The following is a 265,053-nucleotide window of genomic DNA, read 5'->3' as shown; positions in this document are numbered from 1 at the left end:
TGCCTCGCCCGGGCTTTGGGAATGTGGTGCGCAACTCTGCCCGTCAGCTGCTTAAGACGCGGCTGCAGTCTGTCCTGCACTGCCTACAGCCTCATGCCCGGTGCGAGCTGTGTGCCCCGCTGCCAGCACTGGCCCGAGGGGACACGCTGCTGGGGGCAGCGGGTACGGGACTGATGGTGCCGGCCAGGATGTTGTTTCATCTTGTCTCCTTGGTGCTGGCCAGGAGCCAGCACAGCCACCCAAGCAAATCCCATCCCGCTCCCAGTCTGCACCTGAATAGGTCTTTAGTGCTCCACGTGGGCATGCTGGCCTGACTGCCCTATGTGGCCTGGTTTCTGCCCTGAGCATAAGATTTAATTATCCATAGGAGCAGCATAACTCTCAGAGCCACCATTGTTATTAATGGCCATGAAAAGAACCATAAAACCCTGGCGTGTTACATTTCTTATAATATATGTTAATGAAGAACAATTTGTTTTCCCCTTTCGGTTTTGTCCTCCTTCTTCACCTTTTCTCGCAGGGCCATACATGCCCGTGCTCCCTCGCACACCACCAAAGCTCATGACTCATTCCAGCATGGATTCTCTCTTCCTTCCTTGCCTTTACAACCAGCTCTTTTCGTGCTGTCCTTCATCGCATAGGTGTTGCATATGTGAGTGTGGTTTGCACACTTGGATGCAGGATACGGACCATGTGTAGGTCGCTTAGTTTGTCTCCTGTTCTTGGATGTTACTCGCTGTAGTATTCAGCTGGGATTTTGAATTCGATGGACCTTTCAAAGGCAGACTCCCAGCTGTCTGGATGCTGTGCTGTACCAAGTCCTACCACTCAATAAGCCCTGAATTCCCATAGTGTCTCAGACATCTTTTTGGAGGGGGACGAGCAACTAGATGGCCCCACTGGAGTAGTGGGAGCTGCAGCATGGCATTTACTGGTGTCCACAAGGCTGTGGAGAATTATTCCAGTTCCCACAGTGTTGAATGGTGGTGAAGAAAAGCACAGCTGATGCATATGAGCTTTTCTTTCTTTCTGATACACCAGCTACTACTTCTCATGCTTTGAGAACTAAGTTTCAGACACTGCAACTGTCTGTGGGTCTGTGTCAAGTACCCCCAATCAGGTCCTAGAACATACCCTGCACGTGTTGAAGGTCTGGCTGGCTTTTTTGGTGTATGAGTGGGGAGCTTTGTGTGCACAGACTTTGGAGGCATGATTTTCTGTGCCAGCTATGTGAATATCCCCTATCTTGCTCTTTGCAAGAGCCTGCAGGCTTTAGTAATATTTGGGCTTTGTGCCTAAATTCATTCTGAGTTTGCAGACAGAGTGCAGCTGATCTTTGTCTGCTCTCTCTAACAGGTGAGCTGCGTTGCACTGTTTTGTGGCTGCCCTGTTGGTGCTGGAGGAGGCTGTGCTTTACAGCAGTTGGCACGTGTGTGCTTTGCTTCTTCTGTCGGGAAACCGCCGCCTCTGCCGCCAGCGGTGGGTGTTGGGTCTGGGTGGGAGCGCTCCGGTCGCTGCAGAGCCCCACTGCCGAGCAGCAGCCCACTGCTGGCTGCCACAGGAGGCTGGCAAGGGCAGCTTTGCCCAGCAGGATACGGGCCGGGAGGTTTAGTGCTAGTTCCTCTTCTAGCTCCAGGAAGCCCATCCTCACCACGATCCTTCTAAATCACGCTTTTCGGATGCAGAGATGGGCACAGAGAGTGTGTGACTCACTGTGCATTTATGTGAGAGGAGAAATCGGTGTGCGTTTAAATTTGCAGGCCAAATTTTCACGTTGCTTTATGTCCCTGCACTCTGTACATCTGCAGATTATTCCCCTTTATAGGGGCAAATGTCCACTTTGGCAGGCAGCTGTGCCTGCCTCCTCGCATCTGCTCCCGTGTTCTTTGCAATGCCCTTTCTCATCTCTGGCGGTGTGGATGGAGACCCGCTGCTGCCTGCAGTCGCTGCCCACAGCCCCAGGAGGAAAACACCCAACACCCAGAAGAGGGGCACGACCAGTGCCCTGGGCTCCAGCAGTCTTGTCCCTCCCTTTGCAGCGATGTTGGCTGCTACAGAACAATCACAGCAGGTAACGTCTTTGGCCTCATGATACTGGTGCTTTCCTAAAAGCCCAGCTTGTCAGTTCAGGAGGGCGCATGGGAATCTTGCTTTTTACTGAAAGGAAGGTGTTGTTCTTAAAATCTGTCATTCTGCTGTATGCAGGGAAGAGGCAGGACTCAGAGGCTAATTGAAACGCAGTCTGGCGTTTATGATTACTTAAAACAGCTCCTGAGTTCTAGAGCCTGTCTCCTGATTTGGAGACTTAGCCGGTGAGGGCTTAGAGGTACTTGTGCCAGGGAGAGCAGGACAAGAGATATCAGCCTGCTGGGATGAAGCTGAGGGTTCTTTGTGTGCAGACATCAGTTGTTTCATCCTCACCTGTCAGCATTGCCCTGTTTGGAGACCAACCCCAGCCCCGGTCCTGGGGTAGTGAGGATAGCCTGGGAGAGGAGCTGTTGCAGGGAACACGCTGAATTGGGCAGATGAGCTGTTGGACTTGTGTGATGCGGTGGTGGGAGGCAGAACGTGTTTCTCTGCTGCTCTTGCCACTTTGTTAAAAATGCTCCTCAGTGCCTGGAAACACAGATATTGATATGTGTGTGTTTGTGTGTGCTCGTGAGTTTATACAGGTCTGTGCCCCATCCCAGAAGCTCATTCACCAGAGCTGGGCACAGGGACAAGGGACTCTGAGCACAGGTGATGAGAGTCTGCAGAGCAGCCACACTTATTTAAGGGGATTGCTCTTAAGAGCAAGACTCAATATTAACAGTCGTTTTCAGAGACTGCTGCAGGAATTTCAGTTGGTTTAGGGCCAAATTGTATGTTTGGTTGTATTGAGGAAATTAGGATGTACCTACTAATGTGCAGTGGGATTTAATATTAAATGATGAGGGATTTAGCTTCTAGAAGAAGGGACCGAGGAAGTTTGCAGTGTAAGCGTGCTGGCCCATCTGTCAGTGCTCCCTGCGGGTACCTCCCTCCCGGGCACTGCTGCCTCTGCGCTGGCACATGCAAGGCTGAGTCCAGCCCGGAACAAGCCCCTGCTGGGTTCTCCTCTCTGAGCAGTGGCTGTGGGTCTGTCTCTTTGGGTGCTGCCCTAGGAGCTATGGGGCACACTGCTTTGAAGAGGACTTGGCCACCTGCTGTGACAGATACCGCATTAGAAACACACAGGCTTGCAGCGTCCCTCAGCCACAACGGTTGTGTGACTCTGCACCCCGCCAATTAACTTTGATTAGCTTGGTTTTGCTGATGCAACCATAGTGTTTCCATTTCTGGATCTCAGCTCTGTACTTGATTTGCAGAGGAGCCGTGAACCTCCTGAACCTTGTACCTGGCACCTTGCTCAGACTGCCTGGAGCTTCTGCCTCCCGAGTTGTCCTGAGCTGGAGGACAGGAAGGGGGGCTGTGTGTGTGGGGAGGATACAGTGCTGATTCTTGGCGCTAAGACCCCATCTGCGTGGGCTGACCTCCTCCAGGATGTATGCCTCAAGCAGCACTTGTGTCTTGGCAGATTTATTGGTATTTCTGTGTCCCTGCAGGCGGGTGTGGGCACAGGTGAGGCATCTGCAGTCTATTTGGCAGATGCTTTGCCACCGCTGTGCTGAGGCAGAGATCTGTTTGCTTTAACTGACCAAGCTGCTGGGAGGAATGAGCCTGTTTTATCCAGCTAAATAGGAGGGGATAGAGAAGACAGATCCAGGCTCTTCTCAGGCATGCACAGTAAAAAGACACAAATGGCAGAAAGAGAAAACTTGTCTCCTTCATTGGATGGCATTCCCATCCTTGGAGATAGTCAAAACCTGACTGGACGTGGCCCTGAATAATCTCATCTGCCATTGAAGACCACCTGCTCTGGGCTGTAGTCGGACCAGGGACCTCCTGAGGATGCATCCAAGTACATTACTCCGAGACTTTCTGGCTTTGCAGTTTGTGGCAAGGAGCTTGTTGCCCCTGGCTGCCCTCAGCTGGGAAGTGCCTTGTCCAGAGCGTCTCCAAGGATGTGGACATTGGAGCTGGAAGTATCTGAGAGCAGAGCAAAATCTGTAAGGATGGGATTCTTGGAAGGCAGTTACCTGCTGGGTGCTTTGTCTTGCTTTGTTTCTGTCACCCAAAGAGTGTCTGCTGTTTGAGCAGCTCTGACGATATTTATGTGATGCTGTAAGTGTCCCCTTGCCTGGTAATTACACTGATTAATCTGGTTCATGCTGGAAAGCCACATGCACCTTGTACCAGAGGGTATGCCACCATGTGTCTGTATTGTTCAGCTATAACAGATGCTGACAAGAGCTAGGGAGATGGGTCTGAGCTGGAGGTTGCTCTTGCTTTGTTAGTGACGTCTGAGGAGGACAAAGTTTGGCAGCTTTTCTGGCTGGAAAGAAAATTAATCTTGGTAGATGATAGCAAGGACTTTTCCATGTTCTACGTACGGCAGCGGAGGTCCCTGCCTCTTCTGTCCCGTACCCTGAGAACAGGTCTGCCACCATCACTTGCTGCTGCTTTTGCAGAGTCCCTGGGGGACAGATCTTGGGAGCAGAGGCTGTCCTGGCTCTGGGAGATGGGACCATGCAAGTTTGCTGCTGGAGGGAGTTTATGGCAGCGCTCCTTGCCATATTCAAGGAACTGGTGTGGAGTATGTTTGGAGACCCTGACTGGTCAAGGCCACTAGGAAATGGTGAATGGTGCCTCATCCTAAGAGACAAAACCAGCCTGACGCTTGGGGTAGTAGCCTGGTGTGGCCCATACAACTTCAGGGGGAGTGACTTTCTCAGTGCCAATCTCGCTGGGGCTCTGGGAGGCCTGGGGCAGTTCATCTGCATCAGACCCCCACTTTTCCAGGACGAACGGGACCAAGAGCATGCATCTTGGCAGGAGCTGGTTTCTGCTCACAGTCTGCAGCCCCGCCAAAGACAAGGGGTTTGTCTGCCTCGTGCCACTAGAACCCAGCTGGGGCCATTCGTCTGTCCCACTCTGCACATGCCAAATGGCCTGGACTTGTTCCTGCTGGGACGGGTGACCTTGGAGGTGTTCTGGGAAGCGCCTGAGCACTTTCCTCCCATCTTGCATGGCGTATTATGAGCTATATCATTACAAGCAGCTCAGTTAAGTCATTACAGCCTTGGTGAATGCATGAGCTTTTTCCCTCTCATCCCAATTCATCACTATTGTGCTGACGTGAATCATTTTCATTATAAAAGGCTTCAGACCCCGTTAATTAACAGAATTGCTTAAATTTCAATGAGATAGTGCTTGCCCAGAAATAACGGTTTTGTATTCATAGTGGAATGGCAGGAGAGGCCGATAAGTGCGACGGCTGATCCCAGTCCTGCGCAGCCCTGGGGAGATGGTGCTTGTGCCAGGCCAGTTCTGCCCGCTCTTGGGCAGGAGGTCACAGTTCCCACTGGGACGTGTGCCGGGAGGTGCATTTGTTGCTCCCTTGTCGGTGATCTGTCAGCCCCTCTGGATGAGGTGGGGTGGGACTCCTGGTCAAAGGCTTCCTCTGAACAAACCCAGGGCGAACGAGGGAGCCAGTGCAGAGCCTGGGTTTGTTCAGAGGAATTCTAGATTCACCCCATTACCGGGTGAACACCCACTGTATTCCGGCGGAGGGGTTGGGATGCTCCCCAGCAGAAATTCTGCAGTGCTCTGTGCTGCCTCTGACCGGCACGCCGGCCGGGAGTGTGGATCGTGGTGATGGAGCAATAGAAGGGCTGAGAGTTACCTGTGTGTGTGTAAACAGGCAGGTGCTGGAAGTGCTGGAGAGATGGTGGGTGAGGCAGAGCTGCCTCTTGGTTCATGGGCTGAAGGCAGTGGGGGTCAGGTACTTATAGAACCGAAATGGTGGAGGGACAAGGGGAACTGGGTGGAATTGCGCCCATCCAGAGGAGCTGGGTGGAATTGCGCCCATCCATGGGAGCTGGGGAGCTGCAAGGATCCAAAATGGTGGTTATGGCTTTATAATAAATCCTAACAACGATACCCGTTGGAATAATCACTAGTTTCAGTAAAGGAGAGATAAATGTCTCCGGAACAGTGTCAGCAGCTCCTGCTGCACCTGTCATGTCGTGCAAAGGACGGGGCAATTTCATCCTCCTGGCTCAGTGGCATTTCTGACTGCCTTTGGGCCGCAGCACCGGCGGCTCCTCCGTGTTGAGCCGTCCACCCACGGCCTTTGTCAGGAGGTGCTCGAGGTCACGCCAGGCACATGAACGGGGAAACTGGGGCAACCCACTGGCTGTGGAGGGCTGATGCCTGGAAGCCTTGGGGTGTGCCCCTGAGCCACATCTTGTCTCCGTGCAGCCCACTGGCACCCAGCTCTCCTCTCACTGCGCCCAGGTTGTGCCAAAGGCTTCCCAGGAGCATCTGCCATGAGCTGGGTGGCTCGGGCGGCTGCAGTGCACTGCCGTTGCTCGCCTTGTTGGATGCCAGCAAATATCTTGCAAGTTGCTGAGAGCAGCTGGGTGATTCTCTGCTGTTCGCTTGCCAAGGGAGGACCTCTGTATTCCCTCCCAGTCAGACATCCCTACCAGAGACCCACACCAGAGACCCACACCGCACAGCCAGGCAAAAGCCCTCTGCAGCATCCTCCTACCACCAGGCAGGATTACTGGTGAAACAAAAGCAAAGAGGGATGTCGCAGTTCACAGTAGGAGGAGGCAAAGCTCATAGTTAAACAGAAGAGCCTGGAAGAGAGAGCAATTACAGACGCAGAAAGCAATGTCTAAACCTGTGGGAACGTTAAGAAACCGAGCTGGAGCGGGTTTTAAGCTGATCCTAGCTCCTCTGGGGTGTTGCTGGTATAGTGGGACTGGGAATGTGCCGGTAGTGACCTTGTATCCATGTGCCACTCGCACCCACCCCTGGTGCCACCTCGGGGCAGAGTCACAGAGTCCTTTCCTGCATTCTCAAAATATTTCTTCTCTGCTTTGTTTCCATGTAAATGAAACACTCCTGGGTGACATAGGAAGTCGTAACTTCTGCCATTCGCAGTGTTTTCTGGGGTTTACTACTCTCTGTTTCTTGTTTTACATTCGTTTGTACTTTAGTCCTGGTCATTTCCCTCAAGCCCAGGTGACTACTGAAGACCTACAAACTCTTTCTTTCGAAGAGACTTGATTTCACTGACGTACCATGCGCTCCGTGGAGCTTTATGGCCTCTGGTGCGTTCTTGGCCCCCGACACAGAACGTGTATCACCTCTGGTCCCCTTCACTGGAAGGGACGCTTGAAAATGAGGGGGTTTGTGCAGAGAGAGGGTTGGAAACACACTGCCCACCCCCCATGCCGTTCTCCAAATCAGATGGGTGCCCTGCACATGCGTGGGCTGCAGGACACCGGGGCTCAGAGCACCTGCATCCCATGGGGAACATGGCACAAGCCTGGCTCCTGCCTGAGCAGGGGAGGGTCAGTGGGCAGCTGCTGGTGTGTGCCAAGGGGTTTGGTGCCCCGGCCTGGGCATGGCCTTTCTGTGCAAACCTGGAGGGTGGCACCAGTGCAGCCCCCGCATCTGGGTGATTCCTCGCTCCTGCGCCTCTGGTTCCACCAGGGCTCCACCCAGCTCCTGACCTCCCTGGGGAGAAGCGCAGACCTCCATTGAGCCCGAGTTTGCCCCTGGCAGGGCTCCTGGCAGCCCACCGTAGAGACGGCGGTCAGCGACCTTCCGTGCAACGTGCCTGTGAATCGGCTGTAGAGACTCACTGGGATCAGGTTGGGCCCGTGGCCGCTCCTGGGCTCCGGGCTGGGGCTTGGACGAGATAATCTCCGGTGGCCCCTTCCAGCCTCACCAGTCTGTGACGCTGCGGGTGCTCTGGATCTGCCTGTGCCCACGCTGTGCTGCCCTTCTGCAGGTGTGATCCGGACAGCTGTGGCTGACCTGGACCGTGAGACACAGGACCGGTACGAGGTGGTGATCCGTGCCACGGACATGGCAGGACAGCTCGGTGGCCTGTCCGGATCCACCACAGTCACCATCGTAGTCACCGATGTCAATGACAACCCACCGCGCTTCCCTCAGAGTAAGTCCTGACAGCAGTGGGGGTGACACTGGCCCTTGTCCTGCTCCTGTCCCCGTGTCAGTGGTGGGACAGCAGCATGGCTCCTGGCACAGCCTGGCACATGTCTGCAGGGTGGGCCAGGTCGGCAGCGCATGCTGTGCATGGGGCGGCAGCACCAAGTCACCGCAGCACGCAGAGCTCCGTGCCAGGGTCAGTGTGTGTCCCTGCCCGGCAGCATGATGGGGGCAGCTGTCTTGACTGAGCCAGCGCTGGGCCCAGGACGAGACCCCTGCTCCACGTGCCAGTCCTGGGGACACGCGGGGCTGCGTGGTGGGCAGAGCAGAGCTGGCACTTCCCCGACGCTCCTCCACGCAGTGCTGGGGGAAGGAGCCTGGTCTGTCCGCTGCTGCCTCCTGGGAGCCTGGGCAGGGACAGGGCTGTGGCTGCTGGCCTGGCTTCCCCGATGGCTGTGCCCCAGTGCGAGGCACCGTGACGCTGCCTGGCCCACGGGCACCCGCCTGGTCACAGGACAGCTCTGTTTGCCAAGGCACTGCTAGTGGCCTGTGGCTCAAGCTCGTGTCTTCCCTGGGAACCTGCCCCCAAACGAGGGTCCTGCTGCAAAGGATGGCTGTGCCATCTCTGCAGTGCACACCAGCTGCGGAGACTGGCAGCATGTGGCTGCAGACCAGAAAGGGTCAGGTCTTTTGCTGCATCTTCTAGAATGTGGAAATGGTGAATTTCGCAAAGAATCAGAAAGCACTGATTGCAGTGTCCATACAGAGAAATCAGCCCGTACTTCACCAGACACCTCAAAACATCAGTGCTCCCCAATTATCTTCCCTCAGCCTTTGTTTGTGGCTGGGACGTGTTTCTCCTGGTAGGGCATTCTCAACTACAGACCCGGGTAGAGTCTGGGCAGCCCTCGTCCAAGGGTGCTCCCAGGGAGGCATGCGAAGGCTGTGTCAGGCTGGAGGGGGTTCAAAGGCAGAAGCAGTGACCCCAGTACCTTTTTCTCCTCCAGAGATGTATCAGTTCAGCATTGTTGAAACTGCCCCTGTGGGCACTGCCATTGGGAGGGTGAAGGCGGAGGACTCTGACGTCGGGGAGAACACGGACATGACGTATCAGGTGAAGGATGAGGACGGGGTGGAGATGTTCAAAGTCACCACGGACAGCAATACCCAAGAGGCTGTCATCACGGTACAGAAGGTGAGAGATGAGGAAAGCTGACTGGGCAGGAAGGGCACGGATGTCTAGGGGGGCCCTTTCCTTTGGGAAATATGGCTGCATTTGAGTTGAAATAACCGCTCCTCGAAGTGCTGCTCTAGCAGTAGAAGCTGCGTTTTTGTGCCTGCAGGTGCAGGGAGAGACCTGCCTCTGTTCTGCCTGGATGGCAAAATGCAGACCTGTGTCTGGGAGGCAAGGCTGAGAAGGAGCAGCAGCACAGTGCCTGCTAGAGCCCGCACGGGCGGCTCCCCAGGCAGCAGCAAAGCCGCGAGCCATGCGTGGGGGAAGCTGTGCTTGGGGCTATGGAGACAAGTGCTTACAGCTGTTACTCATAGCACCTCTTAGGGGAGGAATATGCCCACCTAATTCCTGTAGCTGACCAACAGCACTTTGACTGTATCTGCCTTTGGTGGCAAAAACAATCAAGCAAACACCTGATGCAGGCAAGAAAGAGCGATGGTTCGCCAAGGCCGCTGCATTCAGCTCGCCTCGCCCGCAGAAATAGTAGCAGGGGGGTTAATGATTGAAACCTGCTCACTTACAGCACACAGTGTGCTCTCTTCCTGGTGAATCCCGGCTGCCTGCAGCCTGGAGGCCCAGGGGAGCGGGCTGGGGGCTGCCCCTTCCTCTGCCCCCTTGGTGCAGGTGCTGCTGGTGGGGGCAGAGCGTGGGCGAGAGCTCCTGGCCTTCTGCCGAGGCACTGTCTAGGGAGGGAGGGGGCAGCAGGGGGCTCCTTGGGCCAGATATGGCTAACCCCCTCCTCTGGTCCCAGCCTCTTGACTACGAGTCGAAGAAAGTGCACACTGTGGTGGTGGAGGCCCTCAACAAGTTCGTGGACCCGCGATTCGTGGACCTGGGCACCTTCCGGGACCAGACCATCGTGCGGGTCTCGGTGCTGGACGTCGACGAGCCGCCTGAGTTCCGACCCCCCTCCAACCTGATGGAGGTCCAGGAGGACGCGCACGTGGGCTCTGTCGTGGGGGTGGTCACTGCCCTGGACCCAGACACGGCGAACCATCCTGTCCGGTAAAGCATCACCTTCCTTCCAGTGGTGGGCCTGGGTGCCCTGCAGGGGGCACGGGTGGCCGGGGGACTCACAGCCAGGGCGGGGGCAGAGGAGGTGCAGTGCGGGCAGAGGTGACAGGTGCTGCTCGTGTGTGCTGCGGGACGGGCAGGCGAGCGGCAGTGTGTGCCAGAGCGCGAGCAGCCATCCCACGGGTGACTGCGTCACCGGTGCATGACAGGTTTGAGAGTGGCGCGGAGGTGCCAGGGAAGGGGCCGGGCGGTGCGCGGCTGTCCCGCCGGCAGCGAGGTGTCTGCGGCGGGGCCTGACCGGGGACGGAACGGCCACCGGCAATGGCAGGAGGGCAGTGGGGAAGGGTGACAAACGGGGTGAGCTTGGGAGGTGCGGAGCCGCAGCTCGGCTGTGTGTGCGTGCGCGTGTGCACGGGGATCAAAGATCAGAGGAGTTTATATTTGGGCAGGGGACATAATCCAGGCAGCGGCTTATCTGCACAGGACATTTCCCATTTCCATTTAATTTGTGGCTAAAGAGATTGTTACCTTGTTAAATTGTTATTACCTAAGGCACAAAGCAGCCTTCTGGCTCTGCCAACTGGCCTGAGTCACGAGCGGTTGGGATGGGAGGCTGGTGTTCAGAAAACATCCTCAGCATGTGGAAAATTTCCTTGAAACGTGTTTCTGTGCCAGGCGACGGCAGGGCTGCAGGCGCCGTGTGCGCCGCCGCTCCCTGCGAACGAGCAGCAGTGGCTGTGCATTCAAGAGCTCTGCGGGGAGCCTGTCCCAAGCATCGACACACTGGGACACTGCAGGGACTGGGACGTGGGATGGAGGAGGACGTGGCCAGGGAGGGCCAAGTTGCAGTGCTCCTGTTGGATGATGTCCCTGCACAGCTGCATGGGGTGCTGAGCTCCAGTGCTGTGCAACCACAGGGAATGCACCGGTTCAGGATGGGGTGAGGGGCATCTCCTGATCTTCGTGGAAATGAAGATTGAGATGTTTAGAAAGCTCAAAAAAGAATTTGCACACGGAAAGCTGCCATCTGCAGATGCCTGGCAGCTAGCAGAGTGTTGTGTCACAGAGCTGGATACTGAAAGTTGTCTTTGGGGTGAACGTGAATGAAATCAGCCTTGGCACGCCAGGAACTACGTATGTGAGCGTTATGCCACTTGTAGCAGTCGGTGCTGTCTGTTTGGCATGTTCTCAGGGCACCTCTGCTCACCTCGTCATGTGGCTGCCCTCTCCGTTCAGCCTACGCGTCTCATGCCTCTTTGTGGCCCACCCTGAGCATGCCCGCGCTCTCCAGTGCGTGCAGTCTTTCTACATGGCTGTGTGTGTACATGGGTGCAGGTGCTTTTTCACTTGGCTGTTTCTAGCAGTGCTGCAGAGCACAGATTTTATTTTCTGATCTGTAATTGTAGGAATAGGGCCTTGGGGACAGAACTATTCTTATTCTCATCTTTTCTTGTTCTTTGTGCTGCTTCCCCATGGAACTTGTTGCACTGTTTGCAGATAGAACAAAAGAAAGCAGAGGAGGAAAGCTTCCTACTGCTGCACAGAAGGTGATGGGGACTTGAAGCAGAAGGAAGCAGGTTCAGGTGCTCAGCAGGAGCAAGAGGGTTAGAGCCCAAACTTTGCTATGCCAGTGTCTCTCTAATAGTGAGCTTAGTGCCAGACAAGGCAATGCCTCATGCTCAGGCACAACGGCCCAGACAACAGGACTCTGAGACATCTGCTGCAGCTTGGGAATTGCAGTGTGTTTTCCCTTGTCAGGCTTGATGCGTTCAAATATGTGTCCTCCCTCCAGCTATCCCCGGGCAGGTAGCTCATGCTGCATCCCCTGTGGCATGTGGTCTCTATCCATCCATCTCTCCGTTCCCCAATGTTCTCGCAGCAACTGCTGTCATGGCAGCCACAGCACCATCCCCTCGTGATGCTCCCGTGGCAGTTGCCTGGGAAGTGCGGGCGGGTGAGCGTTCCCTGCCACGTGAACGTGCACCAGGTGGAGATGCAGGTTTGTATTGGTCACGTCGGTGTGGCACCAACGCAGGAGGAAGGTGCTGTTGGATCTGCCCTGCTTTCCTGTCCTCTGGCTATCCAGGTAACTTAATAAAATACTTTGCCACGTAGACAGCTGTTCATAGCTTTGAAGTGGTGCACAAACATAAATGCAGGCATCCTGCAGCACCCTGCCAGGACGTGACACTGCCCCGTCAGCAGGAGATGGCAGTTAAGTCACCTCACATTTCAAGTGTGCTGCTCCAAAGTACAGTCACAAGAAGCCAGCGCTTGTACTTCACCTCCGATACATCAGAGAGCAACCGGTCCTGACAGCACGACCAGTATTTGATCCTCGGCTGCTTGAAGTTGGTACGAGCCCTTTCAAGACGCTGCAGTTCAGTCGATCCCTTCAACTTCATGATCCTCGTCTGCTGGAGGTGGGAGCAAAGACACGGCTGTGCTTCTGCGGTGGCTGCTGTCTCCTGGACTCTGGTCCATGTGTTGGCTCTGCCCCATGAGTAGGGGAGAGCCACAACCTTCTGTCACGATGAGATGCCCTCTCCCCTTGAGGCAGGACAGAACAAGGATTGCCAGAGACAGCAGAGCAAAAACCAGCGCTGTCAGCGTTTGCAGGTCCTGCTGACACCAGGCTGCCAATAACGAGGTTTGGAAGTATTTTTAGCCAAATGGGAAAGGAAGTGCCCTTGGTCTTTGTTTTCGTCCCCAGGTCAGCACAAACAGGGCTGTGCAGCTCCTGCTGCACCATCCAGCCTGGAGCAGCTGCTGGAGGCACGTTTCAGCCTGGTGCTCCCCTGCCTTCCTGGAGATCCACTGGTCCCACCGGCATGTGGCCACTTGGTGTGAGAACAGATGGACAGGGCTGGGTCTCAGTGACCAGTTATGGAGACATGAGGGTCGAAGGGGTGTCCAACTTCCCTGGTTTCGGGAGGGATCCCTGGGGCACTGCTCGCTGCCCCTCTCCCAGCTGCATATGGATGTAGAGCCCCTGGCAGCTGTTTGCTGGGATGGGAGGAAAGCTGGGGCATAGGGTGCCCTGAGAGCACTCTGTCTCTGGGGAGCAGCCCCAGGTTGTGGCGGTTCAGGGGGGACACCCTCCCTGCGGGGCAGGAGTCGTGCTGCAGGTCAGCACAGCAGAGGGGCTGCGCGCATCCTCGGAGGGGAACACGAAATCCCACCCTACGGGTATGGGCAGGAAACGCCTTTCTAAAGGACCAGTGCTTTTTGGTTTATTCCTTCCTTGTTTGTTGCCTAACAAAAGCTGGAACTGCTCTGTTTCAGACAGAATTTAGTTTCCAGTTGGCTTTTTGGCTTTAGCTGTACATTTCGTGGGTGAAGTGCAATTTTTCTCAGCTGAGCCATTGTATGAGGTAATACAGCGATAGACTGTGTGCGTGAGGCTGTTTGTATGGGAGCCTTTTGTTTTTCTCTCTGCAGTGCGAGCCTGTGTTCTGATTGTGTGCGTTCCAGGCTTTATCAGCACTGGGAAGATGTTGCTTGGGATTTAAGGTTCTCAGAGATATTCTTGTTTGGCATTCACCAAATCCGGAGACATGTGTTGGACATGGGCATTTTATAGACTCCAACAGCACAGCAAGAACTACAACCTGCTTTGACACAAAAGGGAGAGAAGGAGAAAACAAATGCAACAAAAAGCCTTTCATACGGTGTTTGAAAAGCTCCCTATTAACAAAACACACGGCATAAAATGTGCTCCTTGTTGCATTCAGGGGGAGAAGTGAAACGAACTGCTTGAGAAATGCATTCATGAGAAAGATGAACACCAAGAAAGCTGTCTAAATTAAACAGTCACTCGTAACATCCAAACCAACAGGCAGTGCTAGCAGGAAGAGAGGAAAATGGATTACAAGGTCCGCATCCCAATCAGAGCTCTGGGGAATGCAGCTCCAGATACGGAGCACCAGCCAGCTTTAGGAGGAATGAGCTCACGTCCTGTCTCTGAGAGCCTGGAGGACCCAGGGATCACTTGCTACCCCTTTCCGGGTGAGAAGCACCAATTGAGTTCAGTGGGATGGATGAACACGAGGCTGGACTGCCAGAGGGGGAGAGGCTTGTGGTGGTCAGCACAGACTTGGTTGGTAGAGGTGGTATTGCGCAGAAGGACGTGAGTGGAGCCCAGTGGTGAGCTGCCCATTCTCACCACTCTGGCGCAGAGTGGGCCATGAGCGCTGGGGAGGGGGGTCTGTCGTCGTGCAGAGCAGTGTGGCATGGGTCAATCTGCAGCTCTGAGCGGTTGTGGCTGTGGCTTTGGGGGAGCAAATGGACATCCCTGTGTCTCGCCAGTCCCTGGGTCCCATGCCAGCCTGGTGCTCCAGAGCCTCTGCAGCACTTTGCACAGCTGTAGAGCTGCAGTCCCACCTGCACCAGCCGCCTCCGGAATCACAGTGCGCAGATGCCGGCTCAGCCCTGGTTTGGCAGCAAACGCAGGTGATGCCAAGAGCTCTGTCTCCTTCCCCTGGCACAGTGCTGAGAAGGTGGCAGTGCTCTGTGTAGCGATGGTGACGGGATCAGATTTATGGTCTGGTTTGTGCCCTGCCGCACAGTACGGGCAGTCAGTCCTCAGCAGACACGTCAGAAGTGACAGAAGACAACCCGAGCTGCAAAACAATTAGAAGCACACGAAAAGGTTACCAGTGGCATGAGGCAGAGCGCTCCCCTACCGGCCTCCTGCCCTCCGGCCATGCAGGCAGCTGATGTCAGGTGTTTCCAGGCTTAGTGCTGTCTCCCATCACTAAGTGGGTTTTTCTGCGTAGCTGTTTTTTGCAGACATCTTTGTGCAGCAGTGACATAAGCATGAACAAAACAGGCGTGTGCTTACCCGAGAAGCAGGGGAGGCATATGGAGAGTGAAGTACCATCTTGAACTGTGACAGTATTAAAAAGTGGAATGGAAGAACAGGATGTGTTTGAGGGCAGGTGATGTAGGAGAACAATGGAAGCAGTTATGCAAATGCATCAGTTATGCTACTGGAAGGATATGAGGTGTTGTCATCCTGATTTCTGTCCTCCTTCCAGCAGTACGTTGGACTGATGTGTACAAGTCAGAGTGGCCGGACCCCTCCCTTCCTTTTGCAGTGAGTGAGCACAGAGTGGATGAGAGGCTGCAGTACGTGCCAAGACAGTGTCACTGTCCCTTCTGGAGCTGGCTACACGCCTGTTTCCAGCTGGGAGTTGGGGCAGAAAATGCAGGTTGGCTCAGAAGTCCCTGGCAGTTGGTTCAGAGATGCCTGGGCTTGTACCTGGCTTTTTGTGGCAGATCCCCATCGCCTCTAGATGCAAGGAGGGGGGAGAAAGCATAGGTGCAGAACGTGCTAGAAGTGCTGTTGTATTTTCTCTCTCGTCCCCTTGTCTGTCTGAAAGGGAGAGAGCGAGAGAACGTAATCTGGTACTGTATAACACTTGAAACAGTGTAGGAACACCTTTGTTTGAGCCACTGCCAGAGACAGAGCTGCCCGGCCGTGGGTAGGTGCCCCTCAGGGACACTCGTCTGCAGCCGATTCCGCCTGGACATGGGACAGAAGGGCACAGAGGCCACCGGTGCCTCTGTGCAGAGCGGTCAGCCTTGGGTGCAGACAGTGAGCTGGTGTTCCCTGGCTGCGAGCTGCTGGACTGTGCCAGGCAAGATGAAGCACTCGCGAAAGCCGCCGCTTTCCATCCGGAAGTCGCTTCTGATTTCCATCCGGAATGTGCTTCTGGCCTAGAGCCTGTCCTGCTCTGCTCCTTTGCCTGACCTGGCCTCCCAGTACCGTCCTCTCTCGTCATCCTTCCAGCTTGCTTTGTCCCTATGTTTATCTTCCTTCTCTTGTTGGACATGTGACTGAAGGCTTTAATTTGTTCACAGCCCTCCTTCGGTAATTTATCCTTTGTACTCTTTGCTGTCTTGTATTATTTCATTCTGTAAAGCACTCTGGGATGCGGCGCATATGAAAGCTGCTGTACACAATAACATCACGCTGTATTGTTTGTGATTCGTGGCCCTTCTGGATTTCTAATTCTGATGGCAGTGGTGGTGGTTGTTTGTGTTGCGGCTGTGCTCGAGGGCCTTGGCTGGATCAGGCTTCCCTTCCAGCCCCGACCTCCAGGGAGCACACACCAGCTGTGCCCTGATTTAATGTGAGCTGCCACATTCCGTGTGTGACGTGTGTCATGGTTGGAAACGCAGGATGTGCCGCTGAGACTGACCGCGTGGGCCCGCGGTGTCGCAGCAAAGGCGCAGGGGTAAACCCGGTGTCTGACTCTTCTCAGGTTGCCCTTCAGAAGAGGTGGGAGTTGTGCTCTCCAGGGGTGGCCCAGGAGGCTACGATGGGATGCCCGGGGAGGGGCTGTTTGGGGCAGCACTGGGGCAGCACTGGAGCAGCTGGAGGAGAGCGAGAGCTGTGTGTGAAGGGTCTCTGCTGAGCAGCTGGAGCTGGTCGGAGCTGGAGGAGCTCTTCAGGCTGCTCCTGTGGAACAGGGAAGCTGAAACTGGGGCAGATCTCAGGGCTGCTGGGGATAATGTGCTGTGTTTATTGTGGGGATGCTGCCCGTTGCCCACCTCTCTGCTGCCCAGGTTCTTGCTCCGGTTGGGCTCAGAGCAGACCTTGCCGTTGGTATGCGCTGTAGCCACAGCTCTGGCTGTCTGCAGCTCCACTCCCAGCCCGGCATGTGCTGCCGTCCCATCCTCCAGGTCTCTCTCTTGGGTGGGTGCTGTGGCAGGATCAGGCGAGAGGGTGGTAGGTGGGGTGGGCTGCTCGAGCGGGCTGTGCCCTCCTTCAGCGTAAATTGGTGTTTTTCCTGAACCTATAGCTCAGAAGCTTTCCAGACTGATGAGAGCACTTACAGCCCATGATTTCTATACCATTCTGTCTATCCTGAGCATAAGGTCCCCATCAGAGCAGGTTTTTCCCCTTGTCCACAGTCTGTACTTAGTTCCACTTTATGCACCAAAAGCCACACTTTAATTTTACTTGAGGGCTGTGGGCTTGCAGCCTGGCAGAAACACGGCTTTCGCGTGCCATGCTGCAGCAGAGGCACAGTGAGAGCAGCAATACGGGGCCAGTTGTGTTAGACCCCCGTTGGCACAGGCTGGGCTTGGCACATCCAGCTGTTGACGGTTTCCCTTTTTTGCCTGGTCTCAGGTACGCCATCGACCGCAGCACAGACACAGAGAGGATCTTTGACATCGATGCCAACACAGGTGCCATCGTGACAGGAAAAGTCCTGGACCGGGAGACAGCAGGGTGGCACAACATCACCATCCTGGCGATGGAAGCAGGTGAGATGGAGGAGTGCAGTGTGGAATGGACAGTGTGCGGGACCGGAGCGGGGCAGAGGGGGAAATACGGGTGTGTTCGCTGCCAAGGTGACCAAGATGCAAGTGTTAATTAATGCTGAAGTGAAAAAAAAAAATAAAATGCAGCAGCACTGATTCTGACATCTCCCTAGACAACCTAAAAATACTCTTCCTGACTCGAGCATTAGTAAGGGAGCGTGGTCGAATAGTATATTTGATGAACTCTAATCAAATTTGTGTTATCTATGCGCCAGCTCTGCCAGTCATCGCTGCGCAGCTCGCTCGCTGCGTTCACACCTGCTGAGCAGCTTTGGGGGTTCCCGGGGGGGTCTGTGTTTACATCACCTGCATGCCCGCTGTTCAGCCATGGGCTGTGGGCAGATGCCCCATCAACTGGAGCCCTGTGGCACAGATGGCAGCCAGAGCACGCTTCTGTTGAGGCTTGCGGTGGTTGGGGTTTGCAGGCTGTACCTGCACGCTGGGTATGTGCCTCTGGATGCCTCCCATGCCCTTTCTCCGTGATCTCCCTGTCCGTGGTGCAGCTGCGGGCACAGCAAGGAGTGGATGGGAGGTCCTGGCACTGCAGCAGTGGGAAGGGGCTGCAGGGGCAGAGCATCCCTGAGCCCCTGTGCTGGGGACAGGGAGCAGTAGTGCTGCCCGGGTCAGTGCCACCAGGGTTGGTGCTGCTTCGGCTCCGGCCACAGCGCCTGGCCTCACCCTGCAGCCCACCAGGAAAAGTGACAGGCAGAGGATGAGGTGAAGCTCTTTTGTCCTCTTCTCAAATTAGCTCCTTTCTGGCCCTCCCACGAGAGCCCTGGCGATGGTCTCTTCCCTCCCTTACGGCTGGGCTGTCCTGTAGCCCGTATTTACAGTCAGTGCCAAATCTGCTCACAGCCAGCTGGGAGAGCTGAGAGGGAACAGCTCAGTGGCCCTGCAGGTTTGTTAGTTTATCTTCCCTCTGTGTGATGGGGTGGTGGAGCCTGGCACGGACGCTTCCAGCAGAAGTTCTGTTTGTCTTTTCTTCTCCACTTAAGAAAGAAAGAAACAAACCTGGGTCCTGCTGCTTAGAGAAACTCTGAATAAATTCCTCTTGAGGAATTAAAATAATAGCAGCAAAGGGTACGCGTTGCTTCTCTGCAGGTGTTCTGCGGCGGGTAGGAAGCCAGCAAGGCTGCCCTAGGCATCTTGCTGCCCTCCACCATGTTTGCGCAGTGCCCTGGCTCGTGGGCTCTGCAGGTCCCCATGTGCGACTGTGGCTCTGGCTCCGTGGGTCTCGGGGAGTGCTCTGTGTTCCTCCTTTTTCCAAGCCTGAAGATGGAGAAGAGGCTTCAGTCTCAGGCACCACGCTGGGAAGCAGAAAGGCTGTATTCTTCAAAGGTTTCCACGTTTTGGGTGCGCAAGTTGCCAAGGCAATCTGGGACCTGCTGTGCTCTGCCCCATAGCAGCTGCTACCAGGGAGCTGCTTGGGCTGCAAAGCACCTTCTGACATTTGCAGACAAGTGCCAAGACCGGTCTGTGGGCAGGAGCCTTCCCTGAGAGACCCCTCAGGAGTTTTGGTTCTCGTTTCTTTGCTCGTTCTTGAGCAAAGTAAGAAAGATGTTCACGTTCGAGGAGCCGTGGGGCCCAGAGATCGGTTCCTGCTGTGGGGCTGCCCTGCTGTGGCGGCAGCCATCTGCTCTGGCCAGGCCAGGATGCCAGGACGCGGGCTCTGCTGCCCCGGGAGAGGAGGAGGCAGCAGCCCGTGCCAGACCCGTGCTCTGCCGGGGGCACGTCTCTGGCTCTGCTGTGTGTCTGAAGCTTTGTGCCTGCCAGCCTAGGTGACCGCTGTGCCATCCGGCTGTGGTGCTGTAAGAGCCCTGCCCGGCATCCTGCAGGAGCGGGCAGGTGCGCTGGTGCTGCCTGGCCACACCGGTGGGAGGGCAGCCCTCTGTAGAGCTGCAACATGTCCGGTGGGCTCTGTGGGGAGGGGAGGCTCTGCCAGCGCTGGCCAGGGAGGAGGGGACCGCGGTGTTGCAGCACAACTCGGCATGCAGAGGAAATGCGAGGTGACAAGAATCAGAAGGACAATATTTACACGCAGCAGCTCGGGTTTCAGAACAAGGCAGGAAATGCTGCGGCTCCCCTCCAGCAGGGACGCCTGTCAGGCTGGATCGCTTCAAAAGCTGGGGAGACTCTTCAGTGCTCCGACTGCTCCTGTCAGCAAGCTCTGACTCATCCGTTTTAACTGCCCAGACATCCCTCCCAGTGACATTATCCTTAACGTTTTGTAATCATGAAATATTAATGACTGATATTGAATTTAAAGTACAATTTATGTCTGAATCCTCTGGCGGAAAGGGCAGTTGTAAAGGTAGAGCCTTCCAAGTGATAGAGGGGTTGTGAGTGGCATCAGCCGCAGCAGCGTGAGTGTGGCACACAGGGTGGCTGCGAGCCTCTGCGCTGGCGTTGGCGCGTCCAGCGCGGCAGTTCCTGGCACACAGGTGTCTGTGGCCAGGGGAGCTGGTGGGGCTCTGTGGTGTTCGCCGTGGGCACATGGGTTGCAGCCGGCCGCCATGGGGTCTGCCACACGGCTGGGCAGGACGGTACTGGCTCTGGCAGAGGCAGGCAGTAAAATATCCTTCCTCATTCCCCAGTGAGATGTAAACTTTGCAGAAGGAGCGGAGCGTGCCCACCAGGCATCCCACTTCCCCGGGCTCATGCCTGGTGCCCCAGCTTGTCGAGGCTGGGGGGTGGGAAGCTGTGTCTGCTCGATTCCTGCAGCGCATGGGCACTCGGCCTGGGGCACATTGCACCGAGGTTTGCCCTCCGAGTGGTCCTCCGCGCTGCCTGCTGGCAGGGCCGTCCCCAGCTGCGTTCCCAGGAGGCAGCAGATGGAAGGCTTGCCCGCCAGCCACACTGGTTCCCGCAGGCAGCCGGGCTTCGGGGTGAGCAGTTGGTGCAGGATCTGTCCCCCTGCCTTTGGGAGCTCCCTGTGTCTGGGAGCGCCACCCCACCTCCCGATAGCCAAAGACAGCGTGTCGTGTCTGGGGAGCAGCCGGAAAAGCTGCAGAAGGTGGCCGGCTGCCCTGGCGAGGCTCCTGGGCCACTGCTGGAGGCAGAGGAGGGGCAGCTCTCCCCCGCGGAACGGTGCTCCTGGGCGCAAGCTGCCTCGGCCAGGCAGTGACCGGCAGAGGGTTTGGCCCTGCAGTGCAGTGGCAGCAGGAGGCACGGGGGCAATTCAGCAGATCTGGCCTGGGAGCAGGCCAAGCGTTTCCAGAGATAAATCTTCATGTCGCTCGCAAGCTGTTTACCTTCCTTAGGCTAATATTAGTGATTCTCTTCCTGTTTTCCTCTTTGCTCATGTAAAATGATGAGGCCTTGACTGCTGTGTCCACTGCTGGTAATTGAGATGATAAATCTTCCTGCTGGAGACTGGCTTTAATCAGGGTATTGTGTTTGGATGCGATTTAATGACTCTCATGCTGCTGAGCTCGGGCAGGACTCAGGAGAGGTGAGAGCCATTTATATGTTACTTGGCTTAACTGCTGCTTCCGCTTTGCTTCCCCGCAGCTGGGAGCCAGGCTTTCAGCTCCAGCCTCTGATGTAGCTGCCTGTGTCTGACAAGCCGTACCCCGGCATCCCCCTGCTCTGTCCTTGCCATCAGCGCTCCACTGTACCCCCAGCATTCCCCTGCTCTGTCCTTGCCATCAGCACTGCGCTGTACCCCAGCATCCTCCTGCTCTGTCCTTGCCATCAGCTCTCTGCTGTACCCCCGGCATCCCCCTGCTCTGTCCTTGCCATCAGCTCTCCGCTCTGCAGTCCGTCAGCTGTGCCAACATCCACGAAACCACCCTGTGCTCCGCAGCCATGGCGCGAGTGCTGGAAAGCACTGGCCGGTCCCGTTCTTCTAATCTGTGTTTTGTTCTCCCAATTTGTCGAGATAGTGAGGAGTAAACTCCACCCCTGCCTGTTCTGGCTTCCCTACTAGAGTAAAGACTTTGAATTCAGTACTGTACCAATTTGGTCTAGAGGCAGAAGAGAGCGGGTCTGCGCTGCGCCCGGCAGCGTTTGTGAGCCATGTTCCCCAGCGCCGCAGCCGCAGAGGGCAGCCCCGCGGTCCCCTGGGTGTTCCTCAAACTGAGCTGCAGAGCCCTGGACAGCTGCAGAGCAGCTTTCTGCGTGTGGCACCGCTCCGTGGCTGCGTGCGCAGCAGGAGTGCCAGTGGTACGTGTGCCTCAGTGGTGGTTGGATTTGGAGCTTCACAGCAGAGCTTCGGGTGTGCTTTATTGTGAGCTTGGGCGAGATCTGGAGGGGCCGGGACTGGATCCCAGCGCAGCAGTGACTGCGGGTCCCCTCCCTTCCCGCTGCGGCAGGGGTGGCCGAGCTCTTCAGCAGCCCCTTCCCCGTGCTGTGAGTGCCCACTGCAAAGCTGCCGGTGGTGGAGGGCAGTTGCAGAGAGCTGCCCGGTGTCAGCCCAGCGGGTCGTTGGCTGTCTGGGAACCCGGGGAGAGGGCAGGTTGGTGGTGTGTTGCATCTGAAAATTAAGACAAGAATATCATCCTGTTCAGATTACTCTCATGGTTAATTAAATTAAGAAAAAATACTTTGGGGTGTGGCTGAAGATTCAGCTGGAGCATTTGAGTCTTGGCCTCACTGTCACCATGCAGCAGGACGTAGCCTTCTCCTGCTCCAAGCCAGGGCACTGGCTGTCCCTGGGCAGCGCTGCCAACTGAGGGCACCTGGGCACGGGGGCTCCGGGCTGCGCTCGCTGCTTGTCCTGAGCTGCGCTGTTTGCAGCGCTGAGCAAAGCGCGGATGCTGCAACGTGGCAGTGAGGGGCAGAACTCTGTTCTCCGCCCCCAGCACGCTCCAGCATCTCGGAAATAATTCCACCCATGTTGGTGAAGGCAGCTGCCAGTCATCGGCCTGGAGCTGCCGTACCGCACCTCTCCAGCATCTCCCCCTTGCTCTGTGTACATTCCATGTCTCTTTCCTCAGTCTTCTCAGATTAATAGCGTTCCAACTCCTGGAGGAAATGCGGAAAAACGGCATGTTTAATTTTAATTTAGGAAAGCGTTTAGGTAGCAGCCTAGTTTCCTCACTGCTGTCAATCAGGTTTTCTCAAGGCTGACATCAATTAGTTTAAAAATATTGAATGTAATTTTGCCTGACACAACATATTGCAGCCACTGCAAAATATAATTTATTTCAGAAGAAGAAATAATTAAACTAATTTGCATGTCAGTCAGCGGAGCTGGAGTACTGAGGAGAGATGCTGCAATGGAAGATGACTTTTTCCCTCCCCAGTCGCACCCGGCCAGGCACGCACAGCCCTCCCCCCTGGGCGCTGGCTGGGGGCTGCTCACAGAGCCCTTCCAGGGCACCTGTCCGCACCCCCCCACAGCTGTCACCCCCCACACTCTGCTGCTGCTCCTGCCGCGGTGGGTGCCTGCCGAGCAGTTCCTTCTGCCGGAGCACAGGACGGAGGCGGAGGATGCACGGGTCAGAGCTGTTGGCTCTGTGGATGCGAAGCCTGCGTTAGTCAGGAGCATCGTGCCTTCCGTCACAGAGGTGCTCCAGCAATCTTATTTGCACTTCTGACCATCACAAATTCAGTTTATGCCACACAAGTTACAGAAAACATATTTCAGAGATGGTTTGGAGAATTATTTTTTTTTTCAAATACATCCAACCATTTTTCATACTTTCCCCCCATAAGCCTGGGTGCTGGCTCAAAGAGAGAGGGAGGTTGATAAAGAAAGCATTTGAAGAACTGTGGTGGGTTGATCCTGGCTGGATGCCGGGTGCCCACCAACGCCTCTCCATCAGTCCCCCTCCTCAGCTGGAACAGGGAAAATGTAAGGAAAGGCTTATGGGTTGAGACACAGGCAGGGAGGGATCACTCACCAGTTACCGTCACAGGCAAAATGGACTCGACTTGGCGAAAAGTTAATTTAATTTATTACCAGTCAAATCACAAGTAGGATAATGAGAAATAAAACCAAATCTTAAAAACCCCTCCCTTCTTCCTGGGCTTAACTTTATTCCCAAATTCTCTACCTCCTCCCTGCCTCAGCACAGGGGGTCAGGGAATGGGGCTTGTGGTCGGTTCATCATATGTCGTTTCTGCGGCTCCTTCCTCCTCAGGAGGAGGACTCCTCACACTCTTCCCCTGCTCCAGCATGGGGTCCCTCTCACAGGAGACAGTCCTCCACAACTTCTCCAACATGAGTCCTTCCCACGTGCTGCAGTTCTTCACAAACGGCTCCAGCGTGGGTCCCTCTGGTGGGGTGCAGTCCTTCAGGAACAGACGGCTCCCAGCATGGGTCCCCCATGGGGTCACAGGTCCTGCCAGGAGCCTGCTTCCACACAGGCTTCTCACGGGGTCCCAGCCTCCTTTGGGCATCCACCTGCTCAGGTGTGGGATCCTCCTTGGGCTGCATGTGGATCTCTGCTCCACCATGGACCTCTGTGGGCTGCAGGACAGCCTGCCTCAGCATGGTCTTCACCACGGGCTGCAGAGGAATCCCTGCTCCTGGAGCACCTCCTGCCCCTCCTTCTTCCCTGACCTGGGTGTCTGCAGGGCTGGTTCTGTCACATATTCTCTCTCTGCTGCTGGATTTTTCACCTTCTTAAATACGTTGTCACAGAGCACTACCACTGCTGCTGACGGGCTCAGCCCTGGCCAGCGGTGAGTCCACCTTGGAGCCGACTGGCATTGGCTCTGTTGGACATGGGGGAAGCTCCTGGCAGCTTCTCACGGAAGCCACCCCTGTAGCCCCCCGGCTACCAACACCTTGCCATGCAAACCCAGTACAGGAGCCTTCAAATAGACCGTGGTACAGCCAGCACAAAAAGCAGCTGATGTGTGTGTCGCTGGAAGGGCAGACAACGATGCAGTGGTTGCATCTCTAACCCTGACATTCCTGGGATGGCACATTTTCACCCTGTCACTGAGCCGGGACTGAGCGTGAGCCTTGGGCTTCAGCCGCTTCGGAGAGGGCACAGGAGAGCTTTTTGATGGCAGTGCATTTGGAGAGGACAACTGTGCTGTGAGCTGCGCACAGGGGAGCGCGATGTTAGTGATGGCTCTGGCAGAGGGGTCAGCGCGGCTCCTCGGCACTGTGCCGGGGCGCAGGGACGACCCCGCTCAAGTGCATGGCATAAAGCACTGCCAGCGGCTGCGGGAGAGCCCGGACCTGCGTCTGTGCCCAGCTCTGAGTACGCGGATCGCATCCCTCCCAATGAGGCCAAGAGGTGACCTCAATGGGATGCTGCCGTGCTTGGCTCATCCGCGCGTCCCGACCCGGCCCGCAGAGCCGCCGCAGCACGCGCCGTGCCGGCAGGTCCTGCACAGAGTTTGGCAGCGCTGGGATCAGCGCCAGCTCACAGCCAGCTCGGGCACCGTGGGGCATCCTGGGAGGAACTGCTTCTCCAGGTCGGGGTTAGGAAGGGGAAGAGATGGGATCCTGGGCTTTTCCTTCTCCTGGGCTCTTCTTCTCCCTTCTTTTCCTGCCTTTCCTCATCTTTCTCTCGGCAGTGCTTCCAGGGCAAGGCCAGCTTGCTTCAGAGCCAAGCAGAGGGGACGGTCGTCCATCATCCCGAGGGGTGACAAGATGCTGCCAACCTTCTTGCAGGATCTGAACCCTTCTGCTCTGCTCGTGTGTGGCCCCAGTGGGCACCAGGCGAACCCCCCCACCTCCCCGGGCTCCCTTCCCACCCCGCTGCCCTCCCGTCCTCTCTTCCCAAAAGCAACTGCAGTTTATTTCACTGCACCAACACGCCTTTTAAAATAACACATCGTTCCAGGCTTTTAGTCACGACTTCTGCCTCCCTCCCCCGAAAACAACCGCCTAATCACCGGAGCAGCTGCTCCGGGCGTAGGGAGCGATAACGTGAGAACTGGGTGAAGGCAGCTCTTGGGAGGGGGCTTAGGTTCCTGCTAATTATGGAGCAGCACTAAATCTCCTCTCCTCTGGGTCCTCCCCCACCTGATCTGCGGGGGCCAGCGTTAATTTTATAGACAAACAGCAGCAGAGCTCCTGCCCCAGCGCGGAGAGAGGCATCGGGTCTGCCACAGCTGCAGCCTCTGGGCAGAACGGAGGAGCTGGGGCACGAGGGAGCTCTCATTTCTGGAAGCACCTGAGGTGCTTCAGAAAACATTAGGTCCTCCAGAGTGATTTATAATCTTACAGCGAGGGCTCCATGTACTGGTGCTGTGCGTGCTGTGGGATGGAGCGGCACTGCAGCGAGCGGAGCTGTAAATGTCATTCCCATCCCACGTGCAGAGCGAGGCCGGAGTGGCACCAGCGGCTCCGCGTGCTCCAAGGGAGGGGAGTGGGCTGCAGCCCCCGCACTGCTGCTGCGAGGCATGGGCTGGCGAGTGCGGCGTGAGGGGACCACCTGGGATCTTACTGCGCGACCCGTCTGTGCTGGTGGGTGGATGGTGCTCGGGTCCAGCTCAGTGTTCAGCGCCGGATCACCCAGCTGTGGTGGAGGTCCACGTGGCAGATTCCATCACTGCCCCCTGCTCTTGGTTGATACCAGCCCCAGCTTTGGCTGCTGCTGCAGCCCCTGGGCTGCAACAGTGAGGATCTGAGTCAGGGTGTGATGTTCTGCCATCGGAATTTGCTTGTCCCCTCTTGGTGCTGTCTGGCTGCAGCACAGATGCCCATTGCTGGTGACTGACCCTTATCGTGGGGGTTTGCTCCAGCAGCTCAGCTTTTCCAGGGGTAGGACAGGCCAACAGCAGCGTTTTGGGAGCTGACCAGCGGTGAGGCAGAGCGATGCCCTGTGGATGCTGCCGGCCCACGGACGGTCTGTGTCACGGGTGGGCAGAGGTGCGGTGCTGTGCAGCCCTCTGCACTGGCAGCAGCTGCGCAGCCGTGATGGCCTCTGGACGGGCAGACACGGGGGGGTTTGCTCTCTGCTAGCAGCAGATGGCAATTCCTGCTGAAGCTCTGCTTCTTTTTTTGTTTCAGATAATCACTCACAGGTGTCGAGAGCCTCTCTCCGCATCCGCATCCTGGATGTGAATGACAATCCACCTGAGCTTGCCACCCCCTATGAAGCTGCTGTGTGTGAGGATGCCAAGCCAGGCCAGGTACCGGGTGTCCCCCTGCCCTTCTCCTGCGTCTCCATTGGCACCGGCAGCGTGCTCGTGCTGTGAGCAGCCCGCTCCGGACCCGTACCAGCCTGCCCATCCTTCCCCACTGCCTGAACGTCTTCCCGTGCAGCTGCTGTCACGCTGGGAGCCACTTTGCTGGTGTCCTACAGCCAAGCCTGTCTGCAGGGGCAGAGGCTCATCCTCGGCAGTGGCAGAAGCCGGTGACACTCTGCAGGGCCGGACCCTGCAAGCGGGGGCTGTGGGAGGGGCTGTGGGGACCACACCAGTGCTCACCTCTGCATTCTCCCCATAGCTGATCCAGACAATCAGCGTTGTGGACCGTGACGAGCCTCAGAGCGGCCATCGTTTCTACTTCACGCTGGCGCCTGAAGCCACCAACAACCACCATTTCTCTCTGCTGGACATTAAGGGTAAGCGCCGCCGCATGCTTCCCATCCCGCAGCCCCCGGGTCGAGTGGCACGGCTGCCCGTGGGGAGACGGGGCTGTGGGCTTGCGGTCCGTCTGCACCGGATGGAGCTCAGGGTGTTGGGCAGCCTGCAAGGCTCCTCGCCAACCCGAACTGGTGGGGCTGGTCAGCTGGTGGTTTGGATTTCCCGGAGGAGGCTCTGCCGGCTTTTTCTCTGCTGCAGACAAGCCCAAAGCTCCTCGTGTGCTGTCTGGTTAGCCTTTGATGTTTTCAGGGCTCTCAGTCCTGTTCTTGATGTGAAATCTCTAACCTGCCTGCAGGCAAGGAGATGATGTGGATTTACAGATGAACAGGCTCCCAGTTTGAGCATTATGATTTATCCCTCTCCAAGGTAAATCCTGGAGCGTGAGTCATCCCGGGGCTGCTGTGCGGGTGGGCAGCCCCTGTGCCCCTGACAAATGGAAGCAGCTCAGGAATCCCAGGAGGCAGTGCGGCCGTGCAGCAGCCAGCCAGTGGCCAGTGTGGGCTGTCTGGGAACCAGCAGAGCCAGATTCCCCATTGGGTGGTGGCTCAGGAGCACAATTCCTGTGTTTCCCAAAGCTCATCCTTTCATTTGGGAAACACAGCTGCGCAGGGCCCATCCTTTCCTCTGGGAAGCTCTGAGGTTCTTTGCGCCTCTGGGCTGAGCAGCCCCCCATGGCCCCCTGTGACTTGGATCTGGGCTGAGCAGCCCCCCATGGCCCCCCATGACTCGATCTGGGCTGAGCAGCCCCCCCTGACCCCCCGTGACTCGATCTGGGCTGAGCAGCCCCCATGACCCAATCCCTGCCTGCTGCTGTAGCCGACGGGGCGCGACGCAGGGTTTGCTGGCTGAGCCCCAGCTTCTTTGCAGACTGCAAGGTCAGGCTGCATTTGTGTGGACGATAACAATCCAGAAAGGCTGGAAATCTGGCTGCTTCCTATTTTTGACTGGTGTTTTGGGTGAATTTAGGTGCTGATTGCAGTACAGCAGGGACCCTTGCAGGTACTGGGATCCTCTCCAGCCATTTGCGCACTCACTTGTCAAAGAACCCAGCCCAGATGGAAGCCAGCAGATCACATTGAAATGCTTCTTTAGTTTTTGGGAGGTTTTTTAAACCGTTTTTTTCTCTGCTTTTGCAGCTTCATCTATCAAAAGTCTGATTTAGTTTGTTCTGAGCTTATCAGAGGAACCTTCTGCTGACGTAAGATCCTGCTTCCCCGGTTTGGTTCAGCATTATTAGGGACAGGCAAAATGGAACTTGCAGCAAAGAGCTTCAGACATAATCATAGAAGGACTGATACTGCTTTGTGTCCTAAAAAGTGTGGCTGTCCCTGACCCGAGTCCCTCCCTTTGCGCTCACGGGGCAGCTTTCACAAGACTTCTGCTTCTTATCCTGTAAACAAGCTTTAATCTTCTGCAAAATTTTGCCCCACGCCCAGCGATTAACTTCCTTCACTTCCTCTGAAGGACCTTATGAAAACGTGCTTGAGCACGCTGAGCTACGCCCTGGTTTCCTTCCATGCCCAAGCCCCTCCAGGAGCTCTGAGGGCCGGGGGCCGCGCTCCCTGCTTCAGCGCTGGCTGTCCGCCGTGGCCGGATTGCGATCCCGGGGCCACGGCTGCTGCTCTGCCAGTCTGGCAAGAGGGACCTGGCTGGGGGAGCTGGGGCTCAGCGGGGGCTGCTTTGCTGCCCGGTGCGGCGGGAGGGTCTCCACCCGATCTGCAGCGGGGGTTCGCCAGCAGCGACCCAAGAGCTGGCGGTGCTGGAGGGTGCGGGACGTGGGCTCATGTGCTGCCGCCTCCTCCGGAGCTGCTGCTCTCTTGAGTGGGACGAGGCTCTGGTGGCACGAGGTAATCCTTCCTGCTAAACGATCCCACAAACTTTGCATGTGGTGCAACACCACATGAAATGAGTAAAAGCTGCCATCACCCCCCGCCTTCTGTTCTCGGGAAAATAAATGCTGTTGCTGCAGGGTTATTCCCAGGGCGTTTGGAGATGCTCCCAATTGCTGAGCGGTGCCGCCTTCCACAGCAAGAGGAGGCGGCTGCCGGTGCAGATGGAGGCACCCCTCATTTCTCAAGTGTGTGTGTTTTGGTGTCATCTCCCTTTGATTTCTCCCTCCTCCCGCTCTCCCCAGTCCGTTGAGCGCCCCGGGTGTGCTCACCTTCGCCTTCTGCTCTCCTGGGATCCTTTGCTGCATCCTCTGTTGCCCCCTCCCTTCGCTCCCTCTCCTGCGTTCACCCCTCTTGCACTTGTCTTTACTCCTCCATATAAATATCAGTGGTGACAAACTGCTACCACCAGCCCATCTGTTTCTTTGTACAAATTTGTAGCCAGTTTTGAAAAGTGATTTATAAATATTGTTTTTGCAGCCAAAGAGTGACACTGATGGATGTCAGCACAGATGGATTCGCTAAGCTCTTGCTTAAATCCTTCTTCTCTCTTTGCTTTGCACCTACTTCCCTCGGCTTCTGTGAGGCAACAGAGGCACCTGGGGAGGGTGACTTGTCCTCAGCAGGGCAGGAACCAGCATCTCCTGGGAACGCTCCCCATCACAGTTCATCAGGCAGGGTATGGCACCCAGCCATGGCACCTGGGGTGGCTGGAAGGTGGGGAGCCTGGGTGGCCACGGCCAACAGCGGGGTGGTCACGGCCAGCAGCAGGGTGGCTGTGAGCTGGCAGAGGGGTGTCTGGGGCTCTGAGCTGCAGCAGTGCCCCAGCGGGCATGGGGAGCGGGGAGGCGGCCACTCGGACAGGCGTCTCGCTGGCAACACGGACCTGCGGGAGGCTGGAAAAGCCGGAGTGAGAGTCAGTTAAACGTTAAGGGGCAGAGCCGCGCCGTGCAGGCGGGGTAGCGCGGGGGGCAGGAGAGGACGCTGAACGCTGCCTGCCAGGGATTGAGGGAAGGGCCGGCGTGTGCCCATCAGATGCAGAGCTCGTGCAGCACCTGCTAGTAGGCGGGCACGCGGCAGCGGTGATGGGGCAGGGCTGCTGCAGCCCAACACTGCCACGGTGCCATCACCACTGGCATGTGCCCCAACCCCGCTGGGTCAGGCACCACTGCAGCCACAGCCGCGCGGAGCAGCGATGGCCCTCACGAAGCGCCTGCAGCCAACACCTGCAGCCCCGCTGCCCGTGGCACGCAGCGCTGCCTTGGCTCCCGTGCTCCGGTCGGAGATACACGAGCAAACAGTGATGCTTTAGCTGAATTACACCTGGTTTGCAGGAGTCAGGCTTGTAGAAAGCGTGCTGTTTCCTACTGATACCTCTCTTTCCTTTGCTTTTGGTCTGTCCAAGGGAGGGCTCGAGCGCTTCCTAAATCATCAGACAGGGAATTAATGTCATGTGTGGCAACAACGGCCCCAATCCAGAAGGAAGATGCCCAGCAAATGAAGTACCTGAAGGAAGAGAGAGAATTGGAAAAGCTGACCTCACCCAGGTCCAATTGGTGCCATTCCAAAGGCATTCACCATCCTCTGCCTTCTAACTTGCCTTTTGCCGAGTCTTTCTGGCCTGAGAAAGTTGATTACGGAAAGATCAAAGGCAATTAAAGCCTGAAATCATGTTCTCCAAGAAATGCTAATTGTGTTGGAAGGGATGGTAGAGAGCATCCAAGCCCAGCAACCTGGAAGGGGTGCTAGATAATACGGAGCGACACATGGAGCTCCTGACTCCAGAGCTCAAGGGCTAGGCAAGCAGATGTCGGAACTCTCTGCAGGTCTCATTAAGAGCATGTAATGGCTGATAGAAGATCTGAAAATTGTAACAATCAAAAGCAAAATGTTAGGATTTGAGAATTGCCTCAGGATGGAGGAAGCTTCCTCCAGCCCCACAGGGATGCTCTTTTCAGCACGAGCAGCACAGATGCTGATCTGACGGTCGGGTGAAAAAAGCACAGAATCTCCGTGGGGGCTGGCAGGTAAAGGAGCAGCAGTGGTGCCGCAGCCAGGCACCTGGAGAACTTGGGAGAAGGAAGGGGCATAAGGGGAAAATTGGATTCTTCTCCGGCCAGCTGCACCCACCTGGGGCTGGAGTCAGGGTTTGTGGCTTTTGGGGAGCGCTTTGGGGCCGCAGGCAGCTCTGGCGGAACTGTGGCCGTGAGCCCAGCCAGGAGCTGTGCGGACCTCCCCGGAGCTGGCGTGCCCAAGCACCGGCGCTGCAGAAGAGCTGCTGGAGAAGGGGAAGGCAGATGCTTGTGCAGCCCCAGGAGGGCAGGAGAGGGCAGGGGTACCGAAATCCAAACTGGAGGTAGCTTGTGCCCTTCTGCTTTCCTAGTGCTGTTGGAGATTGAGTTATGAGAAGGATTTATTAGTTCTGTCTTTGAAGCTGCCAAGAGCCTCTTTGGAGAGGGAGTCTGGGAGACTTAATTATTTCATTATTCCTAGTGATGATACGCTACAACCAGAGTATATTGCATTCCTAAACTTTCCTCTTACAGCAGTGTTGATGGGTCCCCGCACGTTTGACCCACACTGGTTTCTGCTGTGTCTGGTGGCTCCATCCCCAGGTGCTGTCCCCTATCCGTCACACACGGTGATGTGATGGGACACGAGAGAACAGCACTGTATGGTCAGGGGGAGGGTGGCGTAGGAAACCTGTGGAGAAAATGTCCGTTTGCTAGGAAGGTGGCAATGATAGTGAACAGTTTGGCTGGGAGCTTCAGAGCACACCCGGCGCAGCCTTTGGAGCAGTGTGACCGCAGCACAAGGTGCAGCCTGCTGTGGGCTGGGCAGGAAAACAGGAGTGTGGAGATCCAGACTTGTCTGTGCGGGACAGCGGCAGATGAACGTCTGCTCAGATTTCAGTAGCACCTTCTGGGAAACGCTGCTCCTCAACTGCGCGACTCAAAGAGTGGACTTGGCAGAAAGCTGCTGCGGGGCAGAGCTGCCTGGCAATTCCGTGCAGTGACTCGGCTGTGTGGGTACAAACAATCTACACCAAGACACATCCTGGTACAGAAACAACTGCACCAAGAGAAATCACGCTGTTTTGTAGGAGGCTGCTTTGGATGTGTTTTCCAGGATGCACTGGGCAAAATTTTCTTCACTTTTATGGTCAAATAGACTACACTGCCTGTTGGCAGCATGGCTTTTTCTGGAGCAGCACAGAAGGGAACACAGAAGTTTGCAAGTAACAGGGGTGTAAACACCAGCCGGCGAAAGCAGGTGGCTGGGGAGCAGTGGGCATGGTGGATGGGCAGCAGGGCAGGGGCTGGAGCGGTCCCAGAGCCCGGAGGGGGCTGGTCTCTGCCAGACTGGGATCCAGCTGTCCAGCCTTGGTGGTCAATGTCCTGGGTGCGGACGTGGAATTCCTGTGGATCTCCGTCCTGCAGGAAGTGCTCGTGTCACCCTGTTCAAGAGAGAAAATGTACTTTCGTGATGTTTGAAATAGTGTTTTATAGTCGTAACTTTTGTCTCTCCATAGTGCCGAGTTTTGGGTTTCCCAGCGAGAGCTCAGCCCCTTCCTGAGCTGAGGTTTCTCAGAGCAGAGCCGTCTATTGTGCTGCACGCTCAAGTACTGGCTGCTTTACTTCAGCTTCGTGGGTTCAGCAGTGAAAACGTTTCTCCTTCCCGTACTGGGAGGCGCGGGCTGGGCGGTGCCGCGCGCTGCCTGCGCAGTCTCAGCTGAGCTGAGGTTGCGGCTGCCTCGCTGCGACTTGCACGTGCATTTGCCCTTGATTTCTAGAGACTGTTTCTAAAAATAGAGGGAGCCTTGTGGCAGGTCCTCCTCCCTGAGAGGAGCTGGAGCTGGCTGTAAGCAGGGGGCAGGTGCTGCCCTTCTGCTGCGTTTCCAGAGAGGTCTGGAGCTGGTGCCACGCCTGCACTTACACAGCGCAAAGGGTGCCCACCCGGGCAGCTGGGAGAGCTCCCAGCTCAGCATTTCATCAGACCAGGCCAGAGACGGGCTGAGCAGCACGTGGAGCACAGGGCTGTGTGCAGGATCCTCCCGTGACCTGGCCACGAGCTCGGGCGGGTTATGGGACTGGTGTGATGGTGCCAGCGGAGGCAACCAGCCGGGCCGAGGGCCGGAGCGTGCTCGCGCACAGCCAGTGGGTCTGTCCCGTTTGTCCCGTGACATCATCTCCCCTGGATCCAGCTGCCTGAGGCTCGTGTTCAGCTGGGCAAGCTGGGAGTCAGTCCTGGCCCCTTGCTGAGATGGTGCCATCGACGTTATTTATGTCTCCCTGCTCTGCTGCAGCAAGCTGAGGGAGCAGCACCAAATGAGATCTCGTTACCTTTGTGAAAATGATTAGCATAACAATATTTTCTTTCCTAGCTCATCCTTGGTGGGCAATAGGCAGCTCTCAGCAGACTGCTGCCAGCCAACTGTCCCACTTGCGTCAGCCTCCCTGCGTCCTGTGGGGCTGCTGCTCCCTGCTGCTCCTGCTCGCTCTGCCCACCTGCCTTTGTGCGGGGCCACGTCCTGCTCCAGGAGCCGCAGCCGTGGTGGCGGGTGTCCTGTGGGACCGGGTGGCTGCCCAGGCGGAGGGTCAGTGGTCCCTGCCTCGTGTACAGAGAACCCAGGCGACGCATGTGCACAGGCGGACGATGCTCTCCGCTGTGGGCAGTCCCCTCCATGGGCTGGCGATGCTGCTGTGCCCGGTTCACATCTGACTTGGGAAGCGTGGGCCGGTGCTGGGCGCTGCGGGAGGAGTGCTGACAGTGTGGGCAGCATCCCCCTTCGGAGGCAAACTGTCCCTGGATCGACTCATGTGAGCGTTTACCTTATTGCTGTCTCCTGCTCTGTGCTCTTGAGCATGTTGCCTGCCTGAAGTCCGCTGCTGCGAGTGAGGATGAGTGAGGTTACCTGGAAAATTCCCATAATGGATAAACGATACTACATCCAGAGGAAGAGTTTTTTCTAGTGACCTGCAGCACAGTTCTGTTTGCATGAATAAGATCTGGTTTTGAATATTACCCCTGTGGCATTCAGCACAGCCTCCAGTCGTAGGCTGGTGTGTTCTTCTCTCCAGTGTCCCTGCCGTTCCCGCATTGAGCTCTGCAGGGCAGACCTGTGCTCTCAGGTGAACTGGAAGAGATTACTTTCTCCCTGTCTCCTTTATGCTGGAATCCCAGCTCTCAAAAGCTCTGCTCTCCCCAGCAACACGGCCGTTTTCTGGCAACACAAAAATCTATGGTGGGCTGAGTCCAGAAACCTGATGATTGGAGGCAGCAATCTGGTATTTAGCACGGTGACAGCTGAGCGCTGTCTGGGCAGGAGCCCGTGCGCTGCAGCCTCCCCCTGGGCACAGACAGCCCATCTCTCGCTCTTGCTGCACCTAGCTGTGCCCAGTGGGTGCTGGGTGGGCTTCGCCTCTGCACCTGCGTGTCAGCACAGGGGGCGCGGGTTGCCCAGCTCGTCCTGCCCCAGACTGCCGTGAAGCACAGACTGGCCATGCCCTCGCGTGGCCTTTGCTGGGGCCAGTCCCAGCAGTGCCGTGGGCAGGTCACCGCTGCCTCTGCCATCGGTATCGGCAGAGCTGGGCGAGGGCTCAGCACTGGGGTTGGGGCAGACTGTGCCCAAACTGCGTTTCCCCCAGCCCTGAACAGCCAGAGGGGAGATGGGTGCGGCGCTCTGCTCTGCCCCGGCTGCTGCGTGGCACCTCTGGGATCTGCCCGGTGTCCCGTCTGGCTGGTGCACCCTCCCTGTCCCGCGGCTCGGCATGTGCCTGTCCCTCTGCTCTGCTTCCTGTCCCTGCCGTGCCCCATGTGCTCCTGCACGGCCCCCGATCCATATGGCAATTTCCGTGGTGGCAGGCAGCCCACGAGCCAGAATTAGAAGAGTCTTTTCCAATCGAAGAGCTGATTGATACAGAAAGGGGCCAGTCCAGCATAAATCAGCTGCAATGAGGAGTCTGCAGACAGCAGCACCTTGCTGTGAGCGGGTCAATCTGCGTCTTATTAGATGAACACTGCAGGCAGTCGGGAGCCACTTCTGACATCTGGCCACAATTGTTCAGCCACTCTTCAGTCCCTCCCTGCCCGCTCTGCGCTGCCTGGCAGCGAGTGGCACACAGGAGCAGGAGCCGAGCTGATGTTCAGTCCCTGTTCCCACCCGCGCAGCTGCTGCCGGGGCCCGTCTCTGGCGCCGGGGCCCTGGAGGGGCCCATGAAGCGTCTGTGTTAATGGGATCGTAACGGGCTGCGCTGTGCCAGCTGAGCCCCTGGAACAGTGGGGTTTGAGCAGACGGAGAGAAGGACAGCTGGCTCAGCTGGGAGGCTTGGAAGGAGCTCTGCCTGCTCCTTAAAAGTTACAAAGGATCTTAGGGGTATTTGGCACTCCAGCTGAGGCAGGACCCTTCCCCCGTGGCTCTCGGGTTTGGAAGCAGTAACTGCTCTTGCAGGTTCAGTGCCATCTGCAGATCCCCATCCACTCTGGACTGAGTGGGCCAGGTCGGGTCAGGAGGGGGATCTCCATCTCAGCAACAGATTTTTGTCCTGATTTCCGCTCTGTGTCACTCTCAAATGTCTCCTGGAAGGGTTTTTCCCTCTCTCTGCTCTCACTGCGTTGTTTGTCAGCACGGCTCAGACCCCCGCGTGCTGTTGCCCCTGTGTCAGGTTGGCCATGCCCTGGGCATGCTGGTGGGTGAGACGCCGAGCTGGCGCTGAGGCGCCCAGCGAAGGGTGCGTGCTGGCGTGGAGCTGGCCACCCCCAGGCGTTCGGGCTGCTGAGGGGCTGCCGTGCAAGGGAGCCCAGAGCTCGCACCCAGCTCCCCTGTGATGGAGAGGAGAGGGGTCCAGGTCTGTCTTTGGGTGGCTGCTGAAGCTGGTGCATGAACAACTGCTGCACAAGCAGTAGCAGCCCACTGGCACCACAAGCGTTCATCGCCAGTGGGAAGCTCACGACGAGTGCTGCTGGCTGTGTATGGGAGTGACTTTGCTGTGGGTTTGCTTGTTCCCTGCAGACAACACAGCTGCGGTGCACACGCAAAGAATGGGCTTCAATCGCCAGGAGCAGGATGTGTACTTGCTCCCCATTTTGGTGGTGGACAGTGGCCCCCCGGCCCTCAGCAGCACAGGGACTCTGACCATCCATGTCTGCGGCTGTGACAGCAGTGGGGCCATCCAGTCCTGCAACAGCACTGCCTACATCGTATCGGCCACGCTGAGCCCCGGCGCCCTGATCGCCCTGCTGGTCTGCGTCCTCATCCTGGTCGGTGAGTGCCTGCCCGGCCCCCTCCTGTCCCGTCCCGTCTCCTCTTTGTCCCGCATCACACGAACTAGCACAGGCGGTTGTGGTGGTCACGGTGCGGGCCCCTCCGCCTCTCGAGTCCTTGCTGGTAGCTGCAGCGTGGGGGCAGGATGTCCGGCCCTGTGCCAGCGCGGCACCGTCAGTGCAGCTCCCGTGTTTGCCCCAGCTCCCGTGCGCTGGGCTCAGCAGGGCAGCCAGAGCAGGGCTCCCCATGCGTAGGCAGGCGGGCTGCTGCCCAGCACAGGCTGGAGAGCTGCTGCCTTGCTCCCTGTGTCACTGGGCAGGAGCCGAGAGCAGCTCGGTGGCTGCCGAGTCGTGCTCACAGCAGGCATCTTGCAGCAGACGGGATGCGTGTGCATCCCAGTGCGTGGCAGGGCACAGGTATGGGGCACGCGTTGTGCTCTGACCTCGGAGCGCGAGGACGGTCAGTGTTAGAAGGTGCACGAGCGCGTGGGCAGAACGTGGAGCTGGGGTGCACACAAACCAGAGTGTTGCCCAAGTTGGGACCTGCGCCCTGGGAGTGCTGCTGGTTGCTACAGACACACTGGCACAAGCCTGTGCTAGGCCGCCGTGGCACGGCGTGAAGGTGCAGGGGGTGCGTGGGCTTGTGTGGGCGTGGGACGGGGCTCAGAGAGGGCTGCTGCAGAGCCCTCAGGTTTAGCATAGGGCAGCCGGTGGACACTGCTGCTGAAAGCCCTCCGGCATCAGCACGGGCTCACAGCTGGTTCTGAGGGCTGATGGACGTTGCAGAAGCCAGCACGTTGTTCAGTGAAGTCTCCTCTCCTTGGCACATCGCTGCTCCCCGTCCCCTGCTGTGTCTCCATTTAGAAAACCCTTTCCCACAGGGTGCACTTTACACCGGTTTCATTTTCCAATGCAGCGCAAACAAATTTCTGCCTAATTGCCCAAATGAATAAAGTGCACATCGGTGCTTTAAAGGTGATAGGATGAATGGATGATGATCCAGGACACAGCTGCGGCTCATTGCTCAGGCTCTGTGCCATCTGCTCCACATTCACCCTCCCATTCACCCTCCCAACATTTGGCTGCTGCTGTGATTCGTGCACCCCCTTTTCCTACTCATCTTCTGCAGAATCCATCCGTTTGTCTGTCCAGCCATGCGTTCATCCATCTGTCCCTCCTGTCTCAGCGGTTGTGCTGCACAGACAGGAAAGGAAGCTCCTGGTCTGCGCTGGAGCCCGGACACTGCACAGCTGCTACTTGGTGAGCCCAGCTGATAGGAACCGGCCGTCATGCCGGCAGTCTCGGCCGCGGGGCTCCCCGTGCCGGAGGGTGCTGCGCCTCCACACCTGCTGCCAAGCACGGGCTGCCCTCACCCCCGCGGAGCGCGGCTCGCACAAGCCCTGGCGCCTTCTGACTGTCTCTTCCTTCCCCAGTGCTGGTCCTTCTGATCCTCACGCTGAAGCGGCACCACAAAAGCCACCTGACGTCTGAGGATGACGAGGACATGAGGGACAATGTCATCAAATACAATGACGAAGGGGGTGGTGAGCAGGACACAGAGGCCTATGACATGTCAGCCCTGCGCAGCCTCTACGACTTCAGTGAGATCAAAGGGGGCGACGGAGGCGGGGGGCCAGGGGAGGGGGGCCTGGGCAGAAGCCCAGCCTCCGAGCTCCACGCGCTGCCGCAGTGGGTGCAGAGCCCAGACCTGGACTTCTCTGTGTTCAGAGACTATATCTGCAAGAAGGTGGAGCAAGCGGACGAGGACCTCTCCGTGCCGCCCTACGACTCGTTCCAGACCTACGCCTTCGAGGGCTTGGACTCCCCGGTTCCCTCCCTGAGCTCCATCAACACCTGGTCCAGCAGCTCGGAGCAGGACTTCTCCTACCTGGGGGGGTGGGGGCCACGTTTCCGGCAGCTGGCAGCACTCTACGCCGGGCGCCGGGGCGAGGAGGACGGCGAGGAGTCCTAGCTGTCTTGCCATCCCCCACAAGGCTCCTGGCACCTTCTGGACCGGGGCTCCACGCCACAAGGTGCCGCGAGGGGCTGGCACATGCCTCCGGCTGGGCTCCACGGCTGCCGGAGCGGGGCTGCGCTGAGGGGTCGGGGAGCACCGGCCGACTGCTCCTCAGCAGCTGCTGCCTGTTCGGGGTGTCTCTGCACCCACATGCGAGGCCGGAGCACCCAGAGGAGCCGCCGCGATGTCATCTCCTTAATACCAGTCTCCATTAAAGCACTACGCATTAATTTAAGGAGAGAAAATCTAATTCAAGAGAGTTTGGAGGGGGTTTCTCCCCCACAAATTATCATTTAAATAGATCTGTTCAGTGAGCCCAGTTTAGGAGAGGAAGAGCAAACCAGGAGCCTTTTGTTGTCTAAATTGTTTTTTTCACTCGAGTTGGAGCATCTGAAGTGCTTTGATTTCTTTAAGAGCTTTCCTTGCAGAGAAAAACAAGCTTTTAACTTCTCTTCAGCTTTTTCCCCCTTACGTTGGCTCTTTTTGGAGTCCCCTCCTTGGCAAACGTCGTAGGGAGCGTACCGGAGGGAGCATGCCATGCTGGGGATGCGTGCGCTGGATGTGGGTGCCAAGGTCACATCCTGCACGGGGCGGCCGCTGCACCAGAGTTCCCTTCAGAACACACTGCCTCTAAGCTGCAATTGCTTCGCCTCTCAGTTCTTAGACCTTTCTTGTGGTTATTGGGGACGCTCGTGATCTACAGGGGCTCTCCGCCCCTGCACTGTGACGTTGTCTGCGAGGTCCTGACGTGCCCCTCGGCCCCATTCATGGACGGGGATGGCCCGCCTGCTACCGAGGCGCGGTGCTGTGGCCAGAGCCGTGGATAGCCGCGGTGCTGGGGAGCACTGTCGGAGGGGCACAGAGCAGCACATCCCAGTCAGCCCTGCCGGCCCCTCGAGGCGGGTGGGACGGGGGCTGCAGGGCCCTCAGCCGAGCACCAGCCTTCTGCCCAATGGCACAAGCTGCAGAGGGCAGGACGTCGGCACACCCTGGGCTCCAGCGATGTGGGAGAGCCACGTCCCGGCTAGAGGACCGTGCTGTAGGGCACGAGAGAACCCCAGCCCCCTGGTGTGGAGGGATAATTCCTGCTTACACCCAGCTGACAGCAAAGCATCACCATCGACAATAGAAAAGCCATCCCCAGATCAGGAGGCCGGCGGGACGTGCTGTTGCTCCTTGGGCTGCAGATGATGCTGGAGAGCGCTCTGTGCACTGCGTCTTCCCGCTCTGCTGACTTCCCGCGGGGTGAATCGAGCAGCCCATTGAGCAACACCCACGGGCGGCTTCTCAGGCCGTGCTGGCTGCTGCAGCTCCTTATCTGCTCATGTTGGAAAAAAAAATCAATTATATCATTGATAGATAACTGATAAGGTCTCCCAAGGCCTCACACATCCTGGGCTTGTCATTGGGTTTGTCCTTTTAGTTTAGCCACAGTGTTTTCTATCCTTGGAGACGGTTTAAATGTAAATGTACACCCGTGTTCATTTTTTACTGTTTCACTTCCCGGCTGCTGGTGTTGATCCTTTAGCTGCAGCACGAGACTGGACAGCAGAGAGGGGCAGGACACGTCTTTGCCACAGCTCCTGCCCACTGCCATTCCTGCCCTCGGCCGCTCCTGCCTGCTGCCGCCGCGTCCGCCCGCGCAGGAGCCGCCGCTTGGCTTTCGTGCTGGGACTGGGAGCTGCTCACTTCTCAGGGTCTCTCCAGTCCCCCGTCATGGAGGCAGCAGGCGCCTGCTGCCGGCACCCGCGCCTGGCGTGCTGCTGGGTCACTGTGATGATGCTGGGAGGCAGCGGGGCCGACGGGCTGCTCTGCACTGGCCAAGTGCCAGCTCTAGCCATGCCGCCTCAGGCTGGTGATGCCCCGAAGCCCAGAGCAAGAGAACAGAGCAAGCCCTCTCTTTCCTCAGGAACGTGTTCGTGTTTTCCCTCCGGGCTGAAGAGCTGTGCCTGAGCCCCTCTGGAGCTGGCCCTTCCTCTAGCAAAAGTGTTGTGCAATAGCAGGGCTCCATCCGTAGGAGATGGGGTCTGACAGGGTACGTGTTTAGCAACCCTCCCACTCGGTTATTCCCCATCCCCAACCAGCCAGTCCTCCCCAAGGTGCATGCACGCTGTCCCACATGTAAATACGGGAGGAGCACGGTGCAGAGCGAGCCGGCCACTCCTGCCCATCCGCACTGGGCGGGAGGAGCTGGCAGCTGCCACAACGTCTGATGGAATCTCTGGTTTTCTTTCTCTACCCAAATGAAATTATTAGGAGGTTGATTTCTTCACCCTTGTTATTTTTTCAAGGTCTCTCCAGGACCTGGAAATAAATTATTTCCTTGTCGTCTAGTGTGAGTCTTATTTGCTTATTTTGTCTTGGTTTGTTTCCTCATATCACACTGTTGGTGTGGTCCCATCAGCACCTGTCCGGAGCGCCTGAGCAGGCTGCTCTGCCGGCAGGACGGGCCACGGCACAGCCCAGCGCACCGTGTTCCCTGCCGGGAGCAGGCGGCCGAGCTGCTGCCTCCCGCAGCACATACCACTGGCAGGACGCTGCTTCTCTGGCTTCTTCCTGTTGTTCATTGACATGCACATGCTCATCAGAAAGAGCTTCTTCAAGAGAAGGGTCAGTTTCTCTGTCTGAATTTGAAGGAAATGATAAAAAAAAAAAAAAGTGCCCTGGGCTTTCTCCATCTCTTCAAGAGGAGAAAATCGGGTTGTGCTCTGAGTGACACGAGGCACTGGGCATGTGCTCCAGGCTGGCTGTGGTGCCCGCCTGCTGTGTTTGCTCCCAGCAGAGCCGCCCCAGCACCGGGCTTCAGGCTCCGAGCCGCCGCAGCTGGGCGCAGGCTCCTGGCACGGCCCCGGAAGCGCTGTCCCGTGGGAGCACCCTGCGAGGACATCGTCGTTCCTTCGTCCTGCAGAACAACGGCAGGAAGAACAAGAGGCAAACTTCACACCGAACAGCAAAAGAAAGTCTGATGATGCATCCTCACAACCTTCCTGTCACAGCCAACAGAGTTCCTTAATGTTCTTTAAAAAGTGCATCTTTAGTGTTGTTCCCTTCAAGTCACGGACAGGTGTGTCGCTGACCAGCTGATCGCTCAGAGCACGGATCCTACTCGTGTGCGTCTTCCCAGCTTCAGCACGGCTGGGCACTGCCAACAGGTTTTGTGACCATGACCTATGGCATCCTATTATTGTTACCCAGCTGGCCTGAATTGAATATAATTAACTAATTAACTAAGGTTTAGACCCTGCCTACAAAAAGTGGGCCATTTCCTCCTGGTTGTGGAAGATGCAATGGCATCCTTGGAGCTGCAGCCCAGGCTGGTGAGCAAAAACTGGTAACCCTGACATGATACATCTGAGGACCCTGACTCCCTTGCCAGAGCCCGAGTTGAGAGCTGGAGCCAAAAGAGCCAGAGCGAGAGTCCTTCAGTGAAGAAGGTAAAGCCTCAAGCCCTGATGTGATATTTGTGGGAGGGAAGTGTGCTGGAGTTGGAATGAATGGACTGGGTTTCTGCTCACTGCAAAGCCTTCTTGAAAAAACTTTGAAAAAAACCAAACTGTAAAACAAAAAGGGGGAATTATGGCATCCTATTATTATTACCCAGCTGGCCTGAATTGAATATAATGAACTAATTAACTAAGGTTTAGACCCTGCCTACAAAAGGTGGGCCATTTCCTCCTGGCTGTGGAAGATGCAATGGCATCCTTGGAGCTGCAGCTCAGGCTGGTGAGCAACAATGACCCATTCTCTTGAAGGTAGTGATGTGTGTTACGGCAGCATTCAGTTGTTGGCTGCAGCAAAAACATCTCCTTCAGTTTTAATACCAAAATGATGTAAATAAATAGCACTCTAGCCTGACCACAGATAAGTCAATTGCTGGTGGTTTTCTTGATGGCACAGGACTGGGGAACAGGCAATGGGTTGATGGCAAAAAAGTGTGAGTGCCCCTGAGCCCAGGACACCCCGTCAGGGTGCACAGCTGCAAATGCCCTGGCACCCGCCGGTGGCTGCAGGATGCTGGATGCGGCACATGGCAGAGAGGGGGTCGTGCACTAAACTGTGCAATGGCATCAGTGTAGATCCGCGGGTGGCACAGGTAGAATTTAAACCTCTCCATAAAGTGAGTCATTTAAACAGCATCTTGCAGTCCTCGCTCTGAGACAGACTTACTGGTCCCGGGGGTCTTTAAGTGTTTTGGTATCCTTCGCCATCCCTCTGCCTCCGCTCCCATCCTGCTCCCTTGATCATTCGCTAAATGTTACAGAAGAAGCATCTGGTGACCTTTGGTGACAGTAGTTAGTGGGATGCCGTAACAGAAGGGAGGAGTCCTGAGGCCGGAGGGTTTTTCAGACGCACGAGGTGTGCTGCCAGACCTTCACATACACACTGGTTTTCTTTTCACGGTTGCAGCGAGTGCCTCCATAGCTGCCAGCCTTGAGGAGGGCTTTTTGCGAGCACCATCGCTGATTGCCCACGCACAGCGCTTGTGTCAGCAGCGCACTCACAGCCGTGTGCTCCGGCAGTTCTGGACACATCACCCAGTTGCTGTTTGCAGAGATATTGATGGTTGCTGCGTGTTTGCACCCTGGGTTTCCAGCCCAGGCCCTGAGCAACAAGAGCTCTTGTTTTACAGCTGCAGCCAGCACAGAGACGTGCTCTGTCTGACTCCTGCTGTCCAACTTCAGGCACTCGAACAAGCAGTTGCCGTGGGGCTCTGGAGATCAGGTGGGCTGGACCGTTCCCGGAGCTCCCCACGGGCCGAGGCAGCTCCTGCAGTCAGTGTGCGCCCAGCAAAAGCGGTGACCAGTGCCCGGCACAGAGCGCAGTGAGCCGGGGCCGGGTTTGCTGCTCAATACTGTGGAGGAATGGAGAGAGCTCAAAGCAGCAAATTGCCAGCCAGAACCAGACCCTTAACAAAAGAGGGAGATTATTGAGAGCTCTGATTGCAGAAGTGGCTGTGAAGATGTTTTGAGAGCTCCAGGCCCCTCAACACAGCCCCTTTTGAGGAAATTTTTGTATAGCAACTCCTCTCTCGTCGGCAGTGGCACAGCAGCCCCGGCCCCTGGCAGGGCAGGGTGAGGGCAGGCTGATCTCCTCCGTGCTTCTGCAGGAGACGAGGCCGGTCCTGCTCAGCATGCTGCTGCGGTGCTCCACGTCCTTGCACAGGGCTCCTGGCACCGGCGCGCGAGTCAGTCCCTCTCCACCCCTCTCCAAGGCAGAGGCACGACCCTCACCACGCAGGATGCAGCCTGCGGCCGGCGTTAGCCACTGCCGCGTTCTGAACCAGCCTGCAAGGCTGGTGCCCTGTGCTGCGACGGCAGCTGGATACAGCAGCCCCGCTCCTGGCCCCGGCACAGAGACGCTGCAGCCGTCACCTCAAACGCCTTTGCGCTGAGCCACAGCAAGCTCCAGAAGGGAAGGTGTCCAAGCCTCCTTCAGGGAGTTATTTACAAAAGACAGATGTGATCCGCTGGGATCATTAAGGGGAAACGAAAAAGGGCAGTGATATCTGCACTCCCAGGAGAAAAATACATCTCTGGTAACTGAGAGCAAGTGAGCCCGTGTGAGCCTCCGCCTCCCGCTCGTGTTGGTAATACGCTGCTCAGGAAGGTGATCACTTTTCCCCCCATGTCCTCTGAGAAGGCTGACTCCTTTAACCACCTCTGCCAGAGCTAATATCACAGCTCCCCGCATCCTTCCATTTACCAAGCCCTTGAGCTCCCTTTAGGGATGGTATCAGGCTCTTGCTGCTCAGCATAATCTCAATTTTGCATCTCTGCTCTGTGTGCTCAGTGCAAAGACAGCAGCTGTGTCTTGTCAGGGAGTTCTCACTGTGCTGCGGTGCTCTGGTCTGTGCTCTCTCCTTGCTGTGGCTCCGCTGCCTCCCAGCCCATCCCAGGAGTGTTTCCAGCATCCTGGGGGTGACCTGGGCTGTGGTCTGCAGCAGCAGGTGCTCCTCTCTGCTCACAGTCAGGGATGGGAGCTGAGTTTCCAGACGGCTGTCATGGCTATGTGTTGCCACAGCCAGAGAAGTTCGAGAGAAATACAATCATTGCGTTTTACTTGGCCTGGAACCTCGCTCCTGGGCAGCCAGTCAGCGGGACTGAAGCCTCCCCCTCGTCCTGCTGAGCACTCCGGGGCAGGGAGGCGGAGAGCGGCGTTCCTGCTGCCTGCCAGGACGGACACTGCCGCCATGCAGAGCGGCCAGGCTGGGCTTCAGCTACTCACACATCCCAGTCCAGGCTTTCTCCCGGCCTCATCATCCTCGTCTGGATAAGCATGGATTTAATGACTGTTCTTCAAATTCTTGGCGAAAGACCTCAGGCTTTGCAAAGCTGGATCCAACACAGGTGGGCAGAGCCCGAAGCAATTGGGATGTGCAGCCGTTGCACCAACACGGCAAAGCAAAACCAGGGGCCCCGTGCAGTGCTCGCAGAGCCCCGGGTTTATGCAGCGCCTCGGTCCAGCCCACCCTCGCTGCTGCTGGAACGCAGGAGCGGGCGGTCAGTGTCTGGCATGTAGTGTCACGACACCGAGCAGCAAGGAGGGTAAAAATGGGAGCGGGAGCCAAGTGCCTTAGCGTTTGCCTCTCCTGGGCTGTGCACCATGGCACGCTGCCCATCCACCCTTCTGCCAGCACGTCTGCCGGTCGTTCATGGTCGGGATGCCAAGTGGTTGTTCTTGGACATCCCTCATCTATTGCCAGCGACAGCGAGTGTGTGTGGCTGGGGATCATTAACTGCCCTGTCCAGCTACGCTGCGCCCTTACGGACATACATTTTTCACCTGTCTCTGTGGCTGCTGCTGCGGAGCCGCTCAGGTGAGCGTGAATGAGTCCAGCTGTTGGCTGGGGGAGTGGGCACCAGCCCTTTCTAAGCAGAATGTGTCCCCTCAGCTGGTGTTTCAACCACGGTAATTGGAGAAGTTTTAATCCCTCTTCTGCTGGGGGAAGCACGCGTTGCTCGCAGGAACGATCCACCGCGGCTTATCCCCAGCTGAGTCAGCCGACAGCAGCCTCCTCCGCGGTCAGAAGTCACTCACCTTTAGCCAGGAACCAGGCAGCTGTTGAAATCCCTTCACATCGCACACAAATTAGGCATTGAAAATACTCATTACAGCCAACATGACACGCCTTCATTATTCCAGAATAATTGTCTGAAAGGCTCCGCTCGCAGCACAAGCTTCACTTGGTGCAGAAATGTGATAAAAAGAAAACAGGAAGTGCAATCAATGCTTGTAATCCTTTTAAATAAAAAGGTACTTGCTAGTAGCTGCCAACATCTTTAAAAAGCTGTGATTTCCCTGGAGAGAGCCCTTATCAGCTGTGACTGCGTGTCATTCTGGCTGTCTGTCAATCCATCAGACTTCAGTGCCACTGACATTAAGAAGCCAGGCGTTAAGATTATCACATTTAGCCGTAATGTAGCGCAGATTGTGTTGACATTTGGAAAGTGTTCCACCACAGGAGCCATTTGACTTCTATACTTTCTTCCTAAAGAAAAAAACGCTTTGAAATATTTCAGGGAGGCAGTCTGCTCTGCCACAGGCTGCTGGATGGCCATGGCACCCTGCCGTCTCTGTGAGCCAGAGGTGGGTGTGGGCAATGACCGCAAGCAGGAGGGACTGTGGTGCACGCCGGTACAATGACCATGAGCAGGAGGGACCATGGTGCACGCCAGTGCAATGACCATGAGCAGGAGGGACGGTGGTGCACGCCAGTGTGATGACCGCGAGGAGGGACTGCAGTGCATGCCAGTGCGATGACTGCGAGCAGGAGGGACCATGGTGCACGCCGGTATGATGAACACGAGCAGGAGGGACCGTGGTGCCTGCCGTCAGTGCAGAGGGCTGCCCTGGCTCCGAGGTGGCTGTCGGGAAGCGGAAGGCTGTGCTCTGCTGGTTGTGGTTTTCTCCAGCGCCCTTCCGTGCAGCTCTGCACAGCCTCCCTGCCCGCGTGCATCGCGTCCATCGCGTCCAGGCACAGCGTGTTTTGGAGGTTCAGTTCCCCGAGCTGCTGCCCAGCCCCGGCCTGCGGCTTCCCAGAAACGCGGCTCTCCGATTCCTTTGCCGCACCCAGCGCGGAGCACACCCGTACTTCTGCTCACTGCGGAGCGTCACCTGTGCGCACTGCGGGCAGCCATGGTGCAGCACCTGCTCCGCCGGCCGGGAGCAGGAGAGCAGCACCCCGTGCACACACAGGGACAAGGGCTCCTTCCCCCTTCTGGCACACCTACTCCTGGAAGGCCTCAGCTCTTGCCACCTTGGAGAGGGGGATATTCCAGGCCACGCGCTGCGGGGAGACTGGGCCACAGAAACAATGGTAAATGACCTGAAATGAACTGATTAATCTCTTTAAATAACTGTGAAACTGTTTTCCAGAAAAAGTTAATCTACTCTAAATGGCTCTGGTGCTTTTCCTGGGCTCCAATCAATATGTGGTCGCTTGCTTTTCATGTGTAATTCACAGTAATTGCAAAAGAGCATTTTCTGAAGAAAATTACATTCTGCAAGCAGAAATGCAAAGAGACAGTGGGACCAATTAGCTTTAAATCCCAGCACAAGGCGAGCTGTCAGATGCATGGGTGCGCTGGAGATGCTGCAGCATCACAGCTCAGTATCCTGGGTTCCTCTCCAGGAAGCCGCTGGAGGTGCTGGAGCGTGCTGCGTCCAGCTGGCTTGCTCGGGAGCCTCTGCAGCTCCAGGTCTGGCTGCCGAAATCCTGGCGTGTGGACCCCCAGCCCACCAGCTGCAGAGAGAAGGGCTGCAGGATTGCAAAGTTAGGCAGAGGCACAGCCCTTTCCTGCCACCAGAGCAACAGACATTTCTGGGACCCGGAGGCAGCCGTGGCCCCTGCCAGGCTGTCCTGCCCAGGCTGCAGAGGCCCTGCGCTGCCTCTGCACAGGGACGCTCTCCGGTCGCCCCGGGGCTGCTGTGGCCCCGGATGGGCCCCTGTGTGCAGAGCCGGTGTAGCCCAGCCACAGGTTGGGTCCCCGGGTCTGTCCTGTCCTCTGCAGCTCTCACTGAGGTTCGCGTTTGCTGGGTCTGCCCCATCCTTGCCCAGCTGCAAGCTCGTGCACTCACAACCAGCTCCTGGTCTGCACCACCCTGGCACTGAGGAGGGCTGGTGCGGGGCGGGCGGGAGGCAGACGGGTGGACGGGGAGATGTCCCAGCAGGGCTGACCTTCCCCAGGGCTGCCCAACGCAGGGTGCTGAGGTTCTGCCTGGCCTCAAGCCGCGGCTGCCTGGCGGGAGGACGGGCATCCCTTCCACTGCTTTTCTTGTAAAACCAGAGCATAATTTTCCAGGATGTCATTCTAATTCTAGTGGGAAAGCTTATTACTTGTGATTTACCCATAAAAGAGCCTGGTGCCTTACGACAGTGTGTCTGTGGGCTTGCCCATCGATCTATCACAGGGGCTGTGGGTGGGGTGCCCGCAGGGCAGGAGGAGCACGATGCAGGGACCAAGGTGGGCATGCACTGATTGACGGGCTGCTTTTGCCATCCCTAAAGCCTCTGACATGCTCCTTTTGGCTCAGTGCAGATCCGCACTGCTGAGCTCCAGCACAAATGTCATTAAAACATGTTCCACCCGTGGTACCTATAAATAATGGAGGCAGCTGGTCTGCACTGCACTCTGTGCTGCAACCTTCTGCTCCCCCCATGCAGGGCCCAGGACAAGAACCTTTCCTTCTCCCATTCACCGCCTCTGAAATGAAGAGGTGCCTGGTGCTTTGTCCCCACACTCATTTCTGTGCTGTGTCCCCCTGGCCGTGCAGGGTGCAACCCCGGCTCGGGGGTCTGGTATGCTCCCTGCAGCACTGTGAGCGCAGGCAGGTCAGGCTCCAGACCTCGCCCTTAGAGCAGCCAGTGGAGGGTGGTGCAGAGAGCCAGAAGTGGTGCCTGGCTCCTGCCCCTGGCACAGCCGTGCATGGATGGGTGGGGAGTGCCTGGCACCCAAGCAAAGGGGTCCAGTGGTCTCAGCCACCCAGGCCTGCTGGGGTTGGCAGCCCCAACCCCTGTGCCGTCACAGCCTGCGGTTCCCTGCTCCCGTCACAGCCTGCCCTCTGCCCAGGGGCAGCCCTGCACCACCCTGACCTGGGCCATGCTGGCAGCACCAGGCAGCGGGGCTGAGCGGGGCTGTCCTGCCCCCCCAACCCCACGCACAGGCCTGCAGTGGCCGTGCCTGCGCAGAAGCGGCACGTGCAGAGGCAGGTGCTGTTTGCATGCGCAGGCGTGCAGCCATGCAGAAGCATGTGTGTGCTGAGGCACAGCCACTGTGCAGCATGCACATGCCCTGGCAGATCATGAAGGTATATTAAACAGCAGCTGTCGGGCGCTCTCTGAGCACAGCGGTAACACAGTTGGGACCATAGTGATGTCTTCTTAATTTAAACTCGTGTTGTCTTTCAGCCACGTGCTAATGAGGGCTAATGGGGAGCACAGCTTGCTGCTTGCCAGCATCGCTGTGTGCTTTGCTGTGGCCCTGTCACTCCTGCACCCTGCTTGTCCTCGCCAGCTGGTGCCTTTCCCTGCTTTGCTGCTCCAGTGGGGAGGGGAACTTGGGGTCTGCTCCCCAGGGAGTGAGCTCCAGCTCGGCGTGTCAAAAACTGCTCCGCTGGGCTGTGTGCTCTGACTGTGGAGCAGCAGGAGCCATGCGAGCAGTTAAGCCTCCTTGTGCTGTTCGTGGGCAGCCCCCGCGGTCTCGAGGGTTCCTGTGTATCGCAGCATTAACAGCCCCAAAGCCCTGGTCAGACCCTGTGGCTGGGATGCCCACGGGGCTGGCATGGCCCCCCGCCTCTGGAGCCCCAGGACAGCCACATCCTTGGGACTCTCCTCACAGAGAAGGGGTGGCTGAATGCTCATGCAGCCTGTGCCAGCCCCTCGTACTGCCCCACCGCGCCTTGGGGTCTGCACAGCGCAGCGGCCTCTGGTAACCAGAAGAATGATAGCCCTGGCTGATTTGGCCATGGCTCAGTAACTTCTTGTCACCTGCGTGCCTGTGCCAGTTTGCGTGGCTTTGGTGCTGGTGCTCGGGGATGGAGCAGTTCTGCGTGGGAAATCACTGCTTCGCAGGGCTGCTGTAGGCTCCACGGGAAGGATGGAGCTCTGGGAGCAGCCCCAGGGACCCATCGTCCCTCTCCCTGCCCGTCCCGCGCTCCAGCGCTGCCAGCTCTCCCCTCTCCACAGCTGCAGGTGCCAGGGAAGGCAGCAAGACCTTGTCCCAGGGGCTGCAGCAGGGACCCAGCAGCACACCTGGCACAGCTGGTGGACGGGCAGGCCCATGGGTGTCAGGGCAGGACGATGGGTGCCAGCACTGGCCGGTGGGAGCAGGAGCAGGGCCCCGGAAGCTCAGTGGCGGCAGCATCCCTGGAGCTTCTTCTCCAAGCCCAGTCTCCCCAGCCCTGTAAGCACTAATCCACATATTTATGAGGATTAATGAAGCATGCAACAAATGTATAGGCGAGGCAAAGCAAGCAGCAGAAAGACAGAGACAATGGATGACAGCAGGCGAGGAGGAAGATAAGGCAGTGTATCGTGCAGAGCTGGGGAGCAGTATGCAGCTACATGTGCGCTCGCTGGCCAGGGCTGCACACAAGCAATGTGCACTCCCTGTGAACACGCTCCCACATACCTGCACAGACACGCAGAATTGCTCATGTTTGCTCACCATAATGTCTCTGTGCACACAAGCATAAAGAAAAAGAGAGAGTCTTAACCAGACATCAGCTATCATGTTTAAAAAAGGCCATCGAATACTAACACAGCCACTTACACCGTATTTGCATACTTGCTTAATAAAAAATTATGGCTGTTCAAAGCCCAATCATTAATTATCTAGCATATTTTCTTTTAACTCCCTCCCTTTTTTATTACAGACTAAGCTGTTTTCCTGCTTATTCAGCAAAAACTCCTCACTATTCCACCAGGACGAGATGTGCAATAAATATGTACTTATTAAGTGTGCATTACAACTACACAAGCTGGGAGAAGTAATAACAGGCCCAACATAAAGCTGAAGTATTTATGCGTGTACCTAGGGCCACTTTAGCTATTTATTTTCACAAAGAAATTAAATTAGATAGTTTGATAGCTCTCAGTGTGATTACGGTGGGAATTTACGTAGGGCCCAGCCCGTCAGGTGGAGATGCGTGCGTAGGAACAAGCCTACGCTGCGGATGGGCCACGGGCATCCTGCCAAGCCACGAGAGCGGGGCAGGACCCTCGGCCAGGACCCTCTGCCAGGACCTCCAGCCCCCTGCCCTGCCCCTCATGCAGGGCATGCAGCGGGGACAGTGGGCGGCGAGGATGCGGCCCCGCACGCGCTCACCGCTGGAACCACACTTGGTGGGAAAAGCGGCACTTGGGAAGAACTCTCGGGACGCGGGAGAGGAGCACGTTTTCTCAGAAAAACTGCCTTTCAAGACCATTTTCGCTTGAAAGAATCGCAGCGCCTTTGTGAGTTTTTAACTCTCATTCTTCATAAACGCCTTTAGGTAAAAGACGCGGCAGCTGCCCCGGACGAGAAGCGGCGAGGGAACAGCCGGGGGGTGCCGGGCCCGGGGCCGCCCCTCCGCCCGCCCGCTGCCGCCCCGCCGCCGGGCGCCCTCCCGCCGTCAGCGCCCTGCGGGAGGCGCAGCAATTAGCGCGGTACCTGATTAGCGCTGATTGCGCACCCGCCGCCCCACCGCGCCGGGAGCCCCCCCGCCCCGCGGGCCCCGCGCTGCCTGCGGGGCTGCGGGCTCTGCCCCGCCGCGACCCCGCACCGGCCCCGCGGCGCCCGCCGGGCACAGCGAGGGGCACCGAGGGCGGGGGGCGCCCAGTCTGGTGCCCGCCCGCACCCCGCCTGCTCTGCAGGGACCGGCTTCCCCTCGCGCTTGTCCCCATGTCCCCGGGACGATCCTGCAGGTTCCCGAGGGTGTTACAGATGGGATTTGGGAATAGCGCAGAGGATGCACGAGTTTCACCGTGTCAGCGCAGGGGAGGGACAGGGCGCTGCAGGGAACAGCCCGGCTCTGCCGGTGACACGGTGCTTTAATTACGATTGATAACCGGGCACCCCTGGCCCGCTGTGCCCAGTGGCCCGTCACCCTGCAGCAGGGCAGTGGGTGCCCCAGGCCCCATCCTGCCGGTCCTCCGGACTCGAGCACAGTCCACTCTGCTCCTCCCTTTGCACTAATTTTATCTAATCAAAATGAACCGTTAGCACAATGCCTTCCAAGGAGGCAGATGCGTCTCTTGGAGAAGTGCCCTGCGCCCATCCAGGCATCCTGTGGTGTGGCAGTGCCTGGTTACCCTGTGCCCTCTGGTAACTGCTTCCAGTGGGCGCTTCTAGAGATTCCAGCAGCTTCCAGGCGCAGGAGGTGGTGTTTGCTGGCAGAGGGAGCGAAAGGAAAACTGCCTCTGCGCAGGGGCATGGCTGGGGCGGGAGCAAGTGGGCTGAGCGACAGGGTCAACCGTGGGATGTGCTGGTGTGCCAAGAGAAGTACAAGAACCGCAGCTCTCTGGTGAAACAGGAGAGAGCACAGCTCAGCAATTACAGCACAATTAGCTCAAACAGCAGGTTGATTGTAAATTGCAGCTCTGTGCCAGCTACAAGTACGGAGCGAGCGGCAGGCGGGAGCTCTCCCGCAGCCCTGCTGTCTCTGCTCATGGCCCGAGCCAAGCTGGAGGTGTAGGGCCGTGGCCCCAGGTGGTGAGGAACCCCGTGGGCTCCCTGCAGCACAGCCCCTCTGTGAGAGGGCTGCCAGGAGCGCCACAGGCACCCGGTACAGCTGCCATGTCGGGCACCGTCAGCCCTTCCAGGGGCCCTGGGGGACCAGAGCCATGCCATCTGCCTGGGAGCATCCTGGGCCCCAGGCAGAGCTCCTTGGCAGCCTCTGCTCCCTGCCAGGGCTCCAGGGCCCAGCCCGTGGCACCGGGATCACTGCTGAGTTGGGCCCTGGGATATGGTGCCACCAATGGCCTCTATCACAGAGCCCCAGACCAGGTTTCCAGGGAGTGGCAGGCTTGCTGGGAAGCTGGTGGTTGTAACACTCCTCCTGCACCCGGTGTGGGGAGCAGCTGATGGGGGGGGGGGCACACTGCAGGGAGGGGAACCCCTCTGCCCGGTCCCAGCGGTGGCAGGGAGGGACAGGGCTGAGCCTTGCAGGAGCTGCCACAGCCGAGCAGAGCACGAGTGTTTTGCTGCCAAGGGGACCGGTGGCAATTAGCGTTTGGTCTTTTCCTGGGAATCACCCTGCCTCAAAGCAGCCCATTCCCTGCCACCATCCCAGGAAGCTGTGGGTCTGCAGGGAGCTGCTGCTGATCTGCCTGGAGTAAATGGGGCAACCACCATGGGGTGACAGGGGGCCCGGGTTGAGTTGTCCTTTGTACGCATGCAGGTGTCCACCCAGGTCCTGTGCCAAGCGTGTGGCAGCCCAGCTGGGCAGTCCCGCCGTGGGAATGTGACAGGGCTCCTGTGCAGCCCTGGGGATGGGGAGGCTTCTGGGGACCCTGTGCTTATGGTATCCTGTTATTATCCAGCTGGCATGAATTGAATATAATGAACTAATTAACTAAAGTACAGACCCTGCCTACAAAAGGCGGGCCATTTCCTCCTGGCTGTGGAAGATGCAATGGCATCTTTGGAGCTGTAGCCCAGGCTGGTGAGCAAAATTGGTGACCCTGATGTGGTATGAACACAAGAGACCCTGAGGACCGTGACTTCCTTGCCGGAGCCAGAGTAGCTGGAGCCAGGGCTGGAGTGAGAGTCCTTTGGTAAAGAAGGTAAAGCCATAAACCCTGATGTGATATTTGTGGGAGGGAAGTGTGCTGGAGTCGGAATGAATGGACTGGGTCTCTGCTCACCGTAAAGCCTTCACTTTCCTCTAAAACCAAAAAATTGTAAAACAAAAAGGGGGAATTATGGTATCCTGTTATTACCCAGCTGGCATGAATTGAATATAATGAACTAATTAACTAAGGTGTAGACCATGCCTACAAAAGGTGGGCCATTTCCTCCTGGCTGTGAAAGATGCAACGGCATCTGTGGAGCTGCAGCCCAGGCTGGTGAGCAACATGTGCTGGAGCCTCACATGCTTGACTGTGCTGGGGGGACCCCGTGGCACAGGTGCAGGAGGGCACAGCACTGCCTATGGGGTGTGCAGCAGCCCCCATCCCTGGGGTCGGCACCCTTCTGAGGGATGGTTAGGTGCTGCTCCCAGCTGGCTCTGGGGATGGCTGTGCCCTCGGCGGGGTGTCCCGCAGGCTCCGTCCTGCAGGTTGTGCTGGCTGTGGGGCTGGCACACATGCAGCCACGTGCTCAGCAGAAGTCGGCAGACGGTCACCAAGTCTGTGCCGGGGAGGGGCAGGAGGGGCCCCTGCACCCTGGCTGTCCCTTCTGTGTGGGATGCAGAGGGGCCCGGGGCTGGCGGGGGGCAGCGCCTGTCAGCCCACTGAGGCTGATGCCTTTCATCTCCGAGTTACTGGCTCGTGGCAGGGCAGAGCTGGAAATGTCAGGGACTGCTGCAGGGTGACCGTGCAGAGTGGCAGATGGTCAATGATGGATTTGTCACTTCAGATTCAGGCAGTTTTTAAATATTCAGCAGAATCGGAGGTGACAGCTCATGGCAGCAGGCAGAATTTCTGTATGTCGCAGAAAGACCTCCCGGCCCCCTGGGAGGGGGAGCACAGCAGGACAAGCCCTGGCACCTCCAGGCAGCGGCTGGCGCAGCCTGGGACCGTGCTGCACTTGGCCGGGGCTCTCTGTGCTGCCCGTTGCTGGTGACTCGGTGGCTGTGTGGGCATGAGGCCGGTGCTGTGCCCCTGGCTGCTCCCGGCGAGCCCGGAGGCTGGAGCATCTGTGCAGCAGCCATGCTGCCCATGGTTGCCACACTTTGTGAGCACCAGCCCAGGCCTGAGTGTGTGACCGGGGCACCTAGCTGGCATCGCATGGGGCATGGCACACCCCAGCCCTTTGGTGACGACCATGGCAGCCACGTTGTGAGGAGAGGTCCAGTGAGCCGAGGCTCCTGGGACTGGAGGGACAGGGGCCCGGGGAGGCCAGGGGCACTGGCGGAGCCAGCTGTAGGCTCGGTGGAGCAGCCAGTTCAGCAGGGAGGAGAGATGTGGCACAGTGCAGGCTGCAGAGCCACCCTCCGGAGAGACGTGCCTCAGGACAGGGGACCTGGCGCGGGTCAGGGCACGCATAGATGCTCTGCAAATACGCGGTGGCAGCAGCACTAAGGCAGGAGTGGGTGCTACCGTGGTGCTGTGCAGCAGTCGGCGGGGCTGCGCGGGGCCAGCGAGGAGCGGCTGTCGAGAGAGATTCTCCTTCCAGAGCTGCCAGCAGGCTGTTACAGGAGGAGAAGAGTCAGGACGGAGCGTGGGCCCTGGTTGATGCGAGGGACGTGGGGCTTCCCCTCCCTGGGGAGATGTGTGGCTGTGGCTGTGCTATAGATGCTGGCACAGAGGAAGGCAGCGAGGCCGATGCACTAACGAACATGCTGGCCTTGGAGGGCCAAAGCCAGTCGTACCAGCGTGTCCCACCAGCTCCAGCCTGGAGAGCGCTCTGCAGCAGCGCTGCCGCCCAAAGCCCCAACTCTGCAGGAACCCACGTGTTCACAGGGCACCCCGATTGCACCCTGGCCGGCCGCAGCACCACGTGGCTTTGCAGAGCTGACTCCTCTTCATTACTCTTGTCTGTTGTCAACAGCTTGTGCCTGTCTCTGCACCGTCTGTGTGATCGCAGCAGCTTCCAGCAGGGCCAGCTCTCCGCAGCCCAGCCCAGTGCCAAGATCTTTGTCCTCCGTTAGGTGCTTCTCCGCTCAGCAGGCGAAGGCGACGCTGGCCAGCCTCTGCTGGCAGAGCTGAGCTTGGCGCTGGCTCCAGCCCACGCTTAGAGCCATTTAATATCAGCAGCAGGAGGGGATGGGGAATTAATTTCGGCTGCTGCCACCCCTTCGGGCCACACCTGCGGGTGCATGTGTGAGTGGTGCCACAACAGCCCTGTGCTGGCTCCCTCCTTCCTCTGCTCCCACAGCTGCTTGAATGTCCTCCCTTGCCTTCATCGCTCCTTGCATTAACTGTTTGTCGACCACCAAATGCCAAAAGGACTGCAGCCTGCTCTGCCCAGCGGGCTTTTTCCGTACAGTGGTGGGAAAAGCACAGAGCTCCCGAGGGAACGGCAGGCTGTAAATCAAGGGCAGCGGCGGCAGCCCTCGGCTCTGAAGAGGCCGTGCAGGGCTTGCTAGTGGGGCTCCGGTGCCTGGTGGCACCCGCCCATGCTGGGCACTTGCAGTCCTGAGGGACCCGGAGGGAATCACTGTGGGGCACATGCCAGCATCCCTCAGGAGAGGCCTGAGCAGGCAGGGCTGCCTCCAGGGCGGGCTTTGGGCAGGCTGAGCTGGCACAGCAGCAGAGTGTCAGGCCGGCGTCCCACCACGCGCTGTGTCTCCCTCCCCAAGTGGCAGCGCAGGACGTGTCCAGCTCGAGGCTGGAGGTGCCCACAGAGGTGGGGCTGAGCACTCGCCCCACAGAGGGGCACACGGCTCCGTCTGGCTCTGAAGAGGTTAAATCTTTCTAATCGCTCAGTAAGACCTTCTCTAAGAATTTATCTACTTTCTGCCTTCCAAGAACATATGGATAAAATCCCCCTGAGCGGGACTTACATTTATAACATCTATTACTGAGATCAAGGTTAATCCAGAGTAATCTAATGGGGTGAAAAGGACTTTATATAAATCTGGTTGAATCTACAGGACATGATAGCCTGACAAGGCCAGCAGAAAACTTGCGCACCAGGGCTGGGGCAGGGAGAGGTGCCAGGGCTGCTCAGGGGATGCGCGAGGGTGGGTGGGCTCGTCAAGTGCCCGCAGCGCCATAGTGCAGCGGAGCAGTGTCGGGCGGCCAGCAGGGCAGGGACGTGGCGTGCTGGGCTGGAGCCGAGCTGGCTGTCCTGGTGTGCAGCTGCTGCTGGTGGCTCCAGAGAGATTTGGTGACTCCGTCCCTGTTGGGATGTTGTGCCATGGGACAGGGAGGCTGTAAATGCTCTTCCCACTAAGTTATGAGCCATCCCTGGCAGAAGAAATTTTTTCTGTGCCGAGAGAGGGGATGCTCAGCAGGGAGAGACAGAAGGTGAACTTCACATTGCTCCCAGTGCTGCGGCTGCATCCTGCATGCATGCCCCATGCTGAGGACTGGTGCTCCGCCATGGCCCGGTACCTGCAGCCCTGTGCACGGGCACTGCCAGGCAGGTGGAGTGGAAGGACTTCGCATGCTGGGATGTCACGCTCTGGTCCTCGCTGCACCCCAAGTCCCCCCAGTGGGGCCAGCGCATCCTCTCTAAGCCGTCTGGTGCTGACCACTGCTCCCACTAGTGCTCCCACTGCTCTCGCTGCCCTCGCTGCCCTCTGTCCTGCCACCTCTGGGCTCGCTCCAGCTGCTCCCCACGCAAATCCCGCAGCGCCCGGTGCCGGGGATGCACTGAGCCCCACGTGGTGCTGCCTGCCCGGGCCAGCGAGGTGCAGGAGCGAGTCCCGCGGACACAGGAGGCCAAACAAGACAGTTCTCCAGAGCGTGGCATGTCATTTTACATCTGCTCAGATGGAGACTGAGTTATCCAGGTCCCTGAGTCCCAGACCCGCCAGAAGACAGTATCTCAGCTAAACGATGCAAAAATGATTTAATGGAGGGAACTAATCAAGGAATCCAAGAGAGACTGCTCACCAAGGGCTGATGCAAGATTCAATTAAACCACAGCCTTTGTGGGCTCACCATTTTAATTTTCCACAAATTAGCTTAAAAAAGGTATGGAAATGAAGATATTAGATTTTTTTTTTAAGTCGAAAGGAAAAATCCTTTGAGGATTATATTAGCTATTTCACTTTAACAAACATCATTTCTGTACTCATTTTCTTGTTTTAATCTCGGCTGTTGAGATGCTGTTTCCATTTCAGCTCCGGTGTCAGTGTTTTGAGAATAAGATGAGGAAGGCTGTTAACTCTTCCAGGAGCCAGCCCTGCAGCCCGGTTGCTGCAGCTCCCTGGGTTCCCACGCTGGCCCGCGGTGCTGCAGCGAGCGGGAGAGCTACAGCACAGGCAGCCCTGCCCACCCCTCCTGGGGTGCTGATGTGGGAGCACTTGCTGCACCTCCAAAGGGAACTTTGCCACCCAGGTCTGCCGACTGCCGCAGCACCAGCGGGTGCAGCTCAGCTCTGCAGCCAGCAGTGGCACAGCCGCACGGGTCCCACACGGCAGCTGGGTGCCCCACGCTCTGCTTGGGACACAACCGCTGTCGCCCATATGCGGCTGCGTCCCTGGGGATTCCTGGGGGGCAGCCCCCCAGTTCGTTAGTGGCAGCCAGCCCTGCCCATGGTAGCGATGGAGATGCCTGCCTGCCCTGCGCACGGGCAAAGCTCTGCACTGGCCCTGCCTGTGCCTGGCTGCTTGGGCAGAGGCTGGCGGTGAGTGAGACCAGCGCTGGGGCAGGACAGGGCTGCAGATCCGCTCTGGGCTCCAGTCATCCCACATCTCCTGTAACTTCCCCTGCTCTTGCCCTCAGGCAGCTGGAGATAAACACGGAGCAACGGTGTTGTATGTCGGCTGCGATTTGTCTTCCGCGCCAGCGTGTCTTGCGCTAAGGATCTGCCGTGAATGATAACAGCTGCCACTATGGCCATGCCACGCTGGGACCCTCTGGGCTGGTGTGGCTGTCCTCTCCCTGCCCAGTGCAGTGCAGCCCTCTGCACTGGCTCCCGCTCCGCCAGGCAGCTGCGGCACCGCGCTCAGCCGGCGGCTGCCCTCCAGCAGGAATGGTGCCTGGAAAGCAGCAGGGCTGGTGCCAGGTCTTTGCCTGGGTGGGCAGCCTGCTTCCCACCCATCCCAGTTCAACCCCAGCCGGCAGCTCGGCCCCACGCAGCCACCAGCTCACTTCCCCCCAGTGAGACAGGGGAGAGAATCAGAAGGGTAAAAGTGAGAAAACTCATGGGCTGAGACAAAGACAGTTCAACAGGTAAAGCAAAAGCCGTGCACGCAAGCAAAGCAAAACAAGGAATTCCTTCACTCATTCCCATGAGCAGGCAGGTGTTCAGCCATCTCCAGGCAAGCAGGGCTTTGTCACACGTAACGGTGACTTGGGAAGACAAACACCATCACTCCGAACATTCTCTCCTTCCTTCTTCTTCCCCCAGATTTATGTGCTCAGCATGGCATCATATGGTGTGGAATATCCCTTGGGTCAGTTGGGGTCAGCTGTCCCGGCTGTGTCCCCTCCCAACTTCTTGTGCCCCCCAGCCTGCTCGCTGGTGGGGTGAGGAGCAGAAGAGGCCCTGGGGCTGTGTGAGCACTGCTCAGCAGGAGCTAAAACATCGGCATTATGGGCACTGCTCCCTGCCTGTCCTCTCCTGGGATGGGACGGCTCCTGCTCCCCCGCTCCTCCCACCACTGCCTGTGCCCCTGGCACTGCCCATCCGGCTCCCGCACCCACTGTTCCACCCTGCTCGCACCCTCCCGTCCTGCACTGTCCCCTCCTGGGCCCCCGTTGCCTGTGGCGGCACCGTCCAGCTCCTGGGTGACCTTCAGCCGGCAGCTCCTGGAAGCGCCTCCCTGCCCCCTTCCTCTGCGCCTGGAGCTGGAACAGAGCTTCATTTGTCACTGTCTCCTTTAGAAGGTCCAATCTCATCCTCGGGGTCACCTGGCTGTTCTGCCAACACCTGCCTGTGCTGGCACTGCTCTGCTGCAGCCGCCGCTGCCGTGAGCCTGGGACACGTCATCCCTGTCCGCTTGTCCTTTGGGTCCTGTCACGGTGCCCTCTGCCCGTGGGTAGAGGAGCGCTGGGACCCTGGCGGGGCTCAGGGGAGGCTGCAGCCCCCACCAGGCCCTGCAGCCCATGGTTGAGGCACGGGGCACCCCCTTCCCTCTGCCAGCACAGGGGGTTTGTAGAGCCAGCTCAGCCCATGCACCGCCAGCAGACCCCCCTGCAGCAGCAGCCCCCATCCAGGGCCGGGCTCTAGCTGCTGCAGCAGGCAGCTCCGGGGCCATCCCTGTTTGGGTGCTTATCGCTGCGGTCCCGCTGCTGGCTGGGGGTTCCGCCAGCCATGGAGAGGGGCTACAGAGCCCGGCCGCGGCTCCTGGCCGAGGGCAGCTGCCAGGACGTGGGGCCTCTCCTGCGCCGCCCTCCAGGAGACGATCCCAGAGCAACAGGTTGTGAAGTCCCGGATTCACCCTAAGGCACGGATCTGGCGTCGGAGATGGTGGCTGGGGCTCTGCCGCTGCGCCGGCCCCTCCCTGCGCACGCCGAATGGCGCTCAATGCAGAATTAATTTGTCATATTGACACTGATCGTTTATTACAGAGCAGAGTGGAGCCCATTCATTTGAACAGAAAACATTTCATCTTATCTCCTGCCTTTTCATGCCTCAGCTCTCACTCTTTAACCTTGGACAACGAGACATTCATAATTTCCTCACTGGCTCTATGGCTCCTTTAGATAAGAACCTTATTTTTTAATCTTTCTTTCTATTGAATTTTAAACATGTTCCGTTACAAAATCTCATGCACGTAACAACATATTTCCCCCTGCATTAATGTGGCCACGTTGCGCTGCAGCCTCTGCTCTGAGCCGGGCTGCTGGCCCCGTGGTGCCCTGCAGGGTCCGAGGGCCAGGGACTGGCACCGCGGTCCCCGAGTGGCCACAGCTACCAGAGGTTCCCGTCTGCTCTAACGCGTTTGGGGGGTGTTTGCTGTCCAGGGACGGTCACTGCAGAGCCACTGCAAGACCGGTAGCCTTCACAGCCTCGTGCACGAGCCGTGCCGGAGCCTCGGGCACAGCAGTGTGGGGCCTGGCTTGGCAGGAGGGACCGATGGCAGCCACCGCTCCGACTGTAACAGCCCCGTCAGGGCCTCTATGAGGAGAGGCCGCGATTGCTTTCCGTGTGCAGGAGAAGCACATAGATAAGGCTTTCACCTCCAAGGCTCTGCTGAAAAATTAGGGATGGGAGGTGGGAGGGAGCAAATTGAGATAAATGAACGTGCCGCATGGCATCCTGCCCACAGGACGCTGAAATAAAAAATCAGTAAATAAAAAATCACCAGTCTTTATCTGTTCAGAGCCTGAACGGGCTGTGTGATAACTATAACGGATGAGCCTGCCGTCAGGGCCGCAGAGAGGGACCTGCCATCCCTCCCCGCCGCGCAGGAAGGCACCTGCTGGTGCTGGTCTGCAGGGAAAGGGCTGCCGCGTGTGCCAGGGGCTGGGGGGCAGTGGCTCTGCTCCGGGTCCTGTCCCCCCAGGAGCACCGCACCGGCTGCTGTGCTGGTCCCAGGCGGCGCTGGGAAGGGCTTGGATCCTTCCTCACCGTGAAATGCACTTTTCCAAGTCGTCCTTCACAGCGAGGGAAAAGGCAGATCAGATGCGGAATTAGCCTGCAAGAGCCGTGTTCCCGTCTCTCTTATCTAACTCACTGTAACAAGCTCTTTGCATTTATTCTACCAAATGTGCTGCAGAATTGCGTTACAGCTCATGGCTGCGAGCCATCTGTGGAGAAAAATCCAGTTATACCTTGTATAATAAGTTCCTGACAATCTTACAGAGGACTCCGGGTCATAAAAGTCTCCCAGTTTTATCACCAGTAACAGACACGGAGAGAAATTAAGTTGTCTTATCAAATTTAGATAATATATATCCCTCTGGAGTGGAAGGTTTCTGATGGATCTTTCACAGTATTAGAACATTTAGAGGGGTGAATAGAAATGTTCAGTGAGGCTGGGAGAGCACTGGGGAGCAGAACGTCCCGGGGGCACCCAGGGAGCAGGAGTCTGGTAGCTGCCAGGCAGAGACGGCCCTGGGGAGCCCTTGGAATGCAAGCCGAGGCGGAGGCTGTTTGCAGGCAGGAGCCGTGGTGAGACATGGGCTCTCCTCCTGCCTTGCCTGCCGTGAGCGCCCGCATGCCACCTATTTATTGGCAGCAATAACCTCCAGCAGTCCTGATGTGCAGACTCCTTCCCCACTGCCTCCTGTGCCAGTCGTTGCGGGAAGAAGGAGCCGCGGGACGTATGCCAAGTTTCCGGGTCCAGAGGTCTGTGGAAAGCAGCAAAGTCCCACAGGGAGACTGGACACGGCATGTCTGCACCACGCATCCTCCGTCCCCGGGGTGCAGCTGCTCTGGGCCAGCGCACCGGGTGCCTTGAGGCTTCCCTGCCGCGGGCGGGCACAGCCGAACAGCCGCGCAGCGGGAGCATCCCTGGCGCCTGGAAGGGTCTGGCTGCTGCAGCCGCAGCAGTGAGGTGAGGACCCGGCTGGGCTGTCCCTGCCGCTGCTGGCTGGGAAAGGAGCTCTGCTCTGCCCAGGCAGTAAGCTCCCTGGAGAAGGGTCTCCTGCTGAGCCCGTTGCCCAGGGCTTGGCCCTGTCCCCGCTCCCCCAGCCCGGGTGCAAAGGCTCCCATGGCCGAGCGTGCCGGACGGGGACGCGCACCACCTCGCCTGCCCCGCAGCCGGTGCTCCCCGCGACATCGCGGCTGCCTGCGGAGTGGCGCTGATGGCTGGGGAGGGCTGGGATCCCTCGCACACCTGCTCTCTGCTCAATATTTAGCCTTCTGCAAAGGCAGAGCGCAGTAGCCATGGTAATGCAGCGGGCAGGCCCAGCATCACTGGCATGCCGTTTATCAAGAGCTGTGCAGTCTCAGGCACGGGGGACGCAGGCGCACGCCTCCCTGGAGATTCTTGTGCTAATAAAAAAATGAATCCTCCCTTACTGATCTCTGTATTCTTAAAGACTAGTTACTCCGTCTTTTCCTTTTTTATTCACTCTTTAAAAATCTATCTTCCCCTTCAGTGCAAGAGAATTATCTGTTTAGTGCCATCGTTACTTTAATCACAATTAGCTTCCCCACTCAATTAATAAGGCTCTAAATGGTGCTGGATCATGGGAATGGGCCTTCACAGCCATCCTGGCGTCCTGCCAGGACCAATGCCCAGGATTTGTTTTGCCACCAGAGCTGGTGGTCGGTGCTCCCCATGCCGCGCCACACCACATGCTGCTCCCCAGCCCCTCTGGTCTCCAAGGAGCTGAGCCCTGCGGCCAGACAGTCTCCAGGCACGGGCGGGCACTGGCAGCGCTTCCCGGGCCGGCTGCACGCTGGGCTGGAGCAGTGTCCGCTCACCGCAGCAGGAGCAGCGCAGCTGGGAATTGGGATTTAACCAGAAGAGTTGGTCAAGAGCCTGCCTTACCGCCCCCCATCTTCTCTTTAGAGCATCTGGGGAACAATGCATGCAGAAGGCTTTTTATTTTTGTGTAGAAACGTGTGTCTAATGAATTAACAACGGATTGGAGCCGAACATGGGTAATTTACACTGAACATTGGCTCGCTCAGAATCATCCATCAATTTCTTACCACATTAAAGCCGACGTCCTGCCCTGGGAGCGCGACTGGTGCTGCACCTTGCAACTCCCTCCCCGTGCACCCGCAGCGCAACCACGCGGGTCCCCTCTGTGGCGCTGGGGCTGGTGTGCCACAGGCTGCGGTCAATCCGGCCCCTGTGCAGCTCCATGGGTGACGAGCCATGCTGTGTCCAGGATGACTTCGCACGAGATGGGCAGGCATGAGGACGGGCATGGGCTCCTCATCCTGCAGCCTCTGGTTGCGGGGTGCCAGCAGGAGTGCAGGGGGAAGGGGATTTGCCGCTCCAGCAGGCTGGAAGTGAGGCTGGACACTGCAGCAGGGTCCCAGCATGGCCCTTGGCACCCACTGCCCGGGTGTGGGATAGGGCCACGGCGGGCTGGCAATGGGAAGAAAAGCCCCTGCCCTGAGGCTGGGCACTGACTGCCAGGGTCAGCGGGGAGCCCGGCTGTGCGCTGAGCCTCCCCCGAAAGCACAGGCAGCTTCTGGGCTGGAGCCGCATCCTCTCGGCACACGGTGCAGCAAGAGTCCAGTTTGCCAGCCTGGGGACCTGCGCCAGACCCTGAGGAGGATGCGGCCACCAGAAGCCACCGTGACCGGAGCAGGGCTGGCGGCGGGCAGGGGGAGCGCACCGGTGCAGCGCCGGCAGGGATGCGGAGGAGCTGGTGGGTGGCCATGCCCCGGGCACAGCAGGACAGCTCACCTCTCTGCTCAGCTGCACCAGGGTCCCTCCTCCCACCCACTGCCGCAGGGACACTGCTCGGGGAGGGATTACGCAAGGGAATCATCACCGCAGACGTAATTGCTGAGATAACTGCTGATTGTGGAGTTTGCACACAAAAAATAGAGTGGCTGGGGTCAGTCATAATTGGTAAATATTTGTCTATCTAATCAAAAGGCCTTTTAATTACCAATTTTGTTCTTGCAACCAGTTTAATTTTTTTTAAGAACTTCTGCAGGAAGTCAATTAGCCCCAACAGATGGTGCAGAACATCCCAGCATCAGCACGTCCTGCCATCTGCCACCGCCGGAGAGCGGGGCGGCCCTGCAGCCCCACGCGCCCCATGGCAGCCCCCTCCGTGGGACAGGGCTGCCGCGGACCCGCACCCCCACCACGGGGTGGGTTCCCCCCAACAGGAGCCACGTGCGGCCAGTGCTGCTGCAGGCACAGAGGGCGAGCAGAGGGGCTACGGCTGCCTGAGTCACGCGTGCCACGTCTGCCGGAGCCATGTGTGCCACGTCTGCCAGAGCCATGTGTGCCACGGTTGCCTGAGCCATGCGTGCCACAGCTTTCGGGGCTGCAGCTCTGACCGGGGCGGTTTCATCTCTCCCTGGGCAGCTCTTGAGCTCCTGCCCCGAGCCAGCGGCCAGCAGAAGGGCAGCCCTGCACTCCGCCATGCCTCGGAGCTGGCTCCCTGCCAGCACCAGCAGGTGGCACAGCTCGGGGCAAGCACGGCTCGGGGCAGGCACGGCTCGGGGCAGGCACGGCTCACCACGCCAGCGGGCGCTGATCCCTCAGCTGGAGACTGTGGCCTGGTGCCTCTGCCGTCTCCTCATGGTGACCAGGCAGTCTGTCCCTGCAAGGCCGGAGCAGAGCTGTCAGACCCTCAGGAGAGAATTGCCTGCGGGAACACAGGGCACTGCTGTGCGGGAACACAGGGCACGCGCCATGCAGGACACCAGGCACTGCCAGGCTGCAGCCCTGGCACAAGGAGTTCTCCCATCTCCTGCGAGCAGGAGGTCCATCAGGCCTTCGTCCCGCACCGCGTCCCCGCTGCCCTTGCGCTGCCTTTCCCTCCCCTCTGCAGGGCTCCGTCTCCGCAGGTGAGCTGGCAGCGCCCGCGCCTGCTGCTCTCCACAATCAGGAGATGGCTTTGCACGAGAGGCATCTGACGTGTCTCTTCCTCAATCAGCTGCTCTTCACGCCCAGCTCCGTGCCACTTGCCGCTGATTGCCCTTTGTCTCCTGCAAGGCCGCGCTCCGCAGGCTGCCGCGAGGCTCCTGTGGTGGGCACAGCGCTGCTCCTGGCGCAGCTCTGCCCTCCTCTCCCCGTGTTCACATGTCCCCTGCAGCTCCCAGTGGGGGAAGATGCTGAGGCTCTCCCAGCGCCGGGGCCTTATCCCAGTGAAGGCTGGATGGGAGCCCCTGGGATGGGCCCTCTGCCAGGTGCTGGCTTTGGCTCCACGTGGGTGCCAGCCCTGCTGCTCCTGCCCTGGTCCCTGCCTGTGGGAAGGCGGCCAGAGGGTGCGCGGCCAGCCAGGTCTCCAGCTCTGCGTGGGCACCAGGTGTGGGGCAAGTGGCCGGTCCTGTAGGTGGCAGGGCAGGAGGAGATGCGGGCGAGCAGAGGGCTGGCTGGGCACAAGGGCAGAGTGCGCGTGCCCCAGGGCTGAGCTGGCAGCAGGCAGGAGGGGGCACAGCTTCCCTGAGCATCACTCCTGAGCTGTGCCGCTGGAACGTGGCCAAGGCACCAGGGAGCAAAGCACCTAAATCTCTCCTGCCAGGCCCTCCAGAGATGTCCCCCTTTATTCACAACTGCTTTTTAATTGCCTTTTGTCAATTACAGCGAGATGGATCGGGCTCCTCGGGGAGGCAGTAATTAGCGTGGGGATGAATGCCGAGGCAGCCAAGCTCCCTCTTCGTGCAGCAATGGTGATTTGTAAACCTGTCACCGAGACACTGAGCTCAGCTCCCCCTCACCGCTGCACGGCCTCGCCAGGGTAGCAGGAGCACCGTGCCCAGCACAGGGAGGCCCCCGCATCTGCCCGGCCCGCTTGGAGCGAGTGGGACCCGGGCACCCACCCCAGCCTCTGCCTGCCCAGAGCCTCACCGTGCCCCCCGGCACAGCTCCACGGAGGGGACGCTCACTGGCCGGCGCACGGGCAACGTGCATCGTGCTGATGGGTCAGATGGGGTGAGGGCTGGGGTGCAGCACCTGGGCAGGCAGTGCCTCTGCGGGCAGTGGGGAGGGGAGCTGCCCTGGGCATGCCAGGGCGTGGGAGCCCCTCTGGACAGGGCTCCGCTCCCACCAGAGAGAATTAACACCTACAGTTTCCAGCTGGCTGTGGCCAGCCTCCTAATTAGCTTTGGTGACAACGGCAATTAGTCATCCAGGTCCTGGTGCAGTGCCTGGGACCTGCAGGGAGCTCTGACCAAGTCGCCGCTCTCCACGCAGCACCGCCGGGGATCCTGCCTGCGGCTCTGCCAGCCACTGCCAGGCCTCCGCGGCCAGCTGACCTTCAGCTCGGCATGGTCTCACTCATGCTGCCAAAATCCATCCCTCCGCATAACCTAGTGAGTCATGGGACGACCTGGGCAGGGGTCGGCTTGGCCACATCTGGCGCTTGCTCAGCCCTGCCTGCTCCTGGCACGCACCGATGTTTCCCGCGTGCACAGACGGCACAGTCCTGGTCCCAGCTCTGCAGGGCTTTGGGGACTGGGGGGATGTGGCCACCAGCCACAAGCCATGGTCAGGCTTTGAGGACAAGCCGTCGTGCCAGCCTGGCCTGGCTCAGATGTGCTTGGATGTGTCCAGGCTGCTGGAAGGTGCCCTGGGGAGTGGCGCAGCCAAGCCCTGTGCACCGTGGGGCTCTGCCCTGCCCCGGCTGCCACATCAGCTGTGCCCACGCTCGGGCTGCTGCCGGCTACTGCCTGCTCTCCCCGACTCCCTCCTGCCCTCCCTCTCTGCTTCGTGGCTTTTGTCTAATTCCCTACGCCCCTTTCCTATTTTTCTTCTTGACAGAAGAAGGAGGCTTATGCATCCAGAGGCTCCACAGCCCTTTCTTGTAGTTGTAGATTAAATTTTCCAGTGCAGCGTCGGCTGGCCTCTGGCTGAGTCGGTGCGCACAGGTGTCCTCCCCATCCCTGAGAGCACAGCACGGTCCTGGCAGTGCTGGCTCCTTGGGAGAGGGTCTGAGCAGAGGCACAGGACGACCTGTGCCAGCAGAGCCGAGCCCAGCCGAGCTGCGCCGAGCCCTGCCAGCCCTGCCAGCCTTCTGGGCCACGGCTGTGGGTGAAGAGCAGGGGTCAGTCTTGCACGAGCCCAGCAGCCAAACTCTGCTGAGCATCCTCCAGCTCCTGCTCCCCTTGCTCTGCTCTGACCTTGACCCCAGGGAGGGTGGAGCACGTGGACGCAGCCCAGCTGCTCTAATTAAACCATGTTTGCAAACTCCCTTGGTAAGCATCACTAATTATAATTAGGGAGAGCAGATCTGCCTGCTGTGCCTCCTGGAGATGTGAACAAGCTCCCTGCACGCCGCCCAGGGCTGGAGGGCGCTGAGGGCACTGTGCAGCACTGCTCGGCGTCCCCTGGGCCGGGCATGTGTCCCAGAATGGCCCCTGCAGCGCAACGGTCCCACCAGGGGTCCTCGGGCCAGGGTGCCAGGCAAGGGCAGGGTGCTGCGGTGCCGCTGACGTCGACCCCTCCATCTGCGCATGGCGTGACTGCCACCCTGCTCTCTCGGCACGCTCTCTTCATGCTTGAACCATTGGCCTAACGATTTCAGGTTTTTCCCCATTTTCCTGTATTATTATTTGTCGTTGTTCCTGTTGCAGTTCAGTGACCATGAATTATTGAACGTCTGCTCGCTCAGTAACTCTTTACTTCCACCTCGGCACACTGCTGCCGCGCTGCCTGCGCGGGACGTCCGCCAGCTCCTGCCCCCGGCTTCAGCGCCTGCTGCTGCGGGACCCCTCGCCACGCGGCGGCACACATGGCTCGGCCCCGCTCGCTGGCAATGCCGCGGGCCAGGGGCTGTGCAGGCTGCTGGGTCCAGCAAAGTGCCTTTCCCGGGCGGCGCTTCGCCGGGCCAGGGGGCTGGGGAGGGCCAGGGGCCACTCAGCCACGGGAGCCCCAGGCAAGACGTGGGATGCACTGGGACACACTGCAGGGAGCGTGTGAGCAGCAGGGGCGGCGGGCTGGAGCTCCCTCGGGCACCGGATGGGTGCAACCCGCCCACCGTTAGGTGCACATGGGGCTGATTTAGGGCGGTGCTCAACACGTCCCTGCCAGGTGGGAAGAGGAGGAGAGGGATGCACTGCCTCCTTGCCCAGCCTCGGCTGGGGTGGTGGGAGGGAGCCCAGCCTGTTCCTCCGGAGAGGAGAGGCCAACAGGAAGGCGCAGCACCAGTCAGGGTCTGGCTCTGAGATGTGATGGGTCTGTGCTGCCACTGGGGACTGCTGTGGGTGCCTGGACCACCAGCTCCCTGCGGCTGCCCGTGTGTTTGCCATGCCAATGCCATGTGCCACAGCTGCTGTACCTGTGCAGGTGAGTCTGCCCTCGCTCAGGGCCATGGCAGGGCTCAATGCCCCGAGCCCCAGCAGCACCCACCTTGGCCCCTCCATCCTGCCTCTCCCAGGGCTGTGCTGGGGAAGGGGCTGGTTGTTGTGGCTGCTGAAAATGCAACACCTCTCCCTGAGCTGCAGAGACCCTGGGTGCTGGGAGACCCCTCGGCAGCAGCCCCGGCAGAGGCTTTGCAGCGAGCGCTCACCAGGCAGCGCGGGTGGGCACGAGGGGGGCTTGCCCAGCATCCTGCCTCCGCTCTCGGGAGCTCTGTGCCCATCGTTGGGAAGGGATGTGCCAGTGCTGAGAGCTGACCCAGTGCTGGTGGCAGGACAAGGGCTGGAGATGGGGCTGCGCAGCAGCATCTGCAGGAGCGAGGGGGCTGTCAGTGGGTGCTGGTGTCGGGCCAGGCTGGTGCAGCCCGGGAGGCTCTTGCCAGCGCCCAGCCCTGCCTGGGAGGACAGGGCTTTCCTGGGCCTGGGGAACAGTTCCCTCCCCTGTGCCATGCTTGGAGTGTGTTTGCTGGCGGCAGAGGGGGCCCCCGGGTTTAACAGGCCCCGTGAGCAGCCCCGGGTGGGGGCGAGGACGCGGGTGTGCCTGGTGCCAGGCTGAGCTGTGCCAGTGGGAGCTGGTTCCACCAGCCCTGGCATGGCCGGGATATGCGGAAGCTGGCTGGCACCTGGGCCCTGCAAAGCCTCTGCTTTCTCCACGCTGCTTTTGTGCTGAAGGCAGAGCTGAGAAATCTCTGCTGGTATTGTGGGATTTCACAGAAGTGAAGAATAAAGTCTCCGAACTCCCTACAGCTGCATTTTCTGAGCACTGCAACATTCTGATACCCCTGAAACACTATTAAGCACCTGGTGCTGGGTTGTCTTTGCAACTGTATGTCCTAAATAAATCCCTTCCCCATGCTGTGCCGTGCTAATGGCCCATTGTTAAATGGCTAGCCAGCACAGTGTAAGATGAAGTCATTATTTTTTCCAACCACCCCAGAAAAAAAAAAAATATCTCCAACATGTTTCTTGTAGGATGAGACTGAAACCAGAAATCTGCAAATCCCTGTGCAGAGCACTGGCTCGGCTGTGCCCCCCAGAGCATCAGATGTGGGGGGTGCTGGTCACTCTGGGCCATCCTCACAGGGCAGGTTGCAGGGAGGGTTTGCTGGCACCGGACTGGGCCGGGCACCCCGTGCCACAGGGCAGGCCAGCCCTCGGCAGTGCTGGGGCACCAGGGCCGGGGAGCAGTGTCTGCCCCACTGGCTGCCCCACACTGTCGGCTCCTCTGTCAGGGTGGTCCAGCAGCACCCACTGGGACACTCGGCCTCCTGGGGCTGTCCTGGATCCCACTGGCCCCCCTCACTGAGAGCCCAGGCAATCGCCACCCGCTCTGCCAGGGCTGTGCCCAGCTAGGCATCCCCGGGGCCAGCACGCTCCTGTCCCTGCCCGTGTCCACAGCCCATTCCTGCCTCATGCCCAAGCTGGTGGCGAGGCCGGGCGGGAGCCGCGGCAGCCCGGCATCAGCTGCACCCTGCACTGGCAGACCAGGGCCATGCTGGCGGGCACGTGCCCGGCCCTGGCCCTTTGCACACGCGTGTGCAAGGTGCTGCCTCCAGCCCATGCCCTGGCCTGGCTGCTCTCCGGCACCTGCGCACTCGTCTCTGTCTGCCGCTGTCTTGCATGTAAGTGGGCTCCCTGGGAGACTCGCTCCATTTTTTTCCTTTAACCTTGAAATGCAATTTCCTCCCCAAAATACCCTTTTTCCTGTAAACAACATCTCTTTAGTGAGATTACAGCAAAAATCCCTGAGCTACCGGGTCCCGGGCGCTTTATTACCCAGTGAGCCCCATCCGTCACGGCTGCGCGTGTGTTCCCGGTGCCCCGCCCTTGCCACGTTGGGTGATGGTCTTTTCATCATTTTTACAGATTTATTTTACAATAATTTAATTTCATCCTCAGCCCTGGGAAGACAAATTGGCCCCTGATGTGACTGGGGATTCGGAGCCAGTCTCATAAATTTGCTGCCTCTGCGCAGAGCTCGTTCTGGAGTCCCCACCGCAGCCGTGAGCGAGTCTTTAAACAACAGGGGACGGGCTGTAAATCTCACGCGGCGGCAGAGGGGTGCCACCAGCACTGCCGCTTCTCCCCGAGCCTCGGCTGTGCCTGGTGGCTCTGGGTGGCTGGCAGGACCTGGGCAGAGGCGCGAGGCAGGCAGGGCTCCGGGATGCCCCGGCAGCATCCCTGCAGGACCAGGCACTGCCAGCAGCTTCACGGGAGCTGCCAGCAGCCACGTGCCAGGGCTCTGGCTCTGCCGCTGAGACGCTGCCTGCCCGCATGGGCACCTGCTGCTGGGGGCCTGGGAGCAGCCGGTGCCCGACACCCACCTCTGCAGGCACCTGCCTTGCTCTTCTGACTCGGTGGAGCCAGTGCTGTGCTGGGCACGGGCTTTGGGGCAGTGCTGCCAGCCCCGCCGCAGAGCCGTGCCCACTCTGCACATCTGCGCTCGCTGCACGTGGGACTTGCCACGCTTTCACTGCGAGAGGCTTGCCAATGTAATTAAACTCGAGTGACTCCCCTGCCCCCAGGCACAGCCCCTCATTTCCCTTTGATTTATTATGTCATCTTAATTTATTTAAATGAGTTTCCGTGTTTGCACAGGCTGGGAGGGTGCTGGTGGGAGCTCTAATTGCTGGAGCGAAGGGAAGGCGGCAGCCGGGGCTCTGCAGGTGCTCAGCCTGGGCCAGGCAGCCACGTCCACCCCTGGGCACCCGCTGGGCTGGGATGTGCGGGGCGGGGGGCTGCGGCCAGACCCCGGCTGAGCCCTGGGCACAGGACGTGCCTTCGAGCAAAGCTCCCCGCACCGGCCGGGGCTGTTTGGCGCAGCGCCAGGGGCTCTGCCTCGGTGGGGCTGCAACAGGAAAGGCTGAGCAGGTTTTGTGGCTGGTTTAGAGGCTTCTCCCCGGGGCAGTGCGGGGCAGCAGCTGTCCCGGCTCTCGTCTGGCAAAGGTGGGGGACAGCGGAGCCCGGGAGGGACCCCTGCTCAGCCCCACTCCCAGTGTGCGCAGGGACCGGGTCCAGCTGGACCTCACTGCGCTCCTGGCTGGCGTGGGAGAGGCGAGTGGGACCCCGGCGAGCCCGAGGCACGGCTTCGAGGGATCAGCCTGTGCTCCAGGCCGGAGGCAAGTCCGTCTCCTCTCCGCAGAGCCTCTTGCTCCCTCCATCCGCTCCTCCCGCGGGTCCTGCTCCTCTGGTTCCCAAAGGAGCGCGAGGCTGAGCGGGCAGCGTGCCTCTGCCTGCCCCGCGCCTGCACGGTCTCATGCCCGGCTGGGCTCCGCGCCGCCGGCCTTGCCGTGCCCAGCCTGTGTTTGCACAGTTGATTGTTCCTGGCTCAGCGTACTGCCTTGCACTTGTCCCCATTGAATTTCATCCTATTTTTTCCAGTCCATTTCTCCAATTTGTCAAGATCATTTTGAATTCTAATCCTGTCCTCCAAGATACTTGTAGTCCCTCCCAGCTTCGTGTCATCTGCAAATTTAATAAGCACTTTCTCTATTCCATCATCCAGGTCCTTAATGAAAACATTGAGCAAACCAGAACCAGGATGAGCCCTTGGGCATCCAAGCACCCTGACATTCGTGCCACGCTCACCATGCTTTTGTCCAAATGTGATGGGAGATGGTGCCAGAGCTTTGCCGTGTCGTCTGTGCCTCACTGCATCCCCCAGTTCCCGTGGGACCATGGTAAGCTGCTGCTGGCTCTGCGGTCCCAGGGCACAGGGGTGCTGGCACCAAGGCGAGGCTGGACGGGGCAGAGGTCTGTCTCGAGGAGGGCTCCAGCTCGAGCTGCTGCCAGCTGGCGCGGTGCCAACGCCTGGGGCCAGCCTCCAGGTCTGTGCAACATCCCATGTCGCGGGGAGCCCAGTGGGGTCTCACCCCGCGGCTGTGTGGTAAACGCCGCAGGGCCATGCCCCGCAAACTCCGCTGCGGTGATGCCAGCAGCGTGAGGAGGGTGTGCAGAGCGGCGACAGGACACAGCTCCCCGACACGGCTCCGCTGGCTGCTGCTCCATCCCGGGCTGGGGTGTGCGGCAGTGACAGCCGCGACAGGTGGGGTGCAGAGGGGAGCAGGTGCCCAGCAGCGGGAGGGCAGGAGCCCCTCACCTGGGCAATCGGTGTGGGCGTGGGGCAGCAGAGCAGCCCCTGATCCTCCTCCCTCGCAGCACAGCAGCGAATGTCCTTTTCGCCAGGTGCAGGCTCTCCCCAGCCCCCTGGTCTCCCCGTGCCAAGGCTGCTCCCGTGGGGGCCAGGACAGCTCCTCTGGGCTGCACAGCAGGGACCTGGAGCCAGCCCAAAGAGCAGCCAGCCCGTGTGCCCCCCCCGGCCACCAGCCATCTCTTTCCTTTAATTGATTGTAGAAAGCAATTTACGAAATACAAACTGCTGCCTGTGCCAAGCTCTGCGTGTCCAGGCATAGCTTAATTTCACAGTAAAATTTCAAATGCAATGAATGGCTTTTCCCAGCACCAGTCCATGTCCAAGCCAAGCGCTTTGCTAGCTGCATGGGCTGCTCTGAGCAGCACAGAAATGGCTCTCGCACTACCCTGCAGTACACGCAGCTCCCCAGGCCGGCTGTCACAATGGCCATGGCAGCGCTGCCCGCGCTCGCGTGGCTGCTGCTGCCCAGGTCAGCTTGGCTGTGCAGGACCCACCACAGCTGCCGCCCAGTCTGCAGGGAGCTGCGGGCCCCGACTCTCTGTGCCGCGAGCTGGACATGGACCTTGTGCAGGTGGAATGCTGCGTCTCCGCGTGGCTCTCAGGGAGGGGTCCCGGCAGGGCTGGCCGGCGCTGCGGTGGCGGGGGCTCAGCTGAGAGCTGGTGCTGCCGCTTTGGCTCCTTTCATGTCAGAGTTATAATTTCATGGTCAGGGTCTAGGAGGTTTGTACACACAGATGCATTAGTTCTGCATTTAGTGATACTCGAATAATTGGTGTCACATCAATTAGATCGGTTCTTGGATACTGCGGTGATAAGTGCTGTGCAAAAGCCTCTGGGCTGCAGGATATGAGGAGTCTCAGTGGCGAGTGAGGCTGGTGGGACTGGCGGGGATGGCGATGTCAAGTGCCGAGAGCGCGGCAGGGGTATGCAGCACTGTTGTCCTTTGCAGGAGAGCAGCGAGGCCTGGGACTCTCGAGGTGGAGGGTGCCTGGGGCTGCTGTGCTGGGGGAATGCCGCTCTAGTTGCACACCATGGGGCTGCAGGTGTGCGCTCAGGGAGGTGCTGCCAACATTGCAAACCTCTGAGCTCCCCAGTGCTTCAGTTGTCCCGTCATGGTGCTCCTCTGTGTCAAGCTCCTTGCTGGGTACCTAGTTCAGCATCATCTGCCACTTCCCTCATCCCTTTGGGCTGCCTTGCAGCCCATGGCGTGGATTTGCATGGCACGGTGCTGCCCGCCCTGCCAGCTGACGAGGAGGAGGCTCAGGTGGATATGGGGCAGTGTGGAGAACCCCAGGGCTCACGTGCCTGCAATACAGATCAGCGCTGTCAGTCCTATCCCCACTGCGGATTCTAGGCAGAGGTAATTTGCAGATGACAAATATCCCTGACAGTAAATATTTTTCCCACCCTCATCTTTCTGCAGGCAGATAAGGTGGCAGCTCTGTGGCAATACAGTTGCTGGAGGGAGACAAACTCTTTGGCAGTCTTAAAAGTCTATTGTGTCCCCACAATTATTTATAGATAAACAGAAGAAAGCCAATAAGCACAGAACAGAGCTGCACAGCTGCATTTGTTATGATGATGATGATGTTATCTCTCGCTGACACCCACCCACACATCTCCAGTGCATGGAAACTCGCTGCTGGCAACAATCAAATCCCCATCCCATCCGAGGCAGGACAGGCTGGAAGTTTCACCTCTCCTCACTATCTTGCCAGTCTGTTTTCCCCACAGTGACCCAAGCCGCAGCACTCAGGGTGCCACAGGATCCTGGGGTGCCCACGCAGCAGCGTAGTCCCTCCTGGGGCTGCAGCATCTCTGTTCCTGGTGGCAGCAAGACATGGAAACGGAGTGGCCTTTGTCCCGGTAAACCAGCACCAGTGCGCTGAGTGCTTCGCAGTGAGGGGGGTCCCAGCATTGCTTGCACAGTGAGACGTGTGAGGTTCCCTCCAGCTCATGCAACAGGACCCCAGGGTGTGGGTGCTCCCCACTGCCGGGAGGGGTGTGGGCTTTCCCTGCTCTGCATGGCCAGGACCTTCTCTCCCATCCTACATCACTGCCGAGGACAGAAACAGGTGTGTTTGGAGGAAACCATATGAGGGATCTGGGATTAAACGATGTGGCAGGGAAGAGCGATGGAGATCGCTGCTGATGAGCAGGTTTCTCCAGCCTGTGGAATGGATCTGCTGGGGAGTGTGAAACACTGACTCTGGCGTGGGAAGGGTTTGGGAAGTGCTGTGCTCTCCCCATTCAATGAGTGCTTGGAGAGGTCTCTGAGCATTGCGGGGGCCTGGCAGGACAGGACCCACTGAAGGGGAGGGCAGGAAAGTTGCAGGCAAGAGGCCCGGGGTGCCTCTGCGCCAGGCACCAGGGTCCCCCGCTGAGCTGTTGTTCATGCGGCATCAGGGTCCTTGACCAGCTCAAGTCTCACCGTGTCCCGAGGTGCTGCACGGCATCGCTGGCTCCCGCTGGGGCAGGAGCCCCACGGCTCCCTGGGACACACACAGTTGCTACTCCTCCCTGGGGCCGGGGTGCAGTGGTGTACACATCCCTGCCGAGCGCTCGGCCTTATCTCGTAGGACCCCTGCCCAGGGCAAGCACTGGGACCAGCTCTCCAGCTGTGGACAGCATCCGAAGGAGCAACTGGGAGCCCTTAACCGGACTGGAGAGTGGGATGATTTTTCATTGCTTCCTCATACTAAGAAGACAGGAGTAAGTGACTAGTACAGTTCGTTCACTCGGTAAAGATTTATACAATCACTTCATCCAGTAATTGGTATTCTGGGGAGAGAGGGAGCTGCAGCTCCAGCATCCGCCTCTATTTGTTTTCTCTCTGTCTTTCTCTCTTTCTCTCCTCTTTTCAGAATGAGTAATTCTGTCCCTCACAATCCCATTTAAACAGAGCATTTGTGGAGTGAATAATTAGTTACATTCAATTAGGTCTCATATGCTCTCTCTTCTCACTTTGGGGGACAGACACGCTAATGAGATGGCACATGTCTGACATGCGGGAGCAGGCATTAAACACGCTGTGTGCCAGCCCGGAGCGGTCAGGGAGCCAGGGGGGCCAGCCCTCTGCCATGAAGCAGTTGTGGGGAGACAGTCCTTTGGAGGCTGTTGGGGGCCAAAGGCTCCCTCTCTGCTGCCCACGCGATGCCAGCCCTCTCTGCCGGCAGGACTGGCAGGGACAGCAGGAATCGGAGTCGCGTCCGTCCCCAGGGCAGTGTCCGCTGGGCTGGTGCCGAGGGGCCGCTGCCCAGCCCTGGGTCCGTCCCACAGGCAGTGCCGGGAGGGCCGAGCCCTGAGAGGGAGAGCTGCTGACATGCTTTTATCTCCCTTATTAAACCTAACATTAGGTTTTAAGAGGAGCCTTAAATAATGTGCCACTGCCTTAACAGTAAAAGTCGCTCCGTGTTCCAGCTGCGCCCGGCTCTGCGATTTACGGCCTTTCTTGCGCCACGCTGCGTGCGCTCGGGTGGTGGCAGGTCACGGTACCCGGAGCCCGCGCTGGGCTCAGCGCAGCCCAGCCCCATGCCAGCGAGTCAGGGCCCACAGCAGGTCTGCTGGTGCCCCCAGCGCGGCCCTGCAGCGAGCCGGGCGCCCCCCGCGCACGCGGCGATGGAGCGGCCAGGCGAGGGGCACAGCCGGCCTGCGGCGGGCAGCCCTGCCTGTGCTCAGCCCCTGCCAGGCAGGGTCGGGGCAGGGCACGGGCAGCGGGGCTGTGCCGGGCGGGCGCCCCGGGGCTCTCTGCTCGCGGGCGGGAGCCGTTACGTGTCGCGGCAGCCTCGGGGGACGCTGACCGTGGGCGCCGGGGGAGCGCGCCCGGGGGACAGCACAGAGTCTGGGGCCACGGCAGGGATCAAGCTCGGCTGATGGCGTTCCTTCCGTCCTCTGGGGGAAGCACATGCCCCGGGAGCACCAGCGCGTCCCTCCCCGGAGCACCGCTCCCGGGGGCGCCGGTGGGCAGCCGTGAAGCGGCGGGCGCGCGGCGCTGGTGGGGGGAGCTGGCGGGGGCCGCAGCCGCGCTGCTCACGCACGTCGGGACCGCGGCGAAGTTTAACGTTAGACGGCTCGTTGCCGGCGGCGCGGGGGCGGATAGCGGAGTCCGGCCGCGCGGGGGGTGGGCTGCGCGTGCCCCCGCCTGCGCGCGCGGGCGGGGCAGGGGGGAGGCAGCGCTGGGCACCCCCGGCGGCGCCCCCCGAGCCCGGCGGAGCCGCCTGCCGGGCTGCCCCGGCCCCGGCCCGCGGAGCGGGCGCGGCCGCGGAGAGCCCGGACCCCGCGCGGGGCGGGGCCGCGCTCCGGTGCCGCCCCGCGCTGGTCGCGCAGCGCCACCTGCCGGTGCCCGGGGGTGGGTTCGCCCCCCGCGGCACCGCGCGCGGGGCGCTGGTGCTGGTCCCGGTCCCCGCCGCGCCCCGGCCGAGAGAAGAGCGCTGCGGGCACTGCCGGGACAGCGGCGCGGCCTTTATTTGTCCGCCCGGAGCGCGCCGGTCCGGGCCGACACGGGGCTGCTGCCCGCGCCCGGCTGCCGCCGCACCCGCCCTCCATCGCCGGCACCCGCGGGGCCCGGCTCCAGCGCGGGCGGCCCAGCCGGGTACCGCTGCGGCCTCCCCGGGGCGGGCGGATGAACTGTGCCCTGCCCCGGCGGTCCCGCACCAGCAGCCCTCGCCCTCCGCCCTGGCATCCCCCGCGACCGGACTCTGCCGTGGGGTCTCCACAGGAGCAGCGGTACTCAGCTCCGCCGTGGCAGCCCTGGCCCGGCGGCTGCACCAGCCTCTGCCAAGGGGTGAGCACACGAGCAGCCACACTGCACCCCGCTGCAGCACCCCGGGCAGGCAGCGGGACTGGGCTCTGGCGCTGAGCTCTGCTCCGCTGCGGCAGCCCCGGGCAGGTGGCCAGACCGGGCACTGCTGTGGTATCCCCGTGGGGGTGGTCGTGCCACAGTCCACTGCAGCATCACGTCATTTGCAGCCAGGCCAGATGCCAGATTTCCTCCCTGGCTGGAGAGGGGACAGAAGAGACGGTGCTGGCCCCAGTCTGTGCTCCTGTCGGAGGGTGCCCTGTGCCCTCACAGCCTCTCCTGCTCCGAGATGCGGCTCTCCTTGCCATCCTCCTGGGCCACGGGCTGGCCTCCAAGCAAGGTCTCCTGCACAGGGAAGTCCTCCACCTCCATAGGCTCCGGGATCCCTCTGAGGTCCCCAGCCTCTACCTGCACAGGGGCAGGGGGTCAGGGGCAGGCAGCTGCATCCCCCATGTCTGTGGCCTCATCTTTCCCCGGGCTCCTGCTACGCTCTCGTGCAGGGCAAGGCCTCACCCTGTGTGGGACCCTCCTATCTCAGCATTCGCCAGCAGCATCCCAGGGCTGCCTCAGCCCTTGTCCTGTCCAGGCTGGACAGCCCTAGGACAGCCCCCACCCCTCACACCCTGCAGAGCCATAGGCCCTGCTCTGGTGCTCTCTGCTGCTGGCACATCCCCAGCTGTGCCCAGGAGGGACCCCAGGCCACTGCTGGAACAAGGCTCTGCGCAGACTCACCTCCTGCTTCTGCTTTTGTCGCCTGGGATCTGGATGGAAAGAGAGACAGAGAAGGTAACAGTCAGGGGAGTGCTCCTGCCCTGCCCTGGTGAGCTCTCAGGGGTCAGAGCCAGAGTTGGTCCCCACAGGGACCGGCGCTTTCCTCCAAGAGCTGGCCCAGCTTGGGCTGCAGCAGTACAGACATGCCTGCTCCCGAGGACCAAGCCCCCTGACCCAACAGGGCGAGGGGGTCAGGGAGCCGAGCCCTGGTGGTGCCTCCCAAAGGGCTTCCCCGCTCTCAGCAGAGCTGCTCAGCTCCTTGGCCCTGTGTGTCCCCTCTGGCCAAGACATTGCTTCCCATGTCCCAGCCCCTTACCTGTGTGGACCAGGCAGTAGATGCAGATGCCCACGAGGCACGTGACAACTGCAGCCGTGATGGGGATCAGCACCGACAGCGAGGAGCGCCTGCTCGACTCTGCTGAGGGAGATGGGGTCAGTGAGGCACCCACGTGACACCGTAACGCCGAACGCCCTGAGCTGCCTCTGTGCCAGGCCCAGTCCCATGGAGATCCCTCACAGGGACATGGAGGAGCAGGAAGGCATCCTGCCAGCAGTGCAGTCAGACCCCCTCCCAAAAACACCCACGGGCCAGGCCAGCTCCTCTAAGTGCTGCGGGAGCTGGAACACCAGGAGGTCGCTGCTCTGCACCGGCCCAGCCCAGGGCACAGGACACTTACCGCAGATCACATCCGAGGTGTTCGTCCCCTGCGCCTTCACCACCAGCCCCTTTCTTCACAGCTGCAGGGAAGAACGTGAGCATGTAACCACAGCAGCAGCCCGAGCACACAGAAAGGAGCAGCCAGGGCTCGGCAGCCAGCAGAGCTGCACGAGAACGCATCCTGCACTGAGCCTGCCCAGCTCTGGAGGGGCAAACGGACTGGGGCTCCCGGCTGACCCCAGTGCCTGTGCTGCCTGAGAGGGACACCAGGAACATAGCCGGGCCCCACCCCAGGGTCCTGGTCTGAAGCTGCTGAAACTGCTGAATATAGGGACAAATTTGGGGACAGGGTGCAGGAGGGACCAGATATTTGAGACCTGTTGAGTTGGGGAGACCCTGGGGCTCGGGCACTGCAGCTATTACAGAACAGCTCAGAGACAACTCGATGACAGGCTACAAGTGGCTCTGTGGGGAGGTAATTTCTGGGCACAGATAAAAGCAAAGTGAAATCCAATGGCTGGCAGCTGAAGCGAGACTAATTCAGCCTGGAAATAAGGCTCACGTTTCTACCACAGAGCGCAATTAACCCTGGAGCAGCTTTCTAAAGACAGGGACAACCTGCTAGGCCATGGCATCCTCAAAGCCAGACTCCCCACAGAGAGGGCTGGTGCCTGGGCAGATGACTATAGCCAAGGAGTGTGCTGGGAGGGAAAGCCTGGACAGGGCATGGGGGGTCCCTGCAGCCCCTCATCCCTTGCTCCCCAGTGCAGATGACAGTGCAGACATCCCTGGAGGGGCCAGCACTCTGTGCGTACACTGGGGGACAGTCAGAAGCACCTGATGTCTGCCTCGAGCTCAGCCATGCTGCCCTGGACCCCACCTCCCTCACAGCTCCTGCACTACACCAGCCTGATGCTCAGAGACCATGCCAGCTGCCCAGAGCCCCTAAGAAGGATGGCAGCAGAGGACGTGCTCATGGGACCGGGCACAGCTGGGGATGGGTGAAGGATGTGGTCAGCACTCAGACAATACCTTGTCCAGGGATGGCACGGCTCGGTTTTAGAAGAGACATTGGAGAAGGTGCCTTCTGCACAGGGCTCGCAGGGGGAAGACATCCGGGCCATGGCCTTGGCTGGAGAGGAGCACAGGTTGCAGGAGGGTCAGTATGGGCTGGAGGAGGTGAGGGGCTGTGGGGTCAGGTGAGCAGCCCTCGCCATGGCAATGCTGCCAGGCACAGTGGCAGGCACAGCTCTCCTGAAGCCCTGCTAGGAGCATCCCCCTTTCCCTGAAGGACCTGAGGTCAATGCTGCCAGGGCATCGGTCCCACTGAGAGGGACGAGCTGTTTGGACTCACCTGCCACGAAGCCAAAGCCACGCTGGCAGGGCTGGTTCTCCACACAGGTCTGGCAGCTAGCATCAGAGCAGTGCATGCCAGCCTGGCACTGGCACACGGTGTTGTGCGTTGCATTTCCTTGTGTCTTCACAATGAGGCCAGCATCTGAGCAAAGGGAGCACAGGCGAGGTGAGACGCCGGGCAGATGAGGCTGGGGGGACACCAGCCCCCATAGGGCAGGGCTGGTGGGCACAGGGAGTACTTACTGTCTTCACAAATATCATGGGGGGTACAGTGCTTTTCCTTGGTCCAGCTCTGCTGATAGTGTCCACTCTCACAGCGGGCACAAACAGAGTCTCCTGTGTCATTGCATTCAGAGACCAGCTTTTCCCCTGCAATACAGGCTGGTGAGGAAGGGGCAAGGCTTTTCCCCTCTCCAGGCAGCAGCTCTGCCAGCAGGACAGGGGAACACTGGTGGCTGTGGATGCCAGGGCCACTGCAGGATGCTGCTTGGTAGCCTGATGCCGCTCTGGCAGCCGGAGCTGCAGGGGCCAGCTCACCCCATGGCTGCACAGAACCAGGTGGGGAGGGCTGCTGGGTGCTGGGGCAGGAGAGCAGGGAGGGCTGTTCACTGCCTCCAGCGCTCCAAGGACTGGGAAACAGTCTGGCAGCGACAGCAGGAGCTGGCAAATACCATCATGATCTGGTAGTGCCAGTGGCAGCACTCTCCCCGCAAGCTGCCCATGCCATGGGGTCCTGTGGCTGCAGGAGCAGACAGTCCCAAGAGGGCCATGGCAGATTTGGTGAGATCCAGGAGGTCTCCCAGGGCACCTACAAGGTCCCCAGTTGCTCTAGCACTGAGGTGACACGGGGACATGAAGCTGTCGGCACAGCTGGCAACAGGAGGGGGTCGGTCACACGGAGCTGAGCTTTGCTGTGGCCAGGCAGCGGGTCCTGGCACAGCCGGGCCCTGGGGCCTCAGGAAGGGGAAGGGGTCGCCGTACCTGGCTGACACCGGTTGCAGCACCTGCCCTTGTGTTCATACTGCTTATCAAAGCATCCCACAGTGTCACCAGGCTCCCAGCACTAGAAGAGACAAGACCTGTGAATTCGTGCCACTTCCCAGCGCTCTGGCACCACCTCGCTTCTGCAAGCATGCGTGTGCTAACCTGTGCGCTAACCCATGTCCCGAGGTGAGGGCTTCCTCTCACCGCTCTTCCCATGCCTGCGCTAACCGCAGACCGCAGCAGGGCTGCCTGTGCTGTCTGATGCCACCAGTGCTCTCTTTGAAGTGGGGTGGCAGTGATTCCAGTAGGGTGGCCCCACATTTCTTACACGATGGTGATCACACATCACCCCATGCCAACAGTGCTGCAGCCCTGGGCAGGGGGAGCGGTGTTAACCGAGCCTCCTGTGCCCACAGCACTGCCAGCCCTTTCCCAAGGCTGATGCAGCAGCCCTGAGGGGCTGGAAAGCCCGGGCAAGTACATCATCCATGCAAAGTCAGCCAGGGTCCTTCCTTGCTCCTCCTAGCAGGGGGCTGTGAGCACAGGAAAGGCTGGAGAGGAGGCAGGGAATCTGACCTCAGGCCAGTCAGGGTGCGAGAGGGCACCCCCAGAACCGTACCCTCGTGCCAAGCAATCGCCGTTGCCCGTCCCCAGCAGCCCAGCAGTTCTCAGCAGCTGCGCCTGAGCCCCGCCATCCCGGGGAGCGGGATGGGGGCTCCAGCAGAGCCCTGGGGCGAGGTGCCCACAGGGCCCCTCGGGCAGCCCTGGCTCCACGGAGCAGCGACGGGGCTGTGGGGCACCGCGAGGGCCGACCTGGGGACGCCAGACCCCGCAGAGGGGAATCGGCCGCACCGTCGCGCCCGTCCGGCACCGGGCAGAAAGGGAAGTGAAAGGGGCGCAGGGACGGCGCTGCCTCCGCCCCTCCCGCCTCCAGCGCCCGACCGTGCCCGGGCTGGGGAGACCCCGGCCGAGGGCCCAGGCTGTGCCCAGCGCTACGAAGCCGCAGGGCTCCACGCTGCCCGTCCCTGCCCGCGGGGACCCGCGCCCCGGCCCCGGCCTGGCGCAGGGCTGCAGACCCCGCCGGGCGCCGCTCCGTCGGGCGGAAAGCGAAAGCGCGGTCGGGCAGAGGGGCCCGCGGGCACAGACCCGCCTGCGCTGCCCTCGCCGCCTCCCCACGTCCCCGCCCGCGCTCCCGGGCGCCGGCGCGGGGTCCTGGAGGAGGCTGGACCCGGCTGGCCCGGGCTGTACGGGACGGCAGCGCTGCCGGCCCTTCCTCCGCCGCGGCCGCCGCCCCGGGCGCGGGCCCGGCCATGGGCCTCCCGCGGGGGCGCGCCGCGCCGAAGGGACGGGCCAGAGCGGCCAGACCGTGCCCCTTCCCGGAAAACCCGTCGGCTGCGGGCCGAGACTCTGGCCGAAGGAACGAAGGGAGGGAGGGAGGGAGGGAGGGAGGGAGGGAGGGAGGGAGCCCCCAGCCCCGGCCCCACTCACGCCCAGCAGCACCGCGCCGAGAAGCCCCAACAGCCCGATCCGCTTCATCGCACTGCACCCCTCGCCACGGCCGCCCGCCCTATAACGAACGCCTCGGCCCGTTCCCGCCCAGGAAAGGGGCGTTGGGCCGCCCGCCGCCGCCCCCGGGGCTTCCCAGCGCGGCGTCGGGCCCGGGGAGCCCGGGCAGCGCCCAGCGCGGGGGCGCGAGCAGGGCGGGGGGATCGAGCCCGCGGGCAGCTCCCGCCAGCTCTCCCGCATCCCGAGCCTGCCCGAGCCCCTCGGCCGGGGCACCGAGGCTGGGGACCGTGGGAAGGGCGCCCGCCCCAACCTCTCCCGCCGCTGTCCCGGAGCGGTAGCAGCCGTCGCTGCGGGGACACCCAGGCCCCGGCCGCCCTCCTGCCCACCCGGGTGTCGCAGAGCCGCTGGGGCTGGGGGTCCCTGGGCAGTGGCTCTACGTGAGCGCCTTGCTGCCGCGGAGGTGGGCAGCCGGCTCCTGCCGCCCCGCAGAGCCGCTGCCCTGCCTGCCCCTTCCCGGGGTGCACAAGGCGCTGGCAGAGGCGGCAGCCAGCGGTGGGCCGTGCTGGGAAAAGTGTTCTGGCCCGGGAGCTCTTTCCTGAGCAGAAGTTTGAGGTTTCACTTCATTTTCCCAACGGTAACTGAGAGCTGTGGCCCCGGAGAGCCCCTCGTCACTGCCCGGAGATGGGAAGGGACCAGCCACCTGCTGCTGGCTCAGTTCCCTCAGGAGTTCCCAGGGAAGTTCCCTGGGCTCCCCGTGCCAGCGCAGCGTGCAGCCAGGCAGGGAGCTGTGGCTTCTCACACCACGCTGCCGCTCCGTCTCTCCATGGCCATGCTGTGCCCGCACTGCCGCCCCGTTCTCCTGCGGCCACGCTGTGCCCAGCTGCAGCGATGCCTTCGGGCACGGCCACGGGCACTGCCTCGGCCCCGGCTCGGAGGCTGGTGGCTGTGCGCTGCCGGCCACCCGCGGCCTTTGCCGGGTCACTCCCGCTCCTGCTCCTGGCTGGCGGGAGCGGAGGGCAGCGTGCTTTCCCGGCGGGAGCGGAGGGCAGCGTGCTTTCCCGCGGGCGGCGGAGGGGCGCGCGGCCGGGGAACCGCGTGCTCTGGATTCCCCAGCGTGCCGTCACTTCCCAAAACTGACACGCTCGAGAGCGCGAAGGGTCCCGGGGGAGTCTCGAGGGCAGAGACGGGGAGGCAACGGCGGGGAGGGGATTTCTGGGCCCGGCTCCCGCGGGCCCAGCCTGGGAAGCCCCCACGGCCCCGGGCACCCGCCACGCACCGGGCGGCAAGCGCTCCCTGCTCCCGGCCCCGGGGCGGCTCCCGCAGCACAGCGGCGGGTCCCGGTGCTCCCTGCCGGGCAGCAGCCGCTTTGGCGGGAGCCCCGCGGGATCGCCCGCCGGCAGGGCCTGCCCCGGTGCCGGGTGCCCGCACAGCGGGGCCGGTCGGGGCCGGCGCTGCTGCTCGGGGCGGGCCCCGCGGCTGGAGGCGGCAGCCCGGGGGCCGCTCACTGCGGGCACCGCCGCGGCCTCGGAGCCCAACCTTCGCGCTTGGCGGGAGTGCGACGGCAGCGGCGGGAGCGCGGACTCGGTACCGGTCCCGGTGCCGGTGCCGCCCAGCCCCGCGCGGGGTCTGGTGGCGCCACCTAGCGGCCTCGCGCCGCCGTCACCCGCGGGACTACAGGCCCCAGCGTGCCTTGCGGCGGCGGCTCGCGGAGCATGCCGGGAGCCAGGCAGCCTCATGTACCGTTCCCTTGCCTCGGTAGGCATGGCGGTGGGCCTACGTCAGCGCGCTGCGCCGTAAAGTGCGAGGCGTCGCCGCCCCAGCGGTACTTCCTCTTCGCTTTGCGACGGCGCCGTACGGCAGCGGCGGTTGGCGCCTTTGTCCTGGCGGGTGGCGGCCTGAGGCGGAGCGGGCCCGGTGCGGCGGTAAGTCTGCGGGCGGGCGGGCCTCGCGGCGCCGGGGGCGGCGCGGCTTTCCGTGGCGCGCTCGAATAAAAGACGTACCACAGCAAACCGCCTGGAGGGTCGAGTCCTTCCCGGCCGCGCCGCCGGGCCGGGCGTGTCCCGCGGCCTGCGGGAGGTGGCGGCGCGGAGCGCGGGCTCGCCGGGGCCTGCCCGCACCCCGGCACGGCGGCGCGCGGGGTTAACGCAGCCGAAAAGAGCCTCGTCCATAGTCGGGATGGGCGGCGGGGCATGCCGGTGCCGCTGGCGCGGGGAGCGCGGCCCCGGGAGCGCCGGCGGCCTCTCGCGGGAGCTGCGGCCGCCGGCGAAGGGCCGGGCGTGGGGCCTCCCTCCCCGCAGCTCGAGCGGGCCGTGAGCGGCGGCACAGGCGGGGCGCCGGCCGGGGCAGCTGCGGGGGGCCCCGGACAGCCGTGGCTGCAGGAGCCCGGCTCGCGTTCCCGCAGCAGCAGCAGGGTCCTTGGGAAGGCGCTGAGCGTGTTCTCGGTGCTGGCGTTTCCCGCCGCCCCGGGTGCGGAGCGCCAAGGCGGTGGGTGTTAGTGCTGCCCGAGAGCGGCCCGGCTGGCCCTGGGGGGGGCGGCCGCCCGGCGGGGCTCGGCTCCGAGGCGAGCTGGGGCGAGCGGACTCAGCACTGTCCCTCTCTGTGCTGGCTGGCTTTATTTTTTCTTTTTGCCTTGCCCAGGGCTTCTTGCAGACTTCTGTGTGATGTTTCGCTTCTGTTGAATTAGTTTCAGCGTTCCACTTCAGCAACCTCTTGCTCTCTGAAGTTGTAGCGCTATTATTAGATATCTTTGGTTTTAAATGTAAGATTTTTAGGGAAACGTGGCTTTAACCTCCAGAGGATTTATTGGCATATGAGATTACACGGGCTGTCCTGTTGTAGGAACCTGCTCAGCCTGGTGCTCGCTTTCGGGTGGGGGGGTGGGGAGGGGGCTTTGGCACCTTTAAGTGGCCCAGGTGTGTAGTTGGCCTCTCTGGCTGCATTCGTAGAAAAAGATTTAATATGGAATTTAGTTGTTCACCTGGTGCAGCGTGCCTAAAGCTGGGACAGCATTCACTTACTCTGGTTTTGTGATCACTAAATGGCCCTTAACTAGGTGATCTACCCAGTAGAAAATAGTAAGAGACAGTACCTGCTCTTATATGAAAGTTCTCTAGTAATTCAACCTGTCCGAGTGTTTGGGATTCATTGCTTTGTTATGAAGATGACCTGCAAGTAGAAAAATAGTTCCCTGATTTTCTTCGTATGGAAAGCTCTTGCACCCTCCTCCCCACCACCTCCCACTATCCTCACCCTTAAGGAAAAGAAAAGGGAATTTCTTACTGCTTTTTATACTGAAAGTGCAACATCCTGCCAGCAGCAGCCCCAGGTCTTGCCGATGCCCGTTTGCTGTGCGTACCCATGATGTCCCAAGGTCATATGTACAGGTCGCGCTGCCCGAGCTGGTGCTCACGGGGCTCCAGGTCCCCATCCCTGGTGGTGCTCGGAGCCTGGCTGGAGCAGGCTGTGACAGCTGGATCCAACTTGGATGCTGCTCTGCTTTGAATGGGAACTTGGACTAGATGGGTCTTTCCATGGTTAATAGCTACTTAATCATTTGGGGAGAATTTTGGAAACAGCTTTCCCCTCAGCTGATGAGAACTGGAGCTCCAGTAGTAGAATAGAAGAGGCATCTAGTGCTTCTGTACCGAAAAACGTGACAGATTTGGTACTTCTGACAGGGAAAGTAGAACTGTGTGTATGGACACACGTAAAGGAGGATTGAGGCAAATACAGTAGAAGAAATGGCTTTTTCTTGTTTGGGTGTTTGGTGGTTTGTTTTTTTTTTCCTTTCTCCCTGTTCTGGCGGTTCAGTTCACTTTAAAAGGTTTATTAGACTGGGGGACGTTCTCTGCCTTCTGTCCGTGCAGAGTTTCCTAAAAGAAGGAGAAAAGTGATAGGAGTATAAAGTTGATTATCTTTTAAATAAATAAAAAAAAAAACCACACCACCAAAACTCAAAATTTTATTTCTCAAATCTGGAGTGAATTTGTTTTTCATGCCAGTTAAATGTTGTAGAAGTATTTAGGTTAAATCATTGTGCATTTTTGGACATTTGACTTGTTTATTTAGAGGCTACTTTTAAATTGTATTGAATATAGGGTGCTGTTAGGGAGTCCGGTTGTAGGCATCTTGTGATTAACAGCAGAAGTTTCTGTTGATATATTCCATTTCATGAGCTTTATTTTTCCAGTTTTCTTGCATATTATAAACAGAAAATCCCATCCTGCATTTGTTCATCTTGAAAGTTTCAGTGTTTTTCATTTTTTTCATGTTTTTTTTCATTTTTTTAAGCTTTATGTAATGGGGACTTTTAAAGCAGACAGTGTCTCTTGGGTGGGGTTTGGTGGGGGGGTTTTGTTAGCTTGCTGGAGTTTGTTGTGTTGCCTTTTTGTCTGGTGGGTGTTTTTGCTGTAATTCTTTGGGTGATTTTGTGCAGTGGATGTTGCGGACTGCTCCAGCTTTGTCTGCAGCGGTGGGGTTAACGAAGTGCACTTTTGCCACAGGGGGAAATGAGGAAGTGGTGCAGCATTTATGTGGGGGGGATTAAATACCCAGCTGTGGACCCGCCTTCTGTGGGAGCTGATGTCTTGGTGAGGACAAGGATGTGCTGTTTGTAGGGGTGTGAATGAGAACCCCATGTTTTCTGGTAGCAGAAAGCTAAGATTTCACGCTTAGTAAAGTGATCCAAGAGCATTTAAGCAGTGCTTCCTGCTGTCTCGTGCAAAGCCTCTATTGAAATATTTGGGTCCTGTTATGCAATGTTGCGATGGGTGTTTCCACTTATTAAAATATTGCATAAATTTCAACGCTTCTTACCAGTGGACTGTAGAAATGGATATGACAACAATGAGTGTATTGAAAAGCTTGAAATTAAGACGTTTTAGTGGAAAAATTAGTTTTATTTGTGTCTTAGTTGGGAATTAAACCAGTAAAATTTATCTGCAAAATAATTAGGTTTACTACCTTCCCGTATTACAGAAAAGCTCAACCACAATGCTGCGGTGTGTGTTTTTGCCAGACCTGTATCCCTTGTATTAAGATTTCTCTGGAGTGAAGTTTGCGTCAAGCAGACCCAGGTGGCTTCTAGCCTGCAAAGCTGTTTAAGTTTAATCTTGTTCCAGTTTAATTTTAATGTCATGGATTGAAATTATATGCATGGCCGTTTTTCTCTTTTGCGAAGAGTTGGATTTGGAACGAGAGCAAAATGGCTCGAGGACGCAAGAGCAATAGCATCAAACAGAGCGACTTCACTAACAGCACCAATCCTCAGGATTTAGAGAGAAGACTTTTTGTCGGCAATTTGCCCACAGACCACATGAGTCGTGAAGAAATGGAAGAGATATTTTCAAAATATGGCAAAATCAGGGGTTAGTATATTATCTTACGCCTTTTTGTGGCTGGGAATTCAGTGAGAAATATAACTTTCATGCTTGTCAAATGCTGTTTGATGATGATGAGAGGAGTGACTAATGTTGTTCCTAAGTAGTGACCTTTTAATGGTAATTTTGTCTCTCTGCGTTTTCTCTGAAAAAGTGATTCCTGCAGTACAGCCGGAACTTAATGCGTGTATATCTGCTATATGGCAGCTTTTGGGGCTGCAGCGTGATGTCACAGTACCCTTTCAAGTGACTTCATAGTCTCTTGGTCACTGCATGGGCTCCGTTGTGGTCACTGCCTTGTCAGAAGGAAGCCCATCTAAGAAATGTGTCTCAGAGTCTTTAGGCTCTGCGTTTTGATCCTGGTAGATTTGGTTTTCCCAGGAAACTCGCATAGTGGTTTCTGGGTGGAGCCCCTGTGCGTGCTCCTCTGGTGGGGTTGTGTGATGGCCGGGGTGCGGGTTAGTGCTGTCCCGTAGTTGTAACTGGTCTTGCCCTGCTGTTAACTTTTCCAGCCCTCAGCATGTACCATGGCTATGGGTTCGTGCAGTATGACCGTCTAGAAGATGCCCAGGCTGCTCTGGACGGTGAGAAGGGTCGCCTTTATAAAGGGTATAGATTAGGTAAGGAAAACTGATCCGTGCTCTCCTACTGACCCCAGCATGCGTTCTGGTAGAGGAGTGCTTTTGGTTTAAAGCTCTCTGGAAAGATCACTGTGTGAAACTTGCCTGGCCTGAGTCTAAAATCACTCTCACTGGGTACGTATTTGCCTTCCGAGTTACGTGCCGCAAGTGCTGCGTGGTTCTCCTGCAGTGTGCTCTCTTGCTGCCTGGGTCTTCTTAAGCTTGTTTTTAAGCTCCATTATCTTGTGTAAGAAACTGTTCAGCATGTAGGCCCTGGAAAGCGGTCACTGAAACCTTGTGCACCTAGTCTTAAAAACATTTCTAAACCAATATTGGGCTTCATCTGGACAGTTTCAGAGGAATTTATCACAGCACTTAGTGGATTCTTAGATAAGTAATCTTCACTTGGATTTTTTTGCATATGTGAAATCAGTCTCTAAGTAGTGCTATAAATATTAGGGGCTTTAAAAAGGCCATTTTCATAGAGATGAAAATAATTCTCTTAAATACACTGGGAGCAAACTTAAACAGAAATGAATGGTTAGAAATCTGAGAGTCATCTATTAAACGCAAGCAAAATTACTCGTAGGCCCGTGCTAATTTGAGGAACAACAGTTTGACTTAGAAAGGAAGGAAAGGAGCAATAAATAGTAAGGTGTGGGAAGGTGTGTACGCCGTCGCAAATGCAAGCCTGAGCGTGGCAATGGAGGCAGATAGGAGGGCAGAAGGATACAAGTAGTTACAGCCAGCGTTGTTGAACTCTGGAAGCCTAAATAGGACCAACTGCAGCTGTTTTGAAGCGAAGGTGTACCTGTCTGGAAGTGATAAGATTTCTGACCACCTAGCCTTTGGTTAAGTTTCTGCTGTCTGTTTTTGAAGAGGCAGAGGTGGTGTTAATATAATTTCCATTTCAACAGTAAACTGAAAAAGTTAAAACAGCAGCTACCAAAACTACACCTCTCCAAAAAATTAAATCTGACATCTGTGAGGCTCAGTGCAATGAAGACCTGCCTAGGCTATTGATGTTGTTTTTCCACAAGCCTTGGAAAACTAGGGAGTTTCCAGGGACCTAGCAGAGTGCTGCAGATGTGCCGACAGGCAGCGTAAGCGGGATGAGCCTGGCATCAGCCCCTCATAACAACGGGATTCTTTCACCTGACTCCCAGTAAGAAGTCAATTAATTAATGCCAATCAAAATAAATCCGGTCGAACTAACTTACGCTTTTGATACTGCTGATTTCATGGCTGAAAGGAGCAGTGTTGATGTAAAAGACTTCTGTAAGAGGTTTGATTTGATTAAGGAACTAGAACAACATAGGGTTAAATGGGTTTCAGATGAATCTGTGTAACACAGAATTTCTCAGTGCTTTGAGTGATGTTCTGGAAAAAATTGGTTCCTGGTCATACAGTGCTTTTATAAGTGACTTGGAAAGAAAACAAACAATCATGTTTTAGAGAGAGAATGAAATAATGAAGTTTGAGTCGCTGATAGCGAAATGACCTGGACTTGTTCCGAAGCTGGATGCAGGCAGAGCTGAGCTTGCAGTAAAGCCGAACGGGAAGATCTGCACCCAGCTGGAGTGCTTTTGCCATCCTTAGCTGGATGAAACACAAATTTGTGAGGAGGGAGGTTTTGGTACCTGTGGGGTTTTGCTGCTGGAATATTGTGTTCAGTTCTGGTGTACTTGGTTCAAAAAGGATAATGCTAAATTGGAGAGGTCTCAGAAAAATCTGAAGAAGGCTTAAAAGAGCTGAAGAACAAGCCCTGGCAAAAGCCTCAAGGTGTAGGAGTGGTGTGATCTGTCTGACAGACCTGGAGAGAAGCGACTTTTAATCGAGTAGGTGTAGGTCTGACAAGTCCTTAAACAGAAATAAATAGTTTTCTTTAACAGCAAGGTAACTTCTGGAGTAACTTGCTGGAGCTTTGGGTGGTTTCTGTGCTCTGGAGACTTTTAAATTGGAATTGGATGTTTTGCTAAAAGAGAAGCTGCAGTTCAGTGCCACTGCTGCACTGAGCTAGGAATGTGATTCAAGAAACTCTTGTCACCTGTGTTTATTTAGAAGGTTACACTGTGATTACAGTGGCCTTGCCATCTCAAAATCCTACATGACAGAAGACTTTTTTTCTTGCTCTGAAGTTTTGTCAGTGTTCAAATACTTAACCTGTAAATGCTGCTGGCATTGAATAAAATGTTATTAAATCTGTTTTGCACAAGAGAAGGATCCCTGCCAAAGGTGTTTTTTTTCTTCTACTAAAATATTTTTGTTCTGATTGAAATACTTTTTTTAATTTGAAAGAAATGTGTGGTATTGAGTGTAAAAATCTTAATAGGTTTCTGCAATGGCATCTTAAAACAGAAAATAAAAATAATCTTAAACCAAAGAAAGCAGATAGTGTCTTGCTTAAAGATAACGCTTGACTTTAAGGGGAGGGGGGCAATTCTCAACTAAAAAAAAGATGTGCAAGAACAGTTGCTTCAGTTACACAGTCTGAATACTAAATGTAATTGCTAATAACACAATTAGGTAAAAGGCTTTGAGAGAGTTTAACTCCAGTGTGGCATTATACTAATGCTTCCACAAATGCACAGAAGTGTTTTCATATCTTTAATGAGTAAAACTGTGTAAGAGACAAATGCCCATCAAATTTTGTTTGTGACAGTAGACAGTGCAGCTGTGTTTGGTCCCGGAGAGACTGCTTCGTGGTCCTGAGAATGTTGTAGTCAAATGTTCAGGTGGCACTTGCCTCTCCCCTCCTCCCCAGAAGAGAACATGCTGCTGCTTGACTGACAAGAAGAGCAAAAGTTAGAACTAATCCTTTCATGAATTTCAAGATTAAAATAAGAATTGAGGGTAGTTTGGGAAGTTACAGAAGATGTTAAGACTGCTTCTGCCCAAAGACCTCGTGGCATGTTTATTCACTCACGAGAGCTTTGGAAGTAGTTCGTGTAAATAACTAATAGGAAATTTTAATTGTCGATACATTCTCAGGGAGCAGGTAGGACCTAAGTTTGTTTTGTTCTTTTCCTTAAAAGGTTATCAGAGTAAAATGTCTGAAGTCATTTCTGTTTGTTCTTGCCCCCCTTCAGTACATTATTGCCTCTTCAGTCAGCGGTTACGGAAGGCTCTGTTTCTTCACACTAGAACAATATGGTCCCTGCTAGTTCTGGGCAACTTCTTTTCTGGTTGAGGACAAGACTCTGTTTCTTCAGCTCTTACTTCTTTGTATTTCACTTCATGGTGTTTTTCATGGAGATGCTCAGAAGCCAACCAGTTATCAAATTTCTGATCTGTTGCATCATTTTGCATCATGTTAACAGTGGTGTTCTGCGTGCACCATGTTGACTTCGTAAGGAGCTTGTGCTTCAGGCTCTTCGGATCCTGTTTCCTCAGTGGTGGGGGCTGTACAACTTAACACTGCAGCAGTCCCTTGGGACGCAGTTGTGCGTGCCACTTGAGAACCCTTGGATTATTTTCCACAAGGGTAGCGGCATGCTCCATGGAGCAGGACTGGCTGTGAACATAAGACTGTACTGGCCATCAGCTTCTCTCTCAGAGGTTTTCAGACTCTGCTTTTTTCTCCTAGAGTCCATGAGTTGCTTTCTGCTTGCTCATAGACTGCAGAAGAAAGAGGTTCTCTTATGGAATGAAGAGTCTGGATGTAGGCCTGACTGTAAAGGGTTAAAACTTCACCCAAGCGGTCCACCCTATTTCGAAGTCATAGAAATCCATGAAAATTTCATTACATTGTACTATCTAAACTTAATAAAAAATTGTCAAAGTGACAATGTCTCTCTGCTGAATGGATTTTCTTGCACCATCTGGATGTTGTTGAGCTTAAGTTGCTTTCGTTTGAATTGTGCTGATGATCTTTTTTTTGTTCCATAGCATTGAACAGATGGGTTGATTATTCTTTACAGATATTAAAAAAGCAGTGGAAAGAAGAAACATGAATAAGGCTTCATCAAGGTCCAGTCCGGCACGAAGGTAAAGTACCTGGAAGCAGTGAGTTATACTGGGAAGGTCAGGCTCTTAGGGCACGAGCCAGTGGCCTGTTCTAAATGTCTGTGTCTCTTCCCTACCGCCACCTCCCCACTCAAACGGAGATGCTCAAGCGAGACAGTCGGGACGTGGCCGCTCCGCCTTGAGGAGCCCTTCTGGCGCTGACACTTCAGGAGGCACGAGGGAGACCTCGTGTCTGCTGCCGTTACCGCAGCTGAGCGTTGTGTTTTGCAGCACAGGTTGTAGGAGGCTTGTGAGGAAGAACACACGTGATGTTTGCTCCTGCCTTGAGTGCCAGACAAGCCGAGGCAGATCTAGAGAACACCGAGGGGCTCTAGCATTCCCAGTGCCATGCTGCAGAGGACTTTCGGATCTTTCCTCTTCCGATGTCAAAAGCTTCCAGTGCTGAAACGAGACTGGAAAAGAGCGCGTGAGCGAAGCACAAGACAGAGCAAGCATCTCTATTGCGCGGTCCCGCCTGCACGTGTACGTGCGTTGTCAGTGCCTGGAGCCAGTCCCCTTCTCTTGTTTAGAGTGACCTGTACCTGCCCGCTCCTCCTGGTTTCCCACCCCTCGGTAGGCACAGTGTGTGCAGCTCCTGCACATCCTCTGTGTGTGAAGTCACAGGCAAGTGGAGAAGACATGGACTGTGCTGTCACAGGAAAACGACTTCAGTTTCCTTTCCATGGCATTCCTATGAGCACATGAAGACGTGCTGTGGTTACAGTGTGGTATAAGGGGTGCCTCTTCTATCCCTGCACTGTAAAGCTGTCCACGCAAAGGAAAGTTGAACTTGAAGGTAATCAAGCTCTCGCATGTCTGGTGTGCTCTACTAACTCGACCTGTTAAATTACCAAAACCGAGGAAAAAGTGCAACTAGCAAGACACCTACCACGGAAAACCAGAATGAGTAGCTGCAGTCCTTGGCATCATCTGGGTCTTTTGTGTGAGCTGCCTTACCCTGCACAGCACCAGATGTGCTTGCAGAGGCAGCAAGCCTTGGGCCTGAGCAGTGTCAGGTGTGCTCAGTGCTGCCATGAGGACCCTGAGAATACTGCCAGTACCTGAGCAGTGAGCACTAATGGCGTGTCTTTGGCCTCAGTGGCGCTGAAGGTGCCGGGCAGTACTGCGGGTGTGAGAGGCAGGCACCTGTGCCGTGAGTCTTGGGCCTCAGACCATGTTGCAGAGGAACGAGCAGCAGGCACTGATGCTATAGGCATTGGGACCTGTGTCATCCTGCATGTGTGCAAGGGCAGATGCCCATGTCCTGGGCCATGAGGAGCACCAGAGGTGTGTGAGCTGTGGGCGGTGGTGCTGTGGGTGCCGGGCTGTGGACTGAACCACTGCCACGGCTGCTGAAGGCTTTGATGCCGCTGTGACAGGCACTGGATTCCAGCTGGCCCTGCAGACACTGTGGCCATCCGGTGTCACTAGCACCAGGTCCTGAGCAGCACTGTGGGCACAGGTGATCACAGACAAGATCACAGACATCAAGCCCTGGGCAGGGCTGTGAGTGCTCCGACAGCGGATGATGGACTCTGGACCACGCTGCAGGCATGTGAACAACAGCTGCTAGTGCTGGGGTGCGGAGCCCCACGCTGCACTGTGAGCCGTGGTGCCCGGCTGGCGGTACCGAGTCCTGAGGAGATGCGGGCAGCAGTGCTGACGTGTCAGGAGTCGGACCGTGGCGACAGGCGTGGAAGCAGAAGGCTGCTGTGCCTCCGTGCTGCTGCCTCTCCACAAGCAGCAGGGCAGCGATGCAGGCGCAGAGGGGACCCGCACCACGTCTGTGCTTCTGTGGCAGTTGCGTGTTGTTAGATCTGGATCTCTGTCTCTGCAGCTAATGAGTATGGCCTGTTCTGGTCACCATCGCTCCAGCTGGAATAAATGTCATATGCCAAACAATTACACTGCATCTGGCTGTTTTGCTATGTAGTCTTACAGCTACAGAAAGATCAGTTACTCAGCATGTTAGAGCAAATCAGAAGTTTCCCCTGAGCTTCTGCCATCATTCCTTGTAGGCCGGGGTGAAGGGGTGATGACGTGTATCTCTCACGGGATGTGGTTTCAATGCAGACCACAAACAAGAAGTGGATGAGTGTGTCCAGGGTGCTGAGGGAGTTAATGCTTGTTTGTGTGCAAATATGACGTTTCTTTTACAGGAGGAGGCTCTATGTGCTCTTGGTGGCAACACTGTAGTTTGTCCCAAGATCCGTTTTGTACCTGACACACGCAGGAGCGCTGGCAGTCTCTGTTTTCATCCCCCGGCACAGCTGGGTGTGTAACCACCGAAGTCCGGGCACAGACTCTGCACACCCACCTCGTACTGTCTGCTCCACCTGACACTGAACTTGGGCACCTCTGACTCGCTGCTCCCACAGGTCTCTCCGGGTGACTACTGCGTGAATGCGCTGTGGTGGAAGCAAACATGTTCTGCTTATCTTACATAAACTAGATTAGGCTGATAGAGGACTCAAAGTCTGTCAAGTTTTGGAAATAAAAAGATTCAAAAAGCTGTTTTTTTTTTTTCTAATGGTTGTCAGTATCTTGGGGAAAGAACATTCCAAACTCGTGAAGCTCAGTAGTTGCTCTGCAAGATTTTTTTTATGTTTGGCTTAGACTACAGTGAAGTTTTTTTTTTTTTTCTGGAAAACAAAAAATGATGTGGAAAAAAACCCTACTGTTTTGGGAAAAGATGAAGACTGGAGTGTTATTCTTCCTTGCCTCTGAAGACAGTGTGGTACAAAGTCTGAATGAGATGGATCATTCAGATGTGACAGAGAAGCCTGTTGCTGCTGAGGATGCCGTGCTGGTTGGGTGTAGCACCCTCTTAACACAGGGCATCATAAACATAAGACTGGCTTTCTACGGAAACTATACCTTCAAATCCAGGAGACAGTGGTAGCTACTATTGCGTTCTACCAGCAGCACAAACCCAACCGCACCATGGAACCTACAGTGTCTTTGGTCACAACAAGATCCCTTTTTAATCGTGTGCCAGTAACAAATTATTTCAGGTATTCTGCTGTCGTTGACTGGTGAATTTAACGGATCCCTTGAACGCTCCTGGATGTTACGTATTTCTGAGTATTAGGCTCTCCAGCACCTTGAATTCTCTCAAATAGTTTGCAAGAACATCTTTGGTAGATGATCTGTGGCTAACGTTGGAGGCTTTGAAATGGTGGTTTCTGAGGTGCCTGTTCACCACTTCTGCAGGTGCTCTACACTTTTAGTGATGCTCCATTAAAGAGATTTCTGGGTCTTGTTTGGCTATGATAAATGTCAGAATTAAGCAGCTTCTCCAGGCTGCTTCCACAAATGTGTTTTTCGGGCAATTCTTGTTGTTGTGGGATAGGAGGGAGGATTCAGCTGCTGAGAGAAGGGTCACTTTGGTGCCTCAGGTAAGAGATGTAGGGGTAAGAGTGCTTGTGTTGTTAGCAGGCTAATGGAGTTTTCCTGGTGTTTTCCTCAGAGAGCCGTATGCCTACGGGGATGGCCGAGATGCCAGACGCGACCGCTCCCCTCTTCGGGGGAGCCCACGGAGAGACCCCAGAGATGGCAGGGATGGTAGAAATGGGCGAGATTCCAGAGACGCTCGAGACATTCGAGCTAGAGACATGCGTGACGCAAGAGACCACAGGGACCCGCGGGACCTGCGGGATATCAGGGATCCGAGAGACTTGCGGGACCCTCGTGACATTAGAGATCTTCGTGACCCACGGGAGCCATTGTATGATCGATACAGGGATCCACGGGATATGAGAGACCCCCGGGACCCTTTGTACAGGTAATTTCTGTGGGATTGTATTTGCCAACGTGTTTTTATGGCGATCCTGCCTCGGTGGATGCGCTGGTTTGAGTGGTGTCAGGCATTTAAGATACAGAGACTGCTCTGGCTGGGGAACAGTTGGGTGCCTGCTTTGTGTCTTGTGGGAAGCAGGTGGGTGCTTCAGAAATTAAACCTGAGGAAGGTCTGTGTGAGATGTGTTGGCCAGAGCTACTGCCTGAGGTTGTGCTGGAGCCTGGAAATCCTTGCTTCTTCTGTAAATGTTGCAGACGAGATGAAGCTTATGACCGTTACCTCCGCCTTGAAGACTACTATCGGCGGAAGGATGATTCTTACTACGACCGTTACAAAGAGCATTTTGATAGACCACCAGTGAATTCGGAAGGTGAGTACCGGTAACATTGCAGTGGGCAGATTCACATTCTCCCTCTGGGAGGGTGCGGGAGATGCCTGCAGCGCCAGGTGCGTTGCATTCTGTGATGCTGGCTGGTTCAGAACTTCAGACAGACTGGCTGCGTGCAGCTCATTGCTCCACGCAGGTCCGAAGGGCGTTATTTGTTCTGTCCCCGTGGCTTGTTTTCAGACCGTCTGAAGCGTGAGGACCGGCGCCGAGAGGAGCTATACCGTCAGTACTACGAGGAAATCAAGAGACGTTTTGATGCAGAGAGACCTGTGGATTGTTCTGTGATAGTGGTGAATAAACAGACAAAGTAAGAAAATATTTATGAATGATTTTATTATTGCATGATAGAAGAAAATGGAATTAAACTTATTGCTGCCTTGAGGCTGTTTGTCTTACAGGTCGCTCTTGTGGAGCGTGGCTTTAGAGCCCTCAGAAAGCGACAGCTTCTGTTGCTGTTCTGGGAATATTTGTTGATGAGATGGAGCGATGTTGTATCTTGCTTTACTTTTATTTTCTTCTTGTCACCTATTGCTATACCTTCTGATGTTTTTCTACCTACTCTTCTTACCAGCCTGCTGTCATGACAGGTTATAGTGGCCCGTACTTGTTATTCATGGGCTGACTGGTACGGAACTTACTAATGTGTGCCAACCAGCAGATCGTACAGAGCAGTCATCAGGGTGGAGCTGTGGGGGTGCTTGTTTCAGAGCTGCTGTCAGGTTGGTTACTAGGTCAGATACCAGTCGATATCGTTCATTCAGCGCGCAAGAGAATGTAACCTCACAGCTGAACGTAGTCACAAATGATATCAAAAGCATGTGTGGGTAGTCACCAGGGTGATCTCACATGACAGTCTGAACACTTATCGAGGTTTCCCCACTTGCACACAGTGTCATTTTATTGCGCTAAATGCAAGATTGTTTATCTAGAAACAAAAATGCAGGCCATCCCTGTAGAACAGTGTGCTTTCTCTTGGATTGTAAGGACTTGAAACAATTTTAGGAGTCAAAGGGACGTGTGTGTGTCAAAAGTGTTAGTGTGTCCTTCATTTGGAGAGCAGGCACTGTGTTGGGAACAGAGGTGTACCTGTGTCTGGTACAGTGGGAGGGGGCCGTAATGGAGGCACCAGCCTGATGTCTAGATCTTTAAAATAAATATAGCAAAAAATAGCAAAGATGTAAATAAATCATAGATCTTCAGAAAAAACCTCAGGAGTTGCTTTTGTTTAACTTTGCTCTGTGTGTGAGGCAGAAAGAGAGAGCTGCTGCTTGCCTGATCTGGTGATAGAAGACAGAACAGGAGATCGAAACAAAAGAAAACTCTGTGATTTGCATTTAACAGAGCTGATAACCTATTGGAACAAATCTTGAAAGGAAATTTTAGATTCTTTATCCCTTGGTGACTAAAAGTCTTTGGAAGATATTCTAGTAGACGACAAGTTTTTGTACTTGATACAGGGTGAATTTTACACAGGAGGATCAGCTTAAGATCCTAAGGATCGTTTTGGTCTTCAACAGGTACAAACCTTAAGAGTTGGAGCATGCTAATAAATCTTGGGTATTGATGCATTGATGTCACCTACTGCAGACCCGTTGAAAGATGACTCCCAGTTGACGTAGATACACGATCAGTGTAGCTTAGAGATCCTTGAAGGACAGTTGCCAAAGGGGAACGGTTTTAGTCACCACTACGGTGTTGGCATCCAAAGACGGGAGTGCACACAGACTAAACTTATCAGAATGCAGTCGGTATTGCAGTTTTGGTACTGAGTATAGTAAGCTTAAAAAAAGACTTGAAAACTTTTAAGCTCAGCTGTGTGAGCTGTGGTTTGTGTTGGAATGGGAAGTCTGCAGGACAGCAGATACAGGAACATTGATCCGTAGATGCTGTGTTGATACTGGGTTAGAGCAGAAAGCAGCTAGTAGAACGAAAGAGCAAGAGAATATGTATTTGGAACTCAAGGGAATGCTTATGGATTGGTAGTTATCCTCTGAAAATTAATCTTCGAGGCCAGAAGTTGGTCTGTGCTACAGTGAATTAGAATAAGGCGCATTTGAACGGCTAAGGTGCTGAACGTGGCACCAGTACCTGACTTGTGTAGGTTGACTGCTCTGTGTACCCCTTAGATATAAAGTACCTCGCTTAATGAGTTCAGTTTAAACACGTTTACGTGTTTATATGTAAGCAAATTTATAGTGGTGTAAATCCCTTTGCAAACACTCTGTTTCTCGGCTAAGCCAAGGCTTGATTTGTATTTATTGTAGTTAAACTGAAACGACTGATTCAGATCAAAATAAGGGCTTTTATATGATTGTAATGAGATGGCTTTAATACTGTCCTGTTCAATATGACGAAGTTTGGCAACCATCAGGAAAGCGAATCTGAGACGATGGAGAGGGTGAATGTGCCAGGGTTTCTGTTTATGTGACTGACTTGCTAAACTCTGGCTTTGCTTTGTGGTAGGGAGTACGCGGAGTCAGTGGGGCGGAAGGTGCGGGATCTGGGCATGGTAGTGGACCTGATCTTCCTCAACACAGAGATGTCACTGACGCAAGCCCTGGACGATGTGAGCAGAGGAGGGTCTCCTTTTGCCATTGTCATCACCCAGCAGCATCAAGTTCACCGCTCTTGCACTGTTAACATCATGTTTGGCACCCCACAAGGTACTGAGGTCTCAATAGGCTGCGTAGCTCTGTGGTCACTCTGAATGGCTCAAAGTGCTGCTTTAGAACACTTCATGTCAAACAGAATCACACAGGACAAAGTTCATCCTCAGTGTGACAAAAGTAGTTATTAATGACTTGACACCCTGTCATAAATGTGAATAGCATTATTTACGAGTTTCCGTCATTCTTTATTTGTCCCTTGTGAAAAGGACTGTCCAGTTTCTGCCAAGAGAGAATCTCAGCTGCGTTCTTGACACCTGACGTCACCAGCCCTTGCATCTTAGGGCAGGTCATGAACCCCAGCTCTGGAAATGACTGCATTGCCTTGGTAGATTCCTGAGTAATACCAGTCCAACCTCAGTTTATCACTTATTGCTCTCAAAGAGAGCATGTTTGGAATGTGACAAAATACAGGACAGATTGTAAAACCAAATGTGGCTTAAGGAAAACAGAATTAGGATAGCATATTCGGTCAAGGTAAAGATCTGCTTGTGAAGCTGAGAAGAGTTATGAAAAGATACAACTTTGAAGTGATTTGGTGTACATGCTCTGCATTTTTATCATTTTAGTGCCATTTACACTTGTCACATCACTTTCCATCTCAAGGCATGACTTGGTGGTTGTTAGTATGAGGATAGGTGTAGGTAAAGTCTTGTCAGACTGTGATTGTGAACAGCAGCCTTTTCCTCTGATCATGGGCCTGTTCACATACTCTGTTTGCGCGGGTGGCTTGTTTGACCGCAGCAGAGCTTTTGAAGGTTATTTCTCCCTTATTTGGTTCTCAAGTAATGTTTTGTGAGGTTCATCTGGGAGAGCGAGCTTCTGAATGCACAGTCTGGGTTGTGTGCTTCCCGACTGAAGCAGCCTGGTGCCTGCTAACGTGGGATGCAGATGTGACAGGAGGGTTCCCTCATTTCCTGCAGAAGCGCAGCTCACGCACGCTTTCACTGGGCTTTCCACTGCCCTGGGTTTTTACTCTTAACTCCTTTGGCTTAACACCCGTCCTCCCACCAAAGCTTCTCTTCTTTACTAGACTTAACGATGTGTGAGATCCGATAAGAAGCTCAGTCATCAGCTCATCCACAGCTCTTTTCTAGACGTTAAATACGCTCACTCGGACCACACGCAGCCGCCTTTGCGTTTGTGTCAGTCTCAGGGAACTCTTTCACAGCTGTGCAAAGCACAATGTTAAAACGAACCTGTTTCCTGTTACGAGGAAAAGGGTGCCAGGATTTGATGATCTGCAGGTGTGAAAAGTGCCCAGAGCTTTCGTCACTTTTTGGAAGGTAAAGGCTCTTTTGGTCTCCCTGCGGGTCTGCTTTGTGAAGTGGAGATAACGACCTTAAAAACTTCAAAACCCAACTGCAAAAACAAAAGTTGGAATTGACTATTATTCGTTGTATTAGATAATGACTTTATTGCTGCTTATTGCCTCAGAGTAGTAAACATAAGCAGCAAAGTGACCTTGAACCGGCGCTTCTCGCCTCCCCATCTCCTGCGTACACACGTCTTACATTAAGGCATTGGCAGTACGGAACCAAAAAGTATTCCCATTGCTCTGGGAAGCTTCAGCAGCCTTCACTGGATCTGTCCAAGGCTTTAGCAGTAGAATGGCTGGAACTGTCTCCTCTTGGAGCACAAAGAATTTATGTGAGAGGTAGAGGGAGCTGCTTTCCCATTTAATTGAGCGAGAGGCAGACAGATATTTCTTGGGCTGATAAAGTATCTTCTCAGAGCTCTCAGCTGTGGAAGAAAAGGATGGCCTTGCTGGGTGATAGCCTTGAGCCTTTTGTGGGCTTAAGAAATCAAACCGTTGCTGTGCGCCTGGAAAGCCCCAAGTCTACGCTTGCAGCGGCGTAGACTGCTGGGTAAGATGTGCCGGCGTGCATGCGCCGCGGCACCTCCTGTCGGCATCGCTTCCCGTTGCTTAAAACGTCTCTTTTCCTTGCACAGAACACCGCAACATGCCCCAGGCTGATGCCATGGTGCTGGTGGCCAGGAATTACGAGCGCTACAAAACAGAGTCGCGGGAGAAGGAGTGCGAGGAGATCGCCCGGCAGGCTGCCAAGATGGCAGATGAAGCGGTTCTGCAGGAGCGGGAGCGGCCGCCCCCCGCCGAGGAGGGTGTCAGAGGAGGTCACCCTCCCGGGATTCAGACTCTCTTGAACCTGCTGGCAGACAATCGCTATCTGACTGCTGAGGAGATGGATAAAGTGATTAATTACCTGAGAGACCGGAAGGAACGGTTATTGCGGGGAAGCAGTGACTCTCTGCAGGGTAAGTGTCTCAGCCCCAGGCAAGGCTGTTAATCGTAAGGTGTGTGGGCCTCTGGGCTGGGACCTGAAGACAGCCCTGGAACTGCGGAGGAGTCCTGGTGTCGTAACTTCCTCGCTTTATGGAGATGGACGTGTCCTTGGGAGTCCTGAGACGATTGAGATCTTTCATGCGAAAGAACTTTTGTATTGGATTCTCTCAGGGAAACCACAGGACTGCCATAACTGGTCTGTCTGCTACAGGAAGGGCAGCAGTTCTGCTGAGTGGTTTGGGTTCCCCTGAGCTCTGCAGCTCTCCTGTTCAGAGGGTGGGTGTTCATTGGTGCTTGTACCTTCAGTAGCTGTTTCACTAGTTTTCTTTAGGTGCTCCTTCAAGGGCATTTGCAGAGCTTTAACCCTCTTTCCTTTCTCTTCCAGCATCCATGTCAAGACAGTCTTTGGGAGCACCTTCAGGATCATCTCTGGGTAGCCAGTCCAGCCTTCCAAGCTCTCAGGCTCATCAGGGTTCACAGCCTCTGGTCTCTGCTCCTTCTGTTCCAGTGTCCTCTTCTAATCCTCAGCAGGAGCTTCAAGCAAAAATCCTCAGTCTCTTCAACAGCGGGGCAGCAGCTGCTGTAGCAAACAGCAGTTCTGCAGCTTCTGCGGGCACCTCAGGCAGCACTCCGAACCAGAACTTTGCCAACGTGGCCAGTGGTCAGGCCCGATCAGCACAGATGAGTGCTGGAAATTTAAACCAGGCTCAGCAGAGATTGCAGACTCCAAGCACGCAGCTTCCTGCTCTCCAAGGCCCTTCAAGGAATGCAAGTCCAAGACCTGGAGCTCCTCCGCAGGCTCAGTCGCTCTATGGTCAGCACCAAAACCGCCTCCCTGCACCTGGCAATGTACCTGCTCAAAGGCCAGTGTCTTCTGGTATCAACTTTGACAACCCAAGTGTACAGAAAGCCTTGGACACCCTTATCCAGAGTGGTCCTGCACTCTCCCACCTAGTGAGCCAAACTGTGGCCCAGGGGCGAGCAGGATCTTCAGCCCAGCAACCTATGGGTTCCTACCAGCGACACTATTAGAGCTGAGCTGTCGGGCCCTTTCCCCTTCCCTTTGCCATTCCATACTTATAGCTGTGTAAAGAGTCTCCTGTCCTTGACACGGGACAAGCGCCCCTGGATGTGCATGTCCTCTCCACTTTGGTGAGAGTGTACCCTCAGCAGCATTGCTGCTGACTGTTGCTAGTGCTGCCCTTCCTCACCTTGGTCTGGTTAGCGGTGTTTGGAGAAGGATGCTCTGTTCTCTCAGTGGCAGGATGTGCTAAGAGCCACTTTGGATAATTGGTTATTCTGTCCAGTCCCAGAAGCTGCTGCCATGACAGCCCTTCTGCGTTTTCCCCACTCACAGTAGCTGGTGCATCTTCATGTTGCGGTGCAGTCTGGTCTCACCGAATGGTCTTAGTGTAGTTTGGGGTCAGTGGTGAGGAAATGAAACAGGACTGAACAGAGCGGTACCCTGACTGGGCCTTCTTGGAGACCCCCCTTTTTGGAACGGGCACTGTTTTTCTTTGAAATTTTTTTTATTTCTTTAATGTTGTATAAGCCAGTGGGAAAGTACAGTGGTAGCACTAGCAGCTGAGCTCAGGAAGCACATGCCTGACAGGTACTCGGTAGCCCGGGACCATGCCGTTTGGTCCTTCTGCTGCCGGACTGTCGTGTCCCGGCAGCATGAGGCAGAGGAATGCTCCTCACCTCGCCCAGCTCACGAAAACAGACAGGTTTGGTCCGAATGCCGTGGTAGATCTGAAACGAGCTTCCAGCCAAGGCAGAGATTGCAAATGGTCTATCAGTTATCCTGCACCAAGTAGTCAGTGTTAAGATCAGTCTGTTAAATTTGGTGTATAAATTTCCTTTTCATACAATCTTGCTTCGGGACGGTTGGTTCCTGTAGCCCAACAGCCCAGCCACAGCCACGCTGTTGTGCTGCTGGGCCTCCCGTGGGAAGTGAGTTACCAGGCGGTGAGTGTCTGCGCTCTGGAACTTCATCTCACTGTTGGGTTGGTGTTTTGTCCATCTAAGGTGGAGATGCAGTGCCAAGATGCAATACCATAATTTTATACATTTTTTTCAACACTTTGGTAGCTGCAGTGGACAGTTGAGTGGAAAATCGGTCAGTGATTCTTCACCACGTTTTTAACCAGTAACATACTTTGATACCAGAACACAAAACATCTCTAATTATGTGGTCCTCCCATCACAGCCTTCTTAGAGTCTGTAGGCTTCCTGCAGAGAACCAACAGGAACTAAGAAAGCAGTGTTCTTGGAGTGGAAGATTTTCTTTGTCCCAGGTGGTTTGTGTTGTTTTGTTTGTTTTTTTTTTTTTCTCTCTGTGCTGTTAACAAGAGGACATTACTTTTTAATAAAAAGGCAGGAAAAACGTTTTGTTGCATTTTTGACACTTGACAGCTTGAATACTACCGGAAAACATTACTCCACTGCGTTTGCCGTTACTCTCTTCTTCCAGATAAGCTGTGTCAGACGCTGGCCAGCGCTGGATGCTAAGCGGAAAGTGTGTGAATCTCACTGTGACCTGCAGCGAGAATACTGTAATCTGTCTCCGTTTACAGCACTTGGGGTTTAAAGTACCTCACAAATACTTATTCTCGCAGAGAACCTGGATGATGTTGGGCAGAGCAGCCCACGTGCCCATTAAGGGACCTGCGCGCTGGAGCAGCGTGTGCCAGGGGCTGGTGTGAGAGGTCGGAAGCCCCTCCGGCTGCTGGGGGTGGAGGGGAGGGCGTGCGCCGTGTCGGTGCCACCGCTGCTGCTCATGGCACAGCTGCTGCCTGAAGTTGGGCTCCACGTCGCCGTGCGTTCAGCGCCGGCCTGCCTTGCTGCTGTTGCTACACGACCTGACATGGGGTGGCAGTACGTCTGTCTGCCACCTTTCCTCCAGTCCCCTTCCCTGTCCCCACAGCCCCGCAGACAGGTAAATCGTCTTTGCTGGAGGGATCAGAAATTTGCGCGAGCTTAAGCATGGGAACTGTTGCATGTGGGAGAAGCTGTTCCTCTCCTGATGTTTTGCTCCATCTGCAACCTGCTGCTTTTGCTCCGTGTTACGGAAATGGTAGCAGCTGAGTGCAAAATAGCTGTGGAGTCCTGGAAGCAAGTGAAAACTCCTCATGCAAGTAGTGAAGGGTGTAATAAAATCGTTTATTGCATTTTGTGCAGACAGGAGTCTAGAAAAATGGATACAGTTAAAGCAGTAAAGCATTAACAGGGAGCATTCAACAGCCGAGGAGCCACTCCTCCATTAATACCTGCACAGAGAACACAGGGTCTGTACTGAGGTGGCCTAATGCACAATACTGAAACACAGAAATTAAATGCAAGCCTAATACTCTTTTTTTCTCTTTTTTTTTTTTTTGTTTTGCAACCTGTTTTATTTACAAGGTTTTAAACTTAATTGCATTGCTCTGCACACAGATTCTCTAAAACACAAAGCGTACTAGGTCACTACATGTCTATCGAAATATTGCACTCGAATAAAAGTCACCTGGATGGACGTAGAACACCTAGCTACAGTGATTAGAAGAGTATTGAATGAACTGACTTCGTGGTAACATTCATAACAAATATATTGCACATGTAGCACAGAAAGTGGTGTCACCAGCAGGTGTCAGACCTTTCGGTCTTTCTGCCAGTTTTTAGTCCTGCTACACAGAGGAGGGTCTTGACTCTTCTAGTGCAACTCTTACCCTTGTGCAGTGTCTGGTCCTTCCTGTCGTCCAGCCACGGACCAGTGCCGGCCCTGGCCGGACGCTGCCAGCGCCTCCCCTAAATGCCATCTTGTTCTCCATACTGCGTGGCAGCTGCAGTGACGTGAGCCACTGCCGCAGGCGGGGACCTGCTCCTGCCCGGCGCACAGGGACAGGGCAGCTCCCGGCTCCGCGTTCCCACCACAGGAACCAGTGCATCTGCCGTCGCTGGCCTGGTGCTGCGCGCTGGCCAAGCGCGGCTGCGGCTGTGCCTGCCCTGCACCCGCTGCGGGCCACGCTGCCGTCCCACCGGCCCGGTGGGTCGCGCCTGCTCAGCGCTGCTCCTGGCAGCAGCCTGCCTGTGGACGAACTTGGACGTCAAGACCTTCCTGTCAGGAACAAAAACCGAAACGTGTCTGCACATGTGCCAAGGAGGAACTTGCATGTCTACCGGAGGAGGACACTGTCTTCACCAAGGCGGAACGGCAGAAAGGTGCTCCACGGGGAAACTGAACACGCACAGAGGCCGAACGTGCAGGGCTGGGTTTGTAAACTAACATGCAGTGCCGTCTGCTAAAACCGGCCCTCTCCGGCCAGCAGCGAGCAACAACTTGCTGCGGAAACCCGCACCTCTCTTGCCACAGCCAATTGTTGCCTGGCAGGGGTGTTGATGCAGCCCTGGCTCTGTCTAGAGCCGTGCCCCTGCTCTTGCTGGAGGATGAGGAAGGAGAACGCATGTTTTCAGCGGTAGCGATGGAAAGGACTTGCCTTCCTGCTCCCTGGCGGAGCCGGGACCGCGGCTTTACTGGGGTGGGGGTGAGTTGAAGTGGTGCTGAGGCAGAATGGGATCCGGGGGTGATGCTGGGGAGGCGATGAGGCAATGCCCTCAGCAAAGATGCGTGCCCTGGCCCGCTGCCTCACCACTGCTCCGCAGACAGCGTCGTCCCCTGCCACCATGAAACTGCGGCTGGAAGAAGAGCTCTGTGCTCGGACGCTGCCGAGGGCCGATAGTGGCTGCGGCCTCAGCAGAGGCCGTCGCTGGTGGCTGCCGCTGCTGCGTGTAACCTGCCTGCGCTTGGCCCTCGGTGCTGACCCGCTGCGCGCGCCCGGGGCAGGAGGGGAGTGGGCTCCCTGCTGCAGGGCAGCACCAGCTGCCAGCCTGGCGGTGCAGCAGGGCAATAGCCACGCTGTAGTTAGAGGGTGACTGCAGGAAGTGGGTGTCATCTGCTGAAGAGGGAAAGCAGCTGGCGAGCGTTCCAGGCCCAACAAGTGTGGTGCTAGCACACGAGATGAGTGGGCAGGTTGCTGTGCATGCCTCCCCCGTTCCTGCAGAAGTGCCTCAAATCATTTTAGGAGGCTGGAAACAGCACGTGAGCTTGTGTGTGGTGGTGTACGACCAGCTCCACGGGGCAGAGCGGCCAGACACCGGCAAATCCTGGTTCCTGTGGGGCTGCCCTTCCCAAAGCTGAAGGAACTTTTCACTCGCAGACACCCGCCTGCTCTTTCAACGGCTCCCAAGTGGCTGAGGTGCTGCGGGACCACAGCGCGCTGCCCTGCGCGTCCGCACCGGGCATCAGCCTGGAGCTCCTGCACTGAAACCAGGTCTGGGCTCACCCTGACGATCACCGCCTGTAAGCGCTGAGCTCCGCACGCCCTCGGGACTGGCATCCACACCAGAGTCTGCAGCACAGAGTGATGCAGCCGTGCAGGCAGCTGAGCTACTGTGGCAGAAAGTCTGGCTGGGGCTGCTGCTGGAGAGAAGGGAGGCACTTTGGGAGTGATGGAAATGCAGGAGCAAGGTATGAGCAGGCACAGATGTGCAGCTGGGGCTCGGTTTTGGTCTGGGAGTGTGTCCAAGTAGTATCTTAAAGCAAAAAAAAAAAAAAACAAACCACAAAACTAACATCAAAACACCCACTGCTTTTTATCCAAGCAGCCCCAAATAGCTTTGGCCTGGATCTGGAGGAGTGGAGGAGCTCTGCAGCGGGAGCGGGGACTGCAGTCGTCCAGCGCAGAGGGATTCTCCTGCCCTGGGTGAGGCAGGACGAGGGCTGCAGCCGTCCTCAGTCCTCAGCGGGCAGGAGGGACAGGCGGGATGCGGGGTGCTGGGACCACTGTGCTGGGCAGGAGGCAGCTGCTGCCGGGCCACGAGCGGGGATGCTGCGGCAGCACCTGCTGCCTTACCTCCGGCCAGGAGGCTGCCGGGGTGCCGGGCAGCATCGGGAGCGGTTTGGGGGGCTGAGGAGGCTCCAGTGCAGGGGTCATCCCCGGCTGGGGGACAAAGCACTGCCGCAAAGCAGCCAGCGCTGCCGGGAGAGGGCAACTCTTAGCAGGCTGCACTCCGAGTGGAAGCTCAAATCTGCTGTGAAATAAGTTCAGAAAAGTCTGTGACTTGTTTTCCCTGAAAACTCTTCAGAAGCTAGATTGAGAAGAGAACGAACCCGCGACCTGTCCCTTGCCCAGGGGCTGCCGGTGGCCGGGGAAGGCTGTAGCCTTCACCACTGCTCCGGAGCGCTCAGTGAGACGGACGGGTGCCCGTTCCGTGCAGGAGCAGCCCGTCTTGGCTCTCCGTCCCCACGGCCTGGTGCTAGCAGAGCCCTGCATCTCTCAGAATAGATATAGATCTCTATATATAGACTTCATCTGGTTCTATTCACATAAATATGATCACTTTAAAAATACACGTACTGTATTATGTACACTATGTACACGGGGCCGGGGCGGGCGCCCTGGCTGCCCTCGGCACCGCTTCCTGTGTGGTTCCTGGAACCGTTCACATTTGTTAAAAGCTCCTCAGTTTCTCTGGCGTGAGAGATGCTGGGAGGGGGCGGGGAACAACGACGATGGGGGCGAGGGGCGACCCTGCAGGTGCTGCCAAAGGTAAGATGTATTTGAGCCATCCCGGCCGTGCCCCACTGCCTGCGCGCAGGGGCTACCAGCTGCGGCACGGGCCGGCGGGACGGGACAGGCTTCGGGCTGCACCGGCCGCGTGGCTGGTGCCCAGGCCGCCCCGGGCAGCTGGATGAGAAAGTGCCATGATGCCGGGGGGTGGCAGGACCCTTACAGCCACCCCTCACGCGGGGTCCGGCCCTGTCAGACCAGGCAAACAGACTTTGCATATGTTAAAACTACGCACGGATCCAGACTTTCCCACAGCCCCACGGCAGCATCCACGACTGCGTGGGGCCGGGTCAGCAGCAAAGCCCTGGGGAGCAACGAGGAGCACAGCAGGGGATGGGGGCACCCAGACGCACGTGCAGGCGTGGGGACCAGCCGTGCTGGCCAGGGCCAGCAACCTGGGAGCCCCCAGTGCCCCCCGGTGCAACGCGGCAAGGGAGTGGGGGACGGGATGGGACGGGGCTCCTCTGTGCCTGGGCCAAGAGCAGACGGTGGTGCCTCGGGGGGGCCAGCGGCACCCACGTAGCTCCAGCAGCCAAAGAGCAGCTCCGGCTCACGCCGCACATGGTGGGGCCTCTGCTCAGCTCCAGGTGCCGCAGCTCCATGCTGTGACCACTGCACGAGCACCAGGGCAGAGAGACCCTGGAGTCAATGGGGAGGGGGACAGGGAGCACCCCCCACCCACCCCAGGCCGAGGCTCCTGCGGCGGCAGGATTGCTGCGCTCCAGCACCCCACCCCCCACAGCTGCCCCCCGCCCTCTGGCCCCTCCAAACCATCACGCTGCATCTCCGCAAGATCAGCCCACAGCCTCCGGAGACAGATGGTGCTGAGACAGTGGTGAGGTGGGGCTGTCCGGGCCCATCGTGGCGAGGGGCGGCCGGGGGGCAGCGGCGTGGGAGGCCGCCCCAGGCGCTGCCAAAGGTGGGGAGAGGAGCATCCGGCGAGGAAAGCATGTGCTGGTGGCCTCTCTCTTCTCCCAGCGCCTCCATGGGCTGGCGGGGTGTGGGCGGCAGGCGATCACAGGGCACCAGCGTGTCCAGCCAAGGTCCGCGCAGGGGCAGTGGCACGGTGGGGCTGGGCGCCCGTCTCGGCACAGCCACCCTCCTGCCCAGCCAGGGGCTGCACGCAGCGGTGCTGGAGCTGGCAGCAAGGCTGGCCTGGCCGGGGACGGGCGGTGGCAGCAGTGCCGGGCTCTGGTGCTCAGTCCGCAGTACAGTGTATGTATTTATATATAAACAAGGACAGCAGTGCTGTGATGTTGCAATGAGGAACAGCTGCTCTGGTGCTGGATGCTCCCGGAAGATCTGGTGCTGCAGTTCGAATGGAGAGATCAGGGGCACAGCCAAATCCAGGTGAAGTTTCTGCACACCGGCTGCCGTCAGGCCTTCCCTCCTCCCCTCCGGGAGCACGGTTTACAGGGTGGCGGGGCGCTCAGCGTGCAGACAAACCTCTCTTGTGCGCCGTGTTTCAGGAGTAGATGGTGATGACCTCCCGGCCCCCACCACGCACCAAGAGCACTCGGTCCAGGTGCTCCGTCAGCACCTCCAGGAACTCCATGTCTGTACAGCTGTCAAGGAGGACCAAAGCCATGATGAAGCTCAGGGACAGCCCCGTGCCATCCCTGCCCAGCCCCACGCCTGGGAAGTCAAGCCTGGGACACAACATTCCCACACCAGCACCGGGAGCCGGTGGGGTCAGGCCCAAGCTGAGGGGCCAGGGGAGCCACCCGCACTGGTGCCACATGACGGGGACTGTGGCTGAGCCCGCTCCAGCAGACAGCCGAGCCCCACAGATCTCTGCTGGCACCCCCACGATGTGGCATTGCACTACCGCGTGCGGGTGCAATGTGGTGTGGCCCCCCCCCCCCCCCGCGTGCACCGACTCTGCCACACGGGCAGCCTGGTGCCAATGACAGCCAGGGTGGGAGGCACGGATGTGTCCCGGCTCAGGCACTGAGCCTGTACCCCGGCACTCGCCTGCAATATCCACCAGACTCGTGTGAGTGGCAGCCCCCTGGCCCCACCACCCCTGTGCAGAGAGGGGTCTTGGTGTCAGCCCCGAGGCAGCAGCCCAGTGGGAAGGATACAGTTCTCATCCCCTTTCCGGTTGCGGGGAGGCCCCGGCATGTTCAGCAGGACCAACTTGGCATCCTGGGACTTCTTCACGATCACCTCGTTGAGTTTCACAGCCGTGTGCATCCTCCGCACATTGGACTGGTTCCTGGGGACGACAGTGCGTGTGGGCACAGGGACAGGCACAGCAGCCTCTAGCCCCGTCGGGGCCACAGGGCCACGGGGTGAGCTGGGCTGCGGCACGAGTTCAGGGAGCAGCAGGCTTTGCCCGGCACGGCTGCTAGCGACACTGAGCCCGCACCATCAGCCGTAAGCTGCAGGGCCATGCGCGGTGCCCACGGGCAGCAGCAGCACACTGCAGCTGCTCGGGACCAAGCCGCGTGGCAGAGAGCAGGAGCAGACGGTGCAACTGTCACTGTGGGTGCCCGCGCCCAGGCTTGCAGGAAGCTGCCAGTAGCGTAACAGGGCGGACGGGGAGCACGCGGCACGGGCACCGCGCAGCACGCAGAGCCTGTGCAGGGGCTGGCAGCCATGGCCCACGCACAGTGCCCGGGTAAGCCGTCTAGCACCATGCTGGCAGCAGCTGTTGCAGCGCTGAGCCGCCCTCATGCACGGGGCACCCCGACGGCTCCAGGCGCGCTGCCCCACGAGCAGTGGCCCAGCTTCCCCCGCCCTGGGACCTGGCCCCCCCGCCAAACCCAGACTTACAGGTTCTCCCACTCGCTGCCAGGAACACCACGGGGCCGGGGGGGGAGAGAGAGAGAGAGAGAGGAGGTGAGCACCGGGCATGCACCCCGCGTCCCCGCAGCACATGCGACCCAGGTGCCCCATCATCAGCACAGGTCTGCGCGGGGACCTCACCCCACCTCCCACCCAGCCTCTCCACAGGGGTGAGCTCAGGGCACCCAGGCTGCCAGGGCAAGGACCGCGCCGGTGCTCTGCCTGCACCCGCCTGGCCACGGCTGCCAGGGATGGCCAGGGCCGCGGGGCGTGGATGGGATGGGGTGGCAGCACATGGGGCCGTACGGCTTCATGTTGAAGAAGTCCTTGATGCCCTCAGGGCTGACGGGGCTCTTGCTCTTGTTCTTCTCAGCGACAGACTTCTCCTTGGTCCAGGTGAGATGCACCTTCTCGGGGGCCGTCTCCACCTCGTCGCCAGGGGACTGGGAGCTGCTGGAGAAGGTGGTGGTGTTTTTGTCATGGATGAGCTGGACCTGCAGAGAGGAGAGACAGAGGGTGGGCTGGGGCCAGGGCTGGCCACCTGCCCGGGCCCCGTCCTGGCGCAGCCCCTCACCTCCTCCTCTGGCTTCTCCTCGCCATCACCCACTTGCTCCTCCGGGACGCTCAGGCGCAAGCGCGTGTTGGCCGGGTTCTTGCGCCGGATGGAGCCACGGGACTCGTCTGTGATGCTCTGGATCTGTGCAGGATGGGGTCAGCCAGGGGAGTGGGGCAGAAAAGGGCTTGGCCAGGCAGCCCTCAGCCTGCAGCCCCGGCTCCCCAGCAGGATGAGTGCACAGAGCCACAGGGCAGCTCGGCCAGCGGCTCAGCCAGCACGGGGGCTGTGTCCCACCCAGGCTGTCCCACATCCTCACCTCTCGCTCCCGCTCATTCTTGGTGAGGTGCATTTGCTTGAGGATCTGGGAGCGCTGCTCCATCACCAGAGTCTTCTCGTAGGTGTAGGCGGAGATGTCGCTCTCGTGCTGCAGTGGGGAACAGGAGCAACCGTGGGGCAGGGTGAGAGGCACTTGCTGCCCCCAGCCTGGCCCCCGTGTCCCTGGGGAGCTGCGTGTTCCCCCGCCGTGGTGCTGCACATTCCGGTGGTGCTGTGTCCCCCCGTGGTGCTGTGTTCCCCCGTGGCAGCGTACAGTGTCTGGCTCTCCCACACGCAGCATCCCAGGCTGCAGGACATGCCCCCCCGTCCCAGCACTCACCATCTCCACCACCTCCACCTCCGCAGTGATGCGCAGGTGGTAAAGGAACGTGGTCAGATCCTTCTTCATCTGGATGCTGTTGTCGTCCATCTGCGCCACCGTGAAGATACGCATCTTGCACTTGCGCCAGACCTGCGAGGGAGGGAGGCATGGGCAAGGCTTGGTGGGGACGGCCCCCCCCAGCCCCCTGCGCCGCGGAACCCGCGCTACCTTGTGGTGCCGCAGGAGGAAGGGCAGCAGCATGAGCATCCCCCCGTCATGGACGATCCACCAGACATCAATGTGGCCCTCCGAGAACCGCTCCTGGTTACCCGGGAACATGGCGACGTTCTTGGCCACCAGCAAGGCCAGGTGCCCAGCCGTGGTCTCTCGCACCAGCTCTGGGAGGAGAAGTGCCACATCAGCCGGGGCGGCCCAGCTCGTGGCAACCTCCCAGCCCGGCAGCACCCACCCTCCACGGTGCCTACCGATGAAGTTCCTCCAGGTCTGGTGGTCCTCCTTCTGGCGCCAGCTGCGGGGCCAGCCCACCAGCACCGTGTTGTGCTGCAGCCCCCCCAGCCCGCTCGACTGGATGAGGTGGGACATGCCGTCCCGCAGGTTGGAGGAGATCACCACCTGGCAGAAGCCCTTCACCTTCTCCGCTTCCATCAGGCGGCGGATGGACTGGGGGTGGGAGAGGGGGGGTCAGAGCCTGCAGGTCCTGGGGACAGGCGACGGCCGCAGGCATGACGGCCACCAGCCCTGGCAGTGGCAGCCTGGCCAGGAGGAGTGCAGGGTGTGGGGTGCCAGGTGTGGGGTACAGGGTGTGGGGTGCCAGGTGTGGGGTGCTGGATGTGGGGTGCCAGGTGTGGGATGCAGGGTGCCCAGGTCTCCATGCCCCATGGCAGGCTGGCGGCTCTGGGCTGGGAGGGCTGAAGGCCGGCGGTGAGTGGAGCTGGCGCACGGCTCTGCGCCGTGCCGAGCGGAGGGTGTCCCCGTGCCAGGGCTCTGATGGGCGGCAGAGCAGCAATTAGAGTTATTTACTCAGAGAAATTATAACATGTCTGCATGGGAGAGAAACTGTTTGCTTCCGAGGGCTTAATCTCATTAATGCGCCGCCTGGCTGGTGCGGAGGGGCGGGGGGGCGGGGAGGGTTCCCACTCCGGAGGGGAACGATTCCTGCCTGGCACCGTGACCACAGGGGCTGTGGGGAGGATCAGGGCTGCTGTGGCCGTGGGGCAGCTGAGGGGCTGCTCAGCACAGAGCTTCTGGCCAGGCACCACACCATGCCGAGCTGTGCCGTGCTATGCCGAGCCCTGCAGCAGTGGCCAAGACTGGGACCAGTGTCTTTGGCAGCTGGGGAGGGGGCAGAGGTCCGGAGGTCCCTGCAGTGCCCCGAGCACCAGTGAAGCGTGGAGTCTCCAACCTCTGCCCAGTGCCACCCCAGTGCTCTCCCGGCCAGCCGGGGCCACCAGCCCTGGCCATGGGGCAGGAATGCCGCTGGGCTCCCAGGGATGGCCGCGGGCACCCGCTGCTGGCAGGACTCAGCCCAGCATGGGCAGTGCCCCCAGCGTGGGCAGTGCCCCCAGTGCAGGAAGCTCTCACCTCCTCTGCCCTCTGTGCCTGCGGGTGGTTGTCCAGGAAGGTCCCTTCCAGCACGGAGGCCACAATGGTGAGGCCCTTGCCGGCCTTGAGCTGCGATGTGAAGGACAGAAGCTGCGGGTGCACCACGTTCTGCTCCTGATCCCCACGGACCAGGACCAGCAGCTGCGGCCTGGAAGGATGGTCCTGCAGTCAGCGCCCGTGCCCCGGCTGGCCCCTGCCGCGCCCCCTCCCCAGCCCGGCCTCACCTCCAGTTCTTGGTGTGGGGGGGACCCTCCTCCAGCCGCAGCAGGGCGTAGCGGGCTGCACTCAGGGACAGCCCCCGGATCCCGTCGCCCCACTCCTTCTCTGCCCTGCGGAGCCAGCAGCACATCAGGGATGCCCACGGCTCCGGAGCATCCCAGGAGGAGCAGCCTGGGGGAGCTGAGCAGCCCACGGCGAGGGACGGCTGCCAGTGCCGGGCAGGGGCTGCGGCGCGCGGCCGCCCTTACCCGCGGTACTCGATGTATTTGTAGATGAGGCCAGCGATCAGCATGGCGACCAGCGCATAGTACCAGGAGCAGATGAACATCAGCGCCAGGCAGAGGCTCATGCCCAGGAAGGACAAGGTCCTGTACAGAGCACCGCGCCATCAGTGCGCCCGGCCCCGGCAGCGGTGCCCAGTGTGGCGGCAGGACGCCCCGTCCCGCCAGTTCCCACCCTGTCCCGCCCGTCCCAGCTCACCAGTGGTAGTAGCGGAAGCGGGGCCGCCAGTTGGGCGTCCGCAGCAGCGTCTGCACCGCGCACGCCAGGTTGACGAACATGTAGCACATGAGGAAAAACCTGCAGGAACGAACGTGCGGCTGAGCCGAGTGTGCCAGGCTGGACTGGGGCTGAGTCGAGCCCTGCTGCACCTCCCAGCCCCGGGGCGGCCAGTGCCAGAGCGAGCCCTGCCAACGGATGGGGAGCTGGGGCTGCAGAGCAGCCTGGCCACAGCCCTGGCCAAGGAGGGTCCCGGGGCTCCCCGTGGGGCTCCCCTCCTTGCAGGCAGGGCTGGGTGGTGGGGACGTCCCCCCACCCCGAGGAGCAGAAACCTGCAGGTGCCACCCGCCCGGCCGCAGCTCGCGAAGGCGCGGGTGGCCCGAGCGCACTGCCTACATGGAGAGGATGGGAGCCACCTCGTCCAGGGAGGCGATCAGGATCCCGATCTCGCAGATGCAGGCGGTCAGCAGCAGCGCCCACGTCGGCTCCCCATTGGCTTTGCCGTGCCCGAAGACCTGGAAGCAGGATGGGGAGAGGGGTGCATCAGGGCTCAGTGTGCGCGGCCACGGGCCATGTCCCAGCACGGCCCGACGAGGCCAGACCCTCCGTGTGCTTGGCCCCGGCTGGCAGCAGTGACTGGGGCCGTGTGCGCACCACGAGCACCGCCACATGCTGGCACACAGCCCGAGCCAGGTCCCGTGGGGGAGCGATCCCAGGGCCGGCTCCCACTGCCGGTACAGCCCTGCTCCTGGCAGACTGCGCAGCCCTCCCTGCACCCAGAGCAGCCCCTGTGCCCCCGGGACCCCCACCCACGGACAAGCCCCAGCTCAGCCTGGCCATGGCCAGCGTGGAGTCGGGCACTCCATGGAGAGCAGCTCCTCCTGCGGCTGTGGGGACACGGGGGGTCCGGGTGCGAGGGCGGGGGCCGGGGCGCGTGTCTGGATGCATTAGAGGGTGCAGGCGGCGCGAGAGACTGGGAGCTCGGGCTGGGGCTGGCAGGGTGAAGGAGGGAGGATAAAATTAGCCCGCTCTTCCCGGGGGGGAGCTGTCGGGTCGGATTTGGAGAGATGAGGTTGTGAGAACGCGTCTTCAGAGAGCAGATAAAATACGAAGCAGCACGGCAGTGGGGGGAGGGGATCCTGACCTTTGCCAATACTGTCCTCCACCGACACCGCGGCCAAACCCGCCGCGATCGCCGGTGCCGGTGGGATGAGGACAGGGCAGCCAGGCTGCTCCGGCCGGCTGCAGTGCTGGGAGGAGGCAGCATGGGCAGCATGGGTGCCCGCTGCTCTCCCATGCTGGTGGGAGCCGCAGCCACGGCGGATGCTTGGGGCCGACAGTGCCAGGCTCGGGGGATGCCTACCCTGAGGAAGGGCACGATCCCGTCCCTGGAGATGGCTTGCAGGAGGCGAGGGGCTCCGGTGAGGCTCTGCAGCCCAGCCCCACACGTGGAGAAGAAGGAGCCGATGACAATGACCCACGGGGACGGCCAGGCCAGGGTGCCAACCACCAGGTTCCCATTGACAGCTTCACCAAACCTGTGGGGCACCAGCATCACCCGCGGCTCTGTCCCGTGGCTGAGCCTCAAGAGCACCAGCACCGCGGCGGCACAGCCCAGTCCCCCTGGGCAGGTTGGCCACCGAGGGACACTGCTGGGGGGAGACAGCACTGGAGACAGCCCCCGTCCCCCCCCATGGGGGCTGAGCAAGGGAGCAGGGGCTCAGGCAGTCGGGGTCTGTCCCCATCCCCCATCCGTGGCTCCGGGGGGGACAAGGGGGAGGTGTGGGGCGGGGGCTCCCCCTCCCCTGTGCCGGGCGGAGGCTGCGTGCCGTTTGTGTTGGTGCTGGCGACCCAGAAGTGTCACCTGCCGGCACGGCGCGCAGGGCTGCCCCAGATACGCGGGCGGAGCGGGCAGCCCTGCCTGCTGACAAACACACTGCCTGCAGCCCCGGAGCGGGAGGGAATGCGGATGTGCAGCAAAACATGGGGGAGTATGTGTGTGTGAGTGTCAGGGCACACACGAGCCCCCAGCGCCCGTTACAAGTTTGGACCCCCCCACACTCAGGCACTCTCACCCCAGAACCTTCAGACCCTCCAGTGTCACCCCCTCTGCCCAGTGTTTCCCAGCTGCAGCCCTCCACCCCGCTCCCACTCCCGCCCCAGGGCTGCCCCTGCCCCCACCCCAGCCTGCTCCCGGGGGCTGCTCCCAGGGGGCTGCCGGGTCCCCCGGACACTCACTTGTCGCGCAGGACGACCCCCTCGATGCACGCCCCAAAGAGGACGACGGAGCTGATGTCTGCCGGGCAGTCAAGGAGAGCCAGGGCACGGAGTCTCGCCCACCCGCCCCCTGCCACCAGGGCACCAGGACCCCCAGCTCAGTGGAGCACCCGAGAAGGTCTGCCCCGTGCAGTGAGCCCACCCACCCTCAGCCCCACGGCCCAGGCTCAGGCGAGCGCGGAAGGATACAGACTGCAGAGGTGGTGGCGATGGCCAGGATGGTGCCCGTGGGGATGGATTTCTGGGCATCGCGCAGGTCTCCGGAGCGGTTGGAGCCAGCCATGATGCCTGTGGAGAGGGGGGACGGTGCCACGGCGGGCAGAGCTGCAGCCCTCACCCATCCCAGCCAGTGGAGTGCCAGGATGGGGAGGGGGCACCCAGGACCCAGCCTGCTCCCCGCGTCCCTCCAGCACTTCCACCGCCTCCAGCCGCCGTCTGAGGCCACTCAAGGATTAAGCTCCAAACGTTCTGAAGAGACTTGTCTCATTAGCCCTTAATTAGCTCAAGCAGGGACAGCGACTGCAGCAGTGACAGGGACAGAGTCCAGCCCCAGTGCTGGTCCGGGAAGGCGGGAGGCCGGGCTGGGATGTGGCCGGTGCTGGCAGGTCCGGCACAGCCCAAGGGACAACCTGCACTCCGGCCGTGGCAGTGACCGTGGCGGCCGTCCCACCGCGCCCGCAGGGCAGGACCCCACAGCCGGGATGCGGCCACCTGCTCTGCCCACGCCACTGAGGGGATGAGCACCGCACAAAAGCCGGGACCCGCCAGTAAGCGGGCGCTGGGTGGGAGGGTGCCAGGGCCATGTGCCAAGTGGTATCACCGGTGCCAGACCCCGACAGTGATCACCGTGCCTGGCACAGCACTGGGGGTCCCACTGGCATCGGGGTACAGGCAGAGCTGCAGGCAGGACCCAGTGACTGTGCCCGCAGCGGCTCCGCAGCAGGACTGGGGCAGGGGGGGCTCCTCCGCCCCCAGGGAGCTATAAATACCCGAGTCGCGGGACGTCAGCACGGCGCCGAGCGGCACCGTCAGATCTGGAGCGCGGGCGGATGCGTGGGAGGCGCAGGCTGCAGCCCACCCCCGTGCTGCCACCGCCACGTCCAATGCGGGGGGCAGGAGCACGTGGGGCTCCGCGAGAGCATGGCGGGTGGCACGTGTGCCATCCGGTGCCCTGTGGCACACATGGCACGCGAGCAAGGCCGGTGGCAGCTCCCACCTGTGACAGAGGGGAAGTAGATGCCGACGAGCAGGGTGAAGTAGGAGGTCATGTCGCTGAAGACGTAGGGCTGGTCCATGTCCACCGGGGTGTCGGGGGGGCTCACGGAGGGCAGCCCCCGCTTCTCCACGATCACGCCCTTGGTCAAGTACGAGCTCCAGAGGTTCTCTGCGAGGAGGCAGGAGGCCGGGCAGCGCAGCCGGCGTAAGGAGGTGCCGGAGAGCCGCCCGCACCCAGCACAGCACCCTCCTGCCCCACGGCCCAAAGGGATGGAGCACAGGGGCGTCCAGCACTGCCTCCCCCCACCCCGGCCTCACTAAGTGGCCAGCACAGCCAGCAACCAGGGCCGCTGGCATCTGGCGGGCAAGGGATGGGGCATCCCCAGCCTGTCACGGGTGTGCAGGAACACCGGCAGCGCGGGTGGGCGACCAGAGCAGGGCTGTCCTGCTGCTGGCATCATTCCTGCAAGATACTGGAGCGGCTGACATGGGATTGCAGTAGCAAATAATTAAGAGGGTAATATAATTAATGCTGATCAACACAGGTTTAAGGAAAGTGGATCGTGTCAAAGTAACTTGATAATGTTTTTGATGGGATTACGAGTGCGGGGCTGATGTAACAGGCTTAGTGTCCCTCCGCGTGCTGCCTCGGCCGCAGATCGTGGGGAGAAAGTGGAGCAGCAGAGAGCAGCCAGTGCCCGGCACAGCGGGAGGACACCGACAGCCCTTGGCATCACATGGCAATGGGGCTGCTGCGTGGGTCCGAAGGGTCCCACAGGGACCAGCCCTCAGCACCAGGCACTGAGCACCCCTCCCCAGTGTGTGACCCCCCCCCGAATGCTCCTGGGTGACAGACAGGGCTGGCAGCCCCCACTGACACAGCTCTTCCCGGCTCATCCTCCCGGAAAGACACATTTCTCCCCGCAGGGAGACCCAGTGCCCAGGACACAGCCAGCCTCAGCCACCTCTGCCAAGGCCGCACAGTGACGCCCCATCTCGAGACCCTGCCAGCCCGGTCACCCTCATCACCAGCTGCCCCAGAGCTGGGTCCTGGCTCTGCCCCGCATGCCCTGGACACAGGAGCGTTTGCTGCCTGCTGCCCTGACGAAGGCTGGCGGAGCCAGGCAGGGGTCCGCGTCCCCTGCCCGGCAGGTCCATTGCCAGCAGGAGCAGGCTGTACCCAGCAGCCAGGGACTCCTCATTTGCCCCACAAGACCTCAGCACAGGGCACCATCGGGAGCCTCCCAAACACCCACCAAACGCGCTCCACCGCGTCGCCACCTGGCAGCCGTAGCCCCAAGCACCCCGTGCTTAGCCAAGTCCGAGTTCCCGCACCAAGGTCCACGCAGCCGCCGCAGCAGGGATGGGCTGGAGCGCCCCATGGCCGCCTCGGTGCGGTCTCAGCCTCAGCATCCAGCGGAGGTGCAGCCAGGGCTGCCCCACAGCGAGTGCCAGCCATGCCCAAGCGCCCCAGCCCCTGCTCTGCTCCATGGGACCCGCCAGAGACGGAGCCGCCATGAGCTCACCATGCGCACCCCGCACAGCGCCGCCCCGACACCGCGCCCAGCACCACACAAGCACCCGGCCTGGCTGCTGCACTGGGGAAGGGCTGATCCTGTTCGCGGCTCCGTGGGCAGGGAAGCCCAACAGGGTGTTGCTCTCCCAAGCCCTGACACCCGCCTTGGCGCGGGAGCACCCCGAGCAGGTCCTGTTGGCACAGCTCAACGGAGCAGGGGTCTGCAAACGCCCTCTGAGCGTGGCACTGAGCATTGGCCTCCGCTGCCCACTGCGGAGCGTGAGCACCCAGCCAACACACCAGCAGCTCCAGAAAAACAGGTCAAAAGTGGCTCCTCCCAGCAAATTCACGAGTTTTTCTGCGGCCCTGGCCACGCTCCCGACGCAGCTGCGACCGCAGCAGCAAAGTGCCCCTGAGGGGCAACCACTCCTCACGAAACCTCAGATCGATACCATCCTTTCCGAAGGCCAAGAGGAAGCAGAGGGAGGATTTATTCCTCCCCAGCCTTTGGGCATCTTTCGGAGCCGTCCTGCTGCGGGCTGGCTGGCACAGTCTGCACGCAGGTGGCCGCAGCACCCAGCTCGGTCCTGCAGTGCAGGAGTCTGACCCGCTGCCCGGCACGGCATGACTGCGGCTCACTGCGCCCAAGGAACAGAGCAGCCCATGGCAGAGCAGCTCATGGCAGGGATTGCCCACTCACCCCCTCACCACCCACCTGGCATGCCCGAGGGGCCAGCCGCTCGTGCGCACAACAGCCCCCAGCGGCACCGGCTGCTCCAGCAGCCCTGCCAGCGGAGCTGCCCGGCAGGCACAGCTGCTGCCCCACCACGGCTCCCCTGGGACTTGTCCTGCACCTCCATCCCCACTACTCCATCCTCATGCCTCCGTTCCCGTGCTGTGCCCACCTTGGATCAGGCCGCTAGCGGCACCGGGGATGCCCTCGATCTCGGTCACGTTGTTCATGGTGAAGTACTCGTCGCAGGTGGCGTTCAGGAAGCGGGAGGTGCAGAAGAGCTCCCAGAGCTTGGAGCCCACCGTCTCGTTCCCCTCCACCACCATCTTGGTGCAGAGGTCGAAGCCGTGGCGCGAGAGGGTCCTGTTGCCCAGGAGGCAGATCCTGGAGGGGGGGGCGCAGGTGCTCAGCCATGTGTCCGCATGCCCTGGCCCAGCTGCAGCCCCGCAGGGCGCCCTACTCACGGGAAGCTTGGTGGGTCGAAGGCCGACTTGATGACACCAGCGTAGATGGCGAGGATGGAGAGGATGACGCAGCCCAGGAAGACCAGGGCAAACTTGTTGACGTACTTGACCCCCACAAACACCACGGTGGCCATGCAGGTCAGCACGCAGGTGCCGTACACGCGCATGTTGTTGAGCATCGCGGCCGCCTCCCCACTGGCGTCCTCTGCCTTGAAGATGGCCATGGCTGGGAAGATGTAGGCCTGGGAGAGAGGCACGGTGTCACCACCCGGCTAACAGCATCGTGGAGGGGACGCTGGGGAAGGGTGCGTTGGCCCTGCTGCAAAGCCCCAGCTCCCTGATGGGCTGCAAGGACCAGGCAGCATGGGCAGGCGAGGGCAGAGCTGCCCTGCTAGGACCTGTGCCCTTGGCACCACGCAGGGGAAGGACCAGGAACGTACCAGCAGGATTTCGATGGTGCCCAGGATGTACATGGCGCCGGCAAAGGTGGTGCCCAGGTAGAAGCAGAGCCCCACAGCCCCACCAAACTCAGGTCCCAGGGAGCGTGAGATCATGTAGTAGGAGCCGCCCGCTGCCAGAGAGAGCAAAGGTGAGTCCAGCCAGACCACAGCAGCAACCCCAGTCCTGCCAGGCATCCCAGAGGGCGGGATGGAGCCAGGGCAGCCCTGGACCCCTCTCCAGCACAGAGCAGGATGCCATCGCCAGGGCCCCAGAGCAGCCGGAGCAACCACACTGGCAGAGTCGTTCCCCGGGAGCCCAGCAGCCAGGTGTGATGGTCACAGAGCCACGTGTCCCCTGGGATGCCAGACAGGCACCGGAGCCCCAGGGATGCAAGCCGTGCCCTGCTCCATCCTCCCAGAGGAGCCCTTAGAGCCGGGCTGCCAGGACCGGCGGCAGGATGATAAATAGCTTTAATTACACCCCGCGCTGGGGCTGTCAGTGCTGTGCCCAGCCCGGTGCACCAGCCCGGCCGGCGCAGCTCCCAGGGCTCTGTGGGACTGGGCACGCGCTGGGGCAGGCAGACCAGGGGCACCTGCACAGCCAGACCCCGCTGGAGCCTCCCTGGGGGTACAGACCGCACGCGGCAGCGTCCCCGTGTCTGGCGCAGCGCGAGGCGGCCAGCGGGAGAGGCCACCCCACCGCGCGGCCCGTGGCGCCCAGCACGCCCAGCTCCCATCCTCCCGCTGCCATGTCTCCCCGGCTCCCCCGGGGCCTCGCCAGTCTGGCGCAGGGTGGAGCCGCGGCTGGCAGCTCTCGCTGCCATCTGCACCTCACGGCTCCGGGGCTGGGTGGCGGCTCCAGCTCCGTGCTCCCCCGGGCCGTGGGGAACCCGCGCGGGCTGGTGGCAGAAGGCCGAGGAGCAGCTGGCAGCCACGTCCGCCCTCCTGTGCACAGCACCGGGCAGCCCCAGCGCTCTGTCGCACGGCCCCGGGAGCAGGACAGCCTCAGGAGATGCTCTCTGGGAAAAGCCCTTTGCCACGCTCGGCCCGGCCCTTCCCGGGCACAGGGGCGCCCGCAGGGAGCCAGCTCCCCTTGCCCCGGCACACACACGGACACAGACTCGGCCCCACCTGGCACCACACCGTTGGTGGCGATCGCGCTCATGGAAATGGCCGTCAGCATCGTCTGTGGGAAGAGAAACACGGTGTCGGAATGCAGCAGAGGGACTGGGGAGTGGGAAGGGAGAGCGGGGGCCATGCTGGGACATGGGGCTCCCCGCGGCCACGCTGAGCCGTGCCCCAGGGCCGGGATGCCTGAGGGAGAGTCGGACGGACACGGCTGGCTGGGCAGGCAGGGCTGCTGGCTGGAATGCAGCTGGGGGGCTCAGCCCCTTGGAGGGACCGGCAGCACCGCGAGAGGCAGGGGGTCCTCCCGCACTGCCCAGGACACTGCCCGTGTTCAGCGCCCCCAGCCTCTGCTCTGGGGTTGGTGTCCTGGTGGGATGGATCATGACAGCACAGTGTGTGCGGCCAGGGCAGGGGACCCCTTGCCACAGCCGGCATGGCACCTACGATCTGGGTCTCCGTTTGCGCACCGTTCTGCCGCCAATTCTGTTGGGCAGCAGGGGCAGGGGCTTGGGCAGGGAAGGTGGGCTGACAGCTTGGGCACTCTCCGCCAGCCCGGCTGCTGAGCCCCAGACCCCAGGCGAGGCCAGCGGGGGCCCAGCCAGCTTCATCACTCACGCAGGAGCAGCAGAGGAAGACCATGCAGAAGGACTCCATGATGCCGGCGATCCCCACCACCCAGGTGAGGCGCAGGAAGAGGATGACCCCGAAGATGTTCTGGAGGCAGGGCAGGTAGACGCCCATGAAGGTGCCCATCCGTGGAGCCTGCCAAGGGAGTGGGCAGCTGTCAGGGCTCACTGGCCTGGCTGGCAGAGGAGCAAGGGGTCCCACTCCTCCTGCAACACAGCCAGGGACCCCGGGTGAAACTGCCCCCCCGGCAGGGGCTGAGGGACCTGCTGCCCCCAGGGCAGCCCGCGGCCCCGGCACTGCCCCAGGAGAAGCGGCTGCGTCCCTCCTGCGTCCCTCACCTGCACCGGCTTCTTCTTGCCCCCGTCATTGTTCTCAGCCTCCTCGTGCTCCCGGCTGCCCTGTGGCAGGTTGGTGTAGTTGGCCAGCCCGCTCAGCAGGGATGAGACCATGGGGCTGGTGTCCATCTCCTCCTGCAGAGAGCAGAGCCCCGAGCCATGAGGACAGTCCCCCGGGACCCCAGCCAGCCCCGGGACCTGGGGACTTCACCAGATGCCACCCCACTGCCCGCCCCATCAGGCATGGCTGCAGCAGGTGGGAGACCCTGGCCTGGCGCTCCGGCATGTCCCGGTGCCCAGAGCGTGGGTCAGGGTGCTGTGGGACAGCTGCCCAGCTCGGCCTCCTCCCCAGGGACACTCCCTGCCCCACTGCCTGCATGTCCTACCTCGAAGAGGGCCATGTTCTTGCCATCATACTCTTTGCCCTTCTCCAGGTCCGTGCTGTTGATGAAGGGGCTGCTTTCCTTGGGATTGCCATCACCTGCAGAGATGCCACCGGGTCAGTCAGCCAGCCCCTGCCCCAGCCTGCACCAGGAGAGCATCCGCCCCATGGGGCTGTCGCTGCAAGGGGTCACAGCTGCGCCCCAGCAGCCCCTGTGGGAGGGCTGCCAGGGCCATGGGCACGATGCTCACGTCTGATCCCAGGACAGGTGATGGCAGCCCTGCAACCCAGCCACCAGCATGGCATCCCGTGCCACACACAGGCAGGGCACACCCGTCCCCAGGAGCCACGCGCTGCTGTGACCAGCCAGGCCGGTGCGCGGACCCACCGGAGCGCATCCACGCAGTGAGGTGAGCGGTGTGGATCCAGGGGGAACCCTCCCGGAGGCACGGCTGGCAGCAATAACTCATGGTGCGGGGCGCCCGCAAGTGAGCGTGTTGGGGCTGCCCACAGCACAACATCCACAGGGGCAGGATCCAGCCAGCTGCTCAGCACGCCACCGCGGAGTGGGACAGTCCCAGCACAGTGCCTGGGAGCGGTGCGAGCGGCCAGATGTCCAGTTCTGCTCCCTGACATGCACCACAGGAGCAGGGGCCGCGGCCTCACCGGCTGTGCCGCCAGGCGGGGAGGCGTCCGGCGATGCCGCCACCGAGGGCAGGCGCTGCTGCTCTGCCCGGGCCACTGGAGCCGCCTGCAGCGGCGCAGAGCCCGCAGAGCTGCTGGGACACGGCCGTGGCTGCTCGCTGCATTAACGACCTCGTGCAGAAGAAAGCCGGAGTCGACTTAATAGCAAGGAAAACAGCGGAGCTGCAGAGCAGCAGAAATAAATCAGGCTGGAAATGGAGCGGCGCAGCCCTGAGCGGAGGCGCAGAGGGGAGGGGGGCAGGGGCCACGCGGGGCCAGGGACCCGAAGGATGTGGCGCTGAGCAGAGCAGCTCAGCTGGCAACGGCCTCTGTGGCACAGGGAAACCCGGGCAGCTGGGCCTGCTCCCCCGCCACGCACCCATCCCCACCACCACGGCCCTGCAGCCGGGGCAACTGCAGCCACAGCAATGCACCCACGCACGGTGGCAGCCCCGGGATGGACCTCGCGACCGTTTGGGGCAGCCCAGGCCTCTGGAGACTGCCTGCCTCCTGCCAGGTGACTCATATTTGGGATCCTGGGAGCCGGACTGCCTGCGTGCGGTGGTGATTCACCATCTGCGATTTCCCCGGCACACACAGTGCTGTGGCTGACCAGGAGGTGAAGCTCCAAGCACTGCAGGTGATGCCAACCCGCGGGCTGGGCACTCACCTCCCACCGGTCCCTGGGCTCCTCTGGCACGGGGCAGCAGGGCGACAGTGTCCCTGACCGTGCAGCCAAACTGCGGGACAGAGCCCGCAGGCTCCTCCTGTGCAGAAACGGCCATGGCAGCAGCACTGGGACACCCTGGCCCATGGGCCCGGCTGGCCTCAGTCCAGAGCCCCTTCGGACACATGCCTGGTGCCGTGCACTGCACCGCTGGCACATGCCCTGCCCCATATGCCCCACTGAAGGGCATGCGGGGGGTTCTCAGCACAGACCCAACGTGCTCCTCGCTCCAGGTTTGGTCTAAAGCGCCGCACCCAGCACTCGTTAGGTAACAGCGGCGGTGCAGGCTGGCACCCACCTGCTCGCTACGGCTGCCACCCACCCGCACTGGCTCCGGGGACCGTGCAGATGTAAGACGTCCACCGCGCCGATGGGGATGCCCTCCAGGCTGACGGTGGGGCCTGTCCCCAGTGCAAGGCTGCGCAGGCGCAGGACTGGGGGTGTCCGGAGCCCACCCCTCGCCCCGCGGGACAGAGGGGGGCCGGGCGGTGCCTGGGGGGCACCAGACAGGGGCAGCCTGGCAAGGGGGGGACGTGCTCGCAGCCTGGCGAGGCCCTGGGACCCCACCGGGAGAGCGGAGCCCGCGGGGGCCTCGCCTCGCCGCCTGGTACCCGGCCGACGACATCACCGTGTTGGTTTCCATGGCAACGGCGAGCCACGGCCGCCTCGGCTCCCGCTCTTATGTAACGGCGCAGGCGGCCGGACGCCGGCCCCGCACGGCACCCGCGCCCCGGCTCACCGGCACCCGCCGGACGGCGCGGCCGGGACCCCCGGCCCCGCCCCGACCCCACGGGACCGGCGCTGCCCGGCTCCGCGCCACAGCTGCCCGCAGCACCCCGGGGCGCCCACGCTCCGACTCGCCGGCACCACAACGGCGCCCAAACCTCGCAGTCCCTCCCGCCGCCGGCCCGGGGCACCGCCCCTCTCCGGGACCGCAGGGACCGCGGCCCCGGGCTGGCATCGCCCGGGCTGCTGGACGGCCCGGGGCACAGGAGCCCCTCGCCTGGCGGTGCCGCCGAGAGGACCGGCACCGGGAGAGGCCCGGGCTGGCGGGAGGTGGGGACACGGGGACGTGCACGCGGCACAGCTCCGGCGTCCCCGAGGCACGGCTCTGGGGGAGCCCCAGCCCCCCGCCTCGACCCCGGCCCCGCAGGCTGGAAGGAGTTAAGTGCCGGGGCCGCGGGGGTCCCAGGTGACGACGCGCTCCCCGCTCCCGCCGGAGACCATTTTGCCGCAGAGGGGCTGGTGCAGCCTCTCCCGGGCAGCTGCCACCGATTCGCGATCTGGGCAGGCAGCGGCGGGCGGGGGCACCGCAGCCCGTCCCGGGCAGGGCCCACCCCGCGTCCCCCCCGCCTCCCAGTCCCTGCCCGGCGGCATCGAGGGGGTGCCACCTCCGCGCCCTGGGGACGCGCCGGACGCTGCTGGGTACCCCCGCGCCTGCCGGGCCTGCCCGTGCCCCGCTTGCCCGGCACAGCCCGGGGGCGAGCGGCCCCGGGGCAGGCGCGCGGGAGAGGCGGCGCGAGCGGAGCTGAGCCGAGCCGTGCCAGGCTTCGATCCCGGCGCCGAGCCGCCCCCCTCCCCAGGGATCGCTCAACAGGAATCGGCCTTTTAATTTGCTGCGGCGGCTGGAAGGGCTGGCGGCGGGATCGCTGGCAGGAACCCGCAGCCCCGCTGTGGGCACTGCGCAGTCCCGCTCGCGGCAGGGGTTTCCGCCGACCCTGCCTGCCCAGGGCATCCCAGAGCCGAACCCGCTGCCCGCCCGGCAGGCCCCAGAGACTAGAGATCGTCCCTGCGCCCCCAGGAGCTCGCCCGCCCCACGGCGGGGCAGCGCTCGGGCTGCAGCACCAGCCACGATGTATCTCCTAATGGCTTTTCACTCAGCCCTAAATTGGGCTGGGAAGCGTCATGTCCCTTATCCCAAATCCTCCCTAATCGCTTTAGATGGCGCAGGGCACCGAGCACGGGCTGGGGGAGCCCAGGCAGCCAAACCCTAAGGGCTAATTAACCAGAGCTGCTGCCGGCTCCTGCCCGGCCGCCGCCAGCCCGTCCCTCCACGGCACACCGACGGGGCCGGCTCCCTCGCGGCCGCCGCGCCCGGCGAGCCCTGGCCGGGGACACCGGGCGCTGGGGCTGCGGCACCGGCCGGGAGGAGCAACGGGCGAGGGTGCGACGCGGCGAGGGCAGCCCCGGCCCCACACTTCCCCCACGCCTCCGTTTGTGCTCCTGCAGCACCCCAGGGCCCGCCGTGTGCTGGCACAGGGGTGCTGACAGCTCAGGGACGCCCCGCACCAGACCCGCCAGCCCAGGGGCAGCTGCGGCGCAGCGGCTGCTCACGACGCCCAGGGCCGCCCCGGGGCTCTGCCAGAGCCACACGGGGCACCTTGACTTCTGCCGGAACGTTCGACGGCACCAGCTGGCCGGCAGCCTCCTCCGGGCTCTGCTCACAGCCTGCGGCAAGGGGCACCCCAGGGTGACCCCGCAGAGCTCAGGCCCCGGCTGATGTCCCCAGCTGCTGCCGTTCGGAGCTGCTGGTGGGGGAGGCCACGGTGCTGTTCCATTACACCTGGCCATCAAGGGGACCTGGCCGCACGGCCACTGGCCTGGCCCTGGGCTGCTGACCTGGGGGTGCCTAGGGCAGATGGGGATGGCCAAGGGGCCCTTATGGCAGCTGGCACCTCTGCTCCTACCCAGGCTTCCTCCTCCCCTGAGCAAGGGTGTCTGCCAGCTGCTCGGGTAGGGTAACCCTTGGAGAGGCCACAGAGCCCCTGCAGCCCCCGCCAAGGCAGAGATCACCGGTGGCCGGAGCAGCACTGGCTCCTGGGGCAGCAGTGCTGGCTCCTGGCTGCAGGTCGGTGGTGGAGTGGGGTGGGGCTGAGTGGGATGCGCCTCCAGCCCCAGGGCACCTTTGCCCCTCCAACCGGCAAACACACCAAGTAGCCTTTTGGGCTGGATTCTTTCACTGCCTGACCCAAATTGGACCAACTGCTACTTCAGACCTATCCTCTTCCTTTCTAAACCCGGGATTATCCTGCCTTTGATCAGCTGGCCCTGCAGGCGCAGGATTTCCAGCATAGGCACTTCAGCTGGCTGCGTTTAAACAGCTTCCCAGATTCTCTGACAGCCCAAGCCCTGCCTTCGAAATCGCTGTGGACACAAGCTCCAGCCAAGCTCCTGGCCCCGGATCTCCCCTGCTTGGGCAGGCCGGTGCCTCCAGGCTGGAGCAGCAGCACAGCAGCCTGCAGCGGGGCCGCGTCTGACATTTCCGCACCCCAAACAGAGTGGTGCAAGTTGCCAGCCTGGACACTGCGGGCAGCAGCCCTGCCTGCTCCCCTGCACCTCCCCAGAAGGTCTGCCATCGGCCCAGCCCTCGCTGGGCTGCCAGGACTGGAGCCCTTCCAGCCCTTGTCATGAGGCTCCCAACGGCCATTCAGGGCAGGGACGCGAGTGGTCCGACAGAAATGGCCTAAGTGGCACCCAGGGCTTCAGCAGCTCTGCTGGGCTTGGCAAGTTGCCGGTGGGCAGTGAGGATGGGGCGGGGGGCCTGCTGGCATGCGACAGCTCTGCCACCCTACTGGGTAGTCCGTGGTCCCTGCAGACAGACTCCACGCAGGGAGCTCAGTGGGACATTTAGCAGTGGGGGAGGGCAATCCCAGTCCACCGCAGCAGCTGCCCTTGGCATGGGCACAGAGGGCCCTGCCATGCCCGTCTCCACAGATGCTCCCCGCTCTCCCAAGCTCCCCAGGGCTCTCGCCGCCTCCAGCTCCGCGCCCACTGGCCCGCAGGGCACCATCTCACCAGGCCCAGCTCCAGGGGCAGTCTGCCTGGTCCATCTGTAGCAGCACCATGTCCAACCCTCTCGTCAAACCCCAGAAAGGCAGAAACACCTGCCACCATGCCACTGGCACTGCTGCAAAGGAAACGCAGTGAATAGGATAGATCGTGGTGCTGCAGAGGGCAAGGGGAGGGCGAGAGCCCAAGGAAGGGCACGGCCGGGGGCCAGTGTGGCTCCCCTAGCCTGGCAAGGTGCCCCCCGAAGACTCCTGCCAATCCTGACCTTGAGTGGAGCCACGAATAAACAAGCAAATAAACAGACTCAGGTCGGCGGAGGAGAGCGAACACCGAGAGCCTCGTCGCGGCGTTGCCCAGAGCCTCACTGCAGGCAGCCGGGCACTTCTGCAGCGACTGCCACAGCCAGCTGTCCCCTCCTGGCTGGGGCTTCCAGCAGACCCCACGAGGGGACCTGGTCAGGGGCTGGGGGAGTCAGAGGGGCACTGCAGGTCTCCTCGGGCACATCGCTGCAGTTCCCTAGTTCCAACCCAGCCCTGCGCCCAACAGAAACACCTGCAGGAGAGGGTGCTGCACGAGCCCGGCTGCCTGGGGCTGGACATGGCCCCGCAGGGGCCTGAGGACCCTCCGCAGCAGCTCGGCTGTCAGCGGGTGCCCCGGGGACAGCTCAGGCCAAGGTGCCAGCAGTCGCGTGGCCAGTGCCAGGGCTGCCCGCGCGGCTGCAGCCCCGTCCCCTCGCCCTCGGCGGCCCTGCTCGCCTGCACTGCGCCGGGGCTGCAGCATGCCCGGCACGGCACGGGTTGGCAGGGAACGGCAGAGCTCGGACCAGGCTGGCCGGGCACGACACGGGTGAGACCGAGCGGACAATCTCGTTTTAGCTTGGCCTGGATCGGCACGGCTCAGCTCGGCTCGGCTCGGCTCAGCTCAGCTCAGCTCGGCTCGGCTCGGCTCGGCACTGCGGAGCGCAGCGGCCCCGGGCCGAGCGGCTCCTGCCGGCCCCGGCGCAGGGCCCGGCGGCCGCTTCAGCACCGCGGACAGCGGCGGCGGCGGCACCGGGCGGGCTGAGCCCCCGCGCGGCCCCGGGGGGCGGCGGATGCGGGGGGGGGGGCGGCGGGGATGGGGAGGGCGGCAGCAGGGAGGGATGGGGGGGCGGCTGCTGGGGATCGGGGGGGGCGGCAGTAGGGATGAGGGAGGCGGTGAGAAGGGATGGGGGGCGGCAGCCGGAGATGGGGGGCGGCTGTAGGGAGGGCTGGGGGGGGGCGGCAGCGGGAACGGAGGAGGCGGTAGGGAGGGATGGGGAGAAGGTAGCCGGGGATGGGTGGGCGGCAGCCGGAGGCGGGGGTCGTAGGGAGGGATGGGGAGAAGGTAGCTGGGGTAGGGGGGACGGCAGCCGGGTGCGCGGACCCCTGCGGGGGTCCCGGGCGGGAAAGAGCGGGCCGGTGCAGCGGCCGCTGGGGGCTGTCCGGGAGAGGGCAGGGGCCGGCGCTCGGCGGGATCGCCCGGAGCGCAGCCCGCAGCCCCCGCCCGGGAGGAGGCTCCTTGACGAGCCCCGGGCACGGCTCGGCCCCGCCGCGGCCGCTGCTCCAGCCGCGCCGCCGTTTCCCGGGGCTGCCGCAGCGGCGGGAGCGGGGCCGGCGCTGCGCGGAGGCGCCCGCCGCGGGGAGCCGCAGCCGCGGGCCGGCAGCGGGAGCAGCCCCGCACCGCCTGCCGCAGCCCCGTGGGGCCGCGGACCACCGGTGCCGCCCGCCTGCCCCGCGGCGAGGTCCGGCGGCCGCAGCACCCCCAGCCTTCGCTGCCCCCGGCTCCGCGCCGCCCCTGCCACCCACTCGACGCCGAGCCCCGGACCCCCGCCCGGCATGGGCGGCCGCCCCGGGTTCCCCTGGTCCCCGGTGTCCCGGTCCCGGTCCCGGCCCCTCACCTTGGCTGGCGCCGCCGTCGCCGTCCTCGCAGTCGGCCAGGTTGTTCAGCATGGCGCCGGCTGCCCGCGGCCGCACGCTGCTGCCCGGGAGCTGAGAGCGCGGCGCTCCGCAGCCAGCCGCGTCCCCGCGCCGCCCCTCGCCGCCGCCGGTGGGAGGGGGCTGCAGTGCGGAGGCGACCGGGCTCACGGCTCGCTGCTGCCGGCGGAGCCCAGCCCGGCCGCTCACTTCATCACGTATGCAGGAGGCATTGCCCCCGCCGCGGTGGGGAGGGGAGCAGCGGCACAGGGGCGAGGCGGGGGAGGGCGCGGAGCGGAGCGCACGCCGCCTCCCGGCTGAGCCAGGCGGGGGGAGGAACTAGGGCACGGCAGCGCTGCGGGCCCCGGTTGGCGCGGGCGGGACGGCCCCGCACCCCGCACCAGCCCCCGCACCCCGCACCGGCTCCCGGCGCAGCCCCGGGACCGGGCACCCAGCGCGGGGCATGCAGTGGGGCACACCCTGCGCTTGCGGGACCGACGCGTCCCCAAGGGCCTCCGAGGCTTGGGGTCAGGGCAACCCCCTGCCCGGGCAGCCCCAGCCCCTGCCTGCAGCGAGGCCAGCGGCGGGCAGGTCCCGGGCGGGGGCAAATCCCGGGTCGGGCAGCGCCAGCCACGCCGAGGGACCCCTCTGCGGGCAGCAGGGCCCCGGGCGGGGGCGAAGTCCCCCGCCCCAGCAGCAGGACCGGCCTGCCCATCACCCAAGCGCACCCCGGGGCGGCGGGCGACGGCCACACCACCCCGCAGCGGGGCCAGGGGTCCGGCAGAGGCTGCCGACCCCGCTCTGCCCCCTCGGGCTGCAGCAGCCCTGCGGAGCGGGGAACGCTGCTCGCAGTTGGCAGTGGGCTTGGCCTGACCCCCCCCCCGGGCTTCCAGGGGGGCCAGGGTCACACCGTGCCCAGGAACACCCCGGCACAGGCCCCCCCTCAGACCCACAGGGCCAGGGCTGACACCGTGGAAGGGCTGCGAAGCGGCAGCCCCCCCCCCCCGGGCCCTGCAGCCTCCTGCGGAGCCCCCGGCCCTCGCGGCCCATCCCGGGCTGCCTTCGGGCTGCGGACAGGACCCCGCACTGACCCCGCAGGGCCGCTCGCAGCCCCCCCCCCTTAATCCGGGAGGATCCCAGAGCCAGAGCCGGCTGCAGCTCCCGGCATCTCCTCGGAGCGGGCTGAGATCATGACAGCCCGCTGGCGCGAGTTACTTCTTGACGGCTGTAATTAATTGTTTACTTTCTCCTGGTGCGCGGCCAGCGGCTCTGCAGCGCCGAGGCTCCCCGGCCCTCACCTTGCAGGGCGGGAGGGCTCGGACCCCTCGCACCGGCCCCTGCCCCCGCCCGGCCCCCGGCCCCCTCCCCGCCCAGCCGCAGCAGCCCCCGCGTCCCTCGGCCTGGAGCAGGAGCCAGCGCCGGGGCGAGGGGCCGGCTCCCGGGGGCCAGGACTGGCCCCGCGCGCTGCCTGCACGGCCAGGGCTGCAGAGCCGCTCTCCCCGGCGGGTCGCGGGGGGCTGTGCGGAGCCCACCCACGCGTGGAGGCCCGTGGCCGGGCAGAGGGGCAGCGGGCGGGGGGCTGCGCGGGGACCGGCCAGCCGCGGCGGGTGCCGAGGCGATGGTTTTGCGCAGGAGGCCGCAGCGCGTGGGCTCGGCACAAGAGGGATTTTCCTCCTAAAACAGATGGGGGGGAGGGAGCACGTGAAAGACCACTAATCCCCTAATCCCTGGATTATGGCTCCATTTCAGGGCCCGGGATTTGCCGGCAGCGCAGAGGGGGCTACGCTATCACTGCATCACCCTGCCCATACGCAGGGTCCCACTGGCATGGAGGGGTACGTTGGGGGTGTGCCTGGAGCAGAGCCAGACCGAGGGGGCTTGAACCCCCCAGCTCAGCACTGACCTAACCCAGGCCTGTGAGCGTGATGTCCTGGGGCTGGGGTACGTGGCCCCAGCGTGCCAGGAGCGGAGAGGCTTGGCATGGTGCAGGCAGCACCTATGCCCTTGTGCTGCCTGCAGCTCTGGTGCCAGACCTCTTCCCTGCACCCTAGATGCCCCTGGGTGCTGGGAAAAGGGGTCTGGCACGGGGGCTGCAGGCGGCGCAAGAGCATGGGCAGAGAAGCTGGGGATGGAGAGAGGCAGACGGCCTTCCCCGAGCACGGGAGGGGGATCAGCGGCAAGTGGCCCCCAAGCCCAGGCACAGGCAGGATCCTGGCGTGGGGCCAGGCATGGCATCAGTGCCCCACTTAACTGCAAGAGGTGCCTGGGAACGACGAGAGAGCTGCCCAGCTCCCCTGCCAGGCCAAGGGGTTGGCACAGCACAGCTGGCCCATTCCCCCACATCGCCTCTGCACCCCTCCCGGGATGGAAACTGTTGAGCTGTGTGAGACTCCCAAGAGCCAGAGCCAGTCTGGGACATGCAGCATTCCTGCAAACCACCCTGTGCCACTGCAGACCCCGCAGACCACCCTGCAGCCACTGTGTCAGGCAGACCTCGGGTTGGGGGAACCGTCCCTGCAGCCCTTCCCAGGGCAGGTGTCCTGGCAGCCGGCTGGGGAGCCCTTCCCTGTCCTGTCACTGGCAGCGGTCAAACCTCCCGGGATCAAGACACATGCTGGAGGCACTGGGAAACCTCCTGAGGGCATAGAGCCCTGGGAATGAGGGCGGCCGTGCTGTGGAGATGCTGGTGGGCACGCTGCACCACCTGCAGCCATCCCTGGGCACCATCGGCAGCCTGCCCTTCCCGCACCCTGCCTGGACAGCAGACCCCATGGTTCTGGCTCGGCAGGGTGCTCCAGGGGCTTGAGGGCATAAGGCCAGGCAGCCCCCGGGAGAAAGAAGAGGAGCTGGGACAGGAAAGACCCTAAGAGGAGGGGGACACGGGGGAGGGAGCCTGGCAGCACAGCGGGGCACAGAGGGCAGCGATGCACACACACAGCCAGGGGCTGTGCTGGAGGATTTGCACCATGGTGTGCCCCCACCACTCCATCCCGCATGCCCCATGAGCCCAGGGGCAGCGTGTCCCACAGCACTTTGGCAGGACGGAGAGGTCTTGATTGTCCCTGTCCACACAGGTCAGGGCTCTGCCACCAGCAGCATTGGTGGGACAGGACGTGGAGGGAGGGACGGTGTCCTGTGGGGCTGGGAGTGGAATCACAGGGAGCTGGGAGCCGGTGCAGCTGCCCAAGGCCAAGAGCAGAAGGGTGGCAGCAGGGCAGGGCAGGAGGATGTGGGGCAGGGCAGGAGGACGTGAGCTCCTGCGTCACGAGAACCCCCCACCGCATGCAGCTGGCGCAGCGTCCCCAGCTGCCCTGCCCAGATGTCTTGCTGGCAGCAGGGCCACGGTAGCAGGCAGCCGGGCACAAGGATCAGCCATGGAAGTGACCTCCTCCCACCAGGCCCTGCTTCTGGGCAGCGCAGCCAAGGAGCCCTCGAGCAGCCCCACGCCGGCTGCAGTGCCCCGGGGATGCCAGGCTGCCGCAGCTGAGCGAGGGCCAAAGGGCATGGTGCTGGCTGAGGAGCAGCTGCACAGCCCATCGCCGGCTGCTTCGAAAGGGTCAAGTGCAGGACCGTGGCTGGCCAAGGCTGTGGGGTGTCCTGCATCCCACATGGCACCCCCTGCTTGGCCCCACAGCCTGCGCAAGCTTCTCCAGCCCCCAGCACCTCACCGGAGCACCCCACGGCAGGTTCAGTGGCATGGAGAGACCTTGGGAAGGTGCTCCAGGTGGCAGTTGGGGCTTGGGCTGCCTCAACCCTCCCCAGGAGCAGTCCCATACCCACTGTGCCACACAGCCGCTCAAAGTGCAGCTGCTTGGCGCTTTTAACAACACCTTCCAAGAACACCCCATTTCCCATGATCCTGCCTTGTGCAGCTCTGAGCTGGGGGAACTGGGGAGTCATGGCAGCGGGGTACAGTGGGTAGGGGAGGCTGGGCACCCCACCCACACAGCCCCTGCAGAGCCTGCCCCTCGCACACACTCTTCTGTGCCCTGCGCCTGGTGCCTCGAGTGGGGGCTGCGGGGGCCATGCCCCGTCCTCATACCCCAGGCACCCCAGGGCAGCGGTTTCACAGTGGGGTGTCCCTGCGGGAAGCAGCCAGGCCGCAGCCAGGGCTGGTGGGGCCACTGCACGCCGCCCAAGCCCACCTCCCCCGGGTGCCCACCCCCCTCCAGGGGCCGGTCTGGGCGAGCGGCTGAGCCCACCCCCCCCCCCCCCCCCGGTCCCTTCCGCCAGAATCAGGAGGCGCCGGCAGGGATGACACCGGGGCTGGTTTCCATGGCAACGAGAGAGGCTCCTTAACCACTTGGTTGCCATGGCGACTGCCGCCGAGCCCGGCTGCCTCAGGATACAGGGGGGCTCCGCGCCAGGGATGCGCCGGTGCCCGCCTCGAGCCAGGGCAGCTGCCTCGCTGGCAACGTCCCGGGGGGGTGGCCCAGCCTGGCACGGCTGGGTCCCGGGGAGGCCCGGCCGGTTCCCGGCCCCGAGGGTCGCCCGGCTGCCCACGCCGCGGGCGCTGGGGGAGACCCCCGTGGGGGCGGCCGCAGCGGCCGGGTCCAGACGGCGGCGGCGGGGCGGGGCCGCAGGGGCGGGGCCGGGGGCGGGGCCGGGATGGGCGGGGCACACGCCTCCGCCCCAGCCGGCCGGTCCCGCCCCGGCAGCGCCCCCTGGCGGCGCCGAGGCCCGGCGCAGCCCCGGCGGCTCCGCCGACATCCGCGGGCCCCGCGCAGACCCGCGCCGGCCGCGGCCGTCCCGCCCCGACCCCCCGGCCCAGCCCCGGCTCCGGCCGTCCTGCAGCGGCAACCTGCGCCCGGCTCCGCGGCTCCCGCTGCGGCGCCCGGCCCGTACCGGCCCGGCACCGGGAAGTCTCTTTCCGCGGCCGCCCCGGCAGCCTCAGGCTGCCCCTGCCCGGGGTCCGCACGGGGCTGAAACCCCTCCCGAGCACCGCCCCCAGTGCCGGCGGTGCGGGCTGCGTGGGGCCGCCCACGGCAGAGCCGGCCGGGAGAGGCGGCCCCGGGGCCCCGGCACAGCGCAGGGCAGCGCGGCACCAGCCCGTCGCGCCGGCTGCCCCTGGGCCGGGCCGCGGGGGCCGGGTGGTCCCGCAGCGCCGGGGTCTGTGCCGGGGCAGAGGGTCCCCACGCCGCCCTGGCACCGCGCAGCACAGCCGGCTGTATCCCCGCCTGCTCCCGGGGTCTCCATCACCCTTCGCTGCTGCCAGCCCCGCGCGTGACGCTGGCAAGGGCCAGGTGGCTCCGAGCACTCGCCCGGGATCTGGTCCCTCCCCGGTGCCGTGCAAGCAGCTCTGCCATCCGCAGCCCCACACCAGCCCCGTGGGCACCCAGCCCCATGGCACCCCCCTCCCATCCATCCCCATCCCTCCACAGCTGTATCCACAGCCCCAGGGCCACGGAGCAACGCAGGGCATGAGTCAGGCAGTCTGAGGGCACCCCAGCACGCTGCCCCGACCCCTCGGCACGCGTCCTGCCATGGCCACGGCTGACCCACCGTGCAGGACTGGTACCGGCAGGGCCGTGCCACTGGCTGTCCTCTGCGAGGGCACAAGGTCACAGCTCAGCTGGGAAGGGATACCATCCCAGCACCTCCCCTGCCACGGCCCCCGCGGCGCGCCTGCTCCAGCTCCCGCCAGCCAGGCCCGCTCCTCACCCGGCTCCCGCAAGCACATCAGCCACTGAGCCAGGAAGTCGTTCCTGGAGGGCCACAGGTTCTGGCTCAGCACTGGCCGCTCTGTCCCCAGCGCAACCCATGGGCCAGGCCCAGCCACACCGGGATGCCGTGGGGTGACAAGCAGCCACAGCTGGGATACCAGGCAGGGGATCACGGGGGCCAGAGCCCACTCACAGGGGCACAGGCTGGCCTGGACATCACGGCACCCATCCAGCTGCTCGCCGCCTCCCACCAGCGCCCTTCGCCAAGGGCGCAAGGTCACAGCTCCGTGCAGCGCGGTGCTGCCATCGGCCGGGTTTCTGGGATCGATACGGCTCCGGTGACGGCGCGGCCCTGCCACCACGTCCCCTGGGCACCATGAGGCGACAGCCTGCCGGCCCCGGTGCCCGCGCCCACAGCAGCCCGGTGGGCCACTGCGGTTGCGGACTGGCTGCAGCCTGCCCTCCCCGCACCCTTGCACCAGCCCGGCCACAGCCCTGCAGCCCACCCTCCTCCACGGCTGCCCGAGGAGCAGCGTGCGGCCCCACACCCGGCAGTCGTCCCCCCCCCCCCCCCCCCCCCGCCGGCTGGGATTCGGGCTCTGATTCCAGCTCCATCCCACTGCTGGCCCAAGCGGGGCCTTGCTCCGACAGACCCCCGGGACGGGGGCAGGACAGGGGAACTCCCCGGGCAAGCAGAGGCAGCCCCAGGGGAGAGCCCGGGAATGAAGGGTCCTGCTCAGGCAGCCGAGCCTGCTCCCCTACTCTGCATGCCCCCTCCCCGAGTCCCGCAGCTCCACGCCAGCCCCGCTCGGGGGTCCTCGCCACCTCCAAGGGGCCCAGCCGACCAACCGCCGGCCCGGGACAACTCTACATCCCCGTACTGTGCCCCGACGGCCCTGCCCTGACCTGCCCTGCGGACCCTCCCCACGGACCTTGCCCTGGGAACCCTGCCCCATGGACCCAGCCCTGCCCCGCAGACCCTCCCCACGGACCCTGCCCTGGGAACCCTGCCCCATGGACCCTGCCCTGCCCCACGGACCCTGCTCCACTGGTTCTGCCCTACGGGCTCTGCCCCACAGAGCCCTCCCCACGGACGCTGCCCAGTCGGACCCTGCCCACGGACCGTGCCCCACGGAGCCTCCCCACGCAGCCTGCCCCACTAGCTCTGCCCCACAGACACCCCCGGCCCCCCACCCGCCGGCTGTGCCCGGGCGCTCACCTCTGCCGTCGCGGCCGGGCAGGCGGCCGCCCCCCGCGCCGCGGTCGGGTCCGCGGGCGGCCGCGGGGCCGTGGCGGGGCAGCGCGGTGACGGTGAACCGCCGGCTCATGGCCCCGCCGCCTCCACAAGTGGCTCCGGGCCCCGGCGGCCGCCGAGCGCGGCCCCGCCGGGCGCTGACCGGGGTCCTAGTGCCCGCGGCACCGCCCGCCGCGCCGCCCCCGCGGCTGTAGGGGTGGCACGGCCCGGCCTGGCAAAGCTCGGCTCGGCTCGGCTCGGCTTGGCGGGCACGGCTGGCTGGTCTGGCCCGGCTCGACCCGGCTCAGTTCGGCTCGGCTAAGCTCGGCTAGGCACGGCCCGGTTCGGCTCGGCTCGACGGGACGGACCGCGGGGTCGCTCCGCCCCGCCCGGCCCCATGCCGCCCGCAGCCGCCGCTGCACTGGGGGTGCTGGGACCGGACCTCGGCGGGCCGGGGCCGCGCTCTGCCACCGCCCTGCGCGGAGCCGTGGCCGCTAATTACAGCTAAATTACAGCCCCGGAGCTGCGGCCGCCCCACCCTGCCACGGCCCCGGGCGGCCCCTGGACACTGCCCGGGCTCCGCGGGCCGCGCTGGGACGGGCCGGCGCAGGGCCGCTGCGCGGGGCCAACCCGTTGCCGGGGGGTCCAGGCTGCAATGGGGGGGCCCGGCCACGCGTGTCCCAGCCTGTGACAAACGCCCGTCGCTCCCCGCCGGTGGAGAGCCGGGGAGGCAGAGCGGGGGCCGCGGGGCGGGAGGGGCTCTAGAGAACCGGGGGCATCCACGGTGTGGGGCTGGTGGTGGGGGATGTTGTGACGGAGGGACATCCTCTCCAGTGGGACCCAGTGTCCCTCAGGGATCCCAGAGTTCTCAGCAGAAGGGGAAGTTGGCCACAGTCCCCTGCGCAGCCCCCCTGCACAGTGCCCCTTTCCCCACTGCCCCTGGCACTCCATAGCCCCGGGGAGGGCGATGCCCCTGGCCCGGCACTGTGCGAGTTCGCTGCGCCGCAGCCCCGGCCGGCTGACGAGTGCTCAGAGGCCGTGTCCAAAGGATCGTCTTTATTAAAAACGGGCAGACAGAGGTCGGCAGCGCGGGCAGCAGGCAGGAGCGGGGCACAGCCCCGGGTCCCTGCCCCGGCCAAGTCCCCGGGCACCAGCTCCCAGTGGAGCCTGGCCCGCCCCGGCCTGGCTGGCTCAGGAAAAAGATGAAAGTCGTTACAAATCCATGTGCAGCTTGCACCGGGCCAACGGCTCTGCGTGGCAGAGCTAGTGATGGTGCAGGCAGCATGGTGCCGGCTGCAGCAAGAGTCAAGCTCCTCGGCTGGGGCTCCCTGGGCCAGGCAGCTCCCGAGGGGCGACCCCTGGACTCCCTGACCTTTCCTGCCAGGGAGATGGCAAAGCCCCGCGACCGTGATATGGGAGCCTCAGGGTTGGGAGCGACGGGCAAGGAGCAGCTCGCCGGCCAGAGCGTGGCAGCCAGTCGGGTCCTCAGTGCTGGGGGCACTGCAGGATGTCGTACTTGACATAGCCCACCCGATCCACCTGGTAGCGTGGTGTCATTCTCCAGTAGAAGCTGCCCCGGCAGAAGTGGTACTTGTCTGTGTGAGGAGGAAGGCGCAGGAAATGGAAGGTGGGCAGGAGGGCGGCAGTGGGAGCGGCCAGCCCAGCCAGCCCCACCACAGGGACTCACCGGGGCTGGCAGCGTGTCCTGCCCCAGGGCCATTCCCATGGTGCAGCCCCTGCCCTGTGCCAGGCGTGGAGGTGGCAGCCTCTGCCCGTGGGAGGTTCGGGGCAGCCCAGGGGTGACAGTGCAGCCCCCACCTGCCAGGTCCCCACTCACCTTGGTAGAGGAAGACGTTGCGTGCGTCGAGGGGGACGCCGGTGAAGACGTCGTCGATGGCGCGGGGGTAGCCCTTGTCCACTCTCTGGACCTTCACATCCAACCTGTGGGAAGAGCAGAGCCATGCTGGGGGCTGCTGGGAGCCCTCGGTCCCAGCCCCTCGCTGCGGGGGAGCCAGCAGGTGCCACCATGGCCACCCAGACCCGCTCACCTCCAGTAGCTCTCCCCGCTGAAGAGCAGCACTTTGCCGCGGCCCCGCTGCAGGGCCCCCGAGATGCGGCTGGCTTCCTTCCCGATGCCCAGCTTCTCGATCCCCCGGGGGCCCAGCACACTCTTGCCAGAAAACACCCAGAACTGCCGACCTGCAGCCAGGAGAGAGCACGGGCATCAGCTGGCCCCGAGGGTGCCAGGGCAGCACTGGGCTCCTTGCGACACCAGCAGCACCAGGGCCAAGGCCAGCAGGGGCAGAGCTCACCGGCGAAGAAGAAGACCCTCTTGGTGAGCGCGTCCTGGAAAGCGGCGTCGATGACAGGCGGGAGGCCGGGCCAGGTGTCTGCGATGGAGAAGGCACCCTGGATGCCTGACTTCCAGAAGGACAAGCGGGTCCAGTATTTCCTGGTGGGGAAGGTCATCTGTCCTGAGGATCTCAGCCTGGCACAGCTCCGTGTCCCCCCACATCCTCGGCACAGCCCTATGACCCTCCAGATCCCGTCATCACCCCGGCACTTGCCAGGGCAGGAGGCATCGGATGCTCCTGCTCACCCGTCCTTGAAGAAATGCAGCTCCCCGTTGATCTCCGTGATAGCATCGAAGTTCTTCTCCGCACAGGCGTCCCAGCTGGGGTCCACGGGAATGGGCTCGGTCGTGGGCTTCAGTGTCTCCTCCTCCTCCTCCTCCTCAGTGGTGGAGGTGCTGCCGGCCTCTGTCGGCATGGGCTGGGGCTCCTTGGTGGGCGCGGGTACAGGGGCAGTGGGCTCAGGGCCAGAGCCACGACCTGAGCAAATACAGGGGGTGCGTGAAGCTGAGGATTAGCCCAGTGCCACGGGCCCCCCAGCACGCCCAGCTGCAGGGCAGCCGCTCACCATAGAGGTACTGGATGCCCTGGACATCATCCGGGTCCAGCTGGAAGTCCTGGACGTAGCTGTACATGGGGTACATCAGGGCCTCGCGCACACTGGAGTGGTCCAGCCCCAGCGAGTGCCCAAACTCGTGGGCAGCCACCAGGAAGATGCTGTAACCTGGGAGAAAGTACCAGCCTCAGCACCCGGTAGGATGGGACATGCGACCCCTGCGGGGAGCGCACCAGCATGGTGGCATGATGTGGGGCCAGGTGACACAAAGGAAAGTGCGGGCAGGGGAGCTGGTACCTCTGTCAGGGCAGAAGCCCCACTTTTTGTCAGTGTCGTAGTTGCTGGTGGTGGCACACCAGAGCTTGCCGTCTTGCCGGCCCTGGCTGGTGCAGGTGCTGTAGGACTGCCCCAGGAAGGTGAAGGGGAAGACACACGGGTCCCCCTGGGAGTTGCCGCCAATCACCGCCGTGTCTGAAGTGCAGCATCAGTGGGGCTGGCCCTGGCCCCCAGCCTCACTGGCTGGACCCCAGGGCAGCCCTGAGACCCCTCGGGTGCCCACCCTGTGCACCACAACTAGGGACCAGCCACCCTGTGCACCTCCTCCCCACACACCCCATCCCCGCTCGCACCTCGGTTGGGGCAGAAGCCGTATTTCTTGTCCTGGTCGAAGTTGGCGGTGGTGGCACACCAGCGGTAGCCATCGGAGCGCCCGTCCGTGGTGCAGGTGTCGTAGGAGGTGCCGTCGAAGATGAAGGGGAAGACGCAGGGGGACCCGTCACTGTTGCCACCATTGGTGTAGAGGACTGTGGGGTGAGGAGGGGTGAGGATGGCCCTGGGCAGCTGCAGAGCCAGGCAGGGGCTGCAGCTGCCGCTACTCACGTTCGCTGGGGCAGAAGCCGTATTTCTTGTCCTGGTCATAGCTGGCGGTGGTGGCACACCAGGGCAGCCCATCCGTGCGCCCCTCCGTGATGCACCGGGAGTAGGAGTGGCCCTCGAAGACGAAGGGAAAGTGGCAGTTGGCCCCATTGGCGTTTCCGTGGCGGGTCTTCACCACTGCTCGGGAGAGTGGTGGCTCAGTGACAGGGCTAGGGTGGGTGCCATCTTCCCCCCCAGACCCATCAGGCCTCACCCTTACCTAAGCCAGTTCCCAGCGTCCAGAATTCGTCGTCATCGAAGTGAGCATCGCCCTGGATCCCCCGGCCTGGGGGGAAGGCGTGGGCCAAGAGGCCATCCTTGCCATCGAAGGGGTATCCATCCCCATGCTCTGTGGGGACAAGCACCTTCAGAGCCAGCCCCTCCAGAGGAGCCCCTGCACCCCGAGCAGGCAAGCCCTGTGCACCCACTGCGTGCCCACAGCACACACAGGGGCAGAGGGACCCTGGGCATGTGGGGACATGGCCCGGGGAGATGCAGGGTGATGGTCCTGCAGGCACAGCACATCACCAGCCCTTTTGCTGCGGCTGCGCCGGCTCCCGGACTGCCCACGGGATGTCACCTCGGCTGCCGAACATGATCATGATGTCTGCCTCGCCGCTGTAGATCTGCGTGAAGGTGAGGGGGGTCACGTCGCTCCACACTTTGAATGCTCGCTTGAAGGCATCGTCAATCACAGCACGGTCCAGGTCAGGGGAGTAGTTCATCACCCTGCCGGGGGGACGGGAGGGTCAACACTGCCAGGTCCCGGCTCGTGCTGTGGGAGTGACCCTGCTCCGGGAGGGGACAGCCGCGCTGGCACGGCTGAGCAGAGCAGCCGGCCGCCACCCTCAGGCCGGGGCTCAGATGCAACCCGGGCGTTAGGAGCAGATGCTGCCGCTGTGCCGGCTTGGTCCTGGCTGCGCCAAGACCCAGCTGTGCCAGCAACACGGAGGCACGGCTGCGGGCTGGGCTGAGGCTGCCACCCTGCCTGGGCCCTTGCGCCTGTCTCCATCCCCTGGGGACCATCAACCCATGGGCATGAGGCTCTGTCTCCTGGGGCAGAGACTCACCGGTATGTCAGGTCCATGTGGTCCCACTTGAGGTCCCCGTCGAAGGTGAGGAAGGTTCCAACGTCAGGGACGCCGCAGCGGGGAGCTCGCATGGCCTCCAGCGTGCCGGCGTCCAGCTCCCCCGTCTCCTCCAGGCCCAGCTGCTTCTGCATCTTGGCAGCGCCTTGGCCAGGGACACGTGCTTGCTGCCCGACCTCGCCTCCGCCTCCACCTCCGTGGCGTAGCCGAACCGCAGCAGGTAGCTCTGGGGAGGAAAGGCAGCCGGAGGGGCTGAGTGAGGTGGGAGGGGGCTCAGGCAGTCCCAGGCACCACAGACCTCCGGTGCCTGACCCCAGCCCGGGCACCTCCCGGGGCTCGGCAGACAGGCAGCCCCCAAGCTCAGCCCGCAGCCCCATGCTGCCGCCCTGGAGCCCCTCGGGGTCGTGGGTGCTGGGAGGGGGCCGTGGGGCCGTGCTGCCCTCACCTCCGCCAGCTCCAGGTCGGACACGGGGCTGACCAGCTCCCCGGGGAAGGTGACCACCGCCTGTGGCTTGCTCTGGAGAGGGGCTGCGCAGCAGGAGAGGGCCAGCAGCCCCGCGGCGAGCGGGGCCAGGAGGGCAAGTGCCATGGCGCGGCGATGGCAGGAGGGCTGCGGCTGTGCCGGTCCCGGCGCTCTGCTCGGCTCCGGGCGCCGCCGGGCTCCGGCTCCTATTTATGGCCGGGGAGGGCAGCGGGTGTGAGTCACCCTCAGACCCCCGGGCCGCGACTCACGCTGCCTTCCCGCAGTGACGAAACGCGCACTCAGGCTCCTTCGTTAACTGTTTCATCACCTTGTTTACTAAACACGCTCGGTCCCGCACCGCACAGCACGAGGTCGGGTGCGAGGGAGCGCGGGCGGCTGCACCAGCTGCCCGGGAGCCGGATGCCAGAGCTCAGACCCCCGCCGGGACGCAGCGTCCATCCCCATGTCACCCACTGCGGCTGCATCACCCCAGTGGGGCTGAGCGTTCCCGGCACAGGAGGTTCCCATGGCTCATCACCCCACCGGTGCCTCTAAGCCCACTCACCGGCAGCTGCCCAGCAGAGCCCCGTGGGACCAGGGGCAGCACCTGCCCGGGAGCAGCTCTGTGTGCTGGGATGCTCCAGTGGGGCCCATGGGACACGGGGGTGCCCCATCCTCACCACTGGCTGCTCCGCAGGGCGCTGCTGACTCAGGTTCCCACCCGGCACAGCACAAACCTTGCCATGGGACAGTGTTTTCCTGCTTCTCCCAAAGTGCCGACGCTTGTGGGAACAGGAGCAATGAAGGGGAAAGCAAACAATGACGAGGAGCAAGAGGAAAACAGATGGCAGAGCGGAGAGAAAGGCGCAGCGTCAGCCGGGGCAGGCGGCAGGGTGGGTGCAGCCCAGCGATGCTGCCCAAGACACAGGTGCCAGGATGGATCCCCCTTCCCCAGCTCTCACTAACCCCGGGCTCACAGGGCCCCACTGACCCTCAGCTGTCCCCGGGAGGACGATCTTCCCCGGCCATCCCATCACTGTTGGTGCCCTGTGCTCCTGGCTCCGAAGGCCCCAGGCTGTGCCCCTGCAGCCACCCCCTCCCTGCATCACCCCTGCTCTGGCTGAACCCCACGAACAGCTCGTGGCCTGGCCAGAGGACAGGCAGCTTACGCTGGCATCCAGCATGGCTGGGCGACGGCAAGAGGCGAGGGGCCGCACTCCTCTGTGCCCTTGCAGAGGAGCTCCGATGCTGGAGGGAGGGCTCATCCCTGGGGAAACATCGCCCACACAGGGCAGATGGGCCTCATTGAGGGGCTCTGCCCCAGACCCCCTACCCACCCAGTCGGGGTCCCACAGCCCTGCTCCCAGCCCAGCTGCATGCAGGCGAGCTGCTGAGTGGCAAGCGCCCGGTGATGGCAGGATGGAGCACCGGGACCATGGCTGGCCGGATGTGGGGAGATCACGGGCAGCCGAGCCCCGCCGGGAGGAAGCAGTGCTGAGAAATCGCGGGGTTGCCTCACTCCCACCGCAGCCCTGCAAGAGCAGCCCCTGTTCCCAGGTGGAGGAAGTTGCTCCACAAGCAGCCGCCATCCTGCACCCCGGCATGACAAACACGTCCAGCCCATGGTGCCCAAGTGTGGCTCCCTCCTGGAGGGACAAAGGCCAGGCCACCCCACCACCTCCCCTCCCTGTGGGGTCCAGCCTACCACCCCTCACCCTGTGCATGGCCCAGCTCCTTGCAGGGCAGGAGGCAGTGGGTCCCAGTGCTCCTGGCCAGCAGCCAGGGTGAGGATGGGGCTCTGCCAAGGTGCCCTGAGGCCCCCACTGCAGCCCATGGCTCCTGGGGTGCACAGGGAGCCGGCACCACTCCATGTCCTCCACTCTCCAGGCTGCCAGGACCTCAGCCCATGGCACATAGAGCCAGTGCCAGAGCTGGATGTAAAAGCGTCCTTGGGAGGACGCACTCCTGGGACAGCTGGGGCAAGAGGACGTCTGGCACTGGCTCCAGGGCACAGCCAGGGGCGCCAGATCTGGCTCTGGCCTCCCCAGCGCTGCGGCAGATCCCTGGGCCTTTCCCATGCTATTCCCATCCCTCATTTCTGCCGCATGCAGGAGCCACACATGCTCCCACAGCCTGGGCACGCTGCCACAGCACCACCCGCACCGCACCGCCTGTGGCACTCCCGAGGGCAGAGCCATGGCCCAGCAGTGCTGGCGGGGACGGGGCTCCGAGGAGAGCCGGGGCTCGGAGCAAGTGATGGCAGGAGTTGCTGAGAGCTGAGGCCCTGCACGCTGCACAGCCCATCCTGGCAAGACCACGCTTGCCCGGCCCCAGCTGGCTCCAGGGTGCACTGACGGGTCCATGGCCAATGGCCTCGAGCATCCTCAAGCCGGGCAGCCAGGGTCCTGGCAAGGGGCTGCTGGCTGCAGCTCTGCCCCATGGCCCAGCCTCTCCCACTGACTCACGGCCTCGCTCACCAGCTTCCTCCTGGCACCAGCCCGGGGGATTTTCTGGTGACTCTCTGGAGGCTCCGCAGGGAGCAGGGGCAGGGCTGGGGCAGCAGGGAAACCCCCACGTCTGGCAGCACCAGCAGCTTCAGAGCTGGGCAGGGGAACTCCACAGGGATGGGCTCGAGGCTACCAGCATGACTGGCAGCCCCAGCCCTGTGCGGGGCAGCCCTGGCCAGCTCGGCTGTGGGGCCAAGCCGGGGCACTGGGGCAAGGCACGGGTCCCTTGGCACAGGCACACGCAGTGGGATGCTTGAGGCAGAAGGATGCTTGGGGCAATGGGATGCTCAGGGCAGAGGGATGCTCGGGGCAGAGGGATGCTTGGGGCAGCCACTGCTGCAGCTGGGAGAGGAGAGTGGTGGTGAGCGTGGCAGGAGAGGGCTTTTGGCTGCCAGGGACCCCAGGGGCATTCGGGTGCTGTGTCCAGCCTGCGTCTGCCCAGGGGCACCGCTTACATCCTGAGCTCCTGTAAGGACAAATGATATGGAAAAACTCACATGGACATCCTCCATCCCAGCCGGCTGCCCGAGCCACGAGGCTGGCTGTCACCACCGCCACTGCCGAAAGGGGAAGGAAGAGCCACCACAGCCCCTTCCCACGCCCTTACTCATGGGCCACCTTCATGCAGGCGGACACCACGGGGAGACCCCTGTGGGAAACCAGGCCGGGACCCCGGCTAGGGCCGGACACCCGCCTGGATCCCTGCCGGTGTGGAGGCAGCAGCTCTGCCCAGGGCAGAGGCTGACGAGACACTGTGGCACCTCCATGAGGCTGCAGGTCTCCAGCCAGCAGGTGCTGGCCAGGCCAGCAGTGAAGTTTGGGGAGCTGGATGGAGGCAGGGACTCCCAGAGTCACAGCCGGACCCTCCTCAGCTCTGTTCCCCCAGTGCAGGTGAGCAGGGTGGGGGCCAGTGGGGAGGGAGCGTGGCCATGGGGTGCACCAGGGTGGCAAAGGTGGCGAGAGAGCCGAGGAGCAGGGGGGCAAGGAGTCACACAGATGCCACTGTTGCTGCCTTACACCTGGGGAGCCCAAAGAGCTGGGCAGGGGACAGGGGGGATGCGGGAGCGAAGGGCAGGCCCAGGCACATGGACGGCATCGGACACCTTCCTGGTGCGAGGGGCCGGGCAGGAGCACAGCAGAGCACGGCAGCAAGGGGAAGTGGCACGGGAGAGAGTCAGCATCTTGTGCAGATGAGACAGCACCGGGTCGGGGAGAGCACGGCGCCAGCCACCGCGGGGGACCACAGCCCGTGCGGAGGGCAGGGAGCTGCTTGGACACACAGTGCCAGCAGCATGGCCGCTGCAGCAGAGGCAGATGACCTGGCTGGCGGGGTGTGCCCCCAGCCAAGCTGCGCTGCCACAGCCGCTGGCCCCGCTGCCCCGAGCTGCAGTGCCCGGAGCCCAGCCCTGCTCCCATCCCACGGGCTCTGCAGCATCAGCACCCCGTGCCCAGGGAGCAGAGCCATACCCGCGCACTGGCTGCCCCAGCCGGCACCAGCTGGCTGTACGGCACGGTGTCCCGGGCATGGGGACGCGTGGCACGGGAGCGAGACCGAAGGCCCAGGGAGCAGCTCTGCGTCAGAGGCTTGGAAGCCCCACTGCTCCTGCTCAAGGGCTCCAGACAGAAACAACATTCCTGCACACGCTTCCCGTATCTGCTGCCCCGATGTCGGGCCATGCGTGGGCTGGGAGCGCATCCTCCAGCTGGGCCCAGGACCCTTCTTGGCAGACAGTGCCGCGTGCCACGGCCCCACAGCATGCCTGGCACCGCCAGTATTGGGCCCCACATGCCTTCCCCCACTGCCCCATGCTCCACGTAGGCACCTGCTCATCCCCCTGCCCATCCCTGCCAGACCCTGCCTGTCCCTTGCCACACCTGGATGACTCCCACCCCCTCAACACCGGCTTTTTGAGAATCCTTCGCCCCTGTTTGTCCAGGCAGGAGGCGGTGTCCTGCCCCCCAGCCCTGCTGCCCCCGTCCCCAGTGCCGCCTCTTGTCTGGGCGAGGATGACGAGGATGACGCAGCCGGTGTCAGCCGGGCGGATCATCTCCGCCCTGCAGGCACTGAAACCAGCGCTGCAGTTTCATCACCCGGCAGCGCCGATCCCAGCTGCAAACCGCACATGACACCAGCTCCAGGCACCCAGGTGGGCGGCACAGTCACCTCCCCGCTTTGTGCTGGGACATCCCCGCTCCCCAGCCCTTTTGCATCCCAGGAACCCATCCGTTCACGTCCCACAGGGATGCTGGAGCGGGAACGTCCCACCCAGCCCAAGGCAGGGCACACTGCTGCACTCACCTCCGCTCCGCAGGGACACGCTTCCCACTCGCTTGCCCATGGCCGTGCCCCTGTGCAGGCGGGAACAGCGGCTGGGCTCGGCAGCTGGCGGTGCCACTAGCCCACGCTCGGCCCCTCTGGGCACTGGTGCCGGCGGCAGGCACAGCGGCACAGCCCCTGCCCTCCTGCACGGCGGGAGGGAGAGGGACCAGGCTCCCACCTGCTGGGAAGCCCCCGAGGTGGGAAATCCAGAAAGGTTTGAAGAAACAAGTCAGCCTCTGGCAGAAGCATCCAAAATCGCCTTGGCATTGGATCCGGTGTGAAAACAGCCCAGACTGCCCCGTCTGCCAGAGAGTGGCAAGAAGAGCCCGGCAGCCCCCGGGCTGTAGGAAAGGGGTGCAGGAGCTCTAAACGCCGCGGTGCTCCTGTAGTGTTTCACGACCTGCCTGCTCTAAACTCCTTCCCATCCCTCGAGCCTCGTCCCGTCTCAGTTTTCGCCTCTGGCTTTGACCAACTTTTGTTCTACCAAACCTTCCCCACCTGCCAGCAGCGGGAGCGCGGTGCCTTCGGACACGTGAGAGGGGTGCAGGGGCCGCAGCTGCCCCGGCTCCTGCGGGCTGCACAGGGTGGCACCATGACTTTGTCACCTGCAGTGGTTTTGGGAAGGGGTGTCCATGGGCAGCTCTGCTGCCACCCTCCCCTCAGCCACCCAGGGCCACCCCCACTGGGTGCACCCCACGGGGGTAAGGCACGGGCCGGGCAGGCAGCAGGGCAGGATGGGGCTGGGCGGCCGCGGGCTCCTCAAGGCACAGCTGCTGCGCTGGACCGCCCGCTGGCCCAGCACGGCACAGCACGGGTGGGCAGCGCTTTGTTCCCCAGGGGCGAGATGGGCACGGCAGCTGCCTGCTAAAACGGGAAGAGCAGCAGTTGTGACAATGACGGCAAACCTGCCCGGCTGGCTGGCGCACGGAGGGGACAACGCGGCGCCAGGAACCCACCGGCTGTCGGTGACGAAACAGCTCCAGCAACAAGAAGCAGGGGGTTTGGGTGAAATACGGGCAAAACTGGTTTATTTAATTGTAAACTTCGAGAAGCAGAAGGAAGAGCGGTAGATGCAACATGCTCAGATTTCAGTAAAACATTTGACAACTGTTCCAAACGCTCGCTGCCAAATTAATTCAGAGCCGCTCAGTTGTCACCGCAGGCATATGGACAAAACCGGGGCGGCGCGGGGAGCGGTACCGGCCGGGGCGCCGCCAGGGCTGCACGACCCTGGCGCCTTTCAGAACCTCTTCTGCCGGCGCGGGTGCCACGGGACGGGAGGCGGGCAGGCGCCCGGCTCCAGGAGCACCAGAGACCCGGGGAGCTGCTGTGCCCCAAGCAGGCACCTCCGAGCACCACGCGGCAGAGAGCAGCCCCGGAGCTGGCCTGCTCGGCCCTGGGGTCTGCTGACCCCTGCCCACGGGGCCGCGGGCACCAACCAGACCCAACACCACACCCGGTCGCTGCCCGGTGGGGCTCAGGACCGCCACCGTGCGAGAGCCGCAGGGCTCCTCTGGCCCCCAAGGGGGTCCGGCTGCAGGCAGGGCTGGCGCACGCCGGGAGCCCCCACGGCAGCGCTGGGGTACCAAGCTCCCCTGCCCCATTCCGGGTGAAGCCCCGCGCCGGCGACGAGCGCAGAGGACAGGAACGGCCCGGCACAGCGCACATCGAGGGCCTCTGCAGAGCTCTCCTGCCCACCTTGTTTATTCTACTTATATTTCAGTAATTTGCTGATTATTCTTTTTTAACTAACCAGCAGTGATGAATCAGCAGCACAGGAGAGGGTGGAAGCCAGCGGCCTTGGACCATGGCTCCGAGGTCTCAGGTTCTGGGAAGGAAGCCACAGGATCCCTCCAGAAGGGAAAGAAAACAACCGGCAGCAGCGACAGCAGCTCTGGCAGGCGAGGAGGGGCCGGGCAGCGCCGCAGCCGCGGCCGTTGGCGTTTCAGCAGCTCCAAGCACATCCTGGAAAGGCCATCGATGGTCCCAAAGCCCTGCGGGAATGGCAGCCATGGCTCTGACCCGGGCGCAAGACGAGACACACGGCACAGGCAGCGTATGGCACAGCTCGGCGCTGTCGCTGTGCCAGCCTCGTGCAGCACGGTGGGCACTGACAGCCTGGGAGGGCACCGTGGCCCGCTCCGGCAGGCAGCAGCTCCCAGCAGAGCAGTGGTGGAGGCACCGGCAGGGACTGGGCTGCATGCTCCGTCCGGAGCTGGCTCAGCCACACAGCACCACCTCGCTCCAGGAGAGCCCCTCCGTGCCCATGGCACAGCTGCTGGCAGCACCTCCTGGCCTGACCAGGCTGGGCAGAGCCAGGGCCAGCGAGCCACCTCCTGCCAAGCAGACCTTGCGGGGATGAAAACGGCCTCGCCACGGGCTTTCGCCGGCTCCTCCGAGGCCCTGGGGAGCCACTGGGAGCGGCTCCTGTCTGTCTTGGGAGGGCCATGCCCGAGCCCAAGGGTGGCATTAGGGCTGAGGCCGCGGGTTCAGACGCAGCCTCGGCAGCCACAGAAGACGGGCATTATCCTATGGCACTCCCACCCGCGCCAGCGCCCTGGGAAGCGGAGATCCCAGCAGCGACAGCTGGCAGCAGAGGGAGGCTGCTGCCCGCAGAAGCACCGCTGGCCCAGCAGTGCCGGGGCACAGGGCAGAGGGCCGGAGCGGTGCCCATCGGGAAGCTGTCCTGGCTTGCTGCCACCCCGGCACAGAGTGATCCCTTGGGAGAGCCCCGGGCGCCTTCTTCAGGAGCCGCCGCTGCTGGGAAGGAGCGGAGCGGTGAAGCAATCTGGTGTGAAGAAAAAGCCATTTCCTGCAGCCAGGGCTGTTTTGCTCAAGGTTTTACAAAATGTGCTGATGCAACTGCCCGTCCCAGGTGGCATATAAATATGAGCCTGGCTGGTGCGGACTAATGCCCTGCAGCTACACAAACATCTCCAGAGATGTTGTCCTTCAAAAAGGAAGAAGGAAACGAGAACAAACAGCACGGACAACAGAATCACTGACTGTGGAAGTGCGGGGGATCAGGTTGCATGAGGCTGGCGGGGCACGGCCCTGGGCACCGCGCTCAGCACAACCACCTATTCTGGGACGCTGACCGATGCCACCAGCTCATGGGGAAGCTATTGTGGGATCAGAACGAGCCCGTCACGCAGGTCATGCTGCCAGGGATGGGCAGACCCACATGGCGCAGGGGTGCCGGCAAGGGCAAGACCCCTATCGGAGGCACTCGCTTGGCACACCCTCGCCCTGCCCCGAGTGGCAGCTTGGCTGGCTGCAGCTCCTTCCAGGCGCTGTATCCAGGCTGGAGAAGGTGGAGCTGGTAAACCTCCCACCTCCCGGCACAGCCTGGCAGTGCTGCTCATCACCGGCCGGTTAAACACCAGCTTGGGGTCCCACTGGAGCCTGGTGGCTTCAGTGCCCAGGCACAAGCGTTGGTGTCATCCTCTCAGCGCTCCGAGAGGCCTTTCACCTGCCGCTCCCCCGCTGAGGCATTTGGACACGCATCTGACACATGTCGCATCCATTTCGGGATTCCCTTCAGCCCCTTGTCGAGATTTCCTTATGTTTTCTGTGGCCCCGAAATGATGTGAGGCAAGGGAGCCGCCACGGCAGAGCGGGACCGGAGCGGAGCCGTGCCTCCAGAGCGGAGCGCAGGAGCTGTGCTCTGCCCGGCACGGAAATCCTCCGCTTGCCCCCGCGTGTGGGCATGCAACGATTTTAAAAATAGCAGGTTACCCATCGCAGCAAAGCTCCCGCCGCACAACCCTTCGAGCCAGAGGACACGGGGTATCCAGGCAGGGTAACTGGGAAGCTTTAGGCAACTTCCCGCCAGTCGAGCCAGCAGCAGGGGGATCCCCACCAGCCCCCGAGGCTCCCAGGGATCAGGCTGCTTTGCCCTGGAGCCATCACCTGTCGGGAACACCCCTCACTCGTCTCAGACAGCAGCTGACTGAAGGCAAAGAGCAAAGAAACCTGCTAGTCCGACACAAATCCATCCCGTTTCCCCTACCTGGGACACAGCTTTTGCCAGGGGATGCTCTGACCCCCCCCGCCCCCACGAGAACGGTGGAGCTTCCCCCACCAGGGAGCACAGGGATGCCCAAGCCCGCGGCCAGAGCCGGCCCCACAGCCGGTCACAGACAGCACCGGGCTCCTGCAGCACGAGCTCCGGAGAGAAGACATCGGAGAGGGGACATTGTCTGCAGGAGCCCCTGCGTCCCCCCAGCTCCGCTCCCCCCAGCGACTGCAGAGCCAGGCAGGGCCGCTTCAAAGAGGAAAGTGGGACAAACAGCCCCAGCCCCTCGGTCTCTCTCGGCTTTTGGCACGACGGTGGCCGCAGCAGCCGGCTGCACGCAGGGATCGGCACCCGAGCTGCTGGCAGGCCACGCTGCAGCAGGAGCACTCCTGCGGCCAGCCCCTCCTCGACTCCTGCCAGCCGGGCATGGGCTCCTTCGGGGCCGCCACCGTGACAGACGAGGCCGTAAACCTTTCAAGGATGTATTTAATTAGCTTGAAAAAGGGCCGGAAGACGTCTGTCCAGCCAGCTGGCGGCTCAGCAGCTGCTCCTCTGCTGCCTCTGCCGGGCACATGGCGCCTTCAGGAGCCTCACCCGGGGCAGGAGGTGCTGGATGGGTATGAGGTACCCGCAGAGCCCCACGGAGGAGACCTGGGCTGAAGGGGGGTGAATCCAGCCACAGCCCTCCCCACCCTGGACCAGAAGCACCACTGCCAAGCGACACAGAGCGCGGATCCTGCCCACCCTGCTCATCCAACACTCGTCCACTTGCATTTCTGGCAGGCCAGCTCCACGCTCGCAGGCTGTGCCAGATGAGACACTGTCTGTCCTTCTGCAGCTGGCACTGCGTCAGCACCTGCTCTGTACCCGCCGCTCTGGCCAGCAAGACAATGCGACTGCCCGCCTGGACCTGCTCTGGACAGAGCCGCAGTGCAGGCTGACTCTGTCTGAGCCGCCCGGAACGCAGCCGGGATGCGGCGTCTGGGTCTCCCTCGCTCAGCAAACACGTCCAGGAACGCCGGGACTGGGCAGCCAGCTGCGGCCCAAACACGTCCCGGCCTCAGAAGAGCGCAGGCACCACTCGGCTGCCTTTCTTCCCGAAGAAACCCGGGACAGAGACCTTCTCACTAGAGCAACACGAGCAAACACCAGTGAGAGCAAGGAGCCGGCTCTCCATCCACAGCTGGGCTCAGCTGGAGCAGATGGCACGCTGCCAGGCTCGACAGCACTGCCGGAGCTGGGTCAGCCGCAGGCTCCCTGTGCATCCCTGCAGGGTGCCGAGGTGGCAGGAGGTGCCGAGAGAGCCGCACCGCCTGCAGCTGCTGGGAGCCCCCGGGCAGCTCAGGGCAGCCCCCCGGCTTGTGCAGCTCCAGCATGGGCGCTGGGGCACTGCCAGCGCCCCCGCAGCCAACCCGGGCTGCCGAACCGGGCACCCCTCAGCACCCGCGGCAGGCGGCGACCCGTGGGGTGAGCGCTGGGCTAGCGAGGGGCCGGAGAGCGGTGGCTCCTCTTTAGCTGCAGAGCTGCCGCCGACAGAGGCACGGCCGGCCTCCGTACGGCACGGCGAGCCCGCGGCGGGCGCCGTTCCGGGCAACGGGACGGAAAGGGCGTAACGGCCCGAGACCCGCAGCCACGGGGCTGAGCGCAGCCGGCCCGGGCCCGCGGGGAAGGGTACGGCAGGCGCCCCCGCGGCTCGGCCGAGGCGCTCCGGGAAGGGCGGAGCGGTGCCCCCCGCAGGCTCCAGGCAGGCAGCCAAAGTACCGGGGCTGCGCGGCACCGCCCGAGCCGCGGCCGCCGGCGGGGAGGCGGCGCCACCGGAACGCGACGGGACCGGGCGGGCGCGGGCCGCGGTGCCGGTCGGTACCGCAGAGCCGCCGCTCCGCCCGCGGCGGGATGGGGCTCCAGCCGGGGCTGCGGGGCACGGCCAGGGCGGGCGGGCCGATAGCCCCGGGTCGGGGCGGGTCTGATCCGATCCCGGCCCCGGCCCCGGCCCCGGCCCCGGCCCCATCCCCATCCCCATCCCCATCCCGGCCCCGGCCCTCCCCGGCCGCTTCCGCCTTTTCGTCACGTGACGGGCGCAACCCGGCGCGACGCCGACGCTCAGGGCCCGGGCGCCGCTTCGTGACGCCATGACGCAGCGTTACGGCGCTTTCTCCATGACCCCTCCGCGGAAAAAAGTAGTCCCCAGCGGAGCACCGAGGCCTTTCCCGGCCCGCGGGCGGCGGGAAGCGCCGCTCAGTTCCGGGAGCCGGTGGCGGCCGGAGCGAGAAGCGCGTCCCCGCGGCGGCGACCGCGCCGGGCGGGGCGGAGGCCGCGGTAAATAGTTCCGGCGCGGGGGCCCCCGCGGCCGTACCGCTGCGCGGCGCGAGGGCGGGGGGGCATGGCGGCCGCCGTGATGCCGGCTCCGGCGGAGGCGCGGCGGGGCCGCGGTGGGCCGGGTGAGGGCGCGGGCTCGGCGGGCGGGCGGCGGCGGCGGGTCCCCTCGCCCCGCCGTGGCGGCGGCTCCCCTGCCCCGGCGCACCGGGGCCGCCCCGCCGTGTGCGCGCGCGCGGAGGCGGCGGGGGGGACCCCGTGGCAAGATGGCGGCGGGGGCCGGGCAGGGCCGCGGGGCATGACGGGACCGGCGGCGCCGCGCGGCGCCGGGGCCCCCCGCGAGGGCGGCCGGGCCCCCCCGGGCATGGCGCGGCGGCGGCCCCGGGCCCTCCGCGGGCGCTGCGGGGGGCGGCCCCCGGGCCGGGCCGCGCGGAGCCGCCGCGCCGCGGGCCGGGCCCGTCGCAGCGGGCGGCGCCGCCCGGGGCGGCGGGCAGCGGGCGGCGGGCGGCGGCCCTGACGGCGCGGCCTCCCCCCAGGTCGGGCCTAGGCGGCCCCGGCGGGGCGGGCATGGAGGAGAATGCGGTGGAGAGCAGCAGCGACGCGGCTCCGCAGGCGGCGCGGGAGGAGCCCTCCGAGAGCGGCCTGGGCGTCGGCAGCTCGGAGGCCGTGTCGGCGGACAGCAGCGATGCCGCCGCGGCCCCCGGCCCCCTCTCCCGAGCGGCTGACTCCGGCGTGGGGCAGAGCTCCGACAGCAGCGGCGTCTCCTTGGTAGGAGCGGGCGGGGAAGACGGGGCGGCGGTGGGCGGGGGGAGGGTAGAGCGACCGCGGCTCCGGTTCCGGAGAGTTTCTCTGGATCTCCCTGGCGAGCTGGGCTCGGAAGCCTCAGCAGGCGCTGCCACACCGGTCTGGGGTCTGCTGGCCGGCCGGAGGGGCAGAGCTCTCCTTGGTAGCCTGAGCAGCCCTGGAGGTCCTGGGACCTTGGCAGTGCCAAAGGAATTGCCCTCGTGCCTTTCCTGGCGGTTCTGCGGGATGCACCGGTGTCGTTTGCAGATGCTGGTTCCCCCGAGCGCCTGGACCGGTGAAGGTATCTCAGCTGAGCTCTTCTGGCCACTCTTTTTTTCTGCCAGGAAGAGGTGTCGGAGAGCAGCTCTAGCACAGATGTCATTCCCCGGGTCTACCTGCCAGATTCATCTTCCGTCGCCCAGTCCACCTTGGTCTCCAGTGTCTCCACCGTGAGCCAGTCCATCATGGTGTCGGAGTCCCCACAAGTCCTGGTCCACTCCAGCGTCATCACTGATGGAGCCACGATTGTGTCAGACTCCACTGCATCCACTTCCTCGGACCTAGGCTCTGCCATCGACAAAATCATCGAGTCCACGATTGGACCTGACATCATCCAGAGTAAGTGTGTGCTCCCAGCTGCTCGCGTGGGCGGGACACTTGCCCGCTCTCCCTCCGGAGCGCCCTGCGTGCACGTGGGTCGGGGTGCAGAGGCTGGGGGAGGGAGCCACTGCTGCACTAGGCCTTGAGAGGTGCGAGAACATAGACGTGTGCGTATGTGTGCACCTCCATCAGTGGGGGTTTCTCTTCTTGCCTTACTGCAGTAGCTGGAGGGTTTGATGAGGAGCTCGTGGCTGCTGCCAGGCAGCCCTCCCCCCATCAGGCTGCTCCTTCAGCTATGGCACAGGCAGCCCAGGGCAGGCTCTGTCCGTGGAGCCAGACCTTTCTCACCCCTTCCCGCTTGTGTCTGAACCCGGGAGAGCTCCAGTGACTCCACAGCCCCCACCCCTAACACTCACCACTCACTCTCCTTTCCTCCCAGGCTGCATCGCTGTGACCAGCGCAGAGGATGGTGGGGCAGAGACTACGCAGTACCTCATTCTGCAAGGCCCTGATGATGGTAAGGGTGTGCCCTGGGGCGGCCGGCTGTGGCTGTCTCTGCCTCTGAGCCTGTTCTGCAGGAGTGGGGCCTGGAGCGGGTATCCCAGTGACATTGGCCGCAGTGCCTGTGCCGGAGTCCCCGTGGATGTGCTGACTGTTGGGAGCTTGTTACTGAGCTTGTGTTCAGCCCTGTGCCCCAGGTGTGGGTGCAGCCTGGATGCGGGTGAGGGTCTGCTCCTTGGCTGAGCTGGTTCTGGTGTTTCAGGTGCTCCCATGGTTTCCCAGATGGCCACCTCTGCTCTAGCCAATAGCTTGGCAATAGAAGCTGTTGCTGATGGACCTACCTCCACATGCCTTGACCAGCCTGGTCCTTCACACCCTTCCGAGCAGTTGGAAGTGCTGGAGCTGCCCACACAGCCAGATCAGGCCCGAGAGGCGGATGGTGGGGAGGAGCTGGACCAGCCAGACATGGACACCCTGGAAGAGATGATGGAGGTGGTGGTGGTGCAGCAGTTCAAGTGCAAGATGTGTCAGTACAAGAGCATCTCCAAGAAAACGCTAATTAACCACATGAAAGAACGGCACTTCCAGCCAGGTGTGTGCTGAGGGCTGAGGAAAACTGATCTTGCTGCAGAGGGGATCTGCTCTCTGCGGCAGAAAAACAAGGAGAGGTGTATGAGTGCAAGGCCTTGTGCCGCCACGCAGTCTGGTAAAGAGTTTTCCTTCTCTGCGGCAGTGGGTTCAGCTCTGGCTTTGAAGAAAGGGCAGCCACGAAAGGCGGAATCTGCTCCAAAAACTGCAGAGGAGGAGGTTCCAGAAGAAGAAGAAGATGACGATATCATGGATGCTGGTGCTATTGATGATCCTGAAGGTAGGACAGGTCCTCGCCACACCTTACGTAGCTTAGTCTTTTCCCAGTCTCTCTCTGACGTTTCGGGCCGCTTGCAGAGGACAGTGACTACAACCCAGCTGAAGATGAGCCCCGTGGTCGACAGCCCAAGTACAGCCGCACTGTCCCCACGTCCAGCGAGGAGAGGCCGCGGCGACGCCCGGGGAGGCCCCGCAAGTTCCCTCGTCTGGAGGACATGCCCCAGGACGTGTCCGAAGGTGAAGGAAGCGGGAGGCAGCAGCCCTGCGCTGGGCTGAAGCAAGGAGTGGTACGTGAGCTCCTGGGAGCCCCAGGGAGGGTGTGTGACAAAGCTGTGCTGTGTTCCGCTGCGCAGGAGGGGAGGTGGAGCCCCTAGTGACATCCCAGAGCACGCCGAGCTGTGAGCTGCAGAACTCGGAAGCGGCCAGTTCCTCTGGCCTGGACAACGGGACCGGCGAGAGCCTGGCGGAGCCCAGCATCAGCCAGTCCGACTCGGAGAACAAGGACCCTTCCTCCAACACCGGCCCCGAGGAGGGAGACATCATCCCCAGGAGGCGAGGGCGGCCCTCCCGCCGCTTCCTGGGCAAGAAATACCGCAAGTACATGGGGCACAGGTGAGGGGTGTGTGCCGAGCCGGTGCTGGGCCCTCTGGCCTGTGCCCAGGGCCGGTCCAGCCCCCGTTTGCCACCGCAGCTCTGAGCCCCAGTCCTGTTTCCGCAGGTACTACTACAAGTCACCCAAGCCCCTGATGAGGCCCTACCTGTGCCGGATCTGCGGCTCACGTTTCCTCACGCACGATGATCTGCGTTTCCACGTCAACTCGCACGAGGCCAATGACCCGCAGCTCTTCAAGTGTCTCCAGTGCAGCTACCGCTCCCGGCGCTGGTCCTCCCTCAAGGTGAGCACCGTCTGTCCTCCTCCCATACCCGTGAGGGTGGTCGGTAGCCCCAGGTCTCACGGCTCCCACTCCGTTTCTCGCAGGAACACATGTTCAACCACGTGGGCAGCAAGCCCTACAAGTGCGAGGAGTGCAGTTACACCAGCGTGTACAAGAAGGACGTCATCCGGCACTCCGCGGTGCACAGCCGGGACAGGTAAGGGAAGCGCAGTCCTGCAGACTGTCTTGCAGGCCGACTGAATGGCGCCAACACTGTCCCTCCTGCCCTGGGAAGGCAGCCACAGCTGCCCCTTCCCCTGGCCTCTGGCCCTGTCCAAAATGGGTGGTTTTGGTGTCTGAGTATGGGAGAGCTCGGACTTGGGCTGTGGCTGACGCAACGGGGGTTTTCTTCTTTCTTTTTCAGGAAAAAGAGAGCTGATCCGGTGAGTTTGAGTACCCTGTGGGCTTGTCTCTCTTGTTACATGAGAAAAAGGCATGTCTGGGTCTTCCACAAATTCTTGGTGCCTCGTTGAAGGCAGTGTTTCTGGATCGCCTGAGGAAGGGCAGCCCAGGTCCTGCAGTGGGGAGAGGGTTAGGAAACTGGGGAGCCCCTCCCAGACGAGCTCACCTTCGTGCTCTCCCTCCAGCCCCCAAAGCTGAACTCCTTCCCGTGCCCCGTGTGCAACCGTGTGTACCCCATGCAGAAGAGGCTTACGCAGCACATGAAGACGCACAGCACGGAGAAGCCACACATGTGTGACAAGGTGGGGTGGGGGCACAGCCTGGGCAGGGGCTGGTGGCGAGTGGGGCTGGACGGGAAGCGACCACCGCTTTGCTTTGTTCTGCTGCAGTGCGGGAAGTCCTTTAAGAAGCGCTACACCTTCAAGATGCACCTGCTGACACACATCCAGGCCATTGCCAACCGCAGGTAGGAGCCTGGCAGCAGCCTGCGGCGTGCCCTGGGAGAGCCCGTGTCCTGGCTCCTCCTCGGAGGGAGAACAGAAGGTCCCTGCTGCCCGTGTGACGGGCAATGTCGTCCTGGCAGGTTCAAGTGTGAGTTCTGTGACTACGTCTGCGAGGACAAGAAGGTCCTGCTGAACCACCAGCTGTCGCACATGAACGACAAGCCCTACAAGTGCAGCTTCTGCAAGTACTCCACCTTCCGTGAGGACTTCCTGGTCTCGCACATGGCTGTCAAGCACACGGGTGAGAGGAGCTGCCCGTCTGCCCCGTGCCCCAACATCCTGCACCCCTGCCTCTCCAGGAGGCAGTCAGAGCCTGTCTGCCCTCTCTGCTCTCCCCTGGGGATCCCCTGCTTGATTCCCACCTCCCGTGTCCTGCAGGAGGGAAGCCGTTTGCGTGCGAGTTCTGTCACTTCACCACCAAGCACAAGAAGAACCTGCGCCTCCACGTGCACTGCCGCCACGCCGACTCCTTTGAGGAGTGGGCACAGAGGCACCCCGAGGAGCCGCCCTGCCGCCGCCGCCCCTTCTTCACCCTGCAGCAGATCGAGGAGCTGAAGCAGCAGCACAGCCAGGTGCAGGCCCCGGCTGAGCCAGAGGCCAGTCCACCGGTGAGTGCCGTTGCCTGCGCGCCAGCTCCTCCTGGTGCTCACCGGCCCCAGCCACGCTGTCAGCTCGCTCTCTCACACAGGTGCCTCCTGGCCCCGTCACCTATCGCGCCGTCCAGGCTGTCCCGACAGCAGAGCCCCCCATACTCTCGCAGGATTCCCTGGGAGGGGCCACCATCATTTATGAGCAAGGCGAGTGAGCTCCCAGGGAAGGGGGTGAGGATGGGGAGGAGGTCGGCGAGCACGTGCCTGACTCTCTCCTTTGGACCCCAACAGACGTGGCCGGATCAGCAGAACTGGCCACGCAGACTGCCCTGGATCTCCTGCTGAACATGAGCGCTCAGCGAGAGCTGGCCACGGGCTCGCTGCAGGTGAGGAGGACTGGGGGGGGGTGGCAGGGGGAGGCTTCCCAGCTCTCCACAGTGCCCAGCCCCGTTCTGCTTCAGGGGTGCCTTGCCTTCCTCCCGCTGAGCTGCTGTCCCCTCCGCAGGTGGCAGTGGTGAAGCCGGGTGATTCAGGAGAGGCGCAGGCCCCCTGTGAGCCACAGGCGCAGGAGGAGGGGGCAGAGATGGACCCTGAGGAGCAGCAGCAGCAGCAGAAGTTGGTGACGCTGCACATGACAGAGCCTGGAGAGACGCTGGTGCAGGAGGCTTACGAGGAGGCGACCCTGGGTGGCTCGGAGCTGCAGCAGATCACTATCCCCTTTGGTGGGACGACAGAGTACAGCATCATCGCGCCCATCAGCGAGGAGATTCAGGCTCCAGGCACGCTGTACAGGTCAGCTGTATGGGAGGAGTGGGGAGACGGGGGCGCTTCTGACCTTAGATGAGGAGGCTTTAGTGGTGAGGAGGACAAGGCAGATTGTGATCCTCCCTGACCCTGTCCTCTCCAGCAGTGAGGAAGAGAGCCCTGCGGAGACCTCCCACGCAGTCGTGGTGAGCGAAGCTGTGATGACAGAGGAGGCCCTGAAGGACCAGAGCAGTCGCTATATCATGTCGTCCGGCGTCCCGGGGAGCCAATTCCATCACGTTGAGGTAAGGAGCTGAGCTTCTCTCCCTGTCTCGGCAGCAGTGTGAGCAGGTGTGACTGGGTGTTTCTCTCGCAGCCCCTCAGCGGGGACACTGCCTTCCCCTCACCTGCGGAGGGCCAGGAGGCACAGCCCGCCGGCGTCAAGTGGCCCCTGGTGCAGTGTGTCACCAGGCAGCTCCAGAAGGACTCGTCTTTATCCTCAGCCTCCGAGGGGCAGGAAATCTCATCCCCAAAGGTCAAGTGGCCTACGCTCCAAGGCATGGCCAAGAAGCTCTCATGCAAGGTTCCCACAGCCAAGAAGCTCTCGTGCAAGATTTCCACAGCCAAAAAGTTTTCCTGCAAGATTTGCACAGCCATGTTCACTGGGAGAGCGGAAATGGAGAGTCACAAGAGAGCCCACATTGGGCCCAGCACCTTCAAGTGTCCCGACTGCCCGTTCACGGCAGCCCTCTGGCCGGAGGTTCGGGTAGGTTCCCTGGCACAGAGCAGCCCTGGGAACAAGAGGTTTGGAGAAACGGGGACATTCTGACCCTGCGCTTGTCCTTCTGCTCCCAGAGCCACATGGTCCAGCACGCCAGCCTTCGGCCTCACAAGTGCACCCACTGCAGCTTCGCCTCCAAGAACAAGAAGGACCTGCGCAGGCACATGCTGACGCACACCAACGAGAAGCCCTTCATCTGCCAGATCTGCGGGCAGAGGTGAGTGAAGCCTGCTGGGTTGTTGCTGCTTCGAGAGATCCTGTGCATTCTCCAGCGCCCAAGAGGAGATGGGATATTGGCAAGGAGCTGGCGGCCCTGACCCGACCCCCGGCAGCAGTCCCCTGGTAGAGGGCACTCTGCCCTTGAGAACAGTTCCTGCTGCGGCTGGTCCCAGCTTTGTCTCCAAGGAACTTCTGCACAGGGAGGTGCAGTACATGGGCACTGACGGGAATATTTTGGGAGCTGGACAGGCCATGTTGTAGGATGTGCTCGTGGCACCTGTGGCCGGGGTCTCTGCAGAGAGCACAGAGACCCTGTGCTGCCCGTGGCAAACTCGACCTTGCCCTGTTCCTCCCGTAGGTTCAACCGTAATGGGCACCTCAAGTTCCACATGCAGCGTTTGCACAGCTCGGAGGGGAAGAGGCCGGGGGCGCCGGCAGCTGCCGCCCAGCAGACCATCATACTGAACAGCGACGAGGACACGCTGGCCACCCTGCAGAGTAAGAGCTGGCCCTGAGGCCAGGGCTGAGCCGTGGGTTCCCCATGGCCGCAGCCCCATGCAGGGGTTCACCAGCCTGTGGGCCAAGCAGGACTGAGGAGGGTCAGGCCAGGAGATTCCTGCTGAAGGTTGGCATCACCAGCGGCAGCAGGACCCAGCGGGTGCAGAGACGAGGGGGCTGGGCGCTCTCCTGGTGAGGGGCTGACTTGTGGTTGTGGGCAGAACCAGGGGTGCCGTGTTTCCTCCAGGCAGGTCCCAGTAGATCAGTGCGTTGCAGGAGCAGCGGCGCTGTGAGCAGCTCGTGGCTGAAACGGGACGCAGAGTTTGCAGTCCGATGTGGGGGTTGTGTTTTGCCCACAGTGGCCTCTAGTTTCCTTCATGTTGGAAGAGTTTGGTTTAGCTTCTGAGCTCTGTGAGCGTCATGCGCTCCTCGCTGGGACGGGCACCTGGCAGGGGCTGCTCGGGAGCGGGGCCGGCCGGCAGCTCCAGCAGTGCCCACATGGTCTGTCTCTGCGTTCCAGCGGCTCTGCAGTCTGGCCAGGCCGTGCTGGCTCCCGAGCGGCTGCAGCAGGCCCTGGGGCAGGAGCACATCATCGTTGCACAAGAGCAGAGCGTCACGAGCCAGGTGAGTGGGGCCCATCGGTTTTGTCCTCCTGCCCTGTGCGGCTGCTCCCCGCGGGCCGTGTGGGCTCCCTCCTCGGAGGGCTGGTGGCCAGGCCCACCCCCACTGACAGCGCGGGGCTCTTGCTGCCCCGCAGGAGGAGGCTGCCTACATCCAGGAGATCACAACTGCCGATGGACAGACAGTACAGCACTTAGTGACCTCTGACAACCAGGTGAGTCCTAGGAACCAAAAGATTCCGTGCAGCTGGAGCGGGGAGAGCTGAGGGCAGTGGGGAGAGGTGAGGTGGAAACAGGTGCAGAAGACAGACAAGAACCAGCGCTGTTGTAGTGTGGGGGGGTGCGCAGTGGCGACCTTTTTTTGGGTCTGAATCCCTGTGTTTGCAGGTTCAGTACATCATTGCCCAGGATGGTGTGCAGCACTTGCTTCCCCATGAGTATGTCGTTGTCCCAGAGGGACATCATATCCAGGTAAGCCTCAGGCTGTCCGCTCCCCTTGCGTGGTGGTTGGGGCTCGTGAGGGTGCTGTGTGGGGCTTGGCCGCCTCCTGCTCCCTGGGGCTTGCTCTGTTCCGAGCCAAAGCTTTGTTGAGGGGTAGGGACACCCGCTAGCCCTAACGCAGCCTCGCTGCGGCTCTCGTCCCCAGGTACAGGATGGTCAGATCACCCACATCCAGTACGAACAGGGCAGCCAGTTCCTCCAGGAGCCACAGGTGAGGGGCCAGGCATGGGGCTAGAGCGGAATGGGCTCTGAGCACACAGCCGGAGAGGGAGGGATGTGCTGTAGAAGGTGCACGTGGGTTGGTGACTCACTGCAGCAGCTGTGGCCAGAGCAGCACTCCGGAGGGACGCTCCCCAGTGCTGGACTCTCCTCTCCTCCCTGCAGATCCAGTACATGCCTGTCTCACCTGAGCAGCAGCTCGTCACCCAGGCGCAGCTGGAGGCAGCTGCACACTCAGCAGTCTCAGGTAGGACCAGGGCCGAGCTCTGGTGTAGCTCCGGCAGTCCCGTCTCCCTCTGCGTCTGGGGGTGCCGGTCCTGCCGGGCAGTTCGCGATGCCCGTTAGCAGCTGCTGAGATGCCATGGTCTCGGCCCAGCGCTGCCTGCAGAGGCTGCTCGTTGGCTGCAGCTGGGGGGCCTGGCAGGGCAGCCGTGCAGCCACCTTTGGTGGCAGGGCTGGGGTAGGTGAGGCCAGACTGGCACCGTGCTGCCTGCCTGCCTGTCATTCTGGGCAGCCGCCAGCCTTGGCGACTGAGGGGAGATTTTCGCTGGACCCAGCGTGTCCGTTCTGGAAAGGTACTGGCTCCCTTCCGCTGGAGGCCAGTTGGGTGCTGGGAGGCGCAGCAGCTTTCACAGGGTGGAGACACCCTGGTGTAGTGAGCAACCTGGTATAGTGGAGGGTGTCCCTGCCCATGGCATGGGGCTTGGAACTGGATGATCTTTGAGGTCCCTTCCAACCCAAACCATTCTGTGATTCTGTGTCTGTCTGCGGAGTTCACCAGAGCCAGGCTCCTTGCTGGAGCCCCGTGCGAGCGTGGTGGCCCTTGTGCTCACATCCTGCACCTGCCTGTTCCCGCGGGGGGAAGGTGGCAAATGTGGAGGGGGGCCTGGCACAGCCGCCCGCTCTCCGCTGCCCTTGGACGCGAGGTGGCACTGACCCCTCTCCTCTGCAGCAGTGGCTGATGCTGCCATGGCCCAGGCGCAGGGCGTCTTCACCGCCGAGGCGACGGCTGAGCAGATCCAGCAGCAGATCCAGCAGATCCACTACGACGTCATCACGCTGGCGGAGTAGCACCGGGGCCAGGCCCAGCTGGTGCTGGCACACCCGGGCTGAGCAGGACCGCGGCACCAGGCAGGAGCCTCCTCAGCCAGCAGTTGCCTTATTGCTTCGGGGCTACGAGGGATGTGCCTGAGCGTGCCGTGGTGGGGACGTGCTGCTGCTCAGCCGGGTGCCCGGAGGGTCCTGCGCGTCCTCCCCGGCACAGGCAGCGTCTCCAGCAGGGACTGCTCTGCAGCCGAGGTGCTGAGACAGACTGAGCGGTGGCAGCGCTCCGGTGAGGCCGATCTTGCCTGTTGCACTTGATGGTCTGAAATCCCTTTTCCTGAGTCGTGTCCGTGTGGGCCAAACTCGGATCAGCATCTGCCTGGCACGCGAGGATCCTGGGAGAGCCCCGGGGCCGAGCACAGCCGCGCGGTGCGGTGTGAGGTGCGTGCAGCCGCGCTCCCCGCTCCGCGGCTGTGGGGTGTGCAGTCCTGGCGGGAGGGCAGCCATCCCTCCCTCGGCTTCCCCGGCCTGCAGGCAGGCAGCAGTAGGGCTTTGGACTGGAGGAACCCGGAGCAGGAGGAAGCAGAGGTGGAAAACGTTCTATTTTCCTTCTGAGGAGGGATGGACTCTCGAGTGGGCTCTTGGGCGGTTGCGGGAGCGGTTCGGCTCTGACTTTCTCAAGCTTTGACTGTGCTTATGAATAAAAAGGGATGGAAGCCTGTGTCAGCGCTGCCTGGGGGGGCTGTGGTCCTGCACCCCCCCACTCCCGGAGCCCGGCCTGGGGCTGGGCAGGGCGCCACTGCCAGATGCGGCTGCCCTGCGCTGTCGGCTTCCTCCTGCCTCAGTGACCTTGGCTGCTGGGGAGTGAGCCGGGCGGCTGGGACAAGGGAGGGTTTGGGGCTGGAGTCAGGAAATCAACCGAGTGGTAAACAGCCGAAATCCCGTGTAACTCGGTCCCAAACTACACATGCCGCCCCTCCCTGAGCGGCTTGTCGGGAGGTATTACATGTGATTATAACAGCTAATCTCAGAGTTTTAGTTCTGTGCTTCTGCATTAAACTGATTATCTGTGGAGGGGAAAAAGGCCTGCACCCACCCAACTTGGGCATGAGCTTCTGTGAGGCTGGAGCCCTGTGGCTGCGGCACTGGCACGGTGCAGTCGGCGGGCGCGCAGCTGGGTCCCGGTCTGGCTCTGCAGGGGACGGGGATGGCACCGGGGCTTGTGCTGCAAACACGGAGCCTTTGTTCTGCCCAAAACGACAGCAGCACCCTCCCTCCCTGGCTGCGGGGTGCCTGCTGGCCCCAGGGAGCCCACTGCTTGTCTCTTGCCTCTGGGCTGCAGGCAGCAGCCTCCCTGGGGGCCGGGCACCCGGGCTGGACCCCCCAACTGTCCTGCCCAGACGGGGAAATGGGGTGTGGGTGGCCCTGCAGCTCCCCTGGGCAGCAGCCTTGGCCATGGGTGGTGGGGCTGTGTCACGGCCGTGGCTCTGTCCCACTGCCTCTGTCCTGCTGCCTGTGTGTCCAGCTGCAGCCCTGTCCGTGCCGGTGCCTGTCGGGCCACAGTTCAGTTGGCATCCAGCTGTGTCTGCCCTGCCACGCCAGGCACTGGCTGCGACCCTCCCTCTCCAGCTGTGCCACACAGGGTTAAGGCACGCCGCAGCAATCCGTGGGCGCTTTCCTAGATTACAGCCCCATTATCTGATAAAGCGGATCCGCACCGCCGGTGGTGCCGATTAGGGTTGGAGGAGTCCCGTGGGGACAAGGTTACCGGGCTGCTGTGGGCCATGGCCAGGGCTGGGCACAGCCGTCCCCTCCCAGCCGGTGGCACAGGCTCCTGGCTGCCCTGCGGCTTCCACGCCGGGGGCTGCTGAGAGCACAGGACCAGCCCGAGGTGGGGATGGAGGGGACCGGGGGCACCGGGCCGCTGGTGTGGGGAGCTCTGGGTGCTGCTGGGGCTCTGGCCGTGGGGCACGGCGGGGCTGTGGGGTCTCAGGGTCCCTCAGCCCTGGCACCTTGGCCCTGGGACCTTCTGCTGTCACCTGGGGGGGGCGCCTGAGGGAGCCCGAGGATGCCACAGGGCTCATTAGCACCAGTGACCTTCCCCTTCTCGTCCCCGGCCAGCGCTAAGCGGGTTTGTTACATATTTAATATCCTGAGAGCGTTATTAGTCGGTATTTAATGACGGATACAACCTGTGGGATAATCCCAGTCTGAGCAGGGAGGCGCGGTGGCAGGAGCCAGGCAGCTCGGGGGGTCGTGGGCTCTTAGGGCCCCTCGTGCAGCTGCCCACCGCTGCCCTGCCCGCCCGCTGCCCCGGCTCTGACAGCGGGCAGGAACACGCTGGTGCCTGTGGGGCTGAGTCTCCGCCCAGGCAAAGGGTCCCTGGTCATCCCTGGGGCTGCAGGGCCCCTTCCCCTTTGCCCCTCTGTGCCCGGAATGCAGCTGTGGGCACAGCAGCGCTGGGGCTTGGGCAAGGACCTGGCCAAGCCAGAGGTGGAGCGGGCTCCGGGGCAGCACCTCACACCGCCTGCATCCTGCCAGGCTGTGCCCGAGTTCTCTCGCCAGCCCCACACCTCCAGCCCAGCCACTGTGGGGTGGGGGGCTCTGCCCACACCCACCCTGGGGCCAGCTCAGGGCTGGGGTCAAGGATGGGGACCGATGGCACTGGGCAGTAGAGCTCTGCGTGTGCTGTGTCCCACGTGCGCCCCGTGCGTGCTGTGTCCCCGTGTCCGTGGGTCCGTAAGGCCCATGTGGGTCCCATGCACCAGTCCCCCGTGCTTGCTGCACCCCATCCCTGGGGGCTGTTCTGGGGCCACGCAGGGTCAGGGGACTGGAGGGACTGGGGTCCTGGCGGGGACCCTGGACATGTCGCGGCTGGTGGGAGGCAGGTGGGCAGGCTGCTCCCCGCCAGTCCCTGCCCAAGACGAGCTGGGGAGGGGGTGGTATCGGCTGCCCCAGATCCCTGCTGCCACTCTCGTGGGTGCTAATACCCCCTAATCAGCTGCCAGTCACCGCGGACCCTGGCAGCTATAAAAGGCGCGGGAGCAGCTCCCCGGCTCCTCTCCCTGCAGCATGGCAGCTCCTCGGGGCAAGGGGAGCCCAGGGCAAGAGCCGGGGGGCTGCGGGGGGCCCTGGGGAGCCCTGCAGGGGACACCCCAAGCCCTGCTGCCCTGCCCCTGGCCCGTGCTGGCCAGTTACAGCCTGCTGCCGACCCCCCTGAGCCTCCTGGCACCCTCGGTAAGTGCCGCACAGCAGCTCCTGGGGGACTGGGATGTGGGACCCCTCCCGGGACCAGGCTGGGGCTGGGTGGGATGGTCGGGGTGAGGGCTGGGGAGTAGCTATCCCAGGTTCCCTGAACACCCACCCCCCCCCCCCCACGCACCCTCCTGCACGCCGGCTCCTTGGGAGGTGCAGTGCCAGCAAGGGCGAGGACGAGGATGGGCAGGACCCAGCTCTACCTCTTCCCACCTACGAAGGGCCAAGCCCCCATGTCCCCCAGCCCCTCTCCTGCAGCCGCGGGTGCCCCCTCACCCCGTCCTGCCCTGACACCCCTGTCCCCCTCCAGGTCTCACCGGCCCATGAGATGCCCCCGGGGCTCTTGCCCAGCGCCGGGCTCTGCCCACCCTGCTGCCGGCAGCCTCTGCCCATGGAGCCGGGGCGGGCGAAGGCGGCAGCCGCACGGGAGAGCACCGGGGCGCTGAAGGCCTGGCTGGCACGGCACCCCAGGAACCCCTACCCCAGCAAGGGGGAGAAAGTGATGCTGGCTGTGGTCAGCCGGATGAGCCTCACCCAGGTCTCCACCTGGTTCGCCAACGCCCGCCGGCGCCTCAAGAAGGAGAACAAGGCGGAATGGGCACCGCGCGGCACCTCAGACGGCGAAGACAGCGAGGGCGAGGGGGCTCTGCCAGCAGCTCCCCCCGGCCCTGGCCCCAGCGCCGTGCAGGATGGGTGCAGGAGCAGCCCCGATGGGGAGCCAGGGCCTGGGCAGGGCAAGCAGCCTCAGAAACCCAAGATCTGGAGCGTGGCGGCGATGCTGGCATCTCCTCCTGGTGAGACCGGGTGCCCCGCGGGGCTGCCACCGGTGCCAGAGCAGGGGTAGGGCTGGGGCAGTTGTGCCCTGTCCCCGAGAGCCAGGTGGGGTCTGGGGCTGTGGCCACGGGGAGGGGACAGTCCTGTGGCTGGGCAGGGCAGACGGCCATGAGACCCAGCAGCTGCCCGGAAAAGGGGAGCAGAAGGTGTGGGCAGGGAGGGATGTGGGGCACTAATAAAAGTGACTGTCTTGGACCTCCTGGTGCTGCCTGTCTGTGACGGCGTTGCCTGCAGGGATGCGGGGTTGCCTACGGAGATATGGGGGTGCCTGTGGGGATGCAGGGGTGCCTGCGGGGCATCTCCGCTGCCAGTGCTGCTGTGGATGGCTCCACCACCCCGGGGAGCCGGGCAGGTCCTGCCCCGAGCCCCTCAGGCTGCCCTTTGTCCAGCCCCGCGCTGCCCCAAGTGGGACCCTCCTGCCCACCCGGGCAGGCTGCCGGTGGTTCGCCAGTCCTGCTGCCACCAGCTACGGTCCCCAAGTGGGGTCCCCCCATTCAGCAGACAAAGACCTGCAGCGTTTCCATCCTGACGCCTCCGCCCCTTCCCCCTCGCTGGACGTCCGGGGTCACCCGTGGGGTGGGCTCACGTGTGGGGTGAAGCACTGGGGTGGCTGTCACTGGCGGCACAGTGCTGTGCCATGGGGCAGCACAGGCAGGGACACGCGGGGGCAGGGACAGGCGTTCACGGCGACACACGGGAGGCACAGCCGATGAAGGGGGTGGGAGGGAGCAGCAGCGCCCATCCGCTCACGGAACGGGACATCGGCTGCGGGGACCAGCTCTGTGCAGCCCCAGGGAGACAAGTGGGGCCAGGGGAGCTGGGCAGGGAGAGGAGGGGGGACCGGGAGCCCTGGGGAAGCACAGACTTGGGGTAGAGCTGTGTGCTGGTTTTTAATGTTCCTAAGAACTAGGAAACAGAAATCAAAAATAGACTTTGCTCTTCTCGATAAAAGTAATAAAATGGTTAGCGGTGTTAAATTAATCCTTACAAAACAAAACCCGAGGAGGTTAAATAAAGCCCGGAGGCTCTGCATAAAAACCACAACGACTACAAAACAGCTGCAAAGACGTCTTTACACACCAAGGGAACTCCTCTTCTCCGCTCCTCCCCTCTACGGCACACAGTGTCGGCGAACACAGGACACACATGTGGGAAAGAAACACGGATGTGATGGGAGCGGCCGCGCGAGGAGCACGGGCGCCACGGACAGAACTATTTACACTATGGACACGGAGCTGTGCGGGTGCCGGTCCGGCCGCAGGAGTCCCCGGGCTCTGCCCGCCCTTCTCCTGCCGGTGCGGGGCCGCGGCCAGCTGCCGGGGCCCCTCCGGCCGCGGCGCTACGCGCCAAGCACTCGCGCTTTCTTAGTTGGGGGTTCATCTCCTGGCTGGTGCTTTGCTCTTGGCCCAGCTCCTTATCTTTGTCTGCTATGGAGGAAGAGGAGGACGAGGGTCCAGCCTGAATGCTTGTAGGCTGCATCGAGCTCTGCAGCTGCTCCGGCGTGGGCTCCCGCTTGGCAAAGCCCACGCTGTTCTGCAAAGGAAGGCAACAGGCGCTCAGCATCTCCCTGTGGTCCAGGCACACGGCCAGGCTGTGGGTCAGCTGTGGGTCAGGGAATGCCCGTACCCCAGGGGACAACGCTCCAAAGTGCCCAAAGACTCCCTGACACAGGCACAGGGCTCGGCCGCACAGAGTCAGGAGTGGGGGAACCCGAAGACCTCCCGGCACAGACACTGGCAGAGGCTGTAGACAATGCAGAGGAGGAGGGTGGAGGGCACTAGGCTGACCAGGACGATGCCCAGGCTGTGGTGCTCGATGAGCAGGAGGTAGATGCCGAAGGGCAGGGAGCTGAAGTAGAGGAGGCAGAGGACACCCAGGATGAAGCGGGGGACAGCTCGCCAGCCCCAGGAGCGACACTTCTGCCCCGGGCTATGGCAGGGCAGTGTGCCCAGGCTGGTGGGGCGGTATAGCCGCACCACCTCCAGCTCGCCCAAGCTCTCTGGCGGGGCCACATCCTCCGGCACCTCCAGGATGGTGACGACCAGGCAGTCGGAGCCAGGTGCGGGCTCCAGCACGCTGGGGCAGAGGAGGACCTCGGGGGACTGGGGAGGACCCCGCTTCTTGGCTGGCTCACGGCCTGTCAGTAGTGCCAGCGCCTCGCCGTCGTCCTGCAGCTGCTGCACATCCCCGCCGGGCACCGGGCTCTGCTGGCGGCAGAAAGGGCAGCGGAACTGGTGGGGTGACGCGTCCCCCAGCACCACCATCTTGCGCAGGCACTTGGCACAGAGGCGGTGGCCGCAGCGGAGCAGCTTGGGTCTGCGGGCACGGGCATCGTAGCGGCTGTAGCAGATCTTGCACTCCAGCTCGGGGGCCGTGAGCGTCAGCACCTGCGGCCCCCGCTCCCCGTCCTGCTGGGCCATGCTCCCGGAGGGCTGCCGGGGGGGCTGGGGGAGAGAGAAGCCGCCGTGAGCGAGGGCTTGAGGGGCGAGTTCCCGGGCCCTGCTGCACCCCACAGCCTGGTCCCGGTCAGCGCCTTGGGCTCCGTGGCACAGCGGGGCCGGGGGAGCGGGCACCGGCAGCAGCCCCCTCCGGGGCCGGCACGGCCCGGCTCTAACCACCGGCTGGTGCCGCCGGCGCCGGGACTCGCCCCCTCTCCGGCCCCCGCGTCTTTCCCAGGGGACGGGACCGGCTCCGGGGCCGCTCCGTGCCGCAGGGCGGGGGCCCCGGGTCCCGGGAGGGGCTGCGCCTGCACGTTCCCCGGGGCCGCCTCCGGGCACGGGGCTCCGCCGGCCGCACGGACCACTCTGCCCCGCAGCCCCCCCCCGCCCGCCCACGTCGCTGAGCAGCGGGGCGAGGGGGTTCCCCGCCCGCGCCCGCCCGTACCTGCGGTCCGCGCCGGGGCTCCGGGGTGGGACGCAGCCGCGGGTCGGTCCCCGGCCCTGCGGCCCCGTCCGCGGCGGCGGGCGGGCTGCCGGCGGCGGCGCGCGCCCCATGGAGCGGCGTGGGGCGCGGTGCCCGCCGCGCTGCGGAGGCAGCCCCGGCGCAGGGGCCGCCAGCATCCGCCGCGCCGTCGGCCTGGCAACGCCGAGCGGGGGGCGGGTGCTCGGCCGGGGCCGGGGCCGGCGGCGTGCGGAGCCCCCCGGGACAGAGCCAGGCCCGCCCGCGCCGGGAGGGCACAGCTGGGGCAGCGCGGGCCCCCGCCGGGCCGCAGCGGGTCGGTGCGGGGGTGGGGGTCGGTGCGGCTCCCTGCGGCCCCGCAGCCCCGGGCAGCCCTGAGGATGCTCCTTCCCCGTCTGGGCGCTGCAGCCCCCGGCCCGGGGAGGGGGCGGCCGCAGAGCGGGGTCCCGAGGGCCCCCGCAGCGCGGGCTGACCCCCTGCCCTTCCCCGGCCTGGGAACAGGCGGCTCCTGCTCTGCCCCAGGCAGAGAAGCTGCTTCAGGCACGGAGAGCCCAGCGGGGAGGGCTCTGCCCACCCGTCCCGGGCATCCCGGGGCACAGAGAAATGCTCGGCACCGCCTGCGCGTGCCCAGCCACCCCACCACACTCCGGCACCCCGGGGAGCCAGGGCCGGGGGCACTGGGGTGCCGGAGCACCCACGGGAGCCAGGCTGGGCACAGCCGAGCCCTTGTCACATCCCTCTCCATGGCTGGGTCTCCCCAGCCTGTGCCAAATCCCCCCCCAGCTGCAGCCCTTGCAGGGGTGTTTCCAGCAGCCCCGTGGGGCAGCATCTGCCAGAGACCCTCCCCGCTGCCCAGGGCTGGAGCCCAGCTGGCAGCACTGAGTCCTCCCCAGCGAGGACAGGGCAAACCTCACTCCTGCTGCGCAGGAACGGCAGTGGCCGCACACCACGGCTGGCAGCACTATTGGGGGGCAATGGCGGGGTCTCCATGCAGCGACAGCCGACCCCGGGACACGCCTGAGCCCGGGCGCTGCAGAGGGTTTCCAGCCCCTTGTTGGGACAGGGTCACCTCTTGCTGCTCTCGGCCCCTCGGAGCGCAGGACAGGGTGTCTATGCCCCTTAACAAGAAAACTCCTTTTCTCCACGCAGGGTTCCACGCTGTTCGCTGAGCTCTGTGAAGTGCCCAGGTAATTGCTGCCCACGCCCCGGCCAGTGCAGTGCTGGGCTGCAGCTCCAGCCTGCGCCAGAGCAGCCACCTGGGCTGGAGCTGTGTTAGCGACGGGCCCGTTCATTCAAGTCATCTGGCAAAGTCTGAAGGAGTTTTTATTCCAGGGGACCAGGGAACGTTCCGCTCCCCATGTGACTGCTTACCTTGTCCTCCCCCAGTCCTGCTTGTACACCCACCCTTCCCAGCTGTGTGCCCCAGCTGTCTCCACCACCACAGCCCCTTACCCAGCTCGACCTGGCCTCAGTCACCTGCCCTTGGCACAGGCTCAGCTGGGCACTGAGCAGTCCTGGGCGCTAAGGGGTGGCCACTGCTGAGTGTCTCGGTGGGAAGTGGCACATCCCATCTTGCCACTCTGGGCTCATGGGGGTGCCCAGCGCTGGCTGGTCCCGCTGCCTTGAGGATCGGGCAGCTCAGTCCCACGAGCAGAACCTGCTCCTTGCTCCGGCCACCCACCCCCGGCCCCTTCACCTGCTGTTGCTTCATCCTTGTGCTCCTCCAGAGCCAGATCCCACTGACCGATGCCACCGGGGCTCGGCTTCCGGCACGCTCCTGCAATTAAACACGTCACAAGATAACTGGTCATCACCCAAGGGAGCAGACAAAGGACTCAGTGAGGACAGACTGACCATGGAGCAGGTCTGCTGACACTTCCCAGCATCGAGGTGTGTCTCTGGTCACCTGCACTTCAGGAGCCGCCTGCCTTGGCTCAAAATAACAAATAAAAGGAACAAAAGGCTTTACAAACTGCTGCTTTCACTGTCAGAGCTCCCGCCTGTCCCAAGTGCTGTTACAGGTCAATGACCTCGTCGTCTCTGCTGGTGAAAGCATCCCTGGAGAGCTGCGGAGACACTGGGAGCCGGCTGAGCAGGCAGCGCGCGGGGCTGGGCAGTTCCTGCCCGCCGCAGAGCAGCACCAGCACCGCTGTGGCACCGGTGCTGCTGGCCACAGAGCCACGTGCTCTACCCGGAACCAGGATCCACAGCACTTCCTCACCTCCCGGCTTTCAGCCAATAAACCTCCCGACCTGTTCGGGCTGTGCCAAGAAACGGCCCTGCGAGGCTGCGCTGCAGGCTGCCGGGCAACGCCAACCCACCCCGCAGCTGTTTTCCTTTGGGACAGCAAAACCCAGTGGGGCACGACAGGCTTCCACGGTGGCTGCGGCCCGTCCAGAGGCAGAGGGGGCTCTAAAGGTAAGGCTGGGAAATTCCCAAACCCCCGAAACGCTGGGCCAGGGAACCACCATGGCTTTTGACCTGCAGAGCTGCCCTCGCCTCGTCAGGCCAGAAGAGACTGGTGGTAGTGGGAAACGGCCCTTTGACCCAGCAGCCAGCAATGGGGTGAGACCGACGGCTGGAAGCCGGAGCAAGACCAGCCCAGCGGGGGACGGCCTGCGCTTTGCGAGCGCGGTGCGTTGGCCCCCACACCGCTCCACCAGGAAACGCCCCCTCGCCACGGACATCCCCCCCAAGCCAGCGTCAGGGACTGCCCACAGCAACGCCCAGCCAGGCTCTCTCCCCACCGCATCGGTCCTGCTCCGCGCCAAGGAGGCTGGGAGCGAAGGGTACCGGAGTGCCAAGAGCCCTGGCGCAGAGACCGTGCGAGAAGCTGGCTTGTTCTGCAGTGAGGAGGCTGGGGGCAACGACAGCTGCCCGCGCTTCTCGGAGGGCCACTACGGGGAAGAGAGCACCAAACTCTTCACCGCAGCGGCAGGGGACGAACCAGGAGGGCAGCGGTCAGGCTGCTGGAGGGGGGTCACGCTGGTGGTTAGGAAAAAAAAAATTCAGCAGGAGGGCACGGCAGCACGGAACAGCCCAGACATCAGAGAGTTCTGCAAAAATCCCGATTTTTTCTACCTTTCAGCCAGAGGGAGATGGAGGAGAGGGCAGGGGGCGACCACAGGCCCCCGGCCGACGGAGAAAAGGCACGGACACGGCGCAGAGCTGTATGCTGGTTTTTAATGTTCCTAAGAACTAGGAAACAGAAATCAAAAATAGACTTTGCTCTTCTCGATAAAAGTAATAAAATGGTTAGCGGTGTTAAATTAATCCTTACAAAACAAAACCCGAGGAGGTTAAATAAAGCCCGGAGGCTCTGCATAAAAACCACAACGACTACAAAACAGCTGCAAAGACGTCTTTACACACCAAGGGAACTCCTCTTCTCCGCTCCTCCCCTCTACGGCACACAGTGTCGGCGAACACAGGACACACATGTGGGAAAGAAACACGGATGTGATGGGAGCGGCCGCGCGAGGAGCACGGGCGCCACGGACAGAACTATTTACACTATGGACACGGAGCTGTGCGGGTGCCGGTCCGGCCGCAGGAGTCCCCGGGCTCTGCCCGCCCTTCTCCTGCCGGTGCGGGGCCGTGGCCAGCTGCCGGGGCCCCTCCGGCCGCGGCGCTACGCGCCGAGCACTCATGCTTGCCATCTGTCCCACCGTCCTTCCGCCCGTGCACGTGTCCCAGCTCCGGCTGCCCCTTCCCTCGGCACTCCGGCATCGAAGGGGCTGCCTGCTCCTCCTGCCACACCACGCTGGGTTTCCTTGCCCTCTGGCGAGGGCCACAGCCAAGCTCCTCTCCCCGCCGGTGGCCGGGCGCTCTCCGGCGCTCCTGGGCGGGGGCGGCGTGCAGTTCACAGAGGAAAGCAGGTGCCATGCGTGGAGCTGCTGCACGAGTGTCCCCCGGCCGGTGCCGCGCAGCCAGCAGTCTCTCCACCGCCCTGGCAAGCCTCCTCGGGCCGCTGGCAGCTCCCCTGCTGCCTCGCTCCTCTGCACCTTAGTTGGGGTTTGTCTCCCGGCTGCTGCTTTGCTCTCGGCCCAGCTCCCGCTCTTTGTCTGCTGTGGAGGAGGAGGAAGAGGACGAGGAGGAGGAGGAGGAGGATGAGGAGCTGAGGGTCCGGCCTGAATGCTTGTAGGCTGCAACGAGCTCCTGCAGCCGCTCCGGCGTGGGCTCCCACTTGGCAAAGCCGGCACTGTTCTGCAGGAAGAGGACGGCCGTGTTGTGCACGGCCTTGTAGTACATCTCCTCTCTGCAAGGGAAGACAACGGGCACTCAGCGTCTCCCACAGCCCTCCTGCCCAGCAGTCACACCGCTGCCACCCAGACCCACCGCCCAGCACCCACCCCTCCTCTTCCTGCACGTCACGTTTACGACAAGTTTTCGTCTCTGGTTTTCCTCACATTATTCTGAGGAAATGAGCAGGCAGAGTGCAGCGTCAGGCACTTCTGAGTCAAAGGTTGAGGCTCAGAACTTTCGGAGAAGCACGGAGGCTGCACAGCCACGTAGCTTCCTACCAGCACGTGCACCGGGGACATCGCTGTCCCCGCAGAACGGGACCCATCGTGGTGAGACAACAGTCGGAATCAGGCACAGAGAACCTCAGTGTTTAAGCACTTGTTGCTTCAACGTGAAATTCACAGCACGCTGTATGCCTGTCTCACAAACGCGGGGCGATTACGGGCTGTGTTTTTCCTTCCTGCTCCCTACTTCCCACTGAGCTCAACCAGGGACAGGGGTTTCTGTCACACGGCTTCAGACACGCTTCTCAGAAGGACCTGAGAAACAGGCCTACTTTTTGCAGACGTGCTGAGAGCCGCTGCGGTACTCGTGGTCGAAGGCCGGCAGGATGAGCTGGTGCCGCTTGAACTTGCTCTGCTCCATGCGGGTCAGGGCTGGCGTGGGAGGGTCCCGCCACTCGGGGATGAAGACGATGAAGGAGAGAGGCTCAGTGGAGCTCTCCAGCAGTTTCTAGTTCAACGAGAGAATGAACCACCTCAGCGCTGGCTGAGCAATGACAGGTTAATGAGTTCTACCAAAAGGAAGCACTGCTGCTTCCAGAGCGGTGCCGCAGCGGTCACCACTCTTCGCCTGCTGCGTTACGGCCCTGCTGGGAGGGTGCAGGAGCAGCGGGGAGAAGAGGACGGAATGCACAGCTCCACTCAGAACAACTCCACGGGTGAGCAAACGTACCTCAAAGTGGGAGACCATGGCATCCATCAGCTCCTCACAGAACGGAGGATTTGCCTCAAAAGAGCCACTTAAAGGGAAGAAATCCAGGCACGGGCTGGGGGAAAGAGGCAAAGATCCCCATCAGAGAGGCCAGAACTCTAATTTTCACCCTTAAAAAGCATCCCTTGCCTCAGAAAAGGCAGCCACACTCTCAGAAAGCCCAAATCCCCAGCAGCACGGGGTCTGCTGCGCCTAACAGCAGGACTGGTCAGTGGGGACCCGCTGCACCCGTAGTCACCGAAGGTGACTGCTGACCCGAGCTGGCTGCTCGAGGGCCCAGGTCTCCCGTTCTCCCAAGCAAGGGCGAGCGCTGGCAGACCTACAAACTGCACCACTCCAAGGACCAGAGCCCTCTAGCCAGACTACGGGCGCACTCCCGACGGCTTCACAGCCAGTCCCTGTCCATGCACTGCCTCTAGGCAGCCCCCAAGTACAGATCCTTCGGAGCAGACACCACGCAGCCAGCCACCCCCTGAAGCAGACACATCAGCCTGCCTCCAGTCACCGCACGTGCACACACCCACACGGAAACACGGCAAGGGCGCTGGAACGTAAGACTCACCCCCTGGATCCAAAATACCCGTCTGTATCCAAGAAGGCCGAACAGTACTGTTTAAAATAGCAATTCAGGGGCGAGGCAAAGCACTCAAAACTCACTCCAAAGAGCTTGTGGAGGGCTTCGAAGACGTGCACGGGAAGTGCCCCCTGCAGACCAGTCCCTTCGTACAGACCCACACCGAACATCATCTGAGGAGAGCAAACCCCGGTGAGCCGTGCCTGCACTCGCTGTTCCTGCCGCTCCCTTCACTGACCACGGGCCCAGGGCCACACGTCCATGCACCCACTCCTCTAGGTACGCAGGGCCCCCTCGGCCTTTCTCAAATTCCTGTAGGTCCCCTGCACATACCCAAGAACGCTTCTTTAGATATTTCATCCAACTCAGGCCCCAAACAACCAACTGTCAATTTTCACATATATCCCCCACGAACCTTTAGCTGGCCCTCAGAGTCAACAACTGCTGAAGGCTTCTTTCATAAAAGCTTTTCTTTACCCCGCCGAGGCCTCCTGTCAAGATCACAATTGCTCCCCAGACCACAGTCCCATCTCAAAACACTGGGAGCAGCCCCAGTTTAAGCCCTATTTTGCACCAGGCTCCCAGAGCTGTGGGCCTCCCCCAGAGCAAAGACAAGTTCAGTTCCCCACAGTTACTGGGGCTTTCTGATGTACAACTGTGATGAGACTGTACCTGATAGCGACGGAGAAGGCACCAAACCCTGGGCAGAAACTTTTCAAAGCCAGAGTCGTCAATGCAACTGTACCGGTAGAGAAGCCACTGGAAGAGAAAGCCCAGGCATTAAACCCAAACGGAACCACCAGAGGTAAGAGCACACAAACGAACCAGGACATGGGGAGGGATGCTGATGAGCAGCAGGAGCAGGTGGGGCTCTGCGTGGAGGCTTGTCAGCACATCTGCTTTCACCGTGCGCATGAACCGCACGCTCTTCACCAGCACGAGCGAGCGCACCACGCCAGCGAGCGTCTCTCATCCAGGGCCGCCCCGCTGCGAGTCCCACCGTCCTTGCAGCACCACACGTACCCGAGGCACACCCAGAACACCTTGGAAGCATTCCCAGCAGCAGCCCGACCCTGACTACAGCAAAGGGAGCCGCCCTCATTTCTGCTGCCATCGGCACAGTGTCTGGCAGCCCCCGCCAGGTCAGCGCTCCATCCCTGGGCAGAGCCTCTCCTCCCGGAGCACGCAGAAACGACACCTCTCGCCGCAGAGCAGTCTGCCACAGGGCACGTGGGGCCGGCGCCAGCCCTTACCAGCTTGCTGAAGTAGTTGCGGCTCACTTTCACCATCTCCCCCTTGTACCGCACGCACGCCACGTTGTTTTCCATGTGCATTTCCACGCTGGGGAGCGGCGGGGAGGGGATGGCCAGCCTCACTGGGTAACAGTACACCAGCCTGTCCTGGACCTCCGGAGCTTCTATCTCAGCTACGGAGAACAGAGAGAAAGGCAGCCCATTAGAATCCCAGGATGTCTTGGACAGATATTCCTTCCACCTGAAAACACGCAGCGACAGGAACAGGGCTAACAAGCAGACTGGTCACCCCCAAACCTGTGGCAGCCCTTCAAAGATCTTGCAGACTGCCCGGGTTCAGGGCTGATTCCCCACATTAATCCCACTGCCGAGGCACAGGGAGGACGCATTTCACAGTACTGCTCCATCCCTAACACAGCAGGCTGCACACAACCATTCCACACCACGAGGCACAGTCCAGATCAGTCAAACTCTCGTCTTGTCGTTACTATTTCAGTCTGCCTCAAACTCATCCGAAGCACAGTATTCCCAGGCTGCCAAGTGCAGGAGGCAAAGGAATCTTCCTGCCACCTTGTGATTACCCATCACAGACAGCAGCTCAGCCTCAGCTTCAGCAGGAAAAAAGAGAGCTCATGGGAATTTCGGTCAGAAGGAATCACGGATTCCATCAGGTGGGAAGAGAAGCAGCACAAACAAGCAGCAAAACGCAGACACTGGGATCTGACGGGAGTCTGAGGAGGGCTAGGACCCAAAAAGGAAAAGGACTAACAGAATGGTGGTGACGAAAAAAGCAGGGACCATGGAAGAAGGAAAAGGTGACTAGAGGCTGAAGTACAGACATCAACTAGGAAGAAAACAAAAGATCAAGGAACATGAATCTTCCACTGGGAAAGGAAGAAAGGTGCGCAGCAACGTGCTGGGAGGCAGAGGAGTGCAGAAGGTGCCTGGAATGAGAAACACGGCAAAGAAGACAGGAGGAGAGAGCGCTTGGAATGACAAAGGGGAGTGTGCCAGCTGTCCCCAGCAAGTCATGAAGAAGCAGAGCAAGAAAGCATGGTCCAGGGAAACGCTCCAACGCCCCGTTGGTGTGCTCAGCTCCTGACAAGCTGCCTAATCCCGACAAATCACACGTTCATGACGGTCCGTATTACAGCCTCTGATGGAGGGCACCCTGCCGCTGCACAGCCCTGTGGGACTCTACCAGCCAAGTTCTGTGCTGGACTGGCCATTTCTGACTCCACTAAACTCCACCTCGCGGACTCGGAGCAGCCCTCCCAACGGATAACGCTGTCTGAACTGGGACAGGCCAGAGCACACTGCCTTTACGTCGCAGGGCCGCGGCCCTACGGCTCTTTGGAGCTGACTGCGTACCGGATATATTGTTCTCTTTGAGGATGGCGAGATGCTTCTCCCGGATCCGCTTGACGTACTCAAGGGATATGTAGTAAATCTTACTGCAGATGCCTTCGACGGAGTCCTTGGCTGCAGCAGACACGTGGGGCCCGCACTGCTTGCGTAAGTGCTCCAGGCGGTCCTGCAGAAGCAGAGAGCCAGAGCCCCTTACACCAGCGGGACGCAGTGTCCCGCTGCCGCTCCCACTTCGCGAAGCACAGGAATGCAACCGCAGCCTTCTCCAGAGACTCCGCCTGGCCCCAGCGCGCCCCCGCCCCTTCCCAGGCTCCCCGTGCCCAACTGCACCTGCAGAACACACTGACCATGTAGTCCTCCTTAGAGGCAGAATGGTCCCGTCGCAGCCAGCTGAAGGTGTCCTCCACGTTCCACTTCACCACCTTCCTGCTGTCTGGTGAAGCACTCCTGCACAACACGGAGAAGCAAAATCTAACCCACGGCTGCACGGCGATATATTCCATCCCACCACATCGGCCTTCTGTTGGTGGGGGAACACAGCCGTGACACTTTCTCCAGGCCGTACCCTGTCACTCCCCTCCAGGCCCCTGGAAAGCGCTTCCAGACATGTGTGTGACACGGGAGTGCCACGCTCCCCCCGGAGCACAGCGTGGCTGTCCTGTCTGCAACAGGGGAGGCAGGCAAAGCGTTCATCTACCATGGGAATGGCCCGCGGTGATCTTGCCTCTCGTTTTCAAATGCAGCCACTGCTAAGAGCTTGTGACTCTGAGAAAACCACCTCATTAACAAGCTTTTTATTTTCCCCACCAGGCTATCTTCCTCAATTCTGCCCTGCGGCAGCACTTGTCAGAAAAATATTACAAGGTATAATAAAACACCGAGAGCTTGTTGCTCTTTAATAGCAGTGAGTGCCCAAGCCCTTGTTTTTTTCTCAGGGATAAATGACAGAAGGCATTCCATCTCCAGTATTTCACAGACTGTCACCTGTCTCTGCACACATTCAGCTTCCCAACATCAGATCTCATTGCAGCATTACTATCAAAAGATGCCTCCAGCACTATTGTTTTTCTTCCATATGTTCCTAACCCTGCTCTTCCTGCAGCAGCCCCTTCTAAGAATCCCTATAACCTTTTTCTCTTTCCTGAATGTGACAGCACTGTAAGAGGAACTCCCACCTGGATTCTATCAGGCGTTTCGCAGCCTCGGCATACTTGAAGAGCAATCTCTTGGCTTCCTCCCGGAACTTGATTCTGGACAACCTGAGGTAAGTATAAATTCACATGCATCAGTTCCATAGGTGCCACGAAGGCATGGAGGCCAGGTTCAGTTCCCAAACTTTACATCACCAGCACCCTACCACTTCATCAATGAAGGTACAACACAAAAGCACAGAACCGCGGCTGCTAAATCACTGGACCAGACCAACACAAACACATCCCAGCACGGGGCCCTGTCCTTGAACAGTACCTGATGGGAATGTCATTCATGATCTCTCTGAACATGGAGGGAGACACTACTGGCTCACAGTCACTCGGTAAAAGAGGATCTGTCCCTTTATCAACCACCTTCCTCTCCAACATCCACCGATTAAAGGACTCCCTGGGGGGGTCAATCCCTGGAGAAGCACAGAAAGAGTTTCATCGATATGGTCAAGAGATGCCCAGAAGCTCTGACAAGGATCATCGGAGTTCTGCCTAATGAGTTCGCAACCATCACAAAAAGAGCTCACAAGGACAAGAGAGACGTAAGCCAGAAGGAAGAATCCCACAGTGCTGCAGGATTGATACGACAAATAAGGGCAGCCCAAGAGAAACTCACCTTCTCGCTGCTGGCAGAGCTCACGATAATGTTGCCGCAGCTTGAGAATGAGCTGGGATCGAAGCAGCTCCACCTCGGGGTGTGGAGAAAGCACTTCAGATGGTGCTTTCTGCTTAATCACTGCATTTGTCTGAATATCCAGGTCCCAATATACTCTGTGGCAGAAGCAAATGTCATCAGGATGGCCAGACCATTGGCTAATTATCATATATCACTTCTAAAGCTGCTTCCTCGGGCTGTTTCACCAGCCAGGAAATTGAACTGTCAAGACTCCTTGCAAAGATATAGGGGGCTGTTACGTCCCTCAGGTTCTTCTTCAAACATGTCTGGAAAACCAGGTGTCTCTCTAATCTACCACCGAGAAAAGAGCAGAAGACAAATGGAGACAACTCACTCAGTTGGTCGTAAAAGAGCTGCCTGCTGTTTATCTTCAGGTGAAACACACCATGCCTTCAGAACAGAGGTTCCTGGAATACTGGGAGAGCTTGGGACTGGCTGAGCAGCTGAGACATCCACCTGGGCATGGAAAAGATGAATTACTGCCCCACAGAGACAGGTAAAAGGGAAGGAGCCTGGTATACCTAACAATCCTGCACCAGTACACCACTCGGGATACCCCTGTGAATTGCCAGAGCGCGTTTTGCCTGCTGCTGGCAGCGGCTAACGTGGACACGCAAGCTACCACGTTTCCCAGTCACAATCTGTTATCTTCCAGCTCCCATGCTCCACCTCAGGCTGCAGGAGAGAAATGACAACTTGGCAGGGCCCCAGTCTGCTTCCACTTTCGTACTTTCTGAGTGCCAGCTGTCACAGTCTGAGTTATACTAGGGTTGCTGGACGTTGCACAGTTGAAAACAAAACAGGTCCAAGCTCCAGACCCTCTAGGTTTCAGTTCGAACAACATCCTTAAGCCTGTTTGTTTCAGAGCACCAGACCCACCTTGGGCTTTTTCGTACTGTTGCCGCTCGGCGGAACCTCCTCAGAGAATCTCCTCTTCCTTTGCTTGCTCTCCACAGAGGCATCTATCATTCCGCCTTCCAGTGGCATCGGAGCCGCGTTCAATCCCAGAGGGTCCGACTGTGAGTGTCCAAACAACAACCGCACACGTTAGTTCATCGGCTGCCGCTGTGGCGTCCCACACAAAGGCAATGAGCCCTCTCAACTTCCCATTTCACTGCCCCAGGCTCTCCCATGGATGGAAATAGGGACACCAACGCTCACACCTGCAGGAAGCTAAAAAATTCTCTTCTAGACCTGTGTCTGCATGCTTTTTTTTAAGACTTAGATGAGAAAAATGCAACACAACTCCCCTAGGTTGAGTGTTCTTTGAGCAGAGCACTACAGCTGGAACAGTGCTATCTGAGTGCATGTCTGAAGGAGGAACAGTCCATCAGAACCACCGACGGACTCGGCGAGGAGTTCTGAAGGTACAGGGCACCCTCCCGCACGTGCAATCCCAAGTCCACGGCATTCGCCCCTCCAGAACAGCACAGTAGTGGCCCAGCCCCTCGAGCCGAGTGCTTACTTACAATGACATCGTGCTGTCCCAGAACAGGCATTTCCCACAGAGACTGGTTAGTGAAGCGATTGAAGTAGTACGGGCGATTCTCCCGCTTGCTCCAGCACTTCTCCCAGCCAGCCTGCACCAGCTCATCTGAGAGACAGCGAGAGGGTCAGGAGAGGGGCAGTCCTGAACAACAGCCCTGCCCTTCAGGTCCCCATTACTGTCCCAGCTGGCTCTGAAACACGCATCGTTCCCAGCCTCCCTCGGCAGCCTCGCTTCACCTCTCTCCCACCACCGCGGCCCTGCGGAGCTCCGTGCGGGGCCTTCCCAAAAGCAGCCAGTACCTGGCAGGTCCTGTACCAGTCGCATGGGTTTGGGGGAGCTGGGCTGGTTCTGGTTGGAGGTGCCAGGGGAGTGACTCATGAGAGACACTTCCTCTGCAGGGCTTCCGTGATTCTCATTGGCCATTTCTCAGCAACCACGCTGGAAAAAAACAGACGTAAAACCCGTGTTACAGCAGGAAAGATCCCAGATCTGCTTGGCCCACTCGGCTGTAGCACCACGAGTTCACTCTGACAACAAAGCAGGGTTTGAACCAGTACGCACAACCAGCACCTCAGCCCTGAAGATACCTGTCTATCCTAGACACAGCTAGCTACCAGGGACGCTGAGCTCTGAACAGTGTCGACCAGGGAGTTAAGGCTCAAAACACTCACTTTTCAGCTGGATCTCTCCTAAGAGCCCAGCGTCTGGTCCCGCGCAGCAGGACTGAGAGCACAAAAAATAAACCACACTCCCCTGTGAACAGGTGCCACCTTCTGCCACACCAACGCTACCAGCCACATCTGACCTGTCATCCTGGGACAGTTTAAATTAACATTTACACACATGTAGCTGCACATAATTTAAACAAAACGCTTTTATTAAAAAACTTCTGCTATATAAAATAGCCCTAGCCTTTCACCAGTACCAACTTCTACGGTTCAGAGAACCACAGGCCAGGAGCTGGGAACTCCCGAATTATTTTCCTCAGTATGTCCCAGTACAGGCAGGCTGCTTTAGCCTCATCTGCATAACGACAGTTATGCAAAAGGAGGTCTGTTGAAACAATAAAGCTCCTCTTAATCACAATTTAATGTTGCCAGACGGAGAGAAACAGCCAGGCTTCTCCTCTCTTAGTCACCATTCCTCCCCCCAGGGAAGCTTCCGAACCAGCCCTCCGGACTGCTCCTCCCGGCAGCGCTGAGCACAGAGGCAGTGAGCCGCGGGGAAACAAGGCACTTGGAATACCGACGCCTACTCCCGTTACTCGACCCCACTCAGGCCTTCCCAGACACCCTACACACCACCACCATTCCAGCCCCAGTAGCAATCCTGTACAAAGAAGTGTGGCTTTTAACTGAACACCACAGTAGCCCCAGCAGAGGGTTTGTGTATCACCTCTTCAGTAAAAGCTCCGGTCTGCTTTGCAGATGAAGTTATTCAGATTTATCCACCTCTGCTCCCCTTCCTGGCCATGAAGCTGTGCTGGCTGTTTCAGAGAGCGGAGCAGCAGGAGCAGAACACCGTCGGGAATTAGCAGGTCTAATGGAATCAGCGTGAAGCAGGCCAGGGCTGAGGAATTTGACCCTTTCTGCATTTCGGAAGATGCTTCCATCCTCCCAGCCAGCACAAGCAAGGCAAGGTGTGGGACACTGCAGAAACCTGGACTTTGGGTCTCTGCTCGGAAGCAGGCAGATAACAAGAACCAAGCCCAGAGGCAAAGCGCCGCTGCGGAGCCCAGTGCAATCACGGCGGTTAATCACCTCCACAGGCGAGCGCTGCGCAATATTCCTTTACTCACACTTCCTCCTGACCTCCAGCCCACGGTGCCTCTGCAGTGACCCCGCTTCAGCCACCGGCCCGAGGCGGTGGGGCAGCGCAGCCACGGCAGCAGCTCCGGCGGGCGCCAGGGCGCTGGCACACCGGAGAGCGAGCGGTCGTGGCGCTGCAGGGCAGGAGCCTCAGCGGGCAGTACTGCGGGCGCAGCAACTTTTGAAGGACGTGTTCAGCCCCTCCTCTCGGAACCAAAACCATACCTGCACACACAGTTGCTGACCTGTCCTGCATGTTACACAGACACATCACAACGAACTGGTATGCACTGATGGGACCAGACCTCCCACAGCCACGGACGTATTTCAGGAAGGTACGGACCGCGCTGGGTATCAAGACCTTCCTAGACTGGAGAGCATGCACCAGCTGCAGTGACTTCCCAGTGTTTTTCACCGCTGACGGCTCAGAACAGCTGTCAAATAGGGTTCACTGGTTTTGCCTTCTCCCATTTACGGATAAACTACAATGGTGGAAGCAGACAAGACGCTTTATCGCTTGATCAGTGTTGATGAGCATTATATCCAGGTACCCTTAAGGTCTGGGAAAAGGAAAAGCAAACTAACAAGAATCCTGACGGAAGCAACTCTGCTTTTATGTAACTAGTACTGGGACTTAGACAGCGAAAGGGGTCCGGAGTAAGCATTTTATGGTGATGGCGGTACTGGTTTCACACACCACGGCAACGCATACAGTGCTTCACAGACACAGTGGGACGCTGTCCCTGCCCACAGAGCTTACAACCAGGAGCAGCAGCGCAACCAGAGACCAGAGCGAGGTGGAAGAAGACACAAAGTCAAGAAGTACAGCAAACTTGTTTCCATTTCGCCAAGGTGAGGTTTTACACAGGACAACGGCACACGCAAACAAAGGAGAGCAGCGACAGCCCCCCGGGACACTGCAAGGCTCTGCCTCATCCCAGAACCACGGCTGCTCCGGGCGGCTGGAAGCCGGGCCACCGCCTCCTTCCCGCGGCGCTTCTGCCTGTCCCGAGAGCCGGCCCCGCGCCCGGCGGGGCGGGACGGGGCTGCGCAGAGCGCCGGGCTCCCGAGGCGGCGCGCCACGTGCGACGGGCACGCTGGGTACCGCGGGCAAGCGTGCTGCCGGGCACGGTGCTGCCCTCCCGGCGACGGTGACAGGACGGAGCTCCTCGGCGCGGCGGGCAGCCATGGGCGCCGGGGCCCGGCGGGTGCGGAGCGGAGGCGGCGGCGGCGACAGCTCCGCAGGCTGGACGTGCGCAGTCCGGGGAAACGGCCTAAGCGGGGTGGAGGCCGGGCGGCCCCGCGCCCGGGCGGGCGGGTACTTACGGTGGCGGGCTGCCTGGCGGGACGCGTGGCCGTCGCTCCGTGCTCGCCGCTGGCGCGCCGGGGCCGCATCCTCATAGCGGGGCGTCCCGCGCCTGGCCCGCGGGGGCCGCTGCGGAGACAGGAGGCCGTTACGGCGCGCCGCGGGGAGGAGCCGCCGCACGGCGCGGGAGCGGAGCGCTCGGCGCAGCCGGGGCGGGCGCGGCGGCGGCGGCGGCCGCGCTCTAAGATGGCGGCCACGGGCCTGCGCCGCCTCCCGCCCGCCGCCGCCCGCCCCTCCTCCGCCTCCGCCTCCACCTCCAGGGCAGGCCCCGCCGCGCGGGAGTGCCGCTTACCTGGGCGTGAGCTCAGGGGCTGCAGACACCGGGCAGCGCCGCGTCTCCTGCCGCCGCCCCACCTCCGCCTCGCCCGCCCCGCCGCCGCCATCTTGCGCCGGGACCGCGGGCCGCCGGCGCGCAGGCGCGGGAGCCGCCCCGCTCTCGGCACTGCGCAGGCGCCGCCGCCCGGCACGGCCCGGCGCATGCGCGTTTCCCTCCCGCGCCGCGGCCCGGCCGCAGGGCGCCTGCGCGGAGCCGAGCCCGCGCTCCGGCGGGCGGGCGGGCGCACGCGCGGGGGGCGGGCGGCGGCCCCGCCCGGCCCGGCGCCATGTTTGGTTCGGCGCCCCGGCGGCCCGCCCCGCGGTGGGCACGGCCGCGCCGCCGCCGCCGCTATTCCGGGCCGCGCAGCCTGTCATTGCGGTGCGCGGCGGGCGGGGCCTGCCCCAGGCGGGGCGCGGCCGCGAGCCGCCGCCACCGAAGGGCCTTTGAAGTGCGGCGGCGCCGCGGCGGGGCGGGCGGCGGGGCCCGAAGGCGGAGGCGGCAGCGGCCCGGCTGGGTGCCCGCAGCGGGGGCGTCCCGCCCGGCGGGGCCCCCGGCCGCTCCCCGCCGGCGCCTCGGGCCGCGGGCAGCCCCGGTCGCCGCCCGCCCCCGCGCTGCGCTCGCCGTGTGCCCGCGGGCCGGAGCCCGCCCGCCCCTGCGCGCGCTCCCGGCCGTCCCGCTGTTCGCCCGGGCCCGGAACAGCCGCCGTGCGCGGGCGCGTGCCCGGCGCGGCACCGAGCAGGTGCAGACGGGCAGCCGTGCCCCTCTGCCGTCACCGGGATCGCTCCCCGGCCCTCCGACCCGGCGCTGGCACACACCCGGTGTGCCGCCTTCCCGCCTGGCCCCTTGGGCTGTGCCCGGTGCGGCACGCCCTGCTGGTTCCTCTGTGCCCGCTGCTTGGGCGCTCCAGAGCCCCGGGCTGTGCGCTCGCAGGGCGCCAGCTGCCCGTGGCATGGTGCCCAGACCCTGCGAGAGTGTGGCGCTTGTGGCATGGCGGGAGTGGTCTGCGCCCAGTGCAGCGCGTGGGTGGCACGGGCTGGGGAAGGAGGTCATGGCCTCTACTGGGTCCTGCTGGGCTGGGCTGGTTTTTGAAGTGGGCTGCAGGAGCCTCCACCGTCCCATGGCACAGTGGGGACGGGCTGCGAGCAGAGCCCCTGGATGCACCCGCCCCACGGCGCCGCCGTTCCGCACGCGGGCACAGCAGCCCCTCTCCCACCGTGAGCTCACGGGCCGATGGGGACAGGCAGGGGCAGCCAGGGGGCCGTCACCCCCACCCCCGGGGCCTTTCCTGCCCTTTGCCTTTGGAGCGTCCCTGCTGCCCGGCTTTCCTGGGGCTTTCCTGGGCAGCGGCCTGACCTGCTCGCTCCCGCAGGAGTCGTGCCCTCTGCTCCGGGAGCGCCGGGGTCAGGCTGGTGTGGCAATGCTGGCGAGGCGGTTCTGGCGGGACAAGTGCTGTGTAAGCACTGAGCGTCCCGGCGTCCCGCGCAGCCAGCGCTGCCCAGCGGCACAGAAAACCACCCGGAGCACAAAACACCAGCTCAGACCGACCCCTGCTTGCACGGCCTGCGGGCGAGGGGGCTCTACCAAGGGGCACTGTGAAGCCTTCACCAGCTGCAGGGAGTGGTGAGGGCAGGGGCAGCCCCTCAGCTGCACCCCGCGGCTTGCTCCGGCCTGAGGAGCTGCCTGTCCTCTCCTTGGCGGGTGCCCACAGGGGTGGGATGGAACAGGATGGCAGCGCAGGCGCTGCTGGGGCTGCTTCAGCAGTGCCCCTCACAGTGCTACAAGCTGCGGTGCCCACCAGGCTGCTGGCAGCAAGTTGGGTGAGCCCAGGCAGAGAGGCACATCCTGCAGACCCCGAGCTGCCCGGTTCATGCCAGGGGCCCAAGCGGCGGCTGTTGAATCCAGCAGCCTTGGCATCTTCTCCGCCTGGGGCTCACATCACTGATGGGCATGAGCCAGGCAGGGCTGGAGCTGGCAGAGGGCGGCTGGGGGAGCTTGGCACCAGCAGAGCCCTCGTAACACAGACTGGGGGCGGCTACCCCGACGTGATGAACCCCTCAGACCCCGTTTGCACGCGTGCCCCTGGCAGGGCCAAGCCCTGCCACGGTGCCGGGGAGGCCTGGGGACGTGGCGCGTGGCCGTGTGGGGCACGCGGGGCGCCCTGTTTGCGGAGGGGGAGGAAGGCTGCGGTCCCAGCGACCCGCCGTCCCGTCCCGTCCCTGCCTGCGCTGGCGGGCAGCCGGGCTTGGCGTGCCGGAGACCCGCATCCTGCGCGGCCGCTGTCTCCTCCCAGCTGTGGGCTCGCAGGAGTGGCGGCTGGGGGGTATATAAGGGCGGGGGAACCAGCCAGCTCAGAAGAAACTCTTGGAGCTGCTGGTGTTGGTTCTCCCTGCCGCCCTGCCTTCACGTGATTCAGCTTCCCCGCGCCAGGGGAGCCGAGGACAAGCCTCGCCGTAAGTACCCGCACGGAGCCGGCGCTGTGTGGGCAAACCCCCAGCTCCGCGCACAGCCGCAGGGAGGGATGGCGGCTCCGGGCCCCCCGTCCTCGCCCTTCCACAGAACTGGGGCAACGCTGAGGGGGAGCTGGACCGGCCCCGCAGTCTTGCAGGGAGCGCTGCCTGTTGCTGCTGGGTGGACAGGCTGGATGGAGCTCCCCTCTGAGCCCAGCCTGCGGGCAGGCAGCACATGGGCACGGGGGGGCTGCCCAGGGGGGCTGGGGGGCAGCCCCATGGGTCGGGCTCCCTCTCTGCGGGGTGCTGGGCTGGTGCCTCGCCGCACGGTCCAGGGAGTGGGGTGCGTTTGGGGCAGGGCGGGAGGCTGCTGGGGCAGCAGGAGCCGACTGCAGCCGGTATTCCCGGGGGACGTGAGACCCTGGGGGCCCCGCAGGGTCCGTGCTGGGGGTGGTGCACAGCACCCTGGGGTGGGGGCTGTGCCACTCGTGTGCTGCTGGTCCGTGGGGGATCAGGTGATGGGGGCCTGGGCAGAACTGGGGGATTTCAGGGGAGCAGCGGAGCTGTGGGGTGTTCCTTGGGGCCATCCCCTGCCCTGGGGATGTGAGCAGGGTGGGCAGCAGCTGCCTCCCTCCCAGGTGTCCCCCCGTGTGCCCCCCCACTGCGTGCCCCACTGGGCCAGCCTGTGCTGACCCTGCTCTCTGCCTCCAGGTGCGAGATGGCTGCCGGCAGCTGCCTCCTCCTCCTCCTCCTGCCCTGGCTGGTCACAGCCTCACACAGCCCCCCCGGCTGCAAGATCCGGATTACCTCCAAGGGGCTGGACCTGGGTAAGGGGCTGGATGGGACCCTGCTGTGGGGGCTGGGTAAGAGGCAGGTTGGGACGCTGCTCCTGGGGTCTGCGCCTGGGTAAGGCTGTCAGCTGGGACCCCCCCCCCGGCTGCAGGGGGGCAGCTGGAGAGGAGCCAGGGGCCTGGCCGGGACGATGCTGCCAGGAGGCAGCACGGCCTGGCTGCGGCCAGCCCAGGCTCGCTTTGCTTTGCAGTGAAGCAGGAGGGGCTGCGCTTCGTGGAGCAGGAGCTGCAGAACATCACGGTGTCGGACCTGCACGGGAAGGAGGGGCAGTTCCACTACAACATCAGCCAGTGAGTGCTGCGCGCTCCCCGTGCACGCAGCTTCCCGTGTCCATCTGTCCGGCCGACCATCTCCGTCCCCTCCCCTGCAGGGTCAAGGTGACGGACCTGCAGCTGGCATTTTCCGACCTGCACTTCCAGCCTCAGCAGCACCTCGTCTTCAACATCAGCCATGCCTCCATCAGCCTGCGCTTCCGGAGACAGCTGCTCTACTGGTTCTTGTGAGCTACCTCCCCCTCCTGCTGCCCCGGGCTCCAGCCTGCCCCACGGCCGGAGGAGCCGGCAGGAGCTGTGTGCTCCTCTTGTCTGCTCTCCTTGCTTCCAGCTATGACATTGGGTCCATCAACGCCTCTGCGGATGGCGTCCACATCCACACAATGCTGCAGCTGGCCAAGGACAAGGCTGGGCGCCTGAAGATCTCTAACATCACCTGCAATGCCTCCATTGCCAGAATGCACGCAGGCTTCTCTGGCACACTCAGGTGCTCTGCAGCAGCCCTGTCCTTCCGCTGGGCCGGCTCTGCCCTTGCCTGGCTCCCCTTTCTGCACCCACGGGGCTTCCCCAGAGCCAGCTGGGTGCTGGCACGGGGATGGAGGGGCAGGGCTGAAACCACAGGGGAAGGCAGGCAGCCACCGAGCTGCTGTTGTGTCCTGCAGGAAGGTCTATGAGTTCCTGAGCACCTTCATCGTCACAGGGATGCGCTTCCTCCTCAGCCAGCAGGTACAGCGGAGTGCAGGCAGGCAGCGGAGCTCAGGGAAGCCTGGCCTTGCCCTGCCCCGCAGCGGGGTGACCTCAGGGAGGCTGGAGGAGGGTCTGGGTCCTCATCCAGACCTGGCAACAATTCCCCTCCTAGCCCAGCCCCTTGCCTTTCAGATCTGCCCATCCCTGGAGCACGCCAGCCTGGTGCTGCTGAACTCCGTGCTGGACACGGTGCCAGGTGAGCGTTGCCCTGGGGAAGGGAACCGGATCCCGCTCCTTGTGGAGAGGGCAGAGCTGGGCATCGTGCTGCTGGGCCACCTGTGGGCTTGGTCACGACAGCACGTCTTCCCTGGCAGTGAGGAACTATGTGGATGAGCACATCGGGATTGACTACTCCCTCCTGCGGGATCCGTCCGTCTCCATGGACACCCTCGACCTGGACTTCAAGGTGAACACTGGATCCTGCCCTGCCAACCCTCCCATCGTCCCCATGGGAGCGGCTGTGCCAGCCTGTGTGCCGGGCACCACCAAGCGAGCAGGGTGGGCTGTGCTACAGCTGCAGAAACATCTCCTGTTCTCTACCCAGGGCATGTTCTTCCCCCGTGCGAGAGAAAACCAGGAGCTGGAGAACCACGCGGTGGAGCCGGTAATCAAGGAGACCGAGCGGATGGTCTACGTCGCCTTCTCCGAGTACTTCTTTGACTCGGCCATGCAGGCCTACTTCCAGGCGGGCGTGCTGGCCATAGAGCTTCAGGGGGAGAAGGTGAGCGGTGCTGGGACGCCCGGCTGTGTGCAGGCAGGGGCCTGCTGCCCGGCAGGAAGGAGAGCTGGGCTTTGCCCGCGGAGCAGAGCGGGAGCTCCAGGGAGCAGCTCTGCAATCAGCAGTAGCTGCTCGCTTATCCTCCGTTGGGTTGTCCTCCCTGCAGGTGCCCAAGGACCTGGAGGTTTTGCTGAGAGCCACCTTCTTTGGGACCATCTTCATGCTGGTGAGAGGAGCAGCCGGCTGGGGCTGGAGGCACAGGGGAGCCCCTGGGCACGGCCCTGCCCAGCTCCGTGCCTCTGGCTCACATGCCCTCCCCAGAGCCCCACCGTGGATGCTCCCCTGCAGCTGGTGCTGCAGGTGTCGGCTCCGCCCCGCTGCATCATCAAACCCTCGGGCACCTCCGTCTCCGTCTCTGCCTTCCTCAACATCTCGCTGGTGCCCCCGGGCCGCCCCGCCATCCAGCTCTCCAGCATGGCCATGGTGAGCAGGGTGCTGGCCTGGAGGGGTGCGCATGGCTGGGCTCCCTGTGCAGCCACCCCCCCAGCCCATGGGAAGAGCGTTTCCCGCCCCGCGTGGGAAGGGTCCGGTGTCCCAAAGCGGGGGAACAGCTGGGTCTGTGGAGCAGGAGGCGCAGCCAGCCCGGCCAGCTGCCTGCGGCGGGCACAGCGGGGCGGCGACTCAGCCTTCTCTCTCCCCAGGAAACAAAGCTGAGCGCCAAGGTGTTCCTGCAGGGGAAGGCGCTGCGCGTGCAGCTGGACCTGCGACGGTACGGCCTGCGCTGGGGTCCCGCGGAGGCTGCGGGGAAGGTCCCCTCGGCACCTGCTCACAGCTGCCTTCTCCTCTGCAGGTTTCGCATCTACTCCAAGCAGTCTGCGCTGGAGTCGCTGGCGGTAAGCAGACGCCGTGCCAGCCCAGGGGTCTGCCCTCCAGCCATGGCTCGGGGAGGGGCTGCACATTGCAGGACACCCCTTCTAGCCCACCCAGTACTACGGGCAGGCTGCCCACGCTGACCCACACTCCTCTCCCCCCAGCTGTTCTCGCTGCAGGCCCCACTGAAGACCCTGCTGCAGCTGACCATCATGCCCATCATTAACGGTAGGCACTGCCGCTGCCCGCACACAGCCTGGCTTGTGGCAAGGGCACAGTGGGACTTGGCTTCACCGCATCTCTCCCTCCCTGCAGAGAGGACTAAAAAGGGGGTGCAGATCCCGCTGCCAGAAGGCATGGACTTCACCAAGGAGGTGGTAACCAACCACGCGGTACGTGGCAGGATGAAGGCAGCCTGTGCTCCCGCAGCGGGCACAGGGACCATGTCCTGCTGGGGCAGGGCCCAGTTACACCCAGCCGTGCACTGATCCTCTTTCCCTTCACAGGGATTCCTCACGGTGGGAGCTGATCTCCACTTCTCCAAGGGGCTGCGGGAGGTGATTGAGAAATACCGCCCGGTGCCCACTGCCCCCACCGACCCCAGCTCAAGGCCTGCAGAGCCCAGCGTGGACCCCCGCCAGCTCTAGCTCGTCTCCCCACTCGCTCCCTCACCCCGGACCGAGGGCAGATCCCGGGCTGGACCCGCAGACTGTAGGTAGGAAGCAGCTTCTCCGGTACCACCGGCACATCCTGCAGGGCCCCCGTGCCCTGGTGGGTAGCAGCAAGGTGGAGACAGCCGCTCTGGGAACCCCTGCTGCACCCTTCTTGTTACACTAATAAACCACTCAACTCTAACCCATGCGGCCTCATTGCTCGGAGAACGTGCCCGCACCGGGCGGCACGGCTGCCAACATGCAGGGAGAGACAGGAAGGAGGCAGGCAGGAGGCAGGCGGCGCGGCTCTCCCCACTGAGCTACTCAAGGTGCAGACACAGCTCGGAACGGTGCCAGAGGGGCTCAGAGTCACGGCACTGCCCCTGCTCTCCTGGGTGGCTTCTGCCCAGGTCTCAGGGAGACGGGGACACGGACCACAGGCCCCGGTACCCCCACACAGTGCGTCGGCATTCGCCTCTGCCGGATCCGTGGCACGTGGTGATGCTCCTCAGAGAGCCAAGGAAAGCAAAGCCGGGGGTGTCAGTGGTACGAGGCGCTGGGCAAGGAGGAGCAGAACCACCTTGTTGAGAAAGTTTATTGCGAGTGCCCTGGGCAGTGAGTAGGTGGTGGGATTGTCTTCACAGTAAGCCTCCTTCACCGGGACCAGACATGGCGCCAGTTTGGAGAGGAGCAGAAAGCCCCTGCAGGAGCAGTGCCCAGCTGCCTGCAGCCACCACGTGAACTGGGCTCTAGCAGGGGGCGACTGCCTCGGAGCCGCCCAGGGCTGTGCGCGTGCAGGGGCCGTGGGCAGGGGGAAGTGGCGGGACTGCTCCCTTCCTGGGAGGGAAGTGGCCGCCTCTCCAGACAGGGAGGAGGCGAGACAGGAAGTCACAAGCGAGGAGGCGGCTGCAGCAGGTGCATGACTTCATCTAGCAAGGACAGAGCCCCCGGGACCCCTCGCGCCCCCAGCCCACACCCCCACCCACCGCAGGCAGCCCCCTCCCTCCACCCCATCCAGCCGGTGCCGTGCTGCAGGGCTGGAGTGGGCAATGCCACCAGCTGCAGGAGCTACTTGTGCCATGGTGCAGGGTGCCCGGGCACAGCGGAGTGGCGGCGGGGACAGGCTGTGCAGGCGGTGCGGGCAGCCGGGGCGCCGGGCGCTGCCTCCCAGCTCCTAGTAGGGCTCGTTCTTAATGAAGCGGCTGAACATGGTGAAGGCAGCGAGCGGCCGGTCTGTGGGCACCATGTGGCCGGCTCCCTGTGGGAAACAGGCAGCAGCAGGTCGGTGCCAGCTGTGGTACTGCCGCGCCCTGCGAGTGCCTCCAGCCCCTGGCTGCCTGCCGCCCCGCCAGCACCACCCGCCCGTGCTGCAGCCAGCAGCCCCAGCACCCCCCAGGCGTACCTTGACGGTGAGGAAGGCGATGTTGGTGAACTCCTTCACGAAGCCCCCGATCTGCTTCTCGCCTCCCTCAGTGTAGAGCCAGGGCCGGCGAGCCACCTGCACCTGCAACCGGTGGCAGCACCCTCAGCGCCCCGGTTGCCGAGGCTTGCAGCCAGCCCTGCCCGCACCGCGGCCCCGGCACGCAGCCGACTGCACAGCCTGGAGCTGGTGACCGGGCTGGCCCGGGCCCTGCCCATCTACCTTCTGGCACAGGGAGTCCACGAACCACTCGTCCCCGAGGAAGTTACAGGCCATGTCGACGTCCCCGTTGTACACCAGGATCCGGTACTTCTGCAGAGCAGGAGGAGGGTGAGCGTTTCGCAGGGCAGCGGCCCCGGCCAGGCAGGAGGCCGGTCTGGCAGAGCCGGCCCCAGGGCATGGTGGGCTCCCCGACACGCACCGTGGCTCCCAGCAGCTTCAGGTACTGGTCGTTCATCTGCATGTACAGGCGCTTGTAGCTGCGGTTCACCTCGAAGCTGCAGGGCAAGCGTCAGGGTCACGCGCTGCGGCTGCTCGTGGCGGTGCCTCCCCACCCGGAGCTTGCTCACCTGCACACCTGCCACTCCGAGGCGTCGGGAGAGATGTGCAGAGCCTTCCTCACCTCCGGGCAGTTCAGATACACACTGGGGGCCGTGGAGTTGGTGCAGGGCGGGTCCATACGGACCTTGTTCCGGGCTACCGGCATCCGGAACAGGTTCTGGGAGGGAGTCGGGAGAGTCCCTGCTGCAGCAGCACCTGGTGCTGCCCCACGGGAGCCGCTGCTCCCTGCCCCCTCCCGCCCACAGGCAGCACCGCTGGCAGCCCGGGGGCACCTGGGCTCACCTGCCGCCAGGAGAACCTCATGGGCATCCGGATGAAGGAGTTGCCCAGGTCGTGTGTGATGAGATAGCTCCCCTCGTACCTGCAGCCGGAACCAGCACGGGGACAGGCTGAAAGCTCCGGAGAGCAAGGGCTGAGGGCCTGCCCCAGGGGAGTCCTCAACAGCAGCCGGGGACAGTCCACCTGTCACAGAGGGCACCCCACATCCCCCTGCCAGCCGGGACCCCCAACGCTGCAAACCAAAGCGCGCCAGTGCCTGGAGACCCATCTGCCCTGCGGCCACTCTCACCTCATGCTCCCAGGGACACCACCATCGCAGGGGGCATAGAGGTTGTAGATGTTGAGGCCGGACTCCTCTACGATCCGAATCATCTCCCCCATCTGCAAAGGCCACAGGAAGAGTTCGGGACTCAGCGGGATGCCTGAGGGACCGTGGGCCCACCCAGAGCCAGGCAGGTGGGTGCTGCTCACAGACACCACAGCTGGGCACGTGCTCGGGGGCTCTGGCTCGCCTCACCTTGAGCGTGCAGTTCAGGTTGGAGTTGTCATGGAAGTTGCATGTCCCTTGGGAGCAGCAGAAGGCCTGCAAGTCCCTCCACAGCCTGCAGGCAGAGACCAGGGGACTGAACCGCGCTGCCCAGACAGCAACACCGGCACAAAGCCGGTGGCCGTGGCCACAGCCACGCGGCAGCCTCCCTGCCCAGCTGCAGTGCAGCACACAGCTCAGCCAGGTGCCCTGCGTGCCCCATGAACAAACGTGCCCATGAGAGCTGCCCAGGACGAGGGGCCACCTCCACAGCCTGGCTGCTGGCCCAAGCCAGGCTGGGACCCAGCACACCACTGGCCCAGGCAGCCCCATGGCACGCCGTGCCCCCATTGTGCTCGCACAGGGACAGCGCGTCGAGCAGCCGCGCTGCCCCAGCTCTTACTCAGCCCCCAGCAGGCCGTGGTAGTAGGCGAAGTAAACCAGGGAGTTGTCATTGATCTCGTAGGAGGAGAGGCCGTTTCCCACCGCGATTCCCTGCGAGGCAGGAAGAAAACAGCTCTGTTGTGCTCCGGCTCCCCACGGGGCAGCGGCAGCGGGCAGGAAGCAGATGTGGCACTGTTTACTTCACGGAGGGAACAGGAAGGGTCGGGGGCGCCTCAGAACGCTCCCGGCTCCCCTCGGCGAGGACGGACACGTCCACCAGCGGCTGCTGCCAGCACCCCAGGGGAAGATGAAAGGCTCTGGGGCCAGACCCGCCCTATGCGCAGGGCGGCCCTGCACGCCCGCTGCGCGGCTGGTCCCCACCCTGGCACGGCTCGAGTGCCCCAGCGAGGCTGCGCCAAGCCCTCTGTTCCACGGCTCAGCCCAGGCCGGCGGCAGAGCCCGGCCACTCACCTTCAGGTTGAGGCTGGGGTCCTGCATCACCCACTCTGCCAGCGTGGGGATGTAGATCCCCCCATAACTCTCCCCCGTGAGGAAGAGATCGTTCTTGGAGTACTCGGGGAAGAGCCGGAGGAAATCCTTCAGCGCCAGGTAGTTGTTGTGGGCAACCTGCAGGCAGGCGGGGACGGGGGTCAGGCGGCATGGCAGGATCGCGGCACCCTGGCAGGAGCTGGCAGGAGGCTGGTCCCTCCCGGCAGCCCAAGTCGCTCGCCTCGGTGTCGTTCGTGGTGTACTTCTTGTCCTCTGAGTAGGAGAAGCCGACACCAGCAGGAGACTCCAGGTAGAGCACGTTGGCAATCTGCAGGGACAGCAGAGGAGCTGGATATCAGGGGAGACCCCCCTTCCCGCTCAGCATGGCAGAGAGCTGCTGGCCTCATCGGTGGCAGCACCTGTGGACACCTGGCGTGCCTCAGGGCTACACTGGGCAGGGGGGGGCACACTCCTGCCCTGCTTGACAGCAGAGTTGAGAGGAGGGTGTGTTGGGCAGGGGGGCCTGGGGGAGGCCTGGCTCCATGGAGAGGGCAGCAGGAACTGGCTCGGGGCCACCCTCTTGCCACAGCCGTGCAGGGGTGCAGCGCCCACGCCCGTACCTTGTTCCAGGCGTAGTCGTTGTACTTCAGTGTGACCCCGTCGGGCTGGATCTGGGGAAGCAGAAGGCGGCGGCTGATGGGCACAGCCAGGCTGGCCCCTGCGGGACGGCTCGTGCCATGCAGCCCGCCAGCCCCCGGTGGCCCCGAGCCACGGGACGGTTGCGAGTACTGACCAGGAAGGGGCCGTGCTCCTTCAGGAAGCCCTCCATGGAGCTGCAGCCGGGACCCCCGTTCAGCCACAGCACCAGGGGGCTGCTCTGGGGGTCGCTCTGGGCCTCAACAAACCTGCGGACACGCGCGGCTGTGACTGCCCGGCGCCCGGCCAGGCCCCTGCCCCGGCTGCTCGGGACACGGCCCGGCCCGGCCCCGGTACCGGCCCGGCCTCACGTACCAGTAGTGCAGGTGCTTGCCCGGCCCGGCGCAGAGGTAGCCCGAGAAGTGGCGGAAGGAGGGCTGCTTGGCCAGCCCCGGCAGGAAGGTCACCTCGTGGCCCGGGGGGGCGGCCCCGCTCAGCCCCAGCCCCAGCAGCAGCAGCGCGCACGGCAGCGCCGGCCCCATCTGCGCGGGCGGGACGGGCGGTCGGGGCGCTGCTCGCCGGGAGCGGCCGCGGCCCCAGCAGCGCCCCACGGCGGCCTGGGCCGCCCCCCCCCGCGGGCCGCCCCCCCCCCGCCGGCCCCGCTCCCCCCGGCCCCCGCCCCGCTGACCCCGCCGCTCCCGCCGTCGCTCCCGCAGCCGGCGCTCCCGGCGGGCACATGACACCCGCCCATATGACCTCCGCTGTCACGTGCGCGGGGCGGGGCCCCGCCGCGGCCAATCAGCGCCCCGAGGGCGGCCGGTCCCCGCCCCGGGCCCGCGCGCGCACGTGGGACGGGACCCCCGGGGGGGGGGCGGGGGGCGCAGCCGGGGGGTCCCGGCGCCCCGCGGTGCCCGGCCCCGGGGCACGGCGCAGGTGCCCCACGGTGCCCGCCACGCGGGGAGCCCCGGCGGGAGCCCTCAGCCTCCCGCGGCCGACGGCGGGGGTGCGGCGCCCGACGGGCACCGGCGGGCACAGCCAGGCAGCGCCGGGCACGGCCGGGCACCCAGGCACCGGCGGGCAGCGCCGGGCAGGCTCCGCCTGGAGCACCCACGGGCCCGGTGGGGCCCGGCGGTGCCACAGCAGACGCGGGTCCCCGCCCGCCCTCCCCCGCGGCCCCGGGACCCCCCCGGGACCCCCCCGAGCCGTCCCTGCCCAGAGCGGCCGTCCCCGCCGCGCAGCAGCTGTGACGGCCACGGCTAAAAATAGCATCGGCAGCAGCGATGGCCGCCCGGTGCCGCCTCGCCGCCCGCTTCCACCGCGTCCACGGTGCCAACGTCCGCCTGGACGCCTCGCGCACGCGGGCCACCCGCGTGCAGAGCTTCGCCAACGGGCTCTGCTTCAGCCAGGAGCCGCTGGCGCCCGGGCAGGTCTTCCTGGTGGAGATCGAGGAGAAGGAGCTGGGCTGGTGCGGGCACCTGCGCGTGGGGCTGACGGCCCTCGACCCCCAGAGCCTGGAGGTGGTGCCTGAGTACTCGCTGCCCGACCTGGTCAACATGGGGGACACCTGGGTGTTCGCCATCACCCGCAGCCACAACCGCGTGGCAGCGGACGGGGCGGAGGCGCAGGGCCCCCCCCCCGAGCCCTTCCTGCTGCTGGAGCGGGCACGGATCCCCCGTGACACGCTGGTGGGGCGCAGCCGACCTGGGCGCTACAGCCACATCCTGGACGAGCTGTACAAGACCAACGCGCTGCCCGCGACCGCCCGGCGCAGCCGGATTGGCGTGCTGTACGCCCCACAGCCCGACGGCACCGCCGACATGCACATCCTCATCAACGGCGAGGACATGGGGCCGAGCGCCAGGCGCCTGCCCACCACCCGCCCGCTCTACGCGGTGGTCGACGTCTTCGCCTCCACCAAGAGCGTCAGGGTCATCCCAGTGGAACATGGCTGTAGGTACCCGCCCCCTCCCTGGGACATGCCAGGAGCTGGGCACAGGGCTCCAGTGGGGTCACCCCATAGTCCCCAACAGCGGGAACATCAGAGCATGCCACGGGGCAGAGGGACAGGGGTTAGCGGGCACAGGAGAGCTCTCGGCCTCTGCAGAGGGCGGGTGAGACCCCACACTGCCACTGACGGGGAGTGGCAGGGGGCACAGGGCCCAGCCTGCTCACCCTTCCCAAGTGGAGCGAGGAGGGTGGGTGTTCTGGGCTGCCCCGGACCGGGGGCTGTGGGACCGCAGAGCCCAACACTGGTGCCCACAGAGCTGCTTCTGGGGGCCTGGCAAACCCTCACCATGCCCAGCTCACCCCACGGGCACGTGGCAGCCTGGAGCCAAGCAACATCCTGCCTTGGCATCAAAACATCCGGCGGCACCCCACTGCCCACCCTGGCACGCATGCTGTGCCCCCGCTCCTGCAGGGTGCCCTGGGCAGACACCCCGTGATGCCATTGGAGGTTGGGCAATACCTGGCATCCCTCGGCTGGCCGGGGAGGGGCCGGGAAGGCGGATGCCAGTCGCTGGCTCTGGTGAGGAGTCAGGCTAATAAGTGCTAATTAGCACCAAAGTAGAAAAATCAGCAGATGCTGAGGGTCAGGTGAGACAACAGCCAGCACCTGGGTGTCAGCGCCTGGCGGTGAGCTGCCACGCTGCCATGCCACCTTCGCTTTGCATCAGTGGGATGACTTGCTGCCCACACCCTGGGAGCGAGGCCACAGGCACGAACCCCGTCCTGGCGGCCGAGGGCTGGCTGCCCCCACTGCCCGGCGCCGCAGCCTCTCGCTGGCACAAAGCTCAGCGCTGAAGTGCCGGATTCTCCCCGCTGGGAGCCGGGCTACCCAAGCAGGGGGTTCAACGTGCCCAGCTGCCCAGGCCCCCCCGCCCCAGGAGTGTGCCGAGGGCATCCAGCCGGAGCACGCTGCCGGAGGCCACCAAGCTCCTGCGAGGGCCCATGCCCGGCCGCTCCCGAGCGACTGGCACTGGCAGCACGTACCTCTGGGAGAGCTGCCCCTCCAGCCGCGCCACGGGCCGCGGGTCGCCGTGAGGGCCGCGGCTGCTGCCGGTGCCGCAATCTGGCTTCCTCCTTTTGACGGGGGTTTCGGCAGCTCCGGTTCCTGCACCGCTTCCGCAGGGGCTGAGAATCAGGCTCAGTTCTGTGCCTGGCTGGGGCACGACTGGCGAAGCAAAAACCAGAAGTGAGAGCGGAGCCGCTGGCGACACGCGGTGTGGCGCGGGGGTGGGGGGGCAGGAGGGGCAAAGGGCACCCGCCGCTGGCACCCGGCCCTCGGCACAACAGCCCTGCGCCGCCGAGGCCGAGATAAGCGCTCCAGCCCCAAGGTCGGGAGCTGGGTGGGCACAGCGTGGCCCTGCTCGGCACAGCCGTGCCCTGCCTGGTGCCGGCGCGAGCCCCCGGCCCCGCACTGGGTGCGGGCAAAACGGCCGGGACCCACTGGCGGCTCTGCCCTGGGGTGCTCTCGGTTCGGCTCTGGGAGGGCAGGCGAGCCACGGCCTGGGGCGGCTCTCGTTTAGACCCGAGGAGAATGCCGGGCACAGCTCCTGGCACCCGCGCGGCGGAGCCACATGGGCTCTGGCAGGAGGGAGCCCAGAGGGCTCGTGTCACAGGAGCAGGAACCGGGTAGAACCGGGGTGGCCATGGGAACGGCCCAGGAGACGCCATCTCACGGCATCGTGTGAGCCGTCCCTGCCGGCAGCGCCGCCCGGCCTGCGGGTGCCCAGCTGGCAGCCTGGCACCGGCGGCAGCGGGACAAGGAGTGGGGTGAAAGCGGAGCAGAGGTGGGACCCTGGTGAGCTTTGACAGCCCCCGAGAGAAAATCGCAAACCAGCCGTGGCAGCGCCCAGGTTGGGCACACAACTGCCCTCTCAGCTCTGCTCCTGGCAACGGGAAAGGCTTCCCAGCCCGGGGCCCCCCGGCTCCTGGCCCTGCTGGAGCGCCTCCCATGTGCCAGCTCGAGCCCAGGGCAGGGCGATGCCCGGCCCTGCCGCAGAGCGGGCGCACCCACCGCTGCCCTGAAACACGGTGCCCCTGGGGAGCCCTGGGGCCAGCTGCTCTGTGCCCCCCGCTCCCGGCAGGCTCAGCCACCTCTCTCTGCTCTCTCCCAGTTCCCTCCCTGCAGACGCTCTGCCGGCGGGTCATCCAGCAGCACATCGCCCACCGCCTGGGCATCGACGGCTTGGACCTGCCGCCGCTGCTGAAGAGCTTCTGCCAACACGAGTGAGGTACGGAGAGCACTGCCCTGGGTGCCCCGTGCCAACAGCCCCCCCAGCAATGGCCAGCGGGCTACCCGGGCAGGATCCATGCCCCCCAGCTGCCCGGGCAGGATCCATGCCCCCAGCTGCCTGGGCAGGATCTGTGCCCCCAGCTGCCTGGGCAGGATCTGTGCCCCCAGCTGCCCTCTCCACCTCCTGGGGCCCCCTGGCGTGTGACCCCCCTCACCCCCGGGGCACCCACACTTGGCAAGTGCTGCCGAAGGGCTGACAGGAGCGCGCGGGCAGCGCAGAGGACGGACTCTCCTCCACGTAGATGGATGCACGGGCAGGACGGGGGCACAGAGCAGAGCGAGCAATAAAGCACTTCCAGGCAGAACGCACGCGTGCCATGGGGAGCGCTGGCACGGAGCAATGCGGGGGGAGCGGGCACTGCAGCACGACTCACACTGGGCCACTGCCGTCACGGCTGGGCTAACCGCCGGCACTGCCCACAGCGGGAGGCCCCGCACACCAGGGTGCTGGTGGGGCGAGGTGAGCTGGAGTGGGCACCGTGGGACCCGGCCCTGCCGGTGGGATTGGCATCATGGGGCACAAGACTTCAGCACAAGCCTGGCCCAGGCAGGTCTGTGATGGGGCACAGCCAGGGTTGGGCAGCTCCGGGGGCTGGTGTGCTGCCCGGCTTCTCCGGGGGAAGGAAAGTGCAGTTTTGGGGTTTTTGGTCCGCAGCCAAGGGACTTTGTTCCCCTCCCATGTCAGGGCATTTCCGGTGGCTGCAGGGGGCACTTCAGGGGAGCTGCCCTCCAGCAGGGTGGGAAGGGTCCCGTCAGAGGGGCACTTGGGAGGCTGGGACCCCCCGCCACGCTTGGGCAGCCACTCATGGGGGCAGCTCCCATTCCAGCACGGAACAGCGGGCACAGCCCTCACCCCCTGGGTGCTGGGCTCGGCACCCGTCCGTGCCCGGGAACGATGCTGGGATCGCCCAGGTGGATCCGGGCGAGGGCCGGGTGCAGCGTGGGAGGGCACAGCCCAGCGCTCACGTGGAGGGTGAATTGCAGCCGGGAGTTTCGCTCTTGGGAAAGATGTTTATCCCGAGAGCGGGGTGGGTGGTTTCCTGTGCTCCCAGCAGGGAGGATGGGGCGGACGCTGGAGGGAAACCAGCAGCGCCCAGGGAGCAGCCATTGCTCAGGCACGTGCCTGTGGGCAGGGAGCCGGGCACAGCAACCCGGTGCAGGGTCCGGCTGCTCCGCCTCCCCGAAGCCAGTACCGAGCTGTCCCCCAGCCCCACTGGCCTCTGGTGAGTGGGGCTGGTGGTCCCAGCATGCCCGCACTGGGCTGCGTGGGGAGGCAGTGTCAGAGCTGTGCCCAGCGAGAGGCAGAGGGAAGGGCCCTGAAGATCGGAGGGTGCCCACGCGTGTCGGGGAGAGACGGTGAGGGGGCTGGCAGAGCCTTCCAGGCCTCTTGTGTGGCACAGGCGGGGGGAGACAAGCAGCTCCGAGTTTCCCGAGAGGCGTTTTGGGAAACGCTGCGTCGTGGTTAGTCGGAGGGGTTTGCCAGCGGCGGGTAATGTCACAAACCCTTGGGCAAGGGCAGCCCGACCGCGCGGCGCCCTGCTCCTGCTCCTGCTCGGAGCATTAACGAAAGCGGCATCGGTCAGGGACGACGCCGATGGCACGGAACCACTGTGACCAGTGAGGTCTCCGACATCCTGCTGGGCACAGCCTGCCGCTTCCCGTGCGCCGCGGCGGAGGTGCTGGGGTTGGCGCTGGCGGGACTGGGCGGGCAGCTCACCGGCCCAGCGGCACCCGAGGGCTGCTTCGTGTTCGCTCCTCTTGGTGTGCTTCCTCGCCCACCTTTGCCCCCACCTCGCCACAGCTGTTTGCGCTGCCGTGACCCCGGCATCCTGCCCGGCACGCGGCTGCTGCCGAGGGAGGGCGGGTTCCCTGTTCCGAGGGAGCGGGAGCCGCTGCCGCAACCACACAAACAATTCCTGCACGCCAGGCCGCGGCCGGGACTGCCGCCCCCAGATCTGCCATCCCCCAGCAAGTGGGCCCGCTGCACCCGCCGAGGGCACCACGACGGGACGAGGCCACCAAGAAGCACCGTTCCAAGCCTGGCCCGGCCTGCCAGGGCAGACGCGGCTGCGGAGCGACGCGAGCCCGTTTACGGGCCTTGTTGCACAGCGCGTCGCCGCTGGCAGCACCTGCAGGCGCTGGCAAGGGATCACAGGAGTTTGTCACGTCGTTACACCATCGCGCCCGCACCGCGCGTGGCAGTGCCCAGCCACGCCTCCCCTTAGCCAGGGCAGTGGTTGGTGACCCATCCAGTGTGAGCAGGAGCTCCTGACCCGCTTCCTCAGCTGCCCGGTGCACGAGACAACGCCCGCTCAGCAGACCAAGGACCCAGCTGCCCCTCTGCGCCGAGCCCTGGGGCACCGACGGGCTGGGAGGAATAAAGGCACCAGCCAGGACACCGGTGGGGCGATGGACGGGCCTCCTGCTGCCTGCCCGGGCCCACGCACGGAGTGCCAGCCCAGCCCCTGCCGGGTGCTAGAGCTGCACCTGGAATAGGGCCCGATCCAGCTGCCCGCCAGCTCCCGCAGGGCCCCGTACCTGTGCTCAAACTCCTGCCTGCCGCAGCGGGCGAGAAGCCGGCTCATCTCCGCCATGAGGAAGGGCACCACCAGGGATTCAGCCAAAGACTCACTCCAGGAGCTCTTCAGGACCTCCCAGAGGCCATCAGCACGGTCTTGCCCGGCCTGACGGGCATCACATCCCTTCTGCCACTGTCTGCTGACCATCTCTGGCTGCAAGGTCTTCCTGTCTGAACTCGGCACAGCCAAAATGTGCCGGCAGGGCAGCTGGAAAACCTGGCTGAAGTGGCAAGTGCAGCTGCTCAGGCCTTTCAGGTCCACGCTGTGGGCATCCTCCCCCGTGCCCGTCAGCTGCACGGACTTCTGAACCACTGCCAACTCGCTCAGGCACAGCCTTGCAGCGGGCTCTGTGCAAACATCGCTCAAAGACTGCTCGATGCCTTCTTCAGTCCTTCAGTTCATCTCCACCTCGCTGGCACCCCCTGGGTTTTCCGTGGCCTCCAGTTTAGCTGCAGATGAAGGATGTAACGAGGACAGGAGCCTGGGGGATTTCAGGCCAACGCTGAGGAGTTGCTGGTGGACTCGGGAGGACAATCACGGGGCTCTGAGCAGCTGTGAAAGAGGCTGCCGCAGCAGGGGAGCCTGGACGGAGCTCTGAGGTGGCTCGCCCTGGCACGCTGGAGGGGCGAGAGGCGGGCCGGTGGCGGGCAGGCTTTGGGGAGCCGCCGGAGCGGCACGGCCATCAGGATGGGGATCGGAGCACATCGCGGGGTCGGGGGGCGCTCAGAAACACTTTGGTGGTGCCGCAGCTCTCTGAGAGAGCCCAGCCCTGAACACCTGCCTCAGCCCCTGCGCGGCCGCCGCCGGGGCCCGAAGCAGTTGCTGCTGCCCCGGGTGCTCTCCGTGCGTGCGGCCCGGGTCTCGCCGCCGGGCTGCCAGGGACTGCGGAGCTGAGGCAGCACGGCCGGCGGCACCGGGCCGCTCGGGGGGCCCCGGCCGCGGGGAAGGTCTGGGCGAGCGCCGGCAGGAGCCGGGTGTGGGCCCGGGCCGGGCTGAGGGCCCGCAACGCCCCGCACGCGCAGGACAGGCGGCCCGTCCCGCGGGGCCGCCGGACGCACCGCCCGGGCCGTGCCGCCCGCGAGGAAGACGCAGAGCGCCCGTCGCGCCGGGCCCGGTGCACCAGCAGCGCCCGCGGGGAGCGAGCGAAGCCACGGCCCGCGGCGGCGCTCGGGGAGCTGGCGGAGGCCGCGCTCGGCCCGCAGCACACGGGCGGCCGCCGCTACCGGGGGAGCGTATCCCGGCGTACCCCGCTCTTCCGGGAGCGTATCCCGGCGTGCCCCGCTCCCTGCCACGGACGCCACCAATCACCGCGGGGCGCGCCATGACGTCAGGCAGCGCTCGGCGCCCCCTGCTGGCCGCGCGCGCCCGCGGCACCGGGGGGCACCGGGGGCACCGGGCGCTCCGCTCCGCTCCGCCCGCCCCGCCCCGCGTCCCCGCCGCCCGGAGCAGGAGGGCGGCACCGGTGCTGCCCAGCGCACCGCAGCGGCAGGCTGGTCAGCCCCAGGCTGGGCACCGGACTCGCTGCCCCCGCCCAGCCCCGGCCGCCGTCCCCGGGGGCCGGGAGCTGCTGGTACCGCCGCCGCCAGCGCCTGCACACCATGGCTTCCTCCACGCGGCCCCGGTGCGCCTGCAGCGCGGCCAGGACGTGCCTGCAGGGCGGCCGGTAGCGGCGGTGGAAGCAGCAGCTGCAGCTCCAGCAGTCCCAGCTCACCCGGCGGGTATCCTCCGGTGGGCATCCTCCAGTGGGCAGCCTCCAGCAGCCGAACGGCGAGGCTGCCCAGCACGTGCCACAGCAGCTCACGGGGAGTCGTATAGCCCGGGGCTGACCACGCTTCGCCAGCTCGGGCAGCACGCCCAGGCTTGTGGCGAAGGGCAACCCATGGCCTTCCGCGAGGCCAGCGTGGAGTTCTGCCGGACGGAAGGGGAGATTCCCGCTCCCTTCGCGAGCAGCCGCACGGTGTGACGGGCAGACAGGAGCACCTGGTGGAGGGACAGAGCTCATGGAGGACGGGCTTGTGAAAGAAGGACACATCCGGGAAAACAGCCTGGACCTTTTGCCACTCGGGGCTGAACCTCTGTCGGCATTTTCCTGGCGCCGTGTCCTGCGTCACCCTTCAGCAGCGACACAGGCGCCACTTTCCCCACTCGCTCCCCACTCTGCCATGAGGGCACAGAGAACGTGTGCCCCTTCGCTCCGTGCCAGCTGAGCCGGCCCAGGCCGTGGCTGCTGCCGGTGCCAGGGGAGGCCAGCGAGCCCCTGCCTGCTCTCGGGGAGGTTTTTATCACCTCAGCAACCCTGACCAGCACCGAGGCGTTTTCCTTCACCACCTCGGGGGCGGCGGAAGCCCTGCGCGGAGCAGGCGCCCTGTCCCCCGGCTGTGTGCGAGGCCTCATCGGCCACGGCAGTGCCACCAGTCCTGCCTGCGGGCTGCTGCTCCCGTAGCTTTGTTGCGGGGGTGCCGTGCGCCACGGTGCTTCCTGTGCAGCTCTGGTCGGGCGAGATGCCGGGTGTGCACGGACGCGGTGACTGTGGAGCTTGCTGATCACGAGCTGCTCTGTGTCCTTGTGCTGCAGCACAGAGCGAGCCGGGCACAGGCTGGGCTGCTGCTTTCTCTTCCTGCTGGATTTTTGGGTCTGGGCACAACCAAACTTCACCTGCATGAGCCTGCAAACATTGAGGAAGCGTCACTGAGGGAAGCTGCCAGCATTTAGTTTGCATTTTTCTTGCATACCAGCTCTACGTTCAATTAGTGGGCACAAAAACCCCCACGTGTGCCAGCCAGACTCGCGGGCTGGCTCTCTGCTCAGCAGAGCCCGGGGTAAGGAAGCTCAAACCCAGGAGAGGCAAAGGAACAGGAGTTCCAGCAGCCCCAGCTCCTGCCCCCAGCAGTGCCGCTGCCTGTCCCCTCCAGAGCGGGCAGAGCCGTTAACGAACGCTGGGTACCGCGTGTGCATCTCACTCCCCTGGAGCACTCATGATTCCTGCAGCTCCTCCGCGCTGGAGGAGCCGGCTAAAACGCAGCAAGGAAGGCTGCGAGGCACGAGATTAAAGCGCGTTTTAAGGAGGGAAGGGGAGCAGTGGTGTAACTGGAGATGAGCTCGCAGCCTTTGAACGCGCGAGCGGACCCTCGCTGGGATGGAGATGACACGGACCCTCGCTAGAGCCGCTCGGGGGAGCGAAGGCTGCGGAATCACAGCTGGGGGAGGGGAACCTGGCAGCACCTTTGCCCTGCGGCCGCGTAAGGGCGGCGGGGGCCGCTGACGGGCACCGGTATTCAGCCATCTTCCCACCGGAGCGGGAAGAGGCAGGAACCGGTCAGCCGGCAGCGGCCGGCTGTGCTCCGCGGGCAGAGCAAGGCAGAGCCGAGCAGCGGGCACGGGCCGGCGGGGCGGGCACCGAGCGGCACAGGAACGGCAGAGGCCGCGGAAAGGGACGTGCGCGACGCGACCAGCCGGGATCGGCCCCGGGTCAGAGCGCGGCCGTCACCGCCTGCCGCCGGGCTCGCGGCCTGGGACAGCGCCGGCGGCGGCTCTGCCCGCGCCGCGCACCGGGCCGCCGCCTTACGTGACACCCTCGCGGACGGCGGTAGCGGCGCGGAAGCGCCCCGGAACTCGGCGCGTCCAGCTACACGGCAGGCCCGGCCCCGCCGCCGGTATTAAACCCGCTCGGGCACCGCCCACGCCCGGGCGGTGACCAATCAGAGGCCTTCTTTCAGAATTGCCAGGAGACGAACCAACCAGCCCAGCGTTTTCTGCCGCAGCCCGCGTGACTGACGGCTCGCCAGCCCAATCAGGGGAAGGTCCCCGCCCCGCGGGTGGGCGGTACTTCCTGCTTCGCCGCGAGCCGGCCGGATGTTGCCGCTGCCGGTGGTGCCCGTTCCGGGTCGCTGAGAACATGGCGGCTGCAGGCGACGCCGGCGGCGCTGGCGCGGGGCCGGTGGCGGGGCGGCCGCCGCCCGGGGACCTGCGGAGCGTTCTGCTCACGAGCGTGCTGAACCTCGAGCGGCTGGAGCTCGACCTCTTCCGGTGCGCGGGGCCGCCGCGCGGCCGGGGCCGGGGCCGGGGCCGGGCCGCCCCCCGCGCCGTCGCCGTCACCGCCGCCGCCTTGTCCCCCGCAGGGGCCGGCACCACTGGGTGCCCGCCACGCAGCGCCTCTTCGGCGGGCAGATCGTGGGCCAGGCGCTGGTGGCGGCCGCCCGCGCCGTGAGCCGCGACGAACAGGTTCACTCGCTGCACTGCTACTTCGTGCGGGCAGGTGGGCCGGGCCGGGCACGGGGCACCGGCGGCGGGGGCGGGTGATGGGGCCCGGGGCGTACGGCGGGACTGGGGCCAAGCGGTAAATCCAGCGGCTGAGGGACTGGGGGAGCTGGGGCCCGTGGGTGAGCAGGTGCCACCGTCCCGGCTCCAGTGCGGCAGAGAGAGGGTGAGGGTGGCACTGCCAGCTCGGGGCACAGCGCTTGGCCTCCAGAGGTCACGTCTGCTCTGGGGTGCGTGAGGCCCGGCCGCAGAGCGTCCCGTTTCTGTCCCAGGGGACCCCAAGGTGCCGGTGCTGTACGAGGTGGAGCGCACCCGCACGGGGAAGAGCTTCTCGGTTCGTTCCGTAAAGGCCATCCAGCACGGAAAGCCGATCTTCACCTGCCAGGCCTCCTTCCAGCTCACCCAGGGGAGCCCAGTGCAGCACCAGTTCACCATGCCCACCGTGCCACCCCCGGAGGAGCTGCTGACGCAAGAGGAGCTCATCCAGAAGTTCCTGCAGTGAGCGAGGCGGCAGGGGTGCCCCAGGGACACCCTTCTCTGGGGTTTGGGGAGGTGCAGAGGTTGGGGCGACTGCCTGAGGAGTGCCCAGATACACCTGGGAGAAGCGGGACAGGGCAGCAGCCGGGCCTCTCCTGCCTTTGTGTGGGTTGCTGGGCTGGAGCCGCTGCCAGCAGGATGTGCCCCTGGCCTGCCTGGCATTAACCTCACCTCCCCGCCTCGGTCTCCAGGAACCCTAACTTGGCAGAGCGGTACAGAAAGCATCTCAACAAGATTCAAGCCGAAGACGTGCCGATCGACATCAAGCCTGTGAACCCGCCGGACGTGTTCTGCTCGGAGCCGCAGGAGCCGAAGCAGCTCTTCTGGGTGCGGGCACGCGGGTACATAGGTGGGTCCTGCCAGGAGGGTGGTGCAGCTGCCTGCGAGCCGGGGCTCGAGCTCAAGCTGGTGCTGTAGAACACACCTGCAGTGGAGCGGGCAGAGGGTTGTGGTTCGGAGGCGCTCTGTGCCCCAAGCCTGCGGGGCAGCCTGGGGACTTCAAGGCTGAAGTACGGGTGTAGGCGCCAGAGCGTGAAGCGATGCCCGCGTGCCGTGCTGAGGCACGGCAGGCTTTGCCCCGGGGGGGCACGGCGAGGGGAGTGGGTCTGAAAGCGCATCCCAGCTCTGCTTGGCCAGCAGCTGATCTGTGGGGAAGCAGAGTGCCTGCCTGGGGCTGTGCCATGCGCTACGCCCCCAGGCTGGTCCCGTGGGCCATGGGCAGTGCCAGTTGCTTTGCAGGAGAGACTGACATGAAGGTGCACTGCTGCGTCGCTGCCTACATCTCCGACTATGCCTTCCTGGGCACGGCCCTGCTCCCGCACCGGCAGTACCACATCAAGTTCATGGTGTCCCTCGACCATTCCATGTGGTTCCATGCGCCCTTCCGAGCGGACCACTGGATGCTGTACGAGTGCGAAAGCCCCTGGGCTGGTGAGTCCTCACCGCGTTCCCTGGGCACCCACGTGGCACAGGCCAGCCCTGGGCAGCGTCGGGCCGCGGTCTGACTGCCACTCTCCGCAGGTGGGTGCCGGGGACTGGTGCAGGGCCGGCTGTGGCGGCGGGACGGGGTCCTGGCTGTCACCTGTGCGCAGGAAGGAGTCATCCGGGTGCAGCAGGTGCCAGAACAGAGCAAGCTCTAGCCGAGCGCCAGCAGCAACGGTTCTGCCAGCCCGACGCAGGCTGGGCCACAGGCATGCCAAGGAGGGACACAAAGAGAGGTGGGCAAGGCAGGACCCTGGCTGGCAGGAGGAACGAGCCTCGAAGGAGACCGGGCTGGATCCAGCACTGGGATGGATCTGCTGCGCCTGCCTGCCAGCTGCGCAGCGCTGCACCGGAACCGCACACCGCAACCGCCCGCCCTTCACCTGCCCCAAATAAAGCCGTCGGGATCAGCTGGGCTCTGTCCCCGAGTTTGGCCCCTTGGCCCCTGCGATCGTGCTTGCCCCAGGGAGCCTGTCCTGGCACGGGAAGGGCAGGCAGTGCCAGGGGCACTGGAGCCCGGCTCTGCTCCCACAACAGGCTGGCTCACAGGAAGGGAAAGCGCTACTGTGGCACACGTGGCTTCCCCTTCTCACTTCTCCTGCCCCCCTTGTGCCCCGGTGCGTCAGTCGCTGCTTCTGCTCACCGCGTTCCCCTCCCCAGGGCCGGGCGCGAGGGGGCCCAGCTGCTGGGTGCCAGGGGAAGGGGACGCGTCAGCTCCCACCTCGGTGTGGGGGCGCTGAGGCTGATGGTGCCGTGGGGGACGTGAGGCTGAACAGACACAGCAGGCGCCCTGCTCCTCTTCCTCCCCAGACTTTATTTAATAAAGTCCTTTTTATCACGGAAGGTTTTATGGGGAGTTCCTGCAACAGCGCCAGACCCTGCCAGGAGCCTTCCCGCTCCCTTACGCAGTGCCAGTATGTCCCAGCCAAGGTCCCATCCATTCCAGAAGCCCCCCGTGCAGTGCTGGCACGGGGGGCGAGCACCCGTGAGCGCCCGGCCCCGCGGGACAAACTAACCACAGAGAAAGTGCATTTTGAGGCAGCTCCTGGGCACGGGCTGTGCTGCCGCGGGGGCACAGCCCTCCTCCCTGCCCATCCTCGCCCGGGCATCACCCTCGCTGCCCCCGGCCACGAGCCCCACACGGGCACCGGCGGTGGGGCGCTCACTCCAGAGGCTCCTTGATCAGACATTCCTTCAGGGTGGGCTGCTGCTGCAGGGGCGGCCCGGCCTCCCGCAGGCCCTGCAGCCGGGCCTCCGAGCGCCGCTTGTCCTTGCCCACCTTCCATGCCAGGTGGACGTGCGCCTGCAGGAAGGGCCCCAGCAGCGGGTGGCTGCCCTGGGCCTCCAGCAGCTGCAGCGCCTGCTCGCAGCAGCCGTGCGCCTCGCCCAGCTCGTCCAGCTCCTGGTGGCAGACGGCCAGCCCGGCCAGCGTCAGGAGGAAGCGGCCGGAGCCGCAGACCCCCAGCCGGTCCTGCAGCCGGTAGGCGTTGGCCCAGGTGGCCAGCGCCTCGCGGTACATGCCGGTGCAGGTCAAGCGCTGCGCGGCCTGCAGGTCCTGCAGGAAGAAGAACTCGAGGAACTCCGGGGAGCGGCGGATCTCGGCGATGGAGTGCAGGTGGGACAGGAACTGCTCGAAGGCTCGGCTCCGCTTGGCGATGGTCTCGGCGGTGAAGTTCCGGCGCAGCCTCTTCCTGGGGAAGGCGACGCCGGCCATGTCGCAGCCGAAGCGGCAGCGCAGGCGGCGGTTCAGCCGCTCGAAGTCCGAGTAGCGCCGGGCGATGGCGGCAGGGGCTTTGTCGAACCGGCCGGAGCGGATCAGGTAGATGGTGTAGAGCTGCGGGGGGAGCCGGGTGTCAGGGCGGTGCCGCGGGCGCGCTGCTCTCGCAGGACCGGGGCAGAGCTGGGCGCGGGGCCGCAGAGGGGCCGCGGCGGGTTCGCCAGGCAGGAGGGAGCGCACCGCGCTGCTGCAGCCGCAGCCCCCACCGGCGATAGTTACCTGAGGCTCATCTGAGCCGCCGGCACCGTCCGAGCAGCACAGGGAAAGACAGAGAGAAATGAGCGCCCGCCGTGGGACCCCTGCCCCGGCAGGGAGCGGGCTCCGCGCCCACCTGTGCCCACCTGCGGGCTCACTCACCACGTACTTGGAGGAGCGCTCGCTGACCACGCTGGCGCTGGTGACCTCGAAGAGCAGCCGCTGCGGTGCCAGGCTGCCCCGCGACCTCCTCCACAGCTCCTGCAGCTGCCGGGTCAGCAGGCTGCCGCCGGGCCGCTCCGCCGCGGGGCCCCACTCTGCGCCGGGACGGGGCGTCAGCGCGCCCGCCGCGGGGCCGGGGCTCTCCCCGCTCCCGGGCGTCTCGGGCTCTCCCCCCGCACCCCGGCCCCGGCACCTGCCTCCGTCCTCTGCGCCCGCAGCCGCCCCCGTCGGCTGCAGCGGCTGCCCCGGCTCCTCTCCAGCACCGTCCTCCTCCTCCTCCTCTTCTTCCTCCTCCTCCTCCTCCTCCTCGTGGCTGGTGAAGCTCAGGGTGCCGCTGAGCCGCGTCGACAGCCCCTCCGTGTCGTCTTCCAGCTCGGAGCTCTCCGGGAAGTCCTCGGCCTCGGCGCCGCCGCGCTCCCGCTCCCGTTCCCGTTCCCGTTCCCGCTCCTCCCGGCCGCCTTCGCCGGCCAGCGCGTGCCGCAGGCGGTGCAGGATGCGGGCGGCCATCCCGGCTGCCGGAGCGCCGTCAGGCCCGGTTGCCCCAACGCGGCGGGACGGGCGGGGGGCCGGGGGCACCGCACGGGCCCGTCCGCGGGACGCCCCGGCCCTGCGACACCCCCTGCCGCCCCGGTGCAGCCCCGGCCCCTCCCGCGCCCCCGGCCCCGCTCCCGCCCCCGCCCCCGTGCAGCCGCGTCCCCGCCGCGGGCCGGGCCGTACCGTGCGGGCCCGCGCCGAGCCGGGCGGTGCCGAGCGATGGCTGCTCCGCCGCGGCTCGTCCCGGGATCCTCCCTGCGCGGCTCCGCCTCCGCCGGGAACCCGGATCGCCGCGGCGGGGCCGGCCCGACCCGGCACGGGGGGGGTAGGCACGGCCCGGCACTGCCTGGCACGGGTCGGCACTGCCTGGCACGGGTCGGGGCAGGTCTGCCCCGCGCTGCCCGCAGTCCCTGCGCTCCGCTGCCAGCCCCTGCCCGGGCCGAGCTGGGACACCTGCCCGACCCCACCGCTCCCGTTGTCCCCTGGCCAGGCTGTGCCCCTCTTCCCGGGAGAACTGGGGCCACGACAGCCCCGCACCCCGGCGCCTGGCACCACGGGGTCCCGGGGTCCTGATACCCCAGTACCCCCTTATCCCGGTACCCCAACACCCTGGTACCCTGCACCCAAGCTCCCGATCCCGCTGTGCCACAGCCCCGGCGGGACGGGCCATCCCCTGGGCTGCCTTGGCACCCACCACCCTCGCCCTGGCTGGCCTCGCCACGCGGCCCATGTGGCTGGGCTGCACCCCGGCGCTCGCCGTGCCTTATTTAGCGCCGTGCCCGCTCCCTCCTCGCCACTTTCTTGGGAATGTCTATTAATATCGAGGAGCCAGCTCAGCTGCTGCCATCGCTCTGCCCCTGCTCGCCCACTGCGCCCTGCTCCAGCACCCTGCACCCTGCCCAGGCTCGGACAGGGATCGCTGCGCTCTCCTGGGCACCGGCGGGTCTGTGGGGGCTTCTGCACCCAGTGCCTGGGGGTCACCAAAGCCTCCCCAGCCCCTCCCCACACAGCTGCTGCGCAGAGGGTGCACAGGGGGTCTGGGATGGTGCCGGCCCCAGTGCCCACCCGGGGAATAGGGGTCCTGACAAAACCAGGAGCCAGAGAACCTCCGTATCTCCCTGGCGCTGAGACCGTGTGGGACAGAGTGCTGCCAGCCTGACCCCAGTGCAGCCCTGAGCCACTTGGCCAGTGTGCCCCAAAGCCACTAGCCCCAGCTGAGCCCTGCCAAAGGCGGGGGCACGGGCTGTGGTGCGCGAGGGCAGAGCCTTCAAGGAGGCGCCAGGCAGGTTTCACACCCTGCAGGCAGCATGGAAAGACAGGGCCCTTTCTAGATGCAGGAGCAGGGTGCCAAGGGTGCCAGGGACTCCACACTGCAGGGAGGGAATGCTCCGTACCCCCTCTGGGGCTTTGCACCCCAGGCCCTGCTGGGGCCCCTTCCTTGTCTGGATCGGGTGCTGCAACGCGGCTCTGCCCTGGCACACTCGAGCAGAAAATGAGGCTGAAGGGGGGGCTGGAGGTGGTGGGGTGAGGCTGGAGCCCCCGGCTCATTCGGGGGTGAGGGAGGGGACGCTGCGCCAGGGGCGCCCGGCTCCGCGCTGGGAGCCTGCGCCAGGCAGGGCTGCGGCTTCAGCAGGGGAGCGGGCGCTGGGGGAGGCAGCTCGGCACAGGGGGAGCCTTGGCCCCCTCAGCTGGGTGATGATGGCGGCTGCGGGGCTATTTTTAACCCCCTCCTTGCTGAGCCGCCCTTGGCGGGGAAGGTGCTGTGGGGCGGGGGCAGAGCCGCCTTCCTGCCAAGGCTCCGGTGTCCCCCCCCGGATGGCTTGAATTTCTGTCGCAGCTTCAGACCCACGTTTAATCCCCAGCTCTTGGCCAATAACGCTTTGGCTAAATTAGGTAAAATGCGCCTGTTGCCAATGAGCGGGGCCGGATTGCCACCGGGGAGCTGATAGGCTGCTGGGGCGGGGGGCCGGCGGCTGGGGGCATGCCGCGAGGTGGGGACGCTACAAATTGGGGTGCCAGGGGCACCAGCGAGCTCCTGGGGGTTTCTGCTGCAGGAGGTGGTGACTCCCGGGAGGAGGGAAGCAGCAGAAATGGCGTCGATGGTAAGAGCCCCCACGCTGCCGCGTGCTGCATGCCATGTGCTGCGTGCCAGGGCAACACCCGTCAGGGCAGGAGGCGCTGGGCACTGCACACACCCGCAGGATCTGGGCTGCTGTGGTGCCTCTGCAGGTGGCGGTGGGGAGATGGTCCTTGGTGCCGGGCTGACCGTGGTGGGCGAGGGCAGGGAGGCGTTGGGGTGGTGCAGGGGCCCCGCGGGACGTGTCCCAGGGCAAACCGCGCGGCTGCCCAAGGGGTGCGGGCGCCCACGGACGCTGGCTCAGCCCTGGCCAGAGCTCGGGGCTGCGTGGAGGTGGTGGTGGCCGGGAGCGGCTGAAAGCCGAGCGCCAGGTCATGCGACATGGCGTTGCCACCGGCTCCGTGTCCGGCCCGCGCCTCCAGGAGAAACTCGATCAGGGCTGACAGGTGCCCGTGACCGTGGCCCTGCTGAGCCCTACAAGGGGAGCCGAGGAGATCCCAAAAATAGCACCGCATGCCTGGGATGCCAAGGCTGCGCATGGGGACTGTGGCCGCTGTGCCATGGAGCCCCTGCGGCTGGCGGGGGGCCCCGGGCAGGCGGCTCCCCACAGCCCACTGCCCTTGCGGGTGCCCGGGCTGCACCGGAGCTGCGGTATTGCTGGAGACTGTGGCTCTCCCTGGCACGGCGTCGTTCTCCAGCGGGGCAGGGGCTCCCACAGCCCCACATCGACAGGTGCCATGCGGGCGCCACGGTGACCCCGCTCCCTCGCCTTGCAGACGGACCAGCAGGCGGAAGCCCGCGCCTTCCTCAGCGAGGAGATGATCGCGGGTGAGCATGGGGGCGGTGGGCAGACGGGCCGGACGCGGCTGAGGCGCGGGGCAAGGCTCTGTCCTGCTGCTGCTGCCCCGGCCCCTGTGATGCCCAGCCCAGCCCTCCCTGCTGCCCTGCAGAGTTCAAGGCCGCCTTCGACATGTTTGACGCGGACGGTGGCGGGGACATCAGCACCAAGGAGTTGGGGACGGTGATGAGAATGCTGGGCCAGAACCCCACCAAAGAGGAGCTGGACGCCATCATAGAGGAGGTGGATGAGGATGGTGAGCAGCCCCCGGCGGCGGGTGGCGGGTGCCGGGTGGGCAGCCTGACCCACGCTCGGCTCTCTGCCCACAGGCAGCGGCACCATCGACTTCGAGGAGTTCCTGGTGATGATGGTGCGCCAGATGAAAGAGGACGCCAAGGGCAAATCTGAGGAGGAGCTGGCCAACTGCTTCCGCATCTTCGACCGGTGAGTGGGGGCGATGCCCACCTGCCCTGCCCACGGGGGCGAGCGGGGCCACATCCCGCCCTCACCCTCCTGCAGGAACGCGGACGGGTTCATCGACATCGAGGAGCTGGGTGAGATCCTGAGGGCCACCGGGGAGCACGTCACCGAGGAGGACATAGAGGACCTGATGAAGGACTCGGACAAGAACAACGATGGCCGCATCGACTTCGACGGTGAGCGACAGTCCCGGCCAAGCGCCCATGCCGCGCGCCCTGGGCAGGGCCGCGGGCTGAGGGTGCCGCTCTCTTGCAGAGTTCCTGAAGATGATGGAGGGTGTGCAGTAAGGGACCAGACATTCCTCAGGCCGGCTGCTGCGCCCAGCCCTGCTCCACCACCACCCGGGGAGCAGCCGCTCTGCAGTGCCAGGCCCCTGGCTGCCCGCGCCGCCCGGGACCCTGCCCCGTGCTGGGGCCCTGGGCTCACCCCGCCGGCAGCGGCCAAGCTTTTCCTCCAGTTTGCTGCATGTGGTTTCGGTCTGAGCCTCAATAAAAGGGGAAAGGCTTGAGCTGCCGCTGCGGAACTCCACCGGGTTTGTGTGGGGAGGGGGCCACGGCACCGTGCCCCCTGCACCGCTCCCCGGGGAGAGGGATGTGCCTGGGTGGTGCCTGGTGCCGGTCAGGGTCACCTCGGGGGGTGTGGGGGCAGCGCGAGGCCGTGGTTCCCACGGGCTGCTGGGCACGTGCCAGCGCTGAGCTCAGAGTTTCCGTGCAGAGCGGCCGGTTCACACGCCAGCGGGTGAGGGAGCACGGCCCCGGCCCCGAGGGGTCCCGGCGGGCTGAGAACCTCCGGGCGCCCTGGGGTCTGCTCCTGCCTGCTCCATGGCTGGGCTGTGGGACCACAGGGAGCCTGGGGAGCCACCACTGCCTGCCCCACATTGGGATCCCTGTGTCCCACCCAGAGGGGCACAGAGGACCTGGCTGTAAGGCGGGGAGCAGCAGCAGCCCCTTCCCTTTGGCATCAAGGCAATGCTGGAGCCTCTGTGCCCGGACAGCCTGTGCCAGCCTGCTGCCCATCACTGCTCCCCAGGGACCCACTCCTCCCCGGGCACTCGCAGTGGCTCCGTGCAGTCTCTCCAGCCGGGGAGGAGCACAGCAGGGGCCGAGGGGGGGCACCCTCCCCGGGCTGGGGCGGGTGGGGGCCAAGGAGTGCCCAGCCTACATGGGAACAGTGGGACGAGCATCGTGCAGCTGACGGGACACAACTCAGAGCCTGTCACATCCCTGCTGCACCGTGCTGCAGCACCGGGAGCTGAGCCCCCCCAGAGGCCAGGGGCGGCCGTGGAGGGGCCCGATCCTGCCCTGTCCTCACAGGGCGTGATGGCACCCAGGAGAGGGGATGCATGCCGGGCACGGGGGGCAGTGGGGGCATGTGCGGCAGCCCAGGCCGCCCTCTGCAAGGCCACGGCTGGGCACCGGCAGCTGGTGCTGCAGCTCGGGGGCAGCACCGACAGCCCCCGGCTGCGGGAGGAGCGGCGCAGGAGGAGCGCGGAGGCCCGCGAGCTCAGCGCTGGTAAGGAGGGGCTGCTGCGCTGGGCAGCGGCCGCGGTGCCCCCACACCGGGGCTGGTGGAGGGGTTCTGGGTCTGCCCCGGCTCACCGTCCCCTGTCCCGCAGGGCTGCGACACGCATTGCTGGCGGGGCTGCGGCAGCCGCCGGTGAGCCCCGAGGAGCGGCGGGAGCTGGAGAGGCTGTGGGTGCTCTTCCTTTCCGCCCTGGAGCTCCTCCTGCAGGACCTGTGCCGAGCCCACCACCTCTGCCAGCTCTTCTCCATGCAGGGGGGTGGCACGGCCCAGCTGCGCACCGGGCTGGGGGGCCGGGGGCTGCCCAGCTGCAAGGGCAGCCGGCGAGGGGGGGGGTTCACTCAGCCCCCAGCTGCCCCGTGTCTGGAGGAGGAGATCGAGGAGGTGAGGGCTGCGCTGGCGGAGATGGAAAGCAAAGCCAACATCCCGCCGTGGACGGTGGAGGCCACGCAGCCGGTGGGGATGGGCAGTACCGCAGCCCCTGCGGCCGGAGCAGCTCGGGGGTTCCCTCTCACTGGGCACTGCTGCAGGGTGCTCTAACTGGGGGGCAGGAGAGGAGGCAGCAGGGGTGGCATCCCGCTTGCACACGCAGGTGTCAGGGAGCAGGGGATGGGGCCCTGCATATCCCCACAGCCCCTGTCCCCCTGCCCGGGCAGGCGATGCTGGGGGCTGCCCGCACTCTCCGGAGGGAACAGGACCAGCTCTGGGCACTCCAAGTGTTAATAAAGCCCCTGTTACCCCACGGGGGTCGGTGACCTCCCTTCCTGGCGGGACCCCAGGGCCAGGCTGATGAAGAGAAGGTGGGCACTCCTGGCGTGGAAGGCTGCAACAAAATGCCTAGAAAAGTTATAAATGTGCATTTATTTATACATTAACCGTGGCTCGGACTGCAAAATTAATTTAAAAACAGCCTATGATACAAAAAGCCGGGGGAGCGGCTGGACAGGGAGTGGGCAGAGACCCGGGTAGGACGGGACAGGCGGCGGCACGGGTCAGGTTTCCTGGCTCTTGGCCTGCTTGGCATACGTCTCCCGCACATACTTCTTGTAGGCTGAGGAGAGAGGGGCGACAAGGGGCTGAGGGTCCTGGGGCAGCCACAGCGCCAGGCAGGCAGCAGGACACAGTGGGGTCGGGGGGCTGCACCGCTGCCCGCCCCGGAGGGAGTGACGGGGGGCTTCTGCCCCAGACACTCACCGGCTTGGTTTTTCCAGAGCTCGGCGGCGTGCGTGTTCAGGGGGCTCTCGATGTTCGGCTCTAGGGACAGCGGCGGGGTCAGCAGGTGGGGCGGCCTGGACACCCAGGCCCCATCACCTAGCACTGTGCTGGGGGGGGGAACCCCATCTTCTGCCCCCCCAGCACTCCACTGCCGTGCGGCCGCGCGACCCACCTGCCAGCAGGCTCTGGATGGAGAGCAGGATGGTGCGGACGTCGTAGAGGGCCGACCACTTGTCCTTGAGGATGTCGAGGCAGATGTTGCCCTGGGTGTCGACGTTGGGGTGGTAGCAGGGCGTCAGGAACCGCACCGTGGGCGCCGCGTAGGGGTACCCGCTGGGGAACTCCAGCGACAGCTTGTACCGCAGCTCCTCGTAGGCCTGGGGGCGGGAGTCAGGGGCGGGGGCCACAGCCCGGGGGGAGCAGGGTAATCCCAGTCCCGAGACGGGGCGGGGGAAAGGGGGACCCCCGGTCCCGAGGCGGGGGGGGTCCCGGAGAGGACCGAGACCAGCCCTAGCCGGAGGCGGGGCAGGGGGGCCCCGGTCGCTCACCGTGCCGGCGGCGCCGTCGATGGTCCCGATCCACTTGAAGAGGTTGTCGGACTCGGGGAAGGCGGAGATGCCTTTGTCACCGGACATCTGCGGGGGCGGCGCGTCAGGGCGGCCCGCGACCCCCCGGCTCAGCCCAGGACCCCCCCCGGCCCCGGGACCGCACTCACCATGAGCGCCATCAGCTCCTGCTGCAGCCTGCGGGGGAAGCACACGTTACCGGTCCGGCCTCGCCCGGTGCGGCGGGCCAGCCGCCAGCCCCGGCCCGGGCCCCGGCTCACCTCTTCCCCACCGCGCCGCGGGCCGCCGTGGCCCCCGCCTCAGCCGCTTTGCGGGCGGCCGCGCTGGACACGGCGGCGGGGTCGGCGTTCTGCGAGGCCATGGCGGCTCCCGGCGGCCCCGAGCGGCGCACCCGCCTCCGGCCGCCGCTGCCCGGCGGCTCCCGGGCTCCGGACGCGGCTCCCTCTCCCGGGCGGCGCCGCACCGGGCTCCGCTCCCTCCCGCCCGCGGCGGCGCTCGGCGCAGGACCCGACCGGCGCTGCGGCTCTCCCGGTGCAGCGGGGCTGTGCCCGGGCCGAGCGGCGGTGCCGGGGCTGCGCACGGGGCTCTCCCGGTGCTGGAGCGGGGGCTCCCCGGTGCGGCGGGATCTCCCGGTGCGGAGCAGAGGTCTCGGTGCGGCGGCCCGGGCTCTCCCGGCGGAGCCCTCGGTGCGGAGCCGGTCAGTGTCCGCCGCAGCCGCCCGGCCCCGCCCACGCTCGCGCGCCCCGTTTGAATGTGCCCAACGTGCGGCGCCGCCGCCAATCAGCGCGCAGCCCCGTTCGAGCCGGCCAATCGCCGCTCGCCGAGGATGCGCTGCCCCGGTAACGGCAGAGGCCGCGCATTGGCCGCGGGGCGCCGCCTGCGGAGCGCCGCGATTGGCCGTTGCCCGGAGGCGGAGCCGCGCGTCCCCGCGGGCCCTTAAAGGGCCACACCCCCCTTCCCCAGCAGGCGGCGGAGGCGAGTGCGAAGCGGCTTTATTGAGGGCGGGGCCACGGGGGGCGGGGCCACGGGGGGCGGGGCCTCAGGGCTCGGGGGGGCCCTCGGGGGGCGGCGCGTCCCCCCCGCGGCGAAGCGTCTCCATGTGCTTCTGAATCTTCTCCGTCATCCAGGGCGGCAGCACGAAGGGCTTCAGCTCCTCCAGCCGCAGGTCCACGGAGTCCCTGCGGAGAGGGGGCGTGAGACGGAGGGGGCCTGGTGCCCACTGCAGACCCCCCACCAGCACCGAGCCCGTGGACCCCAGCACCCACCACGGGACCCCCTGCACCCACCACGGACCCCCCACACCGACCCCCGAGGCGCAGAGCGCGGGGCGGCAGCCAGGGCGGGCGCTGCAGAGCCCCCACGGCAGCACCCCCCGGCGCGGCGGCACACCCGGCTCCTCCGCGGCCTCACCTGTAGTCGTCACTGGCGGCCAAATCCCGAATGTCCTCTTCAAGGAGGAGGTAGGCCTGCGGCACAAGGAGGGGCACACCTCAGGGCTGCCGGGCACCCGCTCTGGCAGCGGTGCCGCACCCCCCGTCCCTGGCCTGCCGACCTCAGCCAGGGCAGAGCCGCCGCTCCCCGCAGGAGCCGGCCGTGCCTCCCGGCCTCCACTGCTTGCCCTCGCGCGTGCCCGCATCCCGAGGGGCAGCCGACAGGTCTCGGCGGTGCCTCGGGAACACCTCTGCCTCCGCGCCCTGCCTAGCCTCCTGCCGCAGCCGCCTTTCCCGCAGCACGCCGCTCGTGGCTCCTCTGCCCGGCCGAGCCCTGCGGGGAGTTTTGGCGCGGCTGCCGCCGGCGGCAGAGCCACGAGCCCGGGCGTACTCACCATCTTGCCCCCAGTGGCCCTCATGTGCTGCTGCTCTGCCAGCCAGTGCTTATCCTGCGGGTCAGCTGCGTACTGCAATAAAGCAGCAAGGACCGAGCTGAGCGCAGCCACGGACCTTCCCTGCTGACCACCCTCCTGCCAGGATGCTGCGCCCCGCTCCAGCGCGGTGCCCGCCACGGGAGGGCTTGGCTCTGCCTGCCGCTCCCCGGCCTCGAGCCCTGGCTCCAGGCAGACCCAGCGCCTCGGAGGCTGCGCTAAGCCGTGAACCCGCGTTCCGGCACAGCCAGGCCGTGTGTGTACGTGCTCCGAGACAGCAAACGGGGGCATGGGGGAGGAGGAAGATGAGCGAGCCGGAGCACGTGCTCCCCATTCCCATCAGAAACTGTTCCCGAGCAAACCCCGAAGGAGGGAGCGTCCTGCTGTGGCATCTGACCTTAAAGAGGTGGGGATGCTTGATGTAGAGTCGCCCTCTTGTTCCTCCCATCCCGAGAGCTCTGAAAGAGGAACACGGGGTGTTACACCTGTGTGGAGCGCGGCCGCGGTGGTACGGGGACACCCCCTCTCCTCCCCAAGCCCTTCCGACTGCTTTCGAGGCGGAGAAGCGAAGTGACAGGAGGAGTCTCACGGGCTCCTGCCTTGGAGACACCACCCTGCATCGGCAGGGCCGTTCCTTACTTGTTTGCTCGAGATCCCAGCACAAAGGTTGTGGTTTCAGTCAGTCGGGATGGATCCCACTACAGAGCAATTGGAAAAGGGGCAACATTAGAAAGGAAGCTGGTGCCGCCCGTGCTCCAGGAGCCTCAGCACTCCGACAGGGAACCTTGGAACTGCCCCTGGCCTGGCAGGGAGGGAGCTGGCCACAGACCTCCAGGCCTCCACAGAGGAGGGAAGTTACGTTCCCTCTGGGCTGATCTAAGCAGTTTCCCTCTTGGGAAACACTTGTGGGATCCTCCTGGCTACTACTGCTCTCCCCAGGTCTCCTAAGAGCGGCACCACACCGCAGAGGCACGGGCTACAGCGCCTGGGGGAGCCAAGCAAAGGCCTCCAGGCACTTCGCTCCTCCTCATGCTCTCTCCTGCAGCGCAGGGGCCTGTCGGGGCAGAGCACAGCTCGGTGCTGTCCCCCGCTCCCGCAGCAGCAGGGCTCTGCTGGCGGAGGCGAAGGGGAGGAGAGGGAGAGCCCAGCGACGTTGGCCAGCCAATACCTTTGGTCCATCCCTTCTCACAGGCTCGGAGACTTTGAGCTTCCACCTGTGGAAAAGGAGAACGCAGTAAGAACAAGTCCCCGCGGGACCAGCGCAGCCACCACTGCGGCACTGGCAGCAGAGACCGAGCGCTTCCAGATCCGCCCCGTTCACACCCGCCGGTCCCCGGCAGTGCCACCCCAGACCCTCATCTTGGCTGTGCGTTCTTCTCTCCCCGCTGCCAAGACCCCACCGCCCCCCGTCTCACACTGCTCACTCTGAATGGTCCAGCCGGACCTTTTCACCGCTTTGGGCCTGTTTAAAACCACTTCCTGAAGGTCTTTGCCTCCTGGGGGGAAAAGCTTAACCTAAACCCCTCCTGCCATCCCCCTGGCACTCCCCTGCACCTTTCCGGTCTCCAGGAGGGCAAGGAGCCGGCAGGGTTTCTGCACTCCCCCATTCTGCACTCCCCCTGCGCCCCCAGCACGGGCTCTGCACCATGCATACTCACGCAGCCATGCCCGAGACCCCGCGATCATTCGACAGGCTCTGTCCCGGTGGCCGTCCCTTTCTCTGCGTGGAAGGAATCCTTCAGTGACTCGGCTGCCCAGGCTGGCAGAATCCTGTGCCCACCCCCTCCCAGGGAAGCTGTGCTTTTGTCATGAGCAGAAATGCTGGCTGGCACGAGAGTGAGCACCTCCGGGGCACCACACAAGCTGCTGTGCATTTGCACACCAGGGACGAGGAACGAGCTTAGCGAAACACAAAACCCCTTGTGCGGAAAACCGTCCTACCTTTTTGGGAACGGGACTGCCCCGACGATTCATCTCCTCGTCCGTCTGTCGGGCACGCTGGAAGAGGAGCAGCAGTGGGATGAGTGGGTCGCCCCTCCCCGCCCAGGCTGGCAGGGCCCCACGCACCCGGCTGGCCGCCAGCTCCTTTGCCGCGCTCGAGGCAGAGCACAAGCGCACCAGGAGACGCTGACCCCACCCCGTCGTGGTGAGAAGCACCGAACCCAACAAGCAGCACCCGCGATTTTCGTTGCCTTGTAGGTACCACTCCCTCTCAGCCTCACATCCCCAGCGCTGCCTCCTCGCTGGTGCTCTGACGGACCAGAGGAGGCAGAGACCAACGCAATTCCAGCCCTCCTCCTCCTTATCCCGGCTCTTCCAAGTCACTCAAGCCTCTGGGAACAGCAACAACTCTTACCTTTGGTACGGCCTGCTCATGGGGCAACCTGGGCACAGCCTTTTTGCCGTCAGAGAACAGCAGCTTGGCCTGCAGGAGGAGAAAGAAGGGTTCCCCGAATGTGGGCAAAGAGAGGGACCTGCAGCACCCCCACTTTGTGTCTGTGCCGGAACGCCCCATAACAGCTCTGCCTTCGGAGCGCCGCCGTGCAGCGCCTTTGTGAGCGGCAAGTCGCAAAAGCACAATCTTAGCGTGATAAAGTCCGGGCGACTGGCACAAAAGAAAGATGTGAAAGGAAAAAATCGTGCCCCTCCAGGACTCCGAGTGCCAGGGGGCCCGGTCTCTGGGAAAGCTCCAGCCGTGCCACACGTGCTGACACAGCAGTGGAGAGCAGCAGCGCGAGCTGCCCGGCCCGGACTGCTCTCCTCTTCCCAACGGGAACAACGCCGAGCACAGCAACCACAGAAGGACTGTGGATGTCCCCACGGCTAACAGCGACGCTGTGGAGAGATGTTCCTTGCCAGGCTGGGCTGCTCAGCCAGATGCCAGGCTCTGCTGAGCGAATGGGGTCCCTCGCTAGCACCCACCTGCTCCAGGCAGCTCCGACACGTCTCCTGGATGAGCTGCTCGGGGTCCACCTCCTCCCCGACATTATCACGCACGTTGACTGCTGCCTTCTGGAAAAACTGGAGAGGAGGCGTCAGGGGAAGGTCAGAGCCTGAGCAGCCGGGTAGTGCTGGAGCGGGCACACAGGCCCAGCTCCCACACTGCGCCCACACACCGGCAGCCACGAGAGAGACACCAGAGCCTCGCGTGAAGCCCGGGAGCCGAGCTCCCGCTGCGCAGCCTGCGCTGGGAGGGGGCGGTGGGGCCCGTCCCCACGGCTCTCACCTTCATGTACTTGTTGAAGACGCCCCGGATCTCCTCGTTGATGCTGGGCTGCAGGACAGCGCGCAGCAGGTCCATGGACACGGCCGGGTCTGTGAAGCTGAAGGCGCAGGAGTCAGGCGGGGGGCGCGGACACCCCCGGCCCAGCCCGGTCTAACCCACATCCTGCCCTCGGGTCCGCTCCTCGGTGCCGCCAGTCTGGCCCGGCCCGGCCCAGCCCCTCTGCCCAGCCTTCCCTCTCGGACCTCCGCGCCGCCAGCCCCGCCGGGCCCCTCCTCGGCCCGGCCCGGCCCCCCCGGCGGGGCCCGCCCGTACCTGGTGGTCATCTGGGAGCGCCGGCCGCGCCGCTGCACCTGCCGGTGCTTGATCATGATGTTCCAGGGGCTCTGCGGGACACGGGCGTCAGCCGCGGCCCGCCCGCCGCCCGCCCGCTCCCCGCCGGCCCAGCCCGGCCCCGCCTCACCGTGCTGACCAGCTGCTCCTCGCCGCCGCCCGGCCCCTCCTCGCCCGGCGGCCCCGGCTGCTGCTCCGCGTCGCGGGCGGCGCCCATCGCGGCCCCGGCCCGCGCCACCGGAAGCGCCGGGAACCGCGTGCGTCATCGGCCCGCGACGCCTCGGCCGCGCGCCGGAAGTGACGAGCTGCCATGGCAACGGCGGCGGCGGCGGGTCCCGGCCCGGTGCGGGAGCGGCGCGCGCGGGGAGCCCGGCGGGAGCGCGGAGCCGGGGTCGGTGGGTTTGGCACACCCGCCGTGCCCCCCGCCGTGCCCCGGCTGAGCCCCGCCGGCGGTGTCCGCGCCCGCCCGTGCGAACACGCGGCGCTAACGGGACCCCCCGGTCTGCAGCAGCGTCGCGGGCAGGGCGGGGATGGCCGGTCCGCTCCCACGTACCGGCGAGTCCTCGCGGCTGGGACCGGCGGGGCACCGACCCGTGGGACGGGTCCCTGCGGCTGCGAAACGCGAACGCTCGTCCCGCGGTGAGCTGCGGTCCCCGGTGTCTTGTTTGCTGCGCCTGAAACAGGAGAAATCAACTCGTGGCGGTTCCGGCCAGCCTCTTCCTGCAAGCCCGGCATCGCCCTGGAGTCTCGCTGTCCGCGAGGAAATACTCGGGACCAGCGTTCCCTCACCCCCTCGGTGCGGAACAGTCGAAACGACTTGTCCGTCGTTCCCCAGACCTTCTTATCCTGCGCCACGGGCACCGGAAGCTCTGCCGTCGGGTCGGCTGCGTGGCGATTTAACGTTTGGTTAAAAAACATTTGGCGTTTTGTTGGTACCGTTTTCCCTCGTTACCCCCAAGGTGATTGTAAGAGAAAACTGAATGTGATCTGCCAAAGCACCCAACGCTGAGGTGAACCGCGTTCGGAGCGGCGGTGGGGAGGATGGTGGAGCCGTGCCAATGAGGATGGTGGAGCTGTGCCGATGAGGATGGTGGAGCCGTGCCGATGAGGATGGTGGAGCCGTGCCAATGGGTGCCGGCGCTGCTCCAGCAATTGTTCCCAGATCGCTGTCCTCAACGTGCTGCGTGCGAGCGGGGAAACACTGTCTGTGCCGCAAAGAGGGAACGTGAGTTCTCCTTCCCGCCAGGTTTGCCGGACGCTCCAGGCCAGCGCCCGTGGTGCGGCATGGTGGCGGTGCCTCCGGAGGACGCTCCGGTGGTGTCTCTCTCGGCGTTTGTTGCTGCAGCGTCCCCCCAGCGTGACGTACGGAGCCGTCGTAGCTGTTGCCTGGCGTCAGCCCGGCAGTAACCGTGCTTCGCGCCCACGGGAGGAGCTCGGCTGCGGGAAGAGCGGTGGGTGACTCACGCTCAGGTGCTGAAAGAGGCTCCTGCCCTGGTTGTCCCCTTCCTGCCGCGTTGGCCGGGGCTGCACCAGCCCAGGATGAGGGCACAAACTGATGTGCGGATGTGGGGCCATTGAGTCATCGTCAGTGTTGCCGTATCTTCGCTGCTGTCAGTGTTGGGCTTTTTATGTGCTTGTTATGGTTCCTCCAAATTGTCAGCCACAAAAATGGGACGTTGTCCAGAGGAGAGGAGAAATACCTGTGGATGTAGAAACTCGTGGGGAAGGGTGAAAAGAACAGTTTAACCTGTGAAAGCTCGATGGAGAGAGGGGTCAGCTCTGCACGTGTGCTGCAGAGGGGACACCACGAGAAGACAAAAAGTCCTTGTGTTGGTTTGAATCAAGTGAGACTTGGATTCCATCTTTGGAAAAACTTTCCAATTACAACAATTAAATCCTGGAACAAAATTCCCAACGAAGGAGTTCCCACCTCTGGAGGGGCATGGCAGAACACTGTCAGGGATCACCTAAGTGTAACTGATGAGGTGACTCGTTTGGATCTCCTTCAGTCCCTGCTCTTTGCTCTTTCCTCCGGCTTCTTTTGCAAATGGCGATGGCACCAGTGTCTGCGAGATCCTGGTGAGGGGCCGCACACGCCTGCTGCATCCTGCCGCAGCAGAAGATGTGATTTTTGGGGTTACTTTTCACCCGCTGCCCTCTAATGAGGCTGGTGCTGCACTACGGGTGATCAATGAGGGTCAGGAAATGGCTGACGAGGACAGGGGCAACATGACCAAAAAGCGTTTGGAGACTCAAACGATGTTCCTGGTGGGCACGCTGTGGTCACTAGTCGCTCTGGAGAGCGAGCCGGAGGGCTGCGGTGCTCGTCCCTGCTCTCCATGGACCCGTGCTGCCATGTGCCATGGGCGCAGGTGCGATCCTGCTCCGTGGGATCCGAGCCGTGTCGCTGGAACAGGACCCGCAGCATTCCCCTCGCCAAAGCGTTTGTTTCAGAGATGTGCTCGTAGGGCGTTCTCCTTCCTCAGTTCCCAAAATGTCAACCAAGGCTCCAGTCTGCTAAACCGAAATGCGCCTAAATGATGGTGTTTTTCTGGAGAGAAGGAGCCACTGGGCGAGTGGGGGCAGGGGCAGGGGCAGGGGCAGGGCAGAGCTCTCCGCTGCAGCAGTCCCGGGGTGGGAAGGAGCCCTGTAACCCCTCAAGTTGTTCCAGATGGTTTGTCGGGTGCGTGGAAGGGAGTCGCTGCTGCCGGCATGGGCGGAACAGCACCGGTTGCTCCATGGGGCGTCCTGCTGGACGGTGATTAACAGCGACAGCGATGTGCGATAGGCACCGGGCTGTCGGGTTGAGCCGCCGAGCTGCGAGGTGTGAAGCACCGAATCTTGAGCAGACACGGGCGGTTCACACAGAAGTTGCATCCGAATTGAGTCACGGCCATGAGGAGGAGACTAAACCGGTACTTAAAGCGCATTTCTCGCAGCGAGCCCTCTTCCCTCGCAGGTTTGGCAGCACGGAGCCGTGCCGCTTCCCGCTCCCGAGCCGCATCCCTTGCACTGCCCTGCATCGCTCCGCTGGGGATTTGATGGAAAGCCCTTTGTGCAGGGACTTTGCAGGGTTCAAGGGGCATGCACCTAGAGCTGCAGCAAGGACGTCGAGCTCGCACCGATTGCTTTAACTGGCCCCACAGCTGCAGATTTAAACTTTGTCTTTTGATCCAGCGAGTCCAGCCCGTTCTTGCCTGGCGCTGCTGTGTCCTGGCCAGAGTAGTCCTGGAGTTCTCCTGCAGTATTGGTTGCACTTTGGTTTCTGCGCAATTCAAGAAGAAACAACTAAATAGAGAAGGAGAAAAAATTGCAAAATCAGATTCCAGCTAGCACTCCCGTGTGACTTGAGAGCAACTTAATTTAGATGGGTTGGCACCCACATAACCGAAGTTACAGCTTACTCTGTTATCTCGCTCGGTAAACGCGGCTTTGCGCTGAGATCAGGGGCAGAGCAGAGGAAGTAAACGTGGCAGTGCGTTTCATTTGGCATTTACTCTGAGCTTTGAGTTTCCAGAGAAGCCGCAGGTTGGACCTGTGGTTTGAGGCAGATTCCTGTGCTCTCCTCACCTTGGATGAGCTCTCTTCCTTGAAATTCCAAGACTTTTCGCTCCGGAGAGCTCTGTTTCACCGGAGCAGACTCTCTCGATGGATCTGCAGCAGCGGGGAGCAGCCTGAGCTCCGGCCCCCCGACTGCCGAGGGGAAACAGTTCCTCTGCTTACGGTTCTCCCGGATGCTGGGCACTCGGCCGGGTAAGAGGCTGCTCACCTCGTCCTCAGGCTGGGGAGTCTCGGCCGTGGGCGAAACAGTCTCAACTCAAGGGAATTTTTAATTAATTTAATCTGTTGCCAGTTAATACAAACTTCTCACTGATCAGCGATAACCGATGCGCCCACGGCTGTGGCTTGGGGCAGCTCGTGGCTTCCTCCCACGCAGGCATCGCTGCCTAAACCAGGCAATTTGTGCCCAGACCAGCCCTCAGGTGTGGACAGATCCTGGTGCTCATGAGTGCACCCGCTGGGTGCTGGTGCTGCCTACAGACACCATGTGCTCCCCCAGGTCCCCGCGCTCCTTAGGTGCTCCTACAGGAAGTAATCTGGCGTTTTGTGCACGATACCTGTGCCCTCCTGCGTGAGCTCCTTGGGCGCTCAGGCACGCGAGTATTGAACGCTCATGTGTAACCTAATTGGTTACCCGTGTGTGAACTAATTGGGTGCCCACGCATGGGCACCGAGCCCTGCAATTTGTGCTCAAGAGTTCCCAGAAAGCTGCTCTGAGGGTGCCTCACCGGAGCCTCCGGTTGGGCTGGATGAAGGATCGCCCCGAGCACTGCCGGCTCCCGGCGTGTGCCCGGGTCCATGTGGGGCTGCCCCGCAGTAGCAGGGGGTCCAGGGAGGGCACAAGGGAGCAGATCCCTGTGGGGCTGGAGGACAATGTTCCTTTGCTGAGGGCTTTGAGCTTTCTCTGTTGGGTGCCAAAACCTGGCTATTTGTGTTAGTAACACTGGAAGCGTTGGAGCGCGCTGCTTGGGAACGGAACAGACGAACGAAAACTGGATTTAGAGCCAGGGATTCAAAAGGAACCGGGATATTGAGCCTGCAAAAACCTGCAAGTAGCGGCTTCTACGTGAAACAGCAGCCTTGGAAACGAGGGGCGTTTGTGCCGCTGGGTGCTGGTCCCCTGTGCCCAGTTTGGGCAGGGACTGGCTTCTGCCTGTGGGCATTGCCCGGTGCCGGGGCAGCGCGGGTGCCACTGCTGGTGGTGAAGCTCGCTCGCAGTTTCCCAAACATCTTTCTGAGCAGCGGCGCGGCTGCCGCCGTGAGCCGGGAGATGCCCCGTCTGAGTTGAAGCTCCTGTCTCTAAAACTGTGCCAGGTGTTGCGCGTGAGCCATCCCACCGTTTTCTCCCCCTCGGTTTCAGCACAGCAGGGACGTGAGGAAAAGGCACGGGGGGTGCAGCGGTCCGGGCAGCGGTCTGTCTGCCGGGAGACGGTCCTTCCTGCGGCAGTTCACCGAAGGGAGGGACAAGGCCTGCGCCGCGAGCGCCGTGCTCCCGTGGGACGGTGGCAGATGGTGCCAATGCGGACGGCGCTGCCTCTGGGCTGGCGCTTTCCTTCCCTGCAGCTGCCTCGGACCGTCTTTGCAAATCCCATTTAATAAAGCAACGGCGCTGGAGGCCCGCTCCGCAACACGCCTCCCGGAACGCTCTCGGGAAGTGGGAGATGCCGTGGCAGAGGCGGTGCTGGTGGCAGGACCTGCGTCTTCTGAAGGATCCCGGACCCCGGGGCAGGGGAATCGCCCAAAGGGACTGGCAGGGACGGAGCGATGGGGAGCAGATGCGGGCAGCCCTGCCTTTTCCCACCCGGCATCGTGGGGAGGCACTGGCAGCGTCCTGCGTGCTGGGGCTCGGGGAGGACGGTTTGTGCCCAGGTGCTGCTGGGTGGCAGCGGTGGAGGGGTCGGTCACAGCCCTCAGCAGGGCGGTGGGGATTCCCATCGAGAGCAGCGGGGTTCCTTCCCCTTCCCTCCTGCCCATCCCTGTGCCGTGCTCCCCGCGCTCTGGACCCTGTTCCTGCCTCGGCTGTGGGTGGAGGAAAGCAGCCGGAGTGGCTCTTCAGAAAACAGAATTACAGCAAAACATGGGAGGTTCCTACAAGTCACCTGCGAGCCACTTCCTCCCATTCCCAGAGCGGGGCTGCCTGGGCGGATCTTTAAATTGCCGCCCGGCTCAGCCGCGGCCACTGGCTCCGGCGGCATGACGGCGAGAGGCACCGTCCTGCTGGGGCTCCTGGCCCTGTGCGCAGAGCTGCGGGCAGCACCCGCCGCAGGCAAGTACGGGCGCGCGGCAAACACCCGGCCTCTCTGCATTTGGGGAATATTTTCTGCATTTTCATAGGAACATGGGGTGGGTTGGAAGGGACCTTTAAGGATCGTTTAATGCAGCCCCCCTGCGACGAGCAGGGACACCTGCAGCTGCATCGGTGGTGGTGGCGGCGCAGTGACGTGTGTTTAGACGCGTTTTCATCCGTGCACGTGTGAAAAGTTCCTGCCGAGCGCTGTGACCCTCGCGGCGTTCAGCCTCGCTTGGCTTTCATACTCCTCCAGTTCTGCAAAACTGCCGAGGATGCGGGCAGCGCTGGCACCCGCACGTGGGCATAGGGATGCTCGGGAGGAGGTTTGTCGGTTGAACCAGTGACCAGGGCAGGGACTGGTGGAACCATCAGCCCGGGCAGAGCCCTGGGGTGCTGCAGACGGGCTGGACTGGAACCAGACTGGGCTGCCTGGGATGGGCTGGGACAGTCCCTCCCAGTGGGGCAGAGCAACTTCCATCCATGGGGCTGGGACCCCCTGGGGCGAGCGGGGACACTCCCACCCCTCACAGCCCTGCCTGGGGCATCTCTAACCCAAATGAGAACCTGCAGGTTGCTGGAGCCGTGCTGGGGCGAGCTGGGCTCCGCTGCCCACCCGCCTGCCCCTGCCCCGGGCCAGAGCCCGCTGTGCTCCTGCCCAGGCTGGCAGCCGCCCCTGCGCTTTGCTGTGGGGCAGGTTCAGGGCATCTCCCCACCCATGAGCCCTCCGAAAGCACCAGCCCTGCTGGGGAGTGCAGCTGCGGGAGAAAGGAAATTCTCAGAGGAGAATTATTTTTCCTTCTCTTTTTCTTTTTTTTTTTTTAAATGGCCAACTTTTGAAGAAGTGAAAACTGCATTTTTTTTTGAATGAGCAGCGAAGTGACTTTGAGAGCAGCGCTTGAGGCGTTGCAGAACCCCGTCCTTCCGCCCGCTCCTGCAAGCCGGGCTCTGCCTTTGTGCGGCTTAAACTCGGAGGCAGCCGCAGCTCCGCGCGGCGGGCGCCGGGTTTGCCGTCGCTCCGTGACGAGGCGCTGGGGCCGTCGCGCGTGGGTGAGGATGCGCTGAAGAAACCTGAGTCTCTCGTGGTCTCAGTTTCCAGCCCGGTTTTGAGCCTCGCGACACAACCCGCCTTTGGCCCGCGTGCCGGCAGTGCTGCCACCTCCCTTGTCCTGTTCCTGTCTTGGAGCGGTGCCAAGGGGCCAGTGCTGCCTGTGGGCACCTCGTGCCTCACTGCTGCTGGGGGGATCCCAGTGCTGCCCAGGAGAGCGGGCAGCACCTTCCCGACAGTGCGCGGTGGCGTGTTTGTGCCCCGGTTCAGTCGCACGTGCTGCGGTGGGATCGGGTTCGCTGAGAAGTTGCTGCAGTCGGTCGACAGCGCGACGGTCACCTGTGCCCTGCGCCCCCGGGCACACCCCAGGACACACAGACACACGTTTTCTCGCTTTTCCCCTCCAAGCTGCGGCACAGCTCTCCAAGCCCTGCTCTGGCAATCGGCCCTGGCACCTGTCCCCTCTGGCACAGAGGACAGTGCTTGGCGGGTGCTGGCAGCTGCCAGTGCCCATGAGGGTCGGGGAAGCTGTGGGGGGAGCGGGGTGGGGACGGGCCCGGGCGATGCGGGGCTCACTGCAGGTGCCGGGACAGGTCGCAGCATGGCGCGGTGCCGCCTCCCACCCAGCTGCCTCATGCAGCCGGAGCCACAGGTGGGTGCTGGCCGTGGTGCAGAGATGCCCAGGGGTGCCCGGGCGGGCAGGTGTGCTGCAGCTACCCCAGGCACCGGCCCCACCATGGCACTGCCATGCCCAGGAGGCACTGGCATGGCTCCGGGGAGCTGGATCGCTCTGGCTGTGCAGGCAACAGCGGACAGGCAGGGGCCTGAAATCCCACCGGGAAAAGCCATGGTGGGAGAAGGCAGCCGTGTGGCACTGCGGCAAACCCGGCTGCTGCGAGTGTGGGCAGCGTCCTGCCCGCTGCGCCCAGCTCAGCATCACAGTGCCAAATCTGAGACCCTGAGCCACCGCGGGGGCTTTGCCTGTCCGGAGCCCTGTGTGGTGACGCGGAGCGCTGGCGGTGGGAGCTGTGGGTGGGAGCCGTGGGTGGGAGCCGCAGGTGGGAGCCGTGGGTGGGAGCCGTGGGTGGGAGCTGTGGGTGGGAGCTGCGGGTAGGAGCTGCGGGTGGGAGCCGTGGGTGGGAGCCGTGGGTGGGAGCCATGGGTGGGAGCTGCGGGTGGGAGCTGTGGGTGGGGGTCAGTGCAGGGCTGCTGCCCTGGGCTGACGCTGCTGCTTTCTGCTCCCTTCCAGCGCTCCCCGGAGCAGCTCCTGCCGGGCGGCCGCAGCTGGGGCAGCCCGGAACCACTCCGCTGGGGAAGAGCCCTTTGCCCAGGGAAGAGCCCAGCGCCGTGTGCTGTCCGCAGCCCCCCAGGGCTGCCCCGGATGGGAAACGGGAGTCGGGTGCGGAGCGGCTGGGTAAGGACTGGCGCCCGCCCGGGGCTGAGCCAGTGACTGCTGCGACAGCCGTGCTGGGGAAGAAGCCGGTGACTGGGGGGGAGCCCGTGGGGGGGAACAAGCCCACATTGGCTGGGGAGCCAGACACTGGAAGGAAACCCAGTTCAGGGAAAAAGCCGGCATGTTGGGGGAAGACTGAGACTGGGGAAAAACCAGAGGTCGTAGCAAAGCCAGAGACTGGGGGGAAGCCGGAGGCCGGGGGGAAGCCGGAGGCTGGTGAGAAACCTGTACTGGGGGAGAAGCCGGAGACTGGGGGGAAGCCGGAGGGTGAGGGGAAGCCGGAGGAGGGAGAGAAGCCTGAGTCTGACCAGGGTGACAGTGGGGAGGCTGATGACAGTGATGATGATGAGGAGGAGGAGGAAGAGAAAAATGAGCATGGAGATGGCGATGACAATGGTGACGATGACGGTGATGACGACGACGGTGATGACGACGGTGATGATGATGGTGACGATGATGGTGACGACAATGGTGATGACAATGATGATGATGGTGATGATGATAACTACAATGATGACGACTACGGAGATGATGAAGGCGATGATGACAACAGTGATTATAATGGTGGTGGTGATGGCGATGACGCTTGGTGACCAGTGCCACAGGATGTGCGAGGAGTGCGCGGCGCGAAGAGAGCCCGCGGTGGGTGGGTGCAGGGGCGGGTGCCCGCAGCCGCCTCTTCTGCCTCACTCTGCCAGGGCCGGTCCTGGGCACCAACAGCGTTTTGGGGAGGACCTTCTCTTTCCTAATAAACTCCACATTGGGCCACTGGCTCAACATGACAAGCTGTCCCTGGTCAGCACCTGGCACAGCCAGGCCATCGCGGCTGCCCCAGCCCTGCCCCGGGCACAGGGAGCTCCCGCACCCGCTCCTGCCTGGCGTGGGCTTGGCAGGGCCCTTGCACGGCAACGTGATTCTGTTCCCTGTGGAAGAGCCACAGGGATGGCCCCGACCGGACACACACCCAGGACCAGCAGAGCATCCGGGGGTCTGTGCCCCCCGGCTCCCTGGGGCTCCCGGGGCCAGGCTGTGCCGTGGCCAAGGCTCCTGGCATCCTCCAAAAGGAGCCCCCATGGCAGGGCTTGGCTGGGAGTCACGCGGGCATGGGCACCCATGGGTCCGGGTCTGGAGGTTTCGCAGAGGCGTTGTGTGCTGGGGCACTGGGAGCTCGTGCACCCCTGGGTGCTGCGCCATGCCGTGCTGGCAGCGGGGCCCAGAGCTGCGGGACCGCTGCCTGTGCAGGATGCGAGGAGTGCCCCCGGCTGACCCTGAGGGCTCCGGACAGCCCTGGCACACTCCTGCAGCGGAGCTGCACTGAAGCGAGGTTGGGGCCGTGGCCCTGCGCAAGCCCAGATCTGCACTGGGAACACACTGGGGTCCTGCTGGGCGCCTGCTCCCAGGAGGGTCTCTGGGAATAGGAATGAGCCCGGTCCCAGTCAGGATGGATGGAGCTGTGGAGTTTGGGCAGGACTCGCGTGCAGGTCCCCGGAGACCCACTGGCTGTGGTGGCACAATGCCCACCCAGGACCCCAACCCTCCCACAGGGGGCGAAGGTCCCACGGAGGCCGGCGGGGGCTCGGCGGGAGACTGATGCAACAGGAGCCAGCCAGTGCGCAGCGCAGACTGGGTTTACTGGGGTGGGGGCACAGACCCCCCTGTGCTCAGCGCGGAGCTGAGGACGAGGGGATGGAGAGGGGATCAGGGGGACGGGTGCTTATCCAGCAGCTGATGGATCCCTCCATGGCCAGCTGTCTGTCCGTCTGCCCGTCTGTCCGGTGCGGGGTGGCTGCACACGCCGGGTCCTTGGTGCGGGTGCAGGTGGGGGCTAGGTGAGTCCTGGGGAGAGACGGGAGCACCCGTGTCCCAAGCCTTCGCTTCGGAGCGTGCCAGGGCACAGCCATTGGCCCTGCAGCGGGGCCCTGAGGGTGAGGGCTTCCCAGACCCCGGGCACCCCTCCCCGGGGAGCTGTCGGGGGCTTTGCCAGTCACTTCTACAGGGTGCAAGGACGTGCGGGGGGACGGCACCGCTGTGCGGACACTGCGCCCCGGCCATGGCTGCGCTCGTCCCTGTGCACGTGGCCGCGCGTCCTCCTGCAGCGCCGTCCCGCCGGCTCCCAGCACCCACTTGGTGCCCACCCCGCGCCCACCCCGGGCCCACCCCGCGCTCACCTGCGGACACCAGCCGAGCCCAGAGGCAGCAGAGCCCCAGGAGCAGGAGCAGCGACAGCAGCCGCATGGCGCGGGGTGAGTGGCACGGGGTGGGCGGTGCGAGGGCTGCCTGCCCAGGCACAGGCAGTGGTTTAAATACTCCTGGGGCTGGAGGTTGGTCCCAGTGACCTGGTCCGTGCCCCAGCGCCCGGCACACTCCATCTGAGCGTGAACCCCCCGTCCCCTCCCTCCCGCGAGTGGCTGCTGCTGGATGAGCCGCGCGGAGTGGCACGAAGGTGCTGCTGCTCAGCACTGAGCTCTGCAGCCCTGAGAGAGCCATGCCATGCCGTGCCATGCTGTGCCATGCCACAAGACAAGAGCAGCCAGTGCAGCTTCCCACTGCAGGGGCAGGTACAGGCCAGGTGGCAGTGAGGGGCTGACAGACCCCGGTGTGGGGCAGCCCTGCTGAAGCAGCGGAGGTGGCTCCCAGCTGGGATGGTGGAGCAGCCCATGGTGCCCTGGCAGCTCTCCGGGCATTGTTCTGCCTCCGGGAACAATTGCTGGCTCCCAAGGGACGTCCTGTGACCAGACACGGTCCACAGCGCCGTGCTGCCACTGGCCCCTCAGCCCTGTGCTTCCTGGCCAGCTGGTGCCCACCATGCCCACACCTTGGAGCGGCCGCAGGGACCAGGAGTGGCCAGGGGGTGCAGGGCCCTGGTGCTGGGGCAGGGAGCTGGAGGCTGTGTGGGGGCCCTGCCCAGGCACTGGGGCTGAGGAGCCATAACACGGGTTGCTGCATCCTTGCTGGAGCCATAGTGGGTGCCCGGGTACCATCACGCTGTGACAGAGCTGCCCCTTGCCTCCTGCTCCCGCCCATGGGGCTGGCGGGAATGGCCACCCCGGCCCCAGTGGCTGCCCGCTGCTGGGGGCTCTGGGCAGGGGTCTGCACCAGCACTGTCACTGGGAGGGACATAGCCCTTCCCCGGGTCTGGCTGCACTTCTGACCCACAGCTCTGGCAGTGCCCAGAGCCCCATGGCAATCGCTTGGGCACTGGCTCTCATGGGGACCCCGGAGCCGAACGCCAGCACCATGCTGAGTGGGGGTACCTGCTGGCATGCCGCAGGCTGCACTGGCAGCAGGAGCTGTGCCGGGAGCTGCTGCCTGTGCCCAGGGCCACACCGTGCCAGTGCCGCGTGGGGCTGCGAGCGGGTCTGCTGGCACGGCGTGTCGCAAGGACGGAGGCACCGCTCGGTCGGGGCTTTCCCTGCCGGCTCCCTTCCGGGAGTGCCTGGCCCTGGAGAGGCAGGAGACCTGTGGCACGCTCGGCCGGGCAGGCTGCCTGCACGCGCGTGGGCGTGCGTGTGTGCACGTGCAAGGCAAGCCGGCCAGGTGTGGACGTGTGTGTGCGTGCGTGTGCATGCGTGTGCAGGCCATGCTCTGTGTGTGTGCACGCGTGGGTGTGTGCACCATCCACGCTGCGTGTGCCGTCTGAACCGCGCGTGCCCGTGCGTGCCCGTGCATGCCCGTCTGCAGTCGGGTGCCCGGGCGGCACCATGCGCTTGCCAGCAGCCGGCTGCGTGGGGACCCTCCTGTCGGTGTCCCCCCGTGTGCGGGACAGGGGCGACACGCAGGTGGGACGACCCGTCCCGAGGGCACACAGAGCTGCGAGAAGAGGAGCAGCGGGGAGCGCTGGCTCCACTGTGCCAGGGCATCCCTGCTGCCCGCTGGGGCTGTCCCTGTCCCTGTCCCTGTCCCAGTCCCTGACCTGGTCCCTCGGTGGGCAGCAGGGACAGTGCCCAGCCTGTGTCAACCCCGGAGAGTGTCGGTCCTGACAGGCCAGCGGGCTCCGTGCGGGGCCAGCCAGGACGTGCCGCAGCCGGGGGGACCGGTTCTGCCCCTCGGCTCCCCCTGCGCCTCTCCTGCTGTGCAGCCACTCTGGGCAGGAGCATCGTCCCGATGGCACAGTGCCGTCTCCGTCCTCGTCCAGCTGGGTGCCCGCCCTGGGAGGTGCCACATTCCTGGGTGCTCCTTGGGCTGGGCTGCCCTGGTCACTATTTCCGCCACGGTGGAGGTCTGGCTGATGGCTCTGCCCTGTGTGGCTGCGTGTCTCCGGCTGCGGCCATGAGAGCCGGGCACGGCGGCAGGGCAGGGCAGGGACACCGACACGGGACCCCGCGGGGGGCACTTTTGTGTTGCGTGCAACCCCAACATCTACCTGGACGCAGCCCCCCCTCGCCCCCAGCGGTGCCCCAAACCCCGGCACCACCAGACTGGCTCTGTGGCTGCCACGCTCCCTGCCCAGTTTGGCCATGGTGCTGCCACTGGTGCAGGGACAGCAGCGGCTGTGCTGGGAGGCGACGTCCGTCGCTGCCGTGACCACCCGGCGGCCGAGACACCGCGCAGAGGTAGCGCGGAGAAACGTGGATGCGGCGGATTTTGGCACCATGGCCCTGCCTGCCCGCGGGGCGCGGGGCTGGGAGTCTCTGTGCCACCGGGAACGTCCCGGACAGCTCAGGGTTGTGGGAGGCGCACCGAGCTGCAGTCCCGGGACCACCCGGGACCCCAGGCAGCGTTCCCTTTCCCACCGCCCACGCTGACCCCGTGTGCCCCAGCTGCCACCGGCGTGTCCCTCACTACGTCACCATGTCCCGCGCCGGGGATGCTGCCAGGGTCTCTGAGCTGGAGCTTTGGAGGAGGGGCAGGGAAACGCTGCGGTAGGGCGCGGGCGAGGAGCAGCACCCTCCGAACCCCACCCTCGGTCCAGCTTTCCGGGCCTCTCCCTGCGGAGCTTTCGTCGCCCTCTGCTTCCCCCTTGGGACAGTAATTACGGCAGTAATTAGGAAGTCAATTATTCCTGCTGAATGGGAACAGCTTATCTGTTTCTCCCTCCTTTGGCAGGGTTCACCCCACGCCCGCCCACGGTGCCAGCGGGATGCGGGATGCGAGGAGCCACCTGCCGCCCAGCCCGGTGCTGGGAGCCTGGCGCTGCCGCAGGTCCGAACCGTCGGCCGGGAGTGGGGCAGGCTGCCAGCTGTGTCCCATGCCCAGGGCACGATGCCGCTGCATGGAGCAGGGGGCTGCTGGGGGCACAGAGCATGGCTCCACGCAGGCAGTGGCCCCGTGCCAGGAGAGGGTGATGAGGTGGGTGACGAAGGGCCAATGGTGCCTGCGGGGTGGGAAGGGGACAGGAGCATCACCGTCCTGAGGGACCTCCCTGCCACAGCAGCGACGATCGGGGCGAGGTGGTACCCAGGGGCTCAGGCCCATGTGCGGGGCCATCCCGCCGGGGTGCGCTCCACCAGTGGGGGAAGTGGGGCAGAAAGGGTTGAAGGGGCACGTCCCCCGCGCGGCCCTTCCCCAGGGACCTGCACCGCAGGGAGGGCAGTGCCGCGGCGCGCGGTGCCCCAGACCCTTCCCTGGCTGGTGAGCCGGCGGCTTTCTGTGCCCTGGCATGGCACTGCCACGTTCACTGGCAGCAGAGAGGCTGTCGCCGACCTCCCCCTGCCCGTTCCCATCGCTGACTCATCCCAAGGATCTGCAGGCGGGTGCCGGTGGTGCCCCCAGCCCAACCCGGGCACGCGGCTGCCACCTGACCGGGTTCCCCGAGGGCTGCGCCAGGGCAGCCGTCCTGTCCTACCGGTCCCCCCGGCTCAGGGGCTGTGGCCGGGATGCTGCCAGGGAGGCCAGGCCCTGCCTGGGTGCGGCTCGTTACCCTCATGGCAGGAATTAGCCAGGCTTGGGCGCCAGCCCTGCTCCCTCCGCCCCGCTGGCACACCTTAAATCCCAGCCTGCCGCGCCCAGGGCCCAGACCCGGCTGCCCTGGGCACCATGGAGCTGCTGCCCGGCTGCCTTCTCCTCCTCCTTGCTGCCCTGCTGCCCCTCAGCACATGCTCTGGCCCAGCCCCGCACACAGCCGGACGAGAGGAGCCAGGGATGGGTGAGTGTGCCCGGGGCACGTGTCTGGGACAGGGATGCTCTGGGTGCCGCTGCCGCCCGGTGCTCCCCACTGCCCCACGTGGTGTTGGGTGTCCGCGGGGGCACGGGGCTGCAGGTGGTCGGGATCTGGCCCCAGGGTGCTGGGGGGTTGCTCAGTCCCCCTCTCCGCCACCCTCCCCAGTGTCCCGGCCACTGTCCCCCGCAGCGAAGCCCGGGTACTGCTACCACATCCCGGAGGTGGAGGACCCGCTGCACAAGGACTGTGGCACCTGCCGTGGGGATGCCTCCTGCTCCCGCTGCACTGGTGATGCCACCTGCCCCGGTGCCACCAAGTGCTGCCCCAGCAAGTGTGGCTACACGTGCCAGGAGCCGGTGCTGGGTGAGGGCTCGGTGCCGCGGCAGTGGGGCTCTGGAGTGGCGACATGGCGAGCGCAGGGGTGGGCAACGGGAGGGTGAGCCAAGCTCACCGGGAAGGGGGTTCCTGGGGTGCCCCCGAGCTCTTGCTGGGTCCTGCAGACCCCAGGGGGGCACCGGGCTGTGCAGTGGGGAGTGCCTGGGCTGATGGTGCATGGGGCCGCGGGGCAGGCGGGCGCAGAGCCGGGTGCCGCCGGGAAGGGGTCGGTGGTGAGAGGGGACCGGAGCTGCGCAGACTTCTCTGGGGCCCTGGAAGCGCCGTGCCCGGTGGTCCCTGTCCCATCCCCAGCTCAGCCCGTCCCCTCGGACCACGCAGACTTCTGCTACCTGCCCTCCGTCTGCGGGAGCTGCAAGGCGCTCTTCCGCCGCTTCTTCTTCAACGCCTCCAGCCAGCGGTGCGAGGAGTTCATCTACGGCGGCTGCGGCGGCAACAGGAACAACTTCGAGACCGAGGGCGAGTGCTTCCAGGCCTGCGCCCACGTCGGTAACTAGCCGTGTGCCCTGTGCCACGTGCCCTGTGCCACGTGCCCTGTGCCGCATGCTCTGTGCTGCGTGCCATGTGCTGCGTGCCACAGCCAGCGGCTACTGCTGCCGCTGGCAATGCCCAGCCCTGCCCCACTCCTGACCCCCTGTCTCTCAGTTCCAGGTGCCCGGTAGCGCTGGTGCGGGGAGCGCAGTGGCCCCTGCCCAGCCCCTGCCCAGGGGAAGCTGCTGCTGGCGGCCAAGTCGCCGTCCCCACAGGGAGCCGACTCCAATGGGGCTGGTGGTGACGGGCACTGCTGCCCTGGGCGGCCATGCCAGGGACTGTGGCTCACCCAGGGATGCTTGCTGGCCCAAGGGTGGGGACACGTGCCCGTGGCCACGCAGCTGCCCCATCCCACATGGTGGTGCCTGGCCAGAGGAGCCCAGCCCTCCCCTGCAGCTGTGACACTTCAATACAAGGACAGGTCCTTGGGTGAGCACGTCTGGGTCTTGTCCTTCCTGCCCGCATGGGCAGCATCAGGCAGTGCCCATCCCTCTGGGCCACCCTCCCTTGCTGGGACCAGCAGTGGGCACCTTCAGCAGCACCGCATGGTGGCCCCAGGGCTCGCCTCTGCCACCACCCCACAGCTCCCACTGCCGCAGGATGGGCTCCCAGCCCTGGCTCTGCCCTCCAGCTGCCGACGTGACCTGACTGGGAGCTAAAGTGACCCAACAGAGGAGAAACAGCCTCGACGGATGCCCGGGGTGGTACCCGTCCCACCGCTGGCTCCAGGCCCGGGGCTGTGCCTGCACTGCACCGCTGGCCCCGTGGCACTGACCCCAGCGTGTGCTGAGTCCCCTGGCCCTGGTGGGACCATCCCTTCTCCACGGGCACCGGGTGACGCTGGGGCTGCTCCGGGAGCAGGAGGGGCTGTGCCAGGCCCTGGTGGGGTCAGCATGGCACTGCCAGGGTGCACGGGCGGCTGGAGGCAGCCACTTGTGCGCTTTATTGCTGGAGGTGGTGCGAGGGGACATGCCAGCTGTGGTCTGTGACCACCCTGTGCCCCCGGAGGAAGGTGCCATCCTGTGGCGGAGCCGCCGCTCGCCTGTCATGCCGCGTCTGGAAAGGGGCACACGTGCCTTTAGGTACCCTGCGGTGCGGGGGCGCGGGGCTGGCAGCAGCGGCTGCAGCTGAGCACGGCCGGCTCTGGCGAGAGCTTCCTCCCACTCTGTGTCCCTTCGGGTCCCCTTGCCCTGAAGGTGCACCTCTGCCAGCGCTGGTGCTGGCCGTGGCTCGGTGGCCCTGGGCCCCCTCACCACCCGGCACATGTGCAGACGCAGCCGCAGCCGTTGCTGCAGCACTTGTGGCCCCAGGGACACTCCTCGTCCATGCTGCACAGGTCCAGGCACGTCCCACGGCCCCTGGGGATGGGCATGCTCTCTCTCTCTGCCTGCAAGGCATGGCACCCGCTGTGGGCACCTGGCTGCAGGGCACCACAGGGCTCCCAGGGCTGAGCTGCATCTCACCTCCGGGGATGTCCATGCAGACGCGGCCGCAGCCGGTGCAGGTGCCCCTCTGCCCCTGGGGACACTGCGAGTCGGCCTCGCGCTCCTCCGCACACTGCTTGGCACCTGCCATGGCACCACCGCAGCACCGCGCTCTGCGGGCAGGAGAGGACAGTCAGGTGGCGGCTCTGAGCTGAGGCCGTGCTGCTCAGCACTGGCATGGAAAGGGAGGGATCGTGTCCCGGGAGTGGGGCGGGCGCAGGATCCTGTGGGCACAGCTGCCTCGGCAGCCCCCGGCACAGGGCTCCAGCACAGCAACAGCACAGGCTCCTTGTTGGGGAGGGGGGGCCACGATGCCCCGGCGGGGTCGGTGCCAGGGGCACCTCAGGCTGTGTCCCTGCTGGGCTCAGCCAGATGGGGAGACCCGCGCCTGGTGCACGTGGCTGACCTGGCAGAGCGGCTGGGGTGCAGCGACTCTCCTGCCAGCCCCGACAGAGCCCACCCCGGTAAGCCCGGGACAGGGGCGCCCCCTTTGTGCCACAGCTCTGCACCTTGGGGCGACCGCGGCCCCGTGGCATCACCCTTGGTCCCTGAGCCGTGGCCCTGCCCACACTGCCGGTCCTGTCCTGTCTCACCAGCTGGCGCTGCAGCAGGCACTGGTGCCCACAGCTGCTGTTGCAGCATTTCTGCACGTCGGGGCAGTCCCTGCCGTCTCCGCACCACTCCCGGCATGGCCCCGGCTGCGCTGCGGGGCACTCCCTGCGTTTGGGTCGGTCTGGTGGAGCAGAGCAGGTGTGAGGCTTCGCCATCCTCAACCGGCTGCCCTGCCCGCCCCCGGGCTCCCCGGCCCCTCACCGTGGCTCTCCTGGCGCTTGGGGTTCACTGGCAGCTGCTGGTGTAGGGGAAGTGGTGCGCATCCGCCACATGTGCCCGTGGCGGCGGGGAGGTGGCAGATGCCTATGGCATGGAGGGGCTCCCGGCACAGCCCTTACCCTGCAGCAGCTCCAGGCAGGCAGCGCCGCAGTCCAGCGGGCAGCACTTCTGGGCACCCAGGCAGTCCTTGTCCTCCAGGCAGGGGAAGGAGCAGGGGTACCAGAGCCCCTCGGGGGCTGCCGCCGGGCAGGTGCCGGGTTTCTCTGCAACGCCGAGCAGCGTGGGGCCGAGGGGCGAGGATGCACCAGACCCCTCTGCCTACCGCCGCCGGCCCCCGCCACGTGCCCTGTCCCAGATCCCTCCACGTGCCCCACGGGGAGCTGCCCTGTGGCAACGGGGACAGCACAGGGCTGGGGACAGGGACGGGGAGAAGGGTGCCAGCTGCCCCGGAACAGAGCTGGTGCTGGTGGCTGTGCTGCGATGCCATACCTTCTGCCGGGGGGGTGCAGCGGCGCTGGCAGTCCCGGGGGCAGCACATGTGCCAGTCGGGGCAGCTGGAGTCGTTGGCGCAGAGCAGGGGCTCCTGGCGCAGGCAGCGCATGAAGTTGTGTGGGCACCTGCCCAGCTTCTGCAGCTCCCCTGCGGTGGCACGGTGGCGTCAGGGCAGCGCTGGCAGCAGAGCTCCTCATCCTCCGTGCCCTGGGCAGCGGGGCCTGGTGTCCCCTGCGGGGGACAGGGGACCAGAGTGGGGGCACAGGCTGGGGGGGCAGGGTCCTGGCAGGAGCTCGGTCTCTCAGCACCCCGGGCCAGGGCCCTGGCTCACACTGACTCTCCCTCGCTGGCTCAGCAGTGCCCGGCTGATGGCGACGGCTGGGACTGCGGGCAGAGCCTGGGGTGCGGGCAGCCCTGCTGTCACGGCAGGAGAGGGACTGGTTGGAGCGGGGCTGGAGCCTGCCCTGTGGCACGGCCTCGGGGCTGCCGTACCCCGACATAGAGACCTGCATGGCGCAGCATGGCACGGTGTGGCACAGCACAGCATGGCACAGCACAGGGCTATGTGTGCCCTCACAAGGCAGCGAGTGCCACAAGGAGTGTCACTGGCTCTGCCAGGAGAAGCCAGCACCGGCTGGAGGTCAGGATCCATCCCAGAGCATCCTGCTGCCCTGTGCATCCTCACGGCGAGTGGCACGTGCCTCACCGCTGCCTCCTCCTCATCCTGGCACCCTGCGCTCATCTTGGCCGTGACGGGAAAATCAGGAAAACCCTCGCCTTTGGCAGAGGTGTGGGCGAGCTCCAGCTGGCACCTATGCCCGGCTCCTGCCCACCAGCCGGGAGATGCCGCGGGAGCAGCGATTTCTGCAAACATCCCTGGCCGGCTCCTGGCAGGGCCGCGGTGTTTGGGCTGCAAACAGAGACGCTGCCGCGAGGTTTCACCCCAAACAGCAGCTGTTTGATTAAAACAAAGGAACCCGGCCGTTGTCTGCGGTGGGCAGAGCAGGGCCACAGCTGGGCACAACCACCCTGGCATCGCCCCCGCAATGGGGGCGCCCTGGCAGCAGGGACCTGTGCCTGAGAAGTGGCACCTGCAGCCCGGAGCCCTCCGCTGGGGTTTGGGTCTATCCGTGTGCTCGGAACCTGCGTGCAGGGGTGGGGAGGGACGGGAGGTGTGAGGACCAGACCCCGGACACCGCAGGGGCACGGGTCCACCCAGCCCCGACTCCCTGCCCAGCCCCAGCCCGTCCCTACCAGCACCCACCTCGGCCGCACAGCCCGCGCTCTGCCCAGCAGCCCCTCCTCGGTGCTGGGCTGGGGGTCCGCGGGCACAGGGAGCCCAAACCCAGGTTTGCCAGTGCTGGTGCGGGGGTGCCCAGGGAGGCCGGAGGGCCCCCGCCGCACCTGGCACCCCTGGATGCTGACAGCTGCTATGCCCACAGGGTGCGTGGGGGGTGCATGGGGGTGCACATGGGGGTGCAGGGGGTGCAGGGGGTGCACACATACGCATGCAGCCCGCGGTGGGATTCCCGAGGGAGCGGGGCCATGGCACAGGTGCTGCAGCTGGCTGGGACACGGTCCCTGCCAGTATGTGCCGAGCAGCACCAGTATGTGCCAGGCAGGGACAGAGGGGCATGGCAGGGGCACGGGGGGCTGGGTGCAAGGAGCTGGCCCCAGGACACCTGTGCCCAGCAGCTGCCGCTTTACCTGCTGGTACTCACCACCGGTCCCCTGTGATGCAGTGCCTGGCTCTGCCCTGAGGACGAGGAGCCCTGGGAGGAGGAAAACCCCCGGCCTCATGGTGCTGCTGGGGATGTCGTGCCCGTCCGGAGCTGAGCAGGGGCCGGGTGTGGAGTCCCTGGTGTGGGTGCCCAGGGTGCAGAGGCAGCTGCAGCCAGGCTGCTGCTGCGGCAGGCTGGTCATGCCATGGGCAGGATGGGCAGGAGGAGCAGCAGGAGGAGGGGCAGTTCCCAGAACGTGCCGGTGCCCCGCCAGCCGACCCGCTTATCTCCGGCCGAGCCCCGCTTTTGGGTCAGGGCATCGGGGTCAGGCGGCTGCTGTCCCTGTGGTGCGCAGCCCTGTCCCTGCTGCGGCCAGCTGCGACTCCAGCCTGGGACTCCCTCCAGCCCCACTCGGATTGAATCCCACTGGGATTCCTTCAGCCCCGCAGACAGACCCCGCGGCTCAGCCCCAGCGTGGCAGCAGCAGCAGCCGGAGGGGCTCTGCCTGCTGTGCCACCCTGCAGCCGTGGCCTGGCTCAGCTGGGCACAGCCTCCGCGCACGGGACTGCTCGGGATCTGACACCGCAGGGTGGGAGAGGTGTCCTGGGCCAGCTCAGTGTCCCGGAGCAGTGACGGGACTGGGATGAGATCGGGCAGCGAGCGGGTCCTGCCGTGGCCCCCGGCACGTAGGTGCTGCTCCCTGCCCCCTCCCCTGGCCGGGTGCTTCATCCACCTCGACCCGTGACTGCTTTTCCAACCGGGTTTTCACACTTCGGGATGCAAACGAGCCCGTCTGGGCAAGGAATCCGAGGGAACTGGTTTCTACGCTCGGGTCCATGACTGCAGAGGGGACATTGGTGCAGCCCCCGGGCCCCGCAGGATTGTCACTGCGGAGCGGTGGTGGCAGGAGGGTGCCCGCATGGAAACAGGAACTTCTCCCTGCCCCGGGGCAGCTCCTGCCTGCAGGAACGGCTGCCAGGCACCTGCCTGCACCTCCCTGCCCGCACGCAGCCCAGCACTGCCTGCGCCTCCTGGGAACCTGCCGCAGAGCACGGGGACGGCGACCCAGAGCAGAAGGTGGCCACGTGCCAGTTTATTCTCTGTCGGTGCTGCTAAGTGGCCAGGGCTGCCAGGGCTGCCAGGGCTGCCAAGGTTTGCCTTGTGCCCGGGCTGCCGGGAGCCTTGTCCTGGCGTGGGGCAGTGCGGGTGGTGCGCAGCCCTTGACGGCACGGCTGGCAGGGGCCGGGGGCGCCGGGGACCCCAGCCAGGACCCCTCAGAACGATGTTGGTGACCTCTCGCCAGCGGTGCGGAGGGTCCAGCGCAGGGATGGGCGCAGGGGGTGGTGGGTGCTGCCGGCGGCACCATCTCTTTGCCTGTCCAGAGGTGCGATTGCAGCGGGGTGGGGAGCAGCCCCGAAATGGCACCTACTGGCACAGGCACCCCTGGGCAGCACTAGGCTGTGCCTGGAAGAGACGGATGAGGCAGTCAGCACAGGACGAGCGCTCCTGCCCCAAAGGGTGGGGGGCCCTGGGGTGCTCCCACTCTGGCACCCACCAGCCTCCCTCAATCTCCTCCAGGCTGGAGGCAGGACCTGTGGGTGCCCCGGGCTGGTAGGACCCAGGAGGCGGTGGGCTGAGGGGAGCCTTACCCCGCAGTGGGGGGACGCATGCCCGGCCGCAGCCCCGCAGGCAGCACTTCTGTCCGGGGGGACAATCCTTGTCCTGCAGGCACAGGAGGTGGCACTCGGCCACCTGCTCACCATCCGCCATGTGAGGACAGAGCCCGGGCCGTGCTGGCACACACAGAGAGGGAGGGGTGAGGGACTCACCCCCTGCAACCAGGGCACCCCTCTGGGGTAGGGGAGCTGCCCTGCCCACAGTGGGTGAGCCCCTCACCCGCTTCCTGCCCCACAGGGACAGCAGCCACGTCCTCACACCCACATCGCCAGGGGTGAGGGGCAGCCCCTGGGGAGGGCAGGTGCAGCCAAGGGGATGCCAGCCCTGGCCGGGGGGCTCAGCCTGGGACAGAGCAGGGTGGGGACAGGGGGGAGTCTTAGCCCCACAGGGCACCAGTGGCTTTACCCTCAGTGGGTGGTTTGCAGACGCGGCCGCAGCCGGTGGTGCAGCACTTGGTGGCCCCGGGGCAGTCGCCGTCGGTGTCGCACAGCTCCAGGCAGGGTCCCAGAGAGCCCCGCAGCACCACGGGGCACGCGCCGGGCTTTGCCGCGGCACGGCGGCTCCCTAGTGACAATGGGGACCGTGGCCGTGCCAGGATCCTTCTTCCCCCAGCCCAGCTTCTGGCACAGCCTCAGTCTCCATCCTGTCCCCCATCCTGTCCCCCATCCTGCCCTTGTCCTGTCCCCATCCTGTCTCCCAGGCAGGCTGTGGCAGCCACCAGCCTCACACCCACACCAGTCTGACCCAGTGAGACCAGTCAGTGAGCACTATGGGGTGCCAGCTGGCAGCTGGAGCAGTGAGAGACAACCCTGGCCATGTCCCAGGAGGGGGTGCAGGAGGGGCAGCAGCCCCGCGCCTGCTGGAGCCATCACCCACCCATCTGGGAGGAGCTGGGCACAGGGATCCCTCCCCACAGTGCTTCGAGGGCCCGATCCTGCCCATGGCTCTTGAGGGCCAGAGCCGCGCCTGGGGTGGGCGTGCGGCACCGGGAGTGGCAGCCAGCGGCACACGCTCCCTGGGGCCTGGATGGCTGCCACTGTCGGCACACTTGGCCGGGCACAGCTGCCAGGGTTTGTCCGGCAGTACAGCTGGGCACACGCCGGGCTTCGCAGGGGAGGAGGAGCTGTGCCACCACCAGCTTAGCTGCGGGGTGGACACAGGGTGGCTGTGGGGCAGCCTGGGGCAGCCCGGGGCAGTGCCAGGGGTGCACATGCTTGGGTGGGGGGATGTGGGTCTGGTGAGCCCCAGTGCTGGGGGCAGCGGAGCCCGCAGGCACCAGCACCAGGAGGTGGGGTGGCGGGGCCGTACCAGTATCCAGGAGGGTGCAGGCCAGCCCACAGCCCGAGAAGCAGCACTTGCGGTCCCCAGGGCAGTCGCGGTCATCGGCGCAGCGGTTGGGGCAGGCAGCGGCACTCCGCTGGGCACGCTTCCGCGGGCAGAGACCAGGTTTGGCTGGAGGGGAGCGGAGGCTTGGCGTGGAGCTGGCCTGGCCCCCGGGCACCCACGTCTGCCCACAGAGCCAGGGGGGCTGTGGACTCATGGGGCTGCCCCATGGCACCACCAGCCTGGCATGGGAACACCCAGGTGGCCTTACCTGGCTCGGCGGGCACACAGCAGGTGCAGCAGCTGCAGGTGCAGCACTTCTCCCCGGGGCTGCACGCAGTGTCGTTGTGGCAGCTCATCCCGCAGCTCGTCCCGCTGGCGCTGACGGTGCGAGGGCAGTAGCCTGGGCGCACTGCAGAGGGGGATGCTCGGTACAGCTGCGTGCCCGGGGAGTGAGGCTCACACCAGGGCACCCAACAAGGGCACCGGCTCCCTCACACATCCCATCCGTCACCCGGTCCCCATGCTGGCATCTCTCCGGGGCCGCCTGCGGTACCTGCAGTGGGGAGGACGCAGATCCTGACCTGCCCGCGCTGGCAGCACTTCTCGGCGCCGGGGCAGCCATGGTCGGAGAGGCAGAACAGCCTGGTGGGACGCGGGAGCCCGCTGCCCCACGCTGGGCACTCGCCCACTTTGCCAGGGACAGGCAAGGCGACAGGGGGCCAGCGTCCCCACCGGGCTCGGTGCGGTGCCAGGGCGACCACGGGGGCAGTGCCCTGGTCCCCAGCACGGTGCTGCTGGGCTGGGGTGGGCGGCAGCTCCACAAAGAGCACCAGGAGCACCAGGAGCGGGGTGTGCTCGCCTGGCATCGTGCTGCTGTTGGGGAGCCGTGCCACCGGCCGGCATTTAAACCCTGCAGGGGCCGGGGCTGGTGAAGCCAGGCTGCTCCTTCCCACGGCAGCACCGTAGCGGGACCGTGGGAGTGCTGGGCATGAACAATCCAGCTCGGGGGAGACTCCCGGGGCAGCACTGGGCTCAGGGCCCACGGCTGACGCATCCTCCCCAGTGCACCCTTTCCAGGTCACCAGTGACCCGCGAGCAGCCGGGACTGGGGGACGGGCAGCCCTCCCAGAGTCCCAGTGCCTGCGCTCCCAATGGCGAGCAGGGATGGGACACAGGGAGCAGTGTCCTGTCCTTGGTCCTCAGCATCCGCCTGGTCCTGCCTGGGGAGCGTCACCAGTCACCTTCTGGCACACATGGAGCAGGGACAGCTGCTGCCCAGAGCCATGGCGCTGAGCCGGGGTACATCAGCCTGCACCCACACTGCAGGGAGAGCAGGAAGTGGCACTGGGCAACTGGGCTGTGCCCGGCCAGGTGCGGGCTCACTCTGCCCCTGTGGACAGCTGTGCTCTGTCCCCTGCCAAAGGTGGGGGCTCTGGGGGTGTTGGCACCTCGAGGGCAGGTGGGACTGCTGGCTCTGGTCCTGGAGGCTGGGAGTGGGGCAGGCACAGGAGAGCTGGGGCACCAGGAGCCCTGTGGGGAGCAGGAGGTGCCAGGGACAGCGGGATAGGAGCAGGAATGGGGCCCAGCTCTGAGAGGGCAGGGGAGGGAAAGGGCAGGGATGGGGCAGGGATGTGTGCGCTTCACTGCCCACAGCTCCTTGAGGCTCCTGCCATGGGTGATGTACTGCTGCCAGGCTGGGAGCATGAGGGGCAGGAGGGGGTCTGGGAGATACTCGTGCAATGGCACATGCCAGCAGCCTCCCCGTCCCCCGTCCCTGCAGAGCAGAGAGCAGCTCGGCTCTGATGGGACACGGACATGGCTGCACCGCGATGGCCCCGCTCTGAGCACATCTGGGCAGAGGTGGAGGAGCTGTCGTGCCAGGGCAGCCCAGGCCGTGGGGCAGCCGTGGGGCACAGGCTGGGGACCCTTGGAGATGGTGCAGCCAGTCGGCACTGCTGCTTGTTGTGCACAGCCCTTCCAGGTGGCCCGGGCACCAGCACCCCGCAGCAGCCGCGGCGGGCAGGGTGCGGCTGGCAGCAGGCAGAGCGGCTGCCGGGCTGGCGGGGCGGCGGGACGGAGAGGCGGCCACGAGCGCGGCAGGGAGAGGCTGCTTTATTAGTGAGGGTGCGGGGGGCTGCAGCGCGCCCCGAGCAGGGGACCCCGGAGAGGAAGCTGAGGCTGAAGGCTCCGAGCTGGGAGTGCGGCTGGGCTGGGGGGGACAGTGCGGGGCCGGGGCCTGGGCATGCCGGACTCGCGCCGAGCAGCAGCTTCCCTGCGGCCGGGCTGGCAGGAGGTGGCTGCACCTGCAAAGGGAGAAGAGGGCTGTGAGTGGGACAGGCGTGAGGGTGCCGCACCGTGGGTGCCGCACCGCGGGTGCCGCGGGATCCCCGGGGTTGGCAGGCGCACGACTGACCTCAGTGGATGGGCGTCACGCAGGAGACCTTGCCGCAGCCATTCCTGCAGCACTTCTGGCTCCCAGAGCAGTTGGAGTCCGTCTTGCACTGGTTCATGCAGACGCCCAGGACGGGGATCCCCGGGCTGACGGGCGGGCAGGTGCCAGGCTTCTCTGCAAAGAGGAAGGGAAACAGCCTGAGACCCGCCGGCCCGGCACGAGGGGCAGGGCTGACTCTGCAGCTCCTGGAGCTGCGGACATGGCCCTGCCCCCTGGATGCCACGGAGGAGGGACCCCTGTGCCGGCTGGTGGCTCCCCCTCACCAATGTTCTGCCCATTGGCGCTCGCACCAGCCTGACCCGACAGGTCCTTGTGCTTAGTCTCCCACTCTGGGGTGCGGGGCTGGCACAGGACATGCAGCCACAGCACACAGCCCCAACAGTGGCCTTGGCACCAATTTCTGCCACAGCCCCTGCGCTCAGCTTGGGCTGTGCACTCGTGGCACATGGGCCAAGGGCACGTGCCCCCCAGCCAGCCCGTCATAGCTGTGCAGGGCCCCTGCCCCACCGTCCCGCTGCCTGCCACCAGTTCTGGTCTCCCGGCTCTGCGCCACACTGTCTCCCGCTGCGGCACAGCCGGCGCAGCTCTGTCCTTGCAGGCAGCGGTGGAGGTACCAGAGCCTCCAGTTCACATCCATGTGTTTGCAGTTGGATATCTCAAATCCTGCTCTCTGGCAGGACTGGCGCGGTGAGTGTAATCAGCAAGGTGGCCATGGGGCCATGTCTGGCACAGGGCCGGGCACGACGCCGTTGAGAGACTCTTCCCAGGTGCAGAGTTGGGAGGCTGAACGGTGACCACGTCCTGGGCTGGTGGCCGCCCACGAGGCTGAGTGGGCAGTGAGAGAGAGCGGCGCAGACCTCTGCCCTCTGCACCGGCCCCAGCATCGTTCGAAGGCGTCTGATCAGCCCCCGTGTTGCTGGGAAGAGGAAGGGATGAGCGCGGCCCTGGCGAGCCCGGGCAGAGGGTGCACTGTGCCGGGAGGATGCCCCGTGGGAACACACCCTGACCCCGCCGAGCTCCCCACGCAGCCCCCTACAACCCGCTGCAGCCGAATGCGCGACGGGTGCCCAGGTCCGTGGCTGCTACTGAACCCCGGGGCACCGGTGCCACTGGCTGGGGCGGGCCGTCGGCTGCGGCAGCGGGGCCAGCTCCGGGCAGCGGGGCCGGGAGCGGGAGGGAGCGTTACCGTCGGGCTTCTGGCAGGCCCTGCCGCAGGCCGCCGGGCAGCACTTGAGGGTGCTCTCGCAGTCGCCATCGGACTGGCACCCCGCCGTGCAGTTCGCCGCCTCCGCCGCGGGCTCCGGGCACACGCCGGCTTTTGCTGCAAGGCAAAGGTGGGGGCGTGGGCGGGCGCCGGGGCTGCCGGGGCTGCCGGCCCCGCCGCGGGGCGAGGGCTGCGGGCCCCCGACGGGAGATGCTGCCGCCAGCCCCGGGGCTGCGGCCAGGGATGCTGCTGAGCCCGACCGCGCCGGGCACCGGCCGCCTCTCGCTCCCCGCAGCCCGGGGCGGGAGCGGTGCTGGCTGCCGGCCCGGGGCGTGCCGAGCCGGGCCGGGCCGGGCCGGGCCGAGCGCTCATACTCACTGGTGACATTCTGGGCGGGTGCCGGCGGCAGCTCTGCCCAGAGAACCAGGAGCCCCGCCAGGACGAGCACGCTGCGGGCCGTGGCCATGGTGCGGAGCCGGCGCTGCGCCTGCGGGGCCGCCCGGGCCGCCTTTAAGCGCCGCTCAGGTGGGGCCGGCGGGCGGGAGCGCTCGGCCTTCCGGGTGGCTCCCGGGGGCCGGGCCGCGCCGCGCTCCCCCTCCGCGCTTGCACAACCCGGGTCAGGTATCCGCGGCGCTTGGCCGCCCGCCAGCAGCGGGGAGCCTCGGGGAGAGCGGCCGAGAACCGGCCCGGCAGGAAGAGCCGCCGCCGAACCGGCCGGGGTGCGGGGATGCAGCCGGCGCGGCGGGCGCGGGGCCGGGCGCGGAGCGCGGTCCGTCCCCTCGGGCTCAGCCCGCCGCTGCCCCGGCCGCGGTCCGAGCCCGAGCGGAGCCCCCCGGCTCCCCGGAGCCCCCGAGCCCGGGAGCAGCTCGGGGCTGCCGCCCGCCCGGCCCTGCTCCAGCCGCTCCTTCTGCTCCAGCTCTCGCTCCTGGACCGCGGGCCCCCCAGGCTGCCCGTGCCTCCGGGTGGGCACCTCTGCTGCAGGCTCGAGAGCTCCTTCCGCCCGGCCGAAGCCTCGTACCGAGGCCCCCACCATCCTCGCAGCCTCCGACAGCGCCAGGGACACGGCCCGGTCCGTCCGGCAGCGCCGGTTGGGCGAGTGGCTGGCAGGGAGCGAGCCACTGGCACGCTCTGGCTGCATGCCGGGTGCTCTGGGGCATGGCAGAGCCGGGGGCTGTGGTACGACCCCAGACCCCCTGGGCCTGGCAGCTGTCCAGGGTACCCCTCCCATGGCACATGTGCCACCCTCCAGCAGACCAGGATGCTTCGTGGCACCTGGCAGCGTCGGGTCGGGGTTTGTTTGAATAGGCCCGGCTAGCCAAGCGGTGTGGCTGCCCTGCCCTCGTTGGTGTTTGCCGCTCTGCCCGTTCCTGTCACCTCCGCAGGTGCTGTCAGCGGTGGCTTGAGTTCCTCTGGGGCTGCTGACGGAAGGGGAGCAGCCCAGCACTGCGCGGGGGGTGCTGAGGACCCCAGGCCCTTTGCTCACAGCTCCCGGTTTCAGCTCAGCGCCTTGGGTCACTTGGCTGCCATCGCGACGCAGGTCCCTGTGCACGGTGCTGGCGCTGCCTGGCAGGGGGGCACGGGCCAGACCCCTCTGCTGGGAGGCGATCCCAGAGCATCCTAGCTCCCTGGGCCCGATCCTGGGCACGGCAGCAGACTGAGCCTCTCTCACGTGAGGAGGAGGGTGAGACCTGCCCTGTCTCCGGTGTTGTGCCCTCGTCGCTGGCAGAGGCCCCAGCTCCAGGCTGGAGCATCCTGCAGACCTGCACGGGCCAGGGGTGCAAGGGGCTGGGGACACAGTCCAGGCCCCGAGTCACGAGCCAATGTCTGCTCTGCCGGGGTCCATCTCCAGGTGATTTAACCCCACAGGCAACAACGCCGCACGGAGCAGAGCAGCAGTAAATCAGTAACCGTTTGCCTCCGCCTGCGGCCCCCTCCCAGCACGGGTGTTTATGCAGGAACAGGAGCTGGCACCGACGGCCCAGCCACCTGCCCGGCCACCGCTCTGCGCTTCACCACCGTTGGCAGCGGGAGCCGATGCGAGGGGACGGGGGACAGGCGTGGGGCTGCCAGGGAGGCTGCCAGGACCTGGCTGTGCTCACGCTGGCGTGGATGCTCCTGCTCTGCCCGCGCAGTTGGGCCCCACTGGGGACAGTGCTTCGGGGAACGAGGCTGGGCTGGTGTTTCTAGCAGGAGACGTGGAAACCACAGAGGAAGGCGAGAGCTGCGGGCAGCAGTGTGGGTGACGGTGGGTTTGCTCTAGGTCGTGCCTTGGCCCTGGTGTGCCTGGCTGGTTGCCGAGCGGCCAATCCAGCTGGAGCTGCCCCCAGCCAGACGGAGCAGCTGGAGAGGGATTCAACGTGCCGGTGGCAGGGCCAGTGGCTCCAGCCCACGCAGTTGGCATCTCTTTCCAGGAGACAGAAATGCTTTGTCCCCAGTGCGCAGCATTCTGGATGCTGCCATCCCCACCCCGGCTCTGCCAGGCACTTCCTCAACAGAGGCTGAGAATGGCCGTGGGGAGTGCGGTGCTCTGCCAGCGCAGCCACGGGCAGCCGCCCCCGTGCCAAGGCACATGCCAGGGGAGGATCCGGGCTGAGTACGTGTGATCAACAGCCCCGAGCCTGACCCCAAAGGCTCTTCCCTGCAGCATGCCTGGGTGGCAGTGCCCGCCGCCGCTGAGCCCAGTCACGCTGGCTGCGCCCGAGCCCTGCGGGTGACCGTGGCTCCTTCATGGCAGCAGGGAAGGTGCTGGAGTCACGTCTCCCTGCCCGCTGAGGGAGGGTGGTCAATGATTAAGAGGGGAGCATGACTGGGCCAGGCAAGGTGCCCCTGGGGTGGGTAGCTGGCCTCCCACTGCCAGCATGAGCGGGGGAAGCAGGGAACAGCAACAGAGAGGGGCACCCCTTCCTCTGGGAGATGTCAGGCCCCCGCAGTCGGCAGCTCCGGGTGCTGGTGCTGTGTGCGTGGGCGGATGCTCGGGGAATTATCTGACCCCTTTGGGGTACACTTGTGTACCCAAGGCCGGTGCCCCCTGTGGGCAGGAGGGCTCCCATCGCCCTGCTGTGCCCTGCTGCTGCCGCTGAGCCTCGCTGCCAGCCTGTGCTGCCTGCACGGCACAGACCTTGGCAGCCCCTCTCTGAGCCTCGTGGCTCCGTGGCAGCGCATGCAGTGCCCCAGAGCCATGGAAGCGCCCGGCTCTGTGCCGGTGTGATCGGTCTTACCTGCTCGTCCCAGGTGAGACCCCAGGCCCAAGCCAGCCCTGCAGCACCCCGAGAGCTGGCAGGACGTGGCCACCCCGTGCCCTCGCTGAGCACTCACCTGCGCTCTTGGCAGCCGCGGTGGCCGGCTGCAGCTGGACACACAGGACGAGGATGCCCACGAGCAAAATACCGGTGGTCTTCATGGTGCTCTCCGTCGGTGCCGGATGGCCAGTGCGGATCGGCGGGGCTTTATATCCGCGCAGCGCCGGGGAGGGGCCGCTGCACACATAACCTTCGGGTGCCGAAACTCTCACTGTGTTTCACAGTTGTGCCCGAGGCAGTGACAGCCCCACGACGTGTTATTGCCTGAGAAATCATTTACCACGGCCCCGTCGCAGCCCCAGCAGCCAGGCTGCGGCCAGGGCGGGGACGTCAGCACCCAACACCCTCTCTGGGAAAAACATAGACGCAGCCACAGACTGGGGCCACCCCGGTGGCCATGGGGAGCCCAGAGGAAGGGACTGGAGCTCTTGGCTTGGGAAAGAGGGGACAGGAGGAAGGCTGGTACATCCAGAGCAGTCCAGAGGGTGTGGACGGGACTTTCTTCATGAGCTGGGGGTGCCAGGGGAGACCCGCAGGCGAGGGGCAGAGGGTGGGTGGTCTCCTCACCGAGCCGTGGGTCTCAATTCTGCAGATGTTGAGCGCTGCCCAGGTGTGACAAGAAATTAGACAAGTTTATGGGACAGGAACCCAGGGGAAAACCAAGGAGGATGCTCCCCTGGAGAGCATAGGGTCTGTCCCAGCCATGCCAGCCCTAGAGACCCAGTGCCTCCCTGCCCTGTGCCCAGCACAGTCCCACGTCCCGCTGCATCTGCTCGCGGAGCCGCAGGTGACAGCCAGCCAGGTCCCCACGGGTGAGCGTGGCTCAAGGGGAGTGGAGCGTGGGGAGTCTGCACGACATGCCAGGCTGGGTGCACCCGCTGCCCCGCACCCTGCACCGAGCACCATTCCTCTGCGGGGACAGGCAGGTGGCTGATGCCTTCACGTCGGCCGGCGGCAGGTGTGTCCCGTCAGACGGGGTGGCCGGGTGCTTCGGCGGGGTCAGCACCGGGGCTGCCTTTCACCCTGTGGTGCACCGGGACAGGCGGAAGATGGCCCTGGGTGGGGTGGGGAAGCCAGGGTTAACGGCACGGGGAGGTCGCAGAGAGCCTGGCACAGCCAAGTGTGCGACGGGTGACCGTGCTGAGTGCGAGGTGAGCTCCGTGCCCACGGGGACCCCACCGCGCTGCCGCTGCCACACCCTGCGGCTCCGCCGAGCAGGAGTTTTGCTTCCTGCTTCCCGTCCCACGCAGCGCGAGGGCACGACAGGGCTGCATGTGGCCCTGCCAGGGGTCTGCACCGTGGCACCTCTTGCTGCTGAACTGTGGCCATGCTGGCACCGCTCACCATGCCCTGCCAAATGGCACAGGCAGGTCGGGCAGAGGCAGCCTGGCTTACTGTGCACAGGGGGGACTGGCAGAGCTGCAGCAAGGCACAGGGGCCAGCCCGTGGGCAGAGAGGGGCAGGACCTGGGTTTTCGAGGGGCTGGTGGAAGGGGCTTGTCCTCTGCCGGAGCTGGAGACGGGGAGAAAGGTCTCGGCCGGGGTCCCGGTGTGTGGGGGACACGCTCCCTGCCTGGGGGGTTTGTCGCAAGGCCAGCCCGGCTGGCAGCAGGCGTCTTTGTGCTGAGGCCAACGTGACCTCTGCGGTCTCATATGGGGTTTTACAGCTCAACGATCGTATTTCCCCGCTTGGAAGTTCCTGTTTGCGTCACCCCTGCTCCAAGAGGCCAAATGCACTTGTTGCTGCAGAGCCTCGGGGTGTGAAACACGGGGCACCTTTGGCAAGAAAACCACAGGCTGCGAAAGCCGTCCCGTCCCCGGTCCCCTCCGAGTGACACCTGTCCCGACACAGCACGTGCCACGGCGGTGCGGAGTCACCAGCCTCTCCCGAGCAGCACCCATTCCTTTGGCTGGCACTGGCGGCTCTGCGCTCTGCGGGGCTTCGCCCTCGCGCCCTTCCTCCCCATGGCATGCGACAGCACGTAGCTGCGTGCTGTGAATGACGGCGTGTTGGCGTCCTGCTGGCACTTGACAGTGTGAAGCCTGGCATGTCCTCGTGCCACTGTCCTCCAGCTCTGGGCACGGTCCCCCTGGCCTGTGCAGCCCCCTCCCTGCCTGCTGCCTCCTCCCTGCTGTGCCGCGCTGGTGCCAGGGCTGGGGCTGTGCCCCCGCCTGCGGTGCCTCGCGGCTCCGTGGGCATCGTGGGCTGCGGGCCCGATCCCGGCGCAGCATCCCGGGCGGCGGCCGGCAGAGGAGGCTGTTGCTCCGTCGGAGCGGGCCGGGCCCGGGAGCGGGGCCGGGCTCCGGGCGCGCCATCCCGGTGCCCGGAGGCGGGGACGGGCGCGGGGCGCTGCGCCAGCCCGGGCCGGGCCCGGCGCCCCCGGGATGTACTTAAGCGGCCGCGGGCGGCGCGGGGGCAGCGCCATGAAGCCGGGGCTGCTCCTGCTGCTGCTGCTGCTGCTGGCCCCCCCCGGGCCCCCCCGGGGCCCCCCGGCCCGCCTTGGGGAGCCACCTGCCAGGTGAGCCCCGGCCCGGGGATGCGCTCTGAGCTCGGCCCCGCTCCCCGCCACCGCCACGGTGGGGGTGCGCTGGGGGGGCCACGGGCTCCGAGCTGGGACATCCCGCCGGGACGCCCTGCCCGCCCCCGCGGTCCTCGCTGCTGCAGAGCCCGCAGCGGGGCCGGACCCCCTGGGAGCAGCGCGGGGGCCCGGGGAGGTGGCTGACCCCCTCCCCACCCGGCCCGCCTGACCCGCCGGCACCTTCCGAGGCGCTGGGCGGCCCCGCGGGGGCACCGGGACGTGCCCCGTGGGCCGGGCAGAGCGGGGCCCGGCCGTGCCGCCCCCGCCAAGGGGGGGGGCAAGGCTGGGGCTCCCTGCGCGCCCACCGTAACCCCCTGCCTGCCCTCCCAGGGAAGCGCGGCGAGTGCCCCCCGCCCAGCAGGACCCCCCTGACGCCCTGCGACAACTTCTGCTCCACGGACGAGAACTGCCCGGGCAGCGAGCGCTGCTGCAGCACCGGCTGCGGACGGGAGTGCCGGCTCCCCGCGGGAGGTGAGGGGGTCCCTGTCCCCCAGCTGCCCTGCACGAATGGCCTTCAAGGGGGGGGTGTGATGGTGACTGCAGCCACCTCGGGGAGCGGGTCCTGCAGCCTCGCCAGCCCCTGCACCCTGGACGGGATGCGCCCAGTCTGGGCTCCCCGAGCACAGCCACTGCCTGCGGGGTCCATCACCCACAGGGACCGGTGCGGGGGGGCCCTGCACCCGATCCCCCCGCTCCCAGTCCCTCTGGTGTAAGGGGACAGGGGTGCCCGTTGATCCCTGCCCACAGGACCCGGGGGTGGGCGCCCTGCGGGTGGGCTGGGCGGTGGGAGTGGGCAGGGGCTGGTGGGGCTCTGACCCTGCTGGGCACCCCCAGCCAAGAGGGGCTTCTGCCCGCGGCCGGACCCTGGCCTGGTGACCATCTGCCTGGTGAAGTGCAACAGCGACAGCGAATGCCCAGGCAGCAAGAAGTGCTGCAGCACCGGCTGCCATGTTCACTGCACGCAGCCTGTGCCAGGTAAGGGCAGCCGGGGCCTCGGTGGGAGGGGGCTGCAGCCAGGGCAGACCCCACATGTGAGCTGGTCTCCTCTCACCCACAGCCAAACCGGGCGTCTGCCCCAAGAGAAAGGTGCTACAGACCTTCGCCCCGTGCAGCAGCTCCTGCAGCAACGACGATGACTGTCCCCACCACCAGAAGTGCTGCTTCACAGGCTGCGGCCGTGGCTGCCTGTCCCCGGAGAGGGCTACCGTGAGAGCCCAGGAGTGACCCCGAGGAGGAGGCGGCAGTGGGGTCTATGCCCTTCCGTGGGCCCAGCACCCTGGGGTCCGGGATCTGCAGCAGTTCTGGCTGCCACGCTCTGCCCCAGCAATAAAGCCGCCAGGACCCCTGGCTTGCAGCAGCCCAGTCTCCACTGTCTCTCCTACCCGGCACCTCCGAGGTGCCAGTGGCTCCACGTGCTGCCCAGTGCCTTCCCGGCCATGTCCACCTGTGCTAGAGCTGCAAGCCCAGACCCTGGCTGAGCCCGGGGACCCCTTTCCCACTACATGGGGCACGGGCTTGCTTGTGGTGGCCGGTAGCCCCAGCCGGCCCCGTGCTCCCAGCTCTCAGCCTGGACCCCCCCAGCAGGCAGTCGGTGCTGGGGCCTCGACACCTCACATGGCTGCGCAGAGCTTGGCAGCGCCAGCTCTGATGTGAAACATCCCTCCTGGACACGGCCCCTTCCCTGGTCCTTGAGGGATGCCCAAGGAGGGCATGGCTGGAGGGGACGCAGGTCTCGCTGCTGGGACGGGAGTGGCATGGGAAGCGAGTGCCCTCCGTTGCCATCCCGCAGCAGTGACCCCCCCAGCCTCCGCCTGCCACCGCAGGGACCCTCAGGATGGGCTCAGAGGTGGGTGGAGTGAGGGGTGCATGGGTCCGAGCTCAGCACCACATCCCTCCTCTGCCTCAGGGGCGGCAGCCACTGGGCACAGGGGTGATGGATCACAGAGCGGCCACCGGACAGCCCTCGCTCTGGGCATCGCTCTGGGGAGCTGGTGCTGAACTGGTGATGCCCATCTGCTCTGGCAATGCCTCGGTGCCCCTGGGGACAGCTCTGGGGGGCACTGTCCCACGGCTTGGGGCGAGGAGGGTGCCTGGCCCAGTCGCTGCCAGCTGCAGCCCCCCTTTGGGCTGCCCCGCACGATCCGGCTCTCGGAGGTTAACGGCACCGGCTGCTCCGTACCAGCTCTGACAGCCCCATCCGTGACCCACCGGCCGCCAGCTGCGGCACCGCGCGGGAGGCGCAGGGGGGACCGCGGCTGGGCCGGGGCTGGCAGCAGCCCCAGTCCTGCACCCCGCGGCACAGCCCAGCCGGCGGCACCAGGAAGGCGGCCTTCGGAAATGGGGGTTTTATTAGGGCCATACATCACCGCGGCGGCCCGATGCGGGCAGACGGTGGCGATTTTTCTTCGCGGTTTACAGACAAATGAGGGGAAGGAAAATTGATGCGAACTTTGCTATGGCGAGAGGTCGGGCGCGGGCAGGGAGCTGGTTACGGATGAGCCGGGGGCTGCTGCGCTGCCCGTCCCCGGGCCCTCCGGCCCCTTTCTCTGGGGGCACCGGCAGCAGCGGGATCGGCAGCATCACACCGGCGCGGGGACTGCGCCGCTGCTGCGGGGGGCTGAAGGAGGATGGGGGTGTCCGGCTTCCCCGGCCCCCATCGCCCGCAGCACGGTCGGAGGGATGCTGGGCCGCTCGTGGGGGGCACCACGTGCGCAGGGCATTAATTCCAGCAGATGTTTGTTACAGCTGCAAATGTGGTTTGGGTGCACAGCGCCGGGCGCTGCGGTCACCGGCTGCGGGCGAGATCCCAATGGCTTCCACCACAATTACAGTCGCCTCCGAACACCGCGGTCCTGCCCGGGATAAGATAACAGTTAATACCCTCAAATAGCGACTATCAGCTTCTCCATAAGGCCCATAAATATTAATGCAATTATAATTAGTTCCTTTAAATACATTGCCTAAATTAAGCATTTTCTCGGCAGCAAACCAGCGGTGCGTTGGCACTCAGCTCCCGCGGATCACGGGCTCTCCCCGCCTGCCCCACGGCCGGTCCCTGCTGCCAGGAAATGGGACCCGTGGCAGCCCGGGGCCGGGCTGGGCCAGGCTGAGCCGAGCTGTGCCGAGCCGAGCCAAGCCAAACCGTGCCGAGCTGTGCCATGCCGTGCCGAGCCGAGCCGTGCTGTACCATGCTGAGCTGTGCCGTGCTGAGCCATGCCAAGCCGAGCCATGCCGAGCCATACCATGCCGAGCCGTGCCGTGCCGTGCCCACATAAGGGCTGATGGTGCTCCCGCCTTGGTAATTTCAAGATTCAGGCTGGGGGAAGGAGGGTGGTTTCGGGGCGGGGGAAGCCGCGATCCATCCTGCGCCAGGAGCGGTGCTGGTGTCTGCCGCGATCTCCCGCCGTGCCCAAGTGCTCTCTCTGCCCGTGCTCGGACCCACTGCGCTGCATTGGCCCTCGGCTCCCATGGCCTGTTCCTGCCGCGCCAGCGGAGCCTGGGCCGAGCTCCGGCTTCATCCCCACTCTGAGTCATCCTCCTTCTCCTCCTGGGCTGGAGGAGATGGGATCCCTTCAAAGGTGCTTGTGTGTGCCATGCACAGTGGGTGGCAAGTGTGCATGGTGGGTGGTGAGCGTGCACGCGGGTGAGCGTGTGCGAGGCTGAGTGTGCGCACATGGGCATGCACGGGGTGAGTGAGCACCTGGCCAGGGCGCAGGCTGCAGGTCTGAGCGGGGGTGGGCACGGCGCCCATCCTCCCCGTGCTCTGGCGTCGGTGGTACAGGAAAAGAGCAAATACCAAACTCATTTGCTTGAGGAGAAATTAATACGGTGTGAAGCCTGTAGTGGGTGATTTAAGAAGTGAATTTAAAATCTCAACACAAATAGATTGTTTTATAAGGTCAGATGCAAGATTAAACGCTACAGACAAGCGCAGCACTTGCCATTTCCAGCATCGCCTTTACCATAAATATTTAGGGCTGGTGCCATGTCCCTGTGCTGCCCACGTGGGTCAGAGCCCGCTCGCCGTGGCATGGTGCTGGGTGAGCAGGGACGTCCCCGGGGGTTGCACAATGTTTCTCCATCCCCTTCCTCACATGGGCAGCCCAGGTCTCCGCCAGCACGTGGGAGCAGCCATCGATGCTCCGTGGGCATGGAGGGAGGAGAGGAGGTGCGTGGGGTTACGCTGCCAGTGGCACAGGAGGGACCAGCCGGGGCCACCCTAGGCTGGGCAGGATCCAGCCCCAGAGCCCCTCTGGCACTGCTGCCAGCCTGCAAAGGTGCCGATGGTGCTGGGGGGGAGTCGCACAGCCTGAGCCGCGGTGCCCAGCCCGCCAGGCGTGCGCCCGTTGCCAGCTCCCAACTCCCCCTCCCGCTGCCCGCCAGGGACCAGGATTGATGGCAGGAGATTTGAAAGGCTCCAAATGTGGGTTGTGTCGCTGAGCTACCCCCATCCATCACGAGACGTTCGTTATTAAGCAACACCCTGCACGCCGGGCTGATTTCACACCTTATCTGAACCCAGCAGCTGTGCCCTAAATCCTGAGTGCCGCGACTGTCTGGAGGAATTCAGCTGCCTGTGCTTAAAATTAGTGTTAGCATCTATCATTTCCCACACCAAATGGCTTTTGTGTCGGCACTTGGCAGGGCTCATCCGTCACCGGGGCGCTGGGCTGCCCAGCTCTGTACCCTCTCTGTCACTGTCGGAGGACCTGTTGTTGGCAAAACGTCACCCAAAGGACAAATACACCAGCTTGGCCTCTCCCTTCTGCCCGGGCTGGTGGCACTGCTGGCAGTGAGAGCATCCTCCATCCCTTTGGGCATGGCAGATGCCAGCTCTGCTCCCGCTGGGGCTGTCCCCATCCCTCCAGCCCCACTGCAGCAAGGCACATGGTGCGTGCACAGCCTGCCAACCCTCCCCTGGGCACGGCAGCTTCTCCCCTCCACTGGCACGGTGACTCGCTGCCTGCCGCGGTGCCACGGTGCCAGCCACAGCCACGTGGCCAGGCCCCTCCTGGCCGCTGCCGCTGCCAGCCATCCTGGCAAGGAGCTCCTGCCAGGCAGGTGATGCTGGAGCTGTCGGCGTGATGAAAAGCCTCCCGCAGCAATGCAGATAACATACAAGCACAGGTCAGGCGAGGCCCGTGTAGCCCATCCATCAGGCGCAGCAGCTACAGGCGCTCCCGGTGCCACCATCTGATGCACGTTATCCGGCACAAATGTGTTTCTTCCCCCAAGGTTAAACGGATGAGTGAGGTTCAGGCACTGACAGCTCTGCCTGCCCCGCGCAGCGATAAACGAGCTGGAAGAACTGGAGGGAAAAAAACGGTTTGTTTTCTGTCAAATGCTCCTTTTGATGGCGCTGGCGTGAGGATGGCGGCAGCACGGAGACGGGCACGAGGATGGGGATCTGCTCCCGGCACGGCCACGGGGCAGCCGGCGATGGGCACTGTCACAACAATGGTGGGTGCCACCGCATTGCCAGTGGTGATGGACAGGCAAGAGCGAGGGCTCGGTGAGATGCTGGAGCACCAAGCGGCCTGACGACGGGCACTCGGCGTAGCCCCGGCATGCCACCAAGGCATGCTGGGGCCAGCAGGGACCGCGTGGGACAGCAGCGAGCCAGTGTGTCCCCTCGCCACGACTCCCACAGGTGGCCCCAGGAGTGGTGCCGCAGGCTGGTGGAGCCATTGCTGCAGTGGGCAGGGGCCGGTGCTGCCCTCTGCGTCTCCAGGTCTGCCCCAGCTTGTGATGCCCAGGGCCTGATCCTGCCTGGGACCGCCTGCCCGCTTTGGGCACTGCCCGCAGCCACGGCCGAGCCGCGGTGCCAGGCGGGGGTCCACCTCCCCGCGCGGTGTCCCCGCCGGGCTGCCGCTGCCCTCGCTCAATGTCACACTTGGAGCCCGTCAGCCTGAGAAAAGGTTTGCGGCCGATAAGCGATCGGGCTGTCAGCTGCGGCGTGCCGCTCGCTCGTGATTTACTGCGACGTCGCTAACGGAGCACAGATTTTTCTTAATCTAAATTGAAAACTACTCAAGTAGAAAAATAATTTCATTGCTTCATCTTGAAGGGGTGGGAGGAGAGGAAGGTGAAGAGCTGTGCCAGGGCAGGCAGGTCCTGGGCTGCCTGTGCCCCCTGCAGCTCCGTGCCCCAGCTGGGCATGGTCCCAGTGCCACCAGCCCCCGTTGCCTTGGGCAGCTCCTACACCAGGGACGAGCAGCAACTTCTCCTGCTCAGGCAGGAAAACGTGGTTGCCGTGCCCCACGCCTGAGCCTGGCAGGAGCCGCTGGCATGTGCCTGGGGCACAAGGTGGGCGGCAGGAGCTGTGTCCCCAGCCGTGGGGCACTGGAAAGGCCTCGGAGCATCCTCGTGGGGACACAAGGACAGTGTCACGTCCCTGCAGCATCCTGGAGCAGCACAGAGGTGGTGTGGAGTTGCGGTGCCACACTGTGCCAAGGTGCTCACTGTGCCACGGTGCTTTGCTGTGCCACGGTGCTCACCGTGCTATGGTGCAGTGTGGCAGAGCAGCGCGAGGCGCGTGTCCCGGGTGTGCGAGTGTTTCCGATCTCAAGGAGGAGGCTTCGGCGGTGATGGTCTCTGCTGGTGCTTTGGGTCCGGCGCGTGATCCAGCCGGCAAAGCTGCACACCCGCGGCCCCGTGGATGTGCCAACATGGTGGGTCTGCGGAGGCTCCAAGGGCTCTGGGGCAAGCACCAGAGTCAGTCCCGTGTTCGAGAAGGGATCGTACCGGCCACCGCGGTGGTTGGGTGCATTGTGCATGGCGGTGTCATGGGGATGCCGGAGCAGCCGCCATCCCCACCGCCCAGTGCAGGAGGCCCCGGCAGAGTTGGCACCTGGGCCGGGGCTGCAGGCAGGGTCTTGCTTGTGGCAGCATGGAAGAGCTTGTGCTCTGCTTGGAAAGAAAGTCTGAACATCGGGTTTCCCCCCAGTCCCCCGGCTCCTTGTTTGGGGCCAACAGTGGTGGGTGTCAGCGGGTGAGCCGCGGGTGGGCAGATACACATGTGCCCGGCGATGCCGATGTGCCCAGCCCTCATCCATCGGGATGTGCCGCACTAAATGGCAGGAGGGGCTGGGAGCGAGGCTGGGGATGGGCCATGCCAGTGTGGGGGTCCCTGAGCACGGCTGTGCCGGCTGGGCTGGGCTTGTCCTCTGCAGGAGCAGAGTCCGGCCGTTTTCCATTGGCCAGGAGCTGGGACAGGCGTGCGGAGGGGGCACCCGCCAGGGCTCGGCTCCAGGGTGGTGGGCACAGCCTGGCCCTGGCCCGCTCCCTGCCCGCAGGGCTGTGCTGCCAGCCCCTGGCACCGGTGGACACTGGCACAGGCGGGGGCGCGCTGCCTCGTGGAGAGACTGGCAATTTGGAGCGCGAGTGAATTCTGGGAGCGTTCGCTGAGCTGGATAATAACGTGCCCAGTGAGCTGCATCCCAAGCACACTGCCAAATTAAAGAAATTTTTTTCCCCTTTAATTTAAAAGTCACCGTTGGGAAATCTCTGTCGGCCTCAGCAGTGATTTCCCCCCAGGCTGCCTCCTGGAGAAATCTTTAATTTTGATTGTCACACTTTGTGGAGTTTAACTCGGGGAAGCAGAGCCATAAATAAGGTGCCGCTCCGGCACCGAGGCGCCAGCTGTGCCAGGACAGCGAGTGGCCCTGGCATGGGCAGGGAGGGGGGAGCAGCCGGGCCACGGCCACGGCCACGGTCACCCCACTGGGGCTCACGGGCACTGGCCACCCTTTCCCCTTGCACCTCACCCCCCTGCCCACCCTCCCCTCCCCTCCTCTGGCCCCAGCCCCTCGCAGCCTCATTTCACAGGTCGGCTCCCTTTAATTAGCCGGGCCCCGTGTGCCCCCACCAAACGAACCGGCAGGTTCATGGAAATCTCGTTAACTTTAATGCCACAGCCAGCCTCTCCCGCTGGCATCCGCACCTCCTGGCCCCCGCAGTGCTGGCCGGCTCGGTGAGCGCTCTGCCCTGGCACCCCGCACCCTGGGACTCCAGTACCCCGCTGTGCTGTGCCAAGGCTGGAGCAGGCATCGCGGCCAGCCCAGGGCAGGGGGCAGTTCCCAGGGCTGCCCTGGTACCTCTGGTGCCTCCAGCTTGGTGGAACTGGCATGTGACCCTGGAGCTGAGCCTCTCCAGTCCCTACTGGGGCCTCGGGAGGGAATCGCCTGG

General features: G+C 63.3%; 22 protein-coding genes across 33 annotated transcripts in view; 11 read left to right on the top strand and 11 right to left on the bottom strand.

Moving 5' to 3' along the window:
• Positions 1-38,254, top strand: part of CDH22 (cadherin 22) — a 55,815-nt gene extending 17,561 nt beyond the window's left edge. The window contains exons 4-11 of the mRNA XM_086623016.1: positions 7,889-8,056; positions 9,057-9,244; positions 10,035-10,288; positions 17,439-17,575; positions 26,553-26,674; positions 26,991-27,108; positions 36,032-36,283; positions 37,716-38,254. Of these exons, the coding sequence (XP_086479142.1) occupies positions 7,889-8,056; positions 9,057-9,244; positions 10,035-10,288; positions 17,439-17,575; positions 26,553-26,674; positions 26,991-27,108; positions 36,032-36,283; positions 37,716-38,254 (1,778 nt within the window). The remainder of the gene's footprint in view (positions 1-7,888; positions 8,057-9,056; positions 9,245-10,034; positions 10,289-17,438; positions 17,576-26,552; positions 26,675-26,990; positions 27,109-36,031; positions 36,284-37,715) is intronic.
• A 38,966-nt stretch (positions 38,255-77,220) lies between these two features.
• CD40 (CD40 molecule) lies at positions 77,221-82,260 on the bottom strand. The gene is made up of 10 exons (XM_086622966.1): positions 82,213-82,260; positions 80,722-80,803; positions 79,984-80,109; positions 79,739-79,882; positions 79,417-79,516; positions 79,367-79,375; positions 78,404-78,456; positions 78,043-78,144; positions 77,668-77,716; positions 77,221-77,343 (listed from the first exon to the last, which is right to left on the bottom strand). The coding sequence occupies exons 1-10, from the start codon at positions 82,258-82,260 to the stop codon at positions 77,223-77,225; spliced, it is 834 nt and encodes a 277-aa protein (XP_086479092.1). The 3' UTR covers positions 77,221-77,222.
• A 1,846-nt stretch (positions 82,261-84,106) lies between these two features.
• NCOA5 (nuclear receptor coactivator 5) lies at positions 84,107-103,766 on the top strand. 4 transcript variants are annotated; one of them, XM_086622734.1, is made up of 9 exons: positions 87,232-87,596; positions 88,121-88,228; positions 92,149-92,215; positions 95,703-96,017; positions 96,287-96,402; positions 96,601-96,727; positions 98,884-99,083; positions 101,040-101,363; positions 101,777-103,766. In XM_086622734.1, exons 1-9 carry the CDS (start codon positions 87,434-87,436, stop codon positions 102,421-102,423), a joined length of 2,067 nt encoding a protein of 688 aa, XP_086478860.1. In that variant the 5' UTR covers positions 87,232-87,433; the 3' UTR covers positions 102,424-103,766. The 4 variants fall into 4 exon arrangements, with proteins under 4 accessions (XP_086478863.1, XP_086478860.1, XP_086478861.1 ...); XM_086622737.1 differs by lacking the exons at positions 87,232-87,596; positions 88,121-88,228 and adding an exon at positions 84,107-84,152; XM_086622735.1 differs by lacking the exons at positions 87,232-87,596; positions 88,121-88,228; positions 92,149-92,215 and adding an exon at positions 94,905-95,247.
• A 5,698-nt stretch (positions 103,767-109,464) lies between these two features.
• SLC12A5 (solute carrier family 12 member 5) lies at positions 109,465-137,561 on the bottom strand. 2 transcript variants are annotated; one of them, XM_086623112.1, is made up of 26 exons: positions 137,453-137,561; positions 123,444-123,538; positions 123,061-123,192; positions 122,711-122,857; positions 122,099-122,153; positions 120,968-121,098; positions 120,528-120,769; positions 120,236-120,447; positions 117,816-117,983; positions 116,789-116,887; positions 116,561-116,618; positions 115,686-115,860; positions 114,719-114,837; positions 114,305-114,403; positions 114,073-114,192; positions 113,830-113,934; positions 113,585-113,753; positions 112,468-112,663; positions 112,211-112,380; positions 112,001-112,132; positions 111,662-111,769; positions 111,364-111,486; positions 111,096-111,283; positions 110,778-110,792; positions 110,084-110,217; positions 109,465-109,556 (listed from the first exon to the last, which is right to left on the bottom strand). In XM_086623112.1, the coding sequence occupies exons 1-26, from the start codon at positions 137,559-137,561 to the stop codon at positions 109,465-109,467; spliced, it is 3,393 nt and encodes a 1,130-aa protein (XP_086479238.1). The 2 variants fall into 2 exon arrangements, with proteins under 2 accessions (XP_086479238.1, XP_086479239.1); XM_086623113.1 differs by lacking the exon at positions 137,453-137,561 and adding an exon at positions 130,555-130,615.
• Positions 137,562-138,614: 1,053 nt separating this feature from the next.
• Positions 138,615-142,590, bottom strand: MMP9 (matrix metallopeptidase 9). Its single transcript, XM_086622723.1, has 12 exons — positions 142,360-142,590; positions 141,870-142,018; positions 141,510-141,638; positions 141,254-141,427; positions 141,004-141,177; positions 140,672-140,845; positions 140,387-140,542; positions 140,067-140,298; positions 139,780-139,919; positions 139,516-139,666; positions 139,305-139,408; positions 138,615-139,062 (listed from the first exon to the last, which is right to left on the bottom strand). Exons 1-12 carry the CDS (start codon positions 142,509-142,511, stop codon positions 138,953-138,955), a joined length of 1,845 nt encoding a protein of 614 aa, XP_086478849.1. The 5' UTR covers positions 142,512-142,590; the 3' UTR covers positions 138,615-138,952.
• Positions 142,591-154,529: 11,939 nt separating this feature from the next.
• On the top strand, positions 154,530-164,627 carry ZNF335 (zinc finger protein 335). Of its 5 annotated transcripts, none has more exons than XM_086622851.1 (27): positions 154,530-154,766; positions 155,126-155,399; positions 155,821-155,898; positions 156,145-156,474; positions 156,616-156,750; positions 156,828-156,986; positions 157,103-157,361; positions 157,468-157,645; positions 157,729-157,841; positions 158,049-158,067; positions 158,272-158,388; positions 158,476-158,552; positions 158,670-158,830; positions 158,968-159,197; positions 159,278-159,386; positions 159,471-159,565; positions 159,685-159,971; positions 160,087-160,228; positions 160,300-160,689; positions 160,779-160,921; positions 161,282-161,421; positions 161,942-162,045; positions 162,179-162,256; positions 162,429-162,512; positions 162,688-162,753; positions 162,927-163,008; positions 163,714-164,627. In XM_086622851.1, the coding sequence occupies exons 1-27, from the start codon at positions 154,566-154,568 to the stop codon at positions 163,830-163,832; spliced, it is 4,170 nt and encodes a 1,389-aa protein (XP_086478977.1). In that variant the 5' UTR covers positions 154,530-154,565; the 3' UTR covers positions 163,833-164,627. The 5 variants fall into 5 exon arrangements, with proteins under 5 accessions (XP_086478977.1, XP_086478973.1, XP_086478972.1 ...); XM_086622847.1 differs by having other exon boundaries at positions 154,566-154,766; positions 160,090-160,228; XM_086622846.1 differs by having other exon boundaries at positions 154,566-154,766; positions 162,155-162,256.
• A 2,250-nt stretch (positions 164,628-166,877) lies between these two features.
• Positions 166,878-167,904, top strand: LOC147527541 (uncharacterized). The gene is made up of 2 exons (XM_086623181.1): positions 166,878-167,042; positions 167,371-167,904. The coding sequence occupies exons 1-2, from the start codon at positions 166,878-166,880 to the stop codon at positions 167,902-167,904; spliced, it is 699 nt and encodes a 232-aa protein (XP_086479307.1).
• A 1,684-nt stretch (positions 167,905-169,588) lies between these two features.
• Positions 169,589-170,314, bottom strand: LOC147527540 (E3 ubiquitin-protein ligase RNF182-like). The gene has a single exon (XM_086623097.1). It carries the CDS (start codon positions 170,312-170,314, stop codon positions 169,589-169,591), a length of 726 nt encoding a protein of 241 aa, XP_086479223.1.
• Positions 170,315-174,647: 4,333 nt separating this feature from the next.
• Positions 174,648-186,080, bottom strand: PCIF1 (phosphorylated CTD interacting factor 1). 2 transcript variants are annotated; one of them, XM_086623004.1, is made up of 16 exons: positions 186,059-186,080; positions 182,892-183,030; positions 182,573-182,697; positions 181,983-182,120; positions 181,438-181,559; positions 181,044-181,198; positions 180,693-180,840; positions 180,401-180,484; positions 179,573-179,672; positions 179,229-179,391; positions 177,858-178,030; positions 177,277-177,363; positions 176,593-176,777; positions 175,992-176,085; positions 175,594-175,769; positions 174,648-175,050 (listed from the first exon to the last, which is right to left on the bottom strand). In XM_086623004.1, exons 2-16 carry the CDS (start codon positions 183,013-183,015, stop codon positions 174,798-174,800), a joined length of 2,127 nt encoding a protein of 708 aa, XP_086479130.1. In that variant the 5' UTR covers positions 183,016-183,030; positions 186,059-186,080; the 3' UTR covers positions 174,648-174,797. The 2 variants fall into 2 exon arrangements, with proteins under 2 accessions (XP_086479130.1, XP_086479129.1); XM_086623003.1 differs by lacking the exon at positions 186,059-186,080 and adding an exon at positions 185,727-185,762.
• Positions 186,081-189,247: 3,167 nt separating this feature from the next.
• Positions 189,248-192,635, top strand: PLTP (phospholipid transfer protein). Its single transcript, XM_086622946.1, has 15 exons — positions 189,248-189,356; positions 189,572-189,671; positions 189,752-189,880; positions 189,985-190,140; positions 190,316-190,379; positions 190,533-190,596; positions 190,715-190,806; positions 190,945-191,121; positions 191,285-191,344; positions 191,440-191,601; positions 191,820-191,887; positions 191,969-192,011; positions 192,153-192,216; positions 192,304-192,380; positions 192,495-192,635. The coding sequence occupies exons 1-15, from the start codon at positions 189,248-189,250 to the stop codon at positions 192,633-192,635; spliced, it is 1,506 nt and encodes a 501-aa protein (XP_086479072.1).
• Positions 192,636-193,807: 1,172 nt separating this feature from the next.
• CTSA (cathepsin A) lies at positions 193,808-197,674 on the bottom strand. The gene is made up of 15 exons (XM_086622817.1): positions 197,621-197,674; positions 197,312-197,478; positions 197,094-197,205; positions 196,921-196,971; positions 196,542-196,628; positions 196,283-196,438; positions 195,831-195,922; positions 195,419-195,503; positions 195,191-195,282; positions 194,905-194,983; positions 194,631-194,779; positions 194,483-194,558; positions 194,284-194,373; positions 194,044-194,145; positions 193,808-193,899 (listed from the first exon to the last, which is right to left on the bottom strand). The coding sequence occupies exons 1-15, from the start codon at positions 197,672-197,674 to the stop codon at positions 193,816-193,818; spliced, it is 1,476 nt and encodes a 491-aa protein (XP_086478943.1). The 3' UTR covers positions 193,808-193,815.
• A 542-nt stretch (positions 197,675-198,216) lies between these two features.
• Positions 198,217-201,170, top strand: NEURL2 (neuralized E3 ubiquitin protein ligase 2). The gene is made up of 2 exons (XM_086622818.1): positions 198,217-198,886; positions 201,055-201,170. Exons 1-2 carry the CDS (start codon positions 198,217-198,219, stop codon positions 201,168-201,170), a joined length of 786 nt encoding a protein of 261 aa, XP_086478944.1.
• A 6,537-nt stretch (positions 201,171-207,707) lies between these two features.
• Positions 207,708-210,002, top strand: ACOT8 (acyl-CoA thioesterase 8). Its single transcript, XM_086622863.1, has 6 exons — positions 207,708-207,838; positions 207,931-208,067; positions 208,342-208,567; positions 208,798-208,955; positions 209,345-209,536; positions 209,627-210,002. The coding sequence occupies exons 1-6, from the start codon at positions 207,708-207,710 to the stop codon at positions 209,743-209,745; spliced, it is 963 nt and encodes a 320-aa protein (XP_086478989.1). The 3' UTR covers positions 209,746-210,002.
• A 747-nt stretch (positions 210,003-210,749) lies between these two features.
• SNX21 (sorting nexin family member 21) lies at positions 210,750-212,288 on the bottom strand. 3 transcript variants are annotated; one of them, XM_086623039.1, is made up of 3 exons: positions 211,979-212,288; positions 211,722-211,876; positions 210,750-211,421 (listed from the first exon to the last, which is right to left on the bottom strand). In XM_086623039.1, exons 1-3 carry the CDS (start codon positions 212,286-212,288, stop codon positions 210,750-210,752), a joined length of 1,137 nt encoding a protein of 378 aa, XP_086479165.1. The 3 variants fall into 3 exon arrangements, with proteins under 3 accessions (XP_086479165.1, XP_086479164.1, XP_086479163.1); XM_086623038.1 differs by having other exon boundaries at positions 211,722-211,948; positions 212,045-212,288; XM_086623037.1 differs by having other exon boundaries at positions 211,722-212,288.
• Positions 212,289-214,952: 2,664 nt separating this feature from the next.
• TNNC2 (troponin C2, fast skeletal type) lies at positions 214,953-215,997 on the top strand. Its single transcript, XM_086623180.1, has 6 exons — positions 214,953-215,043; positions 215,155-215,220; positions 215,343-215,486; positions 215,560-215,674; positions 215,750-215,886; positions 215,966-215,997. Exons 1-6 carry the CDS (start codon positions 214,953-214,955, stop codon positions 215,995-215,997), a joined length of 585 nt encoding a protein of 194 aa, XP_086479306.1.
• A 1,032-nt stretch (positions 215,998-217,029) lies between these two features.
• LOC147527536 (regulator of G protein signaling 9-binding protein-like) lies at positions 217,030-217,771 on the top strand. The gene is made up of 2 exons (XM_086623105.1): positions 217,030-217,222; positions 217,326-217,771. The coding sequence occupies exons 1-2, from the start codon at positions 217,030-217,032 to the stop codon at positions 217,769-217,771; spliced, it is 639 nt and encodes a 212-aa protein (XP_086479231.1).
• Positions 217,772-218,223: 452 nt separating this feature from the next.
• On the bottom strand, positions 218,224-219,373 carry UBE2C (ubiquitin conjugating enzyme E2 C). The gene is made up of 6 exons (XM_086622879.1): positions 219,273-219,373; positions 219,162-219,189; positions 218,995-219,081; positions 218,619-218,823; positions 218,426-218,485; positions 218,224-218,282 (listed from the first exon to the last, which is right to left on the bottom strand). The coding sequence occupies exons 1-6, from the start codon at positions 219,371-219,373 to the stop codon at positions 218,224-218,226; spliced, it is 540 nt and encodes a 179-aa protein (XP_086479005.1).
• A 678-nt stretch (positions 219,374-220,051) lies between these two features.
• Positions 220,052-224,646, bottom strand: DNTTIP1 (deoxynucleotidyltransferase terminal interacting protein 1). The gene is made up of 13 exons (XM_086622880.1): positions 224,560-224,646; positions 224,412-224,482; positions 224,100-224,196; positions 223,796-223,894; positions 223,230-223,298; positions 222,815-222,871; positions 222,532-222,593; positions 222,042-222,087; positions 221,513-221,571; positions 221,271-221,331; positions 220,838-220,909; positions 220,423-220,478; positions 220,052-220,190 (listed from the first exon to the last, which is right to left on the bottom strand). The coding sequence occupies exons 1-13, from the start codon at positions 224,644-224,646 to the stop codon at positions 220,052-220,054; spliced, it is 975 nt and encodes a 324-aa protein (XP_086479006.1).
• Positions 224,647-230,183: 5,537 nt separating this feature from the next.
• On the top strand, positions 230,184-233,371 carry LOC147527534 (uncharacterized). Its single transcript, XM_086622687.1, has 2 exons — positions 230,184-230,256; positions 232,575-233,371. The coding sequence occupies exons 1-2, from the start codon at positions 230,184-230,186 to the stop codon at positions 233,369-233,371; spliced, it is 870 nt and encodes a 289-aa protein (XP_086478813.1).
• Positions 233,372-241,051: 7,680 nt separating this feature from the next.
• Positions 241,052-248,199, bottom strand: LOC147527533 (uncharacterized). The gene is made up of 9 exons (XM_086623179.1): positions 247,887-248,199; positions 247,602-247,742; positions 247,316-247,459; positions 246,413-246,571; positions 245,980-246,123; positions 242,607-242,756; positions 242,237-242,380; positions 241,880-242,019; positions 241,052-241,189 (listed from the first exon to the last, which is right to left on the bottom strand). Exons 1-9 carry the CDS (start codon positions 248,197-248,199, stop codon positions 241,052-241,054), a joined length of 1,473 nt encoding a protein of 490 aa, XP_086479305.1.
• A 1,548-nt stretch (positions 248,200-249,747) lies between these two features.
• On the bottom strand, positions 249,748-251,689 carry LOC147527532 (WAP four-disulfide core domain protein 2-like). The gene is made up of 3 exons (XM_086622688.1): positions 251,368-251,689; positions 250,972-251,106; positions 249,748-249,899 (listed from the first exon to the last, which is right to left on the bottom strand). Exons 1-3 carry the CDS (start codon positions 251,453-251,455, stop codon positions 249,748-249,750), a joined length of 375 nt encoding a protein of 124 aa, XP_086478814.1. The 5' UTR covers positions 251,456-251,689.
• A 3,456-nt stretch (positions 251,690-255,145) lies between these two features.
• Positions 255,146-258,090, top strand: LOC147527531 (uncharacterized). Its single transcript, XM_086623178.1, has 4 exons — positions 255,146-255,347; positions 257,197-257,337; positions 257,701-257,841; positions 257,924-258,090. Exons 1-4 carry the CDS (start codon positions 255,146-255,148, stop codon positions 258,088-258,090), a joined length of 651 nt encoding a protein of 216 aa, XP_086479304.1.
• The last annotated feature ends 6,963 nt before the right edge of the window (positions 258,091-265,053 follow it).

This window comes from Tauraco erythrolophus, chromosome 18, assembly GCF_009769465.1.
Source record: "Tauraco erythrolophus isolate bTauEry1 chromosome 18, bTauEry1.pri, whole genome shotgun sequence".
NCBI lineage: Eukaryota > Metazoa > Chordata > Aves > Musophagiformes > Musophagidae > Tauraco > Tauraco erythrolophus.
Note: the sequence above shows the minus strand (reverse complement) of the source record. Positions and strands in the feature narration are given on the sequence as shown.

What these genes read in the sequence shown, in the direction of transcription:
- CD40 (XM_086622966.1), bottom strand. Translation starts at nt 82,260, where the DNA reads ATGAAGCGGATCGGGCTGTTGGGGCTTCTCGGCGCGGTGCTGCTGGGC. An exon ending in CACCTCGGATGTGATCTGCG is followed by an intron (nt 78,145 to 78,403) that starts GTAAGTGTCCTG and finishes CATCTCCCTCAG; the next exon opens with CAGAGTCGAGCAGGCGCTCC. An exon ending in GTGAGTCTGCGCAGAGCCTT is followed by an intron (nt 77,344 to 77,667) that starts GTTCCAGCAGTG and finishes TGGGGACCTCAG; the next exon opens with AGGGATCCCGGAGCCTATGG.
- NCOA5 (XM_086622734.1), top strand. Translation starts at nt 87,434, where the DNA reads ATGGCTCGAGGACGCAAGAGCAATAGCATCAAACAGAGCGACTTCACT. An exon ending in AAAATATGGCAAAATCAGGG is followed by an intron (nt 87,597 to 88,120) that starts GTTAGTATATTA and finishes TAACTTTTCCAG; the next exon opens with CCCTCAGCATGTACCATGGC. An exon ending in CATGTTTGGCACCCCACAAG is followed by an intron (nt 99,084 to 101,039) that starts GTACTGAGGTCT and finishes TTCCTTGCACAG; the next exon opens with AACACCGCAACATGCCCCAG.
- SLC12A5 (XM_086623112.1), bottom strand. Translation starts at nt 137,561, where the DNA reads ATGAGCCGGCGGTTCACCGTCACCGCGCTGCCCCGCCACGGCCCCGCG. An exon ending in GCCCGGCCGCGACGGCAGAG is followed by an intron (nt 123,539 to 137,452) that starts GTGAGCGCCCGG and finishes GCATCTCTGCAG; the next exon opens with GTGATGGCAATCCCAAGGAA. An exon ending in GACCTGGAGGAACTTCATCG is followed by an intron (nt 112,381 to 112,467) that starts GTAGGCACCGTG and finishes TTCTCCTCCCAG; the next exon opens with AGCTGGTGCGAGAGACCACG.
- MMP9 (XM_086622723.1), bottom strand. Translation starts at nt 142,511, where the DNA reads ATGCAGAAGCAGCTGGGCCTGGAGGAGACGGGGGAGCTGGACGCCGGC. An exon ending in GATCATGTTCGGCAGCCGAG is followed by an intron (nt 141,639 to 141,869) that starts GTGACATCCCGT and finishes TTGTCCCCACAG; the next exon opens with AGCATGGGGATGGATACCCC. An exon ending in CGGCTTCTGCCCCAGCGAAC is followed by an intron (nt 141,178 to 141,253) that starts GTGAGTAGCGGC and finishes CTCACCCCACAG; the next exon opens with TCCTCTACACCAATGGTGGC.
- ZNF335 (XM_086622846.1), top strand. Translation starts at nt 154,566, where the DNA reads ATGGAGGAGAATGCGGTGGAGAGCAGCAGCGACGCGGCTCCGCAGGCG. An exon ending in CGCAAGTACATGGGGCACAG is followed by an intron (nt 157,362 to 157,467) that starts GTGAGGGGTGTG and finishes CTGTTTCCGCAG; the next exon opens with GTACTACTACAAGTCACCCA. An exon ending in CAGAGGGACATCATATCCAG is followed by an intron (nt 162,513 to 162,687) that starts GTAAGCCTCAGG and finishes TCTCGTCCCCAG; the next exon opens with GTACAGGATGGTCAGATCAC.
- LOC147527541 (XM_086623181.1), top strand. Translation starts at nt 166,878, where the DNA reads ATGGCAGCTCCTCGGGGCAAGGGGAGCCCAGGGCAAGAGCCGGGGGGC. An exon ending in TGAGCCTCCTGGCACCCTCG is followed by an intron (nt 167,043 to 167,370) that starts GTAAGTGCCGCA and finishes GTCCCCCTCCAG; the next exon opens with GTCTCACCGGCCCATGAGAT.
- LOC147527540 (XM_086623097.1), bottom strand. Translation starts at nt 170,314, where the DNA reads ATGGCCCAGCAGGACGGGGAGCGGGGGCCGCAGGTGCTGACGCTCACG.
- PCIF1 (XM_086623004.1), bottom strand. Translation starts at nt 183,015, where the DNA reads ATGGCCAATGAGAATCACGGAAGCCCTGCAGAGGAAGTGTCTCTCATG. An exon ending in CAAAGAGAACAATATATCCG is followed by an intron (nt 178,031 to 179,228) that starts GTACGCAGTCAG and finishes TGTTCTCCGTAG; the next exon opens with CTGAGATAGAAGCTCCGGAG. An exon ending in GGGTATTTTGGATCCAGGGG is followed by an intron (nt 176,086 to 176,592) that starts GTGAGTCTTACG and finishes TCTTTCCCCCAG; the next exon opens with CCCGTGCCTGGATTTCTTCC.
- PLTP (XM_086622946.1), top strand. Translation starts at nt 189,248, where the DNA reads ATGGCTGCCGGCAGCTGCCTCCTCCTCCTCCTCCTGCCCTGGCTGGTC. An exon ending in CCCTCGACCTGGACTTCAAG is followed by an intron (nt 190,807 to 190,944) that starts GTGAACACTGGA and finishes TTCTCTACCCAG; the next exon opens with GGCATGTTCTTCCCCCGTGC. An exon ending in AGGTGGTAACCAACCACGCG is followed by an intron (nt 192,381 to 192,494) that starts GTACGTGGCAGG and finishes TTCCCTTCACAG; the next exon opens with GGATTCCTCACGGTGGGAGC.
- CTSA (XM_086622817.1), bottom strand. Translation starts at nt 197,674, where the DNA reads ATGTGCCCGCCGGGAGCGCCGGCTGCGGGAGCGACGGCGGGAGCGGCG. An exon ending in TGAGGTTCTCCTGGCGGCAG is followed by an intron (nt 194,780 to 194,904) that starts GTGAGCCCAGGT and finishes ACTCCCTCCCAG; the next exon opens with AACCTGTTCCGGATGCCGGT. An exon ending in TGAAGCTGCTGGGAGCCACG is followed by an intron (nt 194,374 to 194,482) that starts GTGCGTGTCGGG and finishes CCTGCTCTGCAG; the next exon opens with AAGTACCGGATCCTGGTGTA.
- NEURL2 (XM_086622818.1), top strand. Translation starts at nt 198,217, where the DNA reads ATGGCCGCCCGGTGCCGCCTCGCCGCCCGCTTCCACCGCGTCCACGGT. An exon ending in CATCCCAGTGGAACATGGCT is followed by an intron (nt 198,887 to 201,054) that starts GTAGGTACCCGC and finishes GCTCTCTCCCAG; the next exon opens with TTCCCTCCCTGCAGACGCTC.
- ACOT8 (XM_086622863.1), top strand. Translation starts at nt 207,708, where the DNA reads ATGGCGGCTGCAGGCGACGCCGGCGGCGCTGGCGCGGGGCCGGTGGCG. An exon ending in CTGGAGCTCGACCTCTTCCG is followed by an intron (nt 207,839 to 207,930) that starts GTGCGCGGGGCC and finishes TGTCCCCCGCAG; the next exon opens with GGGCCGGCACCACTGGGTGC. An exon ending in CTCATCCAGAAGTTCCTGCA is followed by an intron (nt 208,568 to 208,797) that starts GTGAGCGAGGCG and finishes CTCGGTCTCCAG; the next exon opens with GAACCCTAACTTGGCAGAGC.
- SNX21 (XM_086623037.1), bottom strand. Translation starts at nt 212,288, where the DNA reads ATGGCCGCCCGCATCCTGCACCGCCTGCGGCACGCGCTGGCCGGCGAA. An exon ending in AGCGCTCCTCCAAGTACGTG is followed by an intron (nt 211,422 to 211,721) that starts GTGAGTGAGCCC and finishes CTCCCCCCGCAG; the next exon opens with CTCTACACCATCTACCTGAT.
- TNNC2 (XM_086623180.1), top strand. Translation starts at nt 214,953, where the DNA reads ATGGAGCCCCTGCGGCTGGCGGGGGGCCCCGGGCAGGCGGCTCCCCAC. An exon ending in AGAGGAGGTGGATGAGGATG is followed by an intron (nt 215,487 to 215,559) that starts GTGAGCAGCCCC and finishes CTCTGCCCACAG; the next exon opens with GCAGCGGCACCATCGACTTC. An exon ending in TGCTTCCGCATCTTCGACCG is followed by an intron (nt 215,675 to 215,749) that starts GTGAGTGGGGGC and finishes ACCCTCCTGCAG; the next exon opens with GAACGCGGACGGGTTCATCG.
- LOC147527536 (XM_086623105.1), top strand. Translation starts at nt 217,030, where the DNA reads ATGGCACCCAGGAGAGGGGATGCATGCCGGGCACGGGGGGCAGTGGGG. An exon ending in GGCCCGCGAGCTCAGCGCTG is followed by an intron (nt 217,223 to 217,325) that starts GTAAGGAGGGGC and finishes CCTGTCCCGCAG; the next exon opens with GGCTGCGACACGCATTGCTG.
- UBE2C (XM_086622879.1), bottom strand. Translation starts at nt 219,373, where the DNA reads ATGGCCTCGCAGAACGCCGACCCCGCCGCCGTGTCCAGCGCGGCCGCC. An exon ending in CGCGGCGCGGTGGGGAAGAG is followed by an intron (nt 219,190 to 219,272) that starts GTGAGCCGGGGC and finishes CTTCCCCCGCAG; the next exon opens with GCTGCAGCAGGAGCTGATGG. An exon ending in AGGAGCTGATGGCGCTCATG is followed by an intron (nt 219,082 to 219,161) that starts GTGAGTGCGGTC and finishes CCGCCCCCGCAG; the next exon opens with ATGTCCGGTGACAAAGGCAT.
- DNTTIP1 (XM_086622880.1), bottom strand. Translation starts at nt 224,646, where the DNA reads ATGGGCGCCGCCCGCGACGCGGAGCAGCAGCCGGGGCCGCCGGGCGAG. An exon ending in CGCTCCCAGATGACCACCAG is followed by an intron (nt 224,197 to 224,411) that starts GTACGGGCGGGC and finishes CTGCGCCTTCAG; the next exon opens with CTTCACAGACCCGGCCGTGT. An exon ending in ATGAGCAGGCCGTACCAAAG is followed by an intron (nt 222,872 to 223,229) that starts GTAAGAGTTGTT and finishes CTCCTCTTCCAG; the next exon opens with CGTGCCCGACAGACGGACGA.
- LOC147527534 (XM_086622687.1), top strand. Translation starts at nt 230,184, where the DNA reads ATGACGGCGAGAGGCACCGTCCTGCTGGGGCTCCTGGCCCTGTGCGCA. An exon ending in GCGGGCAGCACCCGCCGCAG is followed by an intron (nt 230,257 to 232,574) that starts GCAAGTACGGGC and finishes GCTCCCTTCCAG; the next exon opens with CGCTCCCCGGAGCAGCTCCT.
- LOC147527533 (XM_086623179.1), bottom strand. Translation starts at nt 248,199, where the DNA reads ATGCCAGGCGAGCACACCCCGCTCCTGGTGCTCCTGGTGCTCTTTGTG. An exon ending in CTGCGTCCTCCCCACTGCAG is followed by an intron (nt 247,743 to 247,886) that starts GTACCGCAGGCG and finishes CCCCCTCTGCAG; the next exon opens with TGCGCCCAGGCTACTGCCCT. An exon ending in ATGCGTCCCCCCACTGCGGG is followed by an intron (nt 242,757 to 245,979) that starts GTAAGGCTCCCC and finishes GTGCCACCGCAG; the next exon opens with GGGAGCTGCAGAAGCTGGGC.
- LOC147527532 (XM_086622688.1), bottom strand. Translation starts at nt 251,455, where the DNA reads ATGGCCACGGCCCGCAGCGTGCTCGTCCTGGCGGGGCTCCTGGTTCTC. An exon ending in ACCCGCCCAGAATGTCACCA is followed by an intron (nt 251,107 to 251,367) that starts GTGAGTATGAGC and finishes TTTGCCTTGCAG; the next exon opens with CAAAAGCCGGCGTGTGCCCG. An exon ending in GGCCTGCCAGAAGCCCGACG is followed by an intron (nt 249,900 to 250,971) that starts GTAACGCTCCCT and finishes TCCTCTTTGCAG; the next exon opens with AGAAGCCTGGCACCTGCCCG.
- LOC147527531 (XM_086623178.1), top strand. Translation starts at nt 255,146, where the DNA reads ATGCCAGGCTGGGTGCACCCGCTGCCCCGCACCCTGCACCGAGCACCA. An exon ending in CAGGCGGAAGATGGCCCTGG is followed by an intron (nt 255,348 to 257,196) that starts GTGGGGTGGGGA and finishes CTGCCCTCCCAG; the next exon opens with GGAAGCGCGGCGAGTGCCCC. An exon ending in GTGCCGGCTCCCCGCGGGAG is followed by an intron (nt 257,338 to 257,700) that starts GTGAGGGGGTCC and finishes GGGCACCCCCAG; the next exon opens with CCAAGAGGGGCTTCTGCCCG.